This window comes from Phyllobates terribilis, unplaced genomic scaffold (assembly GCF_046119375.1).
Source record: "Phyllobates terribilis strain yellow unplaced genomic scaffold, ASM4611937v1 Scaffold_13__5_contigs__length_258822181, whole genome shotgun sequence".
In the NCBI taxonomy this organism is placed as follows: domain Eukaryota; kingdom Metazoa; phylum Chordata; class Amphibia; order Anura; family Dendrobatidae; genus Phyllobates; species Phyllobates terribilis.
In genome coordinates this window covers 30,947,211-31,235,568 of record NW_027362773.1, presented here as the reverse complement: position 1 = coordinate 31,235,568, position 288,358 = coordinate 30,947,211, and the positions used below count along the sequence as shown (strand labels likewise).

At 46.6% G+C, this 288,358-nt stretch overlaps 1 protein-coding gene across 4 annotated transcripts; it reads left to right on the top strand.

Moving 5' to 3' along the window:
* Positions 1 to 50,236: 50,236 nt before the first annotated feature.
* Positions 50,237 to 285,275, top strand: SYT12 (synaptotagmin 12). Of its 4 annotated transcripts, none has more exons than XM_073658045.1 (9): positions 50,237 to 50,500; positions 128,481 to 128,799; positions 146,169 to 146,222; positions 148,201 to 148,391; positions 167,202 to 167,561; positions 236,733 to 236,948; positions 242,769 to 242,889; positions 263,568 to 263,701; positions 278,548 to 284,785. In XM_073658045.1, exons 3-9 carry the CDS (start codon positions 146,189 to 146,191, stop codon positions 278,719 to 278,721), a joined length of 1,230 nt encoding a protein of 409 aa, XP_073514146.1. In that variant the 5' UTR covers positions 50,237 to 50,500; positions 128,481 to 128,799; positions 146,169 to 146,188; the 3' UTR covers positions 278,722 to 284,785. The 4 variants fall into 4 exon arrangements, 3 of the variants coding, with proteins under 3 accessions (XP_073514146.1, XP_073514145.1, XP_073514144.1); XM_073658044.1 differs by lacking the exon at positions 128,481 to 128,799 and adding an exon at positions 59,000 to 59,241; XR_012252657.1 differs by lacking the exon at positions 128,481 to 128,799 and adding an exon at positions 284,943 to 285,275 and having other exon boundaries at positions 50,238 to 50,500; positions 278,548 to 284,633.
* Positions 285,276 to 288,358: the final 3,083 nt, after the last annotated feature.

Genomic DNA, 288,358 nt, shown 5'->3' with positions numbered 1-288,358 from the left:
TTGAATGCGGCTATGAAGCCGCCGCTGCAGGGCAGTCCGCTGAGGCCGGTGGTACGGATGTGCAGCGTGGATGGTATAACCCCCAACGGGAGGGGTATGGCCTCAGGGCAGCTATGTTAGAGATGACAATGGGAGTGATGGTGCGGGTGTCCCAGTACTGATGGTGCAGGTGCGACGACGAAACACGGAGGCTTGAAGTGCAGTTTCAAAAGCTTTACTCACAGTTCTTTACCAGGTCGCCCGTGCACAGTAGGACCACCCGAGTCGTGCTGCGTCCACCAGGTCAGGGACTCGGCCAACTCCCAGGCAGTCCCAGAGCGTGGTCCTGAGCTCCCCTCTCTTCCTTCCTACTGGCCGTCCCCACCAGGGATCCACCTTTGTCCAGCTCCCTCGGGCCTTCTGGTGGTGAAACCTTTCCTGGCTTCCCTGACCCTATACGTGGTATGCCTTCCTGGTGGATATGGCGAGGGGTCGCGCCAAAACTTGTCCACGACCTCCGGTTCCTGGCTGAGGATAATTGGCCTCCACCAGTTTGGGATCCGGTACCCTGCTCTGCCAACCCTTCACCCGTTTCCGTTCTCTCGTGGGATCTCAGGGTTCCCTCTATGCTTTCGTCTCTGGGCCTTTCCTTGCGTCTCTCTTCTTCCTCCTTTTTCCTTCTCTCTCTCTCTGCTTCAGGCCTGGCTCTGGAGCTGGGCCCAGACGGAGCCACAGCTCCCTGTCAGCCCTCTCTGGCTGAGCTCCTCTCTGCACAGACTCTCCTCTGAACAGGACCCTGTCCTAAGATGGTGCCCACCTTATATACTCCCTCTGACACCCGAGCCCAGGTGACAAGCACCCAATGGGCTCCTACCTATGCCCAGAGTCCCTCCCCTATCTGCTCCTACACCACTAGGATGTTCCTCCCCCCTCCCCACTCCAGCCAGGGACAGAAGCTGTCGTACCTGCACATCTATCTGGTGGGAGTACCGTTGATCTGTCCCCCGGAAATGGGGTGAGTGTGGTGCATGCAGCTATCTGAGCTCAGTTCCACACTCCATCCTTACCCGGGAGTGGAATACCACACCTCTGGTTCGAGGTGCAATACCCCTGTAGCAGCCGAGTCCTCGGGGTGCTACACCATCTATAGGAAGTAGCAATCCTAAAAGTCAATATCGACCCTTTAACAAGTCTTGTCACATGACTTAGGATAAAAGCCAGAACCAGAGGAGCATTGCAGCTTAAAATTCTCCTCACCTTGTCATGCTTATGACGCGCCCCTTGGGCCGTGTGTGTAGGGGAATACCCGGAGCCGGGTCTCTGTGTAATACTGGGGGCTGTAGTCTCCGTGGCGGCGACCCGGTCCCGTGGCTCAGGGTGGTCAAACCAGTGGCGGATCTGTTTCTTTGGTTTTTAATGTTTAAGTGTCCGACTACGCCACCCGTGGATTGCGGTCACTGAGAACCGCCGCTGCGGGCAGACCGCTGGGGCTGATGTTGTGTGCGCAGCAGAGGGTAGTATAACTCCCCACGGGAGGAGTATAGCCTCAGGGCAGTGAGCGCAGATGGTGGGGGTGATGGTGCGCGGGTGCAGCAGTAATGACTCAGAGTCCAGTGATGCAGTCCAGGGTCTTTACTCACAGTTTTACACTCCAAGCCACTTCTGCAGGTAATGGCTGCCCACGTCGTGCTGTGCTCACCAGGTGAGGGGCTCGGCCAACTCCCAGGTATCTTTGGAATGCTTTTCAGGATCCCCTTCGTGTGTCCTTTCTCTGGCCTGTCGTACCCCACAATTGACCACATTTCTGTCCGGCTGCCTCGGGCCTTGGCGGGCAAACGTATGTTCCGTTTCCCTGGGTCCTATGTGGTGCCTTCCTAACGGGTGTAGTGAGGGGCCGTGCACGTACAATGCCATGGCCTCCGGTTACTAGCTGAGGGTAGTTGCTCTCCTCCACTAGATGAGGGATCCGGTTCCCTTTTCTTGGCCTGACCCCCCTACTCTGGTAGCGGCGGGCGTGCGGTGGCGGCTGGCCGGTCCGCACCCCTGGGGTCCCTTCAGTCTTCTCCTAGAGCTTCCTCCGTTCTTCTCCCTTCCTTCCTTCTCCTCCAGGCCCAGGCCTTAAGGCTTGGCCTACCTGCGGAGCAGAGCCCCTGCTCCCAGCCTCCTTCTCTCTCTCTGCTCTCTCTGACTGAACTGAACTGACTCTAAGATGGTGCCCACCATATATACTCCTCTACAGTATACAGTGCACCCGGGATCTACTCTCCCCACCCACACACTACAGGGTTCCCCCTTTCTAGGTGTTCCCTCCCCCCACTCCAGCCAGGGACAGGGACAGTTGTGCTCACACCCGGGAGCATTGTCGCCCTGTCCCCCGGAAATGTGGTGTAGTGCATGTGGGTGTTAGGGTCCTGAGCCACACTCCATCCTTACCTGGAAGTGAGATATCACACCTCTGGGTGAGATGCAATACCACTGTAGCGACCGAACCCTCGGGGCGCTACACTTAACATGTCACTCTCCGCAAGGAGAAAAGTTACCCCTTGGATACCGGTCTGACGCCTCTCACCCAGCCAAACCAGAACTCACACTTTGCACTGAAGAGGGACAGTACCCTGAAAAACACAGTGTCTGCAAATTGAGATTCTGGTTCTGTCTTTTATCTTAAGCCATGTGACAAAGCTCTTTAAAGGGTCGATATTGACTTTTAGGATTGCTACTTCCTATAGGTGGCACTAGAGTTCTAGTTCTCATCCTCTCTGAAGAGACAATTTCCATATTAGGATTCGCTCACACTTGTGTATAAATCGGACGAGTGCAATCCGATAGAAAAATCGGACTGCACTTGGACCAATGTTATTAAATGAGGTAGTGCCAATCTGCTATTTTGTTCTGACCTGTATTCAGCATGAGGAGAAAATAAAATATGTAACATGCTGCATATGGACCCTTAAATCGGATGAGACTCTCAAATGCAATTCTATGGGTGCAAGAAAAAAAACGGACCCTCTGTATAGCGTCCAATTTTTACGCACACATCTCAAAGGAACCAGGAAATATATTAAGATATAGATAGATGATAGATATTACCGTATTTTTCGGACTATAAGATACATTTTCTAACAAGAAAAACTCTTGTTAAAAAGTGTGTGCATCTTATAGTCCGAGGCAGATTCCTGTGATGGAAGAGAACGCTGACACCACGTCCTCCCTGATCACAGAGAGAGCTGCTGTCTTTCCTCCTGCTCTGTACTAATCTATGTGATCGGTGCAGATCAGGAGAGGAAGCTTACCGATAGGAACGGAGGCTGCAGGAGCTGAGCAGTGGCAGGACCTTTTGCTATAGTAATTACAGGACCTTTCAGGTCATGTGACTGATCCCATGACCAGAATGGTGCTTGACTTAATCAAGTGGACGGTCCTGCCTATGCTCAACTCCTGCAGCTTCCGTACAGATCCAGATACAGGAGCAGATGTATGTCTGTATGTGCATGTAGCAGAGCTGTTTGTGTGTGTGCATATGTGCATGCAGCAGAGCTGTTTGTGTGTGTATATGTGCATGTAGAAGAGCTATTTGTGTGTGTATATGTGAATACAGCAGAGCTGCTTGTGTGGATATGTGCATATAGCAGAGCTGTTTGTATATATGTGCATATAGCAGAGCTGTTTGTGTGTGAAAATGTGCATGCAGCAGAGCTGTTTGTGTGTGTATATGTGCATGTAGAAGAGCTATGTTGTGTGTATAACACTGCAGAGAGACACTAACAATAGCTTTTACCTCCCTATTCTACCCTAGTACATTAAAATTAGTGATCATGACCCCTCCACTTTACACCACCAGGCAAGTTTTAGTTAATAAGAAAAAAATGTTTTTCTGCTGTCTAAGCTTGGGGTGCATCTTATAGTCTGAAAAATATGGTAGATAGATATATATCTGGAGAGGACACCTATCTATTCTAATTTCACAACCCCCCCCCCCCCTACATATAATAAACTTGAACCCTTTAGTGCCTTTAATGTGGAGTTTATTCTACAGCTTTTTATGCTTGTTTAACCTAAATAAATAAATGTATAAAACCACAGGGGTCCCCCCCTATTTTTGATAACCAGCAAAGATAAAGCAGATAGCTGTGAGCTGATATTATCAGTCTGGGAAGGTCCATGGTTATTGGGCCCTTGCCCGCCTAAAAATACCAGCTCGCAGTTGCCCCAGAAGTGGCGCATCACATGAGATGCTCCAAGTCTGGCGCTTCGCCTTCGCTCTTCCCGGTTGCCCTGGTGTTTTGGTAATTGGGGTAATGGGACTTGGGGTTGATGCAGCTGTGAATTGTCCAAAATCACAGCTGATATCAAACACTGGTATTAGTAATGGAGTGGTGCCACTCAGACACCCCTGTTGCTAACCCAGTACTAAAAAGTAAAACACACACACAAAAATAGTTTATTTTAAAAAGCCCTCCCCGACTTTTCCCCTGGTTCATCTATTTAATAAAAAAAAAAACATGCAGGTCCAACGTAGTCCACAAATAGAAACCTGAAAAACATAAAAAGAGGGAAATAAAGACCAGACACTGTCCCCCATTCACCAGTTTATTATAAAAAAAAAACGTCCCACTCAGGTCCAACGTTGTCTAGCGCTTCCCCAATTCAGTCATCCAAAGCATATGGAGCCTCGTTCTGAGGCTCCATAGGCTTTTTGCAGTAGCCACTCCTGGCTCACACTCCATGAGGCCGGGTGACTGTGAAGAGCAGTAACACTGATGTCACTGCTCATCAGAGTCGCCAAGTCACGTTGCGCTATAGAGCATACGCATGTCATACAGACCGCATACACAGGGCCGGCGTGAGCACCTGAGCCAGTGGGGGGGCCCACTCGCCGTTGTGGACACCGGCGCGCTCTGGGGCCAGTGAGTCGGGGTAGCCCAGTGCCAGCGCCCGCGAGTGGGCCCCCCGCTTGCTCAGGGCCCCGGCACTTGGAATACTTACCTCTCCACGTTCCCTGCAGCACCAGCTTCTTCCGCATCTTCTGACTTGTGACGTCTCATGGCAGAGGGCGCGATGATGTCAGAAAATAGCGTGCCCTCTGCCATGAGCGTCACAGAGCAGAGAGCGGGAAGATGGAGACGGTAAGGAGTCCGGAGCTGCAGCCAGCGAGGAACGAGGAGAGGTAAGTATTTGATTTTTTTTTTCCTGTACGCAGCATTAAATGGGGCCCATTATGTGGGGAGCATTATATGGGGTTCATTATGTAGGGAGCATTATATGGGGCCCATTATGTAGGGAGCATTATATAGGGAGCATTATATGGGGCCCATTCTGTATGGAGCAATATATGGGGCCCATTCTGTAGGGAGCATTAAATGGAGCCCATTATGTAGGGACATATATCTGAAAGAAAAATAGGAGCCAGGAGCGTATTCATTAAAAATAACATTTTTATTAATGGAAAAATACATCAAATACAAAACGGGAGAGAGACATGAAGTGCCACATCCAACCAAAGTTTATATGAGTAGGGCAAGAATAAAAAGAAAGAAAAGTGAGAGATTAAAATCAACATAATAAAAATAATAAAACCAATACACTAAATCAAATTACAAGAAAGGGACGAAACTAAGAACCTCATTAAGGTCTTTAGGGTGTATGCTGCCAATCCTCATAATCCATTTAACCTCCAGGCTGAGAGAGGGTTTTCCTCCTATTACCACCTCGCTTATCGATAAGTACATGGTAAGTCCGACATAGATGAAGCTGCAGGAGCAGGTAGCACAATAAATTACCCCTTTTGTATTATATGAAATGTGCTGGGTGATCTTGAATTCCTTCCGTCCATCACTGGATATGAAGGAAAATCAGTTTGCACAGGTCGTGCAATCCTTACACGGGAAAAAACCCCATCTGGGGCCTCTTGAGCCAAAACCCCGCTCAGGGTCAGGATCCCTAAGATAGCTATGAACCAACAGGTCCCTAAGGTTCTTAGCCCGACGTTAATTAATGGACGGGGATGTTGTGATGTACTTTGACAAAATGGGGTCTTGTTGTAAAATAGGTGTAAACATATGTATAATATAGCAGAAGAATTCTATAGTGTGTACATGTAAATCCTCTGAAACAATCTTTTTATTTCAGATTATTAAAAATACACCCAGTTCCCGGGTATTAAAATACTAAGTTCACTATATAGGGAGACAACATAGACAAAATAGACTTAAATCGCCCTGATAAATATCTAGTCTGTTCCTGCCTAGCTCGGGGCTTGGCACCCTAAAATAGAGTGATTGGCGCCCCCGCTCAGCGGTGGCTGTCCCTATTTTGCCCTACAGAGTGATCTAAGCACATAGGAAAGGTGACTACCTAATCTAATACAGAGATAGCTCCTAAATTAGTATTTAAGTCTATTTTTCTCCCTTAGGGAGGTGTGTTGTCTCCCACTAGGGGTTTGACATGTGTGTGCTCCTGCTGGTGTGCACCACGTAGCATTCCCCACCCTTCTCACTGACATGTCAGCGGGGAACGTGTATCTGCCGTGCCGGACGCCGACTCCATGGCTTCCGGTGCATGATCCCGCCGCCGCGCACTTTGAAGAACACATATATATATATATATATATATATATATATATACTGCCTGTATATCCCCTCTACACTAACGCTCCCTCACCAAAGAATCCAAATGTGAAACGTGCGTAGGGGCTACTATCCACATCCTATACCAGGTTGTATACAGGCCTTTTACCATTTGAACAATACGGGATCTACATGTCAGCTTTTAGTAAGGCATCATATAGTTATTAGGGGGTTTGGTTTTTTCCCTTATGCCATACTATTGTATCTGATTGTATTAAACCAGTCCCCTTTTTTTACTATACTTGCTGGCTCCTCTTAGGATACATTGTCTTCCATGCTGATATCTACCCTACCACACTGTGTTCAAGCTGTTCCCCATGTTTTTCATCATTTTAGGACCACCATATCCTATATTCTACTAGTATATGTAAAATTATGATGAAATTACGCATGCACCTTATTTAATTTGTATTTTGGTAGATATTAACTTAACTAGTTTTCTCACTAGGCCCTCAAACTTAGGTGGACAGCTTCATTCATAGCACTATTCTTGAACTACTCATACAAACTTTGGTTGGATGTGGCACTTCGTGTCTCTCTCCCATTTTGTTTTGCATTTTATGTATTTTTCCATTAATAAAAATTTTATTTTTTAATGAATACGCTCCTGTTTCCTATATATATATATTGTTATGGAATAGCGTTTATTGTGAAACCAACCCTTTTTGTTATATCCATTATGTAGGGAGCATTATATGGGGTCCATTATGTAGGGAGCACTATATGGGGCCCATTATTCTGTGTGGAGCATTATATGGGGCCCATTCTGTATGGCGCAGTTTCAGTTTCACTTGAATGTGTGAGTCTCACCTAGTGTCAGACTGAAGAACATTGGGCCCACCAGGAGATTTGATTCTGAGGGCCCACCTTTCTCCCCCACTCAAGAACCCCATAGCAGCTGCAAAGTTTGCACTATGAACTTTACTGAAGGAGTAGCCAGGGCCCGCCAGAGGATTCTCCGGTTCTGGTGGGCCAGTCCAACCCTGGTCTCTCCCGAGACTCTGATAAAAGTAGTGCATGCTGCAATTTTTTTGTCATGGACAGTCTGAGAAAAAAAATTGTTCATCTGAACAGTCCTATTGATTACCATGGGTCAGTGTACTGTTCAATCAAAAATCTGATTTATATGCTCGTCTGCAGGAGCCCTAAAACTTACTATGTCATTTGCCTGGTACATGTGCTCCGGAGCCAGGTTCTGATGTCAGTGGAACGGAGAAGGAAACAAAGACACCTGGAGGAAATCTCAGCACAACACTAAGCAGATGGTGCCTCGACTGGAGCTGAAATCCTGACACTGAACTGATTATAATTAGCAGAAAAAGTTGAAGAATACTTATCAAATTGAAAAAAAACAGTGATCCTAAATCTGTATTTGCCAATAACCTCAGATGTTTGTGTTCCAGACTCCTCTAACCTTTTGTTTCTGCATCAGCAAGCAGCTGACTGATAGTTACAGTGGTGGCCAAAAGTATTGGCACCCCTGCAATTCTGTCAGATAATACTCAGTTTCTTCCTGAAAATGATTGCAATCACAAATTCTTTGGTATTATTATCTTAATTTAATTTGTCTTCAATGAAAAAACACAAAAAGAATTGTCCTAAAGCCAAATTGGATATAATTCCACACCAAACCTAAAAAAGGGGGTGGACAAAAGTATTGGCACTGTTTGAAAAATCATGTGATGCTTCTCTAATTCGTGTAATTTACAGCACCTGTAACTTACCTGTGGTACCTAACAGGTGTTGGCAATAACTAAATCACACTTGCAGCCAGTTAACATGGATTAAAGTTGACTCAACCTCTGTCCTGTGTCCTTGTGTGTACCACATTGAGCATGGAGAAAAGAAAGAAGACCAAACAACTGTCTGAGGACTTGAGAAACCAAATTGTGAGGAAGCATGAGCAATCTCAAGGCTACAAGTCCATCTCCAAAGACCTGAATGTTCCTGTGTCTTCCGTGCGCAGTGTCATCAAGAAGTTTAAAGCCCATGACACTGTGGCTAACCTCCCTAGATGTGGACGGAAAAGAAAAATTGACGAGAGATTTCAACGCAAGATTGTGTGGATGGTAGATAAAGAACCTCGACTAACATCCAAACAAGTTCAAGCTGCCCAGCAGTCCGAGGGAACAGCAGTGTCAACCCGTACTATCCGTTGGCGTCTGAATGAAAAGGGACTGTATGGTAGGATACCCAGGAAGACCCCACTTCTTACCCCGAGACATAAAAAAGGCAGGCTGGAGTTTGCCAAAACTTACCTGAGAAAGCCTAAAACGTTTTGGAAGAATGTTCTCTGGTCAGATGAGACAAAAGTAGAGCTTTTTGGGAAAAAGCATCAACATAGAGTGTACAGGAAAAAAAAAGAGGCATTCAAAGAAAAGAACACGGTCCCTACAGTCAAACATGGCGGAGGTTCCCTGATGTTTTGGGGTTGCTTTGCTGCCTCTTGCACTGGACTGCTTGACCGTGTGCATGGCAGCGATTTTGGCACCAAATTTAAACACCGCTCTGCTAATTGCGCCCAGTCGGCCGCATACATATTCTAGAATACCCGATGCGTTAGAATCGGGCCACCATCTAGTTCTCTATAATGTTTCTGAAAGTATTTCCTATAACTTGCACTGGTGGACATAGACAGAAAAGGGCCCCTGTGCAAGAACAATATATGTGCCCCTTGAAGTCCATAATAATACACAATTCCACCTGCTTTGGAGGTCAAAATGCACCGATATGTCCGCCCCTGACTTGTTGTGGATAAAGCTATAAAGTATAATGAAGGCTATAATGTCTATCTTGTAGTCCAAGCCCACCCCATTTCTACTTTTCACCACCAAGCATACAGTGATGGGACAGACATGTGAGGTTCAGACTGGATGGGTGTAATGCACACATGATCAGGGGAAGCTGAGCATTATCCGGACCACCTATTGCATAAGCTCACCCAGTCAGATGTTTAGGTATTAATGGGAATCTGTCACCACTTTGGAGTTATCAGACCTCTACTATGGCCATACAGGTTATAGAAAAGTAAATCTATACATACCTGTATGGCCCATAGTAGAGGTCTAATTGCAGAGAAATCTGTTTTTATAAACTTCGTTTTTCACAGGCTTGGCATCCAGGGGACGCCAAGAAATCACCACCTATGTGCTTATTATTCCCCCAAATCCCCGCCTATAGGCTTAGTTACCATATTCCCCCCTCCCCTACACGTCACAGGGCCCTGTGACGTGCCCTGTGCTCCCTGACTTCCCAGGCATGCGCAAAGCACCGCTCACATAGATCTCAGATAGAGCGCGCTTTGCTTCATCCCGGCCCCGTCTCTCCGTGCTCTGCGCCACAGGTTTCTATTGCGCAGGCGCCAGGGGGTTACTGTCACTTCCCGGCACCTGCGCAATAGAACTCAGAGAACAGGCAGACGGGGCCGGGATGAAGGAAAGCACGCTCTTGTGAGCTCTATGTGAGCGGCACTTTGCGCATGCCCGGGAAATCAAGGAGCACAGTACACGTTACAGGGCCCTGTGACGTGTAGAGGAGGAGGGGGGGATATGATAATTAAGCAGAGAGGCGGGGATTTAGGGGAATAATAAGCACATAGGCGGGGATTGCTTGGCGTTCCATGGACGCCAAGCCTGTGAAAAACGGAGTTTATAAAAACAGATTTCTCTGCAATCAAACCTCTACTATGGGCCATACAGGTATGTATAAATTTACTTTTCTATAACCTGAATGGCCATAGTAGAGGTCTGATAACTCCAAAGTGGTGACAGATTCCCAGATTGCAAACAGAGAAAGGCTCACACCTTGAGCCAAACGTCGCCATCGTGGGCTATTAAAAAGTAATTTTTTCATTTTTTGAAATGGTGAGCTGCCTCTATTTTCTTACATGGTAGATAGATAGATGGATATCCGTGAGATACATAATTAGTATCTTGCGCATGTAGTTTACTGTACTTCTATTTAGCTAATGTTATCAGGCTGGGAAGTTCCCTGGTTATTGGGTTATTCATGTCCCGATTCTGGCGCTTTGCCCGGCTTTTCACGATTGCCCTGGTGTGGTGGCAATTGGAATAATGGAAGTTAGGGTTGATGACAGCTGCAATTTGTCAAAAATCACAGCTGGCATCAAGCCCTGGGGTTAGTAATGGAGATGTGTCTATAAGACAACCCCCATTACTAACCCAGTAATAAAAACACGCAAAGAAAAAAGCACTTTAATTGAATAAAGACTCCCCCACACTATCTCTTGTTTGCCAATTTACCCTCCACATGCACAGTATGATGACCCTACTGTATCCCACCTCAACTCCCCCGGCTAAATATGGTGTTCCCAACACAGTATGATCCCCCAACTGTGACCCCCACACAGCCCTACATACAGTATAATGGCCCCACACCTCACCACACTGTATAATGGTTCGCACTAGCCCTCCAAACAGTATAATGGTCCCCACTAGCCCTCCACACAGTATGATGGATCCCACACAAATCTTCACACTCTATAATTGCTTGCATACAGTAAATGGCCCCCAGATAGATCTCCATAAAGTATAACGGCTCCTCCATAGCCCTCCAAATATTATAATGGCCCCCACATTGCAGTCCAAATATTATAATAGCCCCCATATATAATAGCCCCCATATAATGGGCCCCATAGTCCTCCATATTGTATTCTGCACCCTATAACCCTCCATATAGTATACTGCACTCTATAGTTCTCTATATAGTATAATACACCCCCATAGTCCTCCATACAGTATAATGCACTCCCCATAGCCCTCCATATAGTATAATGCACTCCCCATAGCCCTCCATATAGTATAGTGCACTCCCCATAGTCCTCCATATAGTACAATGCACGCCCCATAGTTTTCCAGACAGTAAAATTCACTCCCCATGGTACTCCATATAGTATTATGCACTCCTCATAGTCCACCGTATAGTATAATGCACTCCCCATAGTCCACCATATAGTATAATGCACTCCCTATAATTCACCATACAGTATAATGCACTCCCCATAGTCCTCCATATAGTATAATGCACTCCCCATAGACCTCCATATAGTATAATGCACTCCCCATAGACCTCCATATAGTATAATGCACTCCCCATTGTCCTCCATATAGTATAATGCACTCCCCATAGTCCTCCATATAGTATAATGTACTCCCTATAGTCCTCCATACAGTATAATGCACTCCCCATAGTCCTCCATAGTCCATACACTATACTGCACTCTCCATAGTCCTCCATATAGTCCAATGCACTCCCCATAGTCCTCCATGCAGTATACTGCACTTCCTATAGTCCTCCATATACAGTACAGACCAAAAGTTTGGACACACCTTCTCCTTTAAAGATTTCTCTGTATTTTCATGACTTTGAACATTGTACATTCACACTGAAGTCATCAAAACTATGAATTAACACATGTGGAATTATATACTTAACAAAAAAGTGTGAAACAACTGAAAATATGTCTTATATTCTAGGTTCTTCAAAGTAGCCACCTTTTGCTTTGATGCCTGCTTTGCACACTCTTGGCATTCTCTTGATGAGCTTCAAGAGGTAGCCCCTGACGAAGGCGCTCTGCCGAAACGCGCGTCGGGGTGGACGCATGTCTGGCATGCGGGAGGCATTTATTTCATTGTAAGTTACTCTCTCCCTATTATTTTATACCTTATTATATAAATCTACCTATACTGGAGGATTTCTTATTACACTCGTTCTATACTCACGGTTGTTCCACTGCTTTTTTCTTTACTTTCATTGCATACTACTATGACATTTTTTGTAATGGGTTCTGATTAATACACTTATGTAATATTATTTGTTCGAATCCTGTTGTCCACTTTTTATATTATACATCTATATGTCTGTATGATATAATTTTTTCTATTAATTATTTGCATCTTCTACTATTTATTTTACTTATTACTCACTAGTTAACACATTTTTTGTAATTTGTTTTTTATTTTTATTTATATTTTTTCCTCCACTCTAGTACTTACACTAATATCCTTCCTCCCTTGTCTTCTCCCGCATGAACTATTTGTCATTACCTTTTATTCAGACATTCGCCCCTGTTCTTAATATTTTTAATTTATTTCTTGTTGTCATCACCTGTTCATCAATAAAAATATAATTATTCACTGTACTCTGATATTTGGGACTTTATGATCGGTTTTCCTCTTTTTTGTTTGCTATATGTTTTTTCCGATTGTCCCGTTTGCCCATATTTGTCCTTCACTCCGGATGGTTTAATATTACTTATTATTATAAACATATATATACTTATATTATTTACCACCGGAGGTATATCTTTGGTTTTCTTGTATTATATCATTTTTGAAGAACCTAGAATATAAGACATATTTTCAGTTGTTTCACACTTTTTTGTTAAGTATATAATTCCACATATGTTAATTCATAGTTTTGATGCCTTCAGTGTGAATGTACAATTTTCAAAGTCATGAAAATACAGAAAAATCTTTAAATGAGAAGGTGTGTCCAAACTTTTGGTCTGTACTGTAGTCCAGTGCACTCCCAATAGTCCTCCATAGTCCATACAGCATACTTGTCACCGCCAGACATAGGTATGTCTGGCAGACGGCACAACATATGGGAATAATGTGATGATAAAGGGGGAGGAAAGCCCTAATGGTAGGGAGCAGGGAATGGGACACCTCCTGACATCAACCTGTGTCTGTCCCTAAGCTCCCCTAACGCCCTATGTGGATCCTTCACCCCGCCGCTGTCACGTGCCTAGTCCCTGGCTGTCACCTAAACTAACCCTGGCTAGTGCACTGGCTGTAAAGGAAGCTAGCCTAACCACTGCAGGTAATAAACACAGGGCAAAAGACAAACAGGGAACAGGTGGAAAGAAAGACTACTCAGCTTAAAACTCAGCTCCAGAAGACAAATCTGCTGCAACACTCCAAAACGGCACCAGGGTACAGAACTCCTTCAGTGGCTACACCACAGTCACAGGAGGACTTCACACCTAGCTGGTCTGCATAGAAGTAATTCTATAACTGAAGATCAGCTGATGGGTCATGTGACTATTTAAAGGGAGGTGGGATGGTTACCAACCAACATCAGCTGACCAGACAAAAGGAAACTTGCTATCAACTCTTGCTGGACCATAGAAAAAACAACATTTTAAATTCCAACAACCCAGAGCTGCCATACATCCCTTAATGATTCATGACAATATTGCACTCTCCATAGTCCTCCATATATTATAATGCACTCCCCATAGTTCTCCATACAGTTTACTGCACTCCCCATAGTCCTCCATACAGTATAATGCACTCCCCATAGTCCATACAGTATAATGTACTCCCCATAGTCCATACAGTATATTGCACTCCTCATAGTCCTCCTTACAGTATAATGCACTCCCCATAGTCCATACAGTATAATGCACTCCCCATAGTCCTCCATACAGTATAATACACTCCTTGTAGTCCTCTATACCGGATTATGGCCACCACAATGTACTCATTAAGTTAAAAAAAACAATACTCCCCTCTCCTCCTCGTTGCCTTTCTGCTCCGCTGATACAGTTGAACTTGTGATAACGGGTGGAGGGGGGGGCCCGGTGGCAGCACTCGCAACGGACCTCCCGGGCTCATGGGCCCCTTAGCAGCTGCATGGCCTGCCGCCATTGGCTGTACACCACTGGCTGGGGTCACACAGCTGTCGATTCTCTCATGCAAGAGAGGCCTGTTATGCTAATGTCACCCAGATCAACTCTGTCAGAGTTTGAGCTGAGTGTCCTCTTACTGTGATCCAATTCTCGCATGAGAGAATAGCAGCACAGGTGCGGACTGAGGAGGCTGCAAACTTAGTTTCTCTATCTTCTCCATGGTCTGTGTCTGCGGTAATGGGACTGCAGTTAGATGACATCCGAGTGCAGTCTGATGTTTCACACACATGTATACACTTGTATGGCTGCATGCGATCCGATTCTCGGATGCACCCGCAGCGCGGTGCGATTGTTTTCTCATGCTGAATCGGCATAAGAGAATAATCGCACATCTGCACTGTCCCATAGTATAACATTGGGCTGAGTGCTATGCGATCCATGTTATATGACAGTGTCGGCGAGCCCTAAAGGTGACTATCAGTCTTTTAATAGCCAAATCCATTAATAATGGATTGCTTTCAATCATATACCAATATTTTTTTTTATTACTGATCGCACTAATTTCCTCATGTTCATTTTCCCTCACTTCTCATCTGTATATAATCGTTATTTTTACAGCAGCAGATATTAATCATTTACAAGACCATTTACAGTTGAATGGGTGAGACTCATCCGATTTACAGAGGAAAATCGTGCATGCTGCGATGCTCTTCTACATTGCTCCATTGAATAACATTGGTCTGAGTGCTGTCCTTTTTCTTTTGGACCCTTAGAGTGGTGCCACAAAGAGCGTTTATCTGGATTACCCAGCATATCCACGCATTACACAGACAAGCTATTTATTTTGATGCTAAACATAAAGGTCCAGATTGATCAAGACCGGTGTTTTCACGTCGGTCTTGATGAGGGGGTTGGGTGGAGTAAAAGGGTCTTGATTTATTAAGAGGCAGACATTTCTTAATGAATCAGGCGTGTTGCAAAGAAGCTTGTGTCTCCTTGTGTGCCTTGCCACAAATTTCACTCTAGTCCTTAAAGAGGTCATCCACTACTTTTACTTTTATTCTCCATCATCAATGTCTGATCAGCCAGGGTCTGACACCCGGCAGCCCCGCCGATCAGCTGATACCAGTGGTGGTGGCTGGAAGTACTCACTTACCGAGCTGCTCCGTCTACTTGTAGTGGCTGCCGCAGGGTACTGCACATCTGCCTCTTATTGATTTGAATAGGAGACGGATGTGCAGTACATTGCGGCAACCACAAGTAGACAGAGCAGCTCGGTAAGTGAGCACTTCCAGCCGGTGGCCGCTACCACTGATAGCAGCTGATCGGTGGGTGTGCCAGGTGTCGGACCCCGGTCGATCAGACATTGCTGACCCATCCTAAAGACAAGCTATCAATGTAAAAGTAGTGGACAACCTCTTTAACTGGAGTAAGATTTGTGATCCAAGGTGCACTACCATTCATCATAAAATTATCAAGCGAGGGTCGCCAAGCCCGTCCCACCCCAGCTCTGCCAATTTTGTCAGAGATGAAAAAAAAAACTGCTTTGCCTTGCGCTGTGCAAAAATTTTCTGACAATTCAAAGTTTTTTTATGCCAGTTTTCTGGCACAAAGCTTTGATGAATCAGGGCGTAGTGCTGGGTTTGTCCTTTGGAGGTGCTGCAGGGGACTTGAACACTTGCTACTGGGTTCCCCCATCGAAACTGCAGAATCTGAGAGATGTTTCCTGTTGTTTTATTTTGCTAAATATTTGAGACTAATGACATATAAAGAAAAGACATAAACGGAAGAGCTGCTCTCTACTGGAATTCATTCATTACACTATATGTTGTGCGTAGAGTTATAATTATAGCTATTTCTGGCTTATGATACAATATTATGATGACCTACTATTTTCCTGGCTTTGCATCAAATATATAATATAACACGTCTTTATTTATAATATATATGACTGCAATAAATAACGTTCCACAGGAACGACAGGAGAGACATCAGCAAGTAACCTTTATATTCAGAATTGCGCTTCACAGGTCTCATCCGTTACTCATTTCCTCGCCCACACAGATCATCAGCAGCTTCCACCATTCACATTTACACTCAATGGAGACGCACCCACGCAGCCTGATCAATGACAATCTGCCCACTCTGCCCACTCATTCTTATAATACACAAATCATCTGCCCACCCAGAATTACCTTTTTTTTTTAAATATTAGATCACATTATATTTTAAGGCTATATACACACGTTTAGTATCTATTTTTTTTTTATTCATTTGAATGAGTGAATAATGAAATTCATTTCAAATGTCATTCATTTTTCTGGTTCTGTAAAACGCTGCATTTTTTCCGTGGCTAAAAAACAAGGTAAAAAAAAAACGGATTGTGTGAACAAGCCCTAATAGTCTGCAACCTTAGATTTCATTGTGGTCCTGAATATAAACTTTTTCATTTTATAATTTGCATTTAACCTTCCTATGTTAAATTGTATTAAAGTGTTACTCCCATAATGTCAATGTTTTTTTTTAAATACAGCAGTATTTGTCTAATAATAGGTTTACATTTATACAGAGTATTTCACTGAACGAATACACCCGAATTGCACAAAACTGTATTCAGACTGTATTCAAACGGAGTCAAGCTCAGCACAACTTAGCTTTTTTGGAAGCCAGGTGACAGGTGTACGTGTAAACCTGCGCATGCTGCTCAATAGATCTTCTCCTCTCATAGGACTGTCACCTCTGCTGTACTGCCACTCATCTACTGCCCGTCCAGAGCTGAGTGCTCCAAGTGTCAGTATCATACTTATATCTGTTGTGGTCAACTTATAATCACTAAACAGTGAGATCAGAGCTATCATTACTTCTCACACAGGAGTAGCTCTGAACAGGCAGGTTACTCCTGTGTGAGATGTAAAGACAGCCCTGATCACACTTCAGAGTGATTAAAAGTTGCCTTAGTACAACAGACATAAATGTGGTACTGACATATCTCCAGAGAGGCAATGTGGGGTTGTGGGGCAGCACAGCAGAGGTGACAGTGCTATGAGAGGAGGAAAACTGATTAAAGACTTTGTAATGTGACACAGCTAAACTCAGCTGCATTGCCCCTCCTCCTACACTGAGTTGTGCAGGAGGTTCAACCAGGAGATCAGGGCTGTATCACACTGACTCATGCAGGAGGTTAGACCAGGAGATCAGAGCTGCATCCTTACATCTCACACACAGAGAAACTTGCTCTAAGCTCTGGTGGGGGAGGGAGGGCGTGTTCTTCTTGCCTTTGAGTGTTGCTGCCTTCTAATTATTGGTCCGCATCATAGAGGGAGAAGAAGTACACACCCCCAATGCTAACTGTCTGATGACACCCACTTGAACTTAACAAAAATTAACTCAGTAAGAGCCAAATACTTTGATTACTAATATCTCTGCATGGATAGGCAAAATGAAAAATGAAAAAAATGTTTTATTCCACTGTTCAGCCACTATTACATCCTTTGTCTAGTTCAACATGAAAATTGTTGATTACTTATAACAATTCACATTAATTCCAGATTTACCCTGCTACAGCATAATAATAATGGGTTCTGGCCAAACGTTGTGCTTGAAGGGATTGCATGCAATTAAAAAAAAGAATTGTTTCCACTGTTGTTCACAATCTGTGTCTGCTAATATAGCAGAGCCCTATGAATGAGACTAAGCGGTACTACCAGACATAGCCCATACCGCGTGCACAGGAGTGGCGCTGGTCCAGGTACACTCTACCGAACCTCATGGGTCAGGATGTTAAAATATGACAGATGAGCTCCTTCTTCGAGAGCAGTGTAACTTCATTTATTGATTCCATGCCTCTCCAATGTTATTAATGAGATGGACTTTCCACAATGATTGATTAAGCGATCCCACCAAGTAATGAATTCCCATCTTATGTTTGCCTGAGGGAAGCTAATGTTGTAGTGTAAACCTACATTTGCAGCAGTGAAGACGTCTTGTTGACCACATACATAAAAAAACAAAAGATGAAGATCATCCAGAAAGACTAGGACAAGGTAAATGCTCAGATGTGTGGGAGATGACTAAGTACCACCAGACTACCAGGACCTAGCTCTGCAAATCTATACCAGACACCTCCCACACTGTTTGCTACTCTATAAAGATGTCACTAGAGATTACCATATACCAAGCAGTGAGACAACCTGACCAAGAACTGTATCATCCTATGGAGCCCAAAGTATCACACATAGTGACTTTCCTCCATCTTTTCACAATGCACTTCTTATTTATTTATTTCTCGCTGCTTATATAGCACCAACATACTCCATACTTCTGTACAGCGTCACATTATTCACAACAATCACATTTTCCTGCAATCCAAGTCCCCTATATTGGGATATCTTTCCACAAGCTACTCACAATAGTTGGTCGGAATTTGGGCCCATTCCCCCTGACAAAACTGGTGTAAGGCTGAGTTCACACGATGCGTTTTTCATGCGTTTCCGCGGCGTTTTTGCAGTTGCGGAAACGCCGCGGAAACGCATTAACAATGCATGGTAGAAGGGCAGCAATGTTCCCCAATTGAAATCCACATGTGCTGTGCCCATGATGCGGAATTTTCCGCAGCGTAAACGCTGCGGTCAAAACTCCGCAGCATGTCAATTAATTTTGCGGAAACGCTGCTCTTTTGCCGCCACTGACTTGCATTAGACCGCATGGAATCCGCATCACTGTATATGTTGATGCGCTTTTCATGCGGTCTAATGTGCGGATGGTACCCGGGTGTGGATGAGAGGACTCTCATCCAGACCCAGGTACCAAAAGAATAAAATAAAAAATATATATATTCTCACCTTCTGACGGCCCGCGCACCGCTCCTGCTTGGTTCCCGGGACATCGGGGTTGAATGAAGAAGGACCTTCGCTGACGTCAGAGTCATGTGACGGGTCATGTGACGCTGACGTCGGAAGGTCCTAAAGTCTTCACTGCCGGCAGCCGGGACCGAGTGAAGCAGGACACCGGGGGCCATCAGAGGGTAAAGTATATATTTATTTTTTATTTTTTGACATTCACACACTATATAAATCCATGCCGGTTGCATGGATTTATATAGTGTAAAGTTGACAAGCACTTTCCAAGTGATGTTAAAATCGCTTGGGAAGCGCTTGTCAACCCACATGCGGAAATGAAAGTGAAGACCGCTTCATTTCCGCATGTCCCTGGCAGGAAACCGCATGTACAATCCACATGCGTTTTTTCCTGCCAGAGAGATACAGAAACGCTCAGGAAAAAATCCTGAGCATTTCTGCATCGTGTGCACATACCCTAACTGATCCAGATTTGTAGGTCGCCTTGCTTGCACCTGCCTTTTCAGCTTTGCCCATAAATTTTCAATAGGATTGAGATCAGGGCTTTGTGATGGCCACTCCAAAACATTGACTTTGTTATCCTTAAGCCACTTTGTTACCATTTTGGCAGTATGCTTTGGGTATTTGTCCATTTGGAAGACCCATTTCCGCCCAAGCTTTAACTTCCTGGCTGATGCCTTGAGATGTTGCTTCAGTATTGCCACATAATCTTCTTTTCTCATGATGCCATCTATTTTGTGAAGAGCACCAGTCCCTCCTGCAGCAAAACAACCCCACAACATGATGCTGCCACCCACGTGTTTCACAGTTGGGATGGTGTTATTAGGCTTCTAAGCTTCTCCCTTTTTCCTCCAAACGTAACGATGATCATTATGCCCAAAAAGTTCAATTTTAGTTTCATCAGACCACAGGACATGTCTCCAGAAATTAAGGTCTGTGTTCCTGTGTTAATTTGCAAACATTAATCTGGCTTTTTTATGTTTCTTTTGGAGTAATGGCTTCTTCCTGGCAGAGTGGCCTTTCAGCCCATGTTAATACAGTACTCATTTCATTGAGGAAATTGACACAATCTTACCAGCTTCCACCATCATCTTCACAAGGTCTTTTGCTTTTGTCCTTGGGTTGATATGCACATCAGACCAAACCACGTTCATCTCTGGGACACAGAACACGTATCCTTCCTGAGCGGTGTGATGGCTGGACATTCCCATCTTATTTGTACTTGCGTATAATTGTTTGTACAGATGAACGAGGAGCCTTCAGATATCTTGAAATTGTACCCAAGGATGAGCCAGACTTGTGCAAGTCCACAATTCTCTTCCTGATATCTTGGCTGATTTCTTTAGACTTTCCCATGATGCTACACAAAGAAGCAGTGTGTTTCAGGTGTGTATTAAAATACATCCACAGGTGTGTCTCTGATTAACTCAGATGTTGCCAAAAAAACTATCAGAATCTTCCCACACATGACATCATCATATGGGCAGTCCAGAATTGTTTAAATGCATAGTAATCTTAGTGTATGTAAACTTCTGACTTTGCAGTAAGTAATAAAAATACCTTAAAACATTCTCTCTCTCTCTCATTAATTTGGCATTTGGCAAATATTAAAAATTATGATAATCCTAATTGACCTAAAATGGGAAAGGTTTATTCTGATATAAAGTCAGATATTGAGAAAAACATGCATGGGTGCCTTTTTATAAAGTGTATGTAAACTTCTTGTTTCAACTGTATATATATATATATGTATATATATATACATATATATATAGTCTTGCTCATCATTATTGGCACCCATGAAGTTTAAGTACATAAAGAGCAAATGATAAACAATAATTTAAAGCAAAAAACAATGGGAGGGAAAAATAGGAAAACTTAAAGCTTGCTGTGTCATTGGTATTGGCATCCTTTACATAAATTTAGTATGGAAACACATTTTGACACGCCTATGGTAAATCACAAAAGATATTCACCTGTGATTAATTGTCAGTACCCATGTGACATTAATTAGCCAATGAATGATGACTTCATGAATGATGGACACTTTATATGTGAAAAAGAATCAGGGAATGCGAGACGGTTCAGATTTGATGTATGGACTAAGAGGACAAAATGTGACAACTTTTTTACATCGCACCAACTGGGGCAGCTGTTGCTAAAACAAAGCTTACAATGCTGGGCACTAGTGATGAGCGAGTAAGTTCTGTTAACCCTTTCGGCGAGCATGCTCGGGTGATCACCGAGTATCTTCAGCGTGCTCGGGTGTTATGTTTCAGTCACTCCGTGCCCATGATTTGAGACTGTTTGACAGCTTTAATACATGTGAGGAATGCCTAAGAAACAGGCATTCCTCACATGTATTAAAGCTGTCAAACAGTCGCAAATCATGAACACGGAGTGACTGAAACATAACACCCGAGCACGCTGAGGATACTAGGAAAACACCCGAGCATGTGTGGCGCCCCTGAGGGTTCAGTCGCCACAAGGGTACTGCACCTCAGATAGAGGTGTGGTATCTCCTCTTCCAGGTAAGGAGGGAGCATCACCCAGGACCCCACTTCACACTCAACACTACACCACTCATGTCCTGTAGGGGGGCCTAAATGCACCAGGGTGCTGCCCCGGCCTGGGATAGAGGAGATGGGGGGGAACCAAAGATAGTGGGAACCAAGTAGTGGGTGAGGGTTTAGGAAACACTTACAGGAAGCACTTATAGAATCATATAAAATTCATGGTCATCTTTAGTTCAAGGTCTTTTGATTGTGGTCTTCTGTCAGGGTCCAGCAAGAGTCTGTAGCTGGCTGAAAATTCACGGTCCTCGTTCTCTGGCCTTGAGACGAGGAGTGGGTCAGAGTTAACAAGTGTCTCTGCCCGGTCAGGGTCCTGTTCTAAGAAGGCCTTGGAGGGGAGCAGAGGAGATAGGCTCCACAGGCAAAAGGATCCCAGGGGGATATGGACGGAGCGGAGTCGCAACCTGTATTCTTCACTCTGGCTTAGCCAGAGGGATTCCTGCTGCAAGAGGGGTGACCGGCCCCCGATATCTGACTGTGTAGTTCACGTCACTGTTGGAAAAGCCCGGAGACTTAGTGGATCCCAGGGAGGAACGCAAGCGGGAGGAGATAAGAAGGAGAGGAACACACACCAGCGGGGTCTTGACAGGTGCTCCTGATCTACCTGGGAAGTGCTGAACCCCCTTCCTGGTGGCCGCAGTACGCCGTGTGTAGCAGAGTGAAGCTTTGCGGCTGAAAGTGCATCTAAAGTGAGTAAAGACCCGGATGACTTCATTCACCGCCTCCGCTTATTTATTGCTGCACGGCACTGCACCCACCATACCTCCACTCAGTTCATCGAACACTGCCCTGAGGCCTACTCCGCCTGTGTGGAGTAGTACCAACCCATCTGCCAGATCACCAGCCTCAGAGGACTGTTGCAGCGCTGGTGGCCTTCACCAGAAACCACAGGTGGCGTAGTCGAACAACCACTCATCCCAAAAAGCCCATTTTTCAGGTGACAGCCCTGGGCACGGAACGGGCCAAGGCCATGACTGCATCCCCGCGACATCTGCAAGGCCCGGCTCCGAGTAACCCCACCGCTCAGGGAGGGCGAGTCACATGCTTGGAAATTTCGAGTAACGAGCATACTTGCTCATCACTACTGGGCACTGCAAGAAAAAGCTAGCCTGAACTGCCACAAGGTATCCTTGGTAAAAGAGATGTTCATAATTCAACGTTTTACTTTACTGGAGATACGACAGTGGTTTCTCACATTCCTAAAAATAACAAACAGGTCATTCTGATGAGCACAATGCACAATTACAGTGCAGTAAGTAGTCGCGATGACAAAAAGCCGATATTAGATTAGATTATAATTAGTTGACACACGAAATCAACTAATAGCTACGTACACAAGGAAACGCAAAACCTATCGGTGGCCAATGGTTTTATTTTATAACATTGTTGATGTATCTCCCTAAAATGCATTTGTTTTTTGGCGTGAAATAAACCCTGATTGGAACGCCAATAAACTACATAAACGAAGACTCTTTCTGGCAGAATTAGGAAAGTCACTTGTTATGCCATCTATTTTAGGAAGAAAAGTAAAACCCCTAAGTGAAGGAGCAGCAGCCACAGTAAACCGTATCCAGCAGCTCAACAAAGCGAAGCCACGGCCTCCACCAGCACTGGAATAAGACTAAAAATGAAAAGATGCAGCAATTGTCCATCTTCATGTGATAAAGCAAATATTACATGTTCTAGTTGCAGTAAATATTTATGTAAAGCAGATGTGTGTTATTTCTGTGCAAAATGTAAGAATGCCTGAATATAAGTGAACATGTACAAACTGTTTTTAAAGAAAATAAAGCAAACTAAAGTTTTGATTTTCAATTTTTTTGACCAACCAGGTTCACATACAGTTAAATAATGCAAACAATATGCTCAGAGTAGCTAAATGTCAAAATGAACAGACTTTAATTAGTCGGGTCATATTGACCCGAACAGTACAAGTGTATACTCAATACAAACAGAACAGCACGGTTATATAAGGAGAAATCAGGGTATTATAACTTTCAAAAGGGCACACAGGGGCATTATTACTTTTTAGGGGGCAAAAAGATGGCACTGTTACGTGTGATTGCTTTCTAGGGTGCCCACACAATGCTATCTGCATTATTATTTTCTAGGGGGGCAATTTTACCATCTGTGGTATATAAAGGGGGGATTACTACTATATAAGTGTCACTGTGGTGGTCATTATCACTGTGTGGGGCAGCAAGAGAAGCATTGTTACCTTGCAACACAGCAAGTCCAGTAATAGAGACAAAAAGGGTATAGCGGCCCAGCATCAGGGTATCATCCGGATAGAGCTTGTGTAGGTTGGGAATAGGCAGGCATGGTGCTGAAAATTTTCAAAGAGAACCATGTTTGGGTTACATACTCTGCAGACGAGACGTGGATGGAAGAAATTGTCTTGGCAGCCAGATGGAAAAGATTGGAAAAGTGAACGACTCCTTCAGAAAGAACATAACCTGTTAGTAACTATATACTGTATATGTGTACTGTAATCTCTTATATGTTCTGCAAGACTGGTATCTACCACTATATGGTCACTGTATGGCAGTAATATAAGCATTAGTCTTCGTATAGTGAATTTTATTCCCAATAATACCCACCATGATTAGGCTGCGCATCCATACTTGCAAACTTGGCTGCCTAGGCCAACTCAGATGTGTGTTGTCCCTCCTCCCCCACCCTCCCTGTGCTGAACCCCTTGCTACGTCTCTGCTTATGGATATTCTTGGCTTCATTATTAATTTAGCTTTTGATGGTGAATACAGTAAAGCTCTTGGGAACATGATACCCTAACTACTAGAAAATATGTGGAAGAATAATTTCCTAATTTATTCTTATTCTTGTTTTTTTTGGTACAGAGCTCCAAATCCTCCTTAGACAGAGATTGACATTTTTGCTGCTTTCAGCCGCCACTAGATGGAGCTTGGCAGTTTACTGCACTCTGTTATTCTTGAGTCAGGGGCAGACATATCACCGATGCAGCTGTACCGGTGTAACAGGCCAAATTAACCCCTGTCCAGATTAAACGAGGGTATAGTTTGGCCCAGGCCAGAGTATAAACTGGGGAATAAACTGTCCTAGGCCAAACTGTACCCGGGGGTGTAAAATAGCCTAAGCCAAACTACACCCCTCCAGGCTACAATATACGCCTCTATTTTATGAGCCCTAGTAAATGAAATAGATTTTTGATACCATTTTTTAATAACTTAAAACTGACTTACACGTAGTGGGAAGGTGTTTGTGTTGTTAATCACATAATGAAGATTGATCTTACAATACAATGTGACTGGTAACGGACAACAGTCATTACATCTGAGATTACATCTGTAAGTTATTTTACCTTAGAATGCAATTGTAACTTGATCTTATCACTTCACTGGTTTTCTCACCGTCTCTGGTTGGTCGAAAAGTGTGCAGATCTCTTTCTATTATACTCAGACACACAGCTGCTTTCAATGTGTAACTACTGAGAAGTGCGGTAGGATTCTTTACCTCATTATATCTTTGTGGAAGCCTAATATTTTTACTGATTGAAGTTTTTCTGGTTCAAGTAATAAAAGTCTATGTGTTTAGAACTTTAAGATTTCAGTCAGTATTTTCTCACATAACTTAGCTGACAAACCTGAACCCCCAATAACATGTTGAAAAATGAAGTAATTCTTGTGTATATCACTCAACACTGCTGATATCAAGGGGGGCATAACCTGCATGAGTGGTTTGAAATGGTCAAGGCCACTTTAACCCTGGGTGTAGTCTGGACTCGGGGTATACTATTACCTATTACACCAGTACCTTCAGCTGGAGAGGGCCCACCGGCACCAGCGACTATTTCAGCTGGATGTGAATGCTCAGACACACATTCAACTGAAATGAAATGTATTGCGGCGCAGGTGACCCGACAGCTCCCTGTGCTGCAATACACGCCAACAGCCATTCAGAGGCCCAGCAGCTGACGTTGGCATGCATGTGACTGGGGTACATGGTAGTGACATCATGCACCAAGGTGTGCATGCCGACATCAACTACTGGCTTCTGTGCCCGGTAAAGAAGAGGACGCCGCTCTGCGTGATAACCGGGGGAAGGTGCGAAAAATCATTTTTTTTAATGTGTGTTGCAGTAAAGGGCCCTTGGATGAGGCACATTATCCCCAGAAAAGGGCACACTAGACGAAGCACACTATTCCCAAGGAGGGGCCCAGGATGAGGCACATTATGCCCAAGTAAGTGCACTTTACCCCAGGAAGGGGACCAGGAGGAGGCACCCTACCCCAGGAAGGGGCACATTACCCCAGGAAGGAGCACACTGCCCCAGGAACGGGCATATTTCCCCAGGAAGGGGCACATTATACCAGGATGGGGACCAGGATTGTCCCTAGAAAGGAGCACACTACCACAAGAAGGAGCTCAGGATGGGGCACATTATCCCAGGATGGGGCACATTATCCCAGGACGGGGCACACTACCCAAGGAAGGGGCCTAGGATGGGGCCCATTATCCCCAGAAAGGAACACACTACCACAGGTAGGGGCCCAGGATGAGACACATTACCCCAGGATGGGGGACATTAAACCACGATGGGGAACATTACCCCAGGAAAAGGGCTAGGATGGGACACTGTGACAGCACAGCTTTTAATCTTAATTATCCAGGAGTCAAAATTCAGTATGCCAGGAGAAATACACTATTATTTTTATGTTGACTTTTGAATTTATGTGTTTCTGTCTTCGGGTGGGACAAGAAACATGGACTTTTGTCATAAGTCTGAATGTTGACTTCTCTTGTAGGTTGAGTTGATATTTGTTAATTGATGAATAGCAGTTATTTACATCTTGTATCAGCTCCTACAGTTTATTGTACTGTTATCTTTGCACAGGGTCATTGAACAATGCTGTTTGCTAATATGCTAATTACATATTGAACCAGCCAGCTAGCTTGTTGATCTATAGAGAAACGAAAGCCAAACTATGCAAATTGATTAAATGATCAAATAATGAGACATGAGCCCCTGCCACCCCCTGGCCTATAAATGATGAGAAACACCTTTACAAAATGACAGCCAAGAGAGACTCTGAGAGGTAGAGTAACTCTTCAGAACAGCAGATTGGTAGCATGGCTCCATCCACAGGGACACAGATTTGGATTCTACATAATGCCAGCCTAAGAGAACACGGCCCTGTCTGGAAGGATACAGATCTGCTCCATTGACTATCACAGAACCTATGGATACATTTGTGGAAATCAGGTTGGGACAATGAGGTCACCTAAAAACCATGGAGATGTTTTGTTAGCCAGGTTGGGACCCACCGGTCACCTGGTTCCATGGATATGTACAGAGAAGTCAGGTGGGGACTCTCGGGTCTCTTGGCCACATACCTCAATGGACTGTCAGCATCCTAAGCTTGCCGTTACCTCCTCTCTGTGGGGGCCTACCAAAAGCGGGGGGCCACTGGTTGTGGTAGTTGGCTCTGGAAGCCTCAAAGTTGCAGCTGCTCTATTCCCGGCGGGGTTAGACTGTGTAATTTTGTACCATCTTGGGTATTTGCTGAGACTGTTCTATATGTGTATTGTCTGATTGGTGGTTCAATAAAGTATTACCACACTGTTTTACCCTCACCCTGTGTTGTCTGAGTAGTATTATGTCCACGGGAGACCCCTGTGTCTCCAAAGACACATTACCCAATGAAGGTACCCTGGATGGGGCACATAACCCCAGGAAAGGGACCAGGATGGGGCACATTACCCCAGTAAGGAGACCAAGAAGGGGTATATTACCCCAGGAAGAGGACCAGGAGGGGGCACATTATAACAGGAAGGGCCACATCCCAGGAAGGAGACCATGATGGGGTAAATTATACCAAGAAGGAAGCCTGGTTGGGAGACATTATCTCAGGAAGAGGCCCAGTATGGGGGAGATTATTACTGGAAGCCTGATTATTACCTGATACCATCCTCTCCCACCCTCCATTTCATTATAAGACCCTGGTAATGTCTTCTCCCACCCCTTAATTCATTATGACGCTATCAAGGTCTTATAATGAATGTTTATGTGGGGGGGGGGGATACAGGACAGGGACTAAGAATATGTGCACATATTCAGGATTCGCAGCAGAATATTCTGCTGCAAATCCTGATGGGTTGGCAGGAAAAATGCTGCCTAAAATATGTGGTTTCGTGGTTTTGATGTGTTTCTACATGTGTTTTTGTTACGTTATTTATCATAAACCGCTTATCACACATATAATGTCCATGAGCCTTTCCAGTGGCAGCTATGCCCACTTGGCTCCAGTTACAGCCTTCAGCAAAGTAACTATAACAATGTCCATATAACGTACCGCTTTTACCTTTTGCCGGGTCTTAACGGTTTCGTTCTGCCACCGCTGTGGCTTTTTAGGCTTCCCAGGTGGGGGTCTCCAGCCCTCGTACCTTCGAAGGCTACTGGTATGTCTTCACACTTAATATCCAGCCTCTGCCTTTCAGGACTCTTGTCTTTCAAGCCTCTGCCCTCCATGGCCACTGGCATCGCTTACACTTAAGGATCCAGCCTCGACCTTTCAGGCTTCACCAGGCTTCACACTAACGGTGTCCCACACGGGAACAGGCCTCATGCCACCCTGTCTCAAGACTTCCAGGGTTTATATATCCTGTAGTACACACCCACAGGACCTGTGCTGATGTCACAGTCATGTGACCAGTCACCTGAGGGGGAGGTACATGGTCAGCCCAAAACACATCCTGGCCCATTACAGTAATGCCAAGCAAGCCGCTGCATTTCATATCCCCCCCTCTGTTCAAACTTGTGGGGTTGAACACATAGTATACACAATTACCTCATAACCCACAGTTCACACAGAGACCATGTACTTGACAATTGCACTGTTCAGCGCCTGGAACATTAGTCAACGACATTAGCCCATTCCTTAGGGACCTACCATCTGTCATTGTCACTGACTTTGTCAAGTCACATTTCCGGGTTGTAACTTTGTCAGACCTTCCCCGCTCCCAGCGGTCAGTCGTAACCTTGTCAGACCTCCCCCGCTCCCAGCGGTCAGTCGTAACCTTGTCAGACCTCCCCCGCTCCCAGCGGTCAGTCGTAACCTTGTCAGACCTCCCCCGCTCCCAGCGGTCAATACAGCAGTGTGACTCACATGCCCTGGTATCTAAGGTCCGGTTCGACTCCGTACTGTCTCATCCTCTATTGGGTCGTTTGTATGGGCCACTGACCCCTGAGTTTCTGGAGGTCTCACTACGTCTAAACCCACGCCCACTACTCTCAGGACATCTTGAAAGGTCCCTAACTTCAGCTGTAGCTGTTCTGTTATTTAGGGGGCCCTTTCTCTGTCTGATCTCACAATTTCTAGACGGCTGCCACTTTCTGCCGCTCAGCCGATTCTGTCTTTCCACTCGCAGTCTAGCGAGATTCAACTGTTCTACCTCTCGCAGGTAGGTCACTCGGTACTCCATCAGCATGCGTACAGATGCAAGACCTTCTTCCGTTCCTACAACGGAGAATGACACCATGCCGTCTTCATCTGGTATCCAGTCCTGACGATCACGTGGACTGCTTACTCTCATCACACCAGACTTCTTTACCATCGTCTGCATGGCTCGGCCATTTCTCCCAATGAGCATTCTCACCAGAACATGAGGCACCCGAATGACCTCTTCCCCCAGACTGTGAGCTTTTCTCATAAGCTCCAGTTGTCTAACGGCTTGTTCCGTCTTCAACCGGAGAAACCGCTTCGTGCGAATACATCGCCAGTGTGTGTCACTTAGGATTGCCACCCTCTTCACTGTGACTTCGGTCGTGGACAGGACCACCAGCTGTTTAGCTTCTGAGGTCGAGTACACCTCACAGGCTCCCACGGCCTTCTTAAACTCTTCATGCACGGACTCACTGGTGCACTCTTCTCTCAAATCCTCGGGTACATCTATGAGGCATTTGTACTGAGACGTTTCTGTCTCATCAGTGGTTTCCAGACGATCAACCAGCTCAGGTTTCAGGGACAACTGACTTTCAGCTTCTTCACCCTGTATGCTTCCCCTGAGCTGACTCACAGCTACAACTTCAAGAATTTTCGTCTTGACCACTTCCATCTCATTTTTATCTTCTGTTGACACACTCTTAGCTCTCCTCAGGTCCACCTTCACATGGTATAAGGGAGTGAGTGTAACTTTTTTTTCCTTTTCCTTCTCCAAGGAGGCCTCGTTCACTGAGTGATACTTTGCCAGGCGACTTTTGAGCTTGAAAACTTCTTCCTCTAGCTCAGCTACTCGCCTCTCAGCAGCCCATCTCTGAAGCTCTTCCTGCTTCAGCTGCTCCGTTAACAGTAGAGTTCTCTCAGACCTCTCTGTCTCCAATGCGCCCACTCGGCTCTCAACAGCCAGTCTCTCAAGCTTCTCTTGCATCATATGGGCTTGTAGCGACTCCTTGAGCTCCTTGATCTCGGCTCCTACATCCACCGAATCATCCGAGCTCGTATTATTCAAGGAGGTATCTGTTTCATACCTCCCATCTCCAGTGGCCAACTCCTGGCCCTGATCTGTGGCTTCTCCGATAGACTCCTCCATCTGTTTCCGCTCAGCTTCCATCTTGCTGATTCTTTCCTTAAGGCACGTCTCTGCCCTCTGGAGATTATCACAGAACGTCTGCAGCTCCTTCACCTGAGCTTCCAGACCTAGGGTCTTTCTGCGGAGATCACCATTTTCATCACGGGTGTCTTGCAGAGTGGTCTCAACCACTTGGCGCATGTGCTCTGCATCCGCCTTATCATCCTCTAGTTTTTCTTTAACCCTGAGGAGATCCTCATAGTCTCTCTTGATTTGTTGCAGTTCCCTATTGAACTTTTCATGCCTCTTTTCTGCCTCACGAGCGTGACCAGACACTTCATCGTTTATTGCCTCTTTCAGGGCGGATAGCTCCCGGTCTCGCTGGTACAGAGAGTCCACCAGCCGCTCCTTCTCCTGCATTAGAGGCTTTACTTGGTCCTGGAATTGCTGCAGCTCCCTCATGAGTTCACCATATTCATTCTTGGAGTCACACAGCTCCCGGTTGAACTGTTCGCGCAGTCGTTCTAGGTTTTGTTCACGCCCAGAAACTTCATCCTGCAGCGCCTCTTTGAGGGCAGACAGCTCTAACTGTACCAGGGAGAAGTGATCTTTCACCTCGCATAACTCATCTTCACACTCCGCTTTTTCAATCTCTAATTGGAAAACCTCCTCCTTGATTTTGCGGCGGTTCTCCTCTATTTCGTAGAACGCTTCCTTCCATTGGTTAACCTCCCCGTCGCTTCCCTCCAGGTCTCGCTGCCCGTTCCTCACAACCTGGTATATTTTCTGCTGTTCAGTCTCCAGGTTCAGCTGGTCTGAGGACACGTTCCCCAGGTTTTCCCTTAGTCGCTGCACGTCACTCTGATACTGTGGCCTGATAGGCTCCAGCTCCTGGTCAGGACTGTCCGCCTCCTCTTTCAGGGCTGTCAGATCCTTCTGACTCAGTACTGTACCGGAGGTTACTATTGGCAACGTCACCTCCTCTTCTGCTTCTAAAGGAGGATCCACACTTGGAATAAAGACACATAACATTGCATTTTGTTTATTTCCGCTTTCAGCCAAGACTACAGGAGCAACCATTTTGTGGCCCTTGCGCCTTCGACGACGAGAGGGGGACTTTCTCACCTCGTCTAGCTCCTCCTGACTGAACTCTCCCTCTACTTCTGTAGTGCCACCGTCAGTTGTGGGGTCTGCGTCACTCCCTATGGTGTCGTGGACCAACAAGTCACCTCCCACCTTGACGTCAACCCCTTCTACTGGAGCTACCCCGTTATCAATGGTCAAATTGTCGTTTTTAGGCGTTACCAACCCACAACCAGTAACAATTTTTGATTTTCTATACTCCACGCTCTTTTGAACATCCGCCCCCTTTTGAACAACCACACCGGTAGGGGAATTTTTACACAAAAAATCAACAATAGTCTTAGGACTCAGTTCACAACAGCTCTTACCACCTCCCCGGGCACTCTGGGACAACAATGGCACCCCCGAAGAGTTCACGGAATGGTCTACTGCCGCCATTCCATACGGTGCCCACAGCTCCTGCCGTTCCTGCACCATGTCCCGTAGACGTTGCTCAAATACCTGCTGTGAGTCCTGTCGCTGTTTCTCAAATGCCTGTTGCTGTTTCTCAAATGCCTGCTGCTGCGACTCCATCAGGCATTTCAATCGCTCAACAGCTTCAGACTCATCTGTTGCTCCCTTCACAGCCATCTTTATCTGCTCCTGCATTTCTTCAGGACACTCTATTTTTCTGCAGGACGTTTGCAGCCGCTCATCTAACCCCTTCTCCATTCCATCTGGAGATACCAGTCATGGCCATCACGGTACACTATTCACACACACCGCTCTCCCCAGAAAATTTTTGTGGCCCCGCCGAGCCACAGCAAACCAGGTTTGAGTGCGACGACAATTTTCGTAACCCCTGCCGAGTTACCGCAAGATGCTTTAATCTTCGTGACCCCGCCGAGTCACAGCAAGATGCTTTAATCTTCGTGACCCCGCCGAGCCACTGCAAAACCGGGTTTGAGTGCGACGACAATCTTCGCAACCCCACCGAGTTGCAGCCAGATGCTTTAATCTTCGCGACCCCGCCAAGCCACAGCAAGATGCTTGCATCCACACTCGTCGTTCAATGCCGTTACCTCTAGCAACAAGGCTGCCGTTGCCCCTAGCACCCGGGCTGCAGTTGCCCCTAGCAACCGGGCTGCAGCTGCCCCTAGCAACCGGGCTGCAATTGCCCGCATTCTCGAACCACATGTAAGGCAGCGCTAGTCATCATACTGGGGGATACTCGCTGCACCGGGTCAATTAAAGCACACATGCAATGTCTTTCCGGTATTTCACAATTCAGCAGTTTATTATTTATCATAAACCGCTTATCACACATATAATGTCCACGAGCCTTTCCAGTGGCAGCTATGCCCACTTGGCTCCAGTTACAGCCTTCAGCAAAGTAACTATAACAATGTCCATATAACATACCGCTTTTACCTTTTGCCGGGTCTTAACGGTTTCGTTCTGCCACCGCTGTGGCTTTTTAGGCTTCCCAGGTGGGGGTCTCCAGCCCTCGTACCTTCGAAGGCTACTGGTATATCTTCACACTTAATATCCAGCCTCTGCCTTTCAGCACTCTTGTCTTTCAAGCCTCTGCCCTCCAAGGCCACTGGCATCGCTTACACTTAAGGATCCAGCCTCGACCTTTCAGGCTTCACCAGGCTTCACACTAACGGTGTCCCACACGGGAACAGGCCTCACGCCTTCCACACCCTGTCTCAAGACTACCAGGGTTTATATATCCTGTAGTACACACCCACAGGACCTGTGCTGATGTCACAGTCATGTGATCAGACATTCTGTGTGCACAGGACATGCACTATGTCACAGTCATGTGACCAGTCACCTGAGGGGGAGGTACATGGTCAGCCCAAAACACATCTTGAACCATTACAGTAATGCCAAGCAAGCCGCTGCATTACAATATCTAGTGCACTTTTGAAAGATATTTATAGACTGAGCATAAATTGGGTTTAATAGTCAAGTGGGCTGTTCTAATCAGTGACCAGCATTCTTCCCTGTATAGCTGTGCATACAGAGATAGCTGTCAATCACAGATTAGGACATTCCCCTACTCCTAAGCCTAGAATAACCAGGGATTTCAATGAGTAAAACACAAGTTGTACTAAGTCTTTTCCAATAAATCTATTTATCACTCTGTTCAGGCACTCCTGCTGGCAGATCAGACTGCATGCCCAATGTGACAGGTCAGGTTCCCTTTAAATTGGGATCTGGGTAAATTTCTGTATAAAGTGACATTCTAATAATATAAGAGAAGGGAATACTTCTCTTCATAAATAATAAATCAGCAGCAGTCCTTGTAAATGTAAAAATATTTGGGGCATAAACTTGCCAGTACTCATTTGAACTCATGATGCTTCTACTGTTGAGCTTTTCCTCCGGAGCCGAGTGATGCATCCATGTTTAATCAGTAGTGACAGACTGGCAGCCGCATGGTGGAGAGATGTTTTTGTAGCTTTGTCAGAGCTGTTATTTTCATTTTACTACTCAAGAAGAGAAAATGGTACATATTTTCAGTTCTTTTACGGTCACAGGACTGCAGAATACATCTCCATGGACCTCGCCACTACCGCTTTAGTATAGCAGGGTTTTATTACACATATGCATCTAAGCAGCATATTTTTTCGTACTTATTATGATCTATCAGCTAGTCAGCAAAGATGGATAAAAGGGGTGAAACTAACTCATTTTCTACCAAAGATGAAAAAATAGCGCCATCAGTTAATATGTGGTTAGTAGGCTGGAGATGTGCGGCTCCTCTGTGACCCTCCGAATCTCCATCGCTCTATCCACAGCTCTCACCTGATTGATAATCACTGGGTAGGACTGCCTACTTCGCTGGAAATCACTAGATAGGACTGCGTCCTTGGCTGCTAACCACTGGGTAAGACTGTTTCCTTCACTGGTAACCACTGGGTAGGACTGCCTCCATCGTTGGTAATCACTGGGTAGGACTGCCTCCATCGCTGGCAATCACTGGGTAGGACTGCCTCCATCGCTGGTAATCACTGGGTAGGACTGCCTCCTTGACTGCTAATCACTGAGTAATAAGTAGGACTTCCACCTTCACTGGTAATCACTGGATAGGACTGCCTTCTTCACTACTAATCTATAGGTAGGACCACCTCCTTCAATGGTAATCACTGAGTAGGACTGCCTACTTCACTGGAAATTACTGGATAGGACTGTCTCCTTGGCTGCTAATCATTGGGTAAGCCTACCTCCTTTGCTGGTAATCACTGGGTAGGACTGCATCCTTTGCTGGTAATCACTGGGAAAAACTGCCTCTTTTTCTGCTAATCATTGGGTAGAACTGCCTCCTTGACCACTAATCACTGGATATGACTGCCTCCTTGACTGCCAATCACTGGCTTGAACTGCGTCCCTGACTGCTAATCACTGGGTAGGACTTCCTCCTTGGCCGCTAACCATTGGGTAAGACTACCTCCTTCACTGTTAATCACTGGATAGAACTGCCTCCTTGACTGCTAATCACTGGCTTGAACTGTCTCCCTGACTGCTAATCACTGGAGAGAACTACCTCCCTGACTGATAATCACTGGGTAGGACTTCCTCATTGGCCGCTAACCATTGGGTAAGACTACCTCCTTCACTGTTAATCACTGGATAGAACTGCCTCCTTGACTGCTAATCACTGGCTTGAACTGCCTCCCTGACTGCTAATCACTGGAGAAAACTACCTCCCTGACTGCTAATCACTGGGTAGGACTTCCTCCTTGCCGCTAACCATTGGGTAAGACTACCTCCTTCACTGTTAATCACTGGGTAGGACTGTCTCCTTGGCTGCTAACCACTGGGTGGGACTGATGCGGGCGGCCTGGTGCCTCACTTGCACCCATGCTGCAAGACTGAGTCCCCATGACTCCAGACAGCACTGCCCCACATGTACAAAACCACAGTAACAATGGCTGCCATGCAGTACCAACACCCTGCTTGTGCATTGTTGCTGCGGCGGTGGTTAGCGAATGACGTCACTCCTTTAAGGCAACAAAAGTTATGACCCACTGAGGGGTTCACCGTGACGTGGCAGTGGGCTTCATACAGTCTGATCAGAATGTTAAACTAAGAACCTCATGTTCAGTTATATATATTTTTGCCTAGCAGCATTAGATCAATGTATGATTGTTTGTAGGTGCGGTCCATGCTCTTTTTTTCAGCACATTGCATGCTCTGTCCCCTTTCTTGGACCAGCACTCCTCCCATTAGGCACAGGTGATTTTATTTAGCAGGAGACTGTAAAAAGGGGTCTAGCCTATTTTTGTTCCCATTTGAGAGCTTGAGGAAGGCGAGTGTCAATGTTCCTTTCATTGGGTGTTGATGCTGTGTGGCGGCCATTATTGTTATGGTTTTATGCTTGTGGGGCGGTGCGGGGTGGACTGCCTCCTTGGCTGCTAATCACATGGTAGGACTGCACCCTTAGCTGCTAATTACTGGGTAGGACTGCCTTCTTGACTGCAAATCACTGGGTAGGACCTCCTCCTTGACTACTAATCACTGGGTAGGACCGCTTCCTTGGCTGTTAATCACTGGGTAGGACCGCCTTCTTGGCTGCTAATCACTGGGTAGGACTGCCTCTCTCGTAGAAAATATTAAGATCTCTGAAGCCACTGGTGAAGGGGGCATTCACCCCCTCCCTCCTCCTCTCTCTTGGCAGTAGGACAAGAGCTTCCAGTCACTTAGAAATAGACTTGTACAATGTACATAAATAGGCAGGAAATTAGGTATAGCTGTATGGTGACAACCCTAATTAAAATGCAGGCAGTTCCTTTTGGAAAGAAAGGAACCGCTGCAGTGCCAACAAGGATATCTTTTGTGCGTAGACAAAGAGTTATGTAATGCACACGCCCGGGCTGAGCGGCGTGTGCGTGTGATTCCACTGGACCGTGCCGGAGAGTGAATGCCTGGAGGGGCGTAACTAGGTATTCACCCGATCCGACCAGGGTCGCACGACGGCATACGACGCCAGTGCACCAAGGAGGAACCGAGCAGAGGGACCAGGTGCTACTCCAGGACAGACCCCGGACACGGCTGTTGACCCACACAGGGGAATACAGGAACAGGCTGGTTAGGCTGGCGCACAGACTGGTGGGTATAGGCAGGCACGACTGGTATGCAGGCAGGCGGGTAAGCAGGCAGGGGGGTACAGGCAAGCACAGCTAGAGTGCAGACAGGGAGGCACTAGCAGGTAGGAACACAGGCGGGATAGGACCCAGTACACACTGGGACTCAGGAACAATACAGGCAGAGGGGTACAGGCAAGCACAGCTAGAGTGCAGACAGGGAGGCACTAGCAGGTAGGGACACTGGCGGGATAGGACCCAGTACACACTGGGACTCAGGAACAGAACCACAGATGTGGCGGACAAACAGCAGAGTGAGGCCGCCCAGAGAGGTGAGCGAGAACAGGGCAGGACAAGACCGCCTGGAGCGGTGAGCAAGAGTAGAGCAGGACAAAGCCGCCAGGAGCAGTGAGCAAAGGGTCAGAGCTGAGCGAGACTGCCGGAGCAGTGAGCAAGAGTAAAGCAGGACGAGACCGCCTGGAGCGGTGAGCAAGAGTGGAGCAAGACTGCCGGAGCAGTGAGCAAAAGGATAAGAGCGGAGCGAGGCTGCCGGAGCAGTGAGCAAAAGGGTCAGAGCGGAGCGAGGCTGCCGAAGCAGCGAGCAAAAGGGTCAGAGCGGAGCGAGGCTGCCGGAGCAGCGAGCAAAGGAGTCAGAGCAGGCTAGAACCGCCGGAGCGGTGAGCAAAGGAGTCAGAGCAGGCTAGAACCGCCGGAGCGGTGAGCAAAGGAGTCAGAGCAGGCTAGAACCGCCGGAGTGGTGAGCAAAGGAGTCAGAGCAGGCTAGAACCGCCGGAGCGGTGAGCAAAGGAGTCAGAGCAGGCTAGAACCGCCGGAGCGGTGAGCAAAGGAGTCAGAGCAGGCTAGAACTGCCGGAGCGGTGAGCAAAGGAGTCAGAGCAGGCTAGAACCGCCGGAGCGGTGAGCAAAGGAGTCAGAGCAGGCTAGGCTGAGCAGGGGGGACAGGGCTCTGTTCACACGGAACAGACAGGAAGGGAAAGGCAGAGCCAGATACCCACAGGGTGCTTGCAGTGAAGTATATGTAGCACCCTGAGGATTCGGCTGCTACAGGGGTATTGCACCTCAACCCAGAGGTGTGATATTCCACTCCCGGGTAAGGATGGAGTGTGGAACTGAGCTAGTAGGCTGCATGCACTACACACATCCCATTTCCGAGGAACAGACCGATGGTACTCCCACTAGAGAAATGTGCAGGTACGACAGTGTCTGTTCCTGGCTGGAGTGGGAGGGGGGTGGAACATCCCAGTAGTGTAGGGGCAGATAGGGGGAGCAGCCTGGGTAAAGTTAGGAGCTCATTGGGTGCTGGTCACCTGAGCTCACACATAGAGGGAGTATATAAGGTGGGCACCATCTTAGATCAGGGTCAGTCAGTTGTCAGTCAGCCAGTCAGCCAGTCAGACAGTCTGTCTGAGAGCCTGAGAAGCAGAGCAGAGGAGAAGAGAGAGAGACCCAGAGGCGCAGAGGGGACCCCAAGAGCCCATAAGAGAGCTAATAGGGTGAAGGGTCGGCAACAGGGTACCGGATCCCAAGCTAGCAGAGGCTACAGCACACCTTAGCCAGGAACCGGAGGTCGTGGGCAGGATCTGCCACGATCACCCACTAAATCCACCCGGAAGGCAGACCAAGAATAGGGTCAGGGAGCCCAGAGGAGGCTTGACCAACAAGAGGCCCGAGGGAGCCGGACTTAGGTGGATCCCTGGTGGGAACGGCCAGAAGAAGGGAGAGACAGAAAGGAGCTCAGGACCACACTCCGGAGTTGCCTGGGAGTTGACCGAGTCCAGGACCTGGTGGACGCAGCACGGCTTGGGTGGTCACTGCTGTACACAGTGACCCGAGCAACATCAGTAAGTAAAACCCTGGAACTGCATTTTATGCCTCTGAGTCTCCTTGCTGCACCTTCACAACCACCATCCTCCACGGCTGACCCCCTGAGGCTATACCCCTCCCGTTGGGGGTTATACTACCTAAGCTGCACTCACATCATCAGCCTCAGTGGACCCTGCTGCAGCGGCGGCCGTATTGACCGCAAATCAACGGGTGGCGTAGTCGACACAAAGAACTCTAATAACATCTGTAGGACTGCCACACACTGAGTTTGACACCCTGGGCACGGACCGGGTCACAGCCACTCGGAGACTACAACCCCCATCTGATCCGGCTCCGGGTATCCCTAACAGCACTGGCCCAGGGGGCGCGTCAACTTTGGCGTAGTCGGCAGGATAACATGCCCGCAACAACCGGGTACTGCGTGCCTGAAGAAAAGTTCACCGTTACCTCAAAAAGAAGTCTCCTGCCGGTTCCGGAGGGTCCCCGCCAACGGACCCCATCACAGGTCGTTTCCCGCCGGTTGTCCGCCATTTACAGCTTTTTCCCGCCATCCATGGAGTTTCCCGCCACTGGGAGACGATTCCCGCCATTTCCAAAGATTTCCCGCCTTGGAAGAGCGGACGCCATTATGGGCGTGCCAGAGGGTGGCAAGAGGCCACCTCCCATCGTGGGCCAGGTCGAAGAATGGCGCCAAAAGCGGAAACCGCGCCCACCAACAGAGACTGTGATGCTGGAAGTGTCCATCAGCGTAAGAGAACTGCCCCTGGAACTGACAATCACAAAGTTGCCCCGGGACCACCCTCAATGGGGGCGGAGACAGAACAAGAGAACAAAGATGGGTGCCGCCTGGAGCAGTCTGGAGAGAGCGCACCCGGAGACAAGACGTCTGGAAGAGAGTCCAGAGAGAGCCTACCCGGAGATGGAGGGAGAGTCAGGCAGCACCGACCCAGTGGTCAGGAGCCTGTTGCAGGTCGCCACTCCAGAAGGCCTGCTGGAGATCCTAGCACAGCTCCCCCGAGACCGGGAGTGTGCACAGACCGCGTTGGAGGGCCTCGCACGGAGGATGGCCCGGGTGCAGCGAGAGACGTTGGCGGAGTGGAGCCGAGAGATGGCCCAGCAGACCGGCACCCGTCAGCGGAGCACGCCGCCCGAGACGAGGAGACAGACCGCCTCTGAGGATGGCGCAGGAGGAATGAAGGCAGGAGACGGCGCCGAGAAGGGAGCTGAACGGACGGAGGCAGGTAAAGGGGACGTCTCTACCCCGAGCCGGGAAACCGCATGCCTGCCCCAGCTCCCCGTCGCAGAGCCCGAAATTCCCCCTGCCGTGCCCGTCGCTGCATCGTCACCGCCGCCGACTAGGCCTCAACCGGAAACCGCGGCCGCGACCCCTGTGACGTCACACGCCTCGACCTCGAGTGTGGCCAAGCAGGAAATACCACCGGCCTGGTCGCAAGGCCTAGTACCTCCGGGCGCCGCAATACCAACAGCGCCCCCTACCTCCGCGGAGCCACCGGCCTGGCCGCAGGGCCGAGTAACCACGGGCGCCGCCGTTCTTACGGTGCCCTTTGCCTTTAGGGTGCCCCAAGCCTGGTCGCAAGGCCTGGTCGACCCGGGCGCCACTACCATCAACGCGCCCTCAACATCTAGAGTGCCGCACCTGGGTGAAAATCTATTTGCCCAGCATACGTGCCCGGATGGGCAGCCCTTCATATGGCCCCAGGAGTACATTCAGCTGGAACTCCAGAGAGCAAGGCCCATGTGCGAGCCCCTGATTCCAGTTCCGAAGCCCGCAAGGAGGACCTCGCCCCCACTGGAGGAGATCCAGTTCGAGTGGGACCCCACCGGAGAAGACCTCATGGGGTTCACTCAGGAGACTCGGGCGGCCGCAGCGGAGCGTGCAGAGTGCTGCCGACAGCAGCTCGAGGTCTTCGAGAGGGAGCGGAGAGAGAGGCGGGTCCGGGAACAGCAAATGCAGATAAGGAGCGCGGAGCAGAAGAGCCGGACCAGGAGGAAACCCCGTGCAGCTCATGGTCCCCGTGCCACCGGGACTGTGATAAAATTCAATATGCAGCACGGATGGGGCTTTATCAGAGACCATCAGACCCCCGGCGACGTCTTTGTAACCCGCAGAGACGTAGAAAGCCATCTGCCGGAGGGACACAGAGGTCGTGACCTGTATGTAGGGGACGAGGTCACCCTCACCCGGCACAAGTGTGCCAAAGGACCCTACGCCCTCCATGTGCATCGCCTGACGGAGGAGGAGCTGCGGTGTGAGGAGGAGCAAGAGGACCCGGACGGTCTGAAGAATCTAAAGAAGGAGCAGGAGGATGCCGTCGTTGAAGTACGGTAGAGAGAGACTGTACATAGTTACCCGTCAGGGTATAAGAACTGTTCTAGTTAAAATATAGTCTCCGTTGGGACCAGCCAATTGAACTGAATCCCGTGTGTCCCTATTCCCACTGACCGAGGACTGAGAGCGGTCAATCCTCCCTAATACCTGGCAGAGGACTGAGAGCGGCCATATTTCCCTTGTATATAGTTGCGCTTCCTAAAGCGCCCCCTACCGGTTTTATAGGGAACTGTTTTATTCCAAGAGAGACTGTCGCACTTTACCCGGTCACAAGTTGCACAGTGACCGGAGGAACCAGAAACAAGAATGTTTATAATGAAAAGTTTTTATATGAAGAGTTTATTGCTGCTGATGATGTATATGATGTTTTCTATGTTTATGTTTATGAAAAAATTGTATGTTTTGGATGTTTATATTTTACAGCCCGAGGACGTGCTGTGATTTACCAGGGGGGAATGTAGCACCCTGAGGATTCGGCTGCTACAGGGGTATTGCACCTCAACCCAGAGGTGTGATATTCCACTCCCGGGTAAGGATGGAGTGTGGAACTGAGCTAGTAGGCTGCATGCACTACACACATCCCATTTCCGAGGAACAGACCGATGGTACTCCCACTAGAGAAATGTGCAGGAACGACAGTGTCTGTTCCTGGCTGGAGTGGGAGGGGGGTGGAACATCCCAGTAGTGTAGGGGCAGATAGGGGGAGCAGCCTGGGTAAAGTTAGGAGCTCATTGGGTGCTGGTCACCTGAGCTCACACATAGAGGGAGTATATAAGGTGGGCACCATCTTAGATCAGGGTCAGTCAGTTGTCAGTCAGCCAGTCAGCCAGTCAGACAGTCTGTCTGAGAGCCTGAGAAGCAGAGCAGAGGAGAAGAGAGAGAGACCCAGAGGCGCAGAGGGGACCCCAAGAGCCCATAAGAGAGCTAATAGGGTGAAGGGTCGGCAACAGGGTACCGGATCCCAAGCTGGCAGAGGCTACAGCACACCTTAGCCAGGAACCGGAGGTCGTGGGCAGGATCTGCCACGATCACCCACTAAATCCACCCGGAAGGCAGACCAAGAATAGGGTCAGGGAGCCCAGAGGAGGCTTGACCAACAAGAGGCCCGAGGGAGCCGGACTTAGGTGGATCCCTGGTGGGAACGGCCAGAAGAAGGGAGAGACAGAAAGGAGCTCAGGACCACACTCCGGAGTTGCCTGGGAGTTGACCGAGTCCAGGACCTGGTGGACGCAGCACGGCTTGGGTGGTCACTGCTGTACACAGTGACCCGAGCAACATCAGTAAGTAAAACCCTGGAACTGCATTTTATGCCTCTGAGTCTCCTTGCTGCTCCTTCACAACCACCATCCTCCACGGCTGACCCCCTGAGGCTATACCCCTCCCGTTGGGGGTTATACTACCTAAGCTGCACTCACATCATCAGCCTCAGTGGACCCTGCTGCAGCGGCGGCCGTATTGACCGCAAATCAACGGGTGGTGTAGTCGACACAAAGAACTCTAATAACATCTGTAGGACTGCCACACACTGAGTTTGACACCCTGGGCACGGACCGGGTCACAGCCACTCGGAGACTACAACCCCCATCTGATCCGGCTCCGGGTATCCCTAACAGCACTGGCCCAGGGGGCGCGTCATATAGAGTGGACCACAAACTCACAAACGGGACTACAGAGACAACAAGCAGGAGTTAGGTACGAGTTCAGACTCTGCAGAAAAAGGAAGGGAACGGACATAGAGGCAAAACAGGTAAATGATAGGAGAGAGTTCAGACTGGAACTGAGTGTACGGAGGAGACCGACACTGCAGCGGAATACAGGAGCGGGTCTGGGAATACGGCCCCCAGAGAGGCAGGACGAACAGGCAAGGAGCGTGATCAGACAGGACAGACAAGATACAGGAGCGGGTCTAGGTAATCGGCCCCTAGAAGGCGGGAGGAACAGGCTAGGAGCGTGTTCAGACAGGACAGACAAGATACAGGAGCGGGTCTAGGTAATCGGCCCCTAGAAGGCAGGAGGAACAGGCTAGGAGCGTGTTCAGACAGGACAGACAAGATACAGGAGCGGGTCTAGGTAATCGGCCCCTAGAAGGCAGGAGGAACAGGCTAGGAGCGTGTTCAGACAGGCCTGGAAATACAGCCTCCAGGATAGGCAGACAAGAGAACACAGAACGGGACCTGGCACCTTCAGAGTGCAAGCACACACTGAATGAAACACTATGCTCAGGCAGGGATTGATTGGAGCAGCTGGGTTATATACCAGGTGACAGACAGCAATAGGCTGAGGACGCACAAGGGGTGTGACCCACAGCAGGTACAAAAAGCAGGAAGTGATCGGGCGCCACCCTTAAGCAGCAGAAACAGACAAACAGACAGCATGGAGGGAAGCCAGAGAGACATTCTGGACTGGAGATCAAGTGCGCGCTCTTGCACAGTGGGAGATGGACCACCATGCAAGGGCGCCGCCAGGTATGTTACAGTACCCCCCCCTTACGCCCCCTCTTCTTCAGGCCTGCCAGAATCTTCCGCAGGGAATTCGAGGGCCAATCCTTCACTTTAAGGAGATCACTCCCACTGTCCACAGGAAAAACTGGTCTCATCTGGTTAGCTAGGATGCTACCTCCTATCCAGCCATCCTCAGCAACAGACGAAACGGGTGGTGTACCAGGAACAGCACACAAGGAAGTCTCTCTCCACATATTTTCAGGTGGCACCCCAGAGGGTACAGGAGACAACTGGAAGTCCTCCACCGGGTTGGAGGGGAGCAGAGACTTGGGGGTAAACTCTGCTTCGAGGTACATCTTGTCAAGTTCACAGGAAGAATTAGACGGGTTATCAGGTACAGGATGAGGAAAAATCATTGTCTCTTTGTTATCTGGTGGTACCCCGGAGGATTCAGGAAACAATTGGAGGTCCTCCGCCGGGTCAGAAGAGTGCAGAGGCTCGGAGAAAACATCTGCTTCAGAGTACACTAGGTCGGACTCACTGGACGAAGCAGGCGAGGTATCGGGTACCGAGTATAGGAAAGTCTCTGTCCATTCACCACCAGGTGGCACCCCGAAGGGTTCTGGAGACAACTGGAGGTCCTCCGCCCGGTCGGATGGGTGTAGAGACTCGGGAGTAACCTCTGCTTCGGAGTACACTAGGTTGGACTCACTGGACGAAGCGAGCGAGGTATCAGGTACAGAGTATAGGAGAGTCTCTGTCCTTTCGCTACCAGGTAGCACCCCGAAGGGTTCTGGAGACAACTGGAGGTCCTCCGCCTGGTCGGAGGGGTGTAGAGACTCGGAGGTAACTACCACTTTGGGGTACCCATTGTCAGGCTCACAGGACGAAGCGGACAAAGTATCGAGTACCGGGTGTAGAGAAGTCTCTCTCCATTTGTCATCGAGTGATATCCCGGAGGATTCAGGAGGCAACAGGGGGTCCTCCGCCAGGTAGTAGAGGTGCACAGACTCTGAGGTAACCACAGCTTTGGAGCATCCTTGGACATGCACACCGGTTAAAGTGGGTGAAGCATCTGATGCCGGGTGCAGGAAGTTCCCCTGTGTGGAGTCTGGATGGGCAGAAGTCTCTTCGGGCAGGAGAACTGGTGCACTACCCACGCACATTACCCGTTGGGGCTTCTCCGGGATACAGGGAGATGAAGCTTCAGTAGGGACTTCAAGGTTGGGGTCAGGAGGTCTCAGGGAGGACAGACCCTGGCGTGACGGCTTGCCTCTACGCCTAGCACGTCTGGACTGCCTCTTGAGGTTGGGAGAAGTATTCCGGAAAGCGTAGTCACCCTGTGAGGATTCTGGGTGGGCAGTAGTCTCATTGGGCTGGAGGACTATTGCGCTACCCACACACATTACCCATTGGGGCTGCTCCGGGATATTGGGAAGTGAAGCTTCAGCAGGAGCCTCCGGGTTAGGATCATCGAAGACCATTAGAAAGGCCACCATGAAGGCCATTAGGTCCAGGAGGTTCGGATCCTGTGTTTCATATAGGGGGTTGATCCATTCCAAGGCATCACCCGCCAGGTAAGACATAATGAATGCCACCTTAACCCGATCGGTGGGAAAACATAGAGGGTAGAACTTGAAGTGTAGCATGCATTGCTCCACAAATGCACGACTTTGTCTTGGATCCCCATAATAACGTAGCGGATCCGCAGGAACGAGAGCAGATAGATCCATCTGGACGGGTGCGTAATTCGCCTGGAACTCAGCTAAAGGGAAAAAAAAAATTATTTATTTATTTTAATGCATGTATTCGCTGGAAAACTTCTCAGAGAGCGAAGGCCGTGGGGCTCAACGGGAACCATGGCCTGAGCATGCTGTAATGCACACGCCCGGGCTGAGCGGCGTGTGCGTGTGATTCCACTGGACCGTGCCGGAGAGTGAATGCCTGGAGGGGCGTAACTAGGTATTCACCCGATCCGACCAGGGTCGCACGACGGCATACGACGCCAGTGCACCAAGGAGGAACCGAGCAGAGGGACCAGGTGCTACTCCAGGACAGACCCCGGACACGGCTGTTGACCCACACAGGGGAATACAGGAACAGGCTGGTTAGGCTGGCGCACAGACTGGTGGGTATAGGCAGGCACGACTGGTATGCAGGCAGGCGGGTAAGCAGGCAGGGGGGTACAGGCAAGCACAGCTAGAGTGCAGACAGGGAGGCACTAGCAGGTAGGAACACAGGCGGGATAGGACCCAGTACACACTGGGACTCAGGAACAATACAGGCAGAGGGGTACAGGCAAGCACAGCTAGAGTGCAGACAGGGAGGCACTAGCAGGTAGGGACACTGGCGGGATAGGACCCAGTACACACTGGGACTCAGGAACAGAACCACAGATGTGGCGGACAAACAGCAGAGTGAGGCCGCCCAGAGAGGTGAGCGAGAACAGGGCAGGACAAGACCGCCTGGAGCGATGAGCAAGAGTAGAGCAGGACAAAGCCGCCAGGAGCGGTGAGCAAAGGGTCAGAGCTGAGCGAGACTGCCGGAGCAGTGAGCAAGAGTAAAGCAGGACGAGACCGCCTGGAGCGGTGAGCAAGAGTGGAGCAAGACTGCCGGAGCAGTGAGCAAAAGGATAAGAGCGGAGCGAGGCTGCCGGAGCAGTGAGCAAAGGGGTCAGAGCGGAGCGAGGCTGCCGAAGCAGCGAGCAAAAGGGTCAGAGCGGAGCGAGGCTGCCGGAGCAGCGAGCAAAGGAGTCAGAGCAGGCTAGAACCGCCGGAGCGGTGAGCAAAGGAGTCAGAGCAGGCTAGAACCGCCGGAGCGGTGAGCAAAGGAGTCAGAGCAGGCTAGAACCTCCGGAGCGGTGAGCAAAGGAGTCAGAGCAGGCTAGAACCGCCAGAGCGGTGAGCAAAGGAGTCAGAGCAGGCTAGAACCGCCGGAGCGGTGAGCAAAGGAGTCAGAGCAGGCTAGAACCGCCGGAGTGGTGAGCAAAAGAGTCAGAGCAGGCTAGAACCGCCGTAGCGGTGAGCAAAGGAGTCAGAGCAGGCTAGAACCGCCGGAGCGGTGAGCAAAGGAGTCAGAGCAGGCTAGAACCGCCGGAGCGGTGAGCAAAGGAGTCAGAGCAGGCTAGAACCGCCGGAGCGGTGAGCAAAGGAGTCAGAGCAGGCTAGAACCGCCGGAGCGGTGAGCAAAGGAGTCAGAGCAGGCTAGAACCGCCGGAGTGGTGAGCAAAGGAGTCAGAGCAGGCTAGGCTGAGCAGGGGGGACAGGGCTCTGTTCACACGGAACAGACAGGAAGGGAAAGGCAGAGCCAGATACCCACAGGGTGCTTGCAGTGAAGTATAGAGTGGACCACAAACTCACAAACGGGAGTACAGAGACAACAAGCAGGAGTTAGGTACGAGTTCAGACTCTGCAGAAAAAGGAAGGGAACGGACATAGAGGCAAAACAGGTAAATGATAGGAAAGAGTTCAGACTGGAACTGAGTGTACGGAGGAGACCGACACTGCAGCGGAATACAGGAGCGGGTCTGGGAATACGGCCCCCAGAGAGGCAGGACGAACAGGCAAGGAGCGTGATCAGACAGGACAGACAAGATACAGGAGCGGGTCTAGGTAATCGGCCCCTAGAAGGCGGGAGGAACAGGCTAGGAGCGTGTTCAGACAGGACAGACAAGATACAGGAGCGGGTCTAGGTAATCGGCCCCTAGAAGGCAGGAGGAACAGGCTAGGAGCGTGTTCAGACAGGACAGACAAGATACAGGAGCGGGTCTAGGTAATCGGCCCCTAGAAGGCAGGAGGAACAGGCTAGGAGCGTGTTCAGACAGGCCTGGAAATACAGCCTCCAGGATAGGCAGACAAGAGAACACAGAACGGGACCTGGCACCTTCAGAGTGCAAGCACACACTGAATGAAACACTATGCTCAGGCAGGGATTGATTGGAGCAGCTGGGTTATATACCAGGTGACAGACAGCAATAGGCTGAGGACGCACAAGGGGTGTGACCCACAGCAGGTACAAAAAGCAGGAAGTGATCGGGCGCCGCCCTTAAGCAGCAGAAACAGACAAACAGACAGCATGGAGGGAAGCCAGAGAGACATTCTGGACTGGAGATCAAGTGCGCGCTCTTGCACAGTGGGAGATGGACCACCATGCAAGGGCGCCGCCAGGTATGTTACAAGTTATAGATTGGACAGGTACTTGAGACAGAAAAAGTATTTTCAGAGGGTTGGACAACAAAAGGTACAAGTGTTTACACATAGATAGCAAAGTGGAAGTGTCTTTGTCTCCAGAAAAATTCATCCTGAATTTAAATGACACCTGGGCTCCCTCAGAGGAAATGTTATACATTTACAATAGACAGCTGTCTCCAAAAGAAAATTGGGAATATTGGCGCTTGTATAGACCCGATAGTGATGGGACATACAGGTGCATCTCACTAAATTAGAATATCATCAAAAAGTTAATTTATTTCAGTTCTTCAATACAAAAAGTGAAACTCATATAATATAATATATAGAGTCATTACAAACAGAGTGATCTATTTCAAGTGCTTATTTCTGTTAATGTTGATGATTATGGCTTACAGACAATGAAAACACAAAAGTCATTATCTCAGTAAGTAAGAATACTTTATAACAGCTTGAAAAATGATTTTAAAATCCAAAATGTTGGCCTATTAAAATGTATGTTCAGTAAATGCACTCAATTCTTGGTCGGGGCTCCTTTTGCATCAATTACTGCATCAATGCGGCGTGGCATGGAGGCGATCAGCCTGTGCCGCTGCTGAGGTGTTATGGAAGCCCAGGTTGCTTTGATAGCAGCCTTCAGCTCGTCTGCATTGTTGGGTCTGGTGTCTCTCATCTTCCTCTTGACAATATCCCATAGATTCTCTATGGAGTTAAGGTCAGGCGAGTTTGCTGGCCAATCAAGCACAGTGATACTGTTGTGTGTAAACCAGGTATTGGTACTTTTGTCAGTGTGGACAGGTGCCAAGTCCTGCTGGAGAATGAAATTTCCATCTCCAAAAAGCTTGCCGGCAGAGGGAAGCATGAAGTGCTCTAAAATGTCCTGGTAGATGGCTGCGCTGACTTTGGTCTTGATAAAACACAGTGGACCTTCACCACCAGATGACATGGCTCCCCAAACCATCACTGATTGTGGAAGCTTCACATTAGACCTCAAGTAGCTTGGATTGTGGCCTCTCCACTCTTCCTCTAGACTCTGGGACCTTGACTTCCAAATTAAAAATTGGAACACTGGGACCTTGTGGAGTGTGTCAATGACTGCCTTCTGAACATCTGTCAAGCCAGCAGTCTTCCCCATGATTGTGGAGCCTACTAAAACAGACCAAGGGACCTTTTTAAACACGTAGGAAGCCTTTGTAGGTGTTTTTTGTTAATTATTCTTATTTACTGAGATAATGACTTTTATGTTTTCATTGGCTGTAAGCCATAATCATCAACATTAACAGAAATAAACACTTAAAATAGATCACTCTGTTTGCAATTACTTTATATAATATATGAGTTTCACTTTTTGCATTGAAGAACTGAAATAAATTAACTTTTTGATGATATTCTAATTTAGTGAGATGCACCTGTACATTTTCAGCTAGGGGCTAATAGGGGAAGAATGTGCATATTTTTTCATAATTGTGACACCTGCCTATAAGCCCCAAATCCATAGTGACCAGATAACTGAAGACAGCCATGTCATATTTGGGCATGGGGTAACTGTAAAATCCCAATGAAAAATATGGCGGCGATCTTGAACTTCTGCGACCGTTAGGAGTGGAGATATGGTTAATGTTGGGGATTTCATGAAATCCTGAAGGGCTGAGGACATCCCATAACCTGGCCCATGTGAGGTCATCACGGGGTGGGTGTGTGGGTATAACTCAGGTGTTGATAAAAGGTCAAGACAAATTATGATGTTCAATGCTGTGGAAGATACATACCAGTGTAGGCTTGATTCCGTTAACCAGATGTTTTCAATCGGATTGCTTCCATCCACTAAGCTGAATCATCTCTGTGATCGGCGTAGTAAGTTCTTTTGTTAATCCTGTTTTATTTTATATAATTGTATATGCATGTATTGTTTTGTCCCTTATGTAAAATCTTTTGTGAATTAAATATAAAATGTAATAGTTCTGTTCCTTTTGTTCTGTAACCTGCACTGTGAAGCCATACGCTACCAGAACCAAAATCAGGCCCCAGTCAGCCTGTATAAAACACGACTGGTGGTGGCAGCGAGTAGTCTGGGGTTATCATGGAGTTAGCGGTGACCGTACAGGGGTATATACACATATTCCATGTGTTGGAATCAGAGATTTATATACCATACGCTCACTGTTAGTTTTCCGTTAACTGACCTATTAGTGGAAACGTTAATCGTGAGTCAATCGTGTAATTGTCCAGGCTATAGGGTCAGCAGAGAGCTGTTCGCTCCAAAGATAACAGCGGGTGGGTTCAGTGATGACCCCCCTGGCTGCGATCCTTGACAGCCTCCTTTACTGCTAATCACTGGGTAGGACCGCCTCCTTGGCTGCTAATCACTGGGTAGGACCGCCTCCTTGCCTGCTAATCACTGGGTAGGACCGCCTCCTTGGCTGCTTATCACTGGGCAGGACTGCCTCCTTGACTGCTATCAGATATTATGATTCCTTTCCACAAACCTATTGTAACTAATATGCTGCTCAGTTCCTCCAACTTAATAACGTTCTCTCCAGAGATTGCACAACATTTCCAAGCTGACACAGCGATGGTGGGGGGCAGGGGGTCCGATCCACGCTTATAGATCCCCCTATTAATGACATCCTTTAATTGCATATTACTTTGATATAACAAAATATATTTTAAAGTGTTCATATGGTGGTGGTCCCTTTAAATAGCGAGCTATTTTAAAATAAATGATGTGTGCTTTAACTAGATGCAAAACTGCAGTGAAAATACAGGAAATCTGCAGTGTGGGAAATGAGTAAACTAAGTCGGCAGGGCATCTGATAGATGTCATGAGACTGCTATAGTGTTACCCTGACACAGATAGAGGCTCTGCATTACATGTGGTGGCAGCAGTCTGCAGTCTACTGCAGCAACTTAGCGATCCCAGTGTGGTTCCCATTGTGCAGCACTGTAATGGGAATGCCCCGTACAGAGTGCTTTCCTGAGGATGCTCCTCAGCTTCCCTATACTAGTGATTTCAGGGGTGGGACTTCTGCAGTCAGTAGGAGGGCTTGAATGAATGCAGTGAGAAGCATCATCATCATCATAGTCTCCAAAACACAAGCACCCTGGTGGCTGTGCTTTACAATTCTGCCCTAGTCTCCAGGATGCACATATGAGAGCAGGACATCTCTAGCATCTGCTCCAACATGGGTGTTTACAGGAGAGCAGCTTGTCACATGGGCAGGAATTACATGTAAGAAGCCAAGAGCAGCTCTGTACTTTAATTATTCCTGCAGCAAACTAAGCAAGGTAACCCCTTCAGCCTCTTTCTGTTCTCTACCTTGGTCAGTGTGAACTTGTAGTGTTGTTAGACTCATGTATCAGTATATGACTGTGTTACATAATGTGCATGGCCACTCCACCTGGAGGATGGGAATGACAACCTCGCTTTATGTACTTATGTATTTTTGGTGCAGTGTAATTTAGTTTATATAATGTTTACAAAATATTTATATATTGAATATAATCAAAGGCTGAATGTGCCCTGGATCTGCAGGGGTCATAGATATGCCTGGTGCACAGTGTAATGTGGAGTATGGTGCTGACAGAGCATATATATACATTACTGAAACATCTATGACAGCTGCACAGCACTGTGTGTACCTGTATGTGTGTATACCTCTGTGTGTACCTGTATGTGTGTATACCTCTGTGTGTACCTGTATGTGTGTATACCTGTGCGTGTGTATATGTGTACCTGTATGTGTGTACCTCTGTGTCTGTGTGTACCTGCATCTGTGTGTACCGTTGTGTTTCTACACCTGTGTGTGTACCTGTATGTGTGCACCTGTGTGTGTTGTGTGTGTACCTGCATCTGTGTGTACCTGTGTGTGTACCTCTATGTGTGTAGCTGTGTGTGTTGTGTGTCTGCACCTATGTGTGTTGTGTGTGTACCTGCATCTGTGTGTACCTGTGTGTGTTGTGTGTGTACCTGCATCTGTGTGCACCTGTGTGTGTACCTCTATGTGTGTAGCTGTGTGTGTTGTGTGTCTGCACCTGTGTGTGTTGTGTGTGTACCTGCATCTGTGTGTACCTGTGTGTGTTGTGTGTGTACCTGCATCTGTGTGCACCTGTGTGTGTACCTCTATGTGTGTACCTGTGTGTGTTGTGTGTCTGCACCTGTGTGTGTTGTGTGTGTACCTGTATGTGTATGTACCTGTGTGTGTTGTGTATCTGCACCTGTGTGTGTACCTGTATGTGTGTTTATGTGTACCTGTATGTGTGTACCTGTGTACCTCTGTGTGTGCGTACCTGTATGTGTGTACCTGTATGTGTGTACCTGTATGTGTGTTTATGTGTACCTGTATGTGTGTACCTGTATGTGTGTACCTGTATGTGTGTACCTGTGTACCTCTGTGTGTGCGTACCTGTATGTGTGTACCTGTATGTGTGTACCTGTATGTGTGTTTATGTGTACCTGTATGTGTGTGTACCTGTATGTGTGTACCTGTGTGTATATGTGTACCTGTATGTGTGTGGACCTGTATGTGTGTGTACCCTATGTTGTGTTATTTTTACAATGTATCCAATCATCTTCAATGGTCTGATTGCCTCTTTAATGCACTACAATGTGATCATATCACCTATAGAGGTATTAGGGTGATAATCTCGTTGACTTGGTTAATTGAAGGGTTATCTGCCCCTTTTTACATTATGATTCCCCCAAGCCACAGGCTTCTGCAGGGGTGTCCAGTTGCACCCTTGTAGTTGTTGGGGGATCCTCAAAGTTTTTGTTTTCCCTGTGAAAAACAAAGCATTGCTCTGTGACTGTTGAAATCAATGAGAGTTCATTGATTTTGATGGATGCCTGGCTGCCTCCCAGAGCGGAGAACTGTCCTTGGTGTAGGGTCCAGAGTATGGGACTTTCCTATATTAGCCCAAGATGCCCTCTCCATGCACTACATTATATATCAGTATATATCAGGATCAATCTAGCTATCCATTCATCTCATATCTATCTATCTATCTATCTATCTATCTATCTATCTATCTATCTATCTATCTATCTATCTATCTATCTATCTATCTCTCTATCCCTCTATCCCTCTGTCTATCTATTCATCTGTCTTGTATCTAATTACCTCTCTTCTATTTATCTGTCTCTATCCATCCTTCTATTATCTATATACTGTATCTATAGTCACGGTGTGATACAGGGAAGCTGCCTGTTACATAAGCACATACACAGTGCACTGCTGCAATTTGAGGTCAGTAAATCCATTAAAATACATGTACCCTGCAAGAAGTTGGAGGAGCTGGGCTTGCTATTGTGACAGTAATTTGGCGTGTTCATCCGGCGGGATTGTCGCATGTTCCTTTCTGATAGCTGCACTCACCCTGTAGGATACTTGTGTTCTCGTATACCTTGGCATGTAAGAAAGCAGTGGCTTCCACCACAGACTCTATGGGAACCAAGTCTGCTTTGTCAAGTCACAGGAGCTGATCTGTGATATATCCCCATTGCTGCATATACCAGGCAGATTTGCTGCTCAGGAGTCAGGGCTGTAAGAAACAGGTAGAGCTCCATTGTGAGAGGCAACAGCTACTGTACGTGACATTACAGGCATTCAGTATGTAGGTCATACTCCTAGAACATGAGGGACCACTGGGGTGAACTGTAGCCAAACGTGCGCCCCGTAAGGGAACGTTGTATAAGGATCACGCTCAGGTAAGGGCAGCACGGTGGTTAGCACTGCTGCTTTGCAGCGCTGGGGTCCTAAGATCCCACCGAGGACAATATCTGCAAGGAGTTTGTATGTTCTCCCCGTGTTTGCGTGGGTTTCCTCCGGGTTCTCCGGTTTCCTCCCACACTCCAAAGACTGATAGGGAATCTAGATTGTGAGCCCCAATGGAGACCGTGCCCATAATGTCTGTAAAGTGATGTGGAATTAATGGTGATATATCAGCAAAGCATAATAATAATAAATAATGTAGAAAACTCTACCAGGCCTATGGATTCCTCAAATACCATACATAAGATTGCTTAGTATGCAATGATTGTCTATCAGCAAGCATGTAAGTTGTAGAACACACATGTCAAACTCCAGCCGTGGACCATATCATGCCCGCAGGGTGGTTTTATTTGGACTGCGACACCAGAACCACCACCCCTATGTGGGGCCATTTTTCTGTATGGAAGACTATATGGGGCCCATTATTCTGTATGGAGGACTATGTGGGGCTCATTATTCTGTATGGAGGACTATGTGGGGTCCATTATTCTGTATGGAGGACTATGTGGTGCCCATAATACAGTATGGAGGACTATGTGGGGCCCATTATTCTGTATGGAGGACTATGTGGTGCCCATAATACAGTATGGAGGACTATGTGTGGCCCATTATTCTGTATGGAGGACTATGTGGGGCTCATTATTCTGTATGGATGACTATGTGGGGTCCATTATTCTGTAAGGAGGACTATGTGGTGCCCATAATACAGTATGGAGGATTATGTGGGGCCATTATACTGTATGGAGGACTATGTGGGGCTCATTATTCTGTATGGAGGACTATGTGGGGACCATTATTCTGTATGGCGGACCATGTGGGGCCCATTATACTGTATGGAGGACTATGTGGGGCCCATTATTCTGTATGGGGGACTATGTAGGGCCATTATACTGTATGGAGGACTATGTGGGGCTCATTATTCTGTATGGAGGACTATGTGGTGCCCATAATACTGTATGTAGGACTATGTGGGGCCATTATACTGTATGGAGACAATGTGGGGCCCATTATACTGTATGGAGGACTGTATGGAGGACTGTGTGGGGCCCATTATACTGTATACTGGTTGGCCCGCGACTTTGTCCAAGTTTTTCACTTTGGCCCTCTTTGTGTTTGAGTTTGACATCCCTGTGAGTTCTACAGTGCAGAAGGAGCAGGTGTCATCACTGGATATATCAGCAGGGAACATAGATTAGATTGCATCGGTTCTCGTCTACATTGTGCTGAGGGAAGGATTTGTCTGAGAGTTTAATAATTAAATCTGATAACATGAAATGTTATAAAATCAGTGTTCACCTGTTGAATCTCCGTTAATGATGCTCTAGTAGTTCCCGCTGATCACGTTCCTACATGTGACCGCTGCAGCCAATCACTAGTCTCAGCTGTGATGCGACCTACAATTTTGTGATATTTTTTACGAGTTTAAATGAGTATTTCCATCGTGTATATTTATGGCCTGTTTATCGAATCTCTGATGGTAGCCATATGGGTTGTCACCCTGCACGTTCTTGTCACTGCAGAAGTGGCCAGAATAACTATTCAATTATGTTGGAATTCTGACCACCTCACCACGGAAAGCAGCATGCAATTTGGTCTCGTTCTCAAGATAGAATCATAGAATGTTAGCGTTGGAAGTGACCTCCAGGGTTATCATGTCCATCCCTCTGCTCAATGCAGGACTCACTAAACCATCTCAGACAGATGTCTGTCCAGCCTCTGTTTGAAGACTTCCATTGAAGGAGAACTCACCACCTCTCGTGGCTTCTGTTCCACTCATTGAACTCCCTCTCCGTCAAATTGTTTTTCTAATATCTAATCTGTATCTTCTCCCTTTCGGTTTCATCCCATTGCTTCTCGTGTTTCCATGTGCAAATGAGAATAAGGATGATCCCTGTGACATCCCTTCACATATTTTTAGACAGCTATTAAAGGAAACCTGTCAGGTCCCCCATGCCCTCCAACCCAGCAGCATTCACCTATGTATGATTAAACTCCTTGCCTAACCAGCCCTGTATAACGTAATTCAGTTAAATAAATGCTTTAAAAAAGAATTTAGAATGTCCTCGTTTGCTATGCTAATGAGGGCTTTGACTAGTCGATAGGGCGTTAGTTCCCCAGGCTAGTCAGCCCTCTCTCCATGTTATCACGCCCCTGTTGGCGTACTTGCATGAGCGGCATCACTGTCAGCTCATGCAACTCTCGCGCTTGCGCTCTGCTAATTTCGGCAGTGTCACTGCGTCTATGAAGCCGGGTGTACGTTTCCCAGCTTCAGAGGCACATCGTTAAATCTCCTCGTAGCGTTCTTTTTTGCAAGCTAAACATTCCCAGATCCTTTAACCGTTCCTCGTAGGACATAGTTTGCAGACTGGTCACCATCCTGGTAGCTCTTCTTGGCAGGATCCTCATCTACTATACTTTTATGGCAAAACCTATACATACAGCATATCTAGATGGGAATAACTTTTTAATATAGTTTTCTATGACCATTTGATAATGTAGAACAAAGATTACCATGTTTGACATTCCATCAGCTGGTAGAACTAAAACTCCCATCTTTCCCTGACAGCCACAAGCATCTTCGAATGCTGCAGGTTGCTGATTCGTGATCCAGAAGATCTGATAATGTGGCACCTACTAGGTCCCATTAAGATAGAATTAGAAGAATTTTGTAATTCTTCTGTTTTTATTACCATGGTTAAAAATGTGCACTCCTAGTCTCCTCCACATAAGACATTGTTACTAAGGATCTTCTGTCTCTGAGATTGCAGCGATCTGAGCTTACAAACCAGTTGTCTCTCTGTCAGTGAGCAGGTTGTCCTAAGCTGAGTGTAGAAGGTATGTACATGATAGCACTGGATTTCTAAAGTCTCTAGAGTCACCCCTTTTGTCATGGTTACTTGATCACCACATGATTACTTATCTGGGTTTATGTGCAGTGGTTATTTGGGGATATCCTTCTCTCTGATAACCATTAGCTGCCCAGCCATCTCCATAGATATTACTTCCTCTATAGGATAAAGTGAGTTTCTCATGCAGTATGTCAGGTAGGTCAGGTAGCTCATGACAGTACTTCCAGGGAGTCAAGATAGAACCCAGATGTCTTTATATGTGGGAACTCAGATAAGTAGAAAGACAGATACCTAAGAATAAAAAAGAACGTTCCTTTTATTTTGAAATTTCACTTTAATTTATATATATATATATATATTTTAATGGCTTTCGGCTCGATCTCGAGCCATGGCGACTTAACTGTGACATATTCATATACTAAAGTTTTCCCTTCTGATAAGCTGATCACAGAGGGTCCCACTGGTAAGACCCACTAGCATGCAACAGTAAACTAGTATAGACTGGACAGCAAGTGTTTAAAGGGGTTGTCAACTACTCGGACAACCCCTTCACACTTGCTGTATTCCCGCATGTAAAATAAAAACAGGATATACTCACCTCCAGTGTCGGCACCATTCTAGCACTGTTGGTGCCGACTGTTTCGGGGTTCATATGACTTTGTTATGCCATGTGAGCCCTCAAGCCAATCACTAATTCGGAGGAAGTTAGAGAGCAGCAGCTCTCACTTCTTCTGGGGTATCTGTTGTCCAAAGGAAGTGAGAGTGAAGCAGTCGCTGATTGGCTGCAGGGCTGACATGACATAATGTCACGCAAGCCCCGGGGCCCGACGTTGTTGGAACGGCCCAGGCACCGAAGTTGAGTATAGCCTGTTGTCCAAGTAGTGCACAACCCCTTTAACTTCCCTGCTGTGCCACCACATAGTCAATGGTGCTAGATCCTCTAGGGGCACCAACTAATCCATGATAATCTAGAATCTAGAATGAAGGACTGCCCTTTGGAAACACAGAATGCCCCATTAGGGTTTTTATAAGTAGGTGCTCCTTCAATAGAGTAAGTGAGAAGGAGTTGTCTAAGTAAACACTTGCTGCCTGGTCCACACTAGTTTACTGTTGAATACTAGAGGTCTTAGCAGTGGGACCATCAGTGATCAAGAAGCTGCCCAGGATGTAAAAATGATTTTTTTTTTTTTGCAAAAGAAGGGAATGCTTTAAAAGAGGAAAACCAAACAGTACTCACCCATTTAATACCTTGCCCCTCCAGCAGCTCTTCTCCAGTGGTCTCCAACGGTCTCTGTTTATGGCCTTTTGCAACTCATCGAGTTCCGTCTACCCATGTAACCGCCGCTGTAACTAAAAATCAGTCATGTTCCTATATAATATCTGTTATCCAAGGTTCTGTATTATAAGCCAGTTGCTGAAAGACTAAGAGCTTGTCTTGCAGATGTAGGTTGCCAACAGTGTTTGGGCACCTACCCAAATTCTATATTTCAATTAATATGGTGCAGCCAGGGATAACATGCAGTAAAATTAATTGTGCTCCATATTCTCTGAAGCCTTATTGTAGACATAGGAGTAACTGACATCACCCACACAATTAGCCGTGCCGTGCAGATCTCATTTCCAGTTGGGTAATAGTTTACATGCGTGTTAATCTGTCAGCGCGATGGTTCATTTCTGCAATATGAATCACTTGAAGGATGGTTAAATTATAAACTGTGCATTGGTTCCAATATTGCAATTTTCTTAATTGGTCATTATTTAAAACTCCTCTTCCCAATCAACACAACGATTAATAACTGATATCCCAGAAGCTAATTGTCCTATAAAGGAGGGCAATATTGTGCATTATCCTGAATTGTTGAGGGATTTCTCTAGTTCCTGTGCTTGGAAGCTTCACTTCACCTCTTATTACATTATCTCCAGAGCATGAATACAGGAAGACACGACTTTTTGCTTCTCATTTATTCTACTTCTCCGACAACATGTATATTTGATTTAATTAGGTCACTGCTAAGATACAGAAGGAACCATTTAAGATGCCTAGCTGCGTCTTACAGTAAATTCTGGTCACTTCATACCCTCAAGACATTTACCAGAGAACTAAAAACTGGGAAATGTTAGCTGTAGATGTTCAACTGCAAGTGGTCAGTGGTGCCTATTAGTGACTCCTCTGGGGACACAACCTGCGCATTCTTTGTGCAAAGTCCATACGGGAACATTTTACAGATCTCTTTTAGGTTATGTGCACACGTTGAGTATTTGCAGCAGATTTTTCTGCAGCAAAAACCAGAGTGCTAGCAGGAAAATTGCTGTATAAAATATACGATATGTGATATATTTTTGCATGCCTATTTTCACTTGCATTTTTTTCCAATTTATTTGAAAGGGTGACAAATACTTTGGTGCTTAAAATCCGCAAGGAAAAAATAAGCAGCTTGTGCATGAAATTTCAGAAATCGTATTCACTTTGCGGGTACTGTAAAATGTTGCGTTTATTCCTCTGTAAAAACGCAGCATGTGAACAAGCCCCTAATTCTAAGGCAATTACTAGTTTTTTAAAGATCAGAGCACACATTCCCTAAGGTACATGCCTCCCTTTACGCCCTCTTTTGCCACTAAAAAACTCATATATACACTGTATATGTATTATATACTTTGCTAATACTGTTGTTTTACCAGGACTAAATTCCTACATACTGTTACAAAATACAGTATACAAAGACCATTATTACCAATAATTACTATATTAGGCCAAAAAAGTACCACCACACCATGACCCTTATCATAACCACTACATAGTGAACAGATCATATGTCAATACTTCTACTGAACAAAACACACTATATAGACAAATACTACCAATAATACTATTTCCCTTCCACTACACAGTGACTAAATTGCACCCCCAAATTGGTACTAAAGACCCCTCTATATAAAAGACTACTACTAGCACCATACAGCATTTACCGTTTACCATAATTGGCAAAAAAAAAATGATTTAATCAAAACATTGTGTTTATTATTTTTTTGTGTGTTGCTATTTTATTTCATTGTAAATTTTCATCACTTCTAACATTTCTAGTCCCATTAGGAGACTTTTGCTTTTCAATTACTTTTTTTTTTCAGCTGTAATGCAATGTCATATATCTAATGCCGTTACTTTACAGCCTGTGAATGTAAAATGTACTGGGAAAAAAAAGTACCGTATGCCCCAACAGAGGCTCCGAGGACCTTTCCTGAACCATGAAGTCAAGCATTGCAAATAACTACGTCGGGGCTTTTCATGACTGATAGGGCCCCTTTCTTTGAGGTCTGTTTTGGTCCTAGTGGAGAAAGAGTTAAACGTCTTGGTATGAAGTTTTCGCCAATGCAGGCACTTTGGACCAGAGGGCCGCGGTCCATCTTTAAGGTACGGTATATTTACTCAACTCTTTTTCAGGTGGTCAGAAATTTCAAGTTTTTCAACAGAAAAGCTCTTCAGGGAGCGCTGCTGCTTTCTTGGCTTTTTTTTGCCATTTTGTTAATGTTTCGTTAACACTTTGTTAGTCTTTCCTGTGGCCTTTTATTAAAGGCTTTTTGGGCATTTTATGTAAACATTTTTTGGGGAGCATTTTTTGTGGGTTTTCTTTTTAAAATTTTTGGGGCTATTTTCTAACAATTTTTGAAATCCATTAAGCATTGAATAAAACGTTAGCTTTTTGTTAAAGGCGAAAGTGGCTCAAAAATGCTTACAAAAAGATGCCCGGTCATCTTCCAGGCCTTTTTGAAGCTTCTATTGACTTCTATTGTAAAGTATAGACCGGCTTCATATCAGAAAATGCTTTAACACTGGTCCACTTACTATTAACTGTTTGACATTTTTGGAAACCTGAAGCTGGTAGAAAATTATCAAAAGCTGAATGTATGAACAAGTTGTTTTCAACAGAAATGAGTAAGAGTAGGCTTTCAAGTGTTTTTTTAAAGTAGTTGTATACTACTTTATATTACCCCCCCCAATGTATCCCCCCGGGGCCCCTAAGACTTTTTGTAAATACCTTACGTTGCTGATAATGCCTGCTATCAGGCTATCAGTGGCCGCTCACAGGCGTCACTTGACCCCGCGCTGACGTCACGACAAATGAGGGGGTCCCCGCACTGGCTGCTGGGGTGTGGGCGGGGTTACCCCCCGCGTCACACCCAGCATCCAATGAATGGGGAGAGGAAGAGCGCGCGGTGGATGCCGGGTGTGACGCGGGGGGGTAACCCCGCCCACAGCCTGGCATCCACCTGGAACGCGGAAGACAAAGACCCCCGGCTGCTGCCAGCACTTGTCGTGACATCAGCGGATGTCAGAGCCGGCTGCAGCCGGGGGTCACATGATGCCTGTGAGCGGCCAGTGATAGCGCCACTCACAGGCATTATCAGCAACGTAAGGTATTTACAAAAAGTCTTAGGGGCCCCATTGGGATACATTGGGGGGGGGGGGGTAATATAAAGTAGTGGACAACCCCTTTAAGCTATTTTTCAGGATTTTTTGGAGCGGACAAGCTCCAAAAACGCCTTAGAAAAACTCCTTGTGAACATACCCCAACCCAGCCTTTTTACTCAACATCACCCACATTTACATGTGGATGCTAAAATTAGACTCTTCCCACAATATACATGTACAGTACAGACCAAAAGTTTGGACACACCTTCTCATTTAAAGATTTTTCTGTATTTTCATGACTATGAAAATTGTACATTCACACTGAAGGCATCAAAACTATGAATTAACACATGTGGAATGATATACTTAACAAAAAAGTGTGAAACAACTGAAAATATGTCTTATATTCTAGGTTCTTCAAAGTAGCCACCTTTTACTTTGATGACTGCTTTGCACACTCTTGGCATTCTCTTGATGAACTTCAAGAGGTAGTCACCGGAAATGATTTTCACTTCATCGGTGTGCCCTGTCAGGTAAAATAAGTGGGATTTCTTGGGGTTGGGACCATCAGTTGTGTTGTGCAGAAGTCTGGTGGATACACAGCTGATAGTCCTACTGAATAGACTGTTAGAATTTGTATTATGGCAAGGAAAAAGCAGCTAAGTAAAGAAAAACGAGTGGCCATCATTACTTTCAGAAATTAAAGTCAGTCCGAAAAATTGGGAAAACTTTGAAAGTGTCCCCAAGTGCAGTTGCAAAAACCATCAAGCGCTACAAAGAAACTGGCTCACATGAGGACCACCCCAGGAAAGGAAGACCAAGAGTCACCTCTGCTTCTGAGGATAAGTTTATCCGAGTCACCAGCCTCAGAAATCGCAGGTTAACAGCAGCTCAGATTAGAGACCAGGTCAATGCCACACAGAGTTCTAGCAGCAGACACATCTCTTCAACAACTGTTAAGAGGAGACTTTGTGCAGCAGGCCTTCATGGTAAAATAGCTGCTAAGAAACCACTGCTAAGGACAGGCAACAAGCAGAAGAGACTTGTTTGGGCTAAAGAACACAAGGAATGGACATTAGACCAGTGGAAATCTGTGCTTTGGTCTGATGAGTCCAAATTTGAGATCTTTGGTTCCAACCACCGTGTCTTTGTGCGATGCCGAAAAGGTGAACGGATGGACTCTACATGCCTGGTTCCCACCGTGAAGCATGGAGAAGGAGGTGTGATGGTGTGGGGGTGCTTTGCTGGTGACACTGTTGGGGATTTTTTCAAAATTGAAGGCATACTGAACCAGCATGGCTACCACAGCATCTTGCAGCGGCATGCTATTCCATCCGGTTTGCTTTTAGTTGGACCATCATTTATTTTTCAACAGGACAATGACCCCAAACACACCTCCAGGCTGTGTAAGGGCTCTTTGACCAAAAAGGAGAGTGATGGGGTGCTACGCCAGATGACCTGGCCTCCACAGTCACCAGACCTGAACCCAATCGAGATGGTTTGGGGTGAGCTGGACCGCAGACTGAAGGCAAAAGGGCCAACAAGTGCAACTCTGGGAACTCCTTCAAGATTGTTGGAAGACCATTTCCGGTGACTACCTCTTGAAGCTCAACAAGAGAATGCCAAGAGTGTGCAAAGCAGTCATCAAAGCAAAAGGTGGCTACTTTGAAGAACCTAGAATATAAGACATATTTTCAGTTGTTTCACACTTTTTTGTTAAGTATATATTTCCACATGTGTTAATTCATAGTTTTGATGCCTTCAGTGTGAATGTACAATTTTCATAGTCATGAAAATACAGAAAAATCTTTAAATGAGAAGGTGTGTCCAAACTTTTGGTCTGTACTGTACATGATGATGAGGATGTGTGGATAACAGTCCTCAGAAAGTCTTAGGTTTGAAAACAAACAGTTCAAAGTTCAAGAATTTATTACTAAAAAACAATATCGCAATCCACATGTACTTTGTCACAAGTCCATTTTTCTGGACTAGTCAAACAAACATTTATTTTAGTAACTTTACATCAGCCTAGTTAGTCTTGTCCAAGAATCAGCATCAAGACATTTGGCAGCTTTGCTTTTAGTCATAGATCATTTGACCTGAACTTCACAGGTTAACTTTCTATAACTTTTTTCTTTCATCACGTTTCAGGAATCGGCCTAAGGCCTATTTGTTCCAATGAAAGAAAATCTTCAAGGGGTTGTCCACTACTAGGACAACCGCTTCTCACTCTGAAAAATTGCTACTCACCTACCTTGTTGGTGCCTTTCTAGAGGTGTCGGCACTTGCGTTCCCGGGGCTCATGTGAGGTTGTTATGTCATGTGAGCCCGGTGCCCAATCAGTGCTGGCATCACTGTCCCCACCTTTGGACATATAAATAATCAAGAAGAAGTGAGCTACTGGAAATAAAGCCACTTTGCAAACAGTTTTATTTAAAAATACTCATCTATTTTGGGTATAGCTGGCCTATGCAGACCTATGCAGACCGTTGTGTCTCCATGGTAATAGACTGCAAATAAATTCTCTGCATAATCTATTCTGACTGTTATTACCCCATTTTCTTCATTTATCTGTAGTTTAGTACAAGGATGGGGTAGATGGAGTAGAAAGATGGATGACTACACAGAGTTTGTTTGTAGTCTGTTACTGTGAAGACACGGCACGGGGGCATAATACTACTCAGACAACACAGGGTGAGGGTAAAACAGCGTGGCAAGACTTTATTGAACCACAAAGCGGACAATAAACAGATAGAACAGTCCCAGCAAATACCCAAGATGGTACAACATTGCACAGTGTCACCCTTCCCCTCCGCCCACCTGGGATAGAACAGCTGTGACTTTGGGACTTCCAGGGCCAACTACCTCAACCAGTGGCACCCCGATTTTGGCGGGCCCCCACAGAGAGGAGGTAGTGGCAAGCTTAGGAAGCTGACAGTCCATCAAGGTACAAGGCCAGGAGACCCGAGGGTCCCACCCTGACCTCTCCGAGAGTTTCCATGGGGCCAGATAACCGGCGGGTCCCAATCTGGCTTCTCCGAATGTCTCTATTGGTTCCAGGTGACTGGATGGTCCCACCTGGCAACCTCAAACAACATATCCATGGGGCAAGGTGACTTCATCATCCCAACCTGGTCTCCCCAAGTGTATCCATGGGCTCTCTGATGGTCAGTGGAGCAGATCCATATCTTTCCAGTAAGGGCCATATACCCTTAGGCTGGAATCATGTAGAATCCAAATCTGTGTCTCTTTGGATAAAGCCATGCTACCAAGCTGATGGTCTTAAGAGAGTCTGATCTTTGATTCTCCTTGTAAAGTCTCTTTCAATTCTCTGTTTGAAATCTGCCTGCTACAGAGACATATGTTCCTTAAATAGAACACATTTGTGTTTCCAAGTACACATCCACAGGGCAAGGGTTAGAAAGGGTATTATTCCACAGGGCTCAGGTCTCATTGTTTGAGCATTCAATCAACCCACACAGCCGGCATAGCAGGGGGGCTCTTTAAATCAACATCTAGCTGGCTTCAGTATAATATGCAATTAGCATTGTAACAAACATTATTGTTTCAGAACCAAGAGAAGACAACAATCAGAGTTATCCAATTACTGGTCTGTCCTTCTTGACCAACCACAGAAATACACATACATTCACAAGTCAACACAAACACAATAGTGTATTTCTCTTGGCGTAACAAATCTAGATGTCTGGCTGATTAAGATTAGAAGCTGTGTTGTCACAGTTACCATGGAGACATATAGGTCACCAATAGTGGGTTATTTTCAATCAGGTTGTTTAATTTTCTATTTCATATTCATTGGTGACATACAAATGGTTACAAAAGTGCACATAGGGAACAAGTCATCAAAGCTTTCAAAGCACAATTGTGGCGTAAAAGCTTTGAACTCTGAGTTGTACTAAAATTTTGCAACTTTTGGCATTTTCACACCAACTTCTGCCAGTTCCAACAAAATGTGTAGTGCAGAGGCGAAGCATCACAGCTTGTCTAATTCATGACGAGCTGTGGCATTCCCCTCTGCCAGAAATCTCACTCTAGTCCCTGACTGGAGTGAGATTTGTGGTGTAGCACACAACACTCATCAGGTGCTTCAGATTCATGAAGAGGTGTGCACATCTTCATGAATCAGGAATGTCTGACTTCAGTACGCCCCCTCATCAAGACCGGTGTGAACCGGGGCCACAGTCTTTTCTTTGTGATTGAGAAAGGCCTGTCTGAGCATTGTGAGGCAGTGACCGGGATCGTATACGATGGACGTTATATATCCCCCAGAATGTATACAGAGACCTATTAAATCCATTGGAGTGCATTGCAGTCACAAACACAGCTGCGGCTGCAAAGCAGGAATGAAGGTGAGCATTGACCTGTTTAGGCTATCTAGCTAAGGCAGAATAAATAAAACCCGTCAGGGCCTTCATTTCTTGGGGCAGGCTACAGGAAGGCAGTGGGGCGGCCTCCTCCCTCCAACCCGAGTTTTCCAGTGACTCTTGCCACAGGTCCTTTAAAAACCCTGCATTAAGGATTAGTGTTGTTCAGTGTTGGGACCTGCTAGGAACATAGCAGGAAAGCTTGGCGGGCCTGTCTGTAGCTGAACCTACGCCTGAGAAGGCTCTGCACCCATCAGGCTCTGAGCGGCCCGGCGCAGCCGTTGCCCACGGCAACCTTTGTTATGGACTTATGTTAACCCAGCTGTGAACCGGAGGACTTTCTGTTTTACCCGTGAGTGCTGAATAAAAGCTGCTTATGTTGGACTTGCTTGGGTCACTGCCTCAGTTACTGCACTGTGTGAACACCGTCGCCTTGCAGCTTGGTGGAGAATGCGAGCATTGTGACTGAGGCATACCCCACCGGCAGCTGCATGACCACAATCCAATGAGCACACCAATCAGCTGATCGTGCAGCAGCTCACAGCCCTGTGGGAGACGCCGACGGCACCAGCCCCGGAACGTCGAGAGGCCCGGGGCAAGGTTCGCTCAGCATTGAGGAAGATGGGACCGGAGGAGGACGTGGAAGCCTCCCTGTCCATCTACGAACGTACAGCAGAGCGGGAAAACCTACCAGCCAGCCAGTGGGTGGAAGTGGTGGCTCCGTTTTTGGTCGGCGATGCAAAGAAGGCTTACTTCGACCTAAGTCAGGAGGACGCCCAGGACTACCAGAGGCTCAAAGGTGAGATCTTTGCCCGACTGGGGGTCAATACATACGTGAGGGCTCAGCGCGTATTTTCATGGGTCTATGTGGAGACCCGACCCGGTATCAGGCCTATGACCTTCTGCAGCTGGTAAAGAGGTGGCTCTAGCCTGAGACTTTGGCTCCAGCCCAGATAGTCGAGAGGGTGGTGGTTGACCGGCTAGTGAGGACTCTGCCGGCCGCTATCCAACGTTGGGTGGGGCAAGGGAACCCCGGCACACTCGACCAGGTGGTCAGCCTGATCGAACGCTACTCGGCCACTCAGGACTTAATCCAGGACTCTGCCCTCTCGCAGCTGTCACGCCAATCCCTGCCAACCCAGGAACCGAGAAAGGGGTCGCATCCCTCTGCTAAGGTCAGTCAGCACCGTACCCGTGCTGAAGGGGTACCCCGGAGTGAGAGTGGCGGGAGACCGGTTCCCTCCCAAACTGTCACAAGAACTAACCGTGCCTCCGCCATTAGGTGCTGGCGGTGTCAGGGGCCGGGACATGTGGTTGCTAACTGCCCCCTGACTACAGAACCCATGGACTGCGGGTATAACCGCCAGGTCTCAATGTACGGCCAGACCATCTGCACTGCGAGCGCCGACCCCCCGGACAGTGAACCCCAACTGTGCCAGGTACTGGTTAATGGGTACCCCACGGAGGCTCTCCTAGATTCGGGGAGCCTAGTGACTTTGGTACATGGGTCGCTGGTGGCAGGAGACAACCCCAGTGGATGGGCAGTCGGGGTTGTGTGTATCCATGGGGACCTCCGAAAGTAGCCAACTGCGGAGGTAGTTTTGTCCATGCCATGTGGAGACATAAAACATGTGGTGGGGGTGGTAAAAACTCTTCCCTATGGGACTGTGTTGGGAAGAGACTTGCCCCTGTTCTGGGTTCTGTGGAAAAACAAAATCCACTCTCCCCCGGTAAAAGTTATTATGGGCGCTGTACCCGAAGAACCCGAGTCAAGGGTACCTGCCGTAGGGGTGTCCAACCTAGGGACAGAGTGTGACCCCGATAGGTTTCCCCTAGAGGTGCTGGCAGGAGAGATCGAGGAGACCCCATCGATCCCCGAGCTGGAAGTGTCCCGGGGCACGTTTGGGACAGCTTAGCTACAGGATCCCACTCTGACTCAGGCGCGGGAAAGGGTGTTAGAGGTAAATGGCGTAGCTCAACAACCTAGTGCAGATACTGTGTTTCCCCGCATGGTGGTTAACGATGAGTTGCTCTATAGGGTAGACAAAATCAGGGACGAGGTCGTGGAACAGTTAGTGGTACCTCAGTCGTACCTTCGGGCAGTTCTGAAGTTGGCACACACACACCTGCTGGGTGGACACTTAGGGTTTAAAAAGACGCTAGAGCGTATCTTGCTTGCAGCAGTTCTTTTGGCTGGGGATTCACGCGGAGGTCCAAAAGTACTGCGAATCCTGCCCCGAATGTCAGTTGACCACACCCACCGCAAGTTTCCGTAGCCCATTGGTACCTCTGCCAGTGATAGAGGTTCCTTTTGAACGGATTGCAATGGACTTTGAAGGGCCCATTGTAAAGTCTGCTCGTGGCCACCAACATATACTGGTGGTCATCGACTATGCCACCCGGTACCCGAAGGCTATACCGCTACGCCACACCTCGGCAAAACTGATTGCACGGGAGTTGTTTGCCATGTTCTGTCGCCTTGGACTACCTAAGGAGATCCTGACGGATCAAGGGACCCCTTTTATGTCCAAGGTGACAAGGGAACTGTGCAAACTGCTAAAAATAAAACAATTGCGCACCTCGGGGATGAGTGATGCTCTCACTAAACAGCAGCGACGGGAGGCTCGCTGTTGCAGCAGAATACCGACGTGTTCTCAGATCTACCGGGTAGGACTACGGTTCTCCAACATGACATTGTCACCGAACCTGGGGTAAGGGTAATAATTAGACCGTACCGGGTACCCGAAGCCCGGAGGCAAGCCATCACGGCTGAGGTAAAACAAATGCTCCAGTTAGGCGTCATCGAGGAATCACGGAGTGAGTGGGCTAGCCCCATCATACTGATTCCGAAACCAGACGGATCGTTACGCTTCTGTAATGATTTCTGGAAATTAAGTGAAGTGTCGAAGTTTGACCTTTATCCAATGCCCAGGGTGGATGAGCTGATTGAGAGACTGGGGCAGGCCCAGTACTTTACCACGCTCGATCTCACCAAGGGTTACAGGTACCTCTCACGGAATCGGCGAAGGAAAAGACCGCCTTCATAACTCCGGAGGGTCTATATCACTATGTGGTCTTACCTTTTGGGTTACATGGGGCCCCGGCTACATTCCAGAGGCTGATGGACATAGTGCTCAAGCCTCATCAGGAGTACGCGTCCGCGTATCTAGATGATATTATCATCTTTAGCACCGACTGGCATACGCACCTATCCCAGGTACAAGCGGTTCTGGATTCTCTCAGAGCCACAGGGTTAACGGCAAACACAAAAAAATGTGCGATAGAGCTAGAGGAAGCCCGATATTTGGGGTATGTGATTGGCCGAGGAGTTATCAAGCCACAAATCAATAAAGTTGAGGCCATAAAAAACTGGCCTAAACCGTTAAGTACAAAACAGATGAGGGCATTCCTTGGCATCGTTGGGTATTACTGCCGGTTTATACCTAATTTTGCTGGGAGAACGGCGGCCCTGACCGATCTCTTGAAAGGAAAAAAATAGGTAATGGTTTGGTGGAACCCTCAAGCAGAAGAAGCCTTTCAGTCCATGAAATTTGCCCTGTGTGGACAGCCGGTCCTCATCAGCCCCAACTTCAAGGAAACCTTCATTGTACAGACAGATGCCTCGGATGTAGGTCTCGGGGCGGTATTGTCACAAAAAGTGAATGGTGAAGAGCACCCGGTCACCTACTTGAGTAGAAAGCTTATCCCGGCAGAGAAAAACTATAGCGTGGTAGAGAAGGAATGTTTGGCTATTAAGTGGGCCTTGGAATCGCTACATTATTATTTACTCGGGCATCTGTTCCGCTTGGTGACAGACCACTCACCCTTGGTATGGATGAGGAACGCCAAGGAGAGGAATGCGCGAGTCACCAGGTGGTTCCTGTCACTGCAAAATTTCAGTTTCTCTGTAGAACATCACCCTGGGAAGTCGCAGGCAAATGCGGATGCCCTGTCCTGGGCACCCTGTATGGTTACAAATGTTCAACCCCACAAGTTTGAACAGGGGGGGGGAATATGTGAGGCAGTGACCAGGATCGTATACGAGGGACGTTATATATGTCCCAGAATGTGTACAGAGACCTAGTAAATCCATTGTAGTGCATTGCAGTCACAAACTCAGCTGCGGCTGCAATGCAGGAATGAAGGTGAGCATTGACCTGGTCAGGCTATCTGGCTAAGGCAGATTAAATAAAACCCGTCAGGGCCTTCACTTCTTGGGGCAGGCTACAGGAAGACAGTGGGGCGGCCTCCTCCCTCCAACCCGGGTTTTCCAGTGGCTCTTGCCACAGGTCCTTTAAAAACCCTGCACTAAGGATTAGTGTTGTTCAGTGTTAGGACGGGCTAGGAACATAGCAGGAAAGCTTGGCGGGCCTGTGTGTAGCTGAACCTACGCCTGGGAAGGCTCTACACCCGTCAGGCTCTTGGCGGCCTGGCGCGGCGGTTGCCCACAGCAACCGTTGTTATGGACTTATGTTAACCCGGCTGCGAACCGGAGGACTTTCTGTTTTACCCGTGAGTGCTGAAAAAAACCTGCTTATGTTGGACTTGCTTGGGTCACTGCCTCAGTTACTGCACGGTGTGAACACCGCCGACTTACGGCATTCATATAATTGATTACCCAATGGTTACTTCTACAGTTGGCAAATGCCGCTGTGCCATAACTTCTTACCGGCACATGAGTTTGTGTCACCATTGCCTCCAGATGCCGCAGCAGTGAGACGTCATGGCTCACTCTGGAGATGCAGAGACAGCCATTAAAAAACCAAACTTCATATGAAGCACTTTTAGAAGATAAGGTCTCTACAGGGTGCAACGATTCTCCTGCATTCATTAATCAGTTATTATGTGCATTGACTTCACTGCACAATCTCCTTAATTTACATGGGTTAGTGGTTCAATAAGAACCCCAAATTAATGTCATCTTGACCTATCCAGAGTTGACTTCCGCAGAAGTGGTATTGATGCATGCAGCGGTAATGTCTTGTCAGCTAATCTCTCCAGACTTTGTATGGATCGGTTCATTTCTCAAAATGTCATTTTGAAATACCCAAGAGGATTCTGGGGGAGCTGGGAGGGAAGATCTGGGATATCCCTTATTAGACATGCTGTGCGCATAGCTTAATACAATTTATGTGTTTGTTTTAGGTCTCCATGTTGGCTTAGATGTAATTGATAATGATGTCAAAGGCTTCTTCAGCTGCTTAGCATAGTAATGCAAATGCAACAGTGTAGCAATATCAGTAGTGCTATGAAAAAGTGGTCTAAAAGCACAAAAAACAGCTACTTTTTTGTTTTATGTATCTCTTGTAAACTTAGCAGATTTACTATAATTTAAACAAGAAATTTGCATTATTAATAAGGAAAATTCATAGATTTACGTAGATTTCAATTTGTGATTTACATTGAGCCCAAGATGCTCAAAATTGCTCAAGAGGCATGCACCTCTTAGGCTATATTCACACGATGCAACATTTTTTCAGCAGACAAAACCTGCTCTCTTGGCACTGGCAGTAAAAACGCTACATTCAAAAAGCCAGTTTTTCAGCTTTTTGCGTCTTTTTTTTGGTATGGATTACTTGTGTGAATTGTCTACAGTACATGGTTAATAAAGTTAGTTTATTCACCAAAAACACAGAAAAAACGCTTATTTGCATTGTTGCGCTTTTTGTTATTGCTTTCTATGGGTGAAAAAACTCTGCAATAACTCTGAAAGAATTGACGTTTCAGATTTAAAAAATTCTGCAGTTTTCCCATTCAGTCAGGAAAAAAACAGACATGTGCATGAGATATCTGAAATCTCAACGGTTTTGCTGATACTATAAAAAGCAGGTTTTAATTTGCATTAAAAAAGCTGCAAAAAATTCTATAAAAATGTAACGTGTGCACATATCCTTAATAAACTTGGTGCTGATCTGTTGTCTAACTCCTTACCAACAGAAGATTTATATGTACAACCTACAGGGAGCATTTATGGAGCGAGCTCACAAACTGAGCCTGCTCCATGTATGGCAGGTGCCGGCTGTGTTTTGCAGTTGGCTTCTGTCTCTAAAATCTGCAACCAAAACTAGCTTTGATTGCTGTTGTTCAACAATAAAGATGCCACTGTCAATCCCTGACAGTGACATTGCCCTCTGCAATGCAGGTGCTAGGGGTCTATTAAAGTTGTTCCCACTGAGGATCTTCATTTTTAGGACACACTGCGGTAATCAGGAGTTACAGCGTATAATACTGTATAAACATTTGCAGATTCAAGTCCCCTAAGGGGACTTAAAAATAAGTGCAACTTAGTAAAAATATATTTAAAAATATGAAAATAAATAAAACATTAAAGTTTGAATGCCCCTCCCCCTTTTCCCAATCCAAAAATAAAGATTTTGTTTAAAAACATACTTATTATTGCTCCATCTATAAAAGTCCAGTCCATAAAAATAAAAGTTTACAGACATCCGCATGAAGAAAAAAAATTTAAAGATCAGAACTGGCATTTTCAGTCATCTTGCATCCCTAAAATATGGAATACAAAGTGATCATAACAATGGATGTACCCCACAATGGTGTCAGCAAGGGGCAGGCGTCCCCATACACATTAGACTCTCAACCAAACTTGCCTATATCGGGTTCGGCCAACTTTAATCTAATGTGTATGATGGGCTTTAGAGAGACTGTCAAGTACAGTGGCATGTAAAAGTTTGGGCACCCCTGGTGAAAATTACTGTTATTGTGAACAGTTAAGCAAGTTGAAGATGAAATGATCTCTAAAAGGCCTAAAGTTAAAGATGACGATGATTTCCTTTGTATTTTTGGCAAAAAATATATAGATTTTTTTCATCTTTTCCATTTTAAAAATTTAAAAAAAGAAAATGAGCTGATGCAAAAGTTTGTGCACCCTGCATGATTAGTACCTAGTAGCACCCACTTTTGAAAGTATCACAGCTTGTAAACACTTTGTGTAGCCAGGCAAGAGTCTTTCAATTCTTGTTTGAGGGATTTTCATCCATTCTTCCTTGCAAAATTCTTCTAGTTCTGTGAGATTCCTGGGACGTCTTGCATGCACTGCTATTTTGAGGTCTAGGCACAATGATGTTCAGATCAAGGGACTGTGAGGGCCATTGTAAAACCTTCAGCTTGCGCCTTTTGAGGTCATCTATTGTGGATTTTGACATGTGTTTAGGATCATTATTCATTTATGGAAGCCATCCTCTTTTCAACTTCAGCTATTTTACAGATGGTGTTATTTTTGCATCAAGAATTTGTTGATCATTGAATCCATTCTTCTCTCTATCTGTGAAAAGTTCCCCATGCCTTTGGCTACAACCCAACTTCAAAGCATGATTGATCCACCCCCATGCTTAATGGTTGGTGAGATGTTCTTTTCCTGAAATTCTGTGCCCTTTTTTCTCCACACATACCTTTGATCATTGTGGCCAGTTCTATTTTAACCTCATCAGTCCACAGGACTTGTTTCCAGAATGCATCAGGCTTGTTTAGATCTTCTTTTGCATACTTCTGTCGCTGAATTTCATTGTGAGGACGCAGGAGAGGTTTTCTTCTGATGACTCTTCCATGAAGACCATATTTGTGCAGATGTCTCTGAACAGTAGAACAATGTACCTCAACTCCAGAGTCTGCTAAATCTTTCTGAAGGTCTTTTGCAGTCAAGCAGGGATTCTGATTTGCCTCTAGCAATCCTACGAGCAGCTCTCACTGAAATTTAACTTGGACTTCCAGACCTTATCTTGACCTCCACTGTTCCTGTTAACTGCCATTTCTTAATTACATTTCAAACTGAGGAAAGGGCAACTTGAAAACGCTTTGCTATCTCCTTATAGCCTTCTACTGCTTTGTGGGCCTCCACCACTTTCATTTTCAGAGTACTAGGCAGATGCTCAGAAGAACCCATGGTTGCTGTTTTTTGGCACAAGGTTAGAGGAAGCTGGGTTTTTATAAAGCTGGGAAATTTGCATCACCTGGCCTTTCCTAACGATGATAGTGAACAAACCATAATCCTAACAGGCTAATTAAGGTCTGAAACCTTGGCCAAAGTTATCTGAGCCCACAAATCTCCAAGGGTGCCCAAACTTTTGCATCGGCCCATTTTCCTTTTGTTAATTTTTAAAATGTAAAAGATTAATGTATATATATACATATATATATATTTATTTATTTATTTATTTATTTTGCCTAAAATTCAAAGGAAAATGTGTCCTCTTTAACTTTAGGCCTTTTAGAGATCATTTAATCTTCAACTTGCTTAACTGTTCACAATAACAGTAATTTTGACCAGGGGTGCTCAAACTTTTACATGCCACTGTATATGTCATTTCTTCTTTTCTTAAATAGTTTTATGCCTTTTTATTTTGGGATCTAAATTACTATGAATCTGCTCTACTATTTAATTTTTTCATTAAATGTGAACGAAACTTAATTATCCCACTGTTTTTATAAAAATATATATTATAATACTTTCAAGTATAATTCCTAGAAAATTACTCTTACACCAATTAATAATAATGATAATAATAATGTGTCACCCAATGACATTGGCACATCAGGTAGTGAGTAGTGTTGAGCCACCCCCGTAGTGTTCGGGTTCGGTTCGGTTCGTCGAACACCGGGATGTTCGAGGAACTGTTCGTCGAACTGTTCGTCGAACACCTTAGAACACCGTCGAACACCGTTAAAACCAATGGCAGGCAAACAAAAACACATAGAAACACATAGAAAACACCTGCAAAGGTGTCCAAAAGCTGACAAACTGCTCAGAAGACACTCTGTTTAAAAAAGCCGGCCGGCAAATTCAGCAGCGGCATACACCGGTACCCGACAATTTAGACAAGAAGGAATAGAGCATCACACATAGATTAGATAGATAGAAACATGTCAGTCACACATATAAGAAGCACAGTGACAGTGTTGGTTACTGCATTTGTCATTTAGTGTAAAGGATTTATTAAAAAAAATATTAGTGTTTTCATGCACCGTCTCTTTAAAAAAGCCGGCCGGCAATTCAGCATCTGTACCCGACAATTTAGAACAGAAAGAATAGAGCTTCACACATAGATTAGATAGATAGAAACATGTCAGTCACATATATAATAAGTACAGTGATAGTGTTGCTTACTGTACTTGTCATTTAGTGTAAAGGATTTATTTAAAAAAATAATAGTGTTTTCATGCACTGTCTCTTTAAAAAAGCCGGCCGGCAATTCAGCAGCGGTACCCGACAATTTAGAACAGAAAGATAGAGCATCACACATAGATTAGATAGATAGAAACATGTCAGTCACATATATATGAAGTACAGTGATAGTGTTGGTTACTGTACTTGTCATTTAGTATTAAAATAAAGGATTTATTATTAAAAAAATTGGCGTGGGGTTCCCCTTAATTTTAGGCTCTAGCGGAGGTTAAGCAGACGGCTGGGGCAGATGTTTGAAGCCTGGGAAGGGGGTAATACCCACGGAGCTTCCCAGGCTACTAATATCAGCCCCCAGCTGAATACATAGCCTTTACTAGCTATTAAAATGGGGGACCCCCCCAAAAAAATGATGTGGGGTCCCCCCTAATTTAATAGCTAGCAAAGGCTAGGCAGACAGCTGGGGGCTGATATTAATAGCCCAGGAAGGGAGCCATGAATATTGGCCCCCTCCCAGGCTAGAAACACCAGCCGTCAGCCGCCCCAGAAATGGCGCATTCATAGGATGCGCCAATTCTGGCACTTAGCCTCGCTCTTCCACGCTGCCCTGGTGCGGTGGCAGGGGGTAATAGGGTTGGGGTTGATGTCAGCTTATAATGCCAGCTGACATCAAGCCCAGGTTAGTAATGGAGAGGCGTCTATAAGACACCCCCATTACTAACCACATAGTCAAAGTTAAAAAAAACACAAACACCCAGAATAAAGTCCTTTAATTGAAATAAAGACACAATCCTTTATTGTTCTAAATTAAACCATACCTACCATCACGCCCATTCCAGCTGAAGCCAACGATCTCCTGCAATAAAAGAAAAATAATAAAGCAACCTCATCCTTACCTTTCCATGGTTCCCACGACAGCTTCAGCTCTGCTACATCGAGATGACAGGCTGGACCGCAGCAGAACGCCGCCATCCAGCCTGTCATCCCGCAGACACTGAGAAGCGCAGGCTTGCTTGCGCTGCTCAGCGTCTCTCTGTGACGACATCCAGATGAGCCGAGTTCATGTCCAATGAACTCGGCTCACCTCATGCACGTCACTGACAGCGTGGGAAAATTCTCACGCTGAAGCGCTGATTGCAGGAGAATTTTCCCACGCTGTCAGTGACGTGCAGGAGGTGAGCTGAGTTCATTGGACATGAGCTCACCTCATGCACATCACTGACAGCGTGGGAGAATTCTCCTGCACTCAGCACTTCAGCGTGAGAATTTTCCCACGCTGTCAGTGACGTGCATGAGGTGAGCCGAGTTCATTGGACATGACCTCGGCTCATCTGGATGCCGTCACAGCGAGACAGTGAGGAGCGCAAGCAAGCCTGCGCTTCTCAGTGTCTGCGGCATGACAGGCTGGATGGCAGCGTTCTGCTGCGGTCCAGCCAGTCATCTCGATGTAGCAGAGCTGAAGCTGTCGTGGGAACCATGGAAAGGTAAGGATGAGGTTGGTTTATTATTTTTCTTTTATTGCAGGAGATCGTTGGCTTCAGCTGGAATGGGTGTGATGGTAAGTATGGTTTAATTTAGAACAATAAAGAATTGTGTCTTTATTTCAATTAAAGGACTTTATTCTGGGTGTTGTGTTTTTTTTAAATACTTTACTAGAAATTCATGGCGGTCATGTCTAATACTGGCGTGACCCCATGAATTTTGGGCTTGGGGCCAGCTGATAATACCAAGCTGGCCCTAACCCCTTTATTACCCAGTGAGCCACCGCACCAGGGCCCTGGATGAGTTGGGTACAGCGCCAGAAGATGGCGCTTCTATGAACGCGCCATTTTCCGGGGTGGCTGCGGACTGCAATTTGTAGCGGGGGGGGGGCCCAGAAAGCTTGGGCCTCCCTGCGCTGCAGATTCCAGCCCCCAGCTGCCTAGTTGTACCTGGCTGGACACAAAAATAGGGCGAAGCCCCACGTACTTTTTTTTTAATTATTTCATGAATTTCATGAAATAATTAAGAAAAAAAGGCCTTCCCTATATTGTTGTGTCCGGCCAGGTACAAATAGGCAGCTGGTGGTTGGGGGCAGCCCGTTCCTGCCTGCTGTACCTGGCTGGACACAAATATAGTGCGAAGCCCCACATCAATTTTTTTTAATTATTTCATGAAATTCATGAAATAATTAAGAAAAAAAGGTGCTTCCCTATATTGTTGTGTCCGGCCAGGTACAAATAGGCAGCTGGTGGATGGGGGCAGCCCGTTCCTGCCTGCTGTACCTGGCTGGACACAAATATAGTGCGAAGCCCCACTTCAATTTTTTTAAATTATTTCAGGAAATTCATGAAATAATTTAAAAAAAATTGACGTGGGGCTTCGCACTATATTTGTGTCCAGCCAGGTACAGCAGGCAGGAACGGGCTGCCCCCAACCACCAGCTGCCTATTTGTACCTGGCCGGACACAACAATATAGGGAAGGCCTTTTTTTCTTAATTATTTCATGAAATTCATGAAATAATTAAAAAAAAAGTACGTGGGGCTTCGCCCTATTTTTGTGTCCAGCCAGGTACAACTAGGCAGCTGGGGGCTGGAATCTGCAGCGCAGGGAGGCCCAAGCTTTCTGGGCCCCCCCCCCGCTACAAATTGCAGTCCGCAGCCACCCCGGAAAATGGCGCGTTCATAGAAGCGCCATCTTCTGGCGCTGTACCCAACTCATCCAGGGCCCTGGTGCGGTGGCTCACTGGGTAATAAAGGGGTTAGGGCCAGCTTGGCATTATCAGCTGGCCCTAAGCCCGAAATTCATGGGGTCACGCCAATATTAGACATGACCACCATGAATTTCTAGTAAAGTATTTAAAAAAAACACAACACCCAGAAAAAAGTCCTTTAATTGAAATAAACACACAATTCTTTATTGTTCTAAATTAAACCATACTTACCATCACGCCCATTCCAGCTGAAGCCAACGATCTCCTGAAATAAAAGAAAAATAATAAAGCAACATCATCCTTACCTTTCCATGGTTCCCATGACAGCTTCAGCTCTGCTACATCGAGATGACAGGCTGGACCGCAGCAGAACGCTGCCATCCAGCCTCTCATCCCGCAGACACTGAGAAGCGCAGGCTTGCTTGCGCTCCACAGTGTCTCTCTGTGAGGGCATCCAGATGAGCCGAGTTAATGTCCAATGAACTCGGCTCACCTCATGCACGTCACTGACAGCGTGGGAAAATTCTCCTGCACTCAGCGCTTCAGCGTGGGAGAATTCTCACACTGAAGCGCTGAGTGCAGGAGAATTCTCCCACGCTGTCAGTGACGTGCAGGAGGTGAGCTGAGTTCATTGGACATGAGCTCACCTTATGCACGTCACTGACAGCGTGGGAAAATTCTCCTGCACTCAGCGCTTCAGCGTGGGAGAATTCTCACGCTGAAGCGCTGAGTGCAGGAGAATTCTCCCACGCTGTCAGTGAAGTGCAGGAGGTGAGCTGAGTTCATTGGACATGAGCTCACCTTATGCACGTCACTGACAGCGTGGGAGAATTCTCCTGCACTCACCGCTTCAGCGTGAGAATTTTCCCACGCTGTCAGTGACGTGCATGAGGTGAGCCGAGTTCATTGGACATGAACTCGGCTCATCTGGATGTCGTCACAGAGAGACGCTGAGCAGCGCAAGCAAGCCTGCGCTTCTCAGTGTCTGCGGGATGACAGGCTGGATGGCGGCGTTCTGCTGCGGTCCAGCCTGTCATCTCGATGTAGCAGAGCTGAAGCTGTCGTGGGAACCATGGAAAGGTAAGGATGAGGTTGCTTTATTATTTTTCTTTTATTGCAGGAGATCGTTGGCTTCAGCTGGAATGGGCGTGACAGTAAGTATGGTTTAATTTAGAACAATAAAGGATTGTGTCTTTATTTCAATTAAAGGACTTTATTCTGGGTGTTTGTGTTTTTTTTAACTTTGACTATGGGGTTAGTAATGGGGGTGTCTTATAGACGCCTCTCCATTACTAACCTGGGCTTGATGTCAGCTGGCATTATAAGCTGACATCAACCCCAACCCTATTACCCCCTGCCACCGCACCAGGGCAGCGTGGAAGAGCGAGGCTAAGTGCCAGAATTGGCGCATCCTATGAATGCGCCATTTCTGGGGCGGCTGACGGCTGGTGTTTCTAGCCTGGGAGGGGGCCAATATTCATGGCTCCCTTCCTGGGCTATTAATATCAGCCCCCAGCTGTCTGCCTAGCCTTTGCTAGCTATTAAATTAGGGGGGACCCCACGTCATTTTTTTTGGGGTGTCCCCCATTTTAATAGCTAGTAAAGGCTATGTATTCAGCTGGGGGCTGATATTAGTAGCCTGGGAAGCTCCGTGGGTATTACCCCCTTCCCAGGCTTCAAACATCTGCCCCAGCCGTCTGCTTAACCTCCGCTAGAGCCTAAAATTAAGGGGAACCCCACGCCAATTTTTTTAATAATAAATCCTTTATTTTAATACTAAATGACAAGTACAGTAACCAACACTATCACTGTACTTCATATATATGTGACTGACATGTTTCTATCTATCTAATCTATGTGTGAAGCTCTATTCTGTCTGTTATAAATTGTCGGGTACCGCTGCTGAATTGCCGGCCGGCTTTTTTAAAGAGACAGTGCATGAAAACACTATTATTTTTTTTGATAAATCCTTTACGCTAAATGACAAGTACAGTAAGCAACACTGTCACTGTACTTCGTATATATGTGGCTGACATGTTTCTATCTATCTAATCTATGTGTGAAGCTCTATTCTGTCTGTTATAAATTGTCCGGTACAGATGCTGAATTGCCGGCCGGCTTTTTTAAAGAGACGGTGCATGAAAACACTATTATTTTTTTTGATAAATCCTTTACGCTAAATGACAAGTACAGTAAGCAACACTTTCACTGTACTTCGTATATATGTGGCTGACATGTTTCTATCTATCTAATCTATGTGTGATGCCCTATTCTTTCGGTTCTAAATTGTCGGGTACAGGTGTATGCCGCTGCTGAATTGCCGGCTTTTCATGTTTCACTGTTGGCACTGTTCCCATCGATTTGGGCAACCACTGTAATGCCACAACCACCATGGCTGTGGCATTACAGTGAGTGGCAGACAATCCCTGCATGATTAGTGCTCTAAATAGCGCCAGACATGCAGGACACGCTTTTGGTGCACGAACAGTTATCGAACATAACCTCGAACAGCCGAATTTTTTGCAAATCGTTCGGGTTCCTCGAACAACTCGAACACCGCCCAAAACAGCTCGAATTTGAGATTGGCGAACAGTTCTAGTCGAACACCGCTCATCTCTAGTAGTGAGAGTCATTGGTTTGCTATGAGGAGATAATGTGAACCTATCAGTAATCACTCATCATTCAGTTAGAGAAACGTGCAATCAATCATATTTGTGATTCTAAGGAAGATTTTACATTATCAGCCATGATTACTGAATATGGAAAATGAACATGAACCAAGGGGTGCATACCTTTCTCTCTATCCTTAAAAGGGTTTCCATACAAAAATGTTATAACTTATCACTAGAATATGCCATAACATTGTGATCGTTCATATGAGTCCACTGGGCGGTCCTATTCAGTGGCTGACAGTTTTCCCTGCATGACTGTGCATGCATATATAGCTGTCAGTCACTGGTAGAGCCGCCCACTGGACTCACACATTCTAACAACAGGGATTTCAGTGAATGAAATACAAGCTATGAGTATACTGAATTTTCTCCTATAGACATGTATATATCATTCTGCTCAACGTCTCCTTCTCTATGCCGTGCTGTCCACAGATCGGACTGCCTCTACAACGTGAAAAGGTTCCTTATAATAATAACCCATTCGCAACCCTGGGATTTTCCTTTTTTGCATTTTCATTTTTTGCTCCCCTTGTTCCCAGAGCCATAGCGTTTTTATTTTTTGGTCAATATGGCCGTGTGAGGGCTTATTTTTTGCGGGACAAGTTTTACTTTTGAACGACATTACTGGTTTTACCATATCGTATACGGGAAAAAAATTCCAAGTGCGGTGAAATTGCAAAAAAGGTGCAATACAACAGATGTTTTTTTTTTTATTTTTTTTTTCCACATTCACTGAATGCTAAAACTGACCTGCAATTATTATTCTCCAGGTCATTACAAGTTCGTAGACACCAAACATGTATAGGTTCTTTTTTATTTAAGTGGTGAAAAAAAATTCCAAAGTTTGCTAAAAAAAAAAAATGGTGCCATTTTCCAAAACCCGTAGCATCTCCATTTTTCGGGATCTGGGGCCGGGTGAATGCTTATTTTTTGCACGCCGACTTGAAGTTTTTAGTGATACTATTTTGGGGTAGATCGGATGTTTTGATCGCCCGTTATTGCATTTTATTGCAATGGTGCAGCGACCAAAAAACGTAATTCTGGCGTTTAGAATTTTTTTCTCGTTACGCCGTTTACCGATCGGATTAATTCTTTTTTTATATTGATAGATCGGGAGATTCTGAACGCGGCGATACCAAATATGTGTATGTTTTTTTTTAAAAAATTATTTTATTTTGAATGGGGCAAAAGGGGGTGATTTAAACTTTTATATTTTTTTAATTTTGCTGCAGACCCAGGGTTGTCATGCCCACACATCGGTGACCCACGATCATGTGACGGGGTCACCGATGGACGGGGTAAGTGACGCGCTTCCGGCGCGGCGATGTTAAATGCCGCTGTCAGAGATTGACACGCGGCTGTTGCGGGCACATGTCAGCTGTCATAATCAGCTGACATGTGCCCGGTTCAGTGTGGGCTCAGCACCGGAGCCCGCGCTGAACAGGGGGTGACAGTCTGGTGCATACTAATACGCCACAGGCTGTAAAGGGCTTAATAATTAAATTTTTATTGCGCCAACATTTTTTAACGCACTTTACAATTAAGCGGGGACATGTACAGGCAATAAAGACATCACAAAGTAACACACAGTTCAACAGTGATAGGAGGAGAGAGGGTCCGGATTACAATCGATAAGGAAATAAGGGGACACAATAGGTAGAACATGCTGTCATGTATGGTCCAGCCATCATTATAATAAATAGTGGTTATGATATAAAGCGGCATGATCCGGTCATCAGACAGAATCTGTCTCACTACGGTTACCAAGGACTATTGGGGCACGGAGGTTGTAGAGACAGATGAAAAAGAGAGACCAGATTCTGAGGAAAATGTAGAAAGAGAGAACAGGGAATAGTGAGATTAGTGAAATGAGGTGATAGACCTGTCGAAAGACATTGTTTTTAAAGCATGCTTAAAAATGTGAGGGCTAGATGTTAATTGGATTGTCGGGGTAGTGCATTCTAGAAAACTGTCACAGCATGAGTGAAGTCTTAGAGATGAAGGTGTAAAGTTCAGATTATGGAGGATGTTAGTCTTAGATCAGTTGCAGAATGGAGAGCTCGGGTAGGGTGTTAGGCAGAGATGAGGGAGGAGATATAAGGTGGTGCAGAACTGTGAAGAGCTTTGCAGGTGAGAGAGATATGTTTGCATTGTATTCTGCAGCAGATGGGTAACCAGTGCAATGAGTGGCAAAGGGTGGAGGCATCGGTGAAGCGGTTGGACAGTTCCTTTTTAAAATCTTCTGCACTGTTTAATTGAATACTTGTATTCCCCATAAAAATAATTACCTTTTTTCAGATCTGTATGTTGTGCTTTTCTCACATTCCTCCTGGAAATAGATTAATACATTGACATTTGGTTGTTACCATTTGAGGGGGGGTGATCTTACGTTGTCTCACATAGTCCAATCAATGTTGCCATTGTCAGACCACCCTTTTGTCAAGTGGAATGGCATCACCCAGTTGTTAATTTAGTAATACATTTAGAAGCGGAATAGGAGAGCAACAAAATATTGCAAAGTTATAAACTAAGATGCTGCAGAATTGTTATTTCATCAGGATTACAAAGATTTAATAAAATAGACATGTTTGTATAGATAACAGGACCTCTTTAATGCCTCTTTTTTTCCAGAGGTTAGTTTTTGGGTTCTGAAGGACCCTACCAATGGGTGAGTTAAGGCATATCCTAGTGATGCTCTTTGATGTAAAGACCCTTTAACTGGTCTTCTTAGGTATCCACATAGATGGCCTTTCTATAGAGTAGGCTATTAATGTGTCTTCCTATTAAATAGAAATTCTTTAAGACTGACTGTATCCCCAGATAAATAAGATGCGTTCTTTCTGTAGTCCTTGTATCTGGAAACCCTTTACTTACTTTCAAGTGTTTGTTTTACTACTTCATGGTACAGAATGAGAACCAGGCTGAAGGCGTTCAAAGAAGACTCCTGGCTGGGGCTTCAATTGCATAAATCTGTACTAGTGTATCGGGCATAAAGCTCCGCATCTATTCCTTTAGAGACTACAGAGTTTTGTGAGTTTTGCTGCTTCAGCTGCTGGATAATAAGATTTTCTTGTATGGCTCTAAGAAAAAGTGTCACTTTTACAACTCTACGATAAATGTCTATTTCATTGGAATTGAAATAAGGGGCAAATGTACACTGACTGCATTTATTTTACACTTTACAAATCAAACACCATCACCACCAGAGTGAAAAATGCTGTATGATAGGTAGCAAAAAGCATTAAGGGAATCCAATTAGCCACCGCAGTAATAGTAGCTTAAGTGTGTAGCACCCTGAGGATTCGGCTGCTACAGGGGTATTGCACCTCAACCCAGAGGTGTGATATTCCACTCCCGGGTAGGGAAGGAGTGTGGATCTGAGCTCGGTAGGCTGCATGCACTACACACATCCCATTTCCGAGGAGCAGACCGACGGTACTCCCACTTAGAAATGTGCAGGTACGACCGAGTCTGTTCCTGGCTGGAGTGGGAGGGGGGTGGAACATCCCAAGTAGTGTAGGGGCAGATAGGGGGAGCAGCCTGGGTAAAGATAGGAGCTCATTGGGTGCTGGTCACCTGAGCTCACACATAGAGGGTGTATATAAGGTGGGCACCAACTAAGAACAGGGTCAGTTGCAGAGAGAAAGTCTGGAGCAGAGGAGAAGAGAGACCCAGAGTGAGAGAGGAGAAGAGAGAGAGACCCAGAGGGGGAAACAGCAGAAAAGGACTCCAAGATCCCAACTTAAATCCCCGGGTGAAGAGTCGGCACCAGGGTACCGGAACCCAAGCTGGTGGGGGTGAAAACACTCCCCAGCCAGAGACCGGAGACCGTGGGCAGCGTTTGCCACGGTCACCCACCACATCCACCACGAAGGCATACCACGAGGAGGGTCAGGGAACCCAAGGCCAAGGGTCTCCCAACAGAAGGCCCGAGGGAGCTGGACCTGGGTGGATCAATAGTGGGGACGGCCAGAGAAAGGACTGAAGGAGAGCTCAGGGTCACGCTCCGGACTTATTTGGGAGTTGGCTGGATCCAGAACCTGGTGGACGCAGCACGGCTCGGGAGGTCACTCGAAGCTGGAGTGACCAGAACATCAGCAGTGAGTAAAACATCCTAAACTGCATAACCCGACTCTGTCTCTGATTGCCGTCTACACTGCATCACCACAACTCCCATCCTCTGCACCTGATCCCCCTGAGGCTATACCCCACCCGTTGGGGGTTATATCACCAAAGCTGCACCTACACCAACAGCCTCAGCGGACCCTGCTGCAGCGGCGGCCACAGTGACCGCAACACAACGGGTGGCGTAGTCGACAATAAAGAACTTATAACATCTGTAGGACTGCGACATACAACTCAGTTTGACACCCTGGGCACGGACCGGGTCACAGCCACTCGGAAGACTACAACCCCCATCTGATCCGGCTCCGGATATTCCCACTAACGAATATGGCCCAGGGGGCGCGTCAACTTTGGCGTAGTCGGCAGGATTACGTGCCCGCAACACCCGGGTACTGCGTGCCTGAAGAAAAGAACGAGTTTACCTCAAAAAGAAGTCTCCTGCCGGTTCCGGAGGGTCCCCGCCATCGGACCCCATCACCAGTCGATTCCAGCCGGTTGCCCGCCATTAACAGCGTTTTCCCGCCATCTGCAGAGTTTCCCGCCACTGGGAAGCGATTCCCGCCATTTCCAAAGGTTTCCCGCCTTGGAAGAGCGGACGCCATTATGGGCGTGCCAGAGGGTGGTGAGAGGCCGCCTCCCATCGTGGGCCAGGACCGAAAATGGCGCCAAAAGTGGAAACCGCCCCCACCAACAGAGACTGTGATGTTAGAGGTGTCTGTCAGCGTGAAAGAACCGCCCCTGGAGCTGACAATCACCAAGTGGCCCCGGGACCGCCCTCGAAGGGGGAGGAGACGAGAGAAAAGAACAAAGATGGGTGCCGCCTGGAGCAGTCTGGAGCGAGCGCACCCGGAGGCAGGAAGCCTGGAGAGGAGTAGCAGAGAAGCTCACCCGGAGATGGCCAGAGAGCAGAGCAGCACCGGCCCGCTGGCCAGGAGCCTGCTGGAAGAAGAGCAGAGCAGCACCGACCCGTTGGTCAGGAGCCTGCTGGAAACCACGACCCCACTAGGCCTAGTGGAGGTCCTCGCACAGCTCCCCCGAGACCGGGAGTGTGCACAGACCGCTCTGGAGGGCCTCGCAAGGAGGATGGCCCGGGTACAGCGAGAGACATTGGCGGAGTGGAGCCGAGAGATGGCCCAGCAAACCAAGACCCGGAGCACGCCAGCCAAGATGAGGAGACAGACCGCCTCTGAGGATGGCGCGGGAGGACCCAAGGCCGGAGACGGCGCCGAGAAGGGAGCCGAACGCATGGAGGCAGGTAAAGGGGACGTCTATACCCCAAGCCGGGACACCGCTTACCTGCCCCAGCTCCCCGTCGCAGAGCCCGAAAGTCCCCCTGCTGTGCCCGAAAACGCCATGTCACCGACGCAGACTAGGCCCCAACCGGAAGCCGCCGCCGCGACCCCTGTGACGTCACACGCCTCGACCCCGAGCGTGACCAAGCAGGAAGTACCACCAGCCTGGTCGCAAGGCCTAGTACCCCCGGGCGCCGCAATACCAACAGCGCCCCCTACCTCCGCGGAGCCTCCGGCCTGGCCGCAAGGCCAGGTAGCCCAGGGTGCCGCCGTCCTAACGGTGCCCTTCACCTTCCAGGTGCCCCAGGCCTGGCCGCAAGGCCTGGGCAACCCGGGCGCCACCACCACCGCGCCCGCACCCGTAAAACCAAGGGTGCCGCGTCTGGGAGAGGACTTGTTTGCCCAGCACACGTGGCCGGACGGGCAGCCTTTCATCTGGCCCCAGAAATATTATGAACTGGAGCACCAGAGGAGAGTTGGGGCCATGTGTGCACCCCTGATTCCGGCTCCGAAGCCCGTGATAAGGATCTCGCCCCCGCTTGAAGAGACCCAATTTGAGTGGGACCCCACCGGAGAAGACCTAATGGGGTTCACTCAAGAAACCAGGGCAGCTGCAGCGGAGCGTGCTGAGTGCTGCCGACAGCAGCTCGAGGAGTTTGCGAGGGAGCGGAGAGAGAGGCGGGTCCGGGAACAACAGGCCCAAATAAGGAGCGCCGAGCAGAAGAGCCGAACCAGGAGGGACCCACGTGCAGCGCACAGTCCCCGCACCACCGGGACTGTAATTAAGTTCAATATGCAGCATGGGTGGGGCTTCATCAGAGACCACAACACCCCCGGCGACGTCTTTGTCACGCGCAGAGATGTGGAGTCCCATCTGCCGGAGGGGCACAGAGGTCGTGACCTTTATATCGGGGACGAGGTCACCTTTACCCGGCACAAGTGTGCCAAAGGACCTCACGCCCTCCATGTGCATCGCCTGACAGAGGAGGAGCTGCGATGTGAGGAGGAAGAGCAAGAGGATCCGGACGGGTCTGAAGCTGAGATCCCCAAAGAAGGAGCAGGAGGAAGACGTTGTTGAGTACAGCGGAGTAGGTGCTGTAAATAGTTACCCGATCGGGGTATAAAGAAACTGTTACTGCAAATATAGTCCCCGTTGGGACCAGCTGAGTGAACTGTTTACCCGTTTACCCTTAATCCCACAGGCTGAGGACTGTGAGCAGCCATTCCCTTTCCCTCCTTACCTGGCCGAGGACTGAGAGCGGCCATATCCCTTGTAAATAGTTGCGCGTCCTAAAGCGCCCCCTACCGGTTTTATAGGAAAACCAGTTTTTCTAAGAGACTGTCGCACTTTTCCCGGACACACGTTGCACAGTGTCCGGAGGAGGAACCAGAAACAAGAGACGACGAGAATGTTATATGAAAAGTTTTATATATATATAATGTTTTATATGTTTTATATGTTTATATGAAAATTTTGTATGTTTTGGTGTTGTTTTTGTCTTACAGCCCGAGGACGTGCTGTGATTTACCAGGGGGGAATGTAGCACCCTGAGGATTCGGCTGCTACAGGGGTATTGCACCTCAACCCAGAGGTGTGATATTCCACTCCCGGGTAGGGAAGGAGTGTGGATCTGAGCTCGGTAGGCTGCATGCACTACACACATCCCATTTCCGAGGAGCAGACCGACGGTACTCCCACTTAGAAATGTGCAGGTACGACCGAGTCTGTTCCTGGCTGGAGTGGGAGGGGGGTGGAACATCCCAAGTAGTGTAGGGGCAGATAGGGGGAGCAGCCTGGGTAAAGATAGGAGCTCATTGGGTGCTGGTCACCTGAGCTCACACATAGAGGGTGTATATAAGGTGGGCACCAACTAAGAACAGGGTCAGTTGCAGAGAGAAAGTCTGGAGCAGAGGAGAAGAGAGACCCAGAGTGAGAGAGGAGAAGAGAGAGAGACCCAGAGGGGGAAACAGCAGAAAAGGACTCCAAGATCCCAACTTAAATCCCCGGGTGAAGAGTCGGCACCAGGGTACCGGAACCCAAGCTGGTGGGGGTGAAAACACTCCCCAGCCAGAGACCGGAGACCGTGGGCAGCGTTTGCCACGGTCACCCACCACATCCACCACGAAGGCATACCACGAGGAGGGTCAGGGAACCCAAGGCCAAGGGTCTCCCAACAGAAGGCCCGAGGGAGCTGTACCTGGGTGGATCAATAGTGGGGACGGCCAGAGAAAGGACTGAAGGAGAGCTCAGGGTCACGCTCCGGACTTATTTGGGAGTTGGCTGGATCCAGAACCTGGTGGACGCAGCACGGCTCGGGAGGTCACTCGAAGCTGGAGTGACCAGAACATCAGCAGTGAGTAAAACATCCTAAACTGCATAACCCGACTCTGTCTCTGATTGCCGTCTACACTGCATCACCACAACTCCCATCCTCTGCACCTGATCCCCCTGAGGCTATACCCCACCCGTTGGGGGTTATATCACCAAAGCTGCACCTACACCAACACCCTCAGCGGACCCTGCTGCAGCGGCGGCCACAGTGACCGCAACACAACGGGTGGCGTAGTCGACAATAAAGAACTTATAACATCTGTAGGACTGCGACATACAACTCAGTTTGACACCCTGGGCACGGACCGGGTCACAGCCACTCGGAAGACTACAACCCCCATCTGATCCGGCTCCGGATATTCCCACTAACGAATATGGCCCAGGGGGCGCGTCAAGTGTAAAAGTCTGTAGACCAACGCCAGGCTTTCTGCTGCACTTAAAATCTGATGAGGCAGATTTGATGGAACAAGGTGAAACTTACAAAAAGCCTTTAAAAATAACACAATACACCCCCCTGTAAATACAAGGTGGTCTGTCTTCAGCTCTTCCTGGCGCCTGTCACGGGTGTGTCAGAGGTGACAGTCTCCCTGCAGTGGTGTGCAGGGGATCACCATGTTTGGTAATGCAGACAGCTGCCTAGATAGGAGGCTGTGTTTAGGACCCAGCGACTACCTCCATTTAATCTGGGTGTATATATACCTCGTGTGTCTAGGTGGGTGTCGCCAGTTATACTCATTTTTACTTGGAACTTGGCTGAAGCAGCATCAGGTCCTCTCTGGAGTCTTGATGCCGTGTGCCCTGTTGGAGTTTATTCTAAAGCTAAGTTGTTATTCCCCTGTGTTGTCTTCCCCTTTTGTCTTTAGAGTGCTAGCGGAGGTTGACTAGTGCTCATCTCCTTCCACCCCCAGCTATAGCCTTACGCCAGGGATAGTAGGGTGAGGCACGTGATCGGCGACAGCTGCGGAGGCTGTATAGAGACGTTAGGGGGAGACAGGGTGATGCTAGTCCAGATTAGGAGGTCACCCCTTCCCCTTTCCCTAGTGTCTGGGCTCCCTTTCCCTCTGTGTTGCACTCACACCTGGCGTGACTCTCTGTGTTGCACTCACACCTGGCGCGACAGCGCCGCTCCAGTCCCGCTCCACCATCTAATGTATGAAGACAGTGGCTGGTGAGTATAAGGCCGGTTTCACACGTCTTGATTTTTCCCGTACCAGAGATATTCATGTCCATGTGTCCATGTGTGGCACACGTGTGGCAACCATGTGCCGCCCATGTGCCACATCAGGAGCACACGTACTGGCGCCTGGGAATCAGTATACAGTTAGCGCTTTTCCCAAGCGCCGGGTGCTGAACGCTGCCCTCATCATTGTCCCTTGCTACCACTGTCATCAGCACGAGCAAGGGACAATGTTGGGAGTAGTAGTCTGCTTCGCAGTGTCCATGTATAAAAATAAGAATAAAATAATAAAATCCTTATACTCACCTGTCCGGAGATGTCCCCTGCTGTAATCCTCTGACCGCTGACGCCGAGGAGCAGGGAAGAATGAGCCGCTTCAGTGAGCGGGCCCCGCAGCTGTGCTGAGCTCAGGAGTGACGTCCTTTCACTCAGTGAGCTTCGTTCAGGGCAGGGCCCCGCTCGCTTTAGTGGCTCACTCTCCCCGGCTCCTTTGTCAGTGTGGCGCCCCTGAGGGTTCGGTCGCCACAGAGGTATTGCATCTCACCCAGAGGTGTGGTATCTCACTCTCAGGTAAGGAAGGAGTATGGCTCGGGACCCTAACACCTGCATTAACTACATCACATTTCCAGGGGACAGGGCGTGATTGCTCCTACGGGAGAGCACAGTCCCTGGTCCCTGGCTGGAGTGGGGGGAACCACTTAGAGAGGGGGAACTATGTAGTGGATGGGGTGGAGGACGTAGATCCTGGGAGCACTGGAGTAGGAGGTATAAAAGTAAGGAACCATCTTAGTTCAGTGTTGAGTCTGAGGAGGAAGGTGACAGGAGCAGAGGCTCTGCACGAGCTCTGCTCCAGAGGCGGGCCTGGACAGTGAGGCCTGAGCCTGAGAGAGAGGAGAGGGAGCAGGACGGCTCCAGGAATGAGGAGTGAAGGGACTCTAGGGGTACGGGCCGTGCAGAAGGCCACCCGTGCGCCCGTTGCTACCAGGAGGTAGAGGGGTCAGGCCAGAACAGGGAACCGGATCCCTCAACTAGTAGAGACACTGCAAATGCTTAACTAGGAACCGGAGGCTGCAGCATTTCAAGTGCTGTAGCCACAAGTCCACACCAGTCGCACTTAGAAGGTAGCCACATAGGACCCAGGGGACGGAACATACGTCACCTGCCAAGGCCCGAGGGTACCGGATAGAAATGGCGCTGGGTGTGAGGTGCAGGAAGAGGCCAGAGGAAGGTACACAGAACGGGGTCCTGATAAGTGCTCTGGAAATACCTGAGGGTGGACTGAACCTCTCACTGAGTACGCACAGCACGACGGGGGAAGATTGCTTGGTACCTGTAATCTGAACTACAACAACAGTGAGTAAAGACCCTAGGACTGCACTATCTTGTCTCTGTGTTCCTTGCGGCGCCAAGCTACACTCTTCCTGTGGGGAGTCACATCACCTTGCTGCACATACCACCAGCTTCAGCGGACTGCTCCGCAGCGGCGGTTACCAATAACCGCATTCCACAGGTGGCGTAGTCGGACATTAACATTTGTACATATAGACTACCCCCTTGGTTTGACCGCCCTGGGTCACGGACCGGGTCACCGCCATGGTGACTACAACCCCCAGCCTCTACAAGGCCCGGCTCCGGGTATCCCCACGGCTCATTGGGCGCGTCATCAGTAGTCAGAGGATTACTGCAGGGGACATCTCCGGACAGGTGAGTATAAGGATTTTATTATTTTTACACATGGACACTGCGGGAGCAGACTACTACTCCCTGCATTGTCCCTTGCTCGTGCTGATCGCAACGCCGGCAGGGTACAATGATGAGGGCAGCATTCAGCACCCGTCGCTTGAGAACAGAGCTAATTGTACGCTGATTCCCAGGGGCCAGTAGGTGTCACACTGATGACACACGGATGTCATCCATGTGTGTTCAGCGTGGGGCATTTTGCAGACTGTGTAGCGTGTAAAAACCGGACATGTCTACGTGTGGCACACACGGTCCATGGAAACACTGACAAGTGCGCAGACCCATAGATTGGAATGGGTCTGTGACTCGCCCCCTGGGCCGTGGTGCACTCGGAACCAGGCTTCAGTGCAATGATGGGGGTAGTTGTGGCAACCCGATCCCGTGGCTCAGGGTGGTCAGACTAAATGCTGTGGCAGACTATTTGTAGGGTTTTGAATGTCCGACTGCGCCACCCGTGGATTGCGGTCAGGGAGGACCGCCGCTGCAAGGCAGACCGCTGAGGCTGATGTAGATATGCAGCACAGGGATAGGATAACTCCCCACGGGAAGAGTGTAGCCTCAGGGCAGTGTAATAGGATGCTGGGGGTGATGGTGCAGGGTGCAGCATAAATCACACAGAGTCTAATGATGCAGTCCAGGGTCTTTTACTGGTGGTAATAAAGCAGACCCTCCCAGGAGTACTGGCTAGCATTAGGGGCCTGGTCAGTCTGTGAGCAAACAAGAATCCACATGGCCAGGTGGAGTTGTAAGCTTTCCCGTCTGACTGCACTCTTCGTGGCTACCTTGCTGAAGTTGTGTAGTAGCCCACGTCCCTGAGTATACCGTGTGGTGCCCCCCCGTATGGCTGGTGACTTGGACCCTCTGGTAGCTTCTGCTCCTCGCTGGCGGTACCGGTCCCTTGTGTGTGACTGAGCCTCCGGGCTTCCTATGGCCAGAGGACCTGAAATCCCCTGCCGGCTGGTTTCTGCTGCTGGATATATAAGTCCTCACAGCCTCGGACTCCTGTGTCCTGTTCTTAGCGTCTTCTGCCAGGACGAACTCTGCTTAGCTCAAGTCCCTGGTCTTCAGCTCCTGGCTCCTACAAAGCTCCTTGCTGCTGTTCTGTCCCTTCCTCTGGAACTTCACCCTCTCCTCTAACCCCACCCCAGATCCATTTTATATAGGGCAGGTTCCTCCCCTATCTGGTCTGGGACAGGAGGTGTTGCATGTTAAGTGCTCCTGACCAGGAAACTCCCACTTGCTTTCAGACGTGATATTTCTATCACTGTGGCAACCAGACCCCTGGGGTGCCACATCTGCGTGTGTCAGTGTCTCCAGTACGTGTGGAAACTGTCACTACACGTACCGGACACACTGACGTGTGAAAGAGCCCTAATACTAGGGACAGGGAACTTATATTAGTGGTTCCACTCCATCTTAAAAATAAAAAAAACGCTGGAGTGGTGCTTTAAGTGGAATATCTCTGCACAGTTCTCGGCGGGATATCACTGAGAATCTTTCCTATCACTAGAATGATATGGCACCTATATACTTGCCAAATTTTACAGTGCAATTTTTTGAGGGATTTGGGATCCAGCATTCTAAGGTTTGGTTTGAAAGGTTGTCTCAGCAAAATCCGCACCATAATTGGCACCACTCATTCTCTATAAAACTCTCTGCTCATTTTTTTTTTCCGACAGCATAGGCAACTATTTACAATTAATAAATGCCCTTGCCAATTATGCCCCATGGAAAAAAACCACAGTGGACCAGATATCACGGCTGCCACTCTATTCTAGGAATTGATGAGGGTTACTTTAGGTTGTCACAGTAACATCTGTGCCAAATTTCTGCTTCAGCCGCTAGGCGACACCGTGCCTTTGTTGCGGGTGATACATAACTGCATCAATCCTATAATAATACTGGGACTTGTGGCTCTGGCCACTCCAAAAGCTAAGGTGTTAATCATGTTTATTTGGGTTTCTATCAGTTGTCAGCACTGTGTGAGACTGTTACTATATAAACCCCTGAAAGTCAATTCCCACTGCCAGTCAATGTTTGTGCTTCCTGGCTTTACCTTTATGATGTGCATCTGTTGTTTCTTCTTGACTTATCCTGTTCCTTGACCTCGGGTAATTTATTGATGTTTCTCCTGCCTGATGATTTTGTACATGCTGTACCTCCTGGTTCTGACCCGGCTACCTGACTATCTTTTTTTGCCAGCTTCCACCACCAAACAGCAGCTGACTCTGCGACCTTTACCCAGGTAACCCTATCTAAGTCCAGATCCCTGTACAGGGGTTAAACGGTGAAGGCTAGGGCAATCCCTGAGTTCTCGGAAACAGAGTAGCTTATCATAAAATCATAGAATGTTAGAGTTGAAGGGGACCTCCAGGGTCATCTGGTCCAACCCCCTGCTCAATGAAGGATTCACTAAATCATCTCAGACAGATGTCTGTCCAGTCTCTGTTGGAAGACTTCCAATGAAGGAGAACTCACCACCTCTCGTGGCAGCCTGTTCCACTCATTGATCACCCTCACTCTCAAAAAGTTTTTTCTAATATCTAATCTGTATCTTCTCCCTTTCAGTTTCATTCCATTGCTGTCACGGGTGTGTCAGATGTGACTGTTGCCCTGCAGTTGGTTGCAGGAGAGCCCTTCTTTTGCCATTACAGACATCTTCTTAGCTGTCTCACTCTAGGACCCAGCGGCTACCTCCCTTGTGCTCTAATTGATAATCAGGCCTGGGTGTTTAAATACTTCCTGGTTGCTACACAGAGGTGCCGGTGATATTCACGTGACCCCTTGTGAAGACTTGGAGAAAGTGCAGTTCTTATTTCCTCTCTGGTGCTAAGAGGACGTGTGTGCCATTTCTCTGAAGTCGACTCAAGCTAAGCTACTTCCCCTGTGTCTGTCTCCCTGTCAGGAAAACTTGGTCAGACCTTTCAGCCGTCTGGCACCCCCTTATCCTGCTGGTCAAACACGGTATTGACCGAGGATAAGCAACAGGGCGCAGCTGCTCTAATTTATGTTGACTATTGTGGCACGTGATGTGACAGGACGTATATATACCACCAATTCCTTCCAGGAACGTATATATACCTCAATCCAGCCACCCTCAACCACAATATCACATAAATACACCGTATGCTGCCACCACCGATCTCTTAACAGGTGGATCGGGGTACCCGTTAGGTAATGTGAATTAGCTAATGAGGAACGTGTTTGCTCAACATAGGACAAGAAGAACGAAGCTGGTAAATAGTAATAATTTACTCCCGAAAGTTGTCAATGTTTACAAAAGATATACAAGATATTACAAAAGAGACAATTTACATATATGCATAAATCAGTTATTAAAATAAAAGGGGTAAATAATAGCAAAACCTGCGCCACGAGGTGATGGTCTCAGATTCTGTGGGGGGGACGGCTCCCCGGAAATTAGGTGTGATTCCTCCACGCAGCGAGGAGTGCTTGCATCTGACGTCCCTGGGTTGGAATGAGCCAACATGGCCGTTCTGGTTTTTAGTAAGGAGGCAAAACACTAGGACACACCCATGTTGTTTACCTCACACGGGGGCTTGGTTTTGTGAACCCACCCAGCTGCACAAGACATAGAAATCCTGTCAAAGTACTGGAGGGGAGATATGTAGCACTGAGATTGTTAGTTCCAGTAATATAAACATAGGAAAATGCTCCAGAATATGAAGTGCTGAGAGGGGTTAATCAGCCATGTTTAGTGCTAAGGTGATTAAACAGCTGCAGAGGGGGAGTAGTCCAGAGGATAAATACCCAACTTTCTAGAGCATTTGGTGTGGGGTGGGCCTGGAGGTGAAAGCTCTGGAGCTGTATTTTCATGTGAAGGAAAGCTAAACCTTGTGGTGTTTGTTCCTGAAGTTGCCGGTTTTCCGCAGCAACAAGGACTGTGTTATGTTATGTTTTGCTTTCCCTGTGAGGCCGGGAAGGCCGTGTTTGCTCTGCTAACGTTGCACTGGCTTAAGCAGTACTCTTAATACACCAGTGGAAGATTTAAAGAGACAGTGTTCCTGTGTCTACCTCTATGTGCAGCCGAGTGAGCCGATCTACCACAGCCAGAGACATAGATGTAATATCATTTTTACTACACTGTTATTGCGTTTACCAGATAAATAGAATTTCAAAAAGTTTCGTTTTCTGATGAGCCTTTAGATTTTTGACAGGTAGGTTTATGATTTCTATTATTACACCCATTTACATTTTTGTTGACCTCTCTCTTTCTATTTTATCTTTTAGAAACAGTGATATTCACTTTCCATAGAACTTGTTCTTCTAGTTTTTGTAAAGTTTTCTTTTCAATTTCCCCCTCGTGTGTTGAGCATTAAAGAATGGTTTACACTCCCACGCATTATTGAAACAAATTTCTGAGCTAAAATCTATTTTTTTAATTGAGCTGAACGTAATTGAATCAGCGCTGACATTTTGTGAGGGCGCTTTTCTAAGCAGAACAAAACCACTGCAGACTCAATTGGCAGTTTTATTAGCAAATGTGATTGTAAACTTGAGCATAATAGGATTTTAAAAGAAAATGCGAACGGAGAGATTCTCAAACGCTTAGAATAAAACGTATTTATTTTACTGGACAAGAAATTAAGAAATAAGCTTATAAATATATCTCTTTATTTATTAGACAATGTCTTATTTCTTTGGTTGTTAGCATATGATCTTTAGCTGTGCAAAATATATACAATGATATTTGAAAGTTTGTGAACCATTAAGAATTTTCCATATTTCTGCATAAATTTGACTTAAAACTACATCAGATTTTCACACAAGGTCTGAAAGTAGATAAAGAGTACCAAGTCCAACAAATGAGTCTAAAATGTAAGGAAAATTATCCAATATCATGTCTATGAGTGGCAAATGTATGTGAGCCTGAGACGACAGTGGGTGTGGACCCACTGCGCAACTGGTCAGGCTTACCCTAGAGGGGCATGAGTAAGTGGCTACCTGGTCTTCACTAGAGCCTCTGATGGTGAAGATAGACTTGGGCCGTTAGTGTAGCCACCAGGTGCCCCTCCAGGGTAGTACCCGGACCTGCAGCAGTTGACCAATGGGTCAAGGCAGAGACATAGTCAAGACAGTCCAAGATCGGGGCAGGCAGCAAAGGATCAGAATACAAAGCCAGGGTCAGGAGCGGAGAGATCAGCCAGAACGAGTATACAAGCCGGGTCGATAACGGAAGAATCAATACAAACATGTGCTAGACATGCACTGCCTAATACATCCCCTGCTGGCAGCTGATTGGCCAGGGAACTTAAAGGGGTTTTCCCATGAATAAAAGTTCATTTGAATCAATAGATCTTGGAATAATAATAAGTTCCACAATTGGATGTGTTTATATAAAATGTTCCTGTGCTGAGATAATCTTATAAATGTGCCCCGGCTGTGTACTGTACAATGTCTGACCATACAGGAACATGGTCTGAACATACCACATCTCCGGGGCAGGGGTAAGGTGGGGAAAAGTATACAGACATTAAAGCATAGGATCGCAAATTATTCTTTCTTTGAGGTAAAACATTGTTTAAAAACAGGCAGGGAAAAGTTTTACCTCACAAAAAGAATCAGCTGTGATCCCCTGCTGTAATGGCTGTATACTCTTTGGGTCCTCCCCTGCCCAGGTGATGTGGTATGATCAGGCCATGTTCCTGTATGGTCAGACACAGCCATTACACAACATTTCTATAGGATTCTGGTCAGGACTTTGATTTGGCCATTCCAAAACTTTAACTTTACTCTTTTATAGAACGACTTGTGTTCTTTAGGTAGTTGTATTGCTGCGTGATGGTAAGCCATCCTAGCCCAAATGCAGCAAAACAGGCCAAAACTGTGACACTACCCCCCACTGTGTTTCACAGACAGTATGAGGTTTTTATGCTGTAATGCAGTGTCTATCTTTCTCCAAGCATAACATTACTCATTTTCATCAAAAGTTCTATTTTGGTCTCATCTGTTCATAAAATATTGTTTCAATAGGTTTCTGGCTTGTCCAGGTGATCTTCACCACACTGCAGATGGCCAGCAGTTTTCTTTTTGGAGAGCATTGGCTTTCTGCTTGCAATCCTACCATGCACACCACTATTGTCAAGGTATCCTAATTATGAGAGACTCATGAACATTAGCTAATGTGTAAAAGGCCTTTAGTTGCTTAGAGGTTTCCTTGGGATCCTCTGGAACCTCATGGACTACTATATGCCTTGCTCTTGGAGTAATCTGATTGGCCACTCTTTGGGAGGGTAATAATGTTCTTCAGTTTCCTGCCTTTGGTTAATAGTCTGTTTCTCTATGGATTGGTGGAGTCCAAACTCTTTATAGATGTCCTTGTCACCCTTTCCACCCTATCCAACCCTTCTTCTGAGTTCTTCAGTGATCTACTTTGTTTGTGCCATGACATACTTTCACAATCATATTTTGAAGATCAGTCTTTGATAGATCCCTGTTCGTTAAATAAAACAGGTCGTCCACTCACTCACTCTAATTTTACCTTTAAATTATCTGCTAATCCTAAAGGTTCACATGATTTTGCCACTCGTAGACATGATATTGTATCATTTTCCTCAATAGAAAAAAATCCAAATTCTAATATTCATGACTTATTTATTTGATTTGCTTATATTTTTCTCTTTTAAGGACTTGTTTCAAAATCTGATGTAATTTAAGGTCAAATGAATTCAGAAATATGGAAAATTCTGAAGGATTCACAAACTTTAAAGCTCCACTCTATATCTGAGAAATATGAAGATATGTTAAAAAAAAGTTTTGCGTACTTCTGAGGACTTACAGTGGCTACCACAGAGGAAGTCCACTTGGCAGGAAGACAGGGTTGGGGTGGTGGTGAGAAGGGTCCTGAGACTGAACTACTCCCATTGCATCCCTTTACCTGGTCAAGTTTAAAATTCTGATAATCTGTATATGCAACATAGGGGGATATTCTACATATAGATTTATACAGATCCTATGTATCCCTGGACCTTTTTTTGTGACGTATTATGGGAAAGTCTTTTTTTTCACATACAATCTAGTTTTAATGGTTATAGTTGATTTTTTCTTTGTGGCTCTATTTTGATTGGAGTTGTGCTATGGCTCCCTATGATTTCAATGTACACCCCTGATTACTGCCTAGGCCCCAATGACTTTAATGCTCATTGACCAGATCACAAGGAGTACAAACTTTGCGTTTTAACTTATTATAAAGAATAAGGCAAAATTCAAAATGTGACCATTAGGCTATAAGTTCATAAAGGGAGAAGAATTATCTTAAGCTCTGATTCATGATCGGACTCAAAGGGTGGTTGTAAATGGCTTCACATCCAGCTGGATGAATGTCTCAAGTGGGGTACCACAGGGCTCCGTCCTGGGACCTGTATTGTTCAACATCTTTATCAATGATTTAGATGAAGGAATTGAGGGTAAACTGATTAAATTTGCTGATGACACAAAGCTAGGAGGGATAGCTAATACTAGAGAAGAGAGAGAGAGGATTCAAAAAGACCTAAATAAACTGGAGCAGTGGGCAGCAACCAACAGAATGGTTTTTAACAGGGAAAAATGCAAAGTACTACATCTGGGCAATAAAAATGAAAAAAGCATATACAGAATGGGAGGAATAGAGCTAAGCAACAGTACATGTGAAAAAGACTTAGGTATACTAATAGATCATAGACTGAACATGAGTCAACAGTGTGATGCAGCAGCAAAAAAGGCAAATACAATTCTGGGATGTATTAACAGAAGCATACAGTCTAGATCACGTGAAGTCATTATCGGTCTTTACTCCTCTTTGGTCAGACCTCATCTGGAATACTGTGTACAGTTTTGGGCACCACATTTTAAAAAAGACATAGACAAACTGGAGCAAGTTCAGAGAAGAGCGACCAGAATGGTGACTGGTCTGCAAACCATGTCCTATGAGGAACGGTTGCAGGATTTGGGAATGTTTAGCTTGCAAAAAAGAAGACTGAGAGGAGACTTAATAGCTGTCTACAAATATGTCAAGGGCTGTCACATTGGAGAAGGATCATCTTTATTCTCATTTGCACAAGGAAAGACTAGAAGCAATGGGATGAAACTAAATGGGAGGAGACACAGATTAGATGTTAGAAAAAACTTTTTGACAGTTAGGGTGATTAATGAGTGGAACAGGCTGCCACGAGAGGTGGTGAGTTCCCCTTCAATGGACGTCTTCAAACAGAGGCTGGACAGACATCTGTCTGAGATGATCTAGTAAATCCTGCTTTGAGCAGGGGGTTGGACCAGATGACCCAGGAGGTCCCTTCCAACTCTACCATTCTATGATTCTATGATTCTATGATTCATCAAGACCGGTGTGAGGGGGCTTGTTGGAGTCAGACACCTCTTATTGAATTAGGAGCATCTGACAAAGTGGTGTGCTCCACAAATCTTACTCCAGCTAGCGATTGGAGTAAGATTTCTGGTGTAAGGAACGCTCATCATGAATTAGACAAGCTGTGGCATCATGCCCCCATTGTATTCCTGTCCTGCCCCAGCTTCACCAATTTTGGTAGACCTGGGCAAAACTAGTGTGAAATTGCCAAAAGTCGCAAAATTTGTGTGACTTTTCAAAGCGATGTATGAATTCTGGCATAGTTGCTTTGACGAATTGGGGCCTTAAAGTGACTCTTTAGAAGCCTCAATAGATGGTGAAGGGTGGACTCTCTGGATTATCAGATGACAAGGAAATGAATAAAGGATTGTCCAGAGACAATCTTATGGGACCATGAAAGGAAGTCTCAAATCCGGCCAATTCTGCAATATTCAGAATTACATTTGATTTGTACCTCTGCCGTAATTAAATTAGATTTGGAAACCGTTCCAAGAAACAGTTATGTAACTGGACAACCTCTTTAATAGTTGAGGATTCACGAGTACCAGTTTTCATTTTGTCTGGAGATAGGCTTTTATGTATTAGAATTTAGCTAGTAGTCAGCGTAGCCAGGGCCAGCTTGAGAAGGATAGCATTGTTACTAGATCACTACTGATGTAGTTCAACTGCTGAACGTAATAAATATGCAGCAAAATAGCTAAGAGCCTCGACCCTCCAGTGGGCCTTTTTATGAAATGTTGTGGACTTATCTGGCCAGTCCAGGGGCAACTCTCTGCTACAATTATACTTTTAAATGGCTGAGAGTTGCAAACAGAGAGAGGGGCCAATAACTAGATTTCCAATCATAGTGCTGAGTTTTGGCATCCAGGACAGAACAGACTAGTCAGAGTTGTAGCTAGTGGTGCAGTCCAGGGGGGACAAAACTCCTCTGTGGGAGCACCCAAATTGGGTTACGTTTTTTACAATTGCAGAGGCGCATTTTAAAAGGAACATGTCACCTGAAAAAACACTATTAATCTGCAGATATGGGGTTAATAGCATTGTGAACCTGCCCGGCGCCGGCACTTAGACCCCCACTGGCAGGAGAAAATGAACTTTATTCCCCCCGGCGGCATTCTGTACTCTGATCCTGTTGTCGTTCTATATGGGGGAACACGGTTACAGCCACCGCTCTCTATGCACAGAGTGGTGACTAAAGTCGTGTCGCCGCCACCCCGTGACTGAAACCCGGACACTGCAAGGGTGAATAAAGTTAATTTCTTCCCGGCAGGCGGTGTCTAAGTGCCGGTACGTAAAGGAGGTGCCTCATCTTCATTCTTTAGCACTGCACCGCTCCCTATGCCTCCCCGCTTCTTGCTTGATGAGAGAGAAAGGGGGTTCGCTCTTGCTTGATTGATAGTTTGGACCAGTGGCATTGTTATGGTGCTGGACCAAACTGTGCTTTCACATGCTCTAAGCCACACACGTCAAACTTTGGCCCGTGGGCCAAATTTGGCCCTCAGGGTGATTAGATTTGGCCCGCGAAGCCATATGGAGGACTATTTGGGGACATTATTCTGTATGGAGGACTATGTGGGGCCATTATCCTGAATGGAGGACTATGTGGGGTCCATTATTCTGTGCGGAGGGCTGTATGGGGATCACAATTGGGGAATCATGCTGTGTTGGTGTCACCATACTTTGCCAGGGGAGATGAGAGGGTAGGGGGTACAGTAGGGTCATCATACCATATGTGTGGAGAGTACTGTGGGGGAATTCACTGTGGGGGTATCATGCTGTGTTTGGGGGCACTTTGTTGGCTTCATACTTTATGGGGGCAATGAAAGAGCAATTTAGGGGCTTCAATAGGGGGAACATTACTCTGTAAGGGCTGCAAAGTTGTAAGATATGCTCCTCTGTGACCCCACGGAATATTAAGTTTTTTTTTTTTTAAATATCAAGGTTGGCCTGCGACTTTGTCCAAGTTAAAAGTAAATTGCAAAGTTGCTTGTTTTTACAAGCACTTTGCAATTTTAACCAGTTATGATGATGGGAATAACCATTTAAACATAATAGCCTGGCACCCTGACAGTGATATTGGGGAGGCCGGGCCGCACCATAAGAAAATGGCCATTGTAGAAGATTTGGATTTTCCCCATTTTCTTCTGTTTTAAAAAGAAAGTTAATTATCTTAAGTTAATCCCGGTCATTAGACTATCTATGCAGGTCACAGTATTCAAGTTGATTTGGACAATGAATACTTAGGATATGTCCACAAGATGCAATCACACTGTGTTTTTGGTCACTATTTTATAAATCGCCATGAGAATATGTCAGTTGTGGAAAAAAAATACAATGCAGCTGTATTATCTGAACATTTCCTTTGGCTGTGTTCACATGTTGCGGCCACGTTGTGTTTTTTCTGCCACAGTTGCAGTAACAGCACAGTATTTTTGCTGTGACAATGAAAAATCACAGCAAAACAATGAGCCATAAGGCTGCAACAGGCCCGCAATGAGTGCATGCAGCTTTATTGAGCACACGCTCCATAGCCATTTTACATACTGCCTATGCAGAGCGCAGCAGTCAGATCATCACTGACTGTTGCACACGGAACACTTAATGAGTTCAAGTTTGTTAGTTTAACTACTGCCTATGCAGAGCGCAGCAGCCTAGTCTGATCACTAGTTGCTGTTCTCTGCACATTAAATTTCAATGTGTAGAGCGCATTTGCCAGTGACAATCTCATTTCCACTGCTGTGCTCTCCATAGGCAGAGCTGAGCTCAATAAGTATTCAATGTGCAGAACCTGGCACATGATGACTTGACAGCACGACATGGCATGGCACAGGTGATGACTTGACAGTACTGCTGCACTCTGCATACTGTAGGTATCTGGGAGTAAACCGCTTCATGTCGGTGGGCCCTGACCAGCTTCCCATTTTGCTCTCCTACCCCTGGCTAAACATCTGGGTCTAGAATTTGTTTTCTCACACAACTACTACATTTTTGGCCATTTTCATTGCAACTTGTTACCATCTTTTCAGTTAGCCATTAAAAGGTATCAACCACTGAGGACTCTCAAATCTAAATATTTGGCCATTTTCTTACTCTTTGCTAATAAAACAGTTCTTTATAGTCAGGAGCAGGGGTGTGGAGTTGGATTAGTGGAGTCGGAGTCGGTATAAAATGGACCGACTCCGACTCCTAAAATATATAATAAATTGGGTACAGTAGTTCAATGCAGTTTGTGGGTAATATTTTTTCATAAGAATTTGGGAAAGTTATGAAATGTCCTATAAATGTCTGTCCTATTCCTGATCTAAGGGTCTAGACTTTTAGCGGAGATGAATCTGTGCTACAGTAAATTTATTACTTAAACATGAGCCATGTATGAGGGAGTCGGAGTCCGTGTCATTGAAATTGAGGACTCGGAGGTTTGGCTTACCGACTCCACAGCCCTGGTCAGAAGTCCTGCATATAGTCAGGAGTCCTGCAAAGATGCTCACATCCTAACAGTATGGAAGATTGGTCCAACCAGAGCTGAACTCCTTAGCCTTAACGTGGTTTGCGTCCTTGATTTTCGCATTTACTAAGTTTACAATACCATGAGAGGTTATTTCTTAATGTAACATTTGAAGGAATTGTTCAAGGTGCAAAAAAGGGTTGGCTTTATATTTCTGGAACAACCCCAACACTAATCCAATTATTCCTCTTTTTTTAAATGTGGCTCAAGTTATTTAAAGAGAACCTGTAATGCGATTCATGTTTCTCCAACCACAGGCAGCATGAGGTGGATCTGGAGAGGGAGTCTCTTCCCCTACGTGTGGTGCCATTGACGCGCCCCCTGGGCCAGTGTTGTTTGGGGGATACCCGGAGCCGGATCAGATGGGGGTTGTAGTCTCCGAGTGGCGGTGACCCGGTCCGTGCCCAGGGTGTCAAGCTCAGTGTGTGGCAGTCCTACAGATGTTACTGGATGTTCTTTAGTGTCGACTACGCCACCCGTTGATTTGCGGTCACTACGGCCGCCGCTGCAGCAGGGTCCGCTGAGGCTGGTGGTGTGTGTGCAGCTCAGGTAGTATAACCCCCAACGGGAGGGGTATAGCCTCAGGGGGTCAGTTGTAGAGGGTGGTGGTTGTGGTGGTGCAGTGAGGGTGGTAATAAGACTCCGAGTCGGGCTGTGCAGTTCAGGGTTTTACTTACTGCTGTTGTTCTGGTCACTCCGGCCTTGAGTGACCGCCCGAGCCGTGCTGCGTCCACCAGGTCCTGGACTCGGCCAACCCCCAGGTAATTCTGGAGCGTGATCCTGAGCTCCCTTTCTGACGTTCCTTTTCTCTGGCCTTCCCCACCAGGGATCCACCTAAGTCCGGCTCCCTCGGGCCTCTTGTTGGTAAAACCCTTGTCTCTGGGTTCCCTGACCCTATTCTTGGTTTGCCTTCCGGGTGGATTTAGTGGGTGGTCGTGGCAGATCCTGCCCACGACCTCCGGTCTCTGGCTAAGGATTAGTGCCCTCCACCAGCTTGGGATCCGGTACCCTTGTGCCAACTCTTCACCCTCTGGTCTAATTTTGGGTTCTTGGAGTTCCCTCTTCTCCCCCTCTGGGTCCTTCTTTCTCCTCTCTCTCTCTCTTGGCCTTGGAGCTGGCTGTTGACTTTCAGACCAAACCTCTACAAAAGACCCTGTTCTAAGATGGTTCCCACCTTATATACTCCCTCTATGTGTGAGCTCAGGTGACCAGCACCCAATGAGCTCCTAGCATTACCCAGACAGCTCCCCCTATCTGCCCCTACACTACTGGGATGTTCCACCCCCCTCCCACTCCAGCCAGGGACAGACACTGTCGTACCTGCACATTTCTCTAGTGGGAGTACCATTGGTCTGTCCCCCGGAAATGGGATGTGTGTAGTGCATGCAGCCTACTGAGCTCAGTTCCACACTCCATCCTTACCCGGGAGTGGAATACCACACCTCTGGCTTGAGGTGTAATACCCCTGTAGCAGCCGAATCCTCAGGGTGCTACATTCCCCCCTGGTAAATCACAGCACGTCCTCGGGCTGTAAGAGAATAAACATCCAAAACATACAATTTTTTTTTTTCATAAAACATAAACATATAAAACAATATATATATCAGCATAAACTTTTCATAAATAACATTCTTGTTCCTCCGGCCACGGTGCAACTTGTGACCGGGAAAAGTGCGACAGTCTCCTTTAGAAACACGGTTTTCCTATAAAACCTGTAGAGGGCGCCTTAGAAAGCGCAACTATATACAGGGGGAATATGGCCGCTCTCAGTCCTCGGCCAGGTAATGGGAATAGGGACACACGGGTTAACAGTTCACTCTTGTCCCAACGGGGACATATTTAAAGCAGCAACAGTTCATTGTACCCCGATGGGTAACTATTTACAGTCTCTTTACCGTACTTTAACGACGGCGTCCTCCTGCTCCTTCTTTGGATTCAGACCCGTCCGGGTCCTCCTGCTCCTCCTCCGTCAGGCGATGTACATGGAGGGCGTAGGGTCCTTTGGCACACTTGTGCCGGGTGAAGGTGACCTCGTCCCCTACATACAGGTCACGACCTCTGTGTCCCTCTGGCAGATGGCTTTCTACGTCTCTGCGGGTGACAAAGACGTCGCCGGGGGTATGATGGTCTCTTATGAAGCCCCACCCATGCTGCAGGTTGAATTTAATCACAGTCCCGGTGGTACGGGGACCATGAGCTGCACGGGGGTTCCTCCTGGTCCGGCTCTTCTGCCCTGCGCTCTGTTCTTGCAGCCGCTGTTCTCGGACCCGCCTCTCTCTCCGTTCCTTCTCGAAGACCTCGAGCTGCTGGCGGCAGCACTCTGCACGCTCCGCTGCGGCCGCCCGAGTCTCCTGAGTGAACCCCATGAGGTCTCCTCCGGTGGGGTCCCACTCAAACTGTGCTTCTTCTAGCGGGAGCGGGGTTCTCCTGACGGGCTTCGGAGCCGGAATCAGGGGCTCGCACAGGGGCCTTGCTCTTTGGAGTTCCAGTTGGTAGTACTCCTGGGGCCATATGAAGGGCTGCCCATCCGGGCACGTATGCTGGGCGAACAGGTCCTCACCCAGGTGCGGTACTTTAGGTGTTATGGGCGCTGTGGTGGTAGCGGCGCCCGGGTTGACCAGGCCTTGCGATCAGGCTTGGGGCACGCTAAAGGAAAAGGGCACCGTAAGAACGGCGGCGCCCGTGGTTACTCGGCCCTGCGACCAGGCTGGTGGCTCCGTGGAGGTAGGGGGCGCTGTTGGAATGGCGGCGCCCGGGTGTTCTAGGCCTTGCGACCAGGCCGATGGTATTTCCTGCTTTGCCGCGCTCAGGGTCGAAGCGCGTGACGTCACAGGGGTCGCGGCCGCGGTTTCCGGTTGAGGCCTAGTCTGCGGCGGTGACGATGCAGCGACGGGCACGGCAGGGGGAACTTCGGGCTCTGCGACGGGGAGTTGGGGCAGGCACGCGGTTTCCCGGCTCGGGGTAGAGACGTCCCCTTTACCTGCCTCCATTCGTTCAGCTCCCTTCTCGGCGCCGTCTCCGGCCTTGAGTCCTCCTGCACCATCCTCAGAGGCGGTCTGTCTCCTCGTCTCGGGTGGCGTGCTCCGCTGACGGGTTTCGGTCCGCTGGGCCATCTCTCGGCTCCACTCCGCCAACGTCTCTCGCTGCACCCGGGCCATCCTCCGTGCGAGGCCCTCCAGCGCAGTCTGTGCACACTCCCGGTCTCGGGGGAGCTGTGCCAGGACCTCCACTAGGCCTAGTGGGGTTGTGGCTTGTAGCAGGCTCCTGACCACTGGGTCGGTGCTGCCTGACTCTCCCTCCATCTCCGGGTAGGCTTTCTCTGGACTCCTCTCCAGACTTCTTGTCTCCGGGTGCGCTCTCTCCAGACTCCTCCAGGCGACACCCATCTTTGCTCTCTTGTTCTGTCTCCGCCCACACTGAAGGTGGTCCCGGGGCAACTTTGTGATTGTCAGTTCCAGGGGCAGTTCTCTCACGCTGATGGACACTTCCAGCATCACAGTCTCTGTTGGTGGGCGCGGTTTCCGCTTTTGGCGCCATTCTTCGACCTGGCCCACGATGGGAGGTGGCCTCTTGCCACCCTCTGGCACGCCCATAATGGCGTCCGCTCTTCCAAGGCGGGAAATCTTTGGAAATGGCGGGAATCGTCTCCCAGTGGCGGGAAACTCCATGGATGGCGGGAAAAAGCTGCAAATGGCGGACAACCGGCGGGAAACGACCTGTGATGGGGTCCGTTGGCGGGGACCCTCCGGAACCGGCGGGAGACTTCTTTTTAAGGTAACGGTGAACTTCTCTTCAGGCACGCAGTACCCGGTTGTTGCGGGCACGTTATCCTGCCGACTACGCCAAAGTTGACGCGCCCCCTGGGCCAGTGTTGTTTGGGGGATACCCGGAGCCGGATCAGATGGGGGTTGTAGTCTCCGAGTGGCGGTGACCCGGTCCGTGCCCAGGGTGTCAAGCTCAGTGTGTGGCAGTCCTACAGATGTTACTGGATGTTCTTTAGTGTCGACTACGCCACCCGTTGATTTGCGGTCACTACGGCCGCCGCTGCAGCAGGGTCCGCTGAGGCTGGTGGTGTGTGTGCAGCTCAGGTAGTATAACCCCCAACGGGAGGGGTATAGCCTCAGGGGGTCAGTTGTAGAGGGTGGTGGTTGTGGTGGTGCAGTGAGGGTGGTAATAAGACTCCGAGTCGGGCTGTGCAGTTCAGGGTTTTACTTACTGCTGTTGTTCTGGTCACTCCGGCCTTGAGTGACCGCCCGAGCCGTGCTGCGTCCACCAGGTCCTGGACTCGGCCAACCCCCAGGTAATTCTGGAGCGTGATCCTGAGCTCCCTTTCTGACGTTCCTTTTCTCTGGCCTTCCCCACCAGGGATCCACCTAAGTCCGGCTCCCTCGGGCCTCTTGTTGGTAAAACCCTTGTCTCTGGGTTCCCTGACCCTATTCTTGGTTTGCCTTCCGGGTGGATTTAGTGGGTGGTCGTGGCAGATCCTGCCCACGACCTCCGGTCTCTGGCTAAGGATTAGTGCCCTCCACCAGCTTGGGATCCGGTACCCTTGTGCCAACTCTTCACCCTCTGGTCTAATTTTGGGTTCTTGGAGTTCCCTCTTCTCCCCCTCTGGGTCCTTCTTTCTCCTCTCTCTCTCTCTTGGCCTTGGAGCTGGCTGTTGACTTTCAGACCAAACCTCTACAAAAGACCCTGTTCTAAGATGGTTCCCACCTTATATACTCCCTCTATGTGTGAGCTCAGGTGACCAGCACCCAATGAGCTCCTAGCATTACCCAGACAGCTCCCCCTATCTGCCCCTACACTACTGGGATGTTCCACCCCCCTCCCACTCCAGCCAGGGACAGACACTGTCGTACCTGCACATTTCTCTAGTGGGAGTACCATTGGTCTGTCCCCCGGAAATGGGATGTGTGTAGTGCATGCAGCCTACTGAGCTCAGTTCCACACTCCATCCTTACCCGGGAGTGGAATACCACACCTCTGGCTTGAGGTGTAATACCCCTGTAGCAGCCGAATCCTCAGGGTGCTACATTCCCCCCTGGTAAATCACAGCACGTCCTCGGGCTGTAAGAGAATAAACATCCAAAACATACAATTTTTTTTTTTCATAAAACATAAACATATAAAACAATATATATATCAGCATAAACTTTTCATAAATAACATTCTTGTTCCTCCGGCCACGGTGCAACTTGTGACCGGGAAAAGTGCGACAGTCTCCTTTAGAAACACGGTTTTCCTATAAAACCTGTAGAGGGCGCCTTAGAAAGCGCAACTATATACAGGGGGAATATGGCCGCTCTCAGTCCTCGGCCAGGTAATGGGAATAGGGACACACGGGTTAACAGTTCACTCTTGTCCCAACGGGGACATATTTAAAGCAGCAACAGTTCATTGTACCCCGATGGGTAACTATTTACAGTCTCTTTACCGTACTTTAACGACGGCGTCCTCCTGCTCCTTCTTTGGATTCAGACCCGTCCGGGTCCTCCTGCTCCTCCTCCGTTAGGCGATGTACATGGAGGGCGTAGGGTCCTTTGGCACACTTGTGCCGGGTGAAGGTGACCTCGTCCCCTACATACAGGTCACGACCTCTGTGTCCCTCTGGCAGATGGCTTTCTACGTCTCTGCGGGTGACAAAGACGTCGCCGGGGGTATGATGGTCTCTTATGAAGCCCCACCCATGCTGCAGGTTGAATTTAATCACAGTCCCGGTGGTACGGGGACCATGAGCTGCACGGGGGTTCCTCCTGGTCCGGCTCTTCTGCCCTGCGCTCTGTTCTTGCTGGGGCCATATGAAGGGCTGCCCATCCGGGCACGTATGCTGGGCGAACAGGTCCTCACCCAGGTTCTAAGATGGTTCCCACCTTATATACTCCCTCTATGTGTGAGCTCAGGTGACCAGCACCCAATGAGCTCCTAGCATTACCCAGACTTCTCCCCCTATCTGCCCCTACACTACTGGGATGTTCCACCCCCCTCCCACTCCAGCCAGGGACAGACACTGTCGTACCTGCACATTTCTCTAGTGGGAGTACCATTGGTCTGTCCCCCGGAAATGGGATGTGTGTAGTGCATGCAGCCTACTGAGCTCAGTTCCACACTCCATCCTTACCCGGGAGTGGAATACCACACCTCTGGCTTGAGGTGTAATACCCCTGTAGCAGCCGAATCCTCAGGGTGCTACACCATTACACGTAGTAGAGCGTCAGGGATAGTACACCTCATCTGCTGGGGGTGCACCTGAGTGACCCTGCGTATGGTAAGACAGGGGACCTCAAGAGCATATTAGACTTTATAAGTGGGAAAGGCAGCTTCCCCATTTGCTGCCTGGAGGGAAAAGTGTACTGAAAAGTGGTGCTGCAGCAGCTGAGCAACTGCAGGAGCTGCTGACTGTTGTGAGGCTCCCTACCTGCCCGGTGCCAGTGAAGAAATTGTTTTTATGATGAGAAAGATCTATGTGACAGCTTTTAGAAGCAGTTGAAAAAAATCATTTGGTAGAGGAAGGATCCCCAGCTGGCAGACGAATGACAGCCTGCTGAGAAAATGCACAAAAAGACTGTGCAGGTGGAAGTGGGAGAGTCTCCACCAGCTGCTGAAAAAGACAGTCTGCAGCAGAATGTCTACAGATTGGGAAAGTAGCTGCAGCAAGTGGTTAACTGGGGAATAGAGAGCAAGGAAGAGGAGGTCATAATGACCATTGTTACGTTTGGAGGGAAAAGAGAGAAGCTTGGAAGCCTAAGAACACCATCCCAACTGTGAAACACGGGGGTGGCAACATTATGTTGCGGGGTTGTTTTGCTACAGGAGGGACTGGTGCACTTCACAAAATAGATGGCATCATGAGAAAAGAAGATTATGTGTCAATACTGAAGCAACATCTCAAGACATCAGCCAGGAAGTTAAAGCTTGGTCAGAAATGGGTCTTCCAAATGGACAATGACCTGAAGCCTACTGCCAAAATGGTAACAAAGTGGCTTAAGGATAACAAAGTCAATGTTTTGGAGTGGCCATCACAAAGCCCTGATGTCAATCCTATTGAAAATTTAAGGGCAAAGCTGAAAAGGCAGGTGTGAGCAAGGCGACCTACAAACCTGGATCAGTTACACCAGTTTTGTCAGGAGGAATGGGCCCAAATTCCGACCAACTATTGTGAGAAGCTTGTGGAAGGATATCCCAAATGTTTGACCCACATCATTCAGTTTAAGGACAATGGTAACAAATACTAATGAAATGTATGTAATCTTTTGACTCTGCAGTAAGTAATAAAAATGCCTTAAAGCATTCTCTCTCTCTCTGACTATTCTGGCATTTTGCAAATATAAAAATTGATGGTAATCCTAATTAACCTAAAACGGGAAAGGTTTATTCTGATTTCATGTCAGATATTGAGAAAAACATGCACATGTGTCTTTTTATATAGTTTGTGTAAACTTCTGGTTTCAACTGTATATGTCCACCAAGACGGCTCTTTTTCATACTATGTTTTCTGTGAAATGCTTAAGAGTTTAAGAGATAAACTTGATCCAGCAATAATGGAGACTTTCTATATTTATTGCAGCCCATGGTTAGGTCAGCATTAATCTCCTGACATATTCCCTTCAAGAAATATTCACAGCCCTACAGCCGTGCTACCACATACAGAACATGAAGATATTGACCTGTATAGTCCTGACAAATGGTACTGTGTACTGATTATACCCTTCAAGTTTACAAGCCAACTTCAGAAACAGTCCCAGCAAGTTTGCAGTGTCCTGGGATGAAATGGAAGGCATTTACCCAAAACATGCCCACAAATGGGTGTTTCTGGGCATGATTGGAGAAGTCTCATGCCCAGACCAATGTTGATTGGGCAGTGGTAGTGAAGAAAATTCAGCAGATGCCTGAGACTGCAGGGCGTAGAACCAAATCCGGGACTGTCCGCTGTATCCAGGACTGGTCCAGTGTGCAAGTCCATGCTAGATGGGAGGTCATGCTAGATAGGAGGTCATGCTAACCTTCCAGAGTCCCCGATGCGGCTGTTAATCACCCAGGGCAGCGCGACGTCTTCTGTGCATCCTGCTCATCTCTAGTTGGGACCTGTGGATTATTTTTTGTTCCTTCATTCACAGTCAAAGCTGCCAGAACTTTCTCAACTTTATGTAGCTTCACTACATGACATCTGGCTTCTGGTGTCTGTAAGGCCATGTTCACACGTTGCAGACATACTGCGTTTTTTGTTTTCTGCAGATGTCCGCACCAAACTACACAATAACAATCTTCTCCCCCTTATTTGATGCGTTTTGGTGCAGATGTGAAGCCACGTTTTGAATGTGTTTTTTATATACAGAAAAGCTTTGATTCCGCACTTAATAAAGTGTCTGCGCTTTTTTTTTTAGGCTCCACATAGAAGTATCTAGAGAAAAAAAGCACGGATCAGCTGCGTCCTTGGGCGCACAAGGGGCCCAGTTTTCATGAAATCACATCCACTTTGCTCAGACAGTTAAACACAGCAGAATTTTTGTGCAAAAAAAAAAGCAGCAGAAAATGCGCAGCATTTACTGCTTTATGTGAACAGGGTCTAAATTTCGAAGCAAAGTGGATGTGATTCCATGAAATTTCCGCCCCCTGTGATCTGAAGACGCTGCTGAACTTTGCGACTTTGGTGCATTTTTTCTCTATAGATTTCTTCTGAAAAAAACACATGAAAAAAAAACCCGCCGCTGTTTGATTTTTAAAGGGCAGGATCAAAGGTTTTCTGCACTCTTAAAACAGCATTAAAACATCTGCTTCATATCTGCAATGAAATCGCATCAAATAACGGGAAAACTCCTAAAAGAAACGCAGCCAGCACGCCATAATCAGAGAAGATTGTTACTGCATTGTGTGGTGCGGGCACCTGAAGAAAGAAAGCTGCAGAAAGAACGCAGCATTTACACTACGTGAGAACACGGCCTCAGCATTACAGTTTTCTTACAATTTTTATGGGTTTAATAGAGAAAAAATATCAATCACACCATTTTTTTTACGTCATTTACCGATTCCCGTAAATAATCTGATCGCTGTGTTGTGCCGATCATTACGATTACAAAGGCACCAAATATGTTCGTGTTATTTGCTGTTTTGTGATGTTTATTATTTTTTAAAATGACTATTTTTTTCATTATCAAGTGTTTTTCATTATTATTTTTTAATAATTTTATAGGATAAAAAAAATTCTTATTCTCCCTCTAGAGTAGAAATACATATATTGTACCCAGTAGTGTATTTCTATCAGTATAATCTGCTTGTGAAGTCAGAGCCTGTAATTAGAGATGAGCGTTGTTCTACTCGAACTGTTCGCCAATCTCAAATTCGAGCTGTTTTGGGCGGTGTTCGAGTCGTTCGGCGAACACGAACAATTTGAGAAAAATTCGGCTGTTCGAGGTTATGTTCGATAACTGTTCGTGCACCAAAATCATAACTGGATTTTTTCTCAGTAATGATGAAAATTAATGTTAATACGCAGTTTGAGTGTACAGCGGGGCGGGGGGAGGGGCAGGGGATGGATCTCTGCAGGAACAATGAAGATTTCCATTTTTTTTTCTCTTTCCCGCATTTACAGTGGGAGGTGCAATCTGTCAGCCTATCAGCAGCGCACACACGGAGCGAAGTGCTTTTTTTCACACAAGCAAGGGCATGTGTCATTGGCAGTGTATGTCACATGTCCTTGCCCTATAAGACCAAGCCATTTTCCCCGTCGCCACCATTTTCTCACTGCTGCAGCTGCGTGTTAGACGGCACCGCTGTTACTGTGTGCGCTATACCTTGTTAATTTCAAGCCAATTTTCGCACAAATATACAGATAGCTTGGGAGTAGGGAATAGTTGTGATTGCAGTCCTTTTAAGGACTAGGTTACAGCATTTCCTACGACTTTTATCAGGCAGGTCTGTGCTCTTAAATAGATCGGTTGTGGGAGTAAAGACTAATTGTAATTGGAGTCCTTTTCAGGACTAGGTTACATGAGTTCCTATCAGTTTTTGCCAGGCAGGTCTGTGCCAGTGCTGTGCAAGTTTTTTTCACAGCATTTGGCTGAATCTAGCAAAGCTAATCCTTTTTGGCCTATTGCAGAGTGTGTTAGTCAGTGGAGTAGCCTATCTGTGTTGCAAGATATACCACCTGTGTATAGAATACCAATTTTTTTACTGCACCTAGTGAAGTAAAATCTTTTGGGCATAGCATCATTCTATTAGTCCATCTATACTGACCTCCATCAGGTTGCAAATTAAAACTAATTTTTATCTGCATCTACAGTACCTCTGAAAAAATATTTGGGCTTCTAGCAGTGTGTGGGACTTGTTCTATTAGTCCATCTATACTGACCTCCATCAGGTTGCAAACTGAATATAGTTTTTTCTGCATCTACCTCTGAAAAAATATTGGGCTTCTAGCTGTGTGTGGGTCTTGTTCTATTAATCCATCTATACTGACCTCCATCAGGTTGCAAACTGAATATATTTTTTTCTGCATCTACCTCTGAAAAAATATTTGGCCTTCTAGTAGTGTGTCGGACTTTCTCTATTAGTCCATCTATACTGACCTCCATCAGGTTGCAAATTAAAACTAATTTTTATCTGCATCTACAGTACCTCTGAAAAAATATTTGGGCTTCTAGCAGTGTGTGGGACTTGTTCTATTAGTCCATCTATACTGACCTCCATCAGGTTGCAAACTGAATATAGTTTTTTCTGCATCTACCTCTGAAAAAATATTGGGCTTCTAGCTGTGTGTGGGTCTTGTTCTATTAATCCATCTATACTGACCTCCATCAGGTTGCAAACTGAATATATTTTTTTCTGCATCTACCTCTGAAAAAATATTTGGCCTTCTAGTAGTGTGTCGGACTTTCTCTATTAGTCCATCTATACTGACCTCCATCAGGTTGCAAATTAAAACTAATTTTTATCTGCATCTACAGTACCTCTGAAAAAATATTTGGGCTTCTAGCAGTGTGTGGGACTTGTTCTATTAGTCCATCTATACTGACCTCCATCAGGTTGCAAACTGAATATAGTTTTTTCTGCATCTACCTCTGAAAAAATATTGGGCTTCTAGCTGTGTGTGGGTCTTGTTCTATTAATCCATCTATACTGACCTCCATCAGGTTGCAAACTGAATATATTTTTTTCTGCATCTACCTCTGAAAAAATATTTGGCCTTCTAGTAGTGTGTCGGACTTTCTCTATTAGTCCATCTATACTGACCTCCATCAGGTTGCAAATTAAAACTAATTTTTATCTGCATCTACAGTACCTCTGAAAAAATATTTGGGCTTCTAGCAGTGTGTGGGACTTGTTCTATTAGTCCATCTATACTGACCTCCATCAGGTTGCAAACTGAATATAGTTTTTTCTGCATCTACCTCTGAAAAAATATTGGGCTTCTAGCTGTGTGTGGGTCTTGTTCTATTAATCCATCTATACTGACCTCCATCAGGTTGCAAACTGAATATATTTTTTTCTGCATCTACCTCTGAAAAAATATTTGGCCTTCTAGTAGTGTGTCGGACTTTCTCTATTAGTCCATCTATACTGACCTCCATCAGGTTGCAAATTAAAACTAATTTTTATCTGCATCTACAGTACCTCTGAAAAAATATTTGGGCTTCTAGCAGTGTGTGGGACTTGTTCTATTAGTCCATCTATACTGACCTCCATCAGGTTGCAAACTGAATATATTTTTTTCTGCATCTACCTCTGAAAAAATATTGGGCTTCTAGCTGTGTGTGGGTCTTGTTCTATTAATCCATCTATACTGACCTCCATCAGGTTGCAAACTGAATATATTTTTTTCTGCATCTACCTCTGAAAAAATATTTGGCCTTCTAGTAGTGTGTCGGACTTTCTCTATTAGTCCATCTATACTGACCTCCATCAGGTTGCAAATTAAAACTAATTTTTATCTGCATCTACAGTACCTCTGAAAAAATATTTGGGCTTCTAGCAGTGTGTGGGACTTGTTCTATTAGTCCATCTATACTGACCTCCATCAGGTTGCAAACTGAATATAGTTTTTTCTGCATCTACCTCTGAAAAAATATTGGGCTTCTAGCTGTGTGTGGGTCTTGTTCTATTAATCCATCTATACTGACCTCCATCAGGTTGCAAACTGAATATATTTTTTTCTGCATCTACCTCTGAAAAAATATTTGGCCTTCTAGTAGTGTGTCGGACTTTCTCTATTAGTCCATCTATACTGACCTCCATCAGGTTGCAAATTAAAACTAATTTTTATCTGCATCTACAGTACCTCTGAAAAAATATTTGGGCTTCTAGCAGTGTGTGGGACTTGTTCTATTAGTCCATCTATACTGACCTCCATCAGGTTGCAAACTGAATATAGTTTTTTCTGCATCTACCTCTGAAAAAATATTGGGCTTCTAGCTGTGTGTGGGTCTTGTTCTATTAATCCATCTATACTGACCTCCATCAGGTTGCAAACTGAATATATTTTTTTCTGCATCTACCTCTGAAAAAATATTTGGCCTTCTAGTAGTGTGTCGGACTTTCTCTATTAGTCCATCTATACTGACCTCCATCAGGTTGCAAATTAAAACTAATTTTTATCTGCATCTACAGTACCTCTGAAAAAATATTTGGGCTTCTAGCAGTGTGTGGGACTTGTTCTATTAGTCCATCTATACTGACCTCCATCAGGTTGCAAACTGAATATATTTTTTTCTGCATCTACCTCTGAAAAAATATTGGGCTTCTAGCTGTGTGTGGGTCTTGTTCTATTAATCCATCTATACTGACCTCCATCAGGTTGCAAACTGAATATATTTTTTTCTGCATCTACCTCTGAAAAAATATTTGGCCTTCTAGTAGTGTGTCGGACTTTCTCTATTAGTCCATCTATACTGACCTCCATCAGGTTGCAAATTAAAACTAATTTTTATCTGCATCTACAGTACCTCTGAAAAAATATTTGGGCTTCTAGCAGTGTGTGGGACTTGTTCTATTAGTCCATCTATACTGACCTCCATCAGGTTGCAAACTGAATATAGTTTTTTCTGCATCTACCTCTGAAAAAATATTGGGCTTCTAGCTGTGTGTGGGTCTTGTTCTATTAATCCATCTATACTGACCTCCATCAGGTTGCAAACTGAATATATTTTTTTCTGCATCTACCTCTGAAAAAATATTTGGCCTTCTAGTAGTGTGTCGGACTTTCTCTATTAGTCCATCTATACTGACCTCCATCAGGTTGCAAATTAAAACTAATTTTTATCTGCATCTACAGTACCTCTGAAAAAATATTTGGGCTTCTAGCAGTGTGTGGGACTTGTTCTATTAGTCCATCTATACTGACCTCCATCAGGTTGCAAACTGAATATATTTTTTTCTGCATCTACCTCTGAAAAAATATTGGGCTTCTAGCTGTGTGTGGGTCTTGTTCTATTAATCCATCTATACTGACCTCCATCAGGTTGCAAACTGAATATATTTTTTTCTGCATCTACCTCTGAAAAAATATTTGGCCTTCTAGTAGTGTGTCGGACTTTCTCTATTAGTCCATCTATACTGACCTCCATCAGGTTGCAAATTAAAACTAATTTTTATCTGCATCTACAGTACCTCTGAAAAAATATTTGGGCTTCTAGCAGTGTGTGGGACTTGTTCTATTAGTCCATCTATACTGACCTCCATCAGGTTGCAAACTGAATATAGTTTTTTCTGCATCTACCTCTGAAAAAATATTGGGCTTCTAGCTGTGTGTGGGTCTTGTTCTATTAATCCATCTATACTGACCTCCATCAGGTTGCAAACTGAATATATTTTTTTCTGCATCTACCTCTGAAAAAATATTTGGCCTTCTAGTAGTGTGTCGGACTTTCTCTATTAGTCCATCTATACTGACCTCCATCAGGTTGCAAACTGAATATAATTTTTTTCTGCATCTAGCTCTGAAAAAATATTTGGCCTTCTAGTAGTGTGCCGGACTTTCTCTATTAGTCCATCTATACTGACCTCCATCAGGTTGCAAATTAAAACTAATTTTTATCTGCATCTACAGTACCTCTGAAAAAATATTTGGGCTTCTAGCTGTGTGTGGGACTTGTTGTATTAGTCCATCTATACTGACCTCCATCAGGTTGCAAACTGAATATATTTTTTTCTGCATCTACCTCTGAAAAAATATTTGGCCTTCTAGTAGTGTGTCGGACTTTCTCTATTAGTCCATCTATACTGACCTCCATCAGGTTGCAAATTAAAAATAATTTTTATCTGCATCTACAGTACCTCTGAAAAAATATTTGGGCTTCTAGCTGTGTGCGGGACTTGTTGTATTAGTCCATCTATACTGACCTCCATCAGGTTGCAAACTGAATATATTTTTTTCTGCATCTACCTCTGAAAAAATATTTGGCCTTCTAGTAGTGTGTCGGACTTTCTCTATTAGTCCATCTATACTGACCTCCATCAGGTTGCAAATTAAAACTAATTTTTATCTGCATCTACAGTACCTCTGAAAAAATATTTGGGCTTCTAGCAGTGTGTGGGACTTGTTCTATTAGTCCATCTATACTGACCTCCATCAGGTTGCAAACTGAATATATTTTTTTCTGCATCTACCTCTGAAAAAATATTGGGCTTCTAGCTGTGTGTGGGTCTTGTTCTATTAATCCATCTATACTGACCTCCATCAGGTTGCAAACTGAATATAATTTTTTTCTGCATCTAGCTCTGAAAAAATATTTGGCCTTCTAGTAGTGTGTCGGACTTTCTCTATTAGTCCATCTATACTGACCTCCATCAGGTTGCAAATTCAAAATAATTTTTTTCTGCATCTAACCCAGCCAATAGTTTTGGCCTAATACCACAGTTTGGCCACTCAGCTCTGCTCGGTTACCATCCATTGTTTTTTTGTGCAAACAACTCCAGAGTTGTGAATTAGTTAACCACCAAAATGAGTGGAAAAAGGCCTGCTGCTGGTGGAAAGGGGAATAGGCGTGTTGGGAAGGGGAAAAAAGGTTGTGTCTGTGGGGTAGGTGTTAAAGCAACAGTAACATCTGCAGAAGAAAGACCATCTTCCAGCCAAAGTAAAATGTCTACTTCTTTTAGCGGACAATGTGATAAGATCCCTTTCTTACGGCCACGCCAATCGCTACAAATTCCAGATGAGGCACAAAAACAGCAGGTGCTTCAACGGATATCAAGTGCTCCTTTAAGTGGGCTCTCCTCCACATCAACTTCAACATCACAAATACTCCAGTCCTCAAAGGTGTCACCCAAATCGCACTTGCTTCCTCACAGCTCCCAAATCTCCAGCTGCCCGTCTGAGTATGAGGTAGAACAGATGGTTGAGTCTGCAGAGCTGTTTACTCATACTATAGCCTGGGAATCAGAGGTCGACTCCAGCGCTTCTGTGAATCCAGACGAGGAAATGATCTGCACTGATGCCCAGAATCTTTATGAGTCGGATCCAGGACCAGACGCAGAAGGTTCTGACCATAATGTAGACCCTGATTCCCAAACTGTAACTCCTGTTGGTGGAGACAATGAGGAAGACGATGATAAGACTCAAATACCTGATTGGAGCGACAACTTTAGTTTTTTGTCAGGGCAGGAACAGGTTGGCTCTGAGGACGACGGGTGTGATAACGCACAGGGTGATGATGATGAGGTCGGAGATCCCACTTACTGTCAACCCACAGTCAGCCAAGAGATGAGGTCAGCAGAGGAGGTGGAGGAAGATGCTAGTGACGACGAGGTCAGGTTGCGCCTTCCTGGACAGAGACGTAGTACTGGAAGCACGTCAACAACTGCATCCTCAAACACAACTCTGCCTCTCACCACAAGTCGTGGTGGCTCTTCAGGTCGCATGGGTGCTAAGCCTTGCATAGCCTGGGCATTTTTTCAGATCGATAAAGATGACCCAACTCGTGTTATCTGTAACATTTGTCAGCAAAAGCTAAGTAGAGGCCAAAAAATACATAGTTTGAGTACTTCATGCATGAACCGGCACATGGACATGAAGCATAAGTTGCAGTGGGAAGCTCAGTGTGCTACAATGCGGCCTAGCCGGCCGGGCCAACCACCGTCTGCCATATCTTGTGCATCCGCGGCCTCTTCATCCTCTGTGACTGGGGGGACAGCAGTCACACCTGTTTTGGGGCGCAGACCTGCCACCTCTTTACCCGCAACAGCCAGCGTGATTGGCAGGTCATCATTTTCTTTGGAGGTGGTAACACCAGCTGGTGTTGAGCGCTGTCCGACATCGATAGCACCACCTTTGGATCAAGGCAACCTAACATGTCCGCCTGCATCTTCCTCACAGACCGGCAGTTTGCCGGGGACACCCTTATCAACCCCGTCTAAGCACAATAGCCAGCCCTCGGTCCCTCAGATGTGGACAAGTAAAAGACCATTTCCTCCTAGCCATGAGAAAGCTAAGAGGTTGAATTTCACCATCTGCAAGCTCTTGGCTACAGAAATGCTGCCTTTCCGCCTGGTGGACACAGAGGATTTTCGAGACCTTATGTCCGTCGCAGTGCCCCAGTACCAGATGCCCAGTCGGCACTACTTCCCAAAGAAAGGTGTGCCTGCGCTCCACCAGCATGTCGCACACAACATCACCGCTTCTTTGAGAAACTCTGTGTGTGACAGGGTGCATTTCACCACAGACACTTGGACGAGTAGGCATGGACAGGGGCGTTACATGTCGCTGACTGGGCACTGGGTAACTATGGTGACAGCAGGACAAGGGGCTGCTGTCCAAGTCTTGCCGTCCCCACGAGTTGTGCGTCAATCCTCTTTATGTCAAAGTTCCTCCACTGCTTCTGCCTCCTCAACCTCCTCTCGGTCTTCCACCTGCACCCAAAGCCTGTCTGGTCATGCCACAAGCTTTCTAACTGCGCAGAAGGGATCCTGCACACCTCCTTACTATGCTGGCAGTAGGGCTCAACGTCATCAGGCGGTTTTTACATTGAAATGTCTGGGAAATGTGAGTCACACAGCTGAGGAGTTGTGGTCAGCTCTGGAGAACCAATTTCATGAATGGTTGTCTCCACTGGACCTGAAACCAGGGAAGGCCGTGTGCGACAATGCTGCAAACCTGGGTGCGGCCCTTCGCCGGGGCAATGTCACACACGTGCCTTGTATGGCTCACGTGTTGAACCTGGTTGTCCAGCAATTTTTAGCCCACTATCCCAGACTAGATGGCCTTCTGCAGAGGGCACGGTCGCTGTGTGCTCACTTCCGCCGTTCGCATCCCGCAGCTCAGCGACTTACATCTCTACAGAAGTCGTTGGGCCTGCCACTTCACCGGCTAAAATGCGATGTGCCTACCCGGTGGAATTCAACTCTGCACATGTTGCAGCGACTGTGGCAGCACCGACAAGCCCTGGTGCAATACGTTCTGACGTATAGCCTGGGCCAACGAGATTCAGAGGTGGGGCAAATCACGCTGGAGGAGTGGTCTCAGATCAGGGACCTATCCACCCTTCTGCACAGTTTTGAAATGGCGACGAAGATGTTTAGTGCTGACGATGCCATTATCAGCATGACTATTCCGGTGATTTACATGCTGGAGCACATGTTAAACAGAATTCGGAGTCAGGTGGTGGCACAAGAGGAGGTGGAGGAAGTAGAGGAGGAGGAGTTGTATGCGGAAGGGCTAACATCTGCAAGGTCCAGAAGGTCGGCAGCACCAAGGCGGCAGGCATGTGAGGGTGGGGGAGATGGTTTTACCAGGGCGCATGGTAGCAGCCAAACTAGTGAGGAAGGTGCAGGAGCCCAGGAAGAAGTGGAGGACGAACTGATGGAAGACTCATCAGATGAGGGAGACCTTGATCACATTTCTGTTGTGCGAGGTTGGGGGGAGAGGACAGAGGAAGGAAGCATGATTGTTACCTCGCCACCAACACAACAGGGACTTGGTGCTCCTGGATGCGCAACACACATGAGTGCCTTCTTGCTGCACTACCTGCAACATGACCCTCGAATTGTGAGAATTAGAAATAATCCTGACTACTGGGTTGCCACACTGTTAGATCCCCGGTACAAAAGTAAATTTGCAGAAATTATTCCTGCCATAGAAAGGGATGCACGCATGCAGGAGTATCAGCAGAGACTGTTGCAGAATCTTACATGTGCTTTTCCACAAAATACCAGTGGTGCACGTAGTGAATCTCACAGTTCCAACTTGCCAACCGTGGGACCGTCAAGTGTTCAGCACTCAAACCGTAACAGAACCACAGTATCTGCTGGTAACATCAATTTTGCGGAATCATTTCACCACTTTTTTAGCCCATCCTTTGCAAGGCCACAGGAGACAAGAAGTCTGACACATAGTCAACGCCTAGAGACGATGGTACAGGAGTATCTCCAAGTAAACATTGAAGCCACGACTGTGTCACTGGACCCTTGCTCTTTTTGGGCTTCCAATCTGGATAAATGGCCGGAGCTAGCCACTTACGCCTTGGAGATCTTGTCATGCCCCGCAGCCAGCGTTCTGTCTGAACGTGTGTTCAGCGCTGCTGGTGGTGTGCTGACAGATAAGCGCACGCGGCTCTCCACTGATAATGTAGACAGACTCACGTTCATAAAGATGAACAAATCATGGATCCGAAACGACTTTTCTACCCCTGTGTCATCCTGGGGAGAGTAAAAGCTTGATGATTGGTTAAAATCACCCTACCAAACGTTTTAAGCTTTCAAATTACTAATCATGTTTATCTGTATCTTGACTGGAAAATAATTTGGGCTTTGTAGCAGTGTGCAGCACTGATCCTATTAGGCCATCTATAATAAGCTCCACCAGATTTAAAATTAAAAATAATTTTTAGCTGCATCTAGCCCGGAAAATAATTTTGGGGCTCCGAGATGCGCAAGACACATAAGTGCCTTCTTGCTGCACTACCTGCAGCATGACCCTCATATTGTCAGAATTCGAAGTAATCATGACTACTGGGTTGCCACACTCTTAGATCCCCCAAACTTTTCGATCAACCTTTTCATTTTAATAAAGACCAAAAAAATGGTCATTTTTGAAATTATAAGCATTAGCAGGTTGTTAGAAACTGAAATCAAACAGTTTTCAACTCAAAACTTTATTCTAGGTGATGTTACATTTTCACATAGGACCCCTTGTTCGAAAGGAGCTTCTGAACTCTCTCGTCCATTGAATTTGTCAGGTTTTGGATGGTTTCTGCTTCAATTGTTTTGCATGAGGACAGAATACCCTCCCAGAGCTGTTGCTTAGATGTGAACTGCCTCCTGCCATCATAGACACTCCTTTTAATGATGCTCCAAAGGTTCTGAATGGGGTAGAGGTCAGGGGAGCATGGGGGTCACACCATAAGTTTGTCCCCTTTTATGCCCATATCAGCCAGAGATGCAGATGTTTTATGTGCAGCATGAGATGGTGCATTATCATGCAGAAAAATGATCTTGCTGTGAAATACACGGTTCTTCTTCTTGAACCATGGCAGGAAGTGCTGTTTGAGAAAATCCACATACATTATGGAGTTCATCTTTAGCGCCTTCAGGGATCCTAAAGGGGCCGACAATCTCTCTCCCCATGATTCCAGCCCAAAACATTACTCCACCTCCTCCTTGTTGGCGCTGTAGCCGTGTTTGCGTGGGGTGTCCATCAACCAGCCATCCTCAACTCCATCCATCTGGACCATCGAGCGCTGCACGGCACTCATCCGTGAACAAAACAGTTTTGAAATCAGTCTTCATGTAATGTTTGGCCCACTGGAGCCGTTTCTGCTTGTGTGAAGTGGATAGAGGAGGTCGACAGGATGGCGTATGCACAGCTGCAAACCTCTGAAGGACCCTGCATCTTGTTGTTCGGGGGACGTTGGAGGCACAAGCAGCTTCAAAAACTTGTCTGCTGCTATGACAAGGCTTTTTTGCCGCTGCTCTTTCAACCTGACGTAATTGCCTGTAGGAAAGAGTCCTCAATTTGCCCTTATCAGCACGCACACGTGTGTACTGTGAATCAGCTACATACTTCTTGATTGCCAAGACACTTCATCCTGATCATCGCACAATGTTGATTGTAGTCATGCCTTGACCTAAACACTCCACAATTTGTTGCTTCTCAGCAGCCGACACATCCTTTTTCTTTCCCATTTTGGCAGAAAATGTAGGCTGCTTAATAATGTGAGAGAGCCTTCTTAAGTAGTCTTGCCTTTCATTGGACACACCTGCCAAACTAATTAGCACAGGTGTCTGCAATTGCTTACAGTGATATAAAGAGCCCTGACACACATCACCATCAATGAGTTTAACTGACAAACAAACAAATTCTTCCCTTATCACTCCTAAACACTTTTTGCATAATAATTTGGAACGCGGTGTACATGTGCTTTTCCACAAAACACCAGCGGTTCACGTAGTGAATCTTACAGTTCTAACTTGCCAACCGTGGTCTGTATGGAATTGTTCAATAAAGGGCCCAAAATTAAGATAACATAGATGGGAGAGGTCTCTATGAATAGGAATTCCTAAGTATTTGATAACCTGTGAGGGCCAGGCAAAGGGAAAGTTGGACTGGATGGAATCCTATATGGATTTGGGGAGGGAGACATCGAGGGCCTCAGACTTCGCTGCATTGATTTTAAAATTTTACCATGTAACAAAGTGATCTATTTCAGCCATAACAGCATGGATGGATATATGTGATTGAGTGATATATACTAGGACATCATCAGCAAATAGAGAGCACTTGTACTCGGTGCCTCCCACCTCAATCCACCTAATATTGGGGTTATGGCGAATTGATGAGAGCAGGTGCTCCGTCACTAGGATGTATAAGAGAGGGGACAGAGGACATCCCTGCCTTGTCCCATTGGTGATTGTGAAAGGTGATGAAAATGTTCTGACGCACCCCCTGGGCCTTGGGACACCCGGAGCCGGACCTTTTTTGGTGGATGCTGGTGGTTGTAGTCTTCGTGGCGGCGACTCGGTTCCGTGGCTCAGGGCGGTCAAACCAGTGGCGGAACTATTTATGTGGTTTTGATGTTTAAATGTCCGACTACGCCACCCGTGGATTGCGGTCAGAGTGAACCGCCGCTACAGGGCAGACCGCTGAGGCTGGTGTTGTGGGTGCAGCAGAGCGTAGCATAACTCCCCACGGGAGGAGTATAGCCTCAGGGCAGTGTATGCGGAGGATGGGGGTGATGGTGCAGGGCAGCAGCAGTAACGACACGGAGTCAGTGATGCAGTCCAGGGCCTTTACTCACAGTTCTTATTATCCAGACCACGTCTGCAGGTAACGGCTGCCCACGTCGTACTGTGCTCACCAGGTGAGGGGCTCAGACAACTCCCAGATAACTTTGGAGCACTTCACAGGACCCCCTTTGTGTGTCCTTTGTCTGGCCTTTCTTACCAACACTTCTGTCCGGCTGCCTCGGGCCTCCTCTTGGTAAACTTGGCGCCAGTTTCCCTGACCCTATGTGGTGCCTTCCTAGCGGGTGTAGCGAGGGGCTGCGCCACATAAAATGTCAGAGCCTCCGGTTTCTAGCTGAGGGTCGTTTCCTGCCTCCACTAGTTCGGGGACCGGTCTCCCCCTTTGGCCTGACCCCTCCACGCAGGTGGATTCGGGCGTGCGGTGGCGACTCGCCCGTCCGCACCCCTGGGATCCCTTCATTCCTCGTTCCTGGAGCCTTCTCCGCTCCTCTTCCTTCCTTCTCCCTCTTCCAGGCCTGGGCCTCTGTTACTAGGCCCGCCTCCGGAGCAGAGCTCATGCAGAGCCCCTGCTCCCTGCCACTTCTGCTCAGACTTCTCTGCACTGAACTAAGATGGTGCCCACCTTTTATACTCCCTTCTCAATGCACCCAGGAACTGGTTCCTCCCTGCTCCTGCACTACAGGGTTCCCCTTCCTCAGTGTTCCCTCCCCCCACTCCAGCCAGGGACAGGGACTGTCGTGCCCATCTCAGGGGCATATTGGTCGCCCTGCCCCACGGCAATGTGGTGTAATGCATGCAGGTGTCGGGTCCTGATCCACACTCCATCCTTACCTGAGAGTGAGATATCACACCTCTGGGTGAGGTGCAATACGTCTGTAGCAACCGAGCCCTCAGGGTGCTACAGTTCCATTTATCTTCAGCCTAGGTGACGTATTGCGATACAGGGCCGTGATTTTGGCTATAAAAGGGTCCCCTAGACCCCTACCCCAAGCTTTTTAAGAGAATCATATATGGCGTGCCAGGAGACTCTATGGAATGCTTTCTCAGCATCCAACGAGAGTATCTAATTACAAATTTTTAACTGCATCTAGCCCAGGAAATACTTTGTGCCTAGTAGCAGTGTCTGCTAGTCAGCGGATTATCCCGGCTGTTAAGCAAGCTACACCACCTGTAGTTTAGACACTTAATTTTTTCAAAGGAAATGCTTCGGGACCATGGGATACTCAGTGAAGAGCATCAGGAGGCACCCCAAGGCATAGGGGCTGGGACTGGCAGTAGAATGCCTTGCGGTGGACAGCCGAGCTCGATCCTTATAAAAGCTTTTTAACTGCAGCAGCTTTAGTGGACGCTACTGGAGCTGGAATTACGCGGCTGCTGGCATGAGACTTGCCCTCCAATAGATCCTTGTAAATGGATTTAAAGTGTATTCATTCAAATTAGAGAGACAATTTAAATTAAAAAGCTTAGAGCTGCCTCCACCACAGGGGGGCTCGCTCGACCCACCAGCGGACAGGCACCAGTATTGGGAGAGGGGGGCTGGCCATCAGGGTTCACCGCGGCTCTGGCACAAACCCGGCGACACGGAGGTGGCACGGGCAGGAGCGGACTGGCCGTGTCGGCTTCTCACTTTTTGGATTTTAGAAGGGCATGACATGCCTATATCTGTGTCTCCCCCTCCTTTTACTCCTCCACCTCTTTTATTTTCGCATGACTATATGTACTTGTCACTTTTCCATGTGTTAGTTGTGTCTTCTGAGCAGTTTGTCAGCTTTTGGACACCTTTGAAGGTGTTTTCTATGTGTTTCTATGTGTTTTTGTTTGCCTGCCATTGGTTTTAACGGTGTTCGAAGGTGTTCGACGAACAGTTCGACGAACAGTTCGGCGAACACACGGGTGTTCGACGAACCGAACCGAACTCGAACACTACGGGGGTGGCTCAACACTACCTGTAATGCAGAATTCTCCCTATTGCATCATCAGAGCTTGTGGCTCAGTAGGTTAAGCGCCTGTCTGTAATGGTAAGGTTTTGTGTTTGAGATCTGGGGATACTCACAGAAAAAAAAGTTACATTTTTGTAATTGCTTATTATTTTTACTATTTTTATAGGAACAAAAAAATATTTTTCTTCACTTCAGTATACACAGACCATAAAAATACATTGTTATACACAATGTATCTCTATGGACATGTATAACCTGCTTCTGGGTTCATTGCCTGCAATAGAGGTCAAGCTTACCAAACTCTCCTATTTACATCAATGTGGCTTCTGGATAGAGCAGCATCCTGCGAACATGGAGATGCGAGTTCAAGTCCTGGGAAGACCCAATCACATGAGGGAGATGAAGTGAATAATATAATTTAATTTATGCACTGAGCAGAGAGCAGCCCCACCCCAGGAGGAGTAGCTGTGGAGCGATGAAGACTTCAAAGAGAGGTGAGTATAGAAGAGGGACAAAAGCGTTGACGTGACGGGACAGTCTTGCTAAATACGGGACAGTCCCGCTGAATCCGGGACGGTTGGGAGCTATGCAATATCCCTGCTATCTGTCTGTGATTTCCAGGACTTTATTAAACTTCTAGTGTGCATTCCAGGTGTCCATGTTCCACGTGCTCCATCAGGCTGCTGCAGCGACTCCCATGGTCCGTGTGTCCACCTGGACCTTGGGCTTAGAGGATCCGCCTCACCTTGTGAGCCTGCTGTATGTAACAGTTTCTAAAACATTACAGCTGACCTGATGACAAAAAATTATAAAGGATAATTAATGTGGTGCACGCTCCTTACAATATGCTCTAGATTGTGACAATGTGTTTAGTCATGTATTCATCAGTAGGATTTGGCTAAGCTGGAAAACTTGTATATGCTGCGCCTTTTATAGGCAAGCAAGGGGCAATCTGTCATGTCAATATTTTATCTGTTTTAATGTGATGGAGCGTCTGTTAATGTCAAAACAAATCGTTTTACTGACTGTGAAGGGGAAGTTGAGGTTTGCCTGGATAACGTGCACAATGAAAGATTGAATTCCTAGATCTTTTACCATACAGTGCTTCGTTACATTGAAGGCAGTAAGGACAAGAATGGAAGCGAGAACATAATCATGTCCATAATTCCAAACATGCGACCTTCCCCTCTCCTACACTACTTTATGAAGTAAAGGTTTGCACAACTTGTTACATGTCATCTTTGGCTTCTTTTTGTGACGTTTTTTGTGCCATTAATGCCACCAACTGGAGTAAGTTACTACATAAATGTGGGCGAATGTAGCCGTAGAGTATGTGATGCCATTCTCTGTTCTTGACTGTCATGGCTGTGTGGCGCCCCTGAGGGTTCGGTCGCTACAGAGGTACTGCATCTCAACCAGAGGTGTGGAATCTCACTCTCAGGTAAGGAAGGAGTACAGATCGGGACCCTAACACCTGCATCCAACACATACCCGCAGTGGGGGTAAGGCGAGATTGCTCCTAAGGGAGAGCACAGTCCCGGGTCCCTAGCTGTTGGGAGGAGCTATGTAGTGGGTGTGGGTGGAGGAAGTAGCTTAGGGGAGCACATGAGAGGAAGGTATAAATAGAGAAGCCATCTTGTTTAGCCAGTCCAGTCAGAACAGTGAGCAGTAAGTGAGAGCAGTCTACAGAGAGAGGAGTGGAGCAGGGCTCTGCAGGAGCTCTGCTCAGGCAGAGGGCCTGAGGAGAGGCCCAGGACTGAAGGAGAAGGGACCCCAGGGGTACGGGCAGTGCTGGAGGCCACCCGTACACCCGAATCTACCAGGAGGTGGAGGGGTCAGGCCACACAAAGGGGACCGGTCCCTCAACTAGCAGAGTACTCTATGTCTCAACTAGAAACTGGAGGCTGCATTATTTCAAGTCCTGCAGCCAACAGTCCATATCAGTCTCACCAAGAAGGTAGCTATAGAGGACCCAGGGGACGGAACAGACGTCGCCCGACAAGGCCCGCAGGTACCGGATTGGGACACTTGGTATGAGGTGCAGGGAGACGGCCAGGGAAAGGACACAGAAGGGGGTCCCGTTAAGTACTCCGGAGATACCTGAGGGTGGACCGAACCCCTCCCTGAGTAAGCGCAGCACGATGAGGGAAGTTACCTTGGTACCTGTAACTTGGACTGCAACAACCGTGAGTAAAGACCCTGAGGACTGCACTTCATTGTCTCTGTGATCATTGCTGCGCCATCAACCCCTGCACTACAACGCCCAGCACAACCTATAACATCTACACTGCCCTGGAGCTAGCTCTACCTGTGGAGAGCCACACCATCCCTGCTGCAGTAATATCAGCTCCAGAGGACCTGCTCCGCAGCGGCGGCTCCCCTAGCCGCATACCACAGGTGGCGTCACAAACTTTATACAATCATTATAAATCCCCTATCAATAACCCCTTTTTATTGACCGCCCTGGGTCATGGACCAGGTCACCGCCACTGTGACATCCCCCCCAGCATCTATCGGCCCGACACCAGGGACAAAATTGTAGACCTGCGCAAGGTTGGGATGGGCTACAGGACAATAGGCAAGCAGCTTGGTGAGAAGGCAACAACTGTTGACAGAATTATTAGAAAATGAAAGAAACACAAGATAACTCTCAATCTTCCTTAGTTTGGGGCTCCATGCAAGTTCTCGCCTCGTGTGGTAAGGATGATTCTGAGAAAGATCAGGAATCAGCCCAGAAGTATATGCGAGGACCTGGTCAATGACCTGAAGAGAGCTGGGACCACAGGATCAAACATTACTGTTAGTAACACACTACGCCGTCATGGATTGAAATCCTGCTGGGCACGCAAGGTCTCCCTGCTCACACCAGTACATGTCCAGGCCCATTTGATGTCCACCAATGACCATCTGGATGATCCAGAGAAGGCATAGGACAAGGTCATGTGGTCAGATGAGACCAAAATAGAACGTTTTGGTATCAAATCCACTTGCCGTGTTTGGATGAAGAAGGATGAGTACAACCCCAAGAACACCGTCCCAATCGTGAAGCATTGTGGGGGAAACATCATACTTTGCAGATGCTTTTCTGAAAAGCGCATCGGACAACTGCACCATATTAAAGGGAGGATGGATGGGGTCATGTATCATGAGATTTTGGCCAACAACCTCCTTTCGTCAGTAAGAGCATTGAAGATGGGTCGTGGCTGGGTCTTCCAGCATGACAATAACCTGAAACACACAGCCAGGGTAACTAAGGAGTGGTTCCGTAAGAACCATTTCAACGGACTGGAGTGGCCTAGCCAGTCTCCAGACCTGAACCCAATATAAAATCTTTGGAGGGAGCAGAATCTCAGTGTTTCCCAGTGACAGCCCTGATCGTGAAAGATCTGGAGAAGATCTGGATGGAGGAGTAGGCCAAAATCCTTGCTGCAGTGTGTGCAAACTTGGTCAAAAACTACATGAAACGTCTGACCACTGTAACTGCAAACAAAGGTTTCTGTACCAAATATTAAGTTTTGTTTTTCTATTGTATCAAATATTTATTTCATGCAATAAAATGCAAATTGATACTGTAAAAATCATACAATGTGATTTTCTGTTTGTTTTTTTACAATCATACAATGTGATTTTCTGTTTGTTTTTTTACTTTAGATTCTGTCTCTCACTTTTGAGGTGTACCTACGATAAAAATTACAAACCCCTCTATTCTTTGTAGGTGAGAAAATCACCAGTGTATCAAATACTTATTTTCCTCTCTGAATATCTGGACAAGAAAAATGAAAATTACATCTACAGAGTGGGAGGAATACAACAAGGCAACAGCACATGTGAAAAAGACTTGGGTATACTTATAGATCACAGACTGCACATGAGTCAACAGTGTGATGCAGCAGCAAAAAAGGCAAAGACAGTTCTGGGATGTATTAAGAGAAGCAGAGTCTCTACTCCTCCTTGGTCAGATCTCAGTTCCGGGCACCACATTTTAAAAAGACATTAAAAAACTGGAGCAGGTTCAGAGAAGAGCTACCAGGATGGTGAGCGGACTGCAAACTATGTCCTACAAGGAATGGTTAAAGGATTAGGGAATGTTTAGCTTGCAGAAAAGAAGGCCAAGAGGAGATTTAATAGCTGTCTACAAATATCTGAAGGGCTGTCACACTGTATCATCCTTATTCTCATTTGCACATTGAAACACGAGAAGCAATGGGATGACACTGAAAGGGAGAAGATTCAGATTAGATATTAGAAAAAACTTTTTGACAGTGGGGGTGATCAATGAGTGGAACAGGCGGCCACGAGAGGTGGTGAGTTCTCCTTCAATGGAAGTCTTCAAACAGAGGCTGGACAGACATCTGTCTGAGATGGTTTAGTGAATCCTGTATTGAGCAGGGGGATGGACACGATGGAGGTCTCTTCCAACTCTAACATTCTATGATTCTATGACATATCCACATGGAAGTGTGGCTCTTCTTTATTCAATTCTGAGTGGACAATGATGGATGGGATTCAGCAAACAGAAGTTATAAAACCCAATTGGTGAGAGTTCCAGAGTTGGGAAAGTCTCATTAAAATAAATTAAAGAAGCCCTCCCATGAATATTTGTTTTCATTAAATGTGTGTATATGTGAATTTAATGTCGTGTGAATGTATTAATACACTCACCTACCACCATCTTCTTTGGGATTTAGCGCTGTTCTGCTCCTCTTCTCTGTGACATCACTGCACTTCAGACTGTCCGGATGACTCTATGCTGTTTGCCTGAGCCAGGAGTCTCTTTTACAATGTATGTCTTCATTCTGGGACTTTATTCTGACACTCCATAGGCTTACATTGTAAAAGCCACTTCCGTATCACACAGACCACAGTGTGACGCGGAGAGTCTGCAGACCAGTGACGTCACTAAGAAGAGAAGCAGAACAGCGCTGGATCCCGGAGAGAGGGGGTAGGTGAGTGTATTACTTCACTTACATTACCCTCACGCTACACATAAACACATTTAATGAAAATATATTCATGGAAGGGCTTCCTTAAATACAAGTATATTCTTATTCTCATATGGAAAATAGCAGATATACAATTGCCTCCATGTTTCCTATGCAGATGTAGATAACATACGTGTATAAGGCAGATACAGAAGAGACATAAATGAGACTTATCCGGTAATGTCCCTTCTTTTACCTCAGGCTATAAGTCAAAAATATTTTTAATGAGAGCAAATAAAAAAAAAACGTATTAGATTTTTTTCTGTGTGGCAAATATAACTGCTGGACGCTGCAGGGAATTGGAAAGTGGTTGCTGTAGGACTCTTTTAGCTTTGGCGGATATAAAAATCCTGGGCACAAGAGAATGTAAAAATGAAACAACCCATCTTGTCATATTGCATGTTAGGGAATGTACTCGAATAATTAAGGTTGTCGATTAAATCACACAGTGAACATAAAAAGTGAAATGGATGGTAGTAATTTGCAAACTGTATCAAAGTTCAGATTCTAAAGATGACTTTTTAATTACTGAGTTATATTGGTAACTGATTTTATTAGCAATTCATTTTACTGCTTTGAATTTAAAGGAGCAACAGACGTGTAATTGTAGGTTCTCTGTAGAAGGTTGTAACAAAAACATTCAAAAGAATATAAGAATGTGACATGGACACACACATGGGCACACACATGGACACAGAGTTGGAAATACACATGGGCACACACATGGGCACATACATGGACACACACATGGTTACACACACGGATACACACATGGACACACACATGGACACACGGTTGGACACACACATGGGCACACAGTTGGACATACACATGGACACACACATGGACACACACATGGGCACACACATGGACACACACATGGGCACATACATGGACACCCACACGGACACACACACGGACACACACACGGACACACACGTGGACATACACATGGATACACACATGGACACACACATGGACACACTCATGGACATACACATATAGACACACACATGGACATACACATGGGCACATACATGGACACACACATGGACACACACATGGGCACACATGGACACACCCATATGGTATACACATGGACACACTTACATGGACACCCACACGGACACACATGGACACACACATGGACACACCCACATGGACACACATGGACACACACATGGACACGCACATGGGCACACATATGGGCACATACATGGACACACATGGACACACACATGAGCACACACATGGACATACACGGGCACACGCATGGACACACCTACACGGACACACATGGACACACCCATATGGACATACACATGGACACACACATGGACACACCTACATGGACACCCACACGGACACACAGGGACGCACACATGGACACACCTATATGGACACACATGGACACATACATGGACACACCCACATGGACATACACATGGACACACATGGACATACACATGGACACACACATGGGCACACACATGGACACACACTTGGACACACACATGGGCACACATATGGGCACATACATGGACACACACATGGACACACACATGGACACACACATGGACACACACATGGACACACAGTTGGACATACACATGGACACACACATGGGCACACACATGGACACACACATGGACACACACATGGACACACATATGGACAGAAACATATACACAGTACACACACATGGACATAAACATGGACACACACATGGGCTCACACATGGGCACATACATGGACACACACATGGACAGAAACATACACAGTACACACACATGGACACACACATGGACAGAAACATGGACACACAGTTGGACATACACATGGACACACACATGGACAAACACATGGACACACACATATGGACACACACATGGACATACACATGGACACACACATATGGACACACACATGGACATACACATGGGCATACATATGGGCACACACATGGAAACACACATGGACACACACATGGACATACACATGGACACACATATGGACACACACATGGACATACACATGGACACACACATATGGACACACACATGGACATACACATGGGCACACATATGGGCACATACATGGACACACATGGACACACACATGGATACACACATGGGCACACACATGGACACACACATGGACATACACAGGGACACACACCTGGACACACACGGGCACACACATGGACACACACATGGACATACACATGTACACACACATATGGACACACACATGGACATACCCATGGACATACCCATGGACATACACATGGACATACACATGGACACACACATATGGACACACACATGGACATACACATGGGCACATAAATGAACACACACATGGACACACACATGGGCACACACATGGACACACATGGGCACACACATGGGCACACACATGGACACACACATGGACACACACATGGACACACACATGGGCACACACATGGACACACACATGGACACAAACATGGACACACCCACACGGACACACATGGACATACACATGGACACACACATGGACACACCTACACGGAAACACATAGACACACCCACATGGACACACATGGACATACACATGGACACACACATGGACACACACATGGAAACACACATGGACATACACATGGACATACATATGGACACACAGATGGACACACACATGGACACACACATGGACACACACATGGGCACACACATGGACACACACATGGACACACACATGGGCACACACATGGACACATACATGGACACACACATGGAAACACACATGGACATACACATGGACACACATATGGGCACACACGTGGAAACACACATGGACAGACACATGGACATACACATGGACACACATATGGACACACACATGGACATACACATGGACACACACATATGGACACACACATGGACATACACATGGGCACACATATGGGCACATACATGGACACACATGGACACACACATGGATACACACATGGGCACACACATGGACACACACATGGACACACACATGGACATACACAGGGACACACACCTGGACACACACGGGCACACACATGGACACACACATGGACATACACATGTACACACACATATGGACACACACATGGACATACCCATGGACATACCCATGGACATACACATGGACATACACATGGACACACACATATGGACACACACATGGACATACACATGGGCACATACATGAACACACACATGGACACACACATGGGCACACACATGGACACACATGGGCACACACATGGGCACACACATGGATACACACATGGACACACACATGGACACACACATGGGCACACACATGGACACACACATGGACACAAACATGGACACACCCACACAGACACACATGGACATACACATGGACACACACATGGACACACCTACACGGAAACACATAGACACACCCACATGGACACACATGGACATACACATGGACACACACATGAACACACACATGGAAACACACATGGACATACACATGGACATACACATGGACACACAGATGGACACACACATGGACACACACATGGACACACACATGGGCACACACATGGACACACACATGGACACACACATGGGCACACACATGGACACACATATGGGCACATACATGGACACATACATGGACACACACATGGAAACACACATGGACACACAGATGGACACACACATGGACATATACATGGACACACACATGGACACACACATGGGCACACACATGGGCACACACATGGGTACACACATGGACACACACATGGACACACACATGGACATACACATGGACACACAGTTGGACATACACATGGACATACACATGGACACAAACATGGACACACACATGGACATACACATGGACACACACATGGACATACCCATGGACACACACATGGACATACCCATGGACACACACATGGACATACACATGGACACACACATAGTGACACACACATGGACATACACATGGGCACACATATGTGCACATACATGGACACACACATGGACACACGCATGGGCACACACATGGACACACACAGACACACACACATGGGCACACACATGGACACACACATGGGCACACACATGGGCACACATTTGGACATACACATGGACACACATGGACACACCCATATGGACATACACATGGACACACACATGGACACAAACATGGACACACCCACACAGACACACCTACACGGACACACATGGACATACACATGGACACACATATGGACACACCTACATGGAAACACATAGACACACCCACATGGACACACATGGACACACACATGGACATATACATGGACACACACATGGGCACACACATGGGTACACACATGGACACACACATGGACACACAGTTGGACATACACATGGACACACACATGGGCACACACATGGACACACATATGGGCACATACATGAACACACACATGGACACACACACGGACACACACATGGAAACACAGTTGGACATACACATGGACATACACATGGACACAAACATGGACACACACATGGACATACACATGGACACACACATGGACATACCCATGGACATACACATGGACACACACATAATGACACACCCATGGACATACACATGGACACACATATGGGCACATACATGGGCACACACATGGGCACACACATGGACACACACCTGGACACACACAGACACACACATGGGCACACACATGGACACACCTACACGGACACACATGGACACACTCATATGGACATACACATGGACACACACATAGACACACCTACATGGACACACACATGGACACACCCACACGGACACACATGGACATACACATGGACACACACATGGACATACCTACACGGAAACACTTGGACACACACATGGACACACCCACATGGACATACACATGGATACGCACATGGACACACCCACATGGACATACACATGGACACACACATGGACACACACATGGGCACACACATGGACACACACATGGGCACACACATGGACACACCTACACGGACTCACATGGACACACCCATATGGACAAACACATGGACACATATGGACACACACATGGACACACACATGGACATACACATGGACACACCCACATAGACATACACATGGACACACCCACACGGACACACATGGACATGCACATGGACACACACATGGACATACACATGGACACAGTTCGAGATACACACATGGACATACACATGGATACACACGTGGACATATATATGGACACACACATGGATACATGGACATATACATGGAAACACACATGGAGACACACATGGACACACCCACACGGACACACACATGGACACACACATGGACACACACATGGACACAGTGCGACTCACAGTTGGATACACACATAGACAAACACACATGGACACACAGATGGACACACATGGACATACACATGGACACACAGATGGGCACGCACATGGACATACACATGGACACACATGGACACAAACATGGACACACCCACATGGACACACACATGGACACACACATGGACATACACATGTACACACACATAAACATACGCGTGGACACACACATATGGACACACACATGGACATACACATGGGCACACATATGGGCACATACAGTACAGACCAAAATTTTGGACACACCTTCTCATTTATAGATTTTTCTGTATTTTCATGACTATGAAAATTGTACATTCACACTGAAGGCATCAAAACTATGAATTAACACATGTGGAATTATATACTTAACAAAAAAGTGTGAAACAACTGAAAATATGTCTTATATTCTAGGTTCTTCAAAGTAGCCACCTTTTGCTTTGATGACTGCTTTGCACACTCTTGGCATTCTCTTGATGAGCTTCAAGAGGTAGTCACCGGAAATGGTCTTCCAACAATCTCGAAGGAGTTCCCAGAGATGCTTAGCACTTGTTGGCCCTTTTGCCTTCACTCTGCGGTCCAGCTCACCCGAAACCATCTCGATTGGGTTCAGGTCTGGTGACTGTGGAGGCCAGGTCATCTGGCGTAGCACCCCATCACTCACCTTTTTGGTCAAATAGCCCTTACACAGCCTGGAGTTGTGTTTGGGGTCATTGTCCTTTTGAAAAATAAATGATGGTCCAACTAAACGCAAACCGAATGGAATAGCATGCCGCTGCAAGATCCTGTGGTAGCCATGCTGGTTCAATATGCCTTCAATTTTGAATAAATCTCCAACAGTGTCACCAGCAAAGCACCCCCACACCATCACACCTCCTCCTCCATGCTTCACGGTGGGAACCAGGAATGTAGAGTCCATCCGTTCACCTTTTCTGCGTTGCACAAAGACACGGTGGTTGGAACCAAAGATCTCAAATTTGGACTCATCAGACCAAAGCACAGACTTCCACTGGTCTAATGTCCATTCCTTGTGTTCCTTAGCCCAAACAAGTCTCTTCTGCTTGTTGCCTGTCCTTAGCAGTGGTTTCCTAGCAGCTATTTTACCATGAAGGCCTGCTGCACAAAGTCTCCTCTTAACAGTTGTTGTAGAGATGTGTCTGCTGCTAGAACTCTGTGTGGCATTGACCTGGTCTCTAATCTGAGCTGCTGTTAACCTGCGATTTCTGAGGCTGGTGACTCAGATAAACTTATCCTCAGAATCAGAGGTTACTCTTGGTCTTCCTTTCTTGGGGTGGTCCTCATGTGAGCCAGTTTCTTTGTAGCGATTGATGGTTTTTGCAACTGCACTTGGGGACACATTCAAAGTTTGCCCAATTTTTCAGACTGACTGACCTTCATTTCTTAAAGTAATGATGGCCACTCGTTTTTTTTTACTTAGCTGCTTTTTTCTTGCCATAATACAAATTCTAACAGTCTATTCAGTACGACTATCAGCTGTGTATCCACCTGACTTCTGCACAACACAACTGATGGTCCCAACCCCATTTATAAGGCAAGATATCCCACTTATTAAACCTGACAGGGCACACCTGTGAAGTGAAAACCATTTCCAGTGACTACCTCTTGAAGCTCATCAAGAGAATGCCAAGAGTGTGCAAAGCAGTCATCAAAGCAAAAGGTGGTTGCTTTGAAGAACCTAGAATATAAGACATATTTTCAGTTGTTTCACACTTTTTTGTTAAGTATATAATTCCACATGTGTTAATTCATAGTTTTGATGCCTTCAGTGTGAATGCACAATTTTCATAGTCATGAAAATACAGAAAAATCTATAAATGAGAAGGTGTGTCCAAACTTTTGGTCTGTACTGTACATGAACACACACATGGGCACACACATGGGCACACACATGGGCACACACATGGACACACACATGGACACACACCTGGACTCACACGGACACACACATGGACACATACATTGACACACCCATATGGACACACCTACATGGACACATACATGGACACACCCACACAGACACACCTAAACGGACACACATGGACACACACATGGACACACCTACACGGAAACACATGGACACACCCACCTGGACACACACATGGACACACACATGGACATATACATGGACACACACATGGGCACACACATGGGTACACACATGGACACACACATGAACACACAGTTGGACATACACATGGACACACACATGGGCACACACATGAACACACACATGGACACACACACGGACACACACATGGACATACACATGGACACACATATGGGCACATACATGGACACACACATGGGCACACACATGGACACACACCTGGACACACACGGACACACACATGGGCACACACATGGACACACACATGGGCACACACATGGGCACACACATGGACACATACATGGACACACCTACACGGATACACATGGACACACTCATATGGACATACACATGGACACACACATGGACACACCTACATGGACACACACATGGACACACCCACATGGACACACATGGACACACACATGGACACACCTACACGGACACACATGGGCATACACATGGACACACACATGGCCATACCTACACGGAAACACTTGGACACACACATGGACACACCCACATGGACATACACATGGATACGCACATGGACACACCCACATGGACATACACATGGACACACACATGGACACACACATGGACACACACATGGGCACACACATAGACACACACATGGACACACCTACACGGACGCACATGGACACACCCATATGGACATACACATGGACACACACATGGACATACACATGGACACACCCACATAGACATACACATGGACACACCCACACGGATACACATGGACATGCACATGAACACACACATGGACACATGGGCATACACATGGACACACAGTTCGAGATACACACATGGATGTACACATGGATACACACATGGACACACACATGGACATATATATGGACACACACATGGACATACACATGGACACACATATGGAGACACACATGGACACACTCACACGGACACACACATGGACACAGTGGGACACAGTTGGATACACACATAGACAAACACACATGAACACACAGATGGACACACACATGGACACAGTGGGACACACAGTTGGATACACACATAGACAAACACACATGGACACACAGATGGACACACACATGGACATACACATAGACACACAGATGGACACGCACATGGACATACACATGGACACACACATGGACACACCCACATGGACATACACGTGGACACACACATTGACACACCCACACGGACACACACACATGGACATACACATGGACACAGTTGGACACACAGACGGACACACACATGGACATACACATGGACATACAAATGGACACATGGACACACCCACATGGACACACACATGGACACACACATGGGCACAGACATGCGCACACACCTGGACACACACGGACACACATATGGGCACACACATGGATACACACATGGGCTCACACATGGGCACACACCTGGACACACACGGACACACACATGGGCACACACATGGACACACACATGGGCACACACATAGACACACACATGGACACACCTACACGGACACACATGGACACACCCATATGGACATACACATGGACACATATGGACACACACATGGACATACACATGGACACACCCACATAGACATACACATGGACACACCCACACGGATACACATGGACATGCACATGAACACACACATGGACACATGGGCATACACATGGACACACAGTTCGAGATACACACATGGATGTACACATGGATACACACATGGACACACACATGGACATATATATGGACACACACATGGACATACACATGGACACACACATGGACACACACATGGGCACACACATGGACACACACCTGGACACACATGGGCACACACATGGGCACACACATGGGCACACACATGGACACACCTACACGGACACACATGGACACACTCATATGGACATACACATGGACACACACATGGACACACCTACATGGACACACACATGGACACACCCACACGGACACACATGGACACACCTACATGGACACACAGTTCGAGATACACACATGGACATAGACATGGATACACACATGGACATACACATGGACACACACATGGACACACCCACACGGACACACATGGACACACACATGGACACAGTGGGACACAGTTGGATACACATATAGACAAACACACAGATGGACACACACATGGACATACACATGGACACACAGATGGACATACACATGTACACACACATGGACACACACATGGACATACCCATGGACACACACATGGACATACACATGGACACACACATATGGACACACACATGGACATACCCATGGGCACACATATGGGCACATACATGGACACACATATGGGCACATACATGGACACACACATGGGCACACACATGGACACACACATGGACACACACCTGGACACACACGGACACACACATGGACATACACATGGACACACACATATGGACACACACATGGACACACACATGGGCACACATATGTGCACATACATGGACACACACATGGACACACACATGGGCACACACATGGACACACACCTGGACACACACAGACACACACATGGGCACACACATGGACACACACATGGACACACCTACACGGACATACATGGACACACTCATATGGACATACACATGGACACACCTACATGGACACACCCACACGGACACACATGGACACACACATGGACACACCTACACGGACACACATGGGCATACACATGGACACACACATGGACATACCTACACGGAAACACTTGGACACACACATGGACACACCCAAATGGACATACACATGGATGCGCACATGGACACACCCACATGGACATACACATGGACACACACATGGACACACACATGGGCACACACATGGACACAAACATGGGCACACACATGGACACACACATGGACACACACATGGACATACCCATATGGACATACACATGGACACATATGGACACACACATGGACACACACATGGACATACACATGGACACGCACATGGACACACCCACATAGACATGCACATGGTCACACCCACACGGACACACATGGACATGCACATGAACACACACATGGACACACATGGGCATACACATGGATACACACATGGACACACACATGGACATATATATGGACACACACATGGACAGACACATGGACATACACATGGACACACACATGGAGACACACATGGACACACTCACACGGACACACACATGGACACAGTGGGACACACAGTTGGATACACACATAGACAAACACACATGGACACACAGATGGACACACACATGGACACAGTGGGACACACAGTTGGATACACACATAGACAAACACACATGGACACACAGATGGACACACACATGGACATACACATGGACACACAGATGGACACACACATGGACACACCCACATGGACATACACGTGGACACACACATGGACACACACACATGGACACACACATGGACATACACATGGACACAGTTGGACACACAGACGGACACACACATGGACACACACATGGACACACAAATGGACACACAAATGGACACACACATGGACACACACATGGACACACCCACACAGACACACCTACACGGACACACATGGACATACACATGGACACCCACATGGACACACCTACACGGAAACACATGGACACACCCACATGGACACACACATATGGACACACACATGGACACACACATGGGCACACACATGGACACACACATGGACATACACATGGACACACACATGGACACACCCACACGGACACACATGGACACACACATGGACACACACATGGACACACATGGGCACACACATGGACACACACATGGACATATACATGGACACACACATGGGCACACACATGGGTACACACATTGACACTCACATGGACACACAGTTGGACATACACATGGACACACACGTGGGCACACACATGGACACACATATGGGCACATACACGGACACACACATGGACACACAGTTGGACATACACATGGACATACACATGGACTCAAACATGGACACACACATGGACATACACATGTACACACACATGGACACACACATGGACATACCCATGGACACAAACATGGACATACACATGGACACACACATGGACATACACATGGGCACACATATGGGCACATACATTGACACACACATGGGCACACACATGGACACACACCTGGACACACACGGACACACACATGGACATACACATGGACACACACATATGGACACACACATGGACATACACATGGGCACACACATGGACACACACATGGGCACACACATGGGCACACACATGGACACACACATGGACAGACCTACACGGACACACATGGACACACTCATATAGACATACACATGGACACACACATGGACACACCTACATGGACACACACATGGACCCACCCACACGGACACACATGGACACACACATGGACACACCTACACGGACACACATGGGCATACATATGGACACACACATGGACATACCTACACGGAAACCCTTGGACACACACATGGACACACCCAAATGAACATACACATGGATACGCACATGGACACACCCACATGGACAAACACATGGACACACACATGGGCACACACATAGGCACACACCTGGACACACACGGACACACACATGGGTACACACATGGACACACACATGGGCACACACATATGGACATACACATGGACACATATGGACACACACATGGACATACACATGGACACACACATGGACACACCCACATAGACATACACATGGACACACCCACACGGACACACATGGACATGCACATGAACACACACATGGAGACACCTACACAGACACACATGGACACACTCATATGGACATACACATGGACACACACATGGACACACCCACACAGACACACATGGACACACCTACATGGACACACAGTTCGAGATACACACATGGACATACACATGGATACACACATGGACATACACATGGACACACACATGGACACACCCACACGGACACACATGGACACACACATGGACACAGTGGGACACACAGTTGGATACACACATAGACTAACACACATGGACACACAGATGGACACACACATGGACATACACATGGACACACAGATGGACATGCACATGGATATACACATGGACACACACATGGACACACCCACATGGACATACACGTGGACACACACATCGACACACCCACACGGACACACACATGGACACACACATGGACATACACATGGACACAGTTGGACACACAGACGGACACACACATGGACATACACATGGACACACAAATGGACACACACATGGACACACACATGGGCACACACATGGACATACACATGGTCACACCCACACAGACACACACACATGGACACACACATGGACACAGTGGGACACACAGTTGGATACACACATAGACAAACACACATGGACACACAGATGGACACACACCTGGACATACACATGGACACACGGATGTACACGCACATGGACATACACATGGACACACACATGGACACACCCGTGGACACACACATGGACACACCCACACAGACACACACATGGACATACACATGGACACAGTTGGACACACAGACGGACACACACATGGACATACACATGGACACACAAATGGACACACACATGGGCACACACATGAACATACACATGGACACACACATGAACACACATGGACATGCACATGGACACACACATTGACACCCATGGACATGCACATGGACACACACATGGACACACAGTTGGACACACACATGGACACACAGTTGGATACACAGTTGTACACACACATGGACATACACATGGACACACACATGGACATACACAGACCAAAAGTTTGGACACACCTCATTTAAAGATTTTTCTGTATTTTCATGACTATGAAAATTGTACATTCACACTGAAAGCATCAAAACTATGAATTAACACACGTGGAATTATATACTTAACAAAAAAGTGTGAAACAACTGAAAATATGTCTTATACTTTAGGTTTTTCAAAGTAGCCACCTTTTGCTTTGATGACTGCTTTGCACACTCTTGGCATTCTCTTGATGAGCTTCAAGAGGTAGTCACTGGAAATGGTCTTCCAACAATCTTGAAGGAGTTCCCAGAGATGCTTAGCACTTGTTGGCCCTTTTGCCTTCACTCTGCGGTCCAGCTCACCCCAAATCATCTCGATTGGGTTCAGGTCTGGTGACTGTGGAGGCCAGGTCATCTGGCGTAGCACCCTATCACTCTCCTCCTTGGTCAAATATCCCTTACACAGCCTGTAGTTGTGATTGGGGTCATTGTCCTGTTGAAAAATAAATGATGGTCCAACTAAATGCAAACCGGATGGAATAGCATGCCGCTGAAAGATGCTGTGGTAGCCATGCTGGTTCAGTATGCCTTCAATTTTGAATAAATACCCAACAGTGTCACCAGCAAAGCACAGCCACACCATCACACCTCCTCCTCCATGCTTCACGGTGGGAACCAGGCAGGTAGAGTCCATCCGTTCACCTTTTCACATGTATGTCCGTGAGTGTGTCTATGTGTGTATCCATTTGTTTGTCCATGTGTATGTCCATGTGTGTGTCCATGTGTGTGCCCATGTGTATGTCCATGTGTATGTCCGTGTGGGTGTGTCCATATGTTTGTGTGTGTCCATGTGGGTGTCCATCTGTATGTCCATGTGTGTGTCCTTCAGTGTGTCCATGTGTATGTCCATATGTGTCCATGTGTGTGTCCATGTGTATGTCCATGTGTGTGTCCATGTGTGTGTCCATGTGTGTGTCCATGTGTGTGTCTATATGAGTCCATGTGTATGTCCATGTGTGTGTCCATATCTTTGTCAATGTGTGTCCGTGTAGATGTGTCCATGTGTGTGCCCATGTGTGTCTCCATGTGTGTGTCCATGTGTATGTCCATATGTGTGTCCATATGTATGTCCATGTTTGTGTCCATGTGTGTCCATGTGTATGTCCAACTGTGTGTCCATGTGTATCCAACTGTGTGTCCATGTGTATGTCCATGTGTGTGTCCATGAGCATGTCCATGTGTGTGTCCATATGTATGTCCATGTGTGTGTCCTTGTGTATGTCCATGTGTGTGTCCATGTGTGTGTCCATGTGTGTGTCCATGTGTGTCTCCAATTGTGTGTGCATGTGTATGTCCATGTGTGTGTCCTTATGTGTGTGTCCATGTGTATGTCCATGTGGGTGTGTCCATGTGTGTGTCTATGTGGGTGTGTCCATGTGTGTGTCCATGTGTGTCCGTGTGGGTGTGTCCCAGTGTGTGCCCATGTGTGTCTCCATGTGTATGTCCATATGTATGTCCATGTGTCCATGTGTGTGTCCGTCTGTGTGTCCAACTGTGTCCATGTGTATGTCCATGTGTGTGTCCATGTGGGTGTGTCCATGTGTGTGTCTATGTGGGTGTGTCCATGTGTGTGTCCATGTGTGTCCGTGTGGGTGTGTCCCATGTGTGCCCATGTGTATGTCCATGTGTATGTCCATGTGTCCATGTGTGTGTCCATGTGTGTGTCCATGTGTATGTCCATGTGTCCATGTGTGTGTCCATGTGTGTGTCCATGTGTATGTCCATGTGTGTTCAACTGTGTGTCCGTGTGTGTATCCAACTGTGTGTCCATGTGTATGTCCGTGTGTCTCCATGTGTGTCTCCATGTGTGTGTCCATGTGTATATCCATGTGTGTATCCATATGTATGTCCATTTGTGTTCAAGTGTGTGTCCATGTGTGTGTCCATGTGTATGTCCATGTGTGAGTCCATGTGTATGTCCATGTGTGTGTCCAACTGTGTGTCCATGTGTGTATTCAACTGGGTGTCCATATGTATGTCCATGTGTGTGTCCATTATCCTCAGAAGCAGAGGTGACTCTTGGTCTTCCTTTCCTGGGGCAGTCCTCATGTGAGCCAGTTTCTTTGTAGCGCTTGATGTTTTTTGCAACTGCACTTGGAGACACTTTCAAAGTTTTCCCAATTTTTCACACTGACTGACCTTCATTTCTTAAAGTAATGATGGCCACTCGTTTTCTTTACTTAGCTGCTTTTTTCTTGCCATAATACAAATTCTAACAATCTATTCAATAGGACTATCAGCTGTGTATCCACCTGACTTCTGCACAACACAACTGATGGTCCCAACCCCATTTATAAGGCAAGAAATCCCACTTATTAAACCTGACAGGGCACATCTGTGAAGTGAAAACCATTTCCAGTGACTACCTCTTGAAGCTCATCAAGAGGAGGCCAAGAGTGTGCAAAGCAGTCATCAAAGCAAAGGGTGGTTACTTTGAAGAACCTAGAATATAAGACATATTTTCAGTTGTTTCACACTTTTTTGTTAAGTGTATAATTCCACATGTGTTAATTCATAGTTTTGATGCCTTCAGTGTGAATGTACAATTTTCAAAATACAGAAAAATCTAGGTTCTTCAAAGTATCCCATGGATACACACAAACACATGGGCATACACATAGACATACACATGGACACACATAGACACACACATGGAAATACACATGGACACACATAGACACACACATGGACATACACGTGGACACACATAGACACACACATGGGTACACACATGGGCATACACATGGACACACATAGACACACACACATGGACATACACGTGGACACACATAGACACACATGGACATACATGTGGACACACATAGACACACACATAGACACACACATGGGCACACACAAGGACACAAATGCAAACAGGAGCACACCTATTGAACCCTGATGACTTCTCACCTAACCCCTTAGTTTCCATTCTGGAGCCCCATATGTTACACATCTTTTTTCTCTTCCATTTAGGTAGAAACTAAATAAATGAGATGGAGAGTAAAATGATTGACTATCGCATTAGTGGTAAGTAGTGTTTCATGTTTTTATGGGGGATTTGTAACATAAAAGTCTGAACTACTGGGGATGGTTCCCATTGGAATTACCTGGAGAACATAAAGAAAATAATTTCTATAATACTATATAATATTATACACTTCTCAACATTGAAATTGCAACAGCAAGAAGGAAAAGTGGCAGGATTATGGAAATCTCAGATCTATAGAGACGTTAATGATATACAAATAGTGAAGAGTTGGAAATTTTTTTTTCAAAACATCTCTATTTACTCAGTTTCAAGTAAAAGCGCCACACATACATATACACGCACTTCATACCTTGGCTGCTATCAGTGTGGCTATTAAGGGTTGTCTTAGGAATATTCTGCCGCTCTGAATATACTTGGGCAAATCATCAAGATCCACTGCTGGCAGCTCCCATTGCAACTGCTGTCCAATTTGGTTCCAATTGTGCTCGATGGGAGACAAGTCCGGAAACACTGTAGACAATGGTAGCACGTTTATGGCACACAGGCTGCTCACAGTAGCAATAGCAACATGTGGCCTAGTGTTGTCATATTGAAAAACAGCTCCTGGGACCCTTTGGAAAAATAGTTGTACTACTGGTTCCATGGCCAAACCAATGTAACAACGAGATGTTATGTTACCTGGAATGAAAACTACAGGGGTCTGGCTAGTGTAAGTTGTAGCCCCACCCACACTATTCACACTATAATCCCATGAGTAGGACCGGTGAGATGTTTTCACATAAAGACCTCTCTGTCACATACCAAGCCTAAGGAGACTGTCATTGTCCATATAAGCCATAAGAAGACATTTGCATGACATTGGGCTACGAGCTAGATGTCCAGCTACAAATGCCACTGATCTCAAAGGCTATCATGGGGCGGAGCAGGGCAATGGTTGCTTAAATGGAGGTCTATCCTCTTCAGCAGCGAGTCTTGCTTTTGTCTTGGATGCAGTGGAGCTGGAAATTAGTGTGGAGACATCATGGGCAATGCCAAGGCCTTCACGAGGAACATAAAAGTGTCTCAGGAGCCATTTTTCAACCCAACAATGCCAACCTGCATGTTGCATGTGCTACTGCGAGTAGCCTTGGGGGCCTAAACATGCTACCATGGCCTGGAGAGTCGCTGAACTTGTCTCCATCGAGCACATCTCGAGGTACATCATTGGTCAGCAGTTAAAAAGGAAGATGCCAGCAGCAGATCTTGATGATTTTCATTTCCCAGTGTGTCAGAACAGTCCTCAGACAACCATTAGTAACCTCACTGATAGCAGCCAAGGCTATAAATGGGATTTCTGCACATGATGTTCATACTTGATGCTAAATAATTCAAAATGTTTTGAACATTTTGTTTCCATTTTTCATTATTTGTATCATTACCATGCCTATTCACCCTGTGATTCCATAATTCCATGGCTTCTACTTTTTGGTGTTGTTCAATTTCAATGTTAAACAGGGTAGTATTATTATACTATGATGCTAAAAAGTAAAGAAAAACTTGTATACTAAGTAATATAATAGACTGGACCTATGAAACCAAAAGGAGAAGAGGAGGAATTGCCACTGCAGGTGATCGCTGGTGCCGTATTGGTGCATTTTAGTAGTTGTATATTCCACTAACTAAAAAATCACTTAATAGTTGGTCTCTGTAGAAGCAAACTATATATTAAAATCAGGCTTCAATTCATAACTGTCCAATTTTTGGGGTATTGAACAGAGTTTCATACTTGGTTTGCTACATGCTGCAACCATAAGGTAGAAACTTGTCTTGTGATTGAAGCTGATAGAAATATGTCCTGATCTGAAGTCCATAAAAACATTAAATGTAATGTAGAATATTGTAAAATCTACATGCTGAGCGCAGCTTCAGATCCCATTCAGAGAGCTTTACACATTGACTGCTGCCAACGGAATTTTATTTGTCCTTTATGCTTCTACATAAAACTCATCATGGGTATTTTATGGACTTGTTTTGCAGTCATCACAAGCCCGCCCGGATGGGAAATAGGAATATACATTGCTGGCGCGCTGACTTTGCTGGGAGTAGTGGGTCTCTATTTATGGAAGCTGTACAAATCAGGCAACTACCCGTCTCCGTCTCCATTCCCCAACTATGACTATCGATATCTCAAGCAAAAATATGGGACATCATACTCGGAGGTTAAGAAGGTAAGCTCATCGCTGCACAAGCCTGGAGCTACGCAAGTTGTTCTGTTGGTTAAATGTCATAGACAATATTTGTAGGATCTTCCTCCAAAGTCCAATCAGGTGGGATTCCAACAACTGGGACCCTGCTGGCTGCGAGGATGAAGAGGCTAGAAAAGTGTAGTGAACCTTTGCCTTCATGTCAACACATATTGGTAGAATAATTTATCAAGCTTCAGCTGTCAGGGTCTGTTTTTTAACCCTTATTGATTGCCAGAACGTTACTTGGTTCTTTCTAGGTAGTCACCAAGAAGAAGCCAAGGAGAGTCAAAAGGAACTTAGCACCAACTCCGATTTGTTTTGGCAGTAAACAGGACCTCAGCAGTTGGATCTTGATGGCATATCCTTATGTTATGGGTCAAAACAATAGGTGTCGACATGAGACAAAGTGGCACTGTCCGTCTTATACTCCTCACCTTCACTGTAATATTCAGTTGTCAGACCCTCATCAGCTGCATATTGGTGACATATCCCAAAAATATGTAGGATAAGTAAAAGTGAAGGTCACAGGCAAAACAAGACAATTATCTGATGTGGAAGCCAAACTGTCCAGTCCCCTATCAGACATTCAAAAAAGCCTTTAAAGGGAAAACAATTGACCCTATTCAGTTCAATATAGAGTTTTATAGGCACCCATACATATTATAACACCACACAAAAAATCCACATCTGGGTCATCCATATGACGCGCCCCTGGGCCTGTGTCGCGCTGCGCTGCGCATGCGGGAGCTTACCCGGAGCCGGATCTGTGGAGGGTTGTAGTCTCGTGGCGGTGACCCGGTCCGTGCGCAGGGAGTCAAACTAGACGGCAGTCCATTAGTAGTAAATGGTTGATGACTACGCCACCCGTTGAATGCAGCCAGGGGGCTGCTGCTGCAGGGCAGACCGCTGAGGCCGGTGGAAGGATGGTGCAGCGTGATAGTATAACCCCCAACGGGAGGGGTATGGCCTCAGGGCAGCCGACGTGGATGATGGGGGTAGCAGGAACCACTCAGAGACGGTACGGTGTAGTTCAGGGTCTTTACTGGTAACAACAAAAGACCCTCCCGGAGTACTTGCTAGCGGATGGGGCCTGGTCAGTCCTTGAGCAGATGGGATCTCCCCTGGCCAGGCGTAGTTGTAGGCCTCCCAAACTGACTGTTCTCTTCTGGCTACCTTGCTAGGAGCTGATGTAAGTAGCCCACGTCCCTGAGTGTACCGTGTGGTGCTCACCCGTATGGCCGGTGACTCGGGGCCTTCTAATGGCTTCCGCTCCACGATGGCGGTGCTGGTCCCACGCGTGTGACCGTGCCTTCGGGCTTCTGGGCCAGAGGACCTGAAATCCCCTGCCTGACGGATTCTGCTGCTGGGCAGGAATTAGTCCCCACAGCCTCGGACTCCGGGTCCGGTAAAAAGTCTTCTTAGTCAGGGCGAACTCTGCAGCTGCCAGCCCCTGACTCCTTGTAACTGCTGTTTCTTCCTATGCTGTCTCTACTTCTTCTCTTCTTCTACTCACTCACCCTGCCTCAGCCCCAGGTTTATATAGGGGAAGTTCTTCCCCTCCCAAGACTGGGCAGGAGGTGTGGCATGCACAGGATCCCTGACTAAAGGACCTCCCACCTGCTCTCAGACATAACATTACGTTACTGTGGCAACCAGACCCCTGGGGTGTCACATTCCCCCCTAGTAAAATTTAGTACTCCGGGACTAAACACATTTAGAAAACATAACAAGGCAAAACATTAATAATACAATAAGAAAACACATAAAGATGGTTACGGCGTGTCCGCAACCGGGTGCAGTCTCTGAAGAAAGCAAGGTGTCCATTTCACCAACACAGGGAGACGTAACCAGGTAGGGGTCTGTTCTACCCCGAGTCCTTGACAGTCTTTAGTCCATCCTGGGTTACGCTCCAACTATATACAAGGATTCCCGGTAAATCCACCAAGGATTCCTAAAAACAACTAGAAATACAAAATTACACACAAGCAACTATAGACAGGTAAACATTATAAAATAGCTTAAACATTTAGATCCTCCAACGTGCGGGTAACTGGCCTCTAGTGGCCCTAGTGGACCTACGGAGCTGACTGTCTGGCCCTGAACTACAGGGTGTAGGAGCTGTCAAGGGTAAACTGGGCAGCTGTCTACCGGCTCTTTGTCTCACTAGGGGTACGGCAGGCTCACTATAAGCAGAGGGTTGATTCTCCTGTTCTACTTGTGTGGAGTCTTCTGCCTCCTGGACCGGCTGTTCTTCCAGCTCTACCCGTTGCTCCGTAGGTTCTTGGGATGATGGTTGGAGGAAGGTGAGTACGGGTACCACAACTGCACCATTGACTTGAGTCCAAGACCGAGGGAAGTCCCCGAGCACGGTACTAACCATATCTTCCCTTTCTCCCACGGGTCGATGGTCTTCTTGTTCCTCTTCAGGGTTCCTCAGTTGTTCGGGACACTTCTTCAGGTGGTCCCGGGATACAATGGCTGTGGTTTCCCCTCCGTCTTTACTGATGGTACAGACCTTCGGGTTCTCGTGGCTTGAGGGCAGTACGGTGTACGGGTCCTTCTCCCACTGGTCATCCAACTTGTGGAGCCGTCTTTTCCTCTTCAAGACCTGCTCTCCGGGTACCAGGGGAACAGCGGGAGCATACTGGTTGTAAGTCTTCTCTTGTCTTTCCCTAGCCTGACAGAGACTTCGCTCCACGCTCTCCTGTACTCTCCGGTACTGCTGCTGCCTCTCTGTGTCCCAGTCTGTTTCTGGTGAAGTGTCCTCAGGTGTCAGGACTCCCATTTCCAGGTCAACAGGTAACTTACCAGGTCTCGCCCTCATTAGGTAAGCCGGGGTACAGTTGGTGGAACCTACCGGGATGTGGTTGTATAGGTCCACCAGATCGGGCAACTTCTCAGGCCACAGACTGCGTTCTTCCAGGGGCAATGTTTTTAGAAGATCCATTACCACCTGGTTCATTTTTTCACAAAGTCCATTAGTTTGCGGATGGTAGGGTGTCGTCCTTATCTTCCGGCAGCCATACAGATTGCAGAATTCCTGGAAGACCTCCGCTTCAAAGGCAGGTCCCTGGTCCGTCAGCACTTGGTCCGGGTACCCGTGTGGACGACAGAAGTGCTGCTGGAAGGCCCTAGCTGCTGTTTGAGCCGTTAAGTCCTTGACGGGGACGACAACCAAGAACCGGGAGTAATGATCCACGATGGTTAACGCGTAGACGTAGCCACTTCTGCTTGGGGTCAGTTTTACATGATCCAAGGCTACCAGTTCCAACGGTTGCCGGGTGACGATGGACTGCAGGGGAGTCTTCTGGCTGGCCCGTTCCTTCCTTCTCAGATTGCACGGGCCACAGTCTCTGCACCACTTCTCGATGGTTCCCCTCATGCCTACCCAGTGGAACCGCTCGCGCAGCAGGAACTCCAGCTTTTTCCACCCGAAGTGTCCAGCTCCGTCGTGGTATGCCTCCATCACCATGGCTGCGTCTCTTCGGGGCACCACTACTTGCCAGAGTAGTTCATGCGTCCGGGAGTTGACCATTCTGCGGCACAACTTCCCCTTGTAAAGGAATAGTCGACTCTTCTCCGCCCATAGTTGTTTGGCTTCCTCCGGAGCGTCTGGTTCAAGGCGAGCCTCCGGCCGAGTCAGCATCTCCTTCACCAGTCGGACGGCAGGGTCGCTGTCTTGCGTTTCCGCCCAGTTGTAGTGGGGTAAGGGGTTCAACGTAGCAGCCTGCTTACCCCTTACCCGGTGGGAATACTGGATAGTCCCATGACGGTGGAACGCAGGGAGTTCAACTTCTTCCAGTCCCTCCGGATCTTCTCCTTCGTCCGGCAGGTTGGGCATCCTGGACAGGGCGTCCGCGTTAGTATTGGAGTGTCCTGCCCGGTATTTGATTGTGAACTCGTAGTTGGACAGACGGGCCATCCACCTCTGCTCCAGGGCACCGAGTCTTGCCGTGTCCAGGTGTGTCAACGGGTTGTTATCCGTGTATACGGTGAACCGGGAAGAAGCGAGGTAATGCCTAAAGCGCTCGGTGACTGCCCATACCACGGCCAGGAACTCTAGCTTAAATGAGCTGTAATTTTCGGGGTTCCTTTCGGTGGGTCGCAGTTTTCGGCTGGCATAGGAGATTACTCGTTCTCTCCCCTGCTGAATCTGGGACAGTACGGCTCCTAGCCCGATGTTACTGGCGTCGGTGTAGAGGATGAAGGGCTGGCTATAGTCCGGGTACGCCAAGATTTCATCCCCCGTGAGGGCCATCTTCAGCTGGCGGAAGGACTCTTCTTCTAGCTTTTCCCATTTGAAGGGCGGCTTCTGGTTCTTGGCCTTCCGGGACTGGCCTATCAGGAGGTCCTGCATAGGTGCTGCCTTTTTGGTGAAACCGGGAATAAACCTTCGGTAGTAGCCTACCAACCCTAGGAACTGCCGCACTTCTTTTACGCTGGAGGGGCTTGGCCATCCCTTAATTGCGGTGATCTTATCGGGGTCGGGAGCCACTCCGTCAGCGCTCACCACGTGTCCCAGGTATTGCACCTTTGGTTTCAGGAGGTGACACTTGGAGGGTTTCACCTTTAGGCCGTAACTCGCCAGAGCTTCGAACACCTCCGCCAGGTGTTTCAGGTGGTCCTCATAAGTTTTGGAGTATACGATGACATCGTCCAGGTACAACAGGACCGTCTCGAAGTTTCTGTGGCCCAGACAGCACTCCATTAATCGTTGGAAGGTTCCTGGGGCGTTGCAGAGTCCGAACGGCATGCAGGTGAACTCGCTAAGTCCCATCGGGGTGGTGAATGCGGTCTTCTCCCGGTCCGCCTCTGCTACAGGAACCTGCCAGTACCCGCTAGTGAGATCCAAGGTAGAGAAGAAGTTAGCAGATCTTAAAGCAGCCAATGACTCCTCTATCCTTGGTAAGGGGTACGCATCCTTGTGTGTGATACGGTTGATTTTCCGGTAATCTACACACATCCTCATGGTGTTGTCTTTCTTTTTGACTAAAACTAGTGGGGCTGCCCAGGGGCTACAGCTATCCCGGATTACCCCAGCCTCCTTCATGTCTCTAAGCATCCCCTTGGCGTGTTGGTAATGTGCAGGGGGTACGGGTCGATACCTCTCTTTTATGGGAGGATGATCTCCCGTGGGGATGCGGTGTTCTACCCCCTTGACTCGCCCGAAGTCTAACGGGTGTTTACTAAACACTCTCTCATACTCTTGAACCACCCGATAGACTCCTTGTTTCTGATGTGAGGGAGTGGAGTCAGTACCCAGATGTAGTTGCTGACACCAGTCCTCCACGTCTTTCTTAGAGCCGTTACCTTCCTCCGGGTGAGATGGAGGCAAGGGTCCCACAGATTGTATAGAATTTTGATTAGTGGTATATAATTTGGCTAGCGTGGCATACCGGGGCAGGTACACTTCCCTCTCCCCGATATTTATTATGCGAACGGGCACCCTCCCATGGCGTACATTGACCACCCCCCGTGCTGTCAAAATGGTGGGCCTACTGTCTGAGTAAACTGGTTCTACCATTGCCTGGTAATCTCTACCTCTCAGACCAATAGCTGCCCGGCACCAAATCATCATTTCACTTTTTGGGGGCATGGCAATAGGAAAAGGGTCACACATTCTTACGCTACCAATCTCACCGCCGGAGAGTTCCACTTGTTGCCGTTGCATCAGTGCCCGGATCTCTTTCTGGAGCACCCGCTGCTCGCCGGAGCTGGCGTTCTTGGCAACCTGCTGTAAAAGGAAAATCACCTCTGCAAGACAATTTTCAATTACGTTAGTTCCTAGAGTTATTTTTGGGTGACTCTCATGTTTATCAATATCTACAATGATCAGTCCCTGTGCGGCCAGTTCGACTCTACCGATTTTGAGGGTCACCTCTTTAAATCCGATCTGTGGCACGGGCTGGCCATTGCTGGCGATGATACTCAAGTCGTCGTCAGGGTAGCGGGTAATATCCGAGTCATTCCAGTACTGCTTGAAGAGCACGTACGGGATGGTGGTGACCTGTGACCCGGTATCCAGTAGGGCACTCATGGGAATGCCATCCAGTACCACAGGCAAGACTGGACGTCCTCCCACATATCTGTCGCGCCAGTTCGATGGGCCTGGTGATCTTTTTCCTGGGGGTTGGCCCTCTACCCCAGGTTGTGCCCGTTTAAAGAACAGTACCTTTCCATATGTCCGGGTTGATTGCAGCGGCGGCAGATGGGTCGTCCGTCCTCGCTGTATCGGTCACTGGGTCTTCCTCTGGCCGGTGGGGTCCTCCTTGGTCGACGCCACGGGATGTCCTCCGGTCCGGATGCCAGCTGGATCTTCCCTGGGGTGGAAACCTGTAAAGACTGCACAGTTCGGGTTAGCGCAGCAACGCTCTTAACTAGCTCTTGGACCTGATGGTGTAGGTCTGGAGCCGGGTCATTGTCCAAAGCCTGCGCATGAGCTCCCACAGGCCCTGTCGACAAGGGCGCCGCCTCCTGGTGGTAAGTGATAGCTGGGCGCCTGTGGGTCACAACGCCACCCGGTGCTGGTTCTCGGAGCACCCGGATAGCTCTATCCTTGAACTGTGCAAAGTCCAGATGGGGATCCTGTAAGGCCATTGCCCGCAACTGGGTTCGGTGGGCATTGCAATATAAACCCTCTATAAATTGTTCAGTCAACAGCCTGTCCTCGTTTCCCACCCCATCAGGGTCGGTCTGCTTTATGGCCCTCAGGGCCTCTTGTAGGTTTAGTGCATAGTCCCTTATACTCTCATGCGCTCGCTGCTTGCACCCGTAGAATCTAAGCTTGATCTCGGCTGAGGTGTGGGTATCGAAGGTGTCCCTCAGCCGGGTTAGTATCTCTGCGACAGTCCTCCTCCCAGGTGGCCAAGATTTTACTTCTCTTTTGGCTGCCCCGGTTAGTTGGGCCACCAGGATGCTCACTTTTTGCTCTTCTGTGAGGGGGTACACCTGGAAGAGGCTATCCAGCTTTTCTCTAAAGTCATGCAGGGTATGTGACTCCCCTGAGTACTGGGGTAGCCAAGCTGCTCCCGGGATATAGGGCATGGTGAAGGGCATAACTGCAGCAGCGGTAGCGCTGGCGGGGGTTGAGGCAGTGAAGCTCTCCTCCGTATCCGACATCTTCCTCCCCCCTAGTGGACCGTGGCCTACCTTGCGATGATCCTCTTCCGTAGGCCGCGGCTCCGCAGTGGATCGTCAGGGTTGAGGACCTTCCGTCGTGCTCCTGTGACGTCGGCGTCTGCTGGGCTCCTTCCAGGACCTTACGCAACGTCCGGACGTGAGGCGGGGCTTCAGTTCTCGCGCGCTTTCGGAGTCCACGCCCCTCTTCTTCCCGCGCGGCGTCCTCAAGATGGCGTCCAATGGCGGGAAAACTCCACGGATGGCGGGAAGAAGGTCGAAGATGGCGCCGGATGGCGGGAAAACTTCGCGGATGGCGGGAAGAAGGTAGAAGATGGCGCCGGATGGCGGGAAACCTCCACGGATAGCGGGAATCTTCACCACTGGTAAGTTTGAACAGTCTTTGCTTTTCAGGCACGCAGTACCCGGTGGTTGCGGGCACGAAATCCTGCCGACTACGCCAAAGTTGACGCGCCCCTGGGCCTGTGTCGCGCTGCGCTGCGCATGCGGGAGCTTACCCGGAGCCGGATCTGTGGAGGGTTGTAGTCTCGTGGCGGTGACCCGGTCCGTGCGCAGGGAGTCAAACTAGACGGCAGTCCATTAGTAGTAAATGGTTGATGACTACGCCACCCGTTGAATGCAGCCAGGGGGCTGCTGCTGCAGGGCAGACCGCTGAGGCCGGTGGAAGGATGGTGCAGCGTGATAGTATAACCCCCAACGGGAGGGGTATGGCCTCAGGGCAGCCGACGTGGATGATGGGGGTAGCAGGAACCACTCAGAGACGGTACGGTGTAGTTCAGGGTCTTTACTGGTAACAACAAAAGACCCTCCCGGAGTACTTGCTAGCGGATGGGGCCTGGTCAGTCCTTGAGCAGATGGGATCTCCCCTGGCCAGGCGTAGTTGTAGGCCTCCCAAACTGACTGTTCTCTTCTGGCTACCTTGCTAGGAGCTGATGTAAGTAGCCCACGTCCCTGAGTGTACCGTGTGGTGCTCACCCGTATGGCCGGTGACTCGGGGCCTTCTAATGGCTTCCGCTCCACGATGGCGGTGCTGGTCCCACGCGTGTGACCGTGCCTTCGGGCTTCTGGGCCAGAGGACCTGAAATCCCCTGCCTGACGGATTCTGCTGCTGGGCAGGAATTAGTCCCCACAGCCTCGGACTCCGGGTCCGGTAAAAAGTCTTCTTAGTCAGGGCGAACTCTGCAGCTGCCAGCCCCTGACTCCTTGTAACTGCTGTTTCTTCCTATGCTGTCTCTACTTCTTCTCTTCTTCTACTCACTCACCCTGCCTCAGCCCCAGGTTTATATAGGGGAAGTTCTTCCCCTCCCAAGACTGGGCAGGAGGTGTGGCATGCACAGGATCCCTGACTAAAGGACCTCCCACCTGCTCTCAGACATAACATTACGTTACTGTGGCAACCAGACCCCTGGGGTGTCACACATACACTTGAGAAAGACCCATCTATCGCTCGCTATGTGGTATGATGGGTATCAATAAAACTCTGTATTAAAGGAATTTTCCAATACTGGGACACTAACAACCTACCTTTTAGGTTAGGTGATCAATTTCTGATGGAGTCGGGCCTGACACCTGACATCCCCACCAATCAGCTGTAACCAGCTCGGGCAGCGGACCAGTTGTAAGCCGTATATAGAGCGGAACACAACAACTCCATCACACTGCTTAGTGGCCGCTGCCGGTAGTGCAGATCAGCTACGTACATTGTGTACATCCCGCCGCTCCCAGAGCTGGTAACAACTGATTAGTGAGGATGCTGGATGTCAGACCCCCACCAATCAGATATTGATGACCTATTATAAAAATAGGTCATTAATAACCCAATAGTGGAAACCCCCTTTAAACTAAATACTGGAGAACATTTTTCCTTTTTTTGGATATCCTAAAAAATAAGCAACCAATGTGTCTGTTCAAACAAACCCTAAACATTTTAGCTACGTTATTCCACACACCTTACTAATAGTTAATACCCACAAAACGCTGAGCATGTATCACACCACAAATACAGAGAGGCACTTGCTCAATAATTAATACCAACAATAACTCGTGCCATTAAGTCTCATAACAGGTATATCTTTATTACAATATATAATTTAACAATAGTATTAAATTAACAAGAAAAACAGAGTATCCTAGATAGTCCACAACATTACACATGTACATAAATGTAATAAAAATGAGTAAATAATACAGGTGTAGCATCGGCGTCTCTGCCCCCTGACAGGCAGAGACGCCGTCCCTCTTACAGCCGCGCTCCACGCCTGGCGTCTTCCGGCTCTCCTGCTGCTGCTGCCGGCGTGCGCAGCTTCCCGGGCACTGTGCTTAGGGGGCGCGCCCGCTCCCTCCCTCTTAAAGGGGCCGCGCGCGCCGTCCTAAGGAGTCCCCGGCCAATGGCCGGAGGACTTCTCATATAAAAGGCACCTCCTCCAAAATGGAGGTGCACGTGCAAGGTTGTAGCTCTGTGTTCTAACTCTGCTTCAGCCCTCAGGTCCCGCTGCTAGTCTGACTACCAGTCCAGTCTGCCAGCCTGACTACCAGTCCAGTCCGCCAGCCTGACTACCAGTCCAGTCCGCCAGCCTGACGTCCAGTCCGCCAGCCTGACTACCAGTCCAGTCCGCCAGCCTGACTACCTGTCTCCGCCAGCCAAGTACACTCTCCTGCCCGACGGTCTGCCTACGGTCCAAACCTGCCAGTCTGTCTATGGGCCAGGCTTGCCTGACTACCGGGAGAACGTACCAGTTACCTGCTGTGCCTACCAGCCAGCCTACCTGGAGGCTGCTGCCAGTTACCCGTGGTGTCTGCCAGTCCGTCTACCCGGATCACCTGTCAGCCTGCCTGCCATGCTGATCTGCTGTACCGGTCAGTCCCTCCCTTCTGACCCGTGGGAGTCACTTGCTCTCATACAAGGACTGGCCCAGAGTAGCACCTGGTCCCTCTGCTCGGTCCTTCCCTGGTTCACGGTGTCGATTGAGCCGCCGTGCGACATTGGTCAGTCCGAGTTGATACCTAGTTACGCCCCTCTGGTCCCTCCTTGCACCGCAGCACAGAGGTTCCACCACCCGGATCCGTAACAGTTTGCACGGGCCATGGAACCCGGTGGCCTTTAGGCTCCTTCGCTTGCTGACCTGTACCAGGAGGTTTCTCGTCAGAGATCCCAACAGGAAACCATCCTGACCTACCTGCGGTCTGTCAACTCTCTCCTGGACACGCTGCCCACCCCACCTGTGTTCCTCTCGAGCCGAGCGACACCCGCTCTGGCGGCGCCTCTGCCTACCAGTGCCACGGCATCCAGCTCTGGACCCTGGCTCTATGCGCCTCCTCGTTTTGGGGGTGACCCCGTCTTATGTCGGGGTTTTCTGAACCAGTGCACGCTGCACTTTGAACTACTGGCACATCAGTTTCCCTCCGACCGGGCCAAGGTGGCGTTCATCATGTCTCACCTCACCGGGGAAGCATTGGCATGGCTAAACCCTCTATGGGAGAGAGAGGATCCCCTGGTGTCCGATCTTCCAGCTTTCCTCACTGCCTTCCGGAAGGTCTTCGACGAGCCCATACGAAGGACTTCTACTGCCTTCTCATTGCTCCGTCTCCGCCAAGGGAGTCTCACCGCGGGCCAGTATGCCATACAGTTCTGTACCCTCGCTTCTGAGCTTGCCTGGAACAGCGAGGCCCTGGTGTCCGCCTTCTGGAAAGGTCTTTCCGGATGGATCAAGGACGAGCTAGCCGGCCGGGACATTCTTACCACCCTGGATGACCTGGTGTAACTAGCTACCCGGATTGACATCCGTTTCCTGGAACGAGCTAAGGAGACTACCCGGGAGAGAAGATTTTCTCGTCTTGCTCCTGTTTTCCAGAAACCTGCCTCCCAACCAGCAACTCCCCGGGCACGCTCGCCTGAACCCATGCAGTTCGACCAGACCAAGATGGTCTAGTCTCGCCAAGAATCACGCCGAGCCAAGGAGAGCTGTTTCTACTGTGGTAGTAAGGAGAATCTGATCCGTTCCTGTCCGGTGAAGTCGGGAAACTCCAGTGTCTAGGACCGCTCGGAGAGGTCGTCCTAGGCAAGAGTAAATCCTCTCCATTCTTGACTTTATCCATTTCTATTTCCTGTGGAGAGAACCGCTTCTTTGAAACCGCCCACCTGGATTCCGGAGCCGCTGGGAATCTCATTTCTCAGTCCCTTGTAGAGAAGTATCAGATTCCTACCAAATCTCTGGCTGAACCATTGGCAGTCGCTTCAGTGGATGGAAGACTCCTTCCGGTGACCATCTTGCTCGTCACAGAGCCTGTAACCCTTCAGGTGGGAATGCTGCACTCGGAGAGGATCTCCTTCCATATGCTATCCGGACTCTCTCACTCCCTTTTGCTAGGTCTACCCTGGCTACAGAGACATGAACCCGTTCTGAATTGGCGATCCGGTGAGGTGCTCCGTTGGGGGCAGGATTGCCATGAGACCTGCCTGGTTCCGGTTCGCCTGGCTCGACCTTCGTCTACTCCGGCTAATTTACCTGGTCTACCGGCACCTTACTGGTCCTATGCAGATGTCTTCGACAAGAAGGAGGCAGAGACACTGCCACCTCATAGGCCATATGATTGCCCTATCGACCTGGTACCTGGTGCCACTCCACCCCGTGGGCATATCTACCCCTTGTCGCTGGCCGAAATCCAGGCCATGTCTTAGTACATTGAAGAAAATCTGGCTAGGGGATTCATCCAGAAATCTACCTCCCCGGCAGTAGCTGGATTCTTCTTCGTAAAAAAGAAAGACGGTTCACTACGCCCCTGTATCGATTATAGGGGACTCAACCAGATTACTATCAAAAATAAATACCCCCTGCCGCTCATCTCAGAGCTGTTCGACCACCTTAAAGGCGCGAAGATCTTCACCAAGCTCGATCTTCGTGGGGCGTATAACTTGGTCTGGATCCGCCAAGGAGATGAGTGGAAGACGGCATTCAATACCCGGGACGGCCACTATGAATACCATGTGATGCCCTTCGTCCTCTGTAATGCTCCAGCCTCCTTCCAAGAACTAGTTAACGACATCTTCCGTGACCTCTTATATTCATGCGTGGTGGTGTACCTGGACGAAATCTTGGTCTTCTCTCCGGATCTACCCACACACCGGAGGGATGTTCGTCAGGTCCTGCTTAGGCTCAGGCAGAATCACCTATACGCAAAATTTGAGAAATGCCTCTTCGAGCAGACCTCTCTTCCGTTCCTGGGCTATATTATCTCTAAGACTGGTCTACGGATGGACCCCGAGAAGGTCTCTGCCGTCTTAAAGTGGCCCCGACCAGAGGGGTTGAAGGCGATTCAGCGATTCCTGAGCTTCGCTAACTATTACCGCCTCTTCATCCCACATTTCTTTTCCCGGACGGCACCCATCTCTGCGCTCACCCGTAAGGGAGCAAATCCTAAGGAATGGACGTCCGAAGCAGAGGAGGCCTTCCTCTCCTTAAAACAAGCCTTCTCTTCTGCCCCGGTGCTGCACCGTCCAGATTGCAACAAACAGTTCTTTCTGGAGGTTGATGCTTCCTCTTCCGGAGCCGGAGCGGTGCTCACCCAGAAATCTCTGTCCGGGAGAATGGTAACCTGCGGCCTCTTCTCCAAGCTTTTCTCCTCATCCGATCACAACTATTCCATAGGAGACTGAGAACTGCTAGCCATCAAGTTGGCGCTGGAGGAGTGGCGTTACCTGCTAGAGGGGGCTTTGCACCCGGTGGTCATCTACACTGACCACAAAAACCTGGCATATCTACAAGATGCCCAAAGACTCAATCCGCGTCAGGCCCGGTGGTCTTTGTTCTTCGCCCGTTTCAGCTTTACCCTACATTACCGCCTTGCGGACAAGAACGTTAAAGCCGACGCTTTGTCCCGATCCTTCCTTGCTTACGATCGAGAGGAGGAGCCTATGCATATCATCGATCCCTCCAAAGTGATGAATGTGGCTCCCTTGGACCTGTCTCGTCTCCCATCCGGTAAGACGTTTGTAGCGGTTCTGGATCGTAAGACGGTTCTTCACTGGGGTCATTCATCTAAACTAGCCGGCCATGCTGGCCAGAGCCTCATAGACTGTAAGCTTGCGAGCAGGGCCCTCACTCCTTTCGATATGAGATATGCTTATTCTGTATTGTCTGTATAAGTCCCCCCTAAAATTTGTAAAGTGCTGCGGAATATGTTGGCGCTATAAAAATAAAAATTATTATTATTATTATGAGGTAGAGAACATTTTGGCCACCAAGAGGGTAAGAGGAAAAACCTTTTTTCTGGTGGATTGGAAGGGGTTTGGCCCAGAGGAGAGAACTTGGGAACCCAGGGAGAACACCCACGCCCCGCTTCTTCTTAATTTTTTTTTTTCAGGCCTAAAGAAGAGGGGGTGTAAAGGGGGGTGGGTACTGTAGCAACGGCGTCTCTGCCCCCTGACAGGCAGAGACGCCGCCCCCCTTACCGCCGCGCTCCTGGCCCGGGGTCTTCCGGCTCTCCTACTGCTGCCGGCGCGCGCAGCTTCCCGGGCACTGTGCTTAGGTCGCGCGTGCGCGCTCCCTCCCTCTTAAAGGGGCCGCGCGCGCCATCCTAAGGAGTCCCCGGACAATAGCCGGAGGACTTCTCATATAAAAGGCACCTCCTCCAAAATGGAGGTGCCCGTGCAAGGTTGTAGCTCTGTGTTCTAACTCTGCTTCAGCCCTCAGGTTTCGCTGCTAGTCTGACTACCAGTCCAGTCTGCCAGCCTGAATATCATTCCAGTCCGCCAGCCTGACTACCAGTCCAGTCCGCCAACCTGACTACCTGTCTCCGCCAGCCAAGTACACTCTCCAGCCCGACGGTCAGCCTACGGTCCAAACCCGCCAGTCTGTCTATGGGCCAGGCTTGCCTGCCTACCCGGAGAACGTACCAGTTACCTGCCGTGCCTACCAGCCAGCCTACCTGGAGGCTCCTGCCAGTTACCCGTGGTGTCTGCTAGTCCGTCTACTCGGATCACCCGTCAGCCTGCCTGCCGTGCTCATCTGCTGTACTGGTCAGTCCCTGCCTTCTGACCCGTGGGAGTCACCTGCTCTCATACAAGGACTGGCCCAGAGTAGCACCTGGTCCCTATGCTCGGTCCTTCCCTGGTTCACGGAGTCGATTGAACCGCCGTGCGACCTTGGTCAGTCCGAGTTGATACCTAGTTACGCCCCTCTGGTCCCTCCTTGCACCGCAGCACAGAGGTTCCACCACCCGGATCCGTAACAACAGGTATCCCAATGTCCAAAAGGTATATCCCTAGACTTCCCGTAAGGGCAATATCTATTAAATTATGTAGGGTTTTTTATACCAACATGTAATTTGGTTGATATAATATGAGACACACATCAGGTAATCTGCACATGACACTTTATCTATTTTTGTCGCTACATTATATTTTCCGCTATAGCACTTTATAATTTTCCTTTCTTGCATTTAGGCTAATTATCCTCTGCCATATGGTATATATTTCATTTAGGTATACACTTTTTGATATCATTCACATCAAGGGTTATACGTGGAATCCTATTTGATCATTTTCACTCCTTCACATGGCGCCGTAGTAGGGTTGTATGCCATGCTCCTGAGTCCATGAGCACATGCGCTGGTTTGTTCCTGCCCGGACCTTTGGCTCTGCCGGGTGCCTTAATAGGCAAGTGCTTGTGTCACTGGGAAAACCGTTCCCTAGGTGGCGCCGCACGCTCAGATCTCCTGTCCCGGTGAGAGGAAGTTCCCCATGGGTGAGGATACCAACTGCGCATGCGTCACCCACATGGTATCTGACAAAGGGTGAACTCCCCCTCACATGACGTAGCGCATTCTCATAGGCTCTTTCAATTATTAGATCGTACACATGTATAAGCCAGAGCATTCTCAATGGATTGCAATCAGATACATAAGTATGATGTTCTATGCCTAGATTAGCTAGCAGTCTGCTTCACACTCCCTGTATACATGAAAGAAGCTCTCTAACTGGTCATCCTCACCTTGCATTTTTATAACACATCACATGATTGGTGTTTTTAATTAAACATTGTATAGTTCCTATGATTGGTCATCTTTATACATGTGTCCTTTATGCCAGTTGGCTGATGTTCACTTCCTTTCCTATAAATACCCACACTTGGTTCCTTGTTAGACTCACCCCCTGACAAAGCTAGGGTGAAACGCGCGTTGGGGCTTTACAGGACACACTTCACGCATCCTGTTTGTTGCATCGCTTGACATAAGTATAGTTCTATTATTTAATAGATATTGCCATTATGGGAAGTCTAGGGATATACCTTTTGGACATTGGGATACCTGTATTATCTACTCATTTTCATTACATTTATGTACATGTGTAATGTAATGGTCCACCTACGGTACTCTGTTTTTCTTGTTAATTTAATTCTATTGTTAAGTTATACAGTGCCTACAAGTAGTATTCAACCCCCTGCAGATTTAGCTGGTTGACACATGCGGAATTAACTTGGCATTGTGACATTTGTACTGTAGATCAGCCTGGAAGTGGGAAATGCACTGCAGCAAATTTTGTTTTTGTTTTTTTTCTGTTTTTTTTTTAAAAACGTTAAAAGTTAATTCAGAGTGTCATTTATTATTCAACCCCTCAAACCACAAGAATTCTGTTTGGTCCCCCTAAAGTATTAAGAAGTAGTTCAGGCACCAAGAATAATGAGCTTCACATGTGTGGATTAAAGATCTCTTTTGCCAGCCTTTTCTGACTATTTAAGACCCTCCCCAAACTTGTGAACAGCACTCAGACATGGTCAACATGGGAAAGACAAAGGAGCATTCCAAGGCCATCAGAGACAAGATCATGGAGGGTCACAAGGCTGGCAAGGGGTACAAAACCCTTTCCAAGGAGTTGGGCCTACCTGTCTCCACTGTTGGGAGCATCATCCGTAAGTGGAAGGCTTATGGAACTACTGTTAGCCTTCCACGGCCTGGACAGCCTTTGAAAGTGTCCTCCCGTGCCGAGGCCAGGCTTGTCCGAAGAGTCAAGGCTAACCCAAGGACAACAAGGAAGGAGCTCCGGGAAGATCTCATGGCAGTGGGGACATTGGTTTCAGTCAATACCATAAGTAATGTACTCTACCGCAATGGTCTCCGTTCCAGACGAGCCCGTAAGGTACCTTTACTATCAAAGCGTCATGTCAAGGCTCGTCTACAGTTTGCTCATGATCACTTGGAGGACTCTGAGACAGACTGGTTCAAGGTTCTATGGTCTGATGAGACCAAGATCGAGATCTTTTGTGCCAACCACACACGTGACGTTTGGAGACTGGATGGCACTGCATACGACCCCAAGAATACCATCCCTACAGTCAAGCATGGTGGTGGCAGCATCATGCTGTGGGGCTGTTTCTCAGCCAAGGGGCCTGGCCATCTGGTCCGCATCCATGGGAAGATGGATAGCACGGCCTACCTGGAGATTTTGGCCAAGAACCTCCGCTCCTCCATCAAGGATCTTAAGATGGGTCGTAATTTCATCTTCCAACAAGACAACGACCCAAAGCACACAGCCAAGAAAACCAAGGCCTGGTTCAAGAGGGAAAAAGTCAAGGTGTTGGAGTGGCCTAGTCAGTCTCCTGACCTTAACCCAATTGAAAACTTGTGGAAGGAGCTCAAGAATAAAGTCCACATGAGACACCCAAAGAACCTAGATAACTTGGAGAAGATCTGCATGGAGGAGTGGGCCAAGATAACTCCACAGACCTGTGCCGGCCTGATCAGGTCTTATAAAAGACGATTATTAGCTGTAATTGCAAACAAGGGTTATTCCACAAAATATTAAACATAGGGGTTGTATAATAATTGACCCACACTTTTATGTTTAAAATGAAATAATATTCAACTGAGCAACATAACTTTTTGGTTTGTAAGATTTATGCTTCTGTTCATAAATCCTACTCTCGTTTGCAGTTTGAAGGCTCTAACTTATTTGCATCTTATCAAACCAGCTAAATCTGCAGGGGGTTGAATACTACTTGTAGGCACTGTATATTGTAATAAAGATATACCTTTCATGAGACCTAATGGCACGAGTTATTGTTGGTATTCACACTTTAATAATAGAATTTGTTCTTTAATTATATAACTAGTAAGGGCTGTAAAGAAAGAAAGAGGATCTGTTTTTATATCACGGCATCTTGCTAGATAAATCTAACATAGCTGTGACGTTTCCGAGAATGAAAAATAAAATGAACTGTACAGAAAATAATGCAGCTATTTCTTCCTAAGTAAATGATCTAGTCCTGGTTATCTGTAAAATTATAGCATACATTAGTGATGCCTAGAGATAAATCCAACACTGTCTTATAAAAAGAAGCACTCTGAGATAATATTAGAGACTGAAAAGCTATATGTCGGGTGCAGCACACCATAATACGGAGTCTTCTGCTGTCAAAATGAAGACACAAATACTGACTGGCAGCCAGGACATGGAATTACTATAATGAACCAATAAAGTATGTATGATGTTCTATTAGCGGAAGCCGAAAGCCTCCAATATAAGCCTAGATGGCTGTAAAGCCTTCTTCACATGGGTAAGAAGCCTTCCATCTTTGCACAGCAAAGCAATACATTACAATACAAAAATAAATCCTGGGCCGTCGCTCTACTTATTATGCATCTTAAAGGGAATCTATCAGCTTATCCATTCTGCCCAAACTACGGGCAGCACGAATAAGAGTCTGGCTGCATGATTGCTGCTAGGTATATTTTTCTCAGAATACTGGAGATGATACTAGTTTGGCACCGCCCCTGGCCGGCTATTCCCAGCGCCGCTGTAGGTGATTGGTAGGTCTGTCCCTATCTACACACATGAAAGAGACCTGTCAATCACCTGGAATAGGATGGGGAGAAGCCAATCAGAACTTCAAACCATATTTTCTCCAGTGTTTCATAGAAAAGTCTACCTGTTTACAATCGTGCCACCAGGCTCTCATTCATGTAGCGCTTGGTTTGGGCAGCATGAATCATCTGACAGGTTCCCTTTAATGACCCAGTCTGAGTTTACTGTTCAACAACCCAAAACATATTTCACACCATTTCTCATGGTGATGACTCCCAAAGGCCTCCACCACAGCCTGTCCGGTCCTAGACTTGGAGCCATTGTATGGACAAAACACATTTTACAGATTAACTATTTCCTTCTCGCAGAATAGACGTAGTCAAGAAAATCCAAATCTTTCATAATGGCTATTTCATAGAGCTATCATATACTGTTTGATAGATTTGGCACATTTTTGGCACATTTTATTTCCTTTTTAAGGCCACCTCTTGAGTGTTATATTTTGGGCCAGTATTTGCCCCTGAAAAATGGTGCACATCTTTAAAATTTGCAAAGTGTGACACAAACGTCTGTCCTTTTTGTCACATTCAGTTAATAAATTTGTCTAAATTTGTGCCAAAATTCTGTCAAAACTATGATAGTACACCTGCCCCATGGTATCAGTTCATCAGATACCTGCCTGCGTCAGCCCAGCTCCCCTTTCCCTTCCTAATTCTGCCCCTTCAGGGGATATGCTGCTCTCAAGAAAGAGAGAAATCCAGGGTTTGGCAGCATTAAACATTATATATTCAGTCTGGATCACAAAGTTCCAGTTAAATTCTTCACTTAAACTTTATTATGTTTCTTTTCTTCTCTAGAGAGCCGTTCAGGGAAATGCAATGGTGGCAAATCTCAATGATACCTATGAAAGTATTAATGAATTTGGTCCAATGGAATTGATCAACAGGGACATGGAAATGACTCCCTATGGGATGTTAAGGAAGTCCGTCTCAACCGATTCCCTCAGCTCCATCTCTTCCATTGGAAATAACTTTGGCTCGGACTTTACTGTGGGACAGATTGAAGTCACTATGGACTATGATGTGAATTCCAATACATTGCATGTCTCTTTAATACAAGGAAAAGATCTGCTGGAGAAAAAGGAAGATGGAAACTTTGAGTCTTGCTTTGTGCACATTAGCCTCCTCCCAGACGAACAAATCGTTGGCATTTCCAGAGTAAGTATACACAGCGCGTGCTCATATATGGGGTCTGTCTGTCATTTATTGCTGGGTCTTCTTATCTCATGGTGGAAATGTTTATAAATAAAATATAGTTTTTTATATATATTGTAACTATTGAGACATAAGAAAATGTATACCTGCGTATACTAAATGGTTATCTAAGGGGTAATATTTCTCCTTGTGGAAAATGACGTGCCTGGGTAAGGAGACTTGTAGGCCATGCAATGCTCTTCTAGGAAATTAAATATGCAAATTGTCTATTCAGACAGGAAGAGGGCTTGAACTCTAGTGCCACCTATTGGAAGTCCTAATAGTCTATATTGACCCTTTGATAAGTCTTGCCACATGACCTGGGATAAAATGCAAACCAGAATCTTAATTTGCAGAGACATGTTTCAGAGTGTTTCTCTTCCTAAGTGCAAAGCATGAAATCTGATTTTGCTGTGTTAGAGGCTCTGACTGGGGTCTAAGGGTTAAAGCTTCTTCTTGTGGAGAGTGACATGCCTGACATGACAGAGTAAGGAGGCATATAGGCCATGCAATGCTCCACTAGGATAGTAAATACACAAATTGTCTCTTCTCTGAAAAGACAATTTGCCTACTAAATGGTTATCGTTACTATTGGCCATACATGTTGCAGTGCTGTAACTTGGCTTTAGCAACCAAATACCTGTTGTGTTTTACCATACTGTACATGGAGATCTCTGACTTTTCAGGTATAGTCAAGCACAATACTGCATGGATTTTACTAGCAAATAGATAGGTAGATACTGTGGCATTTTTAGTGTTTTTGCTCTCTCTCATCCTGGAATTTTACAGGTTTTTTTTGAGGGTTTGCATCAGTTCATGTAAAGAACATGCCTACAACTGTGAACATTTGGTTTTCTTTTTATTGTGAATCAAACAACAAATAAGACAAAATAACTGAAAATTTCAGTGTGCATAACTATTCACCCCCATAAAGTCAGTACTTTGTAGAGCCTCATTTTGTGGCAATTACAGCTGCAAGTCGCTTTGGATAAGTCTCTATGAGCTTTCCACATCTTCACCCTAGGTTTTTTGTCCATTCCTCAAGGCAAAACTGCTCCAGCTCCTTCAAATTAGATGGTTTCCTCTAATGAACAGCAATCTTCAAGTCTGACCACAGATTGTCAATTGGATTAAGGTCTGGGCTTTGACTAGGCCACTCCAAAACATTTATACGTTTCCCTTTAAACCACTTGAGCGTTGCTTTAGCAGTATGCTTTGGCTCATTGTCTTGTTGGAAGGTGAACCTCCGTCCCAGTCTCAAATCACTGACAGACTGAAACAGGTTTTACTCAAGAGTATCCCTGTATTTTGCACCATCTATTTTCCCCTACACTCGGACCATTTTCCATGTATCTGCTGCCGAAAATCCTCCCCCACAGCATGATGCTGCCACCACCATGTTTCACTGTGATAATGGTGTTCTTGGGGTGATGAGCTGTGTTGGTTTGGCCCATACATAGCGTTTACCTTGGTGGTCAAAAGTTCAATTGTGGTCTCATCTGCCATAGCACCTTCCTCCATACAGGTGGGGAGTCAATTACTTGTCTTTTGGCAAACTCAAAACGAGCCATACAATTTTTGTGTGTAAGTAAAGGCTTTTTTCTGCCCACTTTTCCATAAAGGCCGCCTCTATGGAGTGTGCGACTTATTGTGGTCATATGGACAGATACTCTAGTCTCTGCTTAGGAACTCTGCAGCTCCTTCAGGGTCACCTTTGGTCTCTGTGCTGCTTCTCTGATGAATGCCCTCCTAGCCCAGCCTTACAGTTTTTGTGGGCTGCCCTCTCTTGGTAGATATGTTGTTTTACCATGTTCTTTTCATTTGATAATGGATTTGATGATGCTCTGGGGGAACATCAGAGATTGGGATATTTGTTATAACCCAACTCTGACTTGTACTTCTCAACAACTTTGTCCCTGACTTGTTTGGAGATCTCCTTGGTCTTCAAGGTGTTGTTTGGTTAGAGGTGCCTCTTGCTTGAAGGTGTTGCAGCCTGTGTGACCTTTCAGAAAAGGTAAAGTGTATATACTGACAGACATGTGACACTAAGATTACACACAGATGGACTTCCTTTCAGTAAGCATGTGACTTATGAAGGTAATTGCTCAATTTTTAGGGCTTCATAGCAAAATGGATGAATACATATGCACATGTTAATTTTTAGTTATTTGATCCCATAAATGTAATTTATGCCTATATTTTTCTCACTTCACTTCACCAACTTAGACTATTTAGTGCTGATGCATCACACACAAATCAGATTATACAAATATTTAAATAGAAACAAAAGAAAATCTGGGCAACAAAATTCATTATAGATCAAGATTCATTTAATTATATTACCTACAAAGCACTATTATGGAGTCATAGAAAGATCCAAACCATTAATCATGATAGAAATAACCAAAATTTTATTAAACACGATAGAAATAACCAAAATTTTATTAAACACTAGACATACATACATATCAATAAAAGAACTGTGCTCATTAGCGACAGCACAGGAGAAAAATTCCTCATCAGTAATGAAACATAGGTCCAGATATCGGCTCACAATCAATGCGATGCAAATCACATATGGGAAAGGGGACACAGATCTATATGTGCGTGACTATATTCAAGAATCACAGGTGGAGTCGTGCATGGGATCTAAGACATTCCCAAACAGGGTTGAATATCAACCTAGATATATAAAAGAGTCACAGCACTAGAACTCCACCCATGATCCGGGGAGCATGTGCCCAAGTCACAAGTCCCACCTTAGAAAACATGCATAAAGTAATATAAGCACAGTGGATAATCATGATATCAGTATGTCGGCATAATAATTACCTTCCCTATGTGTTGCACCGCTCAGTTTTGTGCCCAACATGCCGACATGCTGATATCATGATTATCCACTGTGATTATATTACTTGTGATAGATCATGTGATAGTTCACGTGAAATTAATTATAATTTTTTTTAGGCTGTGTGCCCACTATGCGTTTAAGCGTTTCCGCAGCGGCAATTCTGCTGCAGAAACGCTTAAAAAACAATTGGTAGAAGGTCTGCCATGTTCCCCAATGATAATCCGCATGTGCCGTGCACATGCTGCAGAAATTTTCGCTGCGGATTATCATTGCGGAAAAATCCGCAGCACTACCAATTATTTTGCGGAAGCACAGTGTTTTCGCCGCCATTGACTTGCATTGGAACGCATGGAATCCGCATCACTGCATCTGTACATGCGGAATCCATGCGTTTCAATGTGCGGATGGTACCCAGGTGTGGAGGAGAGGAGACTCTCCTCCGGACCCGGGCACCATACTTACCTTCTGATGGCCCCCGGTGTCTTTATCCAATGCGTCTTGGCTTGCCGGCTGCTCGCGGTAGACTAAAGGACCTGTGGTGACGTCATTTAGTCATGTGACGGGTCACGCGGCCGCTGACGTTGGCAGGCCATCAGAAGGTAAGTATTTATTTTTTATTTTTTACCATTCTTTTACGGTCACACTATATAAATCCATGCTGATTGCGTGGATTTATATAGTGTGACCAAGTTGTCAAGCACTTTCCAAGTGATGCTAAAATCGCTTGGAAAGCGCTTGTCAACCCGCGAAAATGCAAGTGAAGAACGCTTCACATCCGCTTGTCCCTGGCAGGAAAACGCATGTACAATCCGCATCCGTTTTTTCTGCCAGGGAGAGCAGAAACGCTCAAAAAAAATCCAGAGGAGGCAGGAGGCCGCACGTAGCCATCTATACACAGCAGGGGGCCACACGTAGCCATCTATACACAGCGGGAGGCCGCACGTAGCCAATATACACAGCAGGAGGCCGCATGTAGCCATCTATACACAGCAGGAGGCCGCACGTAGCCATCTATACACAGCAGGAGGCCGCACGTAGCCATCTATACACAGCAGGAGGCCGCACGTAGCCATCTATACACAACAGGGGGCCACACGTAGCCATCTATACACAGCGGGAGGCCGCACGTAGCCATCTATACACAGCGGGAGGCCGCACGTAGCCATCTATACACAGCGGGAGGCCGCACGTAGCCAATATACACAGCAAGATGCCGCATGTAGCCATCTATACACAGAAGGAGGCCACACATAGCCATCTATACACAGCAGGGGGCCGCACTTTGCTATCTATACACAGCAGGAGGCTGCACGTAGCCATCTGTACACAGCAGGAGGCCACACGGCGCCATCTATACACAGCAGGAGGCCGCATGTAGCCATCTATACACAGCAGGAGGCCGCACGTAGCCATCTATACACAGCAGGAGGCCGCACGGCGCCATCTATACACAGCAGGAGGCCGCACGTAGCCATCTATACACAGCAGGAGGCCGCACGTAGCCATCTATACACAGCAGGAGGCCGCAAGTAGCCATCTATACACAGCAAGAGGCTGCACGTAGCCATCTATACACAGCAGGGGGCCGCACAGCGCCATCTATACACAGCAGGAGGCCGCACGTAGCCATCTATACGCAGCAGGAGGCCGCACGTAGCCATCTATACACAGCAGGAGGCCGCAAGTAGCCATCTATACACAGCAGGGGGCCGCACAGCGCCATCTATACACAGCAGGAGGCCACACGTAGCCATCTATACACAGCGGGAGGACGCACGCAGTCACGCACACACACAAACATATACAGACATATACAGTACAGACCAAAAGTTTGGACACACCTTCTCATTTAAAGATTTTTCTGTATTTTCATGACTATGAAAATTGTACATTCACACTGAAGGCATCAAAACTATTGTGGAACCCCAGGGGTCTGGTTACCACAGTAATAGCAATATTACGTCTGTGAGCAGGTGGGAGGTCTCCTGGTCAGGAATCCTAAGCATGCAACATCTCCTGCCCAGTCCTGGGAGGGGAAGAACTTCCCCTATATAAACTGGGGCTGAGGCGGGGTTAGGGAGAAGAAGAGGAGTCCCAGACAGAGACACAGTCTGGTCTGGAGTGGAGCTGATACAGGGAGAGCAAGATCAGGAGCTCTGTGGGAGCAGTGATAAAAGGGGTCAGAGACTGGAAGCTGTAGAGCTCGTCCTGACTGAAGAGATCTCACCGGACACGGAGTCCGAGGCTGTGGGGACTGAGCCATACCCAGCAGCAGAAACCGACCGGCAGGGGATTTCAGGTCCTCTGGCCAAGAAACCCGAAGGCACGGTCACACGCAAGGGACCAGCACCGCTGTCGTGGAGCGGAGGCTACCAGAAGGCCCCGAGTCACCGGCCATACGGGTGAGCACCACACGGTACACTCAGGGACGTGGGCTACTTTTACCCGCTTCTAGCAAGGTAGCCAGGAAGAGTACAATTAGTGGGGAGGCCTACAACTCCGCCTGGCCAGGGGAGATCCTATCTGCTCACGGACTGACCAGGCCCCGATCGCTAGCCAGTACTCCCGGGAGGGTCTACCTTTGCCACCAGTAAAGACCCTGAACTACACCGCACCGTCTCTGAGTGGTTCCTGGTGCCTGCGAGCAATTCTACTATCCCCATCATCCACGTCCGCTGCCCTGAGGCCATACCCCTCCCGTTGGGGGTTATACTATCCACGCTGCACAACCGTACCACTGGCCTCAGCGGTCTGCCCTGCAGCGGCGGTTTCATAACCGCATTCAACGGGTGGCGTAGTCGAACACTATAACATCTTATACTAAACTCCGCCGCTTAGTTTGACACCCTGGGCACGGACCGGGTCACCGCCACGAGGACTACTATCCCCAGCAGATCCGGCTCCGGGTATCCCCCTGCGCAGCAGAAGCAGCACAGGCCCAGGGGGCGCGTCAACTTTGGCGTAGTCGGCAGGATTTCGTGCCCGCAACCACCGGGTACTGCGTGCCTGAAAAAGACTGTTAAACTTACCTGTGGTGAAGATTCCCGCCATCCGACGCCATCTTTTGCCTTCTTCCCACCATCCGTGGAGTTTTCCCGCCATCCGACGCCATCTTTTGCCTTCTTCCCGCCATCCGTGGAGTTTTCCCGCCATTGGACGCCATCTCGAGGACGCCGCGCGAGAAGAAAAGGGGCGTGGACTCCGAAAGCGCGCGAGAACTGAAGTCCCGCCTCACGTCCGGACGTTGCGTAAGGTCCTGGAAGGAGCCCAGCAGACGCCGACGTCACAGGAGCGCGACGGAAGGTCCTCAACCCTGACGATCCACTGCGGAGCCGCGGCCTACGGAAGAGGATCATCGCAAGGTAGGCCACGGTCCACTAGGGGGGAGGAGGATGTCGGATACGGAGGAGAGCTTCACTGCCACAGCCACCGCCAGCACCACCGCTGCTGCGGTCATGCCTTTCACCATGCCCTACATCCCGGGGGCAGCCTGGCTACCCCAGTACTCAGGGGAGTCCCATACCCTAAATGACTTCAGAGAAAGGCTGGATAGCCTCTTCCAGGTGTACCCCCTCACAGAAGAGCAAAAAGTGAGCATCCTGGTGGCTCAATTAACAGGGGCAGCCCAAAGGGAGGTAAAGTCCTGGCCACTTGGGAGGAGGAGGACTGTCGCAGAGATACTAGCCCGGCTGAAGGACACCTTTGATACCCGTACCTCAGCCGAGATCAAGCTTAGATTCTACGGGTGCAAGCAGCGAGCACATGAGAATATAAGGGACTATGCGCTAAACCTACAAGAGGCCCTGAGAGCCATTAAGCAGGCCGACCCTGACGGCGTGGGAAACGAAGACAAACTGTTGACTGAACAATTTATAGAGGGTCTACATTGTAATGCCCACCGAACCCAGTTGCGAGCCATGGCCTTACAGGACCCTCATCTGGACTTTGCACAGTTCAAGGACAGAGCCATCCGGGTGCTCCGAGAACCGGCACCAGGTGGCGCTGTGACCCACAAACGCCCTGCTACCACTTACCACCAGGAGACGGCGCCCTTGTCGGCAGGGCCTGTGGGAGCTGATGCGCAGGCTTTAAACAATGACCCGGCTACAGACCTGCACCATCAGGTCCAAGAGCTAACTAAAAGCGTTGCCGCGCTAACCCGAACTGTGCAGTCCTTACAGGTTTCTACTCCAGGGAAGATCCAGCTGGCATCCGGACCGGAGGATATCCCGTGGCGCCGACCAAGGAGGACCCCACCGGCCAGAGGAAGACCCAGCGACCGATACAACGAGGACGGACAACCCATCTGCCGCCGCTGCAATCAACCCGGACATATGGCAAGGTACTGTCCTTTAAACTGGCACAACCTGGGGTAGAGGGCCAACCCCTAGGAATAAGATCACCAGGCCCATCGAACTGGCGTGACAAATACGTGGGAGGACGTCCAGTCTTGCCTGTGGTACTGGATGGCATTCCTATGAGTGCCCTACTTGACACCGGGTCACAGGTCACCACCATCCCGTACGTGCTCTTCAAGCAGTACTGGAATGACTCAGATATAACCCGCTACCCAGACGACGACTTGAGTATCATCGCCAGCAATGGTCAGCCCGTGCCACAGATCGGATTTAAAGAGATGACCATTAAAATCGGTAAAGTCGAACTGGCAGCACAGGGACTGATCATTGTAGACATTGACAAGCGCGAGAGTCACCCAAAGATAACTTTAGGAACTAATGTGATTGAAAATTGTCTTGCGGAGGTGATTCTCATTTTACAGCAGGTTGCCAAGAACGCCAGCTCCGGCCAGCAGCGAGTGCTCCAAAAAGAGATCCGGGCACTGATGCGACGGCAACAAGTGGAACTCTCCGGTGGTGAGATAGGTAGCGTGAGAATGTGTGACCCGTTCCCTATTGCCATGCCCCCAAAAAGTGAGATGATGATTTGGTGCCGGGCAGCTATTGGTCTCAGAGGTAGAGACTACCAAGCAATGGTAGAACCCGTCTACTCAGACAGTAGGCCCACCATTTTGACAGCACGGGGGGTGGTTGATGTACGCCATGGGAGGGTGCCCGTTCGCATAATAAATATCGGGAAGAGGGAAGTGTACCTGCCCCGGTATGCTACGCTAGCCAAATTGTATACCATCAACCAAAATTCTGTACAGTCCGTGGAACCCTTGCCTCCATCTCATCCAGAGGAAGGTAACGGCTCTAAGCAACAAATGGAGGACTGGTGTCAGCAACTGCATTTGGGTACTGACTCCACTCCCTCACACCAGAAACAGGGAGTCTATGGGGTGGTTCGAGAGTACGAGAGAGTGTTTAGTAAACACCCGCTAGACTTCGGGCGAGTAAAGGGGGTAGAACACCACATCCCCACGGGAGACCATCCTCCCATAAAGGAGAGATACCGACCCGTACCCCCTGCACACTACCAACACGCCAAGGGGATGCTTAGAGACATGAAGGAGGCTGGGGTAATCAGGGATAGCTGTAGCCCCTGGGCAGCTCCACTAGTCTTGGTTAAAAAGAAAGACAACACTATGAGAATGTGTGTAGATTACCGGAAAATCAACCGTATCACACACAAAGATGCGTACCCCTTACCAAGGATAGAGGAGTCTTTGGCTGCTTTAAAATCTGCTAACTTCTTCTCCACTTTGGATCTCACTAGCGGGTACTGGCAGGTTCCTGTAGCAGAGGCGGACCGGGAGAAGACCGCATTCACCACCCCGATGGGACTTAGCGAGTTTACCTGCATGCCGTTCGGACTCTGCAACGCACCAGGAACCTTCCAACGATTGATGGAATGCTGTCTGGGACACCGGAACTTTGAGACGGTCCTGCTGTACCTGGACGATGTTATAGTTTATTCCAAAACCTACGAGGACCACCTGAAACACCTGGCGGAGGTGTTTGAAGCCCTGGCAAACTACGGTCTGAAGGTGAAACCGTCGAAGTGTCACCTGCTAAAACCAAAAGTGCAGTACCTGGGACACGTGGTGAGTGCTGACGGAGTGGCCCCCGACCCTGATAAGATCACCGCGATTAAGGAATGGCCAAGACCCTCCAGCGTAAAGGAAGTGCGGCAGTTCCTCGGGTTGGTAGGCTACTACCGAAGATTCATTCCCGGTTTCACCAAAAAGGCAGCTCCTATGCAGGACCTCCTGATAGGCCAGTCCAGGAAGGCCAAGAACCAGAAGCCGCCCTTCAGATGGGAGAAGCTGGAAGAAGAGTCCTTCCGCCAGCTGAAGATGGCCCTCACGGGGGATGAAATCCTGGCGTACCCTGATTACAGCCAGCCCTTTATCCTCTACACCGACGCAAGTAACATCGGGCTGGGAGCCGTACTGTCCCAGATCCAGCAGGGGAGAGAACGGGTAATTGCTTACGCCAGCCGAAAACTGCGACCCACCGAAAGAAACCCTGAGAATTACAGCTCATTCAAGCTAGAGTTCCTGGCAGTGGTGTGGGCAGTCACCGAACGCTTTAAGCACTACCTCGCCTCTTCCCGGTTCACCGTGTACACGGATAACAACCCGTTGACACACCTGGACACTGCAAGACTCGGTGCCCTGGAGCAGAGATGGATGGCCCGCCTGTCCAACTATGAGTTCACGATCAAATACCGGGCAGGACGCTCCAATACCAACGCGGATGCCTTGTCCAGAATGCCAAACCTACCGGACGTAGGGGAAGATCCAGGGGAACTGGAAGAAGTTGAACTCCCCGCGTTTCACTGTCATGGGACTACCCAGTATTCCCACCGTGTAAGGGGTAAGCAATCCGCTACGTTCAACCCCTTACCTCATTACAACTGGGCAGAAACGCAAGACAGTGACCCCGCCGTCCGACTGGTGAAGGAGATGCTGACTCAGCCAGATGCCCGCCTTGACCCAGACGCTCCGGAGGAGACCAAGCAACTGTGGGCTGAGAAGAGTCGACTGTTCCTTTACAAGGGGAAGTTGTGCCGCAGAATGGTTAACTCCCGGACGCATGAACTGGTCTGGCAAGTAGTGGTGCCAAGAAGAGACGCGGCAATGGTACTGGAGGCATACCACGACGGAGCTGGGCACTTCGGATGGAAGAAGCTGGAGTTCCTGCTGCGCGGGCGGTTCCACTGGGTAGGCATGAGAGGAACCATCGAGAGGTGGTGCAGAGACTGTGGCCCATGCAACCTAAGAAGGAAGGACCGTGCCAGCCAGAAGACTCCCCTGCAGTCCATCGTCACCAGGCAGCCGTTGGAACTGGTAGCCTTGGACCATGTAAAACTGACCCCCAGCAGAAGTGGCTACGTCTATGCGTTAACCATCGTGGATCACTACTCCCGGTTCTTGGTTGTAGTCCCCGTCAAGGACTTAACGGCTCAAACAGCAGCTAGAGCCTTCCAGCAGCACTTCTGCCGTCCACACGGATACCCAGAGCAGGTGCTGACGGACCAAGGACCTGCCTTCGAAGCGGAAGTCTTCCAGGAGTTCTGCACTCTGTATGGCTGCCGGAAGATAAGAACAACACCCTATCATCCGCAAACCAATGGACTCTGCGAGAAGATGAACCAGGTGGTGATAGACCTTCTGAAAACATTGCCCCTGGAAGAATGCAGTCTGTGGCCTGAGAAACTGCCTGATCTGGTGGACCTATACAACCACATCCCTGTAGGTTCTACCAACTGTACCCCGGCTTACCTAATGAGAGCAAGACCTGGTAAGCTGCCTGTTGATCTGGATATGGGAGTCCTGACACCCGAGGACACTTCACCAGAAGCAGACTGGGACACAGAGAGGCAGCAGCAGTACCGGACAGTACAGGAGAGCGTTGAGCGAAGTCTCTGTCAAGCAAGAGAAAGACAGGAGAAGACTTACAACCAGCATGCTCCCGCTGTTCCCCTGGTACCTGGAGAGCAGGTCTTGAAGAGGAAGACGGCTCCACAAGTTGGACGACCAGTGGGAGAAGGACCCGTACACCGTACTGCCATCAAGCCATGAAAACCCAAAAATCTGCACAATCAGTAAGGATGGAGGAGAAACCACAGCCATTGTCTCCCGAGATCACCTGAAGAAGTGTCCCGAGCAACTATGAAACCCTGAAGAAGATCAAGAAAACCCTCGACTCGCAGAGGAAAGGGAAGAGATGGTCAGTACTGTACTCGGAGACTTCCCTCGGTCTTGGACACAAGGAAATTGCGCTGTTGTGGTACCCGTCCTCACCTTCCTCCAGCCAGCATCCCAAGTGCCTAAGGAAAAACAGGTAGAGCTGGAAGAGCAGCCGGTCCAGGAGGCAGAAGACCCCACACAAGCAGACCAGGAGAATCGACCCTCTGCTTATAGTGAGCCTGCCGTGCCCCTAGTGAACCAAAGAGTCCGTAGACAGCTGCCCAGCTTACCTTTGACAGCTCCTACACCCTGTAGCTCAGGACCAGTCAGTAAGCTCCCTAGGTCTACTAGGGCCACTAGAGGCCAGTTGCCCGTACGTTGGAGGATCTAAAGTGTTCAGACTGTTTTATTGGTATTTACCTGTTTACTGTTGCTTGTAAATAATTATGTTTTTTCTAGTTATTTTATAGGTGTCTTTTGTGGATTAACCGGAACTCTGTTGTATATATGTTTGGAGCGTAACCCAGGAACGGACTAAAGACTGTTAAAGACTCGGGGCAGAACAGACCCCTACCTGGTTACGGCTCCCTGTTCTTTGGTGAAATGGACACCCTTTTTGCTTCAAAAATTGCACCCGGTTGCGGACACGCCGTGACCACCCTAATGTGTTTTTCTTTATTGTATTGCTCCTGTTTATACCCTGTTATGTTTTCAAAAATATATTTAGTCCCGGAGTACTAAATTTTACTAGGGGGGAATGTGGAACCCCAGGGGTCTGGTTACCACAGTAATAGCAATATTACGTCTGTGAGCAGGTGGGAGGTCTCCTGGTCAGGAATCCTAAGCATGCAACATCTCCTGCCCAGTCCTGGGAGGGGAAGAACTTCCCCTATATAAACTGGGGCTGAGGCGGGGTTAGGGAGAAGAAGAGGAGTCCCAGACAGAGACACAGTCTGGTCTGGAGTGGAGCTGATACAGGGAGAGCAAGATCAGGAGCTCTGTGGGAGCAGTGATAAAAGGGGTCAGAGACTGGAAGCTGTAGAGCTCGTCCTGACTGAAGAGATCTCACCGGACACGGAGTCCGAGGCTGTGGGGACTGAGCCATACCCAGCAGCAGAAACCGACCGGCAGGGGATTTCAGGTCCTCTGGCCAAGAAACCCGAAGGCACGGTCACACGCAAGGGACCAGCACCGCTGTCGTGGAGCGGAGGCTACCAGAAGGCCCCGAGTCACCGGCCATACGGGTGAGCACCACACGGTACACTCAGGGACGTGGGCTACTTTTACCCGCTTCTAGCAAGGTAGCCAGGAAGAGTACAATTAGTGGGGAGGCCTACAACTCTGCCTGGCCAGGGGAGATCCTATCTGCTCACGGACTGACCAGGCCCCGATCGCTAGCCAGTACTCCCGGAAGGGTCTACCTTTGCCACCAGTAAAGACCCTGAACTACACCGCACCGTCTCTGAGTGGTTCCTGGTGCCTGCGAGCAATTCTACTATCCCCATCATCCACGTCCGCTGCCCTGAGGCCATACCCCTCCCGTTGGGGGTTATACTATCCACGCTGCACAACCGTACCACCGGCCTCAGCGGTCTGCCCTGCAGCGGCGGTTTCATAACCGCATTCAACGGGTGGCGTAGTCGAACACTATAACATCTTATACTAAACTCCGCCGCTTAGTTTGACACCCTGGGCACGGACCGGGTCACCGCCACGAGGACTACCATCCCCAGCAGATCCGGCTCCGGGTATCCCCCTGCGCAGCAGAAGCAGCACAGGCCCAGGGGGCGCGTCACTATGAATTAACACATGTGGAATTATATACTTAACAAAAAAGTGTGAAAAAAAATGAAAATATGTCTTATATTCTAGGTTCTTCAAAGTAGCCACCTTTTGCTTTGATGACTGCTTTACACACTCTTGGCATTCTCTTGATGAGCTTCAAGAGGTAGTCACCGGAAATGGTTTTCACTTCACAGGTGTGCCCTGTCAGGTTTAATAAGTGGGATTTCTTGCCTTATAAATCGGGTTGGGACCATCAGTTGTGTTGTGCAGAAGTCTAGTGGAAACACAGCTGATAGTCCTACTGAATAGACTGTTAGAATTTGTATTATGGCAAGAAAAAAGCAGCTAAGTAAAGAAAAACGAGTGGCCATCATTACTTTAAGAAATGAAGGTCAGTCAGTGCGAAAAATTGGGAAAACTTTGAAAGTGTCCCCAAGTGCAGTTGCAAAAACCATCAAGCGCTACAAAGAAACTGGCTCACATGAGAACCGCCCCAGGAAAGGAAGACCAAGAGTCACCTCTGCTTCTGAGGATAAGTTTATCCGAGTCACCAGCCTCAGAAATCGCAGGTTAACAGCAGCTCAGATTAGAGACCAGGTCAATGCCACACAGAGTTCTAGCAGCAGACACATCTCGTCAACAATTGTTAAGAGGAGACTTTGTGCAGCAGGCCTTCATGGTAAAATAGCTGCTAGGAAACCACTGCTAAGGACAGGCAAGAAGCAGAAGAGACTTGTTTGGGCTAAAGAACACAAGGAATGGACATTAGACCAGTGGAAATCTGTGCTTTGGTCTGATGAGTCCAAATTTGAGATCTTTGGTTCCAACCACCGTGTCTTTGTGCGGCGCAGAAAAGGTGAATGGATGGACTCTACATGCCTGGTTCCCACCGTGAAGCATGGAGGAGGAGGTGTGATGGTGTGGGGGTGCTTTGCTGGTGACACTGTTGGGGATTTATTCAAAATTGAAGACATACTGAACCAGCATGGCTACCACAGCATCTTGCAGTGGCATGCTATTCCATCCGGTTTGCATTTAGTTGGACCCTCATTTATTTTTCAACAGGACAATGACCCCAAACACACCTCCAGGCTGTGTAAGGGCTATTTGACCAAGAGGGAGAGTGATGGGGTGCTACGCCAGATGACCTGGCCTTCACAGTCACCAGACCTGAACCCAATCGAGATGGTTTGGAGATGAGCTGGACCGCAGAGTGAAGGCAAAAGGGCCAACAAGTGCTAAGCATCTCTGGGAACTCCTTCAAGATGGTTGGAAGACCATTTCCGATGACTACCTCTTGAAGCTCATCAAGAGAATGCCAAGAGTGTGCAAAGCAGTCATCAAAGCATAAGGTGGCTACTTTGAAGAACCTAGAATATAAGACATATTTTCAGTTGTTTCACACTTTTTTGTTAAGTATATAATTCCACATGTGTTAATTCATAGTTTTGATGCCTTCAGTGTGAATGTACAATTTTCATAGTCATGAAAATACAGAAAAATCTTTAAATGAGGTGGTGTGTCCAAACTTTTGGTCTGTACTGTACATACACGCATAAACATATTTGAAACACAAAAATACATATAAACAGACATCACACAATGATATCTGCCTGCACACACACACACACTCACTCACTCAATGACTCACACACACACACTCACACACACTCTCACACACACACATACTCACACACACTCACCATGCCCCGGCTTGGCTCCTCTCCGGTACAGCAGTGCAGGGTGCGCATTGCGTGACGTCACACTAGCAGACACGGCCGCGCACAGGGCTGTGTCTCCTAGCTGTGACGCGGCCGGGCCAGCACACAGGGAAGTTAACAGGTGCAGTGCTGGCCCGGCCGAAGAAGAAGCAGCGGCAGTGCGCCGCTGCTGGGGCAGCGGTCCGGGAGCCCCCCGCCTCTGACTGTCGGTATGTGCCGCGGCGCCGCACATATTATAATGAGGGCAATCTGTCCATGGACCCCCCGGACCTCTGGGCCCCCTGGGGCCCCGGGGCCCCGGGTGGTAGCCCGGATTGCCCTCATTATAATCCGCCTATGGACACAGGTCATTTAATCCTGCAGCCATGTTCAAGCCCCATCCACAACATTATTATTTTTGGTGATAGTTTACAGAATATGCTTCTATCTGGTTGCATAAGAAATTATTAGATTGCAAATCCAAGGGTCTGCAATAAAGACGAGGACGACATGTAAGACAAATCATTTACCCTCCTTACATTAGGATTATCAGACTATTACATGTCCCTTCTTCTATATTGTAAGACATTGCAGTAACGTAATATAGGAAGCTACTGAATCGTACAGCGAAGCAGAGGAGAGGCAGGCACATTATCCTTGGGGGATACTGCTTGCCAGGCTTCCAGCATCTGAGTGCACTGCGTGGGTGTATGTGCTACAAGTTTAATATGGTAGATACTCATTAAAATATGACAGCAGAAAATCTTGTCCAGCTCCGTCTCTTCACTGCAGGATTTTTTCTAAGACGATACTCTTCATTATAATAAATACAGCAGTGCTAGGGACTACAAAGCAAGTCTTGCAGGCGACATACTAATGACTTGCGGTTTTTAACTCTTTACAATAGAGAAGGTTTTATGAAACAGAATATCTAATGTTCCATTAATAGGTGCTTTACCTGACAAAGACTTAGCCTGCCATATTAACTACTAACTAATACATGGTGTCTAGGGCTAGGTCGTATGCTGAAAAATGTATTTCAAACCCCTTTAATGCATATACTACAAACCCCTGAAATCTAATGGGAAGAAGAACGTGTCTTGCTGAGTTCTTCTGCAGTATTCCTCATTAGGCATTGATGCTTTGTTTGTTCTGTATGCAGCATTGATAGTGTGGTCCCTGATGCACCGTAATTCTCAAAATTTCAGTGCCTTTGTCCTTTCTAGGGAGTACTTCCCAGATTCACTTGCTGTATACTCCTATCAATCTCAGGGTAGAATTTAGAAAGCAAGTGAATACTGAATGCACCAACTAGGAGAGGAAGCAGCCACCAGAATATTGAGCCACACTGCGGTTAGGATAAGACTTACGGTGTAAAATAGCCGTGACACCTAAAGACAAATATTGCATAGGTGGGTAATATATCTGTTACCTGTAACAAAGATTCAGTTTGCTGTCTTTGGCCTTTATATACACTGCTCAAAAAAATAAAGGGAACACTTAAACAACAGAATATAACTCCAAGTACATAAAACTTCTGTGAAATCAAACTGTCCACTTAGGAAGCAACACTGATTGACAATCAATTTCACATGCTGTTGTGCAAATGGAATAGACAATAGATGGAAATTATTGGCAATTATCAAGACACACTCAATAAAGGAGTGGTTCTGCAGGTGGGGACCACAGACCACATCTCAGTACCAACGCTTTCTGACTGATGTTTTGGTCACTTTTGAATGTTGGTTGTGCTTTCACACTCGTGGTAGCATGAGACGGACTCTACAACCCACAGAAGTTGCTCAGGTAGTGCAGCTCATCCAGGATGGCACATCAATGCGAGCTGTGGCAAGAAGGTTTGCTGTGTCTGTCAGCATAGTGTCCAGAGGCTGGAGGCGCTACCAGGAGACAGGCCAGTACACCAGGAGACATGGAGGGGGCCGTAGGAGGGCAACAACCCAGCAGTAGGACCGCTACATCCGCTTTTGTGCATGGAGGAACAGGAGGAGCACTGCCAGAGCCCTGCAAAATGACCTCCAGCAGGCCACAAATGTGCATGTGTCTGCACAAACGGTTAGAAACTGACTTCATGAGGGTGGTATGAGGGCCCGATGTTCACAAATGGGGGTTGTGCTCACAGCCCAACACCGTGCAGGGCGCTCGCCATTTTCCACAGAACACCAGGATTGGCAAAGTCGCCACTGGTGCCCCGTGCTCTTCACAGATGAAAGCAGGTTCACACTGAGCACATGTGACAGACGTGACAGAGTCTGGAGACGCCGTGGAGAGCGATCTGCTGCCTGCAACATCCTTCAGCATGACCGGTTTGGCAGTGGGTCAGTAATGGTTTGGGGTGGCATTTCTTTGGAGGGCCGCACAGCCCTCCGTGTGCTCGTCAGAGGTAGCCTGACTGACATTAGGTACCGAGATGAGATCCTCAGACCCCTTGTGAGACCATATGCTGGAGCGGTTGGCCCTGGGTTCCTCCTAATGCAGGACAATGCCAGACCTCATGTGGCTGGAGTGTGTCAGCATTTACTGCAAGATGAAGGTATTGAAGCTATGGACTGGCCCGCCCGTTCCCCAGACCTGAATCCGATTGAGCACATCTGGGACATCATGTCTCGCTCCATCCACCAACTTCACATTGCACCACAGATTGTCCAGGAGTTGGCGGATGCTTTAGTCCAGGTCTGGGAGGAGATCCCACAGGAGACCATCCGCAACCTCATCAGGAGCATGCCCAGGTGTTGTAGGGAGGTCATACAGGCACATGGAGGCCACACACAATACTGAGCCTCATTTTGACTTGTTTTATCCCCTTTACAACCCAAGGTGGTTTGCACATTAATGACCAGGCCAATTTTTACATTTCCCACATGTCTACTTTACATCAGCACAATTTTGGAACCAAATTTTGTTTTTTATTAGGGAGCTATAAGGGTTAAAAGTTGACCAGCGATTTCTCATTTTTCCAACAAAATTTACAAAACCATTTTTTTTTAGGGACCACATCATATTTGAAGTCACTTTGAGGGGTCTTTATGACAGAAAATACCCAAAAGTGACACCATTCTAAAAACTGAACCGCTCAAGGTTCTCAAAACCACATTCAAGAAGTTTATTAACCCTTCAGGTGCTTCACAGGAATTTTTGGAATGTGGAAGAAAAAAATTAACATTTAACTTTTTTCACAAAAATGTTACTTTAGACCCAATTTTTTTTATTTTCGCAGGGGTAACAGGAAAAAATGGAAACCAAGTTTGTTGTGCAATTTCCCCTGGGCACGCAGATACCCCATATGTGGGAAAAAAACACTGTTTGGGCGCACGGCAGGGTTCGGAAGGGAAGGAGCGCCATTTGACTTTTTGAATGTAAAATTTGCTTGAATAATGAGCGGACGCCATGTTCCATTTGGAGAGCCCCTGATGTGCCTAAACAGTGGAAACCACACACAAGTGACACCATTTCGGAAACTAGACACGTCAGGGAACTTATCTAGATGTGTGGTGAGCACCTTGAACCCCCAGGTGCTTCACAAAAGTTTAGAACATTGAGCCGTAAAAATACAATTTTCACATTTTTCCCACAAAAATGTTTGTCAGCCCCCAATTTTGCATTTTCATAAGGGTAACAGGAGAAATTGCACCATGAAATTTGTTGTACGATTTCTCCTGAGTAAGCAGATACCCCATATGTGGGGGAAAACCACTGCTTGGGCATACGGCAGGGTTCGGAAGGGAAGGAGCACCATTTGACTTTTTGAATGTAAAATTTGCTTGAATAATTAGCGGACGCCATACTGCATTTGGGGAGCCCCTGATGTGCCTAAACAGTGGAAACCCCCCACAAGTGACACCATTTTGGAAACTAGACCCCTCAGGGAACTTATCTAGATGTGTGGTGAGCACCCTGAACCCCCAAGTCCTTTACAGAAGTTTATAACATGGAGCCATGAAAAAAAAAAAAAAAACTTTTTCCACAAAAATTATGTTTTAGCCCCAATTTTTTTATTTTCACAAGGGTACGAGGAGAAAATGGACCCCAAAAACTTTTGTGCAATTTCTCCTGAGTGCTCCAATACCCCATATGTGGGGAAAATACAGTGTTTGGGCGCACGGCAGAGTTCAGAAGGGAAGGAGCACTCTGTGACTTTTTGAACGCAAAATCGTGTGGAATCGAGAGCGGATGCCATGTCGCGTTTGGAGAGCCCCTGATGTGCCTAAACAGTGGAAACCCCCCACAAGTGACCTAATTTTGGAAACTACACCCCTCAAGGATTTTATCAAGGGGTATAGTGAACATTTTGAACCCAGAGGTACGACACAGAATTTGATAACATCAGGTCATCATATTGAATAAGTTGTCATTAGTCTTGAGTTCAAGTGCTCGCTACTTTAGTTTGCATCGGGTACTCAGGTATGCACCATGTATCAAGGGTGCTCGAGTGACATGCTCGAGTCCCCGCCCGCATGTTTCACAGTTATTAGACACCCCAAAAAAAACATGCGGGGATCGCTCGTGCATGGCAGGCAATCCCCGCAAGTTTTTTTTGGCCGCGAAGCATATGGGGCGGAGACTCGAGCATGTCACTCGAGCACCCACGATACTCAATGCATACCCGAGCACCTGATGCAAACTCAAGTAGCGAGCACTTGCGCTCAACACTAGTTGCCATATCGTCATCTTTTTTTTTTTACTTTTGAAAAAAATCCTAACCCTAGCCCAACCCTAACCGTAGCCCAACCCTAACCCCAACCCCAACCCTAACACCAACCCCAACCCTAATCCTAGCCCAACCCTAACTCCAACTCTAACCCTACCCCAACCCCAACCCTAACCCTATCACTAGCACAACAATAGCCCAACCCTAACCCTAGCCTAACCCTAACCCTAGCACAACCCTAAACCCAACTCCAACCCTAACCCTTGCACAACCCTAACCCGAGAGTTTATTTTTTACGCCGTTGCTCGTGTGGTATAAGTGATTAGACGACTTTATTCTTCGGGTCGGTGCGACTACAGAGATACCAGAATCATATCGGGTTTTTATGATTGACAGCTGTCACACACTAAAAGGCACATTTTTTTGTAAAATCTAGTTTTCGCATCACCATATTTTGAGAGCTATAAGTTTTCCATATTTTGGCTGACGGAGTCATGTGACAGCTTGTTTTTTGCGGGATGAGTTGACGTTTTTATTGGTGCCATTTTCAGGCACGTGACATTTTTGATCGCTTTCTATTCCGATTTTTGGGAGGCAGAATAAAGAAGAACCAACAATTCAGGAATAGTTTTTTTTTTAATTTTTTATTCTGCTCCGTGTGGGGTAAAATTGATAAGGTAGCTTTATTCTTCGGTTCAGTACATTTACCATTTACAGCAGTACCACATTTATATCGTTTTTCTATGTTTTGGTGCTTTTACATAATAAAAGCAATTTTATAGAAAAAATTATTTTTTTGCATCGCTTTATTCTGAGAGCTATAACTTTTTTATTTTTTGGCTGATGGAGCTTTGTGGCAGCTTGTTTTTTGCGGGACGAGATGACGTTTTCAGCGGTACCATTTTTATATTTGTCTTTTTGATCACGTGTAATTCCATTTTTTGTTTGGCGGTATGATGATAAAGCATTGTTTTTTGCTTTGCTTTTTTTTTTTTTTTTTTTACCGTGTTCACTGAAGAGGTTAACTAGTGGGACAGTTTTATAGGTCAGGTCGTTCCGGATGCGGTGATACCAAATATGTGTACTTTTATTGTTTTTTTTTTTTCATAATAATATTTATTGATGGGTACATTATATTCTTATTTTTGGTGGATTTTTTTTAAATTTTTTTATATTTTTACAATTTTTTTTTTCACTTTCTGACAGTTTTTTTACTTTTATACTTTGTCCCTCTATGGGACTCTCACTTTTTTTATTCTGATCGCCTGCATAGCATAGGGATGGAGCACCATACCTGTGCTATGCAGGCTGTCAGCGCAGCACAGGGAGAAGATAGTTTGGTCATGCACTGCGCATGACCAAAAAATCTTCCTGCTGTCTGGTGACCCGAATGTTGTCATGACAACATCGGGTCGTCATGGCAACATCCGGGAAGCCGCGGCAGACAGCGCTGGAGGCCGGAAGAGGAGGTGAGTATTGCGATCACCTCCCCTTAGCCACCGCAATGCTGCGATCGACTTCGATCGCAGCATTGCGGGGGTTAATGTGCCGGGAGAAGTGCGGGACTGCTCCCTGCACATAGCACCGGGTGTCAGCTGTAACAATCAGCTGACACCCGGAGGCGATCGCGCCCGCACAGCCTTTGTGCGCGCGCGATCGCAATGACGTATTAATACGGGTCAGGCTCTTAAAGCCCAGGGCACAGATGCGTATTAATACGTCTTGGTCTTTAAAGGGGTTAAGGACATTACATGAAAGTTGGATCAGCCTGTAGTGTGTTTTTCCACTTTAATTTTGGCGGTGACTCCAAATCCAGGCCTCCATTGGTTAATAAATTTTATTTCCATTGATGATTTTTGTGTGATTTTGCTGTCAGCACATTCAACTTTGTACAGAACAAAGTATTCAATGAGAATATTTAATTCATTCAGATCTAGGATGTGTTATTGAGTGTTCCCTTTATTTTTTTGAGCAGTGTACATTACTTGGCAAAGGCAGTGTGGCTTGTTAGCACCCACGGCAAGTCCCCTACCGACTCTGTCCTACGTCTCCAACTTACTCAGCTAGGTGTGTTCTAAACAGGGCTGTGGAGTCGGTAAGCCAAACCTCAGACTCCGACTCCTCAATTTCCATAACACCGACTCCAACTCCGACTCCACAACTCCGACTCCCTCATACATGGCTCATGTTTAAGTGATAAATTTACTGTAGCACAGATTCATCTCAACTAAAAGTCTAGACTCTTAGAATAGGAATAAGACATTTATAGGACATTTCATAACTTTCCCAAATTCTTATGAAAAAATATTCCCCACAAACTGCCTTGAACTACTGTACCCAATTTATTATATATTTTAGGAGTCGGAGTTGGTCCATTTTATACCGACTCCGACTCCACCAAAATGGGCTCCGACTCCAGCTCCACGACACTTACTCCACAGCCCTGGTTCTAAATACTTCTGGATTTCAGATTGTAACCAAAATGGTTCCTCTGTATAATTTCATTATTGGAACTGGTCTTTTGGGAATCATCAGCAGAACACAGGTTGCAGATAAACTACACTTCCCAACTCTTCAGAAACATCTGGAAAAAATGGGAGACCACTCTATTCTTCAAGAAGAGTTAGTGAACCTTTGGGTCCAACTGAAACTTTTCTGAAATAAATTGTTCTAGAAGGTATATTTGGTCTGTCAAAATTCAAGAAGGCAAGGAACAAGATGTTCTTGAGGCACAGAATGGGTATGGAGTGGGCAGAGAATGTGTACTGAGGTTGTAATCTGTGAAAAGGAATGTGACCAGGGCCAAAAATTTCCAAGGGCCACCAGGTACACTGCAAGACTAAACCTCAGTCAGATGCCAAATTACAAAAGTTGGCAAGTATAAGATGAACACTATAAATATCATAACCTTGGCCATACATGGTTCAAGATCATTGGTCAGTAACTGGACTATGTGTGGTCAAAAAGATGGAAGAGGATTGGATCTACTTTGTGCTAATGATGATGTAAGAACCAAGAGATACCGTAGAAAGCATTTGTATTATTGACCCACAGTCGTTTGGCCTCCAGTTCTCATCGGCTATTGAATATAAACCTCCTCTGATGTGTTTTGGTCTTCCTCGTCTATGGACTGTTAATGTTTTGTTGTAATGATTATATGCAATGGTGAAGAAATAATTGCATGAGCAGTGAGAATAGTAATCATTATGATAAGCATAGTAGCAATAAAATGCATGTTAATTAGATGTGGGAGTATGTATTCAAGCCAAATTGGATGAGTCTGCAACACCAGGAAAAGTAAGGAAGCTTAGAATATGTATTATGTTGAAAGATGATTCCCTTAAGGAATAACCTACTTTCTTCCTGTGAGGTGCAAATTGGTTTACGGATTCTCTGAGTTGAGCTTAATTCCTGGATGTACATATGTAATGAATGAAAGGAGCTTAAATCAAGAACACCGGTGACTGAGAAATTTTGCTTGATATTGGGAGGGGTCTCCTGGTTATAGATAACTAAGTTATGTCCACATGATGTCATAAAAAGCGAGTGGTGGTAGGGGTGTACAAAGAAATCAATGGGGTCCCAGAGCAAAAGCTCCAATTGGGTGCCCCTACCTCATCCACCCGCAAAAAAATATTCAGCAGAGTTGGCAGGGCCTTGGCACATAGGCACAGTATTAGAAGGGCATACCTCCCAACTTTTGAAGACAGGGAGATTGACATGCATTGCAACACTGAGTTATTTGGCCCCTTTTGAAATCCTTTAGCATTATATCCCAACAGTGAATTCTTCCACAGTACCTCCCACATGCACAGTATGATGACCCACAGTGCCGCCAACGAAGTATAATGTTACCATAATTCCCCCAATAGAGAATGATGCCTCCACAGCACCCCTCAACACAGTATGATGTACCCACAGTGCCAACAACACAGTTGTCTTGAATGTGCCACATCCTGATGAGACCTCTAGGGTATCTGGGATTAGAAGGTTGCAGCGATTGGCAGATTGCAGGTCCTCTTTGGATTCCGCTCGGCGATTAACTTGAGTGGAGCAGATTGATTTTCACTTGGTGTGGAAGGGGTTAAGAGTTCCTTTTTGATCCTGCTGGGATTCTATATGGCTCTAATCTCAGCAGCTGCATCTTGCTGCCACTCACTTCCATTATTTAAACTCACATCTTGCGCTCTCCTGTGCCAGTTATAGGTTTTCTATGCTGATCTCCTTGGAGAATTTGTTCCAGTTTAAGCTGTGGAGCTCCAGTTGCTGTTTGATTTCTCCCTGTTTGTCTCTCTCCCTGGGTTTACTTACCTTATTAGTGAGACTAGTGTCTTTCTGCCCTACTCACTAGTTAGAGCTAGCTCAGGGCCAGCCACGTGATCGCGCATGGGGGGAAGGACCCGTATAGGGACGATAGGGAGCTCAGGGGGAAGTCTCAGGTGAGTATATAGGGGTGTCCCTTCTCCCCTTTCCCTATCGTCAGGGCTTCTTTTACCTTCTTTCCCTCTCTTGCGCCACACGCCGGGCATTTCCTTGCTTCAGCGTGACAACAGTATTATTTCCCTACAAATCCTCTACACACATTTTGAGGCCCCCCACATTGACTCCCACAGTATTATGCACTCACAGTTCCCCCACATGCATTATGAGGCCCTTAATGATCCCAATACAGTAGGATGGTCTCCACAACCTCCCATTCAGTGTCATTCACACGTGGTTAAAATTGTTGGTACCCCTCGTTCAATGAAAGAAAAACCCACAATGGTCACAGAAATAACTTGAATCTGACAAAAGTAATAATAGATTAAAAATCTATGGAAATGAACAAATGAAAGTCAGACATTGCTTTTCAACCCTGCTTCCACAGAATTGAAAAAAATAAATACATTTGTGAAATAGGCCTGGACAGAAATGATGGTACCCCTGAAAATAATGTGAAGTGAAGAGATTCCACATATGAAGACCCTTGTAGATCTTCATTATAGTGGGAACAAAAATTAGCCGCCTTTCTGAATTTAACTGGATAAAAGTTGCACTTCCAGATTTTTTCTAGATTCATACATCCATTTGTCAAGGTCCAAGTGTGGACCGTGATGAAAGAGCATCCATTCTGGCACATAGAGGAGGGTCTGAAGCAAGATCCTTGGTGACGACCACACACGGTCGCTAATAAGGCAAATGGAAAGGGGTTGTCATGAAAAGCCTTAGACATGAAGAGCTGCTGAGCGGATTGTGACCCTAAAAACAACATTATATGCAAACTAATTGGACAATGAAGAGAAATTGAAAATGCCATGGTGTGAGTTTTTTATATTTCCAGATCATTCACATGTTTTTTAATGGTTTCTCATGTCAAACTTAGTGATGTCTTAGTGTGCCGAGGCACGTTCCTCTATGTGAAGTCACTGGTTCTCCTTAGCAGCTGGATTTGAAGTCGCTTGAAGTATGCATTTAAAGAATGAGAATAAGCCTGCAAGTGCTGCAGAAATGGCTCAATATATTTTTAGTGTGTTAGATACCTTATTTTAAAATCAAACATTACCCTATCATCTGTATGGTGTAAATCTAAAGAGACTTTGGAAATGACAGCTAATTCTAGGTTTGGGAGGAATACGGAGCATTACGGTCTTTACCGCTGTTCTGTTCTCTCCATTGACATTATACCGTAAAGCAAGGCATAAGCCACTTGTGACAATTCACATGTAGCACCCTGAGGATTTGGCTGCTACAGGGGTATTACACCTCAAGCCAGAGGTGTGGTATTCCACTCCCGGGTAAGGATGGAGTGTGGAACTGAGCTAGTAGGCTGCATGCACTACATACATCCCATTTCCGGGGGACAGAACGACGGTACTCCCACCAGTTTATGTGCAGGTACGACAGCGTCTGTCCCTGGCTGGAGTGGGAGGGGGGTGGAACATCCCAGTAGTGTAGGGGCAGATAGGGGGAGTAGTCTGGGTAAAGATAGGAGCTCATTGGGTGCTGGTCACCTGAGCTCACACATAGAGGGAGTATATAAGGTGGGCACCATCTTAGAACAGGGTTCAGTTCAGGCAGGAGGAGAAGAGCAGAGGAGCTCGGCCAGGGGGGCTGACAGGGAGCTGTGGCTCCGGCTGGGCCCAGCTCCAGAGCAAGGCCTGCAGAGAGAGAGAGAGAGGAGTGAGAAGGACCCAGAGAGGACACAAGAAGGAACCCCAAGATCCCAGAATAAGGACAGAAGGGTGAGGGGTTGGCGAACAAGGGTACCGGATCCCAAGCTGGCAGAGGCCAAAACCAACCTTAGCCAGGAACCGGAGGTCGTGGTCAGGATCTGCCAAGACCCTCACCAAATCCACTAGAAAGGCACACCGAGCATAGGGTCAGGGAGCCCAGAGGAGGCTTGACCACCAAGAGACCCGAGGGAGCCGGCCAAAAGTGGAACCCTGGTGGGAACAGCCAGAGGAAGGGAGAGTCAGAAAGGAGCTCAGGACCACGCTCCGGAATTGCCTGGGGGTTGGCCGAGTCCAGGACCTGGTGGACGCAGCACGGCTCGGGTGGTCACTCAAGGCCAGAGTGACCAAGAGAACACCAGTAAGTAAAAACCCTGAACTGCATCTCCTGACTCTGAATCTTCTTTCTGCATCATCACAACCCCCATCATCTACACCTGCTGCCCTGAGGCCATACCCCTCCCGTTGGGGGTTATACCATCACTGCTGCACATATACCACCGGCCTCAGTGGACTGCTCTGCAGCGGCGGCTTCAACGGGTGGCGTAGTCGACAATCAAGTTAACATCTACTGCCATAGACTGCCACTTAGTTTGACACCCTGGGCACGGACCGGGTCACCGCCACAAGGACTACTACCCCCATCGAGATCCGGCTCCGGGTATCCCCTACAGCACTGGCCCAGGGGGCGCGTCACACAGATCATCATTTCCATTTACTAATGGATGGAAAGGAACATGGATGACATTTCTATCCATTTCTCCAATCCATTACTGTTTCCTGTTGTTAACGATGGGGGACATCTCCTCACTCCAAAATCATCCTATATTTTACTACTGTATGTCTTTTCTGACTCTATCAAAATATTAGGAGATGTAATATACCCATGTAATGAGCGACTAAGCAAATGTACAGGCATAGAAACTGACATCCGTTCCAATGCACACAATTAATGATGCCTTTCTGATGCTGAAGCTATGGCATATAGATCAGTAAGGAACTTAAACTCAATGGGAGCAGTGTAAATCTGTACATACTGAGTTTCCCCAAGTGGCATCTGCAGGTAGACTAAAGTTGGTAGTCACTCAATGATGGGAAGGGACTAAGTTCAAATAGTTCAGTGCTGTATCCTCTCTCATCACCAAATGCCCCATAGTAGTAGCATGGTCTGCTTCTTCCTTAGATACACCACCTAAGAGAGCCCCGTACCTGTCATGCCTTATAAGCGGATATTGGTGCTGTGAATAATAACATCGGGTGTCTACTGGAAGGATTGATTCTGATCACCCACAAATGATGTAAAGAATCAAGAAAATGTCCATGGAAGTATGAAAAGACAGCACTCACCAATGGATGCCAATAAAAGATCCTTTTATTTCAGATCCAGCATACAGAAGTTGCGGCTAGTTCAGGGGAGCAGGGGTGAAAGAAGGATTACGGCCGTTTGGCGCACAAGCAGCGCTTCCACGGCCGTCGTCCTTCTTTCACCCCCGCACCCCTGAACCAGCCGCAACGTCTGTATGCTGGATCTGAAATAAAAGGATCTTTTATTGGCATCCATTAGTGAGTGTAGTCTTTTTCATACTTCCTTGGACATTTGATTAGCACTGCTTATTTAGACATAGCACCTCCTGATGTGGCTAGCTGAGGGCTAGTAAAACCACCATAGAGGTTTTTTTGACTAAACAGACTAGATTTGGGAACTGGTGTCGGCATACTTCACTTCTTTGTGGTTCTCAAAGAATCAAGAAAGTCCATCAGCTCGCCATAGTTAGTTCAAAGCCACTTCTCTTCATTAGTAATCCATTGTGTATCCACAAAGGCCAGCACAATGTTCTGGATAAAATAAGGTGTATATTATATCCCTGTCATAATTTCTCTCCATATTGATTGTGCATGCTTTTACATGTAGATGAAGGTATAATAAACACCTTATTTTATTCGATACATCCTGTTGGAGTGTGTGGATATACGATGAACAATAATTGATACCACGGATATAGGGAAATGTGCATTGGGAGTGGAGGGTTCCCGCTTCTCTGTGTCAGCTATTTGCTTCCTGTTCATTCCTGGTAATTTACTGTTGCGTTGTGGTTGTGTTCATGGTTTCAGCTACATACTTCCTCAACTAGTGGGTGGCATGTTTGGTGCTTTGACCACCTCTTCTTGTAGGGATCTGCTCCACTCCAGATGTCTCATTTCAGCTTTACCTATCTTCTCCTACCTACAGTTATACTTACGCCTCTGATGTTTCATACGTTCTGGGTATAGAGTGATTGTGCAGTATATGTTTAGGTCTTTCTTCCGATTGACCCTTCTCCCAAGTCTCTCTCTTCCGATTCTTTACTCTGTCTTGTGTCTCGTTATTTGATTTAACATTGCATTTTCTTTTTACATTTTTTATGACTTAATGAAAATAGATTGACTTAATATTTTCTTATATTGCATCTTTTTGTATTTGTGTTAAAAATAATGTATACTTTGAATAATGGTGCAATATACTGTACAGATATGGTATAGTTTCATATATTGTATCTATAAATACTTCCATATACTATAAATGTTATCTCCATGTACTGTAGATATAACCAATAATATCATATACAGTAGACTAAAATAATACCATATATATTTACATATAAAAATAGAAATCCAGAAAAACATATATAAACATCCACATATACAGTGTAAATCTTACACAAAGGCACACATATACACAATACACACATATATGTTCATGTACATGTGTACACATTACACAGATATAGGCATATGCATATACGAGAGAGTACCCAAAAATATGATAATTATTTTCTGTAGGTAAGTGGGTTGCCCTCTCCCGCTAGGTACACTTACGAGACACTCTCCCTGCTCAGTTGGCCAAGTAACGTTCATGAGAAACCATCGTAGCGGACAGACTGATTGTTTTCTTAGGCCCCTCCAAACGCTATTGGCGATTTTGCGATGGCAAACATCAAATTCTCTATCCTGTTGAAAAAAACAGTTGCATAAACAGTTTCAATGACTCGGAAAGTTTATGGGAAGGAACCTCTAAGCCAGGCATGAATTTACGAGTGGTTTGCCCAGTTCAGAAGTGGCCAAATGTCCCTTAAAGATGAACCTCATTCAGGTCACCCCTCAACATCCAGAACAGACAAAAATGTTCAAAAAGTGAGTGATGCCATCATGCTCAGGACACCACAGTGACCCAACATTACTATCTGCAAGTGCTGAAGCGATTGAGAGAGGCAGTGAGATAAAAACAACCTGAATTGTGGCGATCGTGGGACTGGCTGCTTCATCATGACAACGAGCCTGCCCAAAAAGCGTAGAAAATCAACCAGTTGTTGGCGAAAAACGTCATGACAACGGTTTCCCCCTTTACGCACCCAACCTAGCCCCCTGCAATGACTTCTTATTCCCAAGAATGAAGAAAAACCTAAAGGGAAAATGCTTTCAGGACGTAGAAGAGGTTAAGAAAAAATAGCTGGAGCATTAGTTCAGAAGAATATAAAAAATGTTTCGAACAGTGGAAAAAAACATTGAAGTTCAGATCATCTAATGGACAGAATTTTGAAGGGGATTAATGTTTTCAAGATGTTATCTTGAATACAAAAAATTACCAAAGGGGCAGGTGAATTGGAGCCCTCCCATCTTGGTGTCCTGTTGGGCTCCAACCACCCACCCTGCAATCACAGGTTGATCCATTTATGTACTTAGCATTGCTTAATCACTCATCAGGCAGTCACTATGTATACCGGTAGTGTGTACACTGCTCACCTCTGGGATCCCAAACTCTTAGAAAAAGGTAATCCCTTTTGCTCTTCAGAGATCCTGTCCAAACAGGAGATATAAAGATGTTTGGTATGCTTGTGTGTCCTGAGGACACAGTCAGAGGAATAATAGGCACAAACCCTCAACCTTGCAGAACAGCTTCTCAATTCCTGGAATAGCCTGCATGATCAGTTGAGAGATATGGGGAAGTTGTGGGGTATAAGTAGCCACCTCTCTTTGATTTGACTACTATATAAGGGGTGTTGGACATCTGTCCCAGATCTACTGCCGGGCTTTGTTTCCTTTTGCCCTTATGTCCAACTCCTTCTCGACTTGTGCACATCATGATACTATAATAATTGAATGAACACCTCTGATCTCATCATGTAAGGCCTTTTTAGGCTGACTCAGGCTGCTCTGACCCACCTGAATATTCAGGTTGTAAATGCATGCTGCTACTATGTGTTATCCAGGAGTCTAGCCACACATCAAACTTGACTTTGCTACAACAGGATGCCTGATTGTTTACAGAGCTCTGCTGTTCCTGGGTGTTATGCGCACATTCATCTTTGTTATCATAGGGTGCTTGATTTTCCACATAGTTTGTTCCTGAGGGTTATTCAAACTTCCAGCTTTGCATGAACAAGGTATATAATTGTCTATTCAGCTCTGTTGTTCTTAAGTACCATCCGCACATCCACCTCTACTACAACAAGATTACAAATTGTCCACTCATAATAATCTTTATTTTTATATAGCGCTAACATATTCCACAGCGCTTTACATATATTATCATCACTTTCCCCATTAGGGCTCACAATCTAGATTCCCTATCAGTATGTCTTTGGAGAGTGGGAGGAAACCAGAGAACGCAGAGGAAATCCATGCAAACATGGGGAGAACATACAAACTCCTTACAGATGTTGTCCTTGGTTGGATTTGAACCCAGGCAAGGCTGAAGTGCTAACCACTGAGCCACCGTGCTGCCCACTCATCTCTGCTGTTGAAGGTGCTATACATACAGTCATGGCCAAAAGTTTTGAGAATGACACCAAAATTATATTTTCACATGATCTGCTGGCCTCTGGTTTTTATTAGTGTTTGTCTGATGTTTATATCACATACATAAATATAATTGCAATCATATTATGAGTACCAATAGGTTATATTGACAGTTAGAATGAGTTAATGCAGTAAGTCAATATTTGCAGTGTTGCCCCTTCTTCTTCAAGACCTCTGTAATTCTCCCTGGCATGCTCTCAATCAACTTTTGGACCAAATCCTGACTGATAGCAGTCCATTCTTGCATAATCAATGCTTGCATTTTGCCAGAATTTGTTGGTTTTTGTTTGTCCACCCGTCTCTTGATGATTGACCACAAGTTCTCAATGGGATTAAGATCTGGGGAGTTTCCAGGCCATGGACCCAAAATCTCTATGTTTTGTTCCATGAGCCATTTAGTTATCACCTTTGCTTTATGGCAAGGTGCTCCATCATGCTGGAAAAGGCATTTTTGGGCGCCAAACTGCTCTTGGACGGTTGGGAGAAGTTGCTCTTGGAGGACATTCTGGTACCATTCTTTATTCATGGCTGTGATTTTAGGCAAGACTGTGAGTGAGCCGATTCCCTTGGCTGAGAAGCAACCCCACACATGAATGGTTTCAGGATGCTTTACAGTTGGCATGAGACAAGACTGGTGGTAGCGCTCACCTCTTCTTCTACGAATAAGCTGTTTTCCAGATGTCCCAAACAATCGAAAAGGGGATTCATCAGAGAAAATGACTTTGCCCCAGTCCTCAGCAGTCCAATCCCTGTACCTTTTGCAGAATATCAGTCGGTCCCTGATGTTTTTTCTGGAGAGAAGTGGCTTCTTTGCTGCCCTCCTTGAAACCAGCCCTTGCTCAAAGAGTCTCCGCCTCACAGTGCGTGCAGAAGCACTCACACCAGCCTGCTGCCATTCCTGAGCAAGCTCGGCACTGCTGGTAGTCCGATCCTGCAGCTGAAACAGTTTTAAGATACGGTCCTGGCGCTTGCTGGTCTTTCTTGGGTGCCCTGGAGCCTTTTTGACAACAATGGAAGCTCTCTCCTTGAAGTTCTTGATGATGCGATAGATTGTTGACTGAGGTGCAATCTTTGTAGCTGCGATACTCTTCCCTGTTAGGCCATTCTTGTGCAGTGCAATGATGGCTGCACGTGTTTCTTTAGAGATAACCATGGTTAACTGAAGAGAAACAATGATACCAAGAACCAGTCTCCTTTTAAAGTGTCCAGTGATGTCATTCTTACTTAATCATGACTGATTGATCGCCAGCCCTGTCCTCATCAACACCCACACCTGTGTTAATGGATCAATCACTAAAACGATGTTAGCTGCTCCTTTTAAGGCAGGACTGCAATGATGTTGTAATGTGTTTTGGAGGTTAAAGTTCATTTTCTGGGCAAATATTGACTTTGCAAGTACAGTAATTGCTGTTATGCTGATCACTCTTTGACATTCAGGAGTATATGCAAATTGCCATTACAAAAAATGAAGCAGTAAACTTTGGAAAAATTACTATTTGTCTCATTCTCAATACTTTTGGCCATGACTGTACACTCAACCCTGCTGCATCAAGGTACCTGTCTACCTGCCTACTCTACTATTTCAAGGTGCTGTCTTAACTCAGCTATTCTAAAGTGCCTGTCTTTCTCTTCTGCTCCATTCATCATTGGGCGCTTCCAGGTCCACTAATCCACGTCCCGTCCTGCATATCAAACTCAGCTGTTCTTCCCTACATCATTTGCCTTTCGTCTTCTCTAGCTTTGCTGCATCAATCCACTTGGTCTTTGCTGCCCAACCTGACTTACAGCTTAGCAAATCCTGAATTGGGCCAAAGGTTTTACCCAGAAGCCTCCACCAAGCTTAGCCCATTAGCCTGTTCTGATGATAAGTCCTTGTTTCCATATGATCCTGCTGAAGACCCATATTGCCACCTGACCGTGATCACTGACCAACGTCAACATATAACCAACAAAGCATGCCCGCACATTGTGAACATCGTATTTACAATATGGAACAATTTATGATAACATAATCCATTGGATCCATTCTGTTTATAATATATCTTGATTATTTCTCTGTTGGCAACAACCATTCAGAGACTTTATCTTACATACTTTGGATATGTGTTTGGAGTCATCCCATTCATTATTATTCATATATGTACTATTATGGATAATATAATCCCCATTGACATCCAAACATTCTAGGATATCATTCCCTATTGTTTATACACAAACAGTGTCATCCAGATATGTAACGTGTGCCTTTAGCTGAGTTTACCACAGTAGGAGTCAGTAATCATTGCTTCATTACAAGCTTAGCTCAATCAATACAGTAAATGGACAGGCAGGCTGATGTAGCATTGTTGCATAAAACGGTTGCATCTCAGGGGGGAATTAATTAAACTGACCTTGTGTTCTTCAGAACAAAGCAATTAGAGAGATGAATTTACTACTCAGGCTTAAAGGGAAACTCCAAGAATACTAAATGGTGGAACTGTCACATGTGTATGTACGTTAGAACAATAACACCTGGTAACTTATTTTACTTAGGCCCTATTAGCTCTAGAAAAGTTATATCCATTGTGTTACATTTGGTAAACATTTGATATAGTTAATGATCAACATCTATACAAATTACAGGGTGGGCCATTTATATGGATACACCTAAATTAAATGGGAATGGTTGGTGATATCAACTTCCTGTTTGTGGCACATTAGTATATGGGAGGGGGAAAACATCTCCAGATGGGTGGTGACCATGGTGGCCATTTTGAAGTCAGCCATTTTGGATCCAACTTTATTTTTTTCAATGGGAAGAGGGTCATGTGACACATCAAACTTATTGAGAATTTCATAAGAAAAACAATGGTGTGCTTGGTTTTAATGTAACTTTATTCTTTCATGAGTTTTTTACAAGTTTATGACCACTTATAAAATGTATTCAAAGTGCTGCCCATTGTGTTGGATTGTCAATGCAACCCTCTTCTCCCACTCTTGATTAGAGATGAGCGGTGTTCGACTAGAACTGTTCACCAATTTTAAATTCGAGCTGTTTTGGGCGGTGTTCGAGTCATTCGACGAATGCGAACGATTTGCAAAAAATTCGGCTGTTCGAGGTTATTTTCGATAACTGTTCGTGCACCAAAAGCGTAACTGGATTTTTTCACATCATGCAGGGATTGTCTGCCACTCACTGTAATGCCACAGCCATGGTGGTTGTGGCATTACAGTGGTTGCCCAAATCAATGGGAACAGTGCTCACAGTGAAACATGAAAAGCCGGCAATTCAGCAGCGGCATACACCGGTACCCGTCAATTTAGAACAGAAAGAATAGAGCATCACACATAGATTAGATAGACAGAAACATGTCAGTCACATATATAATAAATACAGTGATAGTGTTGATTACTGTACTTGTCATTTAGTGTTAAAATAAAGGATTTATTTTAAAAAAATTGGCGTGGGGTTCCCCGTAATTTTAGTCTCTAGCGGAGGTTAAGCAGACGGCTGGGGCAGATGTTTGAAGCCTGGGAAGGGGGTAATACCCACGGAGCTTCCCAGGCTGAATATCTAGCCTTTACTAGCTATTAAAATGGGGGACCCCCCAAAAAAATGACGTGGGGTCCCCCCTATTTTAATAGCTAGCAAAGGCTAGGCAGACAACTGGGGGCTGATATTAATTTGACGTGGCCTTCTCCATATTTTTGTGTCCAGCCAGGTAAGCAGGCAGGAACGGGCTGCCCCCAAACCCCAGATGGCTATTTGTACCTGGCTGGAAACAAAAATACAGGGAAGCCCTTTGTTTAATTATTTCATGAATTTCATGAAATAATTTAAAAAAAATTGACGTGGGGCATCGCCCTATTTTTGTGTCCAGCCAGGTACAACTAAGCAGCTTTGGGCTGGAATCCGCAGTGCAGGGAGGCCCAAGCTTTCTGCCCCCCCCCCCTGCAAATTGCAGTTCGCAGCCACCCCAGAAAATGGCGTGTTCATAGGAGCGCCATCTTCTGGCGCTGTACCCAACTCATCCAGGGCCCTGGTGCGGTGGCTCACTGGGTAATAAAGGGGTTAGGGCCAGCTTGGTATTATCAGCTGGCCCTAAGCCCGAAATTCATGGGGTCACGCCAATATTAGACATGACCGCCATGAATTTCTAGTAAAGTATTTAAAAAAAACACAAACATCCAGAATAAAGTCCTTTAGTTGAAATAAACACACATTCCTTTAATGTTCTAAATTAAACTATACTTACCTTCACGCCCATTCCAGCTGAAGCCAATGTCTTCTGCAATAAAAGTAAAATAATAAACCAACCTCATCCTTACCTTTCCATGGTTCCCAGGACTGCTTCAGCTCTGCTACATTGACATGACAGGCTGGATCGCAGCAGAAAGCTGCTATCCAGCTTGCCATGCCACAGACACTGAGAAGCGCAGGTATGCTTGCACTCCTCAGTGTCTCGCTGTGACGCCATCCAGATGAGCCGAGTTCATGTCCAATGAACTCAGCTCACCTCATGCACATCACTGACAGCGTGGGTTTAATTTAGAACATTAAAGAATTGTGTGTTTATTTCAATTAAAGGACTTTATTCTGGGTGTTTGTGTTTTTTTTAACTTTGACTATGGGGTTAGTAATAGGGGTGTCTTATAGACGCCTCTCCATTACTAACCTGGGCTTGATGTCAGCTGGCATTATAAGCTGACATCAACCCCAGCCCTATTACCCCACTGCCACTGCTACAGGGCAGTGGGAAGAGCGAGGCTAAGTGCCAGAATTGGCGCATCCTATGGATGCGCCATTTCTGGGGCGGCTGACGGCTGGTGTTTCTAGCCTGGGAGGGGGCCAATATTCATGGCACCCTTCCTGGGCTATTAATATCAGCCCCCAGCTGTCTTCCTAGCCTTTGCTAGCTATTAAAATAGGGGGGACCCCACATCATTTTTTTTGGAGTCCCCCATTTTAATAGCTAGTAAAGGCTAGGTATTCAGCTGGGGGCTGATATTAGTAGCCTGGGAAGCTCCGTGGGTATTACCCCCTTCCCAGGCTTCAAACATCTGCCCCAGCCGTCTGCTTAACCTCCGCTAGAGACTAAAATTACGGGGAACCCCACGCCAATTTTTTTTTTTTAATAAATCCTTTATTTTAACACTAAATGACAAGTACAGTAATCAACACTATCACTGTACTTATTATATATGTGACTGACATGTTTCTATCTATCTAATCTATGTGTGATGCTCTATTCTTTCTGTTCTAAATTGTCGGGTACCGATGCTGAATTGCCGGCCGTTTTTTTTTAAAGAGACGGGTGCATGAAAACACGATTATTTTTTTTTAATAAATCCTTTAACACTAAATGACAAGTACAGTAAACAACTCTGTCACTGTACTTCTTATATATGTGACTGACATGTTTCTATCTATCTAATCTATGTGTGATGCTCTATTCTTTCTGTTCTAGATTGTCGGGTACCGATGCTGAATTGCCGGCCGGCTTTTTTTAAAGAGACGGGTGCATGAAAACACTATTATTTTTTTTAATACATTCTTTAACACTAAATGACAAGTACAGTAACCAACACTGTCACTGTACTTCTTATATATGTGACTGACATGTTTCTATCTATCTAATCTATGTGTGATGCTCTATTCTTTCTGTTCTAAATTGTCGGGTACCCATGCTGAATTGCCGACCGGCTTTTTAAAGAGAGAGTCTTCTGAGCAGTTTGTCAGCTTTTGGACACCTTTGAAGGTGTTTTCTATGTGTTTTTGTTGGCTGCCATTGGTTTTAACGGTGTTCGACGGTGTTCTAAGGTGTTCGACGAACAGTTCCACGTACATCCCGGTGTTCGACGAACCAAACCCGAACACTACGGGGGTGGCTCAACACTACTCTTGACACACTGATAGCAACACCGCAGAAGAAATGCTAGCACAGGCTTCCAGTATCCGTTGTTTCAGATGCTGCACATCTCGTATCTTCAAAGCATAGACAATTGCCTTCAGATGACCCCAAAGATAAAAGTCTAAGGGGGTCAGATCGGAAGACCTTGGTGGCCATTCAACTGGTCCATGACGACCAATCCACTTTCCAGGAAACTGTTCATGTGCACCATCTTGTTGGAAAAACTCAGGGAAAGTGCCATCTTCAGTGCATAAAGAGGGCAACACATCATCATGTAGCAATTTCAGATATCCAATGGCATTGAGGTTTCCATTGATGAAGAATGGCCCCACAATCTGTGTACCCCATATACCACACCATACCATCAAGATACGAGATGTGCAGCATCTGAAACAACGGATACTGGAAGCCTGTGCTAGCATTTCTTCTGCGGTGTTGCTATCAGTGTGTCAAGAGTGGGAGAAGAGGGTTGCATTGACAATCCAACACAATGGGCAGCACTTTTAACACATTTTATAAGTGGTCATAAACTTGTAAAAAACTCATGAAAGAATAAAGTTATGTTAAAACCCAAGTACACCATTGTTTTTCATATGAAATTTTCAATAAGTTTGATGTGTCACATGACCCACTTCCCATTGAAAAAAATAAAGTTGGATCCCAAAAGGCCGACTTCAAAATGTCCACCATGGTCACCACCCATCTGGAAAAGTTTTCACCCTCCCATATACTAATGTGCCACAAACAGGAAGTTGATATCACCAACCTTTCCCATTTAATTTAAGTGTATCCATATAAATGGCCCACCCTGTAGACTAAACTCAGTTAACTATCTGTTGTGTAGGGGCTCTGACCCTTCCCTAATGCCAAAGCCTAGGGAGAAAAAGGATCAGATATGTTTCAATATGAAGCTTTGTAGGCATGGGGGATAATTTGCTGCTAAAGAGTCCGGCATTTACAAAACTTAATCCCCCGAAAAAAGAAACCCATGCATGCTTACCAGACAAATGTCTGAACTAAAAAACAAAATAATTTTGTAAAAAAAATTTTGGAACAGTGCACACATTTTTCTGCCACAGTTTGTATGTATTACAATACATTGCAAGCTGCTCGATGCCATTAAAGGGAGTCTGTCACCCTCAAAATGCATTTTAAATGGACTATATACACTGTGTTCCAAATTATTATGCAAATAATATTTTCTCAGATTTTCCCAAATTACCTATATGAATTGCAGTGATTGTAATTTTCCAGTCAAATAACTATTAGAGTACAATTGAAAGGTTTTTGTACAAACTGCCTATGATAACAGTATATTTTTAAAAAAATTAAAAACTCAAACTGCACTCAAAATGCATGTTCCAAATTATTATGCACAGCAGAGTTTTCAACCTTTTCATTTTAATAAAGAACAAAAAAATGGTCATTTTTGAAATTATAAGCATTAGCAGGTTATTACAAACTGAAATCAAACAGTTTTCAACTCAAAACTTTATTCTAGGTGATGTTACATTTGCACATAGGACCCCTTGTTCGAAAGGAGCTTCTGAACTCTCTCGTCCATTGTGCAAATGTAACATCACCTAGAATAAAGTAAAGACGCTGCTTACAAAAATTTGCTGCGTTTTTTTGCTGCGTTTTTCAGGATCCCAAAGTTCAGCTTTGCTTCCACCACAGAGGCATGAACACAGGTCACCAATGCATGACATATGTGAAACCATAAAACCATTTTTTGAAAAAGGGCAATTTAATCAAATTATTTAGTGGAAAAAGATTTTTATGCCTGAAAAAATAATGACTATTCTGAACAAAAAAGTTTATATGAGTGCATGAAAAAATACACAATTACAAATGTAACGGCGGGGGGAGGTGAATTGGTCCAGAATAGTTTACCTAAGACATTGGCAGAGCATTGAGTTTATAGGACACTGTTAATTTCACACTTTGGTCGGCCACAGATATTGTTAAATTTCACACCTTGGTCGGCCAATGTTTATTTTTTTTACACATCACTAATTTAGCTAAACTGTAATAATCCTAATTAAATTGTACTAATCCTAAACTGCCATTCTCAACTGCCATGAACACCAAAACATTATGGTTTAAACTTGGGAAAATCACAAAAATAAATGAGTTTCACATACTGCTGTTGCTGCTTTTTTTCACTAAAAAAGCAGTAAAACCTGATACCTGCATTTTGTGTTGCTTTTTTGCTGTATTTTTGCACCTACCCATTGCTTTCTATGGGTGAAAAAATGCTGCAAAAACACTGAAAAAATTCTGAAAGAAGTGACATGCTGTAGTTTGCAAAAACGCAGTTTTCCAAATCAGTCAGGAAAAAAACAATGTGTGTGCATGAGACTTCTGAAATCTCATAGACTTTACTGATACTGTAAAACGCAGCTTAAAGTTTGCATAACAAAAACGCATCAAAAACGCAACGTGTGAACATAGCCTAAGAGTTTGGTGCACAGTCATGCCCCCTCATTTGCATATTGTGGCCCTTCCCCCACCTCTGATTGACAGATAGGATAACTTCCTGTCTCTCTGACCAAGGAATCTCATCATCTAACATGACTTTAGTAGTTACAGAAAATATTTTAACTGAGAGAACAGCATAGCACACCTCCCACCTTTTAAAGATAGTATAGAGGGACATGTACATGCTCACGGTGGGAATTTTTATTTTACAATAACCTTTTGCACTCCCACACTGATATGGTGCCCGTACTGTTTCAAGCAGCCTTATTGTTCCTTCCCACTACAATATCACTTTCATGAACTTCACTACCATGTTTCATGCCCCCACAATACCTTTCCCCCCACAGACAGTATGATGCACCCTCAAAGTAAGTGTGTGCATTACCCCACTGAGTATGATGCCCACCAAGTTCCCCCCCCACACACACACATTATAATGCTCCCTACAACACCCCTCACACAGTGTGATACCCTGCTTCACACACTATGTGTTATGGCTGCCAAAGCACATTCATACGGGTAATGTACAAACCCAGGAGACAAATACCTGAAACTGACAGATTCCTGTTCAGACTAGGAAAAGCCCTTCTCTGACCCTGGTCTGACCCTGCCTGACCGAGGAGGTTGGCACCCTAAGATAGCGAAATGGCGCCCCACTTGACGGCTGTGTACCCTGAGTGTCCCTAGCAGCTCCTATGATCGCTATAGTAGCAGTTCCCTAAGAATTAAAGGAATCACACACAAAACAACGGCAACCAACACAAACTACAGCTAAGTGAATGAATCCAACAAAGTCCATCACCAGCAGGAAACACCAGTAGGGGAAGGTATTTAAAGCTGCACCTAAAAGGTGATAGGACAGAGAAACAGAGTAAATGAAAAACACCTGTTACCCAAAACCGACAGAAACAAAGATAACAGAACTGAAACACCCAGAGAAAAGGTGCATCTTCTGTGGCTCAGTAGAAAGAGACGCCGATCACAGAATCAAGGGTTCGAATCCAGAAGCATGACACTATGATTCTATCAAATTGTGCCAAGAGTGTCCTCCCTATAATATGATGTCACTGCAGTGCCCCCACAATTATAATGACCCCCCTGCACAATGCAATCTGCACAGTATAATGCCCCCATAGTGCCGCCCATACAGTGTGATAGCCCAAAGTCTCCCCCCACACTGACATCCGCAATGTTTGAACCCCCTAAAAAACTTTCCCCCACAAATATTGTAATTCCCTTCAAACATTGTAATTCCCCACTATATTAAAATGACACTTACATTGCCTCCCACGCAGTATGATGCCTCCACAGTGCCCTCAACCCAGGGCTGTGGAGTCGGAGTCGGTGCTCATTTTGGTGGAGTCTGAGTCGGAATCGGAGTCGGTATAAAATGGACCGACTCCGACTCCTAAAATATATAATAAATTGGGTACAGTAGTTCAATGCAGAATGTGCTGAATATTTTTTCATAGGAATTTGGGAAAGTTATGAAATGTCCTATAAATGGCTGTTCTATTCCTGATCTAAGGCTACATTCACACACAGCGTTTTTGCTGCGTTTTTTGAGGATACGTTTTTCAGCTGCAAAAGCAGAACAGCTTTTTAAAAACCGCATCACCTGAAAGTTTTTTGAGCTCATAGATAATGTTTTCAATAGCAAAAGCAGATTAGAAAAACGCCGCACAAACTCACATGCTCATTCTTTGTGATGATCCGTTTTTGAGCCCAAAAACGGATCCTCACAAAACGATGTGTCTGAATGTCATATCTTGAAACCCATTGACTTTGCTGGGATGCCCAGAGTCACTGCATTTTACTGCAAAAAACAGATCCGCAAAAACACTGTGTGTAAATCATGGCGGCAGCCAGCGAGGGGCAGGGGGGGCAGATATGTTTAAAAGACAGCTCATACAGCTTGTTGTGAAGGACGGTGTACCAGTATCATTATTTGCACGACCAGCTTTTACAGCTCTTAATGGAGAAATGGCCCGCACACTTGGTGTTTCTCTGGAAAGAGAAAGTATTAGAAAATTAGTGATTGAAGAAGCCCTTAAACAAAAGGAAGATCTTATAAAGACTCTCAAAAGACGCTTCATGTTTCTTAAAATGGATGCCTGCACACGTCACAGAGTGAACTATTTTGCCATCAATGTTCGATATGTTTGTGATAACAAAGAAATTGTTACCAAGACACTGGCAGTAAAAGATCCTAAAGCTCATCACATCAGCCAGTTTCTCCAGGCCTCAGTGGAAAAAGTTCTGCAAGATTACAAACTCAAAAAAGAACAGGTTCTTGCTATTGTAACGGACAAGGCTTCAAACATGATAAGTACAATTACTGATGAATGAGAGGAATGAACAACAGCTAGAAGAAAATGTAGGATTCAGTATGTTTGAGATGGAAGGCCACAGTGCTGTTCATGTAACTGAGGAACAAACAGATATTACAACAGAAGAACAGCAAAATTATACTTTAGAAATAGATGATCTTGTTGAAGCTGCTTCACACCTCTTTCCTATTCATCACATGCGCTGTGTTGGGCACACGCTGCAGCTGGCAATAAGAGATAGTCTGCAAGAGGGACATGCTGGAAATCTGATTGGAAAAGTGAGGAAATTGGTTATTGCCGCCAGAACCCCTAAAATTGATTCCATCTTGAAGAGACGTGCTGGGAAAGGGGCAATTGTCGATCAAGCCACTCGGTGGGGCAGCAGTTATTTAATGATTGAGCGATTGCTTGCACTAAAACCGTTTCTTATAGATATGGCGAACCCTCAGGTAACCCTAAATGAAGGTGTGACACCCCAGGGGTCTGGTTGCCACAGTAATAGAGATAGTATGTCTGAGAGCAAGTGGGAGGTTTCTCTGGTCAGGAGCCCTAAGCATGCAACACTGCCCGCCCAGACCTGGGAGGGGAGGAATCTGCCCTTATAAACTGGGTCTGGGGCGGGATTAGGTGAGACAGAGACAGAGTCTGCAGAACAAGCAGAGCAGTCAGAGCCTGGAGAGGGAAAGTGAGAACAGGAGCTCTGTAGGAGCAGCAGCTGAAGGCCAGGGGCTGTGAGCAGAGATATAGCTCGCCCTGGCTGAAGTTACTAAAACCGGACACAGGAGTCCGAGGCTGTGGGGACTGATATATACCCAGCAGCAGAAACCAACCGGCAGGGGATTCCAGGTCCTCTGGCCATAGAAGCCCGGAGGCTCAGTCACAAAGAAGGGACCAGCGCCGCCATCCAGGAGCGGAGGCTAACAGAAGGCCCCAAGTCACCAGCCATACGGGTGAACTCCACACGGTATACTCAGGGACGTGAGCTACTTGTAACCGCTGACAGCAAGGTAGCCAGGAAGAGTGCAGATAAACGGGGAGGCCTACAACTCCACCTGGCCAGGGGAACTCCTGCTTGCTCGCAGACTGACCAGGCCCCTTATACTAGCCAGTACTCCCGGGAGGGTCTGCCTTGTACCATCAGTAAAGACCCTGAACTGCACCTCACTTCTCTGTGATTCCTTGCCGCACCAGCACCATTAGCACTGGGACCCTCACACCATCACTCCCATCATCTCTCACATTAGCTGCCCTGAGGCAATACTTCTCCCGTGGGGAGTTATCCCATACTCGGCTGCGCAAACAACATCAGCCTCAGCGGTCGGCAGCGCAGCGGCGGTCCCCACTGACCGCAATCCACGGGTGGCGTAGTCGGACATTTGCTATACATTAAGACTGCCACTGGTTTGACCACCCTGGGCACGGACCGGGTCACAGCCACACGGAGACTACAACCCCCAGCATTCTACAACAGGCCCGGTTCCGGGTTCCCCTGCACAACACAGGCCCAGGGGGCGCGTCAACTTTGACGTAGTCGTCAGGATTTCGTGCCCGCAACCACTGGGTACTGCGTGCCTGAAAAAGAGACTTTTATACTTACCTGTGTTGAAGTTTCCCGCCGTCCGGAGTCGTTTCCCGCCATCCGGAGCCGATTCCCGCCATCAGACGCCATCTTGGACCGTTTCCCGCCGTCTTCTGCCTTCTTCCCGCCATCCGCAGCTGCTTCCCGCCTTCGGACGCCATCTTCGGGACGCCGCACGGGAAGAAGAGGGGCGTGGACGCCGAAAGCGCGCGAGATCCGAAGCTCCGCCCCACGCTCCGCCCCACGCTCTGACGCTGCGCAAGGTCCTGGAAGGGAGGAAGAGCGACGCTGACGTCATCGGAGCGCGACGCCAGGTCCTCAACCCCGACGATCGACTGCGGAGCCGCAGCGTACGGAAGAAGAGCATCGCAAGGTAGGCCACGGTCCACTAGGGGGGAGGAGGATGCCGGATACCGAGGGGAGCTCCACTGCCACAGCCACCGCCAGCGCAACCGCTGCAGCAGTCATGCCATTCACCATGCCCTATATCCCGGGGGCAACCTGGCTACCCCAGTACTCAGGGGAGTCACATACTCTAAGAAAGACTGGATAGCCTATTCCAGGTGTACCCCCTCACAGAAGAGCAAAAAATGAGCATCCTGGTGGCCCAATTAATTGGGGCAGCCCAAAGGGAGGTAAAGTCCTGGCCACCTGGGAGGAAGAGGACTGTCAGAGAAATACTAGCCCGGCTGAAAGACACATTTGATACCCGCACCTCAGCCGAAATAAAGCTCAGATTTTACGGGTGTAAACAGCGGGCACATGAGAGTATAAGAGACTATGCTCTAAACCTACAAGAGGCCCTGAGAGCCATTAAGCAGGCAGACCCTGACAGCGTGGGAAATGAAGATAAGCTGTTGACTGAACAATTTATTGAGGGTCTACTGTGCAATGCCCACCGAACCCAGTTGCGGGCAATGGCCTTACAGGACCCTGACCTGGACTTTGCACAGTTCAAGGACAGAGCCATCCGGGTGCTCCGAGAACCGGCCCCAGGTGGCGCTGTGACCCACAGGCGCCCTGCTATCACTTACCACCAGGAGACGGCGCCCTTGTCTGCAGGGCCTGTGGGAGCTGATGCGCAGGCTTTAAACAGTGACCCGGCTACAGACCTGCACCATCAGGTCCAAGAGCTGACTAAGAGCGTTGCTGCGCTAACCAGAACTGTGCAGTCTTTACAGGTCTCTTCTCCAGGAAAGATCCAGCTGGCATCCGGACCGGACGACATCCCGTGGCGCCGACTTAGGAGGACCACACCGGCCAGAGGAAGACCCAGCGACAGATACAACGAGGAAGGACGACCCATCTGCCGCCGCTGCAATCAACCCGGACATGTGGCAAGGTACTGTCATTTAAACGGGCACAACCTTCGGTAGAGGGCCAACCCCCAGGCATAAGACCATCAGGCCCATAAAACTGGCGTGCTAAATACGTAGGGGGACGTCCAATCTTGCCTGTGGTACTGGATGGCATTCCTATGAGTGCCCTACTAGACAGTGGGTCACAGGTGACCACCGTCCCGTATGTGCTCTTTAAACAGTACTGGAATGACTCGGACATAACCCGCTACCCAGATGACGACCTGAGTATCATCGCCAGCAATGGTCAGCCCATGCCGCAGGTGGGATTCAAAGAGGTGACCATTAAGATCGGTAAAGTCGAACTGGCGGCACAAGGACTGATTATAGTGGACATAGACCGTCATGAGAGTCACCCTAGAATAACCTTGGGAACTAATGTGATTGAAAATTGTCTTGCAGAGGTGATTCTCATTTTACAGCAGGTTGCCAAGAACGCCAGTTCCGGCCAGCAGTGTGTGCTCCAAAAAGAGATCCGGGCACTGATGAAGCGGCAACAGGTGGAACTATCTGGTGGTGAGATAGGTAGCGTGAGAATGTGTGACCCGTTCCCTATTGCCATGCCCCCAAAAAGTGAGATGATGATTTGGTGCCGGGCAGCTATTGGTCTAAGAGGTAGAGACTACCAAGCAATGGTAGAACCCGTCTACTCAGACAGTAGGCCCACCATTTTGACAGCACGGGGGGTGGTCGATGTACGCCATGGGAGGGTGCCCGTTCGCATCATAAATATCGGGGAGAGAGAAGTGCACCTGCCCCGGTATGCCACGCTAGCCAAATTGTTCACCATAAACCAGAATTCTGTACAGGCCGTGGAACCCTTGCCTCCATCTCAACCAGAGGAAGGTACAGCTCTAAGAAACCAATGGAGGACTGGTGTCAGCAACTGCATTTGGGTACTGACTCCACTCCCTCACACCAGAAACAGGGAGTCTATCGGGTGGTTCGAGAGTATGAGAGAGTGTTTAGTAAACACCCGCTAGACTTCGGGCGAGTAAAGGGGGTAGAACACCACATCCCCACGGGAGACCATCCTCCCATAAAGGAGAGATACCGACCCGTAACCCCGGCACACTACCAACATGCCAAGGGGATGCTTAGAGACATGAAGGAGGCTGGGGTAATCAGGGACAGCTGTAGCCCCTGGGCAGCTCCACTAGTCTTAGTGAAAAAGAAAGACAACACCATGAGAATGTGTGTAGACTACAGGAAGGTCAACCGTATCACACACAAAGATGCGTACCCGTTACCAAGGATAGAAGAGTCCTTAGCTGCATTAAAATCTGCTAACTTCTTCTCTACTTTGGATCTCACTAGCGGGTACTGGCAGGTTCCTGTAGCAGAGGCGGACCGGGAGAAGACCACATTCACCACCCCGATGGGTCTCAGCGAATTTAACTGTATGCCGTTCGGGCTCTGCAACGCACCAGGAACCTTCCAACGGTTGATGGAATGCTGTCTGGGACACCGGAACTTCGAGACGGTCCTGTTATACCTGGACGATGTCATCGTCTGTTCCAACACCTACGAGGGCCACCTGAAACACCTGGCAGAAGTGTTTGAAGCTCTGGCAAACTACGGCCTGAAGGTGAAACCCTCCAAGTGTCACCTCCTGAAACCAAAGGTGCAATACCTGGGACACGTGGTGAGTGCTGACGGAGTGGCTCCCGACCCTGATAAGATCACCGTGATTAAGGACTGGCCAAGACCCTCCAGCATAAAGGAAGTGCGGCAGTTCCTCGGGTTGGTAGGCTACTACCGAAGATTCATTCCCGGTTTCACCAAAATGGCAGCCCCTATGCAGGACCTCCTGATAGGTCAATCATGGAAAGCCAAAAACCAGAAGCCGCCCTTTAGGTGGGAAAAGCTGGAAGAGGAGTCCTTCTGCCAGCTGAAGATAGCCCTCACGGGGGATGAAATCCTGGCATATCCAGACTACAGCCAGCCCTTTATCCTCCACACGGACGCAAGCAACATCGGGCTAGGAGCCGTACTGTCCCAGATCCAGCAAGGGAAAGAACGGGTAATCGCTTACGCCTGCCGAAAGCTACGGCCCACGTAGAGGAACCCTGAGAATTATAGCTCATTCAAGCTGGAGTTCCTGGCAGTAGTGTGGGCAGTGACCGAACGTTTCAAGCATTACCTTGCCTCCTCCAAATTCACCGTGTACACGGATAACCACCCGTTGACACACCTGGACACTGCAAGGCTCGGTGCCCTGGAACAGAGAAGGATGGCCCGCCTGTCCAACTTTGAATTCACCATCAAATACCGGGCAGGACGCTCAAATGCCAACGCGGATGCCCTGTCTAGAATGCCGAACTTACTGGATGTAGGGGAAGATCCAGAAGATCTGGAAGAAGTTGAGCTCCCTGCGTTCCACCGTCATGGGATTACCCTGTATTCCCACCGTGTGAAGGACAGGCGCTCCGTGACGTTCAATCCCTTGCCCCACTACAACTGGGCGGAGACGCAAGACAGTGATCCCGCAGTCCATTTGGTGAAGGAAATGCTGACCCAGGCCGATGCCCGTCTTGACCCAGATGCTCCGGAGGAGACCAAGCAACTGTGGAAGGAGAAAAGTAAGCTGTTCCTCTACAGGGAGAAGCTGTGCCGGAGAATGGTTAACTCTCGAACACATGAGTTGACCTGGCAGGTAGTGGTCCCAAGACGAGACGCGGCTATGGTTCTAGAGGCATACCACAGCGGAGCAGGGCATTTCGGATGGAAGAAGCTGGAGTTCTTGTTGCGTGAACGGTTCTACTGGGTAGGCATGAGAGAAGCCATCGAGAGGTGGTGCAGAGACTGTGGCCCGTGCCACCTGAGAAGAAAAGACCGAGCTAGCCAGAAGACTCCCCTGCAGCCCATCATCACCAGACAGCCACTGGAACTGGTAGCCCTGGACCATGTGAAACTGGCTCCAAGCAGATCTGGGTATGTCTACGCCCTCACAATCGTAGATCATTACTCCCGGTTCCTGGTGGTGGTCCCGGTCAAGGACTTAACGGCTCAAACAGCAGCTAGAGCCTTCCAGCAGCACTTCTGCCGTCCACACGGGTACCCGGACCAAGTGTTGACAGACCAAGGACCAGCCTTCGAAGCGGAGGTCTTCCAGGAGTTCTGCAACCTGTATGGCTGCAAGAAGATAAGAACAACGCCCTCACCCTCAAACCAATGAACTCTGCGAGAAGATGAACCAGGTGGTGATAGATCTGCTAAAAACGTTGCTCCTGGAAGAACGCAGGTCTGGTGGACCTGTATAACCACATCCCTGTAGGTTCCACCAACTGTACCCCGGCTTACCTAATGAGAGCAAGACCTGGTAAGCTGCCTATTGACCTGGATATGGGAGTCCTGACGCCTGAGGACACCTCGCCAGAGGCAGACTGGGATACAGAACGGCAGCAGCAGTATCGGAAAGTACAGGAGAGCGTCGAGCGAAGTCTGTCTCAAGCTAGAGAAAGGCAAGAGAAGGCTTATAACCAGTATGCTCCCGCTGTTCCCCTGGTACCTGGAGAGCAGGTCTTGAAGAGGAAGAGGCGGCTCCACAAGTTGGACGACCAGTGGGAGAAGGACCCGTACACCGTACTGCCATCAAGCCATGAGAACCCAAAAATCTGCGTAATCAGTAAGGATGGAGGAGAAACCACAGCCATTGTCTCCAGAGACCACCTGAAGAAATGATCAGTACCGTACTCGGAGACTTCCCCCGGTCTTGGACACAAGTAAACGGCGCTGTCGTGGTACCCGTCCTCACCTTTCTCCAGCCAGCCCCGCAAGTGCCTACAGAGGAACCGGTAGAGCTGGAAGAGCAGCCGGCCCAAGAGGCAGAAGAGTCCACACCAGCAGTACAGGAGGATCAACCCTCTGCTAGTAGTGAGCCTGCCGTGCCCCTAGTGAGCCAAAGAGTGCGCAGACAGCTGCCCAGCTTACCCATAACACCTCCTACACCCTGTAGTGCAGAACCAGTTAGTGAGCTCCCTAGGTCCACTAGAGTCACTAGAGGTCAGATGCCCGCTCGCTGGAGAATCTAAACTAATGCACTGTGAATTTAACTGTTAACTGTTTATGGTTTATGTTTGTTGCCTGTTATTAATTATGTTTCTCAGTTACCCTGCAGATTTTTATGGACTAACAGGTTATGGACGCTGGATAACCGGAACAGTTTTGTAGATAGTTGCACCTTGGTGCCTCTTGCGAAGATGGCCGCGGAAGAGAAAACCTGTCTGGCGTGGCCTCCTTGCGGCCCAAAGTAGTTAGTCTACCCTTGCAGCCACGCCCAAGGCCAACGCAAGGGGTTTGCTTTGGACAGGTCCCCTACTTCGCTTAAAGCTTCACCTTGGGTGATATGGACACCCGGTTGCGGACACGCAAAAGAACTAAAGCTTCTTGTAAATATGTTATCGTATTATTGTTTATACCCTGTTATTATGTTTTAAAAATGTGTTTAGTCCCGGAGTACTAAAATTTACTAGGGGGGAATGTGACACCCCAGGGGTCTGGTTGCCACAGTAATAGAGATATTATGTCTGAGAGCAAGTGGGAGGTTTCTCTGGTCAGGAGCCCTAAGCATGCAACACTGCCCGCCCAGACCTGGGAGGGGAGGAATCTGCCCTTATAAACTGGGTCTGGGGCGGGATTAGATGAGACAGAGACAGAGCCTGCAGAACAAGCAGAGCAGTCAGAGCCTGGAGAGGGAAAGTGAGAACAGGAGCTCTGTAGGAGCAGCAGCTGAAGGCCAGGGGCTGTGAGCAGAGATATAGCTCGCCCTGGCTGAAGTTACTAAAACTGGACACAGGAGTCCGAGGCTGTGGGGACTGATATATTCCCAGCAGCAGAAACCAACCGGCAGGGTATTCCAGGTCCTCTGGCCATAGAAGCCCGGAGGCTCAGTCACAAAGAAGGGACCAGCGCCGCCATCCAGGAGCGGAGGCTAACAGAAGGCCCCAAGTCACCAGCCATACGGGTGAGCACCACACGGTATACTCAGGGACATGGGCTACTTGTAACCGCTGACAGCAAGGTAGCCAGGAAGAGTGCAGATAAACGGGGAGGCCTACAACTCCACCTGGCCAGGGGAACTCCTGCTTGCTCGCAGACTGACCAGGCCCCTTATACTAGCCAGTACTCCCGGGAGGGTCTGCCTTGTACCATCAGTAAAGACCCTGAACTGCACCTCACGTCTCTGTGATTCCTTGCCGCACCAGCACCATTAGCACTGGGACCCTCACACCATCACTTCCATCATCTCTCGCATTAGCTGCCCTGAGGCAATACTTCTCCCGTGGGGAGTTATCCCATACTCGGCTGCGCAAACAACATCAGCCTCAGCGGTCGGCAGCGCAGCGGCGGTCCCCACTGACCGCAATCCACGGGTGGCGTAGTCGGACATTTGCTATACATTAAGACTGCCACTGGTTTGACCACCCTGGGCACGGACCGGGTCACCGCCACACGGAGACTACAACCCCCATCATTCTACAACAGGCCCGGTTCCGGGTTCCCCTGCACAACACAGGCCCAGGGGGCGCGTCAAAGGTCAATGGACATGTGGCACCTCAGGGGTCTGGTTACTACAGTAATAGAGATATTATGTCTGAGAGCAAGTGGGAGGTTTCTCTGGTCAGGAGCCCTAAGCATGCAACACGGCCCACCCAGACCTGGGAGGGGAGGAATCTGCCCTTATAAACTGGGTCTGGGGCGGGATTAGTGAGTGAAGTCCCAGACAGAGACGCAGTCTGGTCTGGAGGACAGCAGACACAGCGAAAGGAAGAACCAGGAGCTCTGTAGGAACAGTAGCTGAATACCAGGGGCTGGAGCTGAGCAGAGTTCGCCCAGGTTGAAGACACTAACCCGGACACGGAGTCCGAGGCTGTGGGGACATCCAGGTCCAGCAGCAGAATCCAACCGGCAGGGGATTCCATGTCCTCTGGCCTTAGAAACCCGAAGGCACGGTCACAAGCAAGAGACCAGCACCCCGATCGTGAAGCGGAGGCTAACGGAAGGCCCCAAGTCACCGGCCATACGGGTGAGCACCACACGGTATACTCAGGGACGTGGGCTACTTCTACCCGCATAGAGCAAGGTAGCCAGGAAAGAGTGCAGATAGTCGGGGAGGCCTACAACTCTACCTGGCCAGGGGAGATCCTGCTTGCTCACAGACTGACCAGGCCCCTACTGCTAACCAGTACTCCCGGGAGGGTCTGCTTTATACCATCAGTAAAGACCCTGAACTGCACCACACGTCTCTGTGTTTCATCGCCGCACCAGCACCATTACTACTGGGACGCTCACACCATCACTCCCATCATCCACATTAGCTGCCCTGACACAATACTTCTCCCGTGGGGAGTTATCCCATACTCGGCTGCGCAAACTACATCAGCCTCAGCGGTCTGCAGCGCAGCGGCGGTCTCCACTGACCGCAATCCACGGGTGGCGTAATCGGACATTGTTATTACTTAAGACTGCCACTGGTTTGACCGCCCTGGCACGGACCGGGTCACCGCCACGGAGAACTACAACCCCCAGCGATCCGGCTCCGGGTATCCCCCTGCACAGCACAGGCCCAGGGGGCGCGTCAGACACAGGTGGCTGAATTGAAGGAATTGCATAATCACCCATTTACCGTGACTAAAAAATTACAAGCTGAGGATTTAACTCCTGGCATTTTCATAAGGGAGTGGAAGAACTTGCTATTTTGCCTGTCCCAAAGAGGAGGTTTAATCGCAGATGGCATTTCTGTTTCAATGAAACAGAGAGAGACACAGCTATTGGAAAATAACATTTTTCTGGCAGCTGTTTATGTGGACCCAAGTCATCGTATACTGCTTGATGATCAACAGCTTACTAAAGGAAAAGAAGCTCTGACTGAGGTAGCAGTTAGGATGAGCGGCCTACAGGAGGACTGCCAGGCGCAAGAGGACTTGGGTCCTGACAGTGCTACTGCTGCCATATCTTCATCCTCATCCAATGAGGAGTTTGACTTTGACAAGTATTTGGATGACATGGAGCAGGCAAAGCATTGCCGCAAGGAAAAAGATTTCACTCCGTCTCCTATAGCAAGCAGATTGACCATATTTCAGCAAAATGTTTCACTTGCTCTCAAAGAAATAGAAAAATTCAACCGTTCATCAAAACTGACTGTGCATGAGGCAATTCCTTTATACCCGGAAATTGTTAGAGATGTTGCCCATGTGGTTACTGCTTTGCCTCCAACCCAAGTTAGTGTAGAGAGGTTGTTCTCTAGCCTTAAAATTATTAGATCAGATTTGAGGTCATCTATGAAGGAGAATCTGATGGAGGCAATTCTATTTCTTAGAACAAATTTATAGACTGCAGAAATGTTATTTAGTATGTTTTTGTTGAAAACTGTTTTTTTGCCACTTGCATAGTTTATTACATAGTGTGAGTGTGTGTGTGTGTATATATATATATTACATAGTGTAATACATATTTACAATTTATTACAGTTTTTTGTGTTCTAAAGTTGTATTCCAATAAATATATATTATGTTCTATCTAAATATCTTGATTATTGTATCATAAAAATGATTAAATGTCTGATGTTCACATTGTACTACAATAAATTTTTCACTTAAATATAAGCAATATATGTGGGAGTCGGAGTCGTGGAGTCGGTGTAAGGGAAATTGAGGAGTCGGAGTTGTGGAGTCGGAGACGGTGTAAGGGAAATTGATGAGTCGGAGTCGCAGGTTTGGCTTACCGACTCCACAGCCCTGCCTCAACCCACACTATGTTGCCCCCCACAGTGAGCCCACACATTATGATGCCCTCACAATATGGTGCCCCTTATCCCCACTTGGAATACTGCACTGGCTAGAAAAAAAAAACTACTCACCTAGCCCAGTCCCCATGATGAGCCGGTCTGTATTGTGTGTGGCTCTACAACGCAGGGGCGGTCTAGTGATGTAATTTTCTTACAGATACATTGTGTTTAGCTATATACTGTACTAGCTATTGAACCCGTTCTACGCCCGGGTGGCGAGCATTTTTATTGGTATATGGTCTTCCATGCTGGTATGTGCTGCCCCCCTCCTGGTATTTGTGCTGCCCCCATCCTGTCCCCATCATCCTATCCTGGTATGCATGGCACCCCTCACCCCCAATCCTGGTATGCATGGCTCCTCTTACCCCCAATACCTGGTATGTATGCATGGCACCTCTCACCCCCAATCCTGGTATGCATGGCACCCCTCATCCCTATCCTGGTATTTATAGTATCCCTCATCCTGGTATGCATGGGCCCCTCACCCACATCCTGGTATGCATGGCATCTCTCATCCCCAATCCTGGTATGCATGGCACCCCTCTCCCCCAATCCTGGTATGCATGGCACCCCTCATCCCATTTTCATACAGATACATTGTGTTTAGCTATATACTGTACTAGCTATTGAACCCGTTCTACGCCCGGATGGCGAGCATTTTTTATTGGTATATGGTCTTCCATGCTGGTATGTGCTGCCCCCCTCCTGGTATTTGTGCTGCCCCCATCCTGTCCCCATCATCCTATCCTGGTATGCATGGCACCCCTCACCCCCAATCCTGGTATGCATGGCTCCTCTTACCCCCAATCCTGGTATGAATGGCACATCTCACCCCCAATCCTGGTATGCATGGCACCCCTCATCCCTATCCTGGTATTTATAGTATCCCTCATCCTGGTATGCATGGGCCCCTCACCCACATCCTGGTATGCATGGCATCTCTCATCCCCAATCCTGGTATGCATGGCACCCCTCTCCCCCAATCCTGGTATGCATGGCACCCCTCATCCCATTTTCATACAGATACATTGTGTTTAGCTATATACTGTACTAGCTATTGAACCCGTTCTACGCCCGGGTGGCGAGCATTTTTATTGGTATATGGTCTCCCATGCTGGTATGTGATGCCCCCCTCCTGGTATTTGTGATGCTCCCATCCTGTCCCCACCATCCTATCCTGGTATGCATGGCACCCCTCACCCCCAATCCTGGTATGCATGGCACCTCTCACCCCCAATCCTGGTATGCATGGCACCCTTCACCCCCAATCCTGGTATGCATGGCACCCCTCATCCCTATCCTGGTATGTATGGTATCCCTCATCCTGGTATGCATGAGCCCCTCACCCACATCCTGGTATGCATGGCACCCCTCATCCCCCTCCTCGTATGCATGGCAATCCTCATCCCTATCCTGGTATGCATGGTACCCCTCATCCCTGTCCTGGTATACATGGTACTCCTCATCCCTATCCTGGCATACATGGTACCTCTCATTCCTATCCTGGTATGTATGGTACCCCTCATCCTGGTATGCATGGTACCCCACATTCCTATCCTGGTATGTATGGTACCCCTCATCCCTATTCTGGTATGCATGGCACCCCTCACATCCCTATTCTGGTATGCATGGCACCCCTCACCCCCCAATCCTGGTATGCATGGTCCCCTCACCCCCCAATCCTGGTATGCATGGTCCCCTCACCCCACAATCCTGGTATGCATGGTCCCCTCACCCCCCAATCCTGGTATGCATGGTCCACTCCCCCCCAATCCTGGTATGCATTGTCCCCTCACCCCCCAATAATGGTATGTGTGGTACCCCTCTCCCCCCAATTCTGGTGTGCATGGTCCCCTCACCCCACAATCCTGGTATGTGTGATACTCCTCGCCCCCCAATCCTGGTATGCATGGTCCCCTTACCCCCCAATCCTAGTATGCATGTCACCTCACCCCCCAATCCTGGTATGCATGGTCCCCTCACCCCCCAATCCTGGTATGCATGGTCCCCTCACCCCCCAATCCTGGTATGCATGGTCCCCCCACCCCCCAATCCTGGTATGCATGGTCCCCTCACCCCCCAATAATGGTATGTGTGGTACCCCTCATCCTGGTATGCATGGTCCCCTCATCCCCCAATCCTGGTATGTGTGGTCCCATCCCCCCCAATCCTGGTATGCATGGTCCCCTCACCCCCAATAATGGCATGTGTGGTACCCCTCATCCTGGTATGCATGGTCCCTCACCCCCCAATCCTGGTATGCGTGGTCCCCTCACCCCCCAATCCTAGTATGTGTGGTACCCTTTCCTGGTATGCATGATCCCCTCACCCCACAATCCTGGTATGCATGGTCCCCTCACCCCACAATCCTGGTATGTGTGGCCCCCTCAACCCCTAATCCTCGTATGTGTGGCCCCCTCATCCCTTTTACACTGTACACACATACAAAAAAATAAACAGTTCTACCCTTCTTTCTTCTCTGTGCTCCAGCACTGCTGCGTCCTGTTCTGTCGGAGGCCGGGGGAGGAGTGCGGCGCCTTAGCACCCCACTGTCCGGCGCCATTTTGCTGAAGACACAATGCAAATGTGCTATGCGCATGCGCCGATTTGATGCCTTACTCCTGGCCCGGTCTCCAGCGAAGAGAGGCGCTGCGGCAACGCTCCTTCCGGTCAGGTAGGTATGTACGCATACCGCGATCTCCGGCGCCAAACACACTCCTCTTACCTGTAACGGCTGGATGCGTGATTCTGTCTGGAGCCAGACTGCGCGTCGCGCTTGCGCAGTCTATCGAGGCTTCAGACAGAGAATGCTTGCAGCGTTATATTATAGATGCTTCCGGCTACAGATGAACTTGGGACAAACCCCTGACCTCCCTGTACTATCCTGCTGGATCCAGGACAGTTGGGAGGCTTGGGTTAAGGAGACTCTACAAATGAGGTCAGAAACAGTTATAGAAGAGGCCACCCAGTCCTGGACTAAGTTCTAAGGACTTGGGGAGCTTTTTTTTGGACTGAATTAGACTTTAAACTTGACTGTTTGAAGGAGCATTTAAAATGTATTGTGCACCAAGATTTCTAACCAAGTGATGGCTGCATAAACTGAGCTTTTGGATTGTCTGCGATGGCCATGTTTTGGTCTCTTTTGCTTTCCTCTCTTGTTCTATTGCTTGTATTTCCGATTTTTGTACTATTTCATAAACATGATTAGCTGTAAAATTGATCTAATCCCTAATGGGGCAGGATGGGGACACCATAGCTGCTTTGCAAGATGTTGGTAAGATTTAGCTGCAGGACAAAGTTCTGACCCTGATGGATATGGCTCAAAAGTATGTACTTGTTCTCCTCTGACAACCCTTTAACATGAGACTAGGCCTGTATAATGTAATGGCAGTCATTCCAATGCCCAAAAGGTCTTCAGACCCTAAATACATGTTGTATGCTTCCTGCCCCCTAATGCTCCTTCTCTGTATGTGTACTGCAAATCCAGGAGGATCAGCATGTGGCTTGTCTGGATATAAGTGATCTTATAACTCTGCTCCAGTGGCTGAAAGTTAAAAAAGTCAAAAACAAAATTACAAAAGTGTCATTTTAAGGCCAGGGTCACACCAGCGTATATTCTCTCATCCGAGGGAATCGCTTTGATTATGCAAATGACATTATGATCAGAATTTGATCAGAGTGTGATCTAACTCTCTCGGATGAGGAAAAGATGGAGAAAACAAAAATCTCCATCTTCTCCATTCTACCAGTCTGTGGAAATCAGACTGCACTCAGATGTCATCCGACTGCAGTTTGATGTTTTCCATGGACTCATTGACTTGCATGGACGAGTGTAATTCGAATATCAGAACAAACTCGGGCATGCAACTATTTTTTTTCTCTGATCGGCACAGCCCCATAGAATAACATGGGCCCGAGTGATGTTTTGTCGGACAGCACTTGGACCAAAAATACTGGCATGTGCACGAGCCCTAATGTATAAAAATGATCCATGAGCAGTGCTGCATAGGGCAGACAAACCATATATATATCATGCGATTGTCCAGGGATTTAGTGCTCTCGGTGTTGGATTTGACATATATTTCTGTGCTCATTCTGTGCTGAAATCTTCAAGAGATCCAATGCCCATCTGTACGTTAATGAGGTTTCTGAAAATTTGCACACAATTTTTTTTTGCCTGCAGTGCAGAAATACATCTTCCACAGAAATAAGTGACCCCTTATTTCCACAGATTCTGAATGAAAAGGCCAAGGACTAGCCTCAGATGAATGGCAATAGGGGGGCTAATCCCCCTGCTGGTCTCCTGCAACGCTCGCAACACATCTGCAGCCGAAATCAGAATGTTACACTCCATTGCTGATCATATAGTAGTTAGATGTTGGATTTACAATACACAAATCCCATATAATAAGGCAGTCCGGAATAAGTCACTTATTGGGTTAGGTCTTGGATATATACATATACCCCTCAGTACTGTGCAGTAATCTTCTGCCACTTCATTACTTCGAACATCCTGATTTTTTATTGGGAAACCAAGTAAATAAATAACTTAATTTTATGTTGTATTTAGATAATAATTCACCATCATTAGCGATTACATAGTAACAGGCGCTCTCAGCGTTGCATACCACCTCATTTCTCTTCTGTATTCCCTTTACAGCAATTTCTTGTCTTAAAAAGTGTGCAGGAGCCTCTGAGGTCTAAGCAGCGGCGGACAGCAGGAGAGCTAAAACCCTGCAACATATGACAGATAATCCCCCATCTCTGCAGGAAATCCCACTTGCATCAATTTGTTCCTTTTGGAAATGTTCATTGCTTCGCTGAGTTTGCTGCATCAGATGCTGAGCTCTTAAAAATCAGAATACAAAGGCTGAGAAATACTGAGCGCTCCAAGCGTTACCTCTTAAAGTGAACATGCGCCGCTTTTTCGAAAGTAATTTTTAAGCCCAAAATTTTGTGCTGACTAATTTCTTAATATATTTTTACAGTAGTCAGAGCTGTATTTTTTTTATAGAAAAAAGGAATCCAAGCAGTGCAATTTGATTAATGATGTGTGCAGGTGGATCGTACAGGGAACCTGTCACTAGATTTATGCTGCCCAAACCATAGGCAGCATGAATCACAGACCAGCTTCACAATTGCGGCCAGTTATTTTATAGTCTGAAACGTTGTGGTGTTTCAGAGAAAACATAGTTTGAAAAGCCGGCCGGGGACCATGCGGAGAGATGGGACTAGTCCGCCCTGCTGGCTTCTCCCGCTCCAGGTGATTGACAGGATTCTCTATGTGTCACTCAAGGTGTGCAACACAAAGGGAAGAGGGAAAGGCGGCCCAGACTGTAGGGAACGGGGAGAGTGGAGACCTCCTAGGTAGATCTAATATCACCCTGTCTTCACTAACGTCGCTATATTGGCTCTTCACCAATCGCCGCACGCGAACCTCGCCCTGTCTTTCCCTGGCGTTTGGCCCTGGCTAGGGAAGGGAGGGGGATGAGTGCTAGTCGATCCCCGTTAACCACTAAAGACAACAAGGGGGAACAAACAGGGGAAATAGCTTAGCTTTTAGTCGACTTCAGAGAGATGAACACCCGTCCTCATAGCTCCAGAGAGGATGAAGTAATGCACTTGCTCCAAGCTTTCACAAAGAGTAATGTGAGTATCGCCGGCACCTCCCTCCAGGAGACAGCAGGTATTTATACACCCAGGCCAGGGTGTTAATTAGCCAGAGTAAGGTAGCCGCTGGGTCCTAGAGAGACAGCCTCTAAGAAGATGTCTGTAATGCCAAACGTAGAGATGTTCTGCAACCAACTGCAGGGCGACTCTCTGTCACTTCTGACACACCGGTGACACTATGTACACACATGGGAGAGACCTGTCAATCATCTGGAGCTGGGCTGGAGATAGCTGGCCCGGGACCACATTGAACTAGTCACATCTCTATCTATGGTCCCTGCAAGGCTTTTCAAACTTGTTTTCTCTGAAACGCCAAGGGTAAAACATACCTCTCTTCAGTTGTGCCTCTAGGATCTGATTCATGCTGACTGTGGTTCGGGCAGCATGAATCTAGTAACAGATTATTTTTAAGTCCTAGGTATTTAAGAGCAGTGCAAATTGGGAAGTAAAGGAAAGAAAGTTCCAGCACTTATAAGGCTGACAGAATGCTGATGAAGGAGGAACTGATATTAAGTTACAGAGCATAAGAATATATCCAGGTCCTCGACTTATCAGACTGGTATTTGCACCCAAAATCAATTTAACTTGCTAGGGATGCAAGAAGAACTAGTTTTTCTACATGTTTTGTGTAAAAGAATAGGTATTCTTTAATTGTTAGGAGGACTTATATAATAAAAAAGTCTCATATGAGAAGGGGATTTACATTGAGGAAACGGGGCTCTAAAACTTGATTGTCAGCATTTAATATTTCCCATTGATTATAGCGCTAACATGTCATGTCCCACAGTATGTTACCATTCTTATCCTTATCTCCAGTGTGACTTACAATCTAGTGTCCTTATCGCTTCACACACCACCGATTTCATAGTAAACCAATCAAAGGGAATCTGTCAGTAGGATCAACCCTCCTAAGCCGTCTATATGGGCATACAGGTCACAGAAAGCCCAAGAAAAAGAAATACCCTGATATCAGTGATCCAATGTCTTATTCCAGAGAAATCATATCTTTCTTATTCTGTAAATGAGCCGTTAAGATCTATGGGCCTGACATAGATCTCCCTGAGACTCCGCCTCCAGAGCTTATTTTAAGTGAAAGGGAATGTTACCAGTGTGAGACATGTAATGATTGTCAGTCTACTCTCCTGATCTACATGTCTCACACTGGTAATGTGGCGCCCCTGAGGGTTCAGTCGCCACACAGGTACTGCATCTCACCCAGAGGTATGGTACCACACCTCTGGCTGAGATGCAGTACTTCTGTGGCAACTGGACCTGCGGGCTGGAACAGAGTAAAAACACAGGTATTTTAAGACATGCAAAACTTTAGGATGCATCACATAGAAGAACAGTAAACAAATAAATAACTTTTCTTCCCTTTATGGGAGGCACTTTTCTTGAAAGTTTCATATTACCATTAGTATATAAAACAATATAAAACCACTTTAAATAGCATCTTTTTTTTTTTCCACACGTAAAACATTTTTATCACTTTTCAAGTAAGTTCAGCAAACTGTACTGAGATTCTTATCCGGGTGTCCATCTCACTGGTGTAAGTGCAATTTGAGGGACCCGTCCAAAAAACCCCAGTGTAGGCCCTGGGCATGGCTGCAGGGCATAGCTCATCCACTTGTTGGACCACGTCTTCAGCCACACCAAACGGGTTTTTGTTCAGTGGTCTTTATAAAACCATCAAGAAGCACCTTAAGAAGTGCTAATGACGCGCCCCTGGGCCTGTGTCGCGCTGCGTTGCGCACGCGGGAGCTTACCCGGAGCCGGATCTCTTGAGGGTTGTAGTCTCGTGGCGGTGATCCGGTCCGTGCCCAGGGAGTCAGACTAAGTGGCGCTGTATTAGCGGTAGATGTTGGACGACTACGCCACCCATTGAGTACAGCTAAGGAGCTGCTGCTGCAGGGCAGACCGCTGAGGCCGGTGGTAGGATTGTGCAGCGTGATAGTATAACCCCCAACGGGGGGGGGTATGGCCTCAGGGCAGCCGACGTGGATGATGGGGGTAGCAGGAACCACTCGGAGACGGTACGGTGTAGTTCAGGGTCTTTACTGGTGACAAAGATAGACCCTCCCGGAGTACTGGCTAGCGATTGGTGCCTGGTCAGTCCTTGAGCAGATGGGATCTCCCCTGGCCAGGCGGAGTTGTAGGCCTCCCAAACTAACGATACTCTTCCGGCTACCTTGCTAGAGGCGGGTATAAGTAGCCCACGTCCCTGAGTGTACCGTGTGGTGCTCACCCGTATGGCCGGTGACTCGGGGCCTTCTAGTAGCTTCCGCTCCACGACGGCGGTGCTGGTCCCACACGTGTGACCGTGCCTTCGGGTTTCTGGGCCAGAGGACCTGCAATCCCCTGCCGGTCGGTTTCTGCTGCTGGATAGGAGTTAGTCCCCACAGCCTCGGACTCCGGGTCCGGTGATAACTTCTCAGTCAGGGCGAGCTCTGCAGCTGCCAGCCCCTGACTCCTTGTAGCACTGCTCCCACAGAGCTCCTGATGTTCTTTTCCTATATCTGCTTCTCTGTCTCTACTTCTTCTCTACTCACTAACCCTGCCTCAGCCCTAGGTTTATATAGGGGAAGTTCTTCCCCTCCCAGGACTGGGCAGGAGGTGTGGCATGCACAGGATCCCTGACCAAGAGACCTCCCACCTGCTCTCAGACATAACATTGCTGTTACTGTGGAAACCAGACCCCTGGGGTGCCACATTCCCCCCTAGTGAAATTTAGTACTCCGGGACTAAACATATTTTTAGAAAAACATAACAAGGTATAAACAATAATAATACAATAAGAAAAACACATAAAGATGGTTACGGCGTGTCCGCAACCGGGTGCAGTTTTTGAAGAAAAGCAAGGTGTCCATTTCACCAAAACAGGGAGACGTAACCAGGTAGGGGTCTGTCCTGCCCCGAGTCCTTAACAGTCTTTAGTCCATTCCTAAGTTACGCTCCAACCAATTGTACAAGGATTCCCGGTAAATCCACCAAGGACTCCTAAAAATAACTAGAAACACATAATTATACACAAGCAACAAGGAAAACAGGTAACCATAAATAAAACAACTTATACACTTCAAATCCTCCAACGTGTGGGTAACTGGCCTCTAGTGGCCCTAGTGGACCTACGGAGCTGACTGTCTATCCCTGAACTACAGGGTGTAGGAGCTGTCAAGGGTAAACTAGGGCAGCTGTCTACCGGCTCTTTGACTCACTAGGGGTACGGCAGGCTCACTATAAGCAGAGGGTTGATCCTCCTGTTCTGCTTGTGTGGAGTCTTCTGCCTCCTGGACCGGCTGCTCTTCCAGCTCTACCTGTTGCTCCGTAGGCACTTGGGATGCTGGTTGGAGGAACGTGAGGACGGGTACCACAACTGCACCATTGACTTGAGTCCAGGACCGAGGGAAGTCTCCGAGCACAGTACTAACCATATCTTCCCTTTCCTCTACGGGTCGATGGTCTTCCTGTTCCTCTTCAGGGTTCCGTAGCTGTTCAGGACACTTCTTCAGGTGATCCCGGGATACAATGGCTATGGTCTCCCCTCCGTCTTTACTGATGGTACAGACTTTCGGGTTCTCGTGGATTGAGGGCAGTACGGTGTACGGGTCCTTCTCCCACTGGTCGTCCAACTTGTGGAGCCGTCTTTTCCTCTTCAAGACCTGCTCTCCGGGTACCAGGGGAACAGCGGGAGCATACTGGTTGTAAGTTTTCTCTTGTCTTTCCCTAGCCTGACAGAGACTTCGCTCCACGCTCTCCTGTACTTTCCGGTACTGCTGCTGCCTCTCTGTGTCCCAGTCTGCTTCTGGTGAAGTGTCCTCGGGTGTCAGGACTCCCATTTCCAGGTCAACAGGTAACTTACCAGGTCTCGCCCTCATTAGGTAAGCCGGGGTACAGTTGGTGGAACCTACCGGGATGTGGTTGTATAGGTCCACTAGATCGGGCAGCTTCTCAGGCCACAGACTGCGTTCTTCCAGGGGCAACGTTTTCAGGAGATCCATTACCACCTGGTTCATTTTCTCACAAAGTCCATTAGTTTGCGGATGATAGGGTGTCTTCCTTATCTTCCGGCAGCCATACAGAGTGCAGAATTCTTGGAAGACCTCCGCTTCAAAGGCAGGTCCCTGGTCTGTCAACACTTGGTCCGGGTACCCGTGTGGACGGCAGAAATGCTGCTGGAAGGCTTTAGCTGCTGTTCGAGCTGTTAAGTCCTTGACGGGGATGACAACCAAGAACCCGGAGTAGTGATCCACGATGGTTAGTGCGTAGACGTAGCCACTTCTGCTTGGGGTCAGTTTTACATGATCCAAGGCTACCAGTTCCAACGGCTGCCGGGTGACGATGGACTGCAGGGGAGTCTTCTGGCTGGCACGGTCCTTCCTTCTTAGGTTGCACGGGCCACAGTCTCTGCACCACCTCTCGATGGTTCCCCTCATGCCTACCCAGTGGAACCTCCCGCGCAGCAGGAACTCCAGCTTCTTCCATCCGAAGTGTCCAGCCCCGTCGTGGTATGCCTCCATCACCACGGCTGCGTCTCTTCGTGGCACCACTACTTGCCAGATTAGTTCATGCGTCCGGGAGTTAACCATTCGGCGGCACAACTTCCCCTTATAAAGGAACAGTCGACTCTTCTCAGCCCACAGTTGCTTGGCTTCCTCCGGAGCGTCTGGGTCCAGGCTAGCCTCTGGCCGAGTCAGCATCTCCTTCACCAGTCGGACAGCAGGGTCACTGTCTTGCGTTTCCGCCCAGTTGTAGTGAGGCAAGGGATTAAACGTAGCAGCTTGCTTACTCCTTACCCGGTGGGAATACTGGATAGTCCCATGACGGTGGAACGCGGGGAGTTCGACTTCTTCCAGTCCCTCTGGATCTTCTCCTACGTCCGGTAGGTTTGGCATCCTGGACAGGGCGTCCGCGTTGGTATTGGAGCGTCCTGCCCGGTATTTGATTGTGAACTCGTAGTTGGACAGACGGGCCATCCATCTCTGCTCTAGGGCACCGAGTCTTGCTGTGTCCAGGTGTGTCAACGGGTTGTTATCCGTGTACATGGTGAACCGGGAGGAAGCGAGGTAGTGCTTAAAGCGTTCGGTGACTGCCCACACCACTGCCAGGAACTCTAGCTTAAATGAGCTGTAATTCTCAGGGTTTCTCTCGGTGGGTCGCAGTTTTCGGCTGGCGTAAGCGATTACTCGTTCTTTCCCCTGCTGGATCTGGGACAGCACGGCTCCTAGCCCGATGTTACTTGCGTCGGTGTAGAGGATAAAGGGCTGGCTGTAATCAGGGTACGCCAGGATTTCATCCCCCGTGAGGGCCATCTTCAGCTGGCGGAAGGACTCTTCTTCTAACTTCTCCCATCTGAAGGGTGGCTTCTGGTTCTTGGCCTTCCGGGACTGGCCTATCAGGAGGTCCTGCATAGGAGCTGCCTTTTTGGTGAAACCGGGGATGAATCTGCGGTAATAGCCTACCAACCCGAGGAACTGCCGCACTTCCTTTACACTGGAGGGACTTGGCCATTCCTTAATTGCGGTGATCTTATCAGGGTCGGGAGCCACTCCATCAGCGCTCACCACGTGTCCCAGGTACTGCACCTTTGGTTTCAGGAGGTGACACTTGGAGGGTTTCACCTTTAGGCCGTAGCTTGCCAGAGCTTCGAACACTTCCGCCAGGTGTTTCAGGTGGTCCTCATACGTCTTGGAATATACGATGACATCGTCCAGGTACAGCAGGACCGTCTCGAAGTTTCTGTGGCCCAGACAGCACTCCATTAATCGTTGGAAGGTTCCTGGTGCGTTGCAGAGTCCGAACGGCATGCAGGTAAACTCGCTAAGTCCCATCGGGGTGGTGAATGCGGTCTTCTCCCGGTCCGCCTCTGCTACAGGAACCTGCCAGTACCCACTAGTGAGATCCAAGGTAGAGAAGAAGTTAGCAGATCTTAAAGCAGCCAAAGACTCCTCTATCCTTGGTAAGGGGTACGCATCCTTGTGTGTGATACGGTTGATTTTCCGGTAATCTACACACATCCTCATGGTGTTGTCTTTCTTTTTGACTAAGACTAGTGGAGCTGCCCAGGGGCTACAGCTATCCCTGATCACCCCAGCCTCCTTCATGTCTCTAAGCATCCCCTTGGCGTGTTGGTAATGTGCAGGGGGTACGGGTCGATACCTCTCTTTTATGGGAGGATGGTCTCCCGTGGGGATGTGGTGTTCTACCCCCTTGACTCGCCCGAAGTCTAACGGGTGTTTACTAAACACTCTCTCGTACTCTTGAACCACCCGATAGACTCCCTGTTTCTGGTGTGAGGGAGTGGAGTCAGTACCCAAATGTAGTTGCTGACACCAGTCCTCCATTGTTTTCTGAGAGCCGTTACCTTCCTCCGGGGAAGATGGAGGCAAGGGTTCTACGGACTGTATGGAATCTTGATTGATGGTATACAATTTGGCTAGCGTGGCATACCGGGGCAGGTACACTTCCCTCTTCCCGATATTTATTATGCGAACGGGCACCCTCCCATGGCGTACATTGACCACCCCCCGTGCTGTCAAAATGGTGGGCCTACTGTCTGAGTAAACTGGTTCTACCATTGCCTGGTAATCTCTACCTCTCAGACCAATAGCTGCCCGGCACCAAATCATCATTTCACTTTTCGGGGGCATGGCAATAGGGAAAGGGTCACACATTCGCACGCTACCAATCTCACCACCGGAGAGTTCTAGCTGTTGCCGTCGCATCAGTGCCCGGATCTCTTTCTGGAGCACTCGCTGCTGGCCGGAGCTGGCGTTCTTGGCAACCTGCTGTAAAAGGAAAATCACCTCTGCAAGACAATTTTCAATTACATTAGTTCCTAGAGTTATCTTTGGGTGACTCTCGTGTTTGTCAATGTCTACAATGATCAGTCCCTGTGCTGCCAGTTCGACTCTACCGATTTTAATGGTCACCTCTTTAAATCCAATCTGTGGCACGGGCTGACCATTGCTGGCGATGATACTCAAGTCGTCGTCAGGGTAGCGGGTGATATCCGAGTCATTCCAGTACTGCTTGAAGAGCACGTACGGGATGGTGGTGACCTGTGACCCGGTGTCCAGTAGGGCACTCATAGGAATGCCATCCAGTACCACGGGTAAGACTGGACGTCCTCCCACATATTTGTCACGCCAGTTCGATGGGCCTGGTGATCTTTTTCCTGGGGGTTGGCCCTCTACCCCAGGTTGTGCCAGTTTAAAGGACAGTACCTTGCCATATGTCCGGGTTGATTGCAGCGGCGGCAGATGGGTCGTCCGTCCTCGTTGTATCGGTCGCTGGGTCTTCCTCTGGCCGGTGGGGTCCTCCTTGGTCGACGCCACGGGATGTCCTCCGGTCCGGATGCCAGCTGGATCTTCCCTGGAGTGGAAACCTGTAAAGACTGCACAGTTCGGGTTAGCGCAGCAACGCTTTTAGCTAGCTCTTGGACCTGATGGTGCAGGTCTGGAACCGGGTCATTGTTCAAAGCCTGCGCACCAGCTCCCACAGGCCCTGCCGACAAGGGCGCCGCCTCCTGGTGGTAAGTGGTAGTGGGGCGTCTGGGGGTCACAACGCCACCTGGTGCCGGTTCTCGAAGCACCCGGATGGCTCTGTCCTTGAACTGTGCAAATCCCAGATGAGGGTCCTGTAAGGCCATTGCCCGCAACTGGGTTCGGTGGGCATTGCAATATAAACCCTCTATAAATTGTTCAGTCAACAGCCTGTCCTCGTCTCCCACGCCGTCAGGGTCGGTCTGCTTAATGGCTCTCAGGGCCTCTTGTAGGTTCAGGGCATAGTCCCTTATACTCTCATGTGCCCGCTGTTTGCACCCGTAGAATCTAAGCTTGATCTCGGCTGAGGTGCGGGTATCAAAGGTGTCCCTCAGCCGGGTTAGTATCCCTGCGACAGTCCTCCCCCCAGGTGGCCAGGACTTTACCTCCCTTTGGGCTGCCCCGGTTAATTGGGCCACCAGGATGCTCACTTTTTGCTCCTCTGTGAGGGGGTACACCTGGAAGAGGCTATCCAGCTTTTCTCTAAAGTCATGCAGGGTATGTGACTCCCCTGAGTACTGGGGTAGCCAGGCTGCCCCCGGGATATAGGGCATGGTGAAAGGCATGACCGCAACAGCGGTGGCGCTGGCGGGGGTTGAAGCGGTGAAGCTCTCCTCCGTATCCGACATCCTTCTCCCCCCTAGTGGACCGTGGCCTACCTTGCGATGATCCTCTTCCGTAGGCCGCGGCTCCGCAGTGGATCGTCAGGGTTGAGGACCTTCCGTCGCGCTCCTGTGACGTCGGCGTCTGCTGGGCTCCTTCCAGGACCTTACGCAACGTCCGGACGTGAGGCGGGGCTTCAGTTCTCGCGCGCTTTCGGAGTCCACGCCCCTCTTCTTCCCGCGCAGCGTCCTCAAGATGGCGTCCAATGGCGGGAAAACTCCACGTATGGCGGGAAGAAGGCCGAAGATGGCGCCGGATGGCGGGAAAACTCCACCGATGGCGGGAAGGAAGCGGAAGATGGCGCCGGATGGCGGGAATCTTCACCACAGGTAAGTTTGAACAGTCTTTTTCAGGCACGCAGTACCCGGTGGTTGCGGGCACGAAATCCTGCCGACTACGCCAAAAGTTGACGCGCCCCTGGGCCTGTGTCGCGCTGCGTTGCGCACGCGGGAGCTTACCCGGAGCCGGATCTCTTGAGGGTTGTAGTCTCGTGGCGGTGATCCGGTCCGTGCCCAGGGAGTCAGACTAAGTGGCGCTGTATTAGCGGTAGATGTTGGACGACTACGCCACCCGTTGAGTACAGCTAAGGAGCTGCTGCTGCAGGGCAGACCGCTGAGGCCGGTGGTAGGATTGTGCAGCGTGATAGTATAACCCCCAACGGGGGGGGGGTATGGCCTCAGGGCAGCCGACGTGGATGATGGGGGTAGCAGGAACCACTCGGAGACGGTACGGTGTAGTTCAGGGTCTTTACTGGTGACAAAGATAGACCCTCCCGGAGTACTGGCTAGCGATTGGTGCCTGGTCAGTCCTTGAGCAGATGGGATCTCCCCTGGCCAGGCGGAGTTGTAGGCCTCCCAAACTAACGATACTCTTCCGGCTACCTTGCTAGAGGCGGGTATAAGTAGCCCACGTCCCTGAGTGTACCGTGTGGTGCTCACCCGTATGGCCGGTGACTCGGGGCCTTCTAGTAGCTTCCGCTCCACGACGGCGGTGCTGGTCCCACACGTGTGACCATGCCTTCGGGTTTCTGGGCCAGAGGACCTGCAATCCCCTGCCGGTCGGTTTCTGCTGCTGGATAGGAGTTAGTCCCCACAGCCTCGGACTCCGGGTCCGGTGATAACTTCTCAGTCAGGGTGAGCTCTGCAGCTGCCAGCCCCTGACTCCTTGTAGCACTGCTCCCACAGAGCTCCTGATGTTCTTTTCCTATATCTGCTTCTCTGTCTCTACTTCTTCTCTACTCACTAACCCTGCCTCAGCCCTAGGTTTATATAGGGGAAGTTCTTCCCCTCCCAGGACTGGGCAGGAGGTGTGGCATGCACAGGATCCCTGACCAAGAGACCTCCCACCTGCTCTCAGACATAACATTGCTGTTACTGTGGAAACCAGACCCCTGGGGTGCCACACTAACTTTTTACAATTAAAGTTTTTGGCTGTTCACTGTCCACAACCTATAAGTCTTTTTCTTAACCGGGTAACTATAAAAACTTATTTTTTTTTAAACCCATTTTCTTTTTTCACACAATACTGACACTAATACCCTTCCGGGTAACTATATACACACATTATTTCTGATGGTTACTTAGTTCAGTTTAACAGTGGTGCTTCCTGCTGGTCCTCGATCCTTGCGGACCAGTCCCATTTGGCGCGCCCGTACACCCAGCCGGGTGTAGGGGCAGGTAGTTCATCAAGGGGGCCTAGGAGGGTGTCGGTACTGTCGGCACCCGGGGCAGGGATGTTGTTGTTACCTGCTCTCACGGCCGCTCCGGTACTGCACGGCCCCTCCGGGTTCAGGACAGGCTCCGCCGGGGCTGGAGTGCTGGTGGTAGGACTCAGCGCGGTCCGTTGCCGGGTTAGCCTTACCAGCAGCTCGTCCTTCCACTGTGTGACTGTGGCCTGCTGGGCTTCTTCCATCCGCTGGCCCAGCTCCTGTACCTCGGCACGTAGGAACCCCATATCTTCCAGGGGTAGCTTGCCCAGGACTCCCTCCAGGTTAAGGGAGGAATCCTCCGCCTGCAGGCCATGAGCGGGAGTCTGACCATTACCTCCTTCCATGGCGCCTCCCGGGTGCACTCTGTCTCCACTGCCGGTGGCCCCGCCTTGTCTCCAAGGTTTTTCTTCTCCTCTCCCCTTTCGGAGGCGGTTCCACTGCAGCTTGCTGTCGGCCACACCAGGGGGCGGCTCCCCCAGACTGATGGACAAGTCTATGTACATGGCCGCAGGTGCACGGGGAGGGCTCCGTTTTTGGCGCCATTCTGGAACCCGGCCCACGATGGGAGGCTTTTTGTCGTCCTTTATCACACACATTATGGCGCCCATTCTTCTGGGGTGGGCGCCGCATACAGTATTAAACACAGTCTATAGGCACACTAGACCTGGTGTAACGGGTTGGTTCATCCTGTTCGTGACGCCAAGTTGACATGCCCCCTGGGGCCGTGGGGTACTCGGTAGCCGGGCCGGTCCTTTTCGGGGTAGTCACGGTGGCAGTGGAATGTGGTTACAACACCTGAAATGCTGCAACCTCTGGTTTGCTAGCTGAGCCCTAAATAACTCCAATAGGCTGGGGCCGGTCCCGTACTGCGGCCTGATCCCTCCACGTCAGCGTGAATTCGGGTGCACGGGTGGCATCCTGCACTCGCCTTGCCCCTGGGATCCCTTCTGTCTCTCTGAAGCCTTTCCCACTGCTCCAGTGTTCTCTCCTCACTCTCCTCCTGGGCCCCTTTGACTGGGCCCCCTCGCCGTCAGAACTGACAGGACTCCTGCTCCAAGGACTGGAAGCAGGAATCAACCACACTGACTCCTCAGACCTGACTGACCTGCTTCCAGATGTTTCCACCCTGCTTTTATACTCCTCTTTCAGTGCTCCCCTAAACTACTTCCTCCACCCACCTCCTCTACTTAGTTCCATCTTCCTGACAGGGACCAGGCCTGTGCTCTCCCTTAGGAGCAATCTGGACCTTCCCTTATGGAGTGATGTAGTGTTGGATGTGAGTGGTTGGGTCCCGGGTAGTGCTCCCTCCTTGCCTGAGAGTGGGGTACCACACCTCTGGCTGAGATGCAGTACCTCTGTGGCAACTGGGCCCGCAAGGGTGCCACAATCCTACTGACAGATTCCCTTTAACCTCTCTAAGTTTTTGGGGGTGTTTTAGTACCTGGAAGAAACCCATGTAGATACAAGGAAAACATCCGATATACATGAAGATCATGCCCTTGGTCCTATTCAAAACTAGGACCTTGCAAAGCAACAGTTCTAACCACTAAGCCACCGTACAACACCTAACCTTGTCAGCATTGCTCTCCACTTCTCACCCACACCCCTGAAAAATTCCTGAAAAGTTGGTTTCTACTAGGCATATATTTCATTATCTTTATATTTATTCTGAATGTGTTAACTGCTAACATTTCAGAAATATTGCTTTTTGTAAACCGGTCCATTCTAATCATTTTTTTTCTGGGCCCAGGAACCCTCATTTATTCAGCGTTCTAATAACGAGAGCGTGCTCTGATACCTTACACCGTACATTAGTCTGATGAAGAATAAAAAGGAAGCAACATAATTTGTCATTAGTTTGTGTGTTTGTTTCAAAACAATGCAGAATATTTTGAATATTCCGTGGAAAACTCGTATTTCTTCGAGCAGAATTTCCATTAATCCTCTCCTATTAACTTATGCATCCAATTTTTGTTTTGACAGATACAGAGAAATGCATATTCAGTTTTATTTGATGAGAAGTTTTCCATTCCTCTCGATCCTCTTGCACTAGATGAAAACAGCCTGCGGTTTTCTATTTTTGCAATAGATGGGGATGAAAGAAATGTCAGCACAGGAGTAGCAGAATTAAAATTATCAGACTTGGATTTAACTGTGCGACCTTTCAATACATGGATATACCTCCAAGACGTCAACAAGGTCAGTTATCTTTAATTTTTTACTTATTAGTATTTACAAAGTAAAGTATCAAATTAGGATCAATTATTTGGCCTAAATATGTGACAAGGAGGGCTTTTATGTGTTTTGCTAAAGTTTTTTAGCTCTTCTGTTCTGACAAAAGCCTATGTACAATCCTTAGAGGGAGTCTGAAAACCACCTCCCATCTCATCATTGGCTCAGACTGCTGCTTTGACCCAACCCATTATAGCTCTGCATGTTCAGAGTAGATACATAAGCCCAAACCCATCCCAAACTGACCAGTCAATAAAAGCAATAACCCACCGTCACCCAGTACTCCCCCAATAAGCTGTTACCGGCACCGGTGGTGGTCGGAAGTTCAAGGACATTGCCAGAACATAGCAGCTCTACAGTTTCTATAGTGGCTGTTGCCAGGTACTGCAAATCCATCCCATAATCAAATGAATACAGGGGGGATCTGCAGCACCTGGCCTCGACCACCATAGTTTTGACTGAGTTGCTGTGTCCCGGCAGCATCCGAGAACTTCCAGCTACCGCGTAAAGGTCCTGTTAAAAGGAGTAAGGGACAACCTGTTTACACAGAACCTTTCACCAGTTTTAGCATGTTAAACTGGCTACATCATAGAACAGTTTTTATTTATTAATTTCTCACCTCTGTTGAAGAGACATTAGATTGTAAAGTTTAGATTCTGATTTCCACTAAGACCAAGGGGACGCTAGCAGAGATACTTCTCTGAGGCGTTGAATTTTGTCCTCTGCATGACATTGACCAATCAAAAGTAGTCTTCATGCAGGGGGGAAAGAAAAGAACATGTCCCAAGAGAATGTCAGATATGGCTTTTTCTGTGTAAGACATGTAAAATCACACTGCCCTGTCTCATCCCTGAGCTCAATTCTAGCATCTCTAGCATGATTAAAAGCAGGGCAGGGGAGTAGAGAAGAGCAATGTGTCATTAGAAACACCTCTGCATCTGCAGCTTTCAACCCATTGCTCTGTCAGCTCTGCTCTACTACCCCTCACCCCACATTGACCATGCCGTGAGATGAGAGCTGCAGATATAGAGGTGTTTGTAATGACACACAGCTCTGCTCTACTCTACTCCTTCACTTGTAATCACCATAGCTACTGGTAGTGGAATAATGGGAAAGAGCGGGGCTGTGTGTCATTACATGTCTAACACAGAGAAAGCTGGGTCTGACCGTCTTTGGGGGTGTGTTCTTTTTTACTCATGCAAGATACATCATACCTATCATTGGTCAATGTAATGCAGGAGATAAAGTCCATGCCCAAGGAATGAATCTCTGCTAACACCTCATTGGTCTTAGTTGAAATTAGAAACTAAACTTTAAAAGCAGATATCTCTAATCACCTACAAAAAAGGCCTGAGCCACAGAGCTACATGTGAATAAATACGTGCTATTAGTGTAGTCACAAAAACTAAATCTATAAACCTATAAAAATGACTACCACAAGCAAAATGTAATACAAGTAATCAATCTTTATAGTAGTATTATTTACATAAGTAAAACCAATTAAAAATATGGAAGATCGTCATATTACCAGGAATCAAAGTGGGAGTATACTTAATTATTTTTCATATATGATAACAAAATTCTTATGTCAAGGGCTCCATGGGTGATAAATATGCTGGGGACGTTGATATAGTTAAGAGCTTCCTCAGTGGTACATAAGATATTCAATACAGTATAGATGTGTACATGTAGATTATTATAAGTAGTATAATCCATGAGGAAATATAAAGAGAATTAGGTGCCAGTTCCTTAAATATATATATATATATATATATATATACAGTTATATGAAAAAGTTTGGGCACCCCTATTAATCTTAAGCTTAATGTTTTATAAAAATTGGTGTTTTTGCAACAGCTATTTCAGTTTGATATATGTAATAACTGTTGGACACAGTAATGGTTCTGCCTTGAAATGAGGTTTATTGTACTAACAGAAAATGTGCAATCTGCATTCAAACAAAATTTGACAGGTGCATAAGTATGGGCACCCTTATCATTTTCTTGTTTTAAATACTCCTACCTACTTTTTACTGACTTACTAAAGCACTTTTTTTGGTTTTGTAACCTCATTGAGCTTTCAACTTCATAGCCAGGTGTATGCAATCATGAGAAAAGCTACTTAAAGTGGCCACTTGCAAGTTGTTCTCCTGTTTGAATCTCCTTTGAAGAGTGGCATCATCGGCTCCTCAAAACAACTGTCAAATGATCTGAAAACAAAGATTATTCAACATGGTTGTTCAGGGGAAGGATACAAAAAAGCTGTCTCAGAGATTTAACCTGTCAGTTTCCACTGTGAGGAACATAGTAAGGAAATGGAAGAACACAGGGACAGTTCTTGTTAAGGCCAGAAGTGGCAGGCCAAGAAAAACATCAGAAAGGCAGAGAAGAAGAATGGTGAGATCAGTCAAGGACAATCCTCAGACCACCTCCAGAGAGCTGCGGCATCAACTTGCTGCAGATGGTGTCACTGTGCATCGGTCAACTATACAACGCACTTTGCACAAGGAGAAGCTGTATGGGAGAGTGATGCGAAAGAAGCCGTTTCTGTAAGCACGCCACAAACAGAGTCGGCTGAGGTATGCAAAAGCACATTTGGAGAAGCCAATTTATTTTTGGAAGAAGGTCCTGTGGACTGATGAAACCAAGATTGAGTTGCTTGGTCATACAAAAAGCCATTATGCATGGCAGCAAAAAAACACAGCATTCCAAGAAAAACACTTGCTACCCACAGTAAAATTTGGTGGAGGTTCCATCATGCTTTGGGGCTGTGTGGCCAATGCTGGCACCGGGAATCTTGTTAAAGTTGAGGGACGCATGGATTTCACTCAGTATCAGCAGATTCTTGACAATAATGTTCAAGAATCAGTGATAAAGTTGAAGTTACGCAGGGGATGGATCTTTCAGCAAGACAATGATCCAAAACACCGCTCCAAATCTACTCAGGCATTCATGCAGAGGAACAATTACAATGTTCTGGAATGGCCATCCCAGTCCCCAGACCTGAATATCATTGAACATCTGTGGGATCATTTGAAGAGGGCTGTCCATGCTCGGCGACCATCAAACTTAACTGAACAGGAATTGTTTTGTAAAGAGGAATGGTCAAAAATACCTTCATTCGGGATCCAGGAAATCATTAAAAACTACAGGAAGCGACTAAAGGCTGTTATTTTTGCAAAAGGAGGATCTACTAAATATTAATGTCACTTTTCTGGTGAGGTGCCCATACTTATGCACCTGTCAAATTTTGTTTGAATGCAGATTGCACATTTTCTGTTAGTACAATAAACCTCATTTCAAGGCAGAAGCATTACTGTGTCCAACAGTTATTACATATATCAAACTGAAACAGCTGTAGCAAAAACACCAATTTTTATAAAACATTAAGCTTAAGATTAATAGGGGTGCCCAAACTTTTTCATATAACTGTATATATATATATATATATATATATATATATATATATATATATATATATTTAAGGAACTGGCACCTAATTCTCTTTATATTTCCTCATGGATTATACTATGCCAGTACATGGGGGAGTATGATCCATATGCAGCTTTGGTAATTATGATACACTTCATCCACCTTGCTTGTGAATCTTTTGTATTCTGGTTTTAATGTCAAACATGACCCATATGTAATGATTTATTATTAAGCTACCATTGCGGCTCATATATTCAAGATCTCCTTTGAACTTTGTTTAAAGTGGACCGTTCACCAAATTTATCATAGTGAACTGGACACACCATCTAATAGTGGCTACAGAGCAGAACAAAATGTGCATTTACAGCTGTCATTACATGTCACACAACAAGAGTAGCCTGTTCTGAGCTATTTTGGGGGCGTGTTCTTTTTCTCCTGTGTGTTGCTGCCTGGTTATGATTGGTCAGCATCAGGTAAGGAGAAGAAGTACACGCCCCCAGTGAAAACTCTCTTATAACGCACACTTGAACTTAGCAGAAATTAACTCATTAGGTGCCAAATAGTGTGACTGCTAATATATCTGCAATGGAGATGCAAAATTTAATAAAAGCATATTTTATTCTTCTCTGAAGTCACTATTCAATAGTGTATCAAGTTCAACATGAAAAATTTGGAGAAAGGTCCTCTTTAAGCACTCAGCACCTATAGTTCTCTGTAAGTTTCCTCATGGATTATTTTTTTGTAATAATCTACATGAATACACCTATACTATATTCAAATATATTCAAATAACTTATGGACCATTGAGCAGGTCTTAACTATATTAATCATCACCAGCATATTTATCACCTATGGAGCTCTTGACATATGAAAAATAATTATGTATACTTGCTATTTAATTCCCAGTAATATGATGATCCTCTATATTTATAATTGATATTAAACATGTAATTAATACTTCAATAAAGATTGATTATTTATATTATATTTTTGCTTGTGGTAGTCATTTTTATAGGTCTATGTAAGCTAATAAAAAAAAATTAAAACTACTTTTTATTCAGCATCACAGCCACTATTCCATGTTGTAGCCAGTTTAGCCGGCTAAACGGGTGAAAGGTTCCCTTAAAGGGATCATTCAAGAAATCCATTAAAACTTGACCAAAAGTACCCGGAACATGGATATGATAGTCTATGTTGGCATTTGGCAAGTTTGATGGAACAGTGGCTACTAAATAGCTGTAAATGACTAAAAAATATATGTTGGCAATTGAAGAGTAACTAAACGCATTTCATAAACTATTCACAAATACTTCGACTGTCTGAGCATTGGGGAGGGGAGCAGAGAAGATCACACAGGGATAGTGCTTATAAATAGAGTTTGTGGATTCTTGCTACGGCAGCAGTTCAAAGCAGCTTGTAAAAGAGCATGAACTATGCAGTTAAAATAGCAAGTTGTTTAAGAAAGAAGGAAGCAAAATAAGATAATGAAGTAAATTATAAAGATTCCTAACTGGGCAAAAGCTCATCAATTAACAAATTAACAACAATTTACATTTTAGTTAAAAAGTAACAAAAAGTTTTAGTTATTTCATGTGACTACAATTAAATGTTCTGTGAGTATGTGAAATCATTATATTATATCTTTGATGATAAATTATGATACTTATTATACCCCCACTGTTTTTTTGTTTTTTTATATCGTGTTCCAGTAAAGATTTTTAATATTTTGATAATGAAATGTGGAATTGATTTTTTTTTGTGTGTGGAGATAGCATGTGACTGCTTTTGTTGCAGGTGCACGAGTTAGGAGCTTCTATTTTTTTTATATAGGAGGGGATCACAAAATATGATTTTCCAGGGTATTTACTTAGTTATTGTCTTTTGAGATTTTGTTTGGTGACGACTTGGTAAATGTAGATTAGTCAGTCTTTTCTCAAACATATGAGAAACCAATGAATTCCTCTTGTAAACTCAAGACACTTTATTTGGAATACAAAGAAAACATAAAGATAAGTCTTTTTTTAAGTGCAATGTAATTGAGGCAATTCTTTAGATAATTGCAAAAGAAGCTAAACATCTAACCACCATTTAAAAGAAAGAAAGGAAAAAGAAAACATAATTTACACATCTTTTCCTTTTCTACTTTGGCCTCACATTTGTTGTGCTTGATCTTTGAGATTATGTATACTCCAAAGGCCTAATTGGGAAAGGGGCCAAATTCTTGTTCCTATATTCAATCTAATGCAGGAACATAACATTGGCCCTTGTCCCAAACTTGGTTTTGTATCTGATTTATATTGGCAAACACAAGATTATGTAAAAATCTATTATGTAAACCACATTGTTGTGTTTTTAGGCCGCAGATGCTGTAGGAGAAATTCTACTTTCTCTTAGCTACCTGCCTACTGCTGAACGCCTTACCGTGGTCGTGGTTAAAGGAAAGAACCTACTGTGGACAGAAGGAAAGACCACAGCAGGTAAGAGCGTGGGGTCACTAGAGGAGACCATATTGCGTTTTTTGTTCTAAAAGAATTTGTAATAACTATATAATGGTTGTTTTTCAAATTGTGTCCTGCATATTTACAAAATAATGATATACAGTACAGACCAAAAGTTTGGACACACCTTCTCATTTAAAGATTTTTCTGTATTTTCATGACTTTGAAAATTGTACATTCACACTGAAGGCATCAAAACTATGAATTAACACATGTGGAATTATATACTTAACAACTGAAAATATGTCTTATATTCTAGGTTCTACAAAGTAGCCACCTTTTGCTTTGATGACGGCTTTGCACACTCTTGGCATTCTCTTGATGAGCTTCAAGAGGTAGTCACCGGAAATGGTTTTCACTTCACAGGTGTGCCCTGTCAGGTTTAATAAGTGGGATTTCTTGCCTTATAAATGGGGTTGGGACCATCACTTGTGTTGTGCAGATGTCTGGTGGATACACAGCTGATAGTCCTACTGAATAGACTGTTAGAATTTGTATTATGGCAAGAAAAAGCAGCTAAGTAAAGAAAAACGAGTGGCCATCATTACTTTAAGAAATGAAGGTCAGTCAGTCTGAAAAATTCGGCAAACTTTGAAAGTGTCCCCAAGTGCAGTTGGAAAAACCATCAAGCGCTACAAAGAAACTGGCTCACTTGAGGACCGCCCCAGGAAAGGAAGATCAAGAGTCACCTCTGCTTCTGAGGATAAGTTACAATAATGTACAATTTTCATAGTCATGAAAATACAGAAAAATCTTTAAATGAGAAGGTGTGTCCAAACTTTTGGTCTGTACTGTATGTCATAATAATAATAATAATAATAATAATAAAAAAGAATGATAAATTATACAATTGCATTCATTCATGTACATTTTTGCTGTTCCGATCAAGTTGTAGGGGTTAAGCACTCACTCAGCCGCTTTTGAGGTAGGCACAGGACACTGTCTCTTTAAAATATCCAAGGAAGGTTTATTATGCTGCATAAACCGCACTTTCAGAAGAACAAAAGAAAGCCTTGTACGGCACAGTGTAACATAAAACAGAAAATAAACAGTCCATACAATATGGCAGGTTCACCTGCTCACGGTCAGTATCCTTTTGAGCACAAACACTCTGGAGGTCTTTACACCTCCAGCCACAGACACTGAATGAGACACTTGGTCTCCATTTTTTACACACGCCGTGGGGTGGGGATATGTGAGCAGCCAATCCCCCCCCCCCCCCATTTCTTATGACTGCTCGAAAAAAACGACCCTGATATGCCCTATTAACCCTCTCAGCACTATGTGTGCTGGAGCATGCTATCCCGGTTTCACATCACTGAAGCTGCCAACCTCAGCGACACATATCTCCCCTCAAGGACATGTCCGGCGGCCCTCTTACAAAGTACATATAAGCTACAAAATGAGTAAATTTTACATATAATCCTAATTAAAAATATCCCATCACTTTTTGTATACTACTCCTTATGTTTAGTCTGGCATAATCCATTTACAACAGGAATACATTGGTTTGTTGCTTACCCATAATGTCACCAAGTTGTGAGGACCACCACAGCCACTCCGACACACGTTTTGCACTATGCTCTATCAAGGGGAGTTGCAGTTCCGATCAAGTACATCTAAGCTACAAAATGAGTACATTTTACAATAATCTTAATTAAAAATATCCCATCACTTTGTGTATACTACTGCTGTGCAGACCTACCCTGTATGTGTCGTCATCATTACCGACTACAAATATACCCGGTGTAATCTAATCCTGCATTGTCATTTTAGTTGTAGGATGAAAGGAAGAGTCAGAATAAAAAGTAACCTCCACCATGATAGCTGCCTCTGTAATTCTGCACAGTTGGCAATGTTTCATGGTGGATCCCCACTATTATTTGACCTTATTTGAAGTGACACTCTGAGCAAAATGTAATAATTATTACAATTGAATTTCACAAACCAGAGCCTTCACTTGGTGTCATGTTTTTTCTCAAGCGGGTTTTGTAGATGACATTGTTGCATACATTGATTGAGCGCCACTGATATTACACATCACTGGCTGGCAGCACCAGCAGTTGTCATAACCAGTGCCCCATTGCCAAGTATCAGGCTGTGTCCTGTAGCAATCGACTGAAGTTGTAAAGCGCTGAGCAGTTTGGGGCATGATGACATCACATGCTATTATAGACTCTGCTAACTCATCCGGCGCCAGCTGTGGAGACACAAGGATCAGTGTGTGCTCTCGTCCACTGGCCCGGCTGTCTTAAGACAGACCGCATGGGCCAGGGCTCATCCCACTGAACGCCCGCACTCCTTCCCTGTGGGCAGAACACTACTAGACAACACAGGGTGAGGGTACCATACTCCGGTAAGAATTTATTGGATGACCAACAGTCAGCAACATTCCAAGCAAGTACACAAGATGGTGCAAATGACAGAGTCTCACCCTTCCGTTGGCTCGCCCGGGATTAGAACCTCCGCTACTTCAGGGCATCCAGGGCCAACTACCCAAACTAGTAGCACCCAGCTTATGGCGGGTATCCACAGACAGGAGATAGCGGCAAGCTTAGAAAACTGTCTGAGCACAGTGAGGTATGTGGCCAGGTGACATGATTGTCCCAACCTGGGTTCTCCAAACGTCTTCATGGGTTCAGTGATGGGCAGTGGAGCAGATCTGTATTCCACCATCTGGAACCGTGGTTCCTGGGCTGACATCCTGTAGAATCATACTGGTGACAGGGACAGGCCCCATCTATACCCCACAGCTCTCATTTCAGGACATTGTGTCCCACAGGATTGGAGGAAGGTGAGGGGAGATAATCCCTCATTGTTGGATTGTTCAATTAAACTGCATATTTGTCCTCCAAGTTGTGCAGATAAGTACACAGCAGGGGTATGATGCAATACATAATCAGCAGGCATTCCACAAATTAACAAACAACAAGAGTCAAGACCAGTCTCACATGAAACAATGACTCATGTCTAGTGTTGAGCGATACCTTCCGACATCAGAAAATATCGTATCGGATTGGATCGGACCGATACCCAAAAAGTATCGGATATCGCCGATTCCGATACCGGAAACCAATGCAAGTCAATGGGACACAAATATCGGAATGAAAATAAACCCTTTCTTTCCTTGTAGGTTAATTCTACATGAAGGAAAACAACTAAGAATAATGTAGAATGTATTACGCGAAAAGCTGGCAATTCATCAGCGGCATACACCGGTACCCGACAATTTACAACAGAAAGAATAGAGCTTCACACATAGATTAGATAGATAGAAACAAGTCAGTCACATATATATGAAGTACAGTGACAGTGTTGCTTACTGTACTTGTCATTTAGTGTAAAGGATTTATTTAAAAAAATAATAGTGTTTTCATGCACCGTCTCTTTAAAAAAGCCGGCCGGCAATTCAGCAGCGGTACCCGACAATTTAGAATAGAAGGTATAGAGCATCACACACAGATTAGATAGATAGAAACATGTCAGTCACATATATATGAAGTACAGTGACAGTGTTGATTACTGTACTTGTCATTTAGTGTAAAGGATTTATTTAAAAAAATAATAGTGTTTTCATGCACCGTCTCTTTAAAAAAGCCCGCCGGCAATTCAGCAGCGGTACCTGACAATTTAGAATAGAAGGAATAGAGCATCACACATAGATTAGATAGATAGAAACATGTCAGTCACATATATATGAAGTACAGTGACAGTGTTGATTACTGTACTTGTCATTTAGTGTTAAATAAAGGATTTATTTAAAAAAAATTGCTGTGGGGTTCCCCGTAATTTTAGACTCTAGCGGAGGTTAAGCAGACAGCTGGGGCAGATGTTTGAAGCCTGGGAAGGGGGTAATACCCACGGAGCTTCCCAGGCTACTAATATCAGCCCCCAGCTGAATACCTAGCCTTTACTAGCTATTAAAATGGGGGACCCCACGTCATTTTTTGGGGGGGGTCCCCCATTTTAATAGCTAGCAAAGGCTAGGCAGACAGCTGGGGGCTGATATTAATAGCCCAGGAAGGGTGCCATGAATATTGGCCCCCTCCCAGGCTAGAAACACCAGCCGTCAGCCGCCCCAGAAATGGCGCATCCATAGGATGGGCCAATTCTGGCACTTAGCCTCGCTCTTCCCACTGCCCTGTAGCGGTGGCAGTGGGGTAATAGGGCTGGGGTTGATGTCAGCTTATAATGCCAGCTGACATCAAGCCCAGGTTAGTAATGGAGAGGCGTCTATAAGACACCCCCATTACTAACCCCATAGTCAAAGTTAAAAAAAAACAGAAACACCCAGAATAAAGTCCTTTAATTGAAATAAAGACACAATTCTTTATTGTTCTAAATTAAACCATACTTACCACCACGCCCATTCCAGCTGAAGCCAACGATCTCCTGCAATAAAAGAAAAATAATAAAGCAACATCATCCTTACCTTTCCATGGTTCCCACGACAGCTTCAGCTCTGCTACATCGAGATGACAGGCTGGACCGCAGCAGAACGCTGCCATTCAGCCTGTCATCCCGCAGACACTGAGAAGCGCAGGCATGCTTGCGCTCCTCAGTGTCTCTCTGTGACGGCATCCAGATGAGCCGAGTTCATGTCCAATGAACTCGGCTCACCTCATGCACGTCACTGACAGTGTGGGAAAATTCTCCTGCACTCAGCACTTCAGCGTGAGAATTTTCCCACGCTGTCAGTGACGTGCATGAGGTCAGCTGAGTTCATTGGACATGAGCTCACCTCATGCACGTCCCTGACAGCGTGGGAAAATTCTCACGCTGAAGCGCTGAGTGCAGGAGAATTTTCCCACGCTGTCAGTGACGTGCATGAGGTGAGCTGAGTTCATTGGACATGAGCTCACCTCATGCACGTCACTGACAGCATGGAAAAGTTCTCACGCTGAAGCGCTGAGTGCAGGAGAATTTTCCCACGCTGTCAGTGACGTGCATGAGGTGAGCCGAGTTCATTGGACATAAACTCGGCTCATCTGGATGCCGTCACAGAGAGACACTGAGGAGCACAAGCAAGCCTGCGCTTCTCAGTGTCTGCAGGATGACAGGCTGGATAGCAGCGTTCTGCTGCGGTCCAGCCTGTCATCTCGATGTAGCAGAGCTGAAGCTGTCGTGGGAACCATGGAAAGGTAAGGATGATGTTGCTCTATTATTTTTCTTTTATTGCAGGAGATCGTTGGCTTCAGCTGGAATGGGCGTGATGGTAAGTATGGTTTAATTTAGAACAATAAAGAATTGTGTGTTTATTTCAATTAAAGGACTTTTTTCTGGGTGTTGTGTTTTTTAAAATACTTTACTAGAAATTCATGGTGGTCATGTCTAATATTGGCGTGACCCCATGAATTTCGGGCTTAGGGCCAGCTGATAATACCAAGCTGGCCCTAACCCCTTTATTACCCAGTGAGCCACCGCACCAGGGCCCTGGATGAGTTGGGTACAGCGCCAGAAGATGGCGTTTCTATGAACGCACCATTTTCCGGGGTGGCTGCGGACTGCAATTTGCAGCGGGGGTGGCCCTGAAAGCTTGGGTCTCCCAGCGCTGCAGATTCCAGCCCCCAGCTGCCTAGTTGTACCTGGCTGGACACAAAAACAGGGCGAAGCCCCACGTCAATTTTTTTTTAATTATTTCATGAAATTCATGAAATAATAAAAAAAAGGGCTTTCCTATATTGTTGTGTCCGGCCAGGTACAAATAGGCAGCTGGTGGTTGGGGGCAGCCCATTCCTGCCTGTTGTACCTGGCTGGACACAAATATAGTGCGAAGCCCCACCTCTATTTTTTTTAAAATTATTTCATGAAATAATTTAGAAAAAAAGGGCTTCCCTATATTGTTGTGTCCGGCCAGGTACAAATTGGCAGCTGGGAGTTGGGGGCAGCCCGTTCCTGGATTCTGTACCTGGCTGGCATACAAAAATATGGCGAAGCCCACGTCAAAATTTTTGGGAAAAAATAATTAAAAAATAAATAATAATTTAGGGACTGCATCTTTATTAACCACGCAAGTGTCATTTAGTGTTAAAATAAAGGATTTATTAAAAATAAAATTGGCGTGGGATCCCCCATAATTTTAGTCTCTAGCGGAGGTTACGCAGATGGCTGGGGCAGATGTTTGAAGCCTGGGAAGGTGGTAATACCCACGGAGCTTCCCAGGCTACTAATATCAGCCCCCAGCTGAATACCTAGCCTTTACTAGCTATTAAAATGGGAGACCCCCCAAAAAAATGATGTGGGGTCCCCCCTATTTTAATAGCTAGCAAAGGCTAGGCAGACAGCTGGGGGCTGATATTAATAGCCCAGGAAGGGTGCCATGAATATTGGCCCCCTCCCAGGCTAGAAACACCAGCCGTCAGCCGCCCCAGAAATGGCGCATCCATAGGATGCGCCAATTCTGGCACTTAGCCTCGCTCTTCCACGCTGCCCTGGTGCGGTGGCAGGGGGTAATAGTGGTGGGGTTCATGTCAGCGCCAGCTGCCATGAAGCCCAGGTTAGTAATGATGGGCGTCTATAAGACACCCCCATTACTAACCTACAAAGTGTTAAAAATAAAAAACACACACTACACCCAGAAAAAAATAATTTATTTGAAATAAAACACCATTTTATTTAATTCTTAGTTTACTAAAAAAAAAATAGTTACCTGTCCACGTTCCTGCGCTGATCTCCCATGCACAGCTGTCACATCTGGAGATGGTGACAGCTGTGCATGGCTGCTGTAAGCTCACACTGCCGGGAACACGTCCGCTCCTGGCAGCGGGAGCCACTGACTGAGGTCACCGGAGTGCATTCAGTCAGCGCAGCTCCGGAGACCTCCTTTACGGCACTGCTGTGCCATGGGAATTTCTCACGGTACAGCAGGGCCGTAAAGGAGCTAACCGGAGCAGCGCTGCCTGAACTCCGGCGAACCCGCTTATGCAATGACGGGGCTGCTTTACGGCCCCGTCATTCTAGCGGCGGCAGCGGTTCAGAGCGGTCACATTCTATGTGGCTGCTCTAAACTGGAGATCTTCGTGGGACACTCGTGGACTACTACGGAGGGGTAAGGATAAGGTTGTGGTTTATTATTTTATATTATATTACAGGAGATCGATGGCTTCGGGGAATTAGGTGTCTAGGTGAGTATAGGTGTATTTTTTTATTTTTTACTTTATTTTAGGTGGCGATCGGCGGGGACAGGTAATGTATAAACTAATTTATTTTAGGTAACCACTGGCCACCAATGAAATGTATTTAAAATTTATTGGGGACCAACAACCCCCCCAAAAAATATGGGGGCTTAAATAAAACATGTATAGGGGCAAAAATAGAAAACTATGGGGGACAAAATAACATATGGGCCAGTTTAAAGGGCAATTTAAATAGCAGGATCAGGCTGATGGGAACTACTGCTCCCATCAAGCTGATCCTGCTGGCACGAGTGGACGGGGGACAGACATAGGCCGATGGGAGTAGTAGTGTCACATCGGCCTATGTCTGCCTGCACGCACACACCCTCACACACGCACAGACACCGCACACACCCCGCGCACACACACCGCACAGACACCCACACACACCAATCATGCCCGGTCTGATGGTCTGGGAGGTGAGGCTGACCTGTGCGGCCGTGGGAAAGTTCATGTGAGTTCATGCAATGCAGTCAAGCATGAACTCACATGAACCCTCTGAGGGCACCGCGGCTACTTCAAATGAACAGCTGATCGGCATCACCTGATACCTCAGCTGTTCATTTGAAATAACCGGCGGGAAAGCGCCGCACAGAACGGGAAAGCCGGCGGTGAAGTCTTTTCACTGCCGGCTTCCCCGCCCGGGTCCTTCGCTCCCCGCTCCTTGGTGCTGCGCTCCCCGCCCGGTCCTAACTTACGATCAGGATGGGGGGAGCGGAGGATCGGGGTGGGAGGCTGCGGGGAAGCAGTATGGGGCTGTGTGATTGTTTAAAAGCCGGCGGCTTTTTACCGCCCGCCGGCTTTTGAACAATCAGGAGAATTCTCTCACGCTGGGATGGCATTCTGATGACAGGCTGGATCACAGCTGAGCGCTGCCATCCAGCTTGTCATCCTTTAGAGACACTGCAGAGCACAGGCATTATGGGAACTTCCGATTCCGGTATTCGATATTGTAAAAGTATCGGAATTAAGTATCGGAATTCCGATACCGCGAATATCGGCCGATACCCGATATTTCAGTATCGGAATGCTCAACACTACTCATGTCCCTTTACCTACTGAACAAAGGAACAGTACGTCTGGCATAATTAAGAATAATTCACCCCCGCACCAGTGACCAGATTGATGCTGTGTCATCACACCATCCAACATGGCTTGTCTCCTGACCAAGTCTGTCAGCACACTAAAAAACAAGAGTTTTCTAAACTTCACTGCTATGAAGTACTGGAACATTATGGACCACATCCAAATGAAACAGAAATGGTCAGTCAGGATATGCAATAACAGCTAATAGCAAAAAGCTTATATACTAAAAGGCTTATATACATAAAAGCTTACATGCAAGTTTACATATATAAAAGCTTACATACATTAAAGATTATGTACAGTACAGACCAAAAGTTTGGACACACCTTCTCATTTAAAGATTTTTCTGTATTTTCATGACCTTGAAAATTGTACATTCACACTGAAGGCATCAAAACTATGAATTAACATATGTGGAATTATATACTTTACAAAAAAGTGTGAAACAACTGAAAATATGTCTTATATTCTAGGTTCTTCAAAGTAGCCACCTTTTGCTTTGATGACTGCTTTGCACACTCTTGGCATTCTCTTGATGAGCGTCAAGAGGTAGTCACCGGAAATGGTTTTCACTTCACAGGTGTGCCCTGTCAGGTTTAATAAGTGGGATTTCTTGCCTTATAAATGGGTTTGGGACCATCAGTTGTGTAGTGCAGAAGTCAGGTGGATACACAGCTGATAGTCCTACTGAATAGACTGTTAGAATTTGTATTATGGCAAGAAAAAAGCAGCTAAGTAAAGAAAAACGAGTGGCCATCATTACTTTAAGAAATGAAGGTCAATCAGTCCGAAAAATTGGGCAAACTTTGAATGTGTCCCCAAGTGCAGTTGCAAAAACCATCAAGCGCTACAAAGAAACTTGCTCACATGAGGACCGCCCCAGGAAAGGAAAACCAAGAGTCACCTCTGCTTCTGAGGATAAGTTTATCCAAGTCACCAGCCTCAGAAATCGCAGGTTAACAGCAGCTCAGATTAGAGACCAGGTCAATGCCACACAGAGTTCTAGCAGCAGACACATCTCTACAACAACTGTTAAGAGGTTACTTTGTGCAGCAGGCCTTTATGGTAAAATAACTGCTAGGAAACCACTGCTAAGGACAGGCGACAAGCAGAAGAGACTTGTCTGGGCTAAAGAACACAAGGAATGGACATTAGACCAGTGGAAATCTGTGCTTTCTTCTGATCAGTCCAAATTTGAGATCTTTGGTTCCAACCACCGTGTCTTTGTGCGGCACAGAAAAGGTGAACGGATGGACTCTACATGCCTGGTTCCCACCGTGAAGCATGGAGGAGGAGGTGTGATGGTGTGGGGGTGCTTTGCTGGTGACACTGTTAAGGATTTATTCAAAATTGCAGGCATACTGAACCAGCATGGCTACCACAGCATCTTGCAGCGGCATGCTATTCCATCCGGTTTGCGTTTAGTTGGACCATCATTTATTGACAATGACCCCAAACACACCTCCAGGCTGTGTAAGGGCTATTTGACCAAGAAGGAGAGTGATGGGGTGACCTGGCCTCCACAGCACAAGACCTGAACCCAATCAAGATGGTTTGGGGTGAGCTGGACCGGAGAGTGAAGGCAAAAGGGCCAACAAGTGCTAAGCATCTCTGGGAACTCAAGATTGTTGGAAGACCATTTCCGGTGACTACCTCTTGAAGCTCATCAAGAGAATGCAAGAGTGTGCAAAGCAGTCATCAAAGCAAAAGGTGGCTACTTTGAAGAACCTAGAATATAAGACATATTTTCAGTTGTTTCACACTTTTTTGTTAAGTATATAATTCCACATGTGTTAAGGCTATGTGCCCACGTTGCGGACCTGAAGCATATTTTTTACGCTTCTCCCTGGCGGGAAAATCGCATGCGGATATTACATGCGGTTTTCCCGCCAGGTAGAAGCGTTTGTGAGGCGTCTTTGCATGCATTTCCGCATGCGGGTTATCAAGCACTTCTCCAAGTGATTATAAGCATCACTTGGAAAAGTGCTTTGACAACTTGTTCACACTATATAAATCCATGCAACCGGCATGGATTTATATAGTGTGACCAAGTAATAGTTAAAAAAAAGAATCAGAATGGTAAAAAATAAAAAAAATAAAGTTTATACTCACCTACAGATTCATTCTCTGCCCCGTCCGGAGTCTTGAGCGGCTCACGCTGTTGTGTGCAGGACCTGCGGTGACGTCATTGAGTCATGTGATGGGTCACATGACTCATGACGTGGCAGGTCCTTCAGACAACAGCGCGACGGCAGGAAAACACCGGGAAGACATCAGAAGATAAGTATAAACTTTATTTTTTCTTTTTTTTACAGGTTCTTTGGTACCCAGGTCTGGATGAGAGTCTCCTCTCATCCAGACTTGGGTACCATCCGCACATTGATTCCGCAGCGCTTCCGCAAAATTAATGAACATGCTGCTGATTTTTGACCGCAGCATATACGCTGCGGAAAAATCCGCAGCATGGGCATTGACATTGCGGAATACCATTGGGGACCATGGGGTGCGGATATACATGCTACGTGGGCACACAGCCTTAATTCATAGTTTTGATGCCTTCAGTGTGAATATACAATTTTCAAAGTCATGAAAATACCGAAAAATCTTTAAATGAGAAGGTGTGTCCAAACTTTTGGTCTGTACTGTATATACATGTTTACATACGTAAAAGTTTACATACATAAAGGGTTACATGCAAATTGGCATACATACAAGATTATATACATAAAAGATTATGTATACACATGTTTACCTACTGTGGTAGATCGGCTTGCTCTGCTATTCATTGAGGTATAAACAGAACACTGTCTCTTTAAATTTTCAGTTGGTTTATTTGACCAGCATAAACCAATGTAAAGTTCATGAAAAGAAACACAGCCCATCCGGCCCAATGGCAAACAAAATAAGAAAAGAGCCCAGCAAAGTCCTTGCACCGGCTGGGGTCCAGCCACTCTGGGTTTGTAAAAACCACACGGTTCAGGGTTAGCAGGAACAAACACACGCTCCTCTCTCTGGAGCTGGCCTCCAGATACCGACCACCTCTTGAGTCCAAAGACTGTCTTTTTATAGCCCCTAAACCACGCCCTGGAGTGGAGATAGGGTGGATAGCTTCCCTCCCAGCACTTAGCCATTCACCTGTAAAGCATGCCATTGTAACTCTGGCTATTAACCCTCTCTGCGCCTAATGTGCAGGAGAAACCTCCATGTTTTACATGACTGAAGCAAAAAGTCTCAGAGACATGTATCTCCCCTCCAGTATTCTGCCAGTGACTTTGTCACAATACATAAAAGCCTGCAACTAGAAAAGCTTGCATACATACTGTATGGAATACATTCCAGGGCAGCTCTACTTATTTTAATAGATGGAGCTACAAAACTTTTTACAATTATGGTGCACTAGCCCGTGGGCAGTAAAGTCGCTTGGGTTACATTTGTATGTGGATGCGGTGTTTTGTTCTGAAATATTATATGATTTAAAAAATAATCAAATCCTAATGTTGGAGCATTGAAGAATAATTCCGAACTAATCCGGATTTGGAACTATATACCCCTGATGAAGGATAGAAACGCGTCGGGATGTTCCGTGGAGTAACTAATCACCTTTAATATAGGGGGGGCATACATGAAAAGACCCCGGGTGAGATGTTTCCATTTTCTATGAGGATATAATGCCTGGATGGTAATAGAAGGCTCCTCATAGATTTGTTTGTATACACATACCTACCATTTCATAATGGCTTGTTATGTTTATGGGTATATGCATATATAGGTACGATCACGGAGTTTATTATTATACGTTGTTATTGGTGATGTGTACTCTAGTTTATTATTGCTTCTATGTAAGGCTCTCTCTGGACTTCATAGTGTAGTACCTTTTTGATCCTTACCTATGCTTGACCTGACAGGGCTTTAAATTCTGTTTAGCCCTCATTATAGATACTTTTTATCTGATATATTTTTTCAGGTTTTTGGTTGTAGCACCTTTCTATTCACGGTGTGTTTATACACCATATGGGCATCTAGCAACATACAAGTTTTTATACATTATTAATAAAAGTTATATTTTATATGCACTTGTTTGTTACATTAACTGAAGAATAATTCCGGCCTAAAATTCTCATTGATATTTAATCTTGGGTATTCATCACCTTGCAGAAGACGTTTGGTCAGCAAATATTTCACAGTTTTGCTCCTGGCATAATAAGGAGCCACCTCTGTAATAGCAATAAGTAAGCAGAAGCTTTGTATTCATAAGAATTACAGCCGTGTCAGGACGGCCGCTCATCTTTATCTTACAATGAAAAAGAGAAAAGCTCATTTTTTCTAACCTGCTGGGACCAAAGAATGAAGGCTCAGATATAATGGACTGTAAAAGCCAAAGTGCGCTATGATTAGACTCGAAAGACACAATGGATCTGATGTTTCATTCTAGACGTTAAGAATATGATCACACACAGCGCTTTTCCTGCTGTTTTTCATTTTTGTGCGTTTTTTTCTGCAGAAAAGAGGCTGCCTTTCATAATACCAGCGAAAGCTTTGAAATTTCAGAAATCTCCGGCACACACTTGTTTTTTTTTTACTAACGGAATTTGAGAACTGCAGCATTTTTGAGATCTGCAGCATGTCAATTCTTTCAGCATTTTTGCTGCGTTTTAGTGAATAAAACTAACTTTATTAAATATGTACTTTAGACAAATCGCACATGCAATCCGCACCAAAAAAAAAAATGCAGCAAAAAAAGCTGCAGAAACGCAGTTTGAATGCAGCATTTTTACTGCCAAGAGAACTGCAGAAAAATATGCTGCGTGTGAACAAAGCCTAATGTGATAGAAAGTCATTTTAAATTGTACATTTATGCTAAATAATGGAATTTTGTTATGATGTCAAATGTTCTCTTGTTCTTTTCTTGATCCTTTGCACAATTTGTATTTTTATTACTTTTACGCTTTTATTAGCGAGCCCATACAAATCAAGTGTCTGGTGGGTGAACCCTCAGATTACCGCAAGATTGACTGACTGTACAACGACTATAGGGATGTCCTGACATTCCTCAGTGACGCATATTAGGAGGAACAGCAACAAATGAAAATTAAAAATCATCGCTCCTAGAGTGATTATAGTTATAATCCTAAAGGGGTAAATTACAGAGTCACCTGGTGTAAGGGGGAGTCCTGCATCATTGGATATCGGCCATCATACCTGGGGCCAGGAATCCAACACTGACTCAGTTCAAGGAGCATCCAAACCAGAGATGGCTGCTCTAGCCCCAATTCCAACAGGTGCCTGGATGGGGTGAATAACAGCAGAAAGACATGATATAGAACATTTTCAGCACTCAGAGAAAAAGTAAAACTAAAGTGTCATAAATTCTGAATAAACTCAAGTATGTCTTATTGTACTCCACTTTGGGGGTAATAGTTACACATCAACTTACAGTACACCCCTTTCGTTGATCGCTCATCACTAGTGTTGAGCGATACCTTCCGATATCAGGAAATATCGGATCGGATTGGATCGGGCCGATACCCAAAAAGTATCGGATATCGCCGATTCCGATAACGGAAACCAATGCAAGTCAATGGGACACAAATATCGGAATGAAAATAAACTCTTTCTTTCCTTGTAGGTTAATTCTACATGAAGGAAAACAACTAACAATAATGTAGAATGTATTGGGAGAGGTGGTTGCCAAAATCAATGGGAACAGTGCTCACAGTGAAACATGAAAAGCCGGCAATTCAGCAGCGGCATACACCGGTACCCGACAATTTAGAACAGAAAGAATAGAGCTTCACACATAGATTAGATAGATAGAAACATGTCAGTCACATATATATGAAGTACAGTGATAGTGTTGGTTACTGTACTTGTCATTTAGTGTTAAAATAAAGGATTTATTAAAAAAAAAAATTGGCGTGGGATCCCCCATAATTTTAGTCTCTAGCGGAGGTTAAGCAGACGGCTGGGGCAGATGTTTGAAGCCTGGGAAGGGGGTAATACCCACGGAGCTTCCCAGGCTACTAATAACAGCCCCCAGCTGAATACCTAGCCTTTACTAGCTATTAAAATGGGAGACCCTCCCAAAAAAATGACGTGGGGTCCCCCCTATTTTAATAGCTAGCAAAGGCTAGGCAGACAGCTGGGGGCTGATATTAATAGCCCAGGAAGGGTGCCATGAATATTGGCCCCCTCCCAGGCTAGAAACACCAGCCGTCAGCCGCCCCAGAAATGGCGCATCCATAGGATGCTCCAATTCTGGCACTTAGCCTCGCTCTTCCACGCTGCCCTGGTGCGGTGGCAGGGGGTAATAGGGTTGGGGTTCATGTCAGCGCCAGCTGCCATGAAGCCCAGGTTAGTAATGATGGGCGTCTATAAGACACCCCCATTACTAACCTACAATGTGCTGAAAAGAAAAAACACACGCTACACCCAGAAAAAAATAATTTATTTGAAATAAAACACCATTTTATTTAATTCTTAGTTTACTAAAAAAAAATAGTTACCTGTCCACGTTCCTGCGCTGATCTCCCATGCACAGCTGTCACATCTGGAGATGATGACAGCTGTGCATGGCTGCTGTAAGCTCACACTGCCGGGAACACGTCCGCTCCCGGCAGCGTGAGCCCTGACTGAGGTCACCGGAGTGCATTCAGTCAGCACAGCTCCGGAGACCTCCTTTACGGCACTGCTGCACCGTGGGAATTTCTCACGGTACAGCAGGGCCGTAAAGGAGCTGACCGGAGCAGCGCTGCCTGAACTCCGGCGAACCCGCTTATGCAATGACGGGGCTGCTTTACGGCCCCGTCATTCTAGCGGCGGCAGCGGTTCCGAGCGGTCACATTCTATGTGGCTGCTCTAAACTGGAGATCATCGTGGGACACTCGAGGACTACTACGGAGGGGTAAGGATAAGGTTGTGGTTTATTATTTAATATTTTATTACAGGAGATCGATGGCTTCGGGGAATTAGGTGTCTAGGTGAGTATAGGTGTAGTTTTTTATTTTTTACTTTATTTTAGGTGGCGATCGGCGGGGACAGGTAATGTATGAACTAATTTATTGTAGGTAACCACTGGCCACCAATGAAGTGTATTTAAAATTTATTGGGGACACAGTAGGGCAATTTAAATAGCAGGCTCAGGCTGATGGGAACTACTGCTCCCATCGAGCTGATCCTGCTGGCACGAGTGGACGGGGGACAGACATAGGCCGATGGGAGTAGTAGTGTCACATCGGCCTATGTCTGCCTGCACGCACACACCCGCAGACATCGCACAGACACCCGCACACACCAATCATGATGGGCTGATGGTCTGGGAGGTGAGGCTGACCTGTGCGGCCGTGGGAAAGTTCATGTGAGTTCATGCAATGCAGTCAAGCATGAACTCACATGAACCCTCTGAGGGCACCGCGGCGACTTCAAATGAACAGCTGATCAGCATCACCTGATACTTCAGCTGTTCATTTGAAATAACCGGCGGGAAAGCGCAGCACAGAACGGGAAAGCCGGCTGTGAAGTCTTTTCATTGCCGGCTTCCCCGCCCGGGTCCTTCGCTCCTTGCTCCTTGGTGCTGTGCTCCCCGCCCGGTCCTAACTTACGATCGGGATGGGAGATGGCAAGGGGAGCGGAGGATCGGGGTGGGAGGCTGCGGGGAAGCGAGTATGGGGCTGAGTGACTGTTTAAAAGCCGGCGGGCGGTAAAAAGCCAGTGGGCGGTAAAAAGCCGCCAGCTTTTAAACAATCAGGGGAATTCTCCCACGCTGGGATGGCATTCTGATGACAGGCTGGATCGCAGCTGAGCGCTGCCATCCAGCTTGTCATCCTTCAGAGACACTGCAGAGCGCAAGCATTATGGGAATTTCCGATTCCGGTATCCGATATTGTAAAAATATCGGAACTCAGTATCGGAACTCTGATACCGCGAGTATCGGCCAATACCCGATATTACAGTATCGGAATGCTCAACACTACTCATCACCCTACGGCACAGGCAGATGATCGTATAAATCGGACGAGTGCTATCCGTGGTTTTGTCAGATCGCTCTTGTCCCCATGTTATTCAATGAGGTTGTTCACCTGTGTAATTTTTTTCCTCAGTCCTAGGAAAAAAATCGCAGCTTGCACAATTTGCCTCTAAAAATGGGATGGCACTCGCCCATTTATGTCTGTGAGTCCACGAAAAAAATTGGACCGTAGAAGGATGACATCCGAGTACAGTCTGATTTTCACGGACTGACATATTGGAGAAGGTGGAGAAACTTTTTTTTTCTCTCCACCTCCGAGAAAATCGAATCCTACTCTGATCAATCTCCGATCAGTGTGTAATTGGCGTTAATCGGACTGATTTTCTCATATGGAGAGATAACGGTTGTCTGCACCTGACCTAAGCGTCAAATAGTTTTGCCATATATGATGATTGTCCCATTATGCTTCCTCGATGCTCCACCACTAATCCTCTAAGTTAGAGATGATCGAATCTGGCAAGATTCAAATTTGTCAAATCACACAGATTTTACGGAAGTATTTGATTTGCAGTACAGTTAATGAAATGTTCCTTATTATCCTCTGAGGTTTCTCCAGACCCAAATGTAAGATGTAAAATAGAAAAATAAATAATATTTACCTCATCACTCACCTGTTCCAGCGTCCCCGCAACCCTCTGTCCAGTCTTCAGCACTAGTGATGAGCGAGCATGCTCGTTACTCGAAATCTATGTGCATGATTTGCCACTGTTTGACAGCTTTAATACATGTGAAGAATGCCTGTTGGTTAGGCATTCCTCACATGTATTAAAGCTGTCAAAGAGTCGCAAATCATGCACACAGAGTGACTAAAACCTAACATTCGAGCACACCGAAGATACTCGGAAACCACCTGAGCATGCTCGCCGAAAGGGTTAACAGAACACGCTCGCTCATCATTATTCAGCACCTTTTGTTTTCCCGTCACGCACATCCTCTTGGCCTCTTTACTTCAGGCCATGGCTACCGGATCAACTAGGCCGACATCACTGCTCCACTGGGCGGTAGTTTATTAATTTGTGACAAAATTCATCAAAAGGATTTCTGCTTTTTTAAAGTCATTTGATGCCATATTTATTTTTGCATTTGCGCTTTTCCTGAAGTCAGTTTTATAAGTGCTTGCCTGTTTAATCTTTTTTGGGCAGGATTTTGGGTTTCTAGCTGTTTTCATCTGATTCATCAATTGCAAATTTTTAAACAAATTGCAAAATTTCTTCGCGAATATACTCCAGTTATCCCCTGGAAGGATTTTATATGTGGCTGCAAATTTTGTGCAAATTTTGCAACGTTTTTGCAGAACCTGCAACTTTTTGCGTTAAACAGGTGCTAAAAAGTTTAAAGACAAAAATAAAAAGCATCTATTATTATGTGTAAAATCTATGAGCCGCGTGCTCCTTTTAAAGAATCTGGTGCAAAAAACGTAAATGATAAATCGGTCTGTGGTTGTTTATTTGTGCCAATGTGGCTTTTTCCAGTTTTTCGAGATGTTTTAAACTGAGTCGACTTTTTAAAAAGTCACAAACTTTTTGCTCAAATTTACTCGAGACCACAGTGGATTGATTTTTTTATGGACTACAGAAAGTTTTGCGCAAATTTTTCTGAACATATTTTGCTCGAAAAAAGCACAAAAAGGTTAAAAAGGACAAAAATTATAAACTGTTTTGAATTGTGCAAAACGATTGCAAGGCTGTGTGCCCATGATGCGTTTTTGGTGCGTATTTTGGTGCGTATTTGCAGCGCGTAAACTCTCCAGAAACGCATTGCATACCTTATCCCATGACTTCCTATGACATTCTGCAAGTTCTGTGCACATGGTCCGTATTTTTTCTGCGCAGATTTTACTTGCAGAAAAAACACGGACGTGACCAATTCTTGTGCGTTTCTGCATGCGTATTTGCCTATACAATGCATTGGAAAAACGCATGGCAAATACGCATGCAAATACGCGTCAAAAACGCGTCAAATACGCGTAAAAAATGCATGGAAAAACCGCATGCGTTTTTCTGCCAAGGAGATGCAGAAATGCTCAGGAAAATTTCTGCTTCATTTCTGCATCGTGGGCACATAGTCCAATTGATGTCAGTCCACATAATCTTCTGCACTCCTGTTCTCAATTCCCAATTCTTATTTACTATAAGGCTATGTGCCCACATAGCGTTTTTGCGGCGTTTTTACGGCTGCGAAAACGCTTGTAAAACAGTCTGCCATGCAAAGCAATGTGAATTCGGATGTGCTGTGCACATGATGCGCTAATTTGCGCGCCGAATTCGCATTGCTTTGCAAAACGCAGCATGACCATTTCTCCCGCGATTACGCTGCAAATTCGCGGCCATTGAGGAACATTGAAACGCAGCAAACCCACAGGTATATGTAGATTTGCTGCGTTTCAATTAAATTCAATGGCCGCGAATTTGCAGCGTAATCGCGGTGCGTGTGGTACCCGGGATGAAGAGGAGACTACAACTCCTCTTCATCCCGGCTACCACGCGGTGAAAAAAATAAATAAAAAAGTTAAAAAGAAACAAAACCTGTATATTCACCTCTCCAGCGGCCCGCGGTCTGCTCTCCGGTCTCCTCCGGTCTGCTCCCGGCCGCGTCTTCTCTCTTCAGCGTCCCGCAGTGTACTGTCAGGACATGCGGTGACGTCATTTAGTCACCTGATGGTCACGCGACCGCTGACGTCGGCGGTCAGGTGATGGTCGCGTGACCATCAGCTGACTAAATGACGTCACCGCAGGTCCTGACAGTACACTGCGGGACGCTGAAGAGAGAAGACGCGGCCGGGAGCAGACTGGAGGAGACCGGAGAGGTGAATATACAGGGTTTTTTTTATATTTTTAACGTTTTAATTATTTTTTTTTTGCTATAGATGCTGCATTTAAAGCATCTAAGTTGTTCACACATTATAAATAAATCCATGCCGGTTGCATGGATTTATATTGTGTGATCAACTTGTCAAGCACTTTCCAAGTGATGCTCAAAATCGCTTGGAAAACAGCTTGAAAAAACGCATGCGAAAACGCATGTAAAAACGCTGAGAAAACGCTTCTCTCTGGCAGAAAAAACGCATGTAAATCTGCATGCTTTTTTTTCTGGCAGAGAGAGGCAAAAACGCTCAGGAAAAATCTGCTACGTGGGCACATAGCCTAAAAGTAAAAAAAAATAGGACTTATGGGGGCTTCCTCAAGATGATAACTGGTTCAAAGTAACTTACTGCAAGTCTGGCTTATCTGCCTCCTTGCTATTATTATTGGGAGAAAAATCATCTGGCTACTTTTCTTGCAGAGACCATTGCAGAAGAAATGTAGAATTATATGGTAGCTCTCAAAATGAAGGGCCACTCACATAAAACATATGCCAGGAATTTTTGCTCAAATTTTGTGACATTTTGCGAAACAGGCAACTTTTTGCTCTGAAAAGGTACAAAAACAAAGTACATTTTTCTTTTACTTTGCGCGAACCTCCAAAACCACATGTGCCATTTTGAAGAATTTGACACAAAAAAACCCCACAACTAATAGCACAAGATAAAAAAAATTACTTGGAAAAAATGATGACAATGATGAATTGGGGTCTAAGGCGTCTCACTCACACCTTTTAGTATTATCTGCTTTTTGCAAAGAGTAACTGTCACTTACAGTGTGGGAAAGACTAAGTGCAGCATGAAGGGATGAGGGGAGGGTAGCCCAAACGCTAGGGAAAGGGGGAGTGGAGACCCCTAGGTAGATCTAATATCACCCTACCTGTCCTACCATCCCTATATAGGTTCCGCACCTATCGCCAAACAGGAAACCTAATCCCTGTATATCCCTAGAGCTAGGCCCTAGATAGGGAGGCGAGGTTGAGCACTCGTCAGTCCCCACTATAAACTAAAGACAACAAGGGAGACAAACAAAGGGGGGAAAACTTAGCTTGAGCAGACACCAGAGAGATAAAATCAAACGTCCTCCAATGGCACCAGAGAGGAAGTTAGCCGGCTGCTATTGCTCCAAGCCTTCACAAGGGAAAATGAGAATATCACTGGACAATCCCTGAAGCAGACTGAGAGTTTATAAATACCCAGACCAGGGTGTGTCAATTAGAGCAGGAGGGAGTCCAAAAGTCAGAAGGATTAAGAAGGCGTCTGCAATGCCAAACGTAGTGACCTTCTGCAGCCAGATCCAGAGCAACTGTCTCTTACATCTGACACACCTGTGACAATAACCAGAAATGATAGAATGATATAACCTTCTGCAAATGTTTTACCCATTCGCAAATATAGATTCTTGTCACGTTTGTATCCGCTTCTTGTGACCTCAAATATTTAACTAAACCTCACTAATGCCACAATAATAAAGCTGATTGATCATCCTGATCCTGTTAAATTGATTTCACAGATCCATTTGTAAAAGTCTACCTACTGCAAGATGGAAGGAAGATCAGCAAGAAAAAGACAGCCGTGAAAAGAGATGATAGAAATCCGGTGTTTAATGAAGCCATGATATTCTCTGTGCCAGCCATAGTCCTGCAGGTGAGTCATGTCTAATCTGTGGATATTCAGTAGTGGCAGATGTGGCCGTGAATACATTACTAAAGACACTATCAGACTAACATTCAGTTCCCGTACTCCTATTAAAGTTCTCTTCCAAATATTGACAGCGTCACTTTCTGCTGCCGCTGAATCCTAATTTTGAGAAAAATCTTCCCAGGTTTAATAATGCAAAATATTAATCAGTAGAGGTGGGAGAATTGATTCGCGGAGCATTCCCTGTCCATTGGTCAGGTCAGTAATCTGTGACCACTAGACGGCTTTTCCTTTGATTAGATGGGCTGGCGTGATGTTGTGCATGGGTCTCGCTGCAATGTTGACTTTACGTCAGCCCATCTAATAAAAAGAAAAGTCGAAAATGCCAAGCGGTAAGAAGATTCCCAGGTCCCGTGTCCAGCGGTCACAGATTACTCACCTCGTTGATGGACCGAAGCCTGCTGCCAATTAATTCTCCCATCTCTATTAATCAGTATTAGGCAGAAGCCCCATGTCAATATTTGGTCACCTGTGAGCCTAGGTAATATGGCAAACAATGAACCAATATGGTGGGAAAACTTGCAACCCTCACTTTTGGCTCATTTTTACAAAGACTTTAATAAAAAAAAAATTAAAAACTCTCCTCCCCAAAAAATTAAAAATAATATAAGGCTATAATTGCCAAATATGAAACAAAAAGATCAAAGAAAATCAGTCACCAGGTTTTTGCTACCTCATCTGAGAGCAGCCTGATGTAGGCACAGAGGAGCTGCATCCAACGATGTATCACTTAGGTCACTTAGTGCAGCCACTCTGACAAAATCAGGGTTTTTAGATTTAGCACTAAGCTGAGCTGAGAAAGCTAACCCCGCCCACACCGGGCTCTGTATGTACATTGTCCATAGACAGTGAGCTGCTTATCACAGGGGTAGGGGGCATTGCCGGACTAATGAATTCCAGCAATGTAATCTCTTAGGGATAAATCCTTCACGGTTAGTAAACAACAGCACTCAATTTGACAAGTGATACATCCCTTAATTCTGTGTTTCCGCCTCTATCTCCTGCTGTCTTTAGATTACATAGCAAAAATCTGCTGACAGATTCTCTTTTAGGAAGCCGTCCATCGATTTTTCTTTTAATCCCCGGACATGTCTTATATCTCTGCCAATAGATTGCTATTTTGTACCTTTATTTAGCACTGCATTCAACCCCAAAAATGTATTGTTGGTCTCTTATGTTTGGTAATGTCCTGCCCGCTGATTCTTCCTCCAGTTTATTTGGTCATTGTGGGTCACCTATAGACAGTGTGAAGTCTATAAACGAACATGCCGACATCATCTGAAGCCTAGCCCCCTACTACTCTACTTCCTCCTGCCATGCCCCATCCTCCATATCTCTGTATTGACTTAACGATGTCCTTGTTCTGTGGGTGACATCGCTGGAAGCGCTGCTCTCTCCTTGAACTTGTAGTCTGTGCTGCACTGTCAGATTGAGCATTACAATGCTCCTCTGGGAAAATACAAATGCAAATTACCACTTTAGAGAGGAAGAGGACTAGAACTCTAGTGCCACCTATTGGAAGTAGAAATCCTAAAAGTCAATATCAAGCCTTCAACGAGTGTTGCCTTATGACTTAGGATAAAAACCAAACCAGAATCTCAATTTGCAGAAACGGTGTTTTGGGGTATTGCCTCCCCTCAGTGCAAAGCAAGAGATCTGATTTGGCTTTATGAGAGGCCTCTGACTGGGATCTAAGGGGTAACATCTCTCCTTGTGGAGAGTAACATGCCTGGCATGTAGAAAAACACTTGATGGCACCAGAAAGAATGGAAAAAATTTCTGTGTCATGCAAGGTGTGGGAAAGACTTAGTGCAACACAAAGGGAAGAGGGAAAGGGAGCCCAGACTCTAGGGAAAGGGGGAGTGGAGACCTCCTAGGCTGATCTACAATCACCCTGTCTCCACTAACATCCCTATATTGGCTCTTCACCAATCGCCACACACGAACCTCGCCCTGTCTTTCCTTGGCGTTTGGCCCTGGCTAGGGAAGGGAGGGGGATGAGCGCTAGTCAGTCCCCACTGACAACTAAAGATAACAAGGGGGAATAAACAAGGGAAGATAGCTTAGCATTTAGTTGACTTCAGAAAGATGAATACCCGACCTCATAGCTCCAGAAAGGATGAAGTAATGCTCTTGCTCCGAGCCTTCACAAAGGGTAACGTGAGTATCGCCAGCACCTCCCTCAAGCAGACAGCAGGTATTTATACACGCAGACTAGGGTGTTAATTAGCCAGAGGAAGGTAGCCGCTGGGTCCTAGAGAGACAGCCTCTAAGAAGGTGTCTGTAATGCCAAACATAGAGATCTCCTGCAACCAACTGCAGGGTGACTGTCTGTCACTTCTGACACACCCGTGACAGTCTGCCAACCAAGAAAAAGTAAAAGTAAAGGGCCCTATTTATCCAAGCTTTTATACCAGTAATTTGTCGTAAAAAGCTTTGAAGATCACACAATTGATGGTTATGCTTAAATGATGCAGCTTTTCGCATTCTGATACCATTTTCATGCAGCTCCGATAAAGTGGGCGGAGCTAGGATGAGGGGTCGCTGGCGACTGCACCTCAATATTCATGACACGTGTCGGCGTTCACTATATCACATATCTCACTAGAGCAGGAACTGGAGTAGGATTTGTGGTGAGGCGCACACCACACATCCGTTGCTCTTGATACATGAAGAGGAATGTATCAGAAGTGTCTGACTCCAGCACATCTCCTCATAAAGATCGGCATGAACAACGCTGGTCTTGATGAATTGGGCCCATGATATAAATGAAAGGCTTCTCAAAAATGGCAAAGGACACTCTTTAAATACTGCACCAGCAGTATCCGGAAGATGGGGCCAAAATATAAATGCTGGCCTTCTTTTTTAAGTTGCCATTTATGGATATTTTGCGGCGTATTCTCGAGTAAAAATGGGACAAGATTTAAAGTATGTGTGTCCCTGAGTCATCTTCTTCTGTCAATTTGCTAACACTTTAGTTTAGCTTTTTTATTGTTTTACAGTAACACCCTCTATTTGAGTGTTAGCCAAACCCCCCAACTCTTCAAAGGTAAATCTGCCTTGTTACCCTATATAGATACAATTATTGGGATACACCTTTTAATTATTAAATTTAGGTTTTTCATTCAGGCCCTTTGCCATAGTTTAACTGAAAGAAATGAAATGGAGTATAAGGTGGTATACTTGCAATGTAGGAGCATGTTTATACTGGCCATTAAACAGACAAAGCCTAAAATAGAAACAAAATGAACATATACGTAATGCCGAGCTAAAAAAAGGGAGGTCTCACCTTTACTTGCACTGAGTACAGAAACTTAAAGCAAAGCTGAAAGAAATGAACTGGAGTATAAATGGCACGGGTGTGTCAGGTGTGACAGACAGTCGCTCTGGAGCCGGCTGTAGAAGGTCACTGTGCTTGGCATTGCAGACACCTTCTTGATACTCTCATCTCTTTAGTATAGCTATATCCTTCTTCCTTTAGGACCCAGCAGCGACCTCCTCCTTCTGCTGCTGATTGACACACCTTTGCTTGGTAGTTAAAAACTCTCAGTTTCTCCAGAGAGTCGCCATTGATAGTTCTATGTACCTCTGTGCAGACTTGGAGTACTGGCAGTCGGCTAGTCTTGTCTTTGGTGCCCTTGGAGGAAAGTTGGCGTTATCTCTCTGGTGTCTGCTCGAGCTAAGTGTATCCCCTTTGTTTGTTTACCTTGTTGTCTTTAGTTTGTAGTGGGGACTAGTGCTCACCCTGTCTCCTCCCTATCCATGGCCTAGCTCTAGGGACATTCAGGGCTTAGGTTCCTGCTCGGCGATTGGTGAAGAACCAACATAGGGATGATAGGGTAGGCAGGGTGATATTAGATCTGCCTAGGGGTCACCACTCCCCCTTTCCCTAGTTGCTGGGCTCCCTTCCCCTTCTTCCTGTCGTTGTACACTTATTCCTTCCCTCACCTTATGTGACAATAAGTTGGTATACATGCAAAATATAGTAGCATGTTGACACTAAGTACCCTAGGTTATTTATATGCACAATTGCTTTTTACTTACTTATGGCAAGGAATATGCTCATTTTGTTCTATCTTAGGTTTTTCCTTTGCCATAGTTGTAGAAAATCCAGCCCCTCGCCGTGTAGTCTGCGTTTACAGACATTTGTGAAAGAATGGGGTATTCTAAAGACCTCACTGATACCAGCATGGTCCTGTAATAGGAGCCACCTGTGTAAAATGTCAGCTCAGGAAATTTCCTTTCTCCAAAACATTCCACCATCACCTATGAGCAACATTATTGAAAAGGGGGAGCATTTAGGAACCATAACAACTCATCCATAAAATAGGGGGTGCTGAGGAGCATAGTTCTTAAAAGTCACAAATGCTATGCTGATGAAAGAACTGCAGAGTTCAACAAAAATTGTGGGAAGCGTCATGGCATGGCAGGAACACCTCCATACAGCCTTACATTACCAAGCAGAATGCCAAGCGTCAAATGTAGTGGTGTAAAACCACCACCACTTGACTCTGAAGTGAATAGGTGTTTTGTGGAGTGATGAATCATGGTTCTCTGGCGTTTGATGGACAAATCTGGGTTCGGTGAATGCCAGGAGAATGTTGCCTGCCTGTCTACATGGTGCCAGCTGTAAAGTTTGGTAAAGGGGGGATCCTGCTTGTTTTTCAAGGGTTGATCTAGGCTCCTTAGTTATAGCAAGATATTTTGGACAATTGTAGCTTCGACCTCTGTGGGAACAATTTGGGGAAGGTCCCTTTCATGATTGTGCCCCAGTGCACAAGGGACCATAAAGACATGGTTGAGGGGAGTTTGGTGAAGAAGAACAAGACTGACTTCACAGTGCCCAGACATTAACCTCATCCAACACATTTGGGATGAACAAGAAGAGAGAGTGTGAGCCTGGCCTCTCCTCCAACATCAGTGTCTGACCTCACAAATACTTTTCTAGATAAATTAGCAAAAATTCTCACAGACCCCTCTAAAATCTTGTAAAAATCTTTTCAAGAAGAGTAGACACTAGTATATCTGCTAAGGGGCCAACTCCATATTAATGTCTGTGGATTTAGAATAGGAGGTCAGAAAAGCTGCTGTAGATGTAATGCGGAGGGGGTACAATGCTTATGTTCTTATAGTGTATAATATAAAATGGCAAATGGTGATGTATCATAGAAAAACTGGACAATATCACCATTCACCAGAATGAATAGAAGCCGAACCTGTGCACTTACGATGGTGGCAGTGGCACTTATCTCTGCTGTTGGACTTACCATTGGATGGAAGTGTTTTGAAGGGAGATATCTTCAGAATTTCTATTTACTAGTGTTTTTTAGTATTTTTGGTGGAAATCCGCTCTAACTACTTGTTTTATTTCGAGTCAGACTACTGATTTTTCTTTCCTGATAAAGTGTTAATAGTGGAAGAAAGACTTTTATAGAGTATTGAAAAATGACCTTGTGTTCGAGGCTTCGGGATTCTGAATACTAAATAGGATACGGAGTGGTTGGAGCAGAAAACAGAAATTCTCTAAGATATCCTCTCTTCCATACAATTACCAAACAGATCTTTGTTATACGTGATTTAACCATGTTAAGGCAAAGGACACTCTGCATTTATGATTATTATTGGACCGAAGTCAGGATGGATGCCTGGGTAATTGTCCACAGTAAAAACCCATGGTAAAAAAAAACTTTTATTGCATCGCACAATATGCATAATTTTCGTGCTGACCCTGTGTATAGGATATTCTAGTCTATTGCACTTTCCTATATAGTTAAAAACCAGTATTTAGACACAAACCAAACAGAAGGTAGGGGCCTATAAGAGTGGTAAAGCACGTGTTGGGAAAAACTACTGAAGTATACTTTTGGCTAAATGCATAGGTCCATCTGTATATTTGAGATTACACAACTAACAGATAAGGATCTGCCCCTAGATTCTACCTTTTGGGAGAACAATGGTCCAATTGTGTAAATCAAAATGAGGCAAGTAGTAGAAGAGAGACTACTTTCTCCATTATTGTTAGGATTTCCCCAGTAAATGGGCAGTAGGATACATGATAAACCTCTACCATCAGTGTGACACTTGTTGGAGCTCTTTTTTATCAGTCCATGCTTACATGTGTTGCTTGTGGTATAATGGACAATTTAGTTACAGAAACAACATCACTGAAGTAATATAATAATGACAATTAAAGGATTCTTTAAAAGGATTTAATGAGAGGAGAGTATTATACATTAAACTCAGGTTGAAGGGAATCTGTCAGCAGATGTTTGCTATGTAATCCGAGAGCACCTTAATGTAGGAGCAGAGACCCTCATCCTAGTGATGTGTCTGTTAGGCTGTGTGCCCACTATGCGTTTTTCAAGCGTTTTTGCCGCGGAATTTCCGCAGCGAAAACGCTTAAAAAACGCTTGGTAATACGTGCCCCATGGTCCCCAATGATAATCCGCATGTGCTGTGTGTGGCGCCCCTGAGGGTTCAGTCGCCACAGAGGTACTGCACCTCACCCAGAGGTGTGGTATCCCCTTCTCTCAGGTAGGGAGGGAGTGCTGCACGGAACCCCAAACACCTGTATCCAACACTACACTGCTCCAGGCCGGCTGGAAGAGCAAGATGCAATGTGTTTCCTGCTGAGCCCTGACCCTGGCTGGAGTGGGGGGAAAGCAGAGGTAGGGGGAACCAGTAGTGGGTGTGGGTTTAGGAAGTAGTTTAAGGGAGCACCATGGAGTGAGGTATAAAAAGGGAAGCCATCTTAGGGTGGCAGGGGATCAGTTCAGAAGAACAGTTCAGGAAGACAGTCTGGGAGCAGAGTCTCTTGGGAGCTCTGCTCCACAAGTAGGGCCCAATCTTAGAGGCCCAGGAGGGGAGCAGAGGAGTAGGCTCCATTCTGTTAAAGGGATCCCTGGGGGTACGGCAAGTGCAGGACGGCACCTGTACGCCCCGAATCTGTCAGAAGACAGAGGGATCGTAGACCGCAAGAAGGGGACCGGCCCCTGGACCAGCATTGTTACTCCAGGTCTCGGCTGGAAAAACCAGAGGCTTCTGGCTTTCATAGTCCAGGTGCCAAAGCCTCATTCTAATCTCCGTGAGGGTCAAGCAGGTTCGGGAACTCCGACGAGACAGGAGGGACTTCAGAGCACCCGAGCGGGATTGAGAGTGGGAAGTGCAGGGCAGGAGGGAGAAAGACCCAGCGTGAAGACGGTCTAGCTAGGAACACAAGAAAGTGGGGTTCTGTCAGGTACTCCTAATCTGCCTGAGGAAGCGCTGAACCCCTGCCTGGTGAATGCAGCGCGACGTGGGAGGCTAGCACCTGTACAGTGCACCAGTGGAACTGTCATAAGAACTGTGAGGAAAGACTCGGATGACTGCACCGCACTGCCTCCGTCCCTTCTTTCATCTGCGCCTTCTTTCCCTCCCAGCACTACAATGCCCAGCGCAGCTTACACTACCTACACTGCCCTGGAGCTAGCTCTTCCTGTGGAGAGCCACACCATCCCTGCTGCAGTAACATCAGCTTCAGAGGACTGCTCCGCAGCGTCGGCACCCTTTAGCCGCAATCCACAGGTGGCGTCACGAACTTTCCAAATCCCCTATAAATATTTCCCTTTTTACTGACCGCCCTGGGTCACGGACCGGGCCAGCCACCGTGATATCCCCTATACCGTTATCCATAGTCCCCTCTGCCGAGTACCCCACGGCCCAGGGGGCGCGTCACTGTGCACATGCTGCGGAAATTTCCGCTGCGGATTATCATTGCGTTTGCTGCAAGAGGGTAAATAAACCCAAAGTATCTCGAGACCTGTTATTTATGTGTAGGGCAGCCAGCGTAATTTAAAATATAACCTTTAATTAATTAGATTTAAGAATAAACAACACTTAGTAAAACCAAAGTAGGACCTAATCAAGGTCAATATAGAAGCATAACAATGTCCAAGACAAAAAGTATATGATAATACTCAAAAGTACAGTGACACTGTCATACTAAAAAGGACTGAGAGTGAGACTCCAAGGTGAAGAGCAAATTAGCCTATGGAGCTGACTCCTTGTCCCATTAATGAATACTCATATGAACCATTCTCAAACCATTAAACAATGGAAAAGATATCAATATGCATCTAACTATATATGGAAATAACAATACAAGGAGTGTGTTTAATGACCCCAATGTTCAGTGTATCTAACCATGTGCATATCAGTCACTATACAGAGTAGGTATACGGTGTGCATCCCATTACCGTTAGGCAAGATAATACACTCCATATAAATCACCCCAATGGTGAATAAGACAAAGATTAAATATAAAACGGAACGTCCTCACCCATTGTAGTAATCTCCGTGGTAGTTAGTCCTGGGGCTGTCTCAGTGAAGGGCGCCATCATCCATAAGGAAACGCAGCAGCATATCAGTGAAGGCATATGATTCTGCCCCTATTTAGCCCTAAAGGGGAATACTGCTCTGCCCTGTTCCCAAAGGCTCCCGTCCTGACAAGGACAGTCCACAGCTACCACTACAATACGCAATGCACTTGCCCTCAATATGCCTCTAATGCGTCCCTACGCGTTTCATCCTTCTCAGGAATCATCAGGGGACATACGTACATGACAAAGCTGGATGCTATGCTATTCTGCTATATTAGAAGTCAATGTGTACTCCACTACAAGCTAACAAGGGAGTGCTGGAAATAGTCAGTAGAGGGGATATATATATATCAGGGTAATTCAAGGGAAATCACAATCAGGTGACTCAAAGTTGTGTTTGGTCCAATCTAAATTGCCCCAGGTGTAAATGTAGATTAAGAAACCACCATCTTGGTTCATGACTGGGGAAAATAGCCATGTGGACAAACGGTGTGCGTCCAGTTCAGCACGCCCATAATGAAGGCGCACATGTCACCCCTAGAGGCCGGAGTCAAAGTAGGCAAGGACGCTGTCATTCCCGCCTAAGTTGGATCGCTCATCTGAGACTCAAACGTCATATCCGGTCCCATGATTCCATACCACGGTCGGATACCAATGTGGAACGCACGCTGGAACGCATGCATCACATGTCTGGGCGTAACGATAATAACGTCACATCCAGAACTATTGGTGAGCCAGGCAGTTAATCAAAGCGCTGGTTTTCAGCATCATACAGATCCGGGTTGGAACGCATACCGAGACACACAGGTCACATCCGGTCCTTTGGCTGCAAGCCAAGAAAGGAATATAAGACATAAGCCGGATGTCAGGCCCCACATCCCGGAGTGTCAAAAAGATGACACCATACACGATGCTGCCATTAAGCCAGTCTGTCAATTAAGAAGCACCTCAATGAGCCGCCCTCATATCAATCCATGGCTATCTGCTAGTTATTTACTACAAATCATGTAGAATAACCCCCCAGAATCGTCACGAACAAGTATAATACAATGCAATATATAAATGCCAACCAGGCAATGTGTCCATAAGGTGGTAAAGATAACTTGAGCTATGACAAAGATCATAACAAACAATCCTAGGGTAGGATAATGTAAATATACAATGGTAGCATAAATCAACGACCAATCACATATTTGATAGGACCATATGTGGAATGTATATCATTCTACTATACCGAGGAATAATCAAAGTGTCAAAGAAATTTGAGAAATAGGATTACCACTGGCAGTGTAGGATGGAATATTAAAAATGAATCTTGGAGATATTATTTGTTAGTCCCATATCTCAAGTACGAGTAGAGGCATGGTGGGAATATATAGCAATTTCCTAAATGAAACAGTTATAGGTAAGCTGTTCATTTAGACCCCTGGGTGTGACAGTATCTAGGTAAAAGATCCATTTGGCCTCAGCCTGCAGTATCAATCTATCCCAATATGGGACTAACAAATGATATCTCCACGATTCATTTTTAATATTCCATCCCACACTGCCAGTGGTAATCCTATTTCTCAAATTTCTTTGACACTTTGATTATTCCTCGGTATAGTAGAATGATATACGTTCCACATATGATCATATCAAATATGTGATTGGTCGTTGATTTATGCTACCACGGAGATTACTACAATGGGTGAGGACGTTCCGTTTTATATTTAATCTTTGTCTTATTCACCATTGGGGTGATTTATATGGAGTGTATTGTCTTGCCTAACGGTAATGGGATGCACACCGTATACCTACTCTGTATAGTGACTGATATGCACATGGTTAGATACACTGAACATTGGGGTCATTAAACACACTCCTTGTATCGTTATTTACATATATAGTTAGATACATATTGATATCTTTTCCATTGTTTAATGGTTTGAGAATGGTTCATATGAGTATTCATTATTGGGACAAGGAGTCAGCTTCATAGGCTAATTTGCTCTTCACCTTGGAGTCTCACTCTCAGTCCTTTTTGGTACTACAGTGTCACTGTACTTTTGAGTATTATCATATACTTTTTGTCTTGGACATTGTTATGCTTCTATATTGACCTTGATTAGGTCCTACTTTGGTTTTACTAAGTGTTGTTTATTCTTAAATCTAATTAATTAAAGGTTATATTTTGGATTATCATTGCGGAAAAATATGCAGCATGTCCATTATTTTTGCGGAAACGTGGCGTAATTGCCGCCATTGTCTTGCATTGAATCGCTTAATATCCGCATGACTACATGTGCACATGCGGATATTAAGCGATTCAATGTGTGGATGGTACCCGGGTCCGGAGGAGAGGAGACTCTCCTCCAGACCCTGGTACCATGGTACCTGTGAAAAAAAGAGAATTTAAAATAAAAAATATACATTATACTCACCTTCTGATGGCCCGCGGTCTTCTCTCCGGTGCGTCCTGGCTCCCCGGCAGCTCGCGATGGTGTAAAAGGAGCTTCCATGACGTCATTTAGTCAAGTGACAGGTCACGCGACCGCTGACATCGGTGATTATAATCACAGGGTGATTATATTTGGCACCGCCCTGCCCATCCCCCCGCATCCTGGATGCTGATACAGTTGAAAGCAATGATGGAAGAGGGAGTCGTCAGCTACCACTCCCTCCACCATCATTCTCCCTCTGCGTCTGATGTCTTAGTACAGTGGGTGCAATAACGTCACTATTGTACTCGCGTTGTGCTGAACAGTGAGGGGCTGCAGAGCGCTCGCTGCCAAGACCAGAGCAGCGAGGGAACAAGGAGAGGTATGTGGGGCCCATTATTCTGTATGGAGGACTATGTGGACCCATTATACTGTATGGAGGACTATGTGGGGCCCATTATTCTGTATGGAGGACTATGTGGACCCATTATACTGTATGAGGACTATGTGAGGCCTATTATTCTGTATGGAGGACTATGTGGGGCCCATTATTCTGTATGGAGAACTACGTGGACGCATTATACTGTATGTAGGACTATGTGGGGCCCATTATTCTGTATGGAGGACTATGTGGGGCCCATTATACTGTATGGAGGACTATGTGGGGCCATTTTACTGTATGGAGGACAAAGTGGGGCCATTATACTGTATGAAGGACTATGTGGGACCCATTATACTGTGTGGAAGGCTGTGTGGAGATCACAGCTGGGGCAGCCTACTGTGTTGGGATCACCATACTTTGCTGGGGGGGTACAGTAGGGTCATCCTACTGTGTGTGTGGAGGGTACTGTTGAGGCATTCACTGTGGGGGTATCATACTGTTCTTGGTGGCTCACTTTTTTATAATCTCTATTATTTACTAATTCAAGATTTTTTATCCTTTATTATATATTTAAATTAGGCCATTGGGCCATATGCTTTTTACTGCTCTTACATAACATATTATATTATTCCAGTATGCCCCATTTGTGATTATTTTTTATTTTATTCTAAGATCTATTAATTAAAATGTACTTTTTTCGTGGGATGACCCCTTTAAGTTTATTTCCATATGAAAAGGTTCCTTGTTATATTTGATGGTAAGGAAAAACTTCCTCAATTATATATATTTTTTTAAATAAATATCATGGTTGTCCCGCAACTATATCCAAGTTTTTAACTTTGGCCCTCTGTGTATTTGAGTTTGACATCCCTGCTCTAGAATAAGCCTGCAGCTGTTGGTATTTCAAAAAAAAAAAACCTCCAGAAGCAGAAAGCCTACCTACATTCATCATATTTGCCTTCTGTATACAAGAAGGAATTAAATGTCTTACTTCCTGTTCAAGTACTAATATGAGAATGTCTCCCTAGATTAAGTGGGTTAAGTTAGTTCTAGTGATGAGCAAGCATTCTCGTTTCTCGAGATTTACGAGCACGCTCGGGTGTTTCCCGAGTATCTTCAGCGTGTTTGGGTGTTATGTTTTAGTCACTCTGTGTGCATGATTTGCGACTGTTTGACAGCTTTATTTCATGTGAGGAATGCCTGTTTCTTAGGTATTCCTCACATGTATTAAAGCTGGCAAGCGGTCGCAAATCATGAGCACTGAGTGACGAAAACATAACACCCGAGCACTCTGAAGATACTCGGCGAGCACCCGAGCATGCCCGCCGAAAGGGTTAACAGAAGATACTCGCTCATCACTAGTTAGCTCAATTTGACAGAGACAGTCATGTCATGCCATGGGACTATATTGCAGAATGTGGATCACTTAAGAGGCATGCTGCACCTAATCAAGAATTAAGTGGCCCCTTATCTGCCCTTTTCACATTTTGAGAAGCACTGGATTAGACTATAATTTGAGGAATGAGGGGAATAACAATGTAAAGAAGTTCTTAATCCAGCCATAGATTGTAGATATTTGTTCAGATCCCGCCAACATTTTTTTCCCCTGTTGAAAGGACCAGACAGGTCGCAATTGATGCCCATCTATTCCTTAGCTCCATTAAAGGGGTTTTTCACTTTCAGGAAAGTGGATATCAAATGCTCTAAAATGACAAGCAGAGCAGGTGCTCTCCCTTCTCCGTCACTGCTTGGGTCTCAGGATTTTGGTTGCAATGGTGACTTTACGTTGACGGTGGCCATCACCGCTGTAGCCAGTCACTAAGCTCAGCTCTGCCGAGGCAAATGGCACGAGCTGCTGAGCTCAGTGTGTGCATCTGCCAAAATTAGCCAACAATAATCCTAAAGGATAACCCTGATCTATATGTCCTATTTGGGAATATGTACATCACACAAAGCATTTCCCTTCATCCTCTGAGTCTTCTTCTCTTCCCTATTAGAGCACTGGAAATAGGACCTCCTTGTTCTGTGAATCTTCTTGCTTGTTAGAATAGTCCGTATTAAAACAAATAAAGTTTAAATTTTCTTTTTATTAAAATTGATTAAAATAAACTATTGTCAGTATGAAAATTGTAAGATTTCTCAATTTTAATGCAGATCGTTATGTGGAAAAATATTGCTAAAAAATAAGCATTAAACACAAAACCTGATTCAAACAACAGGTAGTTTTCTGATGACAACTTCCCTTTAAGTGTATTGGCATCTTAGGGCTCACACAACCGTATAAATCGAGAGTGCAACCAGATAAAAAAAAGGGAAATTTTTCTTATGTATTCGGCGTGAGAAAAAAAAATCACAGCATGCTGCAAATTCACTCCAAAATTGGATGGGTGCAAGAAAAAAAAAATCAGATGCCATATGGAGCTACAGTATAGTATCGGATTTTTACAGATATATTACAATTCTGTAACATAGGAAATTGTAAATGATTAATGGCTCCTGAGTGAAGAACGGATTGCAAACATGACAAGTGAGAAAAAAATCGTCCCACTTTTCTTGATGAAAATTGGACTGATTTTTTGATACGCTCGTGTGACCCCAGCTTAAAAGGGGTTTTCCTGGGACTTGGATATTAATGGTCTATTTTTATGATAGGCAAACAATATCAAAATGGTGGTGTATTGACTCCTGGCAGCCTGACCGCTCAGTTAATTGAAGGGTTGTTAATGCCCCAGTGAGCACCATGTCCCTACATTATTTTTCTGACTCATCTCCTTACATTTTGTAGGGGCTGTCAGTGGGACTAAGCTATATTAAAGAAGTTATCCAGGACTATGTTTTTTTACTATGGGCCTAAGAAATAACAGACAGGTGGTTGCAAAGACCGCTTGTGTCGGCGATTCATCAACTTCTGCTGACGTCAGTGACAGAAGAGCGGCTTCTCTTCCGCTCTGCTCTGTTGACGGGGCATGACTGCTGATGTCATGGAGATAGACAGCCGGCTCCCTGCAGTTAGGCAGCGGGGAGCCAGCTGTTAATAAGCATGATGTCGGCAGTCACGCCCCATCAACAGAGCAGCCAGCTTTGTTGATGTGGAGCAGCTGACTCGCCGATATGACCGCTCTGAGCCAGCGCTGGGTAGAACAGGTGGGTAGCTTCCTCTGTTAGCAATTACTTGCCTGTTAGTTTTTAGGCTCATAGTCAAAAAAATTAAATAGTCCTGGATAACCCCTTTACTTGGGGCAACACTATAAAATGTGGTGTGCTATTCTGGTAACAATGAAGTTGGGGGTGAATGTCCCCCTTCTTCGGTTAATCGGGTGGGAGACCAACTCTGACCCACCCACCCCTGCAATGTTCTGCTTTTGTAAAGGTTAGGTGCCAATATCAAAGTTCAACACATCAGCATTATGAAACTATTATGAAACTATACAGGGTTTGTTCGCAGTCGAGACACATGGGTCTACATATATGCTGGATACACAAGGATAATTTTATTTAATTTAATTTCATTATCTTAATTAAGTATTTTTTTAATATTATTGATTCATTAGGGCAATTAAAACAAGTGGAAATACTGTATATATAATCCAACTGTTGATCAAGGTAAAACCTGTTGCTTTCTTGTCATTTTAGGACCTGTATTTGAGGATTACGGTGGCGGAGTGCGGCGATGATGGGAAAGCGGAGAATATTGGACATGTAATCATTGGCCCGTCAGTTAGCGGAATGGGAATGACTCACTGGAACCAAATGTTGGCTACACTAAGAAAGCCTGTGTCCATGTGGCATCAATTACGGAGGAATTAAGAAGCTGGTGGTCACCAAGTGCAAAAGAACAAAACATTTGGGGGGACGGAGGGAACATTTGGTAACATATGAATATACCGAACCTCTTGTGATAGATATTCTGCATGGTACCTCCAAATTTCTATGACTCTCGTTACATTTCCAGCAGTATGTTCTTTAACAACTGCTGCGGTTATGATTTGTTTTATGACTTTATTACCAGGGGTTAGTAACAGGAAGACTGTGAATAGCAAAAAAAAATAATATTATTATTGCTTTTAAGCGTTATTTGCCAAACAGTGATATACTTTGCTGCACAATATTACTGACAGCTGGATCTTATGGACAGAGGGGTAGAATATGTACAGTAACTACAACACTTAAGGGTCAGCTTTCCGCCAACTGGATAGCACCTACCCTTGAACAAAGCCATAAATACAGGTAATGCCTGAATAATGTGCTCACCTGTTACTACGATAGATACACAACGCATCTGAACAAATGTATCATACAAATCCATGTTCGGCTGGACTTATAGATTTTCCCCTGCCCAAATCCTGTAGGGGGTGATGAACGAAGCCCTGCAATGATGGGCAAACTCACCACCAGGCATTGGCACTAGCCAAACACATTTGTAGTAAGTGTTATGTTTAATCTGGAGTGTTAGTTACACTGTGGATGTAAATGAGAATTTCACCATTAAGCTTCTTTTGATTTTCCATAAAGATGTTATAGAAACACAACAGAAAGTAAGAGGATGCCCACAAGATTTTCTTAGTTTAAGCTAAATACGTCAAAAATTCTGTGTAGTGTGAGGCTGGAGTCAGTCGTCCGATTTTCATCCAGAAAACTTGGAGAATGGTCATCCATGCTGTCTTCTGTGTGTCCGTATTTTACGTTTGTATGACATACGGGTTACATATCTATACATCAACATTTTAAAATGTACATGACCAAATACATAGAGTAAAAATAGCAATGTGTCCATAAAATCAGATGGAACACAAATGATCCATTTTCTTTTTGGCGCACCCATACACTTGATTAGGCAAGTGTCATCTAAGATATGGAAGAGAATAGTAAATGCTGCGATTTTGTTTCGCACAGACACTTGGTCCATGTGGAAAATCTGTCATCTGAACAGTCCTACTCAATTACATGTGTCAGTGTACTGTCCAAGCTGTACTCGGACAACCCATGTCCTTATAATATGCTCTTCTGAACAAGCCTTTAAAGGGAGTCTGTCAGCTCCATTCTGCCCATTAAATGGTCTCTGTCAGCACAGAATGACGTTGAAACCAAGTACAGGCGTTTGGTGCATCATGGCGGGGCCAAACATTTAAGTGCACCTTCACCCCTGCTTGTTTTCCCTCAATCTCCCCCCTCCTCCTCTTCATTGATTGACAGCACTGGCTTCATAGAGTTAGAGAAGGGTGGAGACATTTGGAAAACAGCAGGTGGGAAGGTGTATATAAATGATTGGCCCCGCCCTGATGCACCGAGCGGCGGTACTTAGTTTGAACAGTCATTCTGTGCTGATAGAGCACCTTTAAACCAGTAGTGGTGCCCAGTAGGGTTCTGAAACCGTCCTGTAAAGTTTTGTGGAAAGAGGCCACAAGTGCCCAGTGGGCAATCCTGAGCCCATCAAGTGCTTGGGCCCTATTTGGATCACCTAACTTTGCACCACTCCTTTCATCTTGATTGCTTCTCCAGCATTCATAGTTCTCTTTGGTGCTGAAATTTCAGCATGATGCGCCAAATCTCTGATTGGTGCATGAACACTTCTCTCTGTGCTCTTGATATTGTCATCAATGATGTACTGTGCATGCTATACATCTGGAAGATGGTGCTGCCCAGAGCAGGAAGAGTAGCGCCTAGTTTCCTCCCCAGACTGATGAATGATGAGCTCCCTCTAACCTACCTACACCACTGGTTGACAGTTTTCTCTTACACTGTGCATAGGTAGCAGGCTGAAAATCAATAGTGGAGGGTAGGGATAGCTAGATGTCATGAATACTGAGGAGGAAGTAACAGGAGCTTATGATTGAGAGGACTAGCAGATCTTCCGCAGATAAGTGTTTTATAAAGACTACAGCAAAAAAGCCCAGTAAGTGGCACATTGCTGAAATCAGGGTCTCTACTTTATGCTTCCCTGATATCTGACAGCTAAAACCTGACAGTTCCCCTTTAAGGTATATGGGGGTGCAGCTCTTTGGTAGTGGTTTAGGTAGGCAAGGGCAGCGAGTTCTTATCTTTAGATAGTGAGCGGTTTATTAAAAAGTCCATATGCCGTCACGGCTCACAAAACAAAAACAACCTTTCCTCGGCATAAAGCTAATAATAAACAGGAACAGTTCTCTGTATCACAAACACGGGCTCATTCATTTAGAGCAAAGTACTTTCAGTCAGTCTGTTACAACAGACTGCCAGCTTATCACAGGTCTTTTCCTCCTTCCACACACACAGAACTTCGACTGGGGCAGCTGAGCTGCCTTAAAGGCCATTCAAAGACTGGAGGTGGAAATATGGAAACAGCCAGTCCCACCCAGCTCTTATGGCCGTTCCTAAAACCCAGACCCAAAATCCGGGCCCATTAAAAAAACCCTTTCAGCACTATCTGTGCTGGAGAGAGCTTTTCCGGGTTTCACAGTACTGAGGCTAAACACTTCGGTGACACATATCTCCCATCCAGGACCTGTCCAGCAATCACCTTACAGGTAACAGCCGGGTCACTCACTGCTTAGATGTCCAAATAAGTATATTTATGTGTAGCATTCTATGACATCCTTTCCTATTTTCCACTGTTGTGACTAAACACCTTTTTTAAATCAGTAAATCCTTGGCTACGGGGCTGTCAGATAGCATATGGGTTTGATTTAATAACATGTAAATATATGTAAATGAGCAAGCTCTAGTTGGTGATATGCATGCAAAGTGTGTCCTGATATTTTTATATTGTAAGGTAAGTTTGATAGAACGGGTTACTTTACTTAAGGAAATTCAATATTAGCAGAAAAAAATCTCTACTAATTCACTTTACTCATTCAAATCAATATAATAAATTGTATTTTCTTATACACATTTGTTATGTCTGCTAATCTTCAGCATTGGTAACAACTGAATTAAAGGGGTTGTCCAGGATTTAAAAAAAAAAAAAAAATCTGCTTTTTTCTCCCCTGAAATCACACCACTCCTAAGGATTGTGTCTTGTACTACAACTAATTCTCATTCAAGACATTGGGACTAAACTACAATACCATGCAAATACAGTTCTGAGGAAGACCTTCTTCCAAATTCTGGACAACCCCTATAAAAGTGTACACCTGTCCTTAACTAATGCATTTTCTTAAACGGACACATTTATATTTTTCATAGATTTCATTTATGCAATTTATATTTTTCTACCAAAAATCGTCAGATATATGTCCATTTATTATACTTTAGATAGTACAGAAATATGGACAGACGGTTGTGATAATAAAGTTAATCGAAAAGCTGTACCATACAATTATCAATAATACTATAATACCGTATATTATATACAGTCTACATTACTACAATACAGTATATCCCATTAATATTCTGTCTGTTTCTGGCTTACAGTGATAACTATATACAAAATAATATGATTATACAATATATCTGTAAAAGAGGTCTAAGGCAAAAGTTTGGACCCTTCTTTCATATATATATTTTTTATTATTCAAGGAACACTGGAGAAAAAAACCCTGTAAGCTTAAGCCATGTTCAGACGTAGCTGATCAGCAGCAATTTGCAGTACAGGTGGATGCGATTTTTTAAAAAAACCATCTACATGTAGCGGAAAAAATCAGCATGAAAATAAGAACATGGAGTGGATTTTCAAATCTATAGAAAACTCAATCAAGTGTTGAAAAGCTGCTAATTGTTAATGCAGAATTTCCCCTACTTTGCCCACCAGAATAATTACAAGAAATCTGTTTTTGCTGATCATCCCTCCCGAAGTTATCCTAGGAATGCAGATATTTTGGAATCTTGGTTATATGATATCATGCCAAAACAGAAAAATGTCTAATAAATTAGTTTATTTTACTATAATATACATATAAATGTACAAATATTATTGCAAAAATAAGTACAACGAAACCCCGATTATGACATTATTTCAAGCTTCAAGAGATCTTTCTTTGCCAATGTAGAAAAAGAAAGTACAATATTTTTGAAAGTACCAAAATGAAGTCGATTTTGACATAGGATATTAAATGTTTTTGCTTATATAGTAAAAACTACGGTAAGCCAAGTATACGTCATCGTGCTACAGTTCTGCATTCATTGGTATACAGTGATTTTGGTGCCAAAGATGTCTGAACGGTATTATATTAAGTTTATGGTGCTGATTAAAAATATGACTTTGGTTTTACCAGATTGGCTCTAGTTTCTGAGATATTTAATAGTTACCGTAAGACGCACCCCAAATGGAAAATAGGAAAAAAATATTTTTTATAAGATGGGGGTTCGTCTTATAGTCTGAATCAGTATCTTACCTGGGGGGGGGGCGGTGGAGTGGGGGTTCACAAGAGGCAAGGTCCCTCAGGAAGCCGGTGGCAGCAAAAGTAGAGCAATGCTGCGGGCCCTGTGTGGGAGAAAGGGTGCCTCAGCAGCGGTGGATTGCGGTGGTGGTCGAGCGGGATTGCAGGAGGCAGGGTCCCTCCCTGAGGAACCTGGCGGTGGCAGTAGAAGCGGTGAGATGCCGCGGGGCCGGTGTTGGCGGTCAGGCAGAGCGGAGTGGATTACTTTTCCTGCGACCGTGGCCATCTTCCTGAAACCGTGATCTACAGGGAAATGGCCGCCAAAGCCGGCGCATGCGCCAACTGGGTTCTCAGCGGCCAATTTCTGGAATCCGCGGGCCTTATGAAAATGGCCTCCATGCTCCCAGTCTGTACATGCGCCGTCTCCGGCGGCCATTTCCCTGTAGATCATGACTTCAGGAAGATGGTCGTGGCCACCGGAAAAGCAATGCACTTCGCTCTGCCTGACCACCAACACCGGGTCCGCAGCATCTCATAGTTTCTGCCGCCGCCGGGTTCCTGAGGAAGGGAGGACCCTACTTCTTGCGATCCTGCTCCACCACCAATGCTACTCCCCGGTAAGCTACATTTGAATCATAAGACACACCCCTCATTTTCCTCCCAAATTTGGGGGAAAAAAGTGCGTCTTGTGGTCCAAAAAATACGGTAATTACTTACAGTAGAATTCTTGCTTTATAAAGTCACTCTTATAGCACTGTAAGCCTACAAATTGAAATACAAAATAATTATATGGGATATTTCATTACCTGTTAAAGAGTCAAAAGACAAATCAAAAGCTATTGCATTTGTTATAACACACGTTGCATTGGGGGAATGCATTATTTTCATGGATGAATTATCTCAAAAGCTAGAACCAATTCAGCAAACGTAATGGGATTTTTTAATTCAGCACCCTCAAAATACCCCAAATCCATTTAAAGAACATTGGCACCTGAAAACAATTTTTTTTTTCCGTAGACCTGCGTTATCAATAATATATTTATTTAAGTGGTCACTGTCATTTCATCAAAATTATGTTTCTTAGATTGCCTCTATCCAAAGTGTAATATACTTTATACATGAAAAGTGTTTGTTTCCTGGATGAAAAACTGATCTTAGGCTGCGTTCACACATTGCGTATTTTCCTGCGTTTTTTTACGCGCTCGTATTTTCCTGCTTTTTTTACGCAGGTAAAAAAATCACCTCCATTCACACACTGCATTTTTTCCTGCGTTTTTTTACGGATGTGCAGGAGAAATGAAGTGTGACGAGCATGGACACCTGTATGTAATGTAATGTATGTGTCTGTATGTGTATGTATGTAATTAATGTAATGTATGTGTCTGTGTGTCCTGTGTGTACTGTCTGTGTCTGTGTGTCGTGTGTGTGAGTGTCCCCCTAGCAGTGTATGTACAGACAGCTTCTGGCTGCAGTACATACACTGCTTAAGTTAAAAGAAAAAACCTATGGATACTCACCTATCCAATGGATGGGAGAGGCGTCCGGTCTGGTCCCGCGGCTTCCAGCATCTGCCGTGAAGCGATCAGCTGACTGTCAGCTGACAAGCTTGTAAATCAGCTGACCGGCCGGTCAGCTGATTTACAAGCCGGTAAGCTAACAGTCAGCTGATCGGTTCTCCGGCAGATGCTGGAAGCGGCGGGACCGGAGCGGACGCCTCTCCCATCCATCGGATAGGTGAGTATCCATAGTTTCTCCTGCGCCTCCATAAAAAAGCGCTGGCATTACGCAGTGTGTGAACACTGCTGCGTAATTCCATCGCTTATAATGGGCACAATAGGGAGAAAGCGCAGGACGCAGCTGCTTAAAGAATTGACATGTCAATTCTTTACGCAGCTGCGCTTTCACGCTGCGTAAAATCACACAGTGTCTGAACGGCAAAGTGAATTTCCCATTCACTTTGCTGGCAGACACAAGGCACATTGCGTATTTTGAAAAAGTGCGCGCAAAAAAGCACGCGAAAATACGCAATGTGTGAACGCAGCCTTAAACTTATGGCCACTAGGCGCCTTATTTCCTTGCAGTTTGCTGTCCACTGCCAGTTGTCAGGACTGATTGCTTTGTAGTTATGGACAAGCGGGAAGGTGTCCTTACAAGCCTGCTTTTTCTGAGGGGTCTTATACAGACAGTGAGTAACAACCTCCTTACTGCAGAGAGACCACCACAGCACAGCTGAACTTTTTATAATGCCTGGATCTTCACTTCCTCAGTGATTCTCTTGTTATCTTCACTTCTCTACTAGCTCGTCTAATCATATCAGTACTCTGACTTCCATCAGTACTCTGACTTCCCCTAATCTCCTCCTCCTTAATTGTGCTCTCACCTCTCCCCAGGTTTTCCCATTGCCTTGATTCGTATAGCACATTAGCCCTTCTACTCTCTCCTTCTCTCTTCATACCAGCTGTCTCTCCCCACCTAAATTCTACTTGCCTTTTTTTGTTTCCCATAGTACATCAGCAGTGCAAATTCAAGCAGTGCATTGCTGGAACTAAGGTAAAGGAAGTTGGAGCACATACTTCTGTTCTCAGCGACACAATACATGCCCCCCTATCTTGAGCAAACTGCAGTTGTACAGAAGATCAAGCATCTGAGGGAGGCATAAAAGCATCAAAAAGGCATACAAAGTGGCAGACTAGCACAGGTTAAAAGTTCTAGATAGTTTTTTTTATTTCCAACAAATTTAAAAAGTTACATTTTAAATTATGTAATACATAATATATAATTATTTAAATAAATTAAAAATATTGATTCATAATAACACATAACTGATTTTACATATCGGTTTATATAGTCTAGTCATTTACTGTATGAATGAATCCCTTGAAAAATTAGGGTTTACACTATGCCTTAAAGGGAACCCGACAGGATATTCATGCTACTACAGGAAGCCTGAATCAAACACTGGCTGCATTCTTTCTGTCGTGTATGCTTTACACTGAAATGCTGTGATGGTTCAGAGAAAACATTATTTGAAAAGCAGGCCGGGGACAATCTCAAACAAGTCTCAGGTGACTAGTCCAAGAGGTTGGTCCCAGGAAGCTTCTCCCTACCACATGCTGCTAGAATGACAGGTCTCTCATTATGTACACACAAAGGGAGAGACCTGTCAGTTAAATGGAGTGGGGTGGGACTGGCCACTTGAACTAGATATCTGAGACTCATTGTACGTGGCCGGCCTTTAAAAATATGATTTCTCTGAAATGCAGCAGCTTTTCAGAGTAAAACATACATGGCTGTAATAAGACAGTGTCTGATTAATGCTGCCTGTAATTCGGGCATGAAACTCCTGTCAGGTTCTCTTTAAGGGGCACTTAAAAGTTGGAGATCTAGCAGGTCAATTGGTGAAGCTTATAAAGATTTAGCTAGTGTAAGGAGTCCTACGGGCAATACTCTCTTGGAAAGTATACAAATGATCTCTCCTCCAAAAAGACTGTCTCTCTAGTGTCACTGATCAGTAAAGTATAGGTTTAATGTCACCTATATACCCTGTAAGTTCATATCTGAGTCATCAAAAACACTTGACACGAAATCATGGACTTCAGCAGACTTGAGACACCCATCTGTAGATAGCTGTTCCTACAAAGACAGTTTTTGTCCAGAAGGAGAAAACTAACTTTCATATCTAATAGGTGAGGCATGATTATATGATAAAGTTCTAGAGGGACTGTTATATATTTGATTTAGTAGGGGGTACTTTACTTAGAAACATTGAAAAGTTTTACGCTATATGATTTGCTTCTTGGCACTTATTTATCGTTCATTGAGTTGTCTCACCTGGGAACAACAGGCTGGTTGTGAAGCGCACCAATCTGTAGATCCAACGTATCAGGACTGGCCTGTGTAAGCTCGTCAGTCTACGATTCTTTGGTAAAAATATGTGATCGATCGATCAATCCTATTATACCTTTATTCTGAGTATATATGTGTGAATATAATACGATTTCTTAGTATCTGATGACATATCCCCATGTACCTCTTTGAGTATTTTATCTATAACACTAGTGTTCTCGCCATGATCACTAATTTTGTACAATGGCCACAAGAATAATACTTTATGTCACAGTGTTAAATTTTATATCTTTTACTTTGGTAATTGGATTATACATCCAAACACACAAAACTATATTCATTATTGAAGGAAAATAATATATGTGGTTAATTCAATTTTGGAAAATAGATAAGAGCAATAATTATTATTTATGTCACTATTGTACATAAATGTTTCTTTATGGCTCTCAAATCCATACTTTATTATGTAATATATATATGAACACCATTTCTTGGTATTGATTATAAAGGTAAATAACAATTGTTCACTTCACATTCCTGTAATGTAAATGCAATAATGTGGATGGGGAAAACAACGATTTACCACTTGCTTCTGTCATGTTCATTTCAATGTTTCTTTCTGTAAAAAAATGTCTTCGATATTTTATGAAACTATTAAAAACGTAAAAAAAACAACTTGGTTTGTCCTGATATTTTTAAGAGTTCTAAAATAAAATGCACATGGGAAATGCAAAAATGAGGTATACAATAGGACTAATAAACAGTACTGCTATACACCATTTTTTGAATGAAAAGCTCAAGATAGTGCTCTGAAAAATGTGAACAGTGCCACATAAAAAAACAAAAAACAGTGCACAAGGATGCGGTCTATCGCTCCAAAAGGAGAAGGGCCCCCAACAAACCATTCCCTATCCCTCCAAGCCAGAATGCCATAGCGAGGGAAATGGACTACTGGCTAACCTTTGCCAAAGCTCAGGGAAGCCCTAAATCGTGTTCCTGGCATCTACCTGGGCTGCCATCCAAGTGATACCAGGAGCGTAATCTAGACTGGGAGGGGAGTTGGGGGTTCTGCAGTGGGGAGTGGAAGCTAATGGCCACACACTTTCCTCTAGATGGTTCAGGAAGGAACCCATAATGGAACAGAATCCCAAGAAGTAGTTGACACAGGACAAATGTGTAAAAAAGTGTCACAGTGACAAAAATAATTAAATAAATAGTGGTGGGCGTTTTCAGTGTAAAACTGACCACACCCCTGCCAGGAATTTAAAAATTCCCCCAACCTTGCAAGAAGGCCCGGGTTAAGG

Excerpts from the sequence above, each read along its gene's own strand:
- SYT12 (XM_073658045.1), top strand. The coding sequence starts at position 146,189 with ATGGAGAGTAAAATGATTGACTATCGCATTAGTG. Across the intron at positions 242,890-263,567 it reads AGAAGGAAAGACCACAGCAG|ATCCATTTGTAAAAGTCTAC; the intron begins GTAAGAGCGTGG and ends TTGATTTCACAG. Across the intron at positions 263,702-278,547 it reads TGCCAGCCATAGTCCTGCAG|GACCTGTATTTGAGGATTAC; the intron begins GTGAGTCATGTC and ends TTGTCATTTTAG.